The 255,364-nt window shown below is 44.7% G+C and overlaps 3 protein-coding genes across 10 annotated transcripts; 1 reads left to right on the top strand and 2 right to left on the bottom strand.

The window, feature by feature from the left end:
- Nucleotides 1–24,312: 24,312 nt before the first annotated feature.
- ALKBH8 (alkB homolog 8, tRNA methyltransferase) lies at nt 24,313–93,809 on the bottom strand. Of its 5 annotated transcripts, XM_084842711.1 has the most exons (13): nt 93,755–93,775; nt 92,676–92,831; nt 91,252–91,442; nt 87,958–88,198; nt 83,232–83,363; nt 81,521–81,616; nt 79,514–79,618; nt 78,599–78,669; nt 53,140–53,246; nt 49,562–49,713; nt 48,668–48,924; nt 26,951–27,100; nt 24,313–25,647 (listed from the first exon to the last, which is right to left on the bottom strand). In XM_084842711.1, exons 2-13 carry the CDS (start codon nt 92,764–92,766, stop codon nt 25,111–25,113), a joined length of 2,130 nt encoding a protein of 709 aa, XP_084698837.1. In that variant the 5' UTR covers nt 92,767–92,831; nt 93,755–93,775; the 3' UTR covers nt 24,313–25,110. The 5 variants fall into 5 exon arrangements, with proteins under 5 accessions (XP_084698837.1, XP_084698839.1, XP_084698841.1 ...); XM_084842713.1 differs by lacking the exon at nt 92,676–92,831 and having other exon boundaries at nt 93,755–93,809; XM_084842715.1 differs by lacking the exon at nt 92,676–92,831 and having other exon boundaries at nt 93,741–93,766.
- Nucleotides 93,810–109,991: 16,182 nt separating this feature from the next.
- On the top strand, nt 109,992–177,658 carry ELMOD1 (ELMO domain containing 1). Of its 4 annotated transcripts, XM_084841636.1 has the most exons (14): nt 110,114–110,350; nt 136,645–136,736; nt 138,231–138,463; nt 146,502–146,550; nt 150,777–150,922; nt 151,832–151,860; nt 152,695–152,792; nt 153,570–153,699; nt 154,872–155,005; nt 155,705–155,773; nt 156,032–156,055; nt 161,087–161,137; nt 163,199–163,332; nt 175,976–177,658. In XM_084841636.1, the coding sequence occupies exons 5-14, from the start codon at nt 150,778–150,780 to the stop codon at nt 176,146–176,148; spliced, it is 987 nt and encodes a 328-aa protein (XP_084697762.1). In that variant the 5' UTR covers nt 110,114–110,350; nt 136,645–136,736; nt 138,231–138,463; nt 146,502–146,550; nt 150,777; the 3' UTR covers nt 176,149–177,658. The 4 variants fall into 4 exon arrangements, with proteins under 4 accessions (XP_084697761.1, XP_084697760.1, XP_084697759.1 ...); XM_084841635.1 differs by lacking the exon at nt 138,231–138,463 and having other exon boundaries at nt 109,992–110,350; nt 146,499–146,550; XM_084841634.1 differs by lacking the exons at nt 138,231–138,463; nt 146,502–146,550 and adding an exon at nt 115,522–115,595 and having other exon boundaries at nt 110,092–110,350.
- A 22,355-nt stretch (nt 177,659–200,013) lies between these two features.
- Nucleotides 200,014–200,109, bottom strand: SLN (sarcolipin). Its single transcript, XM_084841637.1, has one exon. It carries the CDS (start codon nt 200,107–200,109, stop codon nt 200,014–200,016), a length of 96 nt encoding a protein of 31 aa, XP_084697763.1.
- Nucleotides 200,110–255,364: the final 55,255 nt, after the last annotated feature.

The following is a 255,364-nucleotide window of genomic DNA, read 5'->3' on the forward strand; positions in this document are numbered from 1 at the left end:
GGAGGCAACCATTTTTATTTACTACATTTATATCCCACCTTTTTTCCTCCTTAAGGAACCCAAGGCGGTGTACATAGTTCTCCATTAAATCCTCACAACAACAACCCTGTGAGGTGGGTTGGGCTGAGAGTCTGACTGGCCCAAAGTCACCCAGTGAGCTTACATGGCCGAGTGGGGACTAGAACCCGGATCTCCCGACTCCCAGTCCAACACTCTAGCCACTACACTGGTTGGAAGGGGCCTATAAGACCATCGAGTCCAACCCCCAGGTTAAGGAAAGCAGGCAAAGGTACATTGAGGTGAGATAAGGGAGTTTTCCTTTAAAAAAAAAAAAGAAAGAAATGTCAGCAGTTAGATTATATTAAAGCCAATGGTGCAATATTGCTCCATTGACTTTAATAGAGGTGGGGGAAAGGGCCCCCTGCCAAAATATGGCTGGAGGGAGGGGGAAAGCCATGTTTTGGCAGGGGGGCCCTTTCCCCACCTCTATTGTGTGTGAGAGAAACAGCCAATGGGTGATAGGCCAGGGTGGGAGAGAGGTATGGGTATGGATCCCAAGTGAGAGAGAAAAAGAGATGTGGGGAATGTGTTTCCTGGCTGGGGGGGGGGGGTAGGGGACACGGGGAGAAAAAAATAGTTTGCCTTCTGTGAAATAGTTTTCTGTTGTCTGAAAACTATGGGTTCAAAGGAGTTTGGTGTGTTGGGTCGCATACTACTCCCCAGCCCCAGCCCGGTCTTGTACTCAATCTTCTGGGCAGATTACTTGTCCTTCATGATAAGCTGTGCCTTGGATGACAGATATTTTGTGGTGGTGCCCAGGACAGTTTCTCAAATTGCCAAATGTGCCCAAAGGCCCAACAAGATTACAACCCCTAGAACAGGCTAAGCAGGTTTAATCACATTTTCTTCTTCAGTGCTGGCATCATGGTCAAAGCCAGTGCTGCATAACGGAAATCATGGGGTCTAAGACAGGCTGCTGAGAGGGGGCTTTTAATGGTAAATCTTAAGAGGAAAACTGAAAGAAGGAAAGCAAAAGGCAACAGTGATAGGGGGAGATATGCCCAATTAAATGCAAAATTCCAGAGGTTAGCCAGAAGAGATAAGGAATTATTTTTAAACAAGCAATGCGCGGAAGTGGAAGAAGATAATAGAATAGGAAGGACAAGAGACCTCTTCCAGAAAATTAGAAACATCGGAGGTAAATTCCAGGCAAAAATGGGTATGATCAAAAACAAAGATGGCAAGGACCTAACAGAAGCAGAAGAGATCAAGAAAAGGTGGCAAGAATATACAGAAGATCTGTATAGGAAGGATAATAATATCAGGGATAGATTTGACGGTGTGGTCAGTGAGCTAGAGCCAGACATCCTGAAGAGTGATGTTGAATGGGCCTTAAGAAGCACTGCTAATAACGAGGCAGCAGGAGATAACGGTATCCCAGGTGAACTGTTTAAAATCTTTCAAGATGATGCTGACAAGGTGATGCATGCCATATGCCAGCAAATTTGGAAAACACAAGAATGGCCACCAGATCGGAAAAAATCAACTTGTATCCCCATACCAAAAAAGGAAAACACTAAAAGATGTTCAGACTATTGAACAGTGGCACTTATTTCACATGCCAGTAAGGTAATGCTCAAGATCTTGCAAGGTAGACTCCAGCAATTCATGGAACGAGAATTGCCAGATGTACAAGCTGGGTTTAGAAAAGGCAGAGGAACTAGAGACCAAATTGCCAATATCCGCTGGATAATGGAGAAAGCCAGGGAGTTTCAGAAAAACATCTATTTCTGTTTTATTGACTATTCTAAAGCCTTTACTCGACCTTGGGGGAGCTGGGGGTGGTGAAGGCCAACGGGAAGCTCTGGCGTGGGCTGGTCCATGAAGTTACGAAGAGTTGGAAGTAACTGAACGAATCAACAACTAAAGCCTTTGACTGTGTGGATCATAACAAATTGTGGCAAGTTCTTGGTGGTATGGGGATACCAAGTCATCTTGTCTGCCTCCTGAGGAATCTGTATAACGACCAAGTAGCAATGGTAAGAACAGACAACGGAACAACAGACTGGTTTAAGATTGGGAAAAGAGTATGGCAGGGTTGTATACTCTCACCCTACCTATTCAACCTGTTCGCAGAACACATCATGCAACGTGCTGGGCTTGATGAAGCCAAGGCTGGAGTTAAAATCGCTGGAAGAAACATTAACAATCTCAGATATGCAGATGATACCACTTTGATGGCTGAAAGCGAGGAGGAGCTGAGGAACTTTATGACAAAGGTGAAAGAAGAAAGTGCAAAAGCTGGGTTGCAGTTCAACCTCAAAAAAACCAAGATTATGGCAACCAGCTTGATTGATAACTGGCAAATAGAGGGAGAAAACGTGGGGGCAGTGACAGACTTTGTCTTTCTAGGCGCAAAGATTACTGCAGACACTGACTACAGCCAGGAAATCAGAAGACGTTTACTTCTTGGGAGGACAGCAATGACAAATCTTGATAAAATAGTGAAGAGCAGAGACATCACACTGACAACAAAGGTCCGCATAGTTAAAGCAATGGTATTCCCCGTAGTAACCTATGGCTGCGAGAGCTGGACCATAAGGAAGGCTGAGTGAAGGAAGATAGATGCTTTTGAACTGTGGTGTTGGAGGAAAATCCTGAGAGTGCCTTGGACTGCAAGAAGATCAAACCAGTCCATACTCCAGGAAATAAAGCCAGACTGCTCACTTGAGGGAATGATCTTAAAGGCAAAACTGAAGTACTTTGGCCACATCATGAGAAGACAGGATACCCTGGAGAAGATGCTGATGCTAGAGAAAGTGAAAGGCAAAAGGAAGAGGGGCCGACCAAGGGCAAGATGGATGGATGATATTATGGAGGTGACGGACTCGACCTTGGGGGAGCTGGGGGTGGCAATGGCCGACAGGAAGCTCTGGCATGGGCTGGTCCATGAAGTCACGAAGAGTTGGAAGCAACTGAACGAATAAACAACAACAGAGGAATAAACAGAGGAAAATAGTGCACCAGCACCATTTTATGAAAATTAACAAGTTCCAATCAGTTATACATACTTTGGCTTAGTTTCAGTCAAGGATGAAGACCACAATGTCTGCTGGAAAAAGTGGGCTTCAGGGAGGGATTTGAAGGAAGAAGGACAGTGAGACAGCATTGCATAAGGGGTACCCAACTTTTCTGGGTCAGTGGACATATTTGGAATTTTGAAGGTGTTGTGGGCACTCTCACAAAATGGTTTCCATGGTGGGGCTTGTCCATTCATAAAATGGCTACCATGGTGGGCATTACTGGTCACTAAATACTAATTTCTCAGAAAGTAAACGGGTGAGATGAAAAGAAAACTAACTTGCTCAAAAACCTAAGAAGGCAGAGGTGGGGTCTGATCTCCAAAGCACAAAATCATTCTTTTGAACCCAAATAAAGATAATGCTGGAGAGCAGCACTTTGCTTTGAAGCATGCCAACCACCTAGTTTAAAAAATCTTAAGAAATAAAATAAAAATCAGGAGCGGCAGAGAGCTAGGCAGGCACCAAGTGGTGCTTGTGGGCACATTGGTGCCCATGGGCACCACATTGGAGACCCCAAACATAAGGGTTCTGAAAGCAGTACCAAGCATAAGGAATGAAGGGGAGAAAGGAATCAGGAGACCTTTGGGCAGGTGAGGATGGCATTGCTGGAGAAGATAAGGTCCTGGCAAGCAAGGATATGAGAGGATATGTAATAAAGAGACAGGGCCAGTTTCAAGGGTCAGGCACTCGCCAAGCATGGCTGGGCACTTGCTGAGGGCCCACACTCCAGCAGGTGCCCACTGACAAAGCCCCCTGGACTTGCTCCTCCTCTTCACCAATGCAACCTGCTTGTTCCTCTGCCTCTCGCTTCGGCCCAGACAATGGTGGTAGAGAGGAGCAGCAGATTCACTGGTTCTCTTCCTGTCAAAGCAAATAAATGGTAGCAATGATGAGAAAGAGAATGAGGAGATATAGCAGCTAGTGAAAACGGTGATGAAACGGTAGATTCACTGACCCGGTTCACACAATCATTTTCAGCCATGATGTCTTAAATAAACCACCGAGGTTTGTGGCATGTACCTGCGGGTACCTGTTTCTTAACCCAACCCAACTTGGTTGTCATGTCATCCGAATCCAGCGAGGGTGGGTTGTTGCCATGGTTTACAAACTACCCACAAGCCTAAAACAGCCCAGGGGTTCTGGGTGGTTTGTTAACCACGCTGACAATCCACCTGCGCTGGGTTTGGACAACATGACAACTTATGAGCAGAGGTTGGGCATCCATCATATGCCACAAACCATAGTGACTTATTTAAGACACCATGGCTGAAAATGACCATGCAAACTTGCCCAGAAAAGGAGGAGCCCATTGAGGGTGTCTTGCCCAAGGGCCCTCCAAAACCTGGAGTCAGCACCTTAAGCAGGGATATGTCAGGAAATGTAATAAATAAATGGAGAGATTAGGAGAGGGATCAGTCAAGAAAGGAAAGGACACGTTGAAGGAAAGGACAGTGTGATTTTGCTGCATCAAGAGAGCAGCCAGGAAGCCAGTGTAGAGATTTAAGGAAGGTGTCACATGGTCAGAAGGACAAGAGATGTGAATGAGGTTTGGTGATAGAGTTTTGGATAGCAGTAAAAGGCCAAGGTGTGACCGTGCAAGGTCAGAGAGTATAAGGTTGTATAGTTAAGGCAGGAGATGACTAGAGAGTGTGAACCAAAATTTCTGACATACTCCCATTACTCCTGAAAGGAGCTACTCACCGTTGCATATGAAGCCTCTTGTTCACATAATGAAAAAGCTGTGCCATCTATTTGCTTCATCAAACTTTAGAGGACAAGTGAGTTTTCCCAGATGCCAAAAGAAGCATCTCATGCTATTCTTGCAGGTAAAAGTTCAAGACAAAAATTTTGAAAGCAGCAGGATATCATCTTTGAGAATGGCATTTCCTCTTAATAGATTTTCAGTCTGCCCCATCTATCTGTCACCATAAACACAGAGAAGGCTGGAGTTGTTTCCTACTCTGTGGCAGCCCTAGGAAACATTAATCCCACTGAAGTATAAGCAAATATTATGGTGGGAGGTTGATGGCAGTAAACATCATGAAAATATTCTCGATGCAAAAATACATTCACGTTGATGTATTCAGCCTTTTTTTTTTTTGGCACCATACTGTAATCCATCTTTAAAAGATTGCCTATATAATAACAAGTTCATTATTTCCTCCTCCAGAATGTGCATATACAAGATACATCTTCCTTTGCATCTCAGTTTGCCCAGCTGTGAGATGTAATTCAAGAAATTTGCCTTCCCTTTTTGTGGGGGACTTATTATTTGCTAATGAAAGGGCAGCAGTTTATATTGCGTATCTCCTTAAAGGCTAACTTTCAAAATATTTAAGCTAGATTTTCCCCTTTGCCATTTTCCTATGATACTTGTCTTCTCTTCAAAACACCTTCACATAGGTAGCAATACAAATTCAACATGTTTTTTAACAATTTTGTGTTTTTTCATTATTATTTCCTCATAAACACCTATGCCCAAGGGGGGCCATGGAAGATGGGCTACATAGCTAAGTCCTGCCCTGTTCTGGACCAAGCAGAAGCCCACAGGGCTCAGTACCAGGCAGCAAGGCAAAGCAGGCCAGAAGCTGCAACACCCAGGAGAGCTCCTAGTGAGCAACTTGCTCAGAGGGGGTCTGAGACCAAACTGAAGCCTTTTATGCTGCAGTCCCAGACTGGAAGCCTTAAAGGGACAGGCCTCTAGCCTAGCGCTCCTTGTCCATCTCTCCAAGAGCTCGTGCCTGGCACGCTGCTGGTGTTGGTGCATTCACTCCCTGGAATGTGGGGCTCTTGTAGAAGAGGGCGCTGATGTGGTGCTGGGGCTAGGCTTGAGGGTCTCTGGCAGCTAAACCTCAGGAGTCTCTGGAGGCTCGTGTTCAGGGGTCTCTGGCAGTTCTACAGTGGTGCTCAGACCTGGAGTTTCCTCTGTTGGCACCACTGGTTCTTCAGCCTCAGAGTCCATGTCACTGCTGGACTCCTGGGTCATGACAAGTCCCAGACAGATAATGTGACAGGGCTAGTTTATATCATCCCTCCCACCCCATCCACCCACACCTTGAAGCCCAAGTGGTCCCCAAGAGGTCTGGTTCCAAGCTGATATCTATTATTGTAGGATAGGGAGTTTGGGCAACAGAGAGTTAATGGAACCAGAAGTACTGCTGAAGGCTCCTAAATGGTCCTGGAAAAGTTGTACCGGCTGTTGTTGCTGTTGTTGGGGAGGTTACTGATCAAATGGCTAGGACACACCTGAAAGGGGGCATGCATTTCTCCCCCGACTCCAAGCTAAATATATGATCAAGGTGCATGGATAAACCAATAGCAGTAGCTTGGCCAGGGATAGCTTAGCCACAGTGGTACAGGGGCTAGTAGCCTCAAGATTGGATTACTGCAATGCGCTCTATGTGGGGCTGCCCTTAAGGCTGCTCCAGAAGCTGGAGTTAGTGCAGAACACAGCAGCTCAGCTGGTGTCAGGAGCTGCCCCTTTTCAGCATGTAATTCCTTTGCTGAGGCAACTGCGCTGGCTGCCTATTTGCTACCAGTCCAGGTTTAAGGTTTTAGTACTAGTGTACAAAGCCCTAAACAACTTGGGACCAGGATACCTGAGAGAGCGCCTTCTCCCTTACCAACCTGCCCAGTCACTGAGGTCATCAGAGGACATGCTCCTGGTGGATCCGCATGGACCTGTGGCCCGGTTGCAGTACTCCAGGAGAACAGCCTTCAGTGTGGCAGCCCCCTTTCTTTGGAACTCCCTGCTCCTGGAGGTCAGGCAGGCAGCAACACTGTGTTGTTTCCTGCACCTTCTGAAAACAGCACTGTTCCAGGAGGAAATCCTTAATTGACCAGCCACGGTTTCTATAGGCATTGTGTGTGTTTTTAGAAAAAGCATAATTTTAATATGGTGTTTTAATCTTTTTATTATTTTACTGTTTTATTTTTTGTGTTCAGCACTCTGAAATCTGTTTTAGATATGGAGTGATATACAAATATTGTAAATAAATAAACATAAATTAAGCAGGCAGGGAATGTGGGCACACATGCAGGCGGTGGTACAGCTAGGACTGGATGTTGGGGCCACAGTCCAGGGCCTCGCAGCTGGAGGGTGGAAGGGTGGGGGGTGGTCCAAATGTTGGAAAGTCTGGTGTGACTTACAGCAGAATTGCCTTATACAGAGAAAGCGTGGCAATACAGCATTTAGTATTAAAGGCAATAAACGCAGGCTAGAAGTTCAAGTCAACGTAGAGAAGGCTATCATAACACTGTTTAACTACAAGCACCCCCTAAAGTTGGGTGTGTGAGTGTAAGTAAGTGAAGGCATGAGCTACGGTTACTTGCTTCCTTCAGGGAGAGGCTGCATGTTGCTTGCTGCAGAGGCAAGAGGAGGAAGAAGGAGAGGGAGCAAGAAAATGGAACTGATCAGACAAGAAGGGGGATGAACAAGACAAGCGGCTGTTGATGCAGCACATTCTCTATCACCCCCTAGTGTCTGGAAGTATGCGGAGCTGTTCCTATTATCCAACACCAAATGACCACCCACAGAGCAGCAGGTGATAAGGACAGCAGAAGCAAACTTCATTTTATTCCTGAAGTCATGATGGTGCTATGGTTACGTGAGTTTAAAATGCAAAACTGCACATGCTCAGAGTTGTTGTTTTTTTAAAGCAGGGTTGGCAAATAGTTTTTGTTGCTGTAACTTATCAAGAATGTAGAAGCGGCTGTAAAGCATGGAAGGGGGAGTGGGGAGAAGAAGATAAGTGGTAGTTGTGTGCTTCACAACTGAAGTAATAGATATGGCCATGGAAAGGGGTGGTGGTCCTAAGACTATTAAATCCAGGACCTAAAATTACCTGGCTGCACCACTTCATGCAAACCTGACACCCAATTTCCCCATCCTTGCCTGTTTAGTCCCCGACCTTCCTGGGCTGACGGAGAGGTCTGAAGGGGGCTTCCCATCCACTTGAACACAAAACCTCCTTGCAACCAAGAACCCTCCTTTACCAGAGTTCCAGGTTATATGACGGCTTCTACTCATGCTTACACGAACCAAAGTAGAAACCCCACACACTTCAGACCTCCTTGATCAATGTAGAAAGGTCAAGTATTAAAGAGATGGGCACTTTTGGGGTGGAGCTTGCATGCCTACAAGTCCTCCCCACATTTAACCCTGATGTGAGCAGGCTGGATTCCTGTATAGGGCTTGAAGAGACATGGTGGATGATTCCAGACGGAGGGGTCCTAGTGCTATCAGTCAAAAGGCATTGTGCACCTATTCCATCTTCTCCTCCTTAACATTTTGTTGTGGAAAGGAAAAAGACAGAAGGAGTAGTGGGGAAACACAGGAGGGTTACAAGATGAAGCTGACAATGTCTGGACCTCCTGTAAAATTCTGTGAATGAGGCAAGGCAATTGCAGGATAAAAGGCTCATCCATAAACACCCAGAGATGGAGAGCTGAATTTATGCCCTGTAAGCCAGCAACATTTTATGGTTGTCTGTCTGTCTGTCTGTCTTTGTCTGAAGATCTAATGTGGAAACAGAGTCTGTCTGTTGGAGTGTTTAAGGTGTGCCCTCACCTATACATACATACATTTATTACATTTCTATACTGCCCAGTAGCCAAAGCTCTCTGGGTGGTTCACAAATTAAAATCACAAGTACAGCATAAAAACAATATAAAATATAAAAGCATACATGATTTTATATATATAAATACTCACACACACTCAAATATTACAGAATGCCATTAGCCTTCAATGACCCCTTTCCAAAGGAAACCAAACCTGGGTAAGGACTGCAACCCCTCGCTGCTCAGAGAAGATGAGTGAGGGCAACAGTATTATCATGACATATGTACCCCCACCCTTCCTCTAGGGCATGGGTGAGCAGAAAGTAGATCTCCAGGGGTTTTGGACTTCAACTCCCAATGTTCTTGACCTCTGGCCATGCTGGCATATGGCTTCTGGGAGTTGAAATCCAAAACATTGATAGATCTACCTTCTGCCCAGCCCTGCTCTAGGGGATTCAGTTATCCCACTTTATCCTCACAGCAGTCCTTGGAGGCAGAATTGGCTGTGCATGGCAGTTTACAAAGTACAAGAGGGGACAGGTCCCTGCCCCAAGGGACACACAGTCTGAAATTCAATAGAGGAGAAACAACAGAGGAAAGAGGGAAATGGAGTCAGGGGTAAACAGGGTAAGAATATTCATTTATCTTGGTTACAGTCATGGAGTTTGGAATGAGCACTAGGAAGTAGCACCAAAAGCTTCATGGAAGAGGTGGATTTTGAGGACTGATGAGGCAGAGGAACCTCAAGGAAGGTTTGGGACTGGACATGCAGTGCTTGGAAGCTTGGGATTAATCCACAGATATACTGAGAGGCTGTCATAGCATGCATCCACATACTGTTCTCCTGCAAAATGCAGACATCCTATACTAATAGCAGACTCTGACTGTGGATCCTTCTGTAGCCAAAACAGCACCATCATAGAGAAGAGGAAGGTATCACCTGGCTTGGGGAACCAAAGATTTCCAGACATTCATGGGGCCAAAAAGAAAAAGAATGGGGTATTCTGGAAGAAGGTATGGCTGGCTGGAACTGGAAACTACAACATTTTGTAGCAGGGTCCACTTGTAATTTTAAATAGTTATATCAAACATCAGAAGACAACAAAAGAAACACAATGGAGTTTTAAGAGATGCTGACCCAGACTAATAATAGGAAGAATATCTCACAAAAACACAAGCATTTATGGCATTCCTAAAACAAAATAAAGGGCACTGTCAAGGGGTGAGAAAGTTAATCCTGCTTATTTCATTTTGGATGAAAAATGCTTTGCAAACCCTCCCAGAGGTTCTCTAATAACCTTAGAGAAAGCCATATTTTTTAATAGACAAACAAAAGGAAGGGGGCACTATTCCAATTGTCTTCTTTAAAAATCTTATCTAAATTTAGTTTTAGGTTTACAAGAGGGTGATGTTCTGCTCACTTTTGCTCTGTAATCCTCCCCACGGGGGAAACAACCATGTTAATAAAAGACAATGGTCTCAGATGACATTGGTCCCCATAACTGAACTCCAACAGGGAGGCGTTAACCTTTGCAGAGTGAGTCACCGTTTCCCATTTAGGAGAGAGTTTTATGCACTCTCTAATAGGAACAGCATGAACCACTGGCGATTTCCACAAGGAGCGATTGCACATGCCTCCAACACTGCCTTCCCTCAGTGCCATGCATGCATTTTTTCCACAGAAAAAGCAATAATCGAAAAAGGCCAGAGGGGCAGGGGGAAATATTATTCAGTGTCTGGGAAGAAGAAGAAGAATAGGAGGAGGAGGAGGAGGAGGGACACAAAATTGGGCGGGATAGCTAATACTTTGGAAAACAGAAACAAAATTCAAAGTGATCTTGATAGACTGGCGTGCTGGGCAGAAAACAACAGAATGACACTGAATAGGGATAAATGCCAAGTTCTGCACCTAGGAAAAAGAAACCAAATGCACAGTTACAAGATGGGTGATACGTGGCTCAACAACACTACAAGCGATAAGGATCTTTGAATTGTTATCCATCACAAGCTGAATATGAGCCAACAATGTGATGTGGCTACAAAAAAGGCCAATGCTATTTTGGGCTGCATTAATAGAAACATAGCTTCCAAATCCCGGGAAGTACTCATTCCCCTCTACTCAGCACTGGTTAGGCCTCATCTGGAGTAGTGTGTCCAGTTCTGGGCACCACACTTTAAGAAGGATGCAGACAAACTGGGGAGGGTTCAGAGGAAGGCAACGAAGATGATCAGGGGACTGGAAACAAAGCCTCGTGAGGAGAGACTGAAAGAACTGGGCATATTTAGCTGTGAGAAGAGAAGCTTGAGGGGAGATATGATAGCACTCTTCAAGTACTTGAAAGATTGTCACAGAGAGGAAGGCCGGGATCTCTTCTCGATCATCCCAGAGTGCAGGACACGGAATCATGGGCTCAAGTTGCAGGAAGCCAGATTCTAGCTGAACATCAGGAAAAACTTCCTGACTGTTAGAGCAATACGACAATGGAACCAATTACCTAGGGAGGTAGTGGGCTATCCACACTGGAGGCATTCAAGACAAGGCTAGGCAACCATCTGTCAGGGATGCTCTGACTTGGATTCCTGCATTGAGCAGGGGGTTGGACTCGATGGTCTCATAGGCCCCTTCCAACCCTACTATTCTATGATTCTAAGAAGAAGACGACAACACAACTTGCTGGAGACAGCAAGATTTTACCAGGGTGGCAAAGGTGGGGAAATGCCGCTTTTTGCTTTGGGAGCATGGGGTTTGTTTAAGACAATGACAGGAAAAGCTGGTTTTTAATGGGTATGTTGCTGTATGAGCTCTTAATCTGAATCTTATCACTGTACTCTATAGAGAGTATTCAGAGAACACAAATGTCATAGACCATGAGGTGAGGAGTGGTGGTGAACATTATGGGGAATGGCAATCCTGAAGGCCAAAATTGACTCCATCTAATCCAGTTCTGATTTAATTTGTTTATCTTTGGGGGTTTTAACACAATCCATTTGTCAATGCAGAACCTTTGTTCCTGAAAATGATTGCCGAAGTTGAAGTGGGAATAGTTCATGATGTGACAAAAGAAACAGAGTCAGGCCCATGAGAAATCGTACACACAAACAAAAAGAATAAAGGGGTGGAATATGTACTTACCAAAAAGCTGGAGCAGCCTGTTTCAAGAAATTTCAGCTCACCTTCACATAATCTCCCAGATTTACAGTTGCTTCCAGTAGAACAAACAAAAGTCACTGATGTGCTTGACAAAAAGGAAAATGTCTGGGTACTGAAAACACTGTGATGGGAAAAGCAGGTGACATGTTTCTTTCTGTGCAATTCTTAGAGATAGTGACCTGGCTCACAGGTAACAGCAACCCAGAGTACGGATTGAATATGGGCTCTTATTGAATCATGGGTTGTCGTTGAATCATGGTTTGTCTGTCTATGCGCTATGGTTTAACTATGTGTTGTTAACCACAAACAACCCAGAGCTTTTCTGCACAAGGCTGTTAATCACTGTATCTACTTTCGTTTTTGTTGCAGAATTGAGATCCAAGCTCTAACACAAAGAGGTTTTCTTTTCCTGCTTTTCCACTACATAACTTCTAGGTGGAGCTGTCCTATTGTGGAATAGCTCAAACACACAAGGCGAAACTGCTTTAAGAAATAATACCCCATTTTCCCCATTCTAAAAATAAATACATGGGAAAGTGCTCTGAAAAAACAAGTGAAGCTGGAGGATCACAACATTGTCTAAAGAGCCCATAAACAACCATAAGTGAGGAATCATAAGCGCACAATAAATGGCTCATGCAGAAAAGCTCCCAGAATTCACAACCTAGCAACAAACCATGAGTTCTCTTCCTGGGTTGTTCGTGGTGAATGACCCATAGTTAAACCGTAGTGCATGGTTCACATGTAACAACAACCCATGATTCAACAACAATCCATACACAACCCATACTCTGGATGGTCATTATGTGCAAACTGGCCATAGAAGCCGTGTCATGGTCAGAACCTGGTAAACCTCCATTTTGGTATCAAGAGCCTATTGCAGCATTCCCCAAGCAGATGCCCCCCAGATGTGTTGTGCTATGGTTCTGGTCATCCCCAGCCAGGATGGCTAATGACCATGCTGGTTAGAGATGACACAAACAGTCATCCAACACATTTCGAGGGCACCAGGTTGGGGAAGTCTGGGTTATTGTGGAAGGAGCTGAAGAAAAGGCAAGTCTGGCTCTATTTCAGAACAGCAATATTCACCAGGATGAAAATGCATAAATACTGATAAGAAAAAACAGGAAATATAAATGACTAGCATGTTTTAAACCCCCAACAGCAAATATCAAAACAAAAAAAAATCATTTATTTATTACATGTTATTACATTTCTAATCCACCCAATAACCAACGTTGGATCAGTCACTGATGATGAGAAATGTGTGTGTACCTCAGGCACAAGAGAGTGAGGCCAAAATAATTACAATCCAGAGGGCAAGATCTCATATGTAAACACTTTCACTATAACATTTAAACAGATGGATTAAAATTTCACACTCCAGAAGTATTAATTTTAAGGTGTTTTTTTTAAAGTAGCCTCTGTGCTACAACAGGTATTTTACAGTGAAGATGCCTCTAAAGTTCTCTCTCTCATGCGCGCACACGCACACACACACACCTCTGAAACATTTCTACCTTAAACAGAATTTCAGTTTCTTGAAGTGATTTTTGTTTTGCTGAAATCAGAGAGGAATAATTCCTTAAGAGTCCAATCCTATGCATGTTGAGACAGAAAAAAGTCCTAGAACTCCCAGCATTCCCCAGCCACCCTTGCTGGCTGGGGAATGCTGGGAGCTGTAGGACGTTTTTCTGTCTAAACATGCATAGGAGTACGCCATAAGGCTGCACTTACCTAGGAGTAAGTTCCATGGACTCGGGCTTACTTTTGAATAGGATTGCACTATAACTAACTAACTAACAAATGAAGTAGTACTAGTTTCAGTTCTTGCCTTTTGGTATGCAAGATATGAGAATATGAGGAATTATTAATTTTTGCAATGCTTATTACAAACCAGCCCTGTTCATATTTACTTCACTTGAAGGGGCTTGGACCTCAATCTAAAACAATGCTAGGGCTTATCTTGTATTTAACTGGGTGCCACTTCCTACTTCCTACACATACAGCATTAGCACACCAGCACAGCATGCACCCTGAGCCTCTGTGCTAAGATAGGCATTATACAGTGAAAATGTCTCTGAAGCACTCTGTCTCACTCTCTCTCTCTCTCTCTCTCTCACACACACACACACACACACACCCCTGAAACATTTGTGCCTCAAACAGAATGTCAGTTTCTAGAAGATACTTTTGTCACTTTCGGCTACTAGGGATTCCTAGTGTGCTGGTGCTGTATGCAGTGGCCCCAGTAGCCCAGTTGAAATGGGTATCTGACATTTGAGTTCATGGAGTGTAAGATGTGTATGTTTCCTGTAAAGGCTGGAACCAAGGGTGAGTCCTGCACAGAGTGTGAGAGAGGGAGAGATGTGGGCAAACCACTGCCTCTCTAGAGAGAGCCTGATTGGAAGGATGGGGGCGGGGGGGGGGGATTCTAATACACACAGGCATGCGCTCCAGCAGAGCTGAAAAGCTTCCTGCAGCAGGGTCATGACAAGGGAGAGGAGGAAGAGGAACAAGAGTGGGAGGGTGCTGTTGTGCTCAAGTCCTGCTTGTGGGCTTCCCAAAGGCAGCCAGTTGGCCACGATGTGAACAGAATGCTGGACTAAACAGGGCTTTGATCTGATCAAGCATGGCTCTTCTTATGTTCTTAGGGCCCTCTGGATAGTTCAGAGAACTCATTTAAGTTTGATGAGTGTGGGGGATAGAGGTACTTCCTCTGGAGCCAGGTACTTCCTCTGGAGTTCTCACTGTCTGCTGGGCTCCTCTTCCACGGAAGCCACGACTTTGGAAACTGCCTCCTGGGGAGCTTCAAGGACCCATACGCCTGTGTTGCACATAATGCTAAGCCATGGTGTGGGTTGTGGAAATCTGGCTTGTTGTCATATCTGAACCTATCCCCACAAACAAACCATGGGCCTTATTTGTGACGTAACAAACTATTTGTTAAATCACAAATAGGGCCTATGGTTTGTTGTTGGCTTATGAACTTGTTTATCTGGCTTGTTTAAACCATGGCTTGTCATGATGGCTGATCGCAGAACCATGCCTGGCTTGTTTGTTGCCTGTCTGCTCAGGAACACTGAACAGAGGGACACAGAAAGCTTCTTTATACTGAGTCAGACCATGGGTCCACCTAGCCCAGTATTGTCGACACTGACTGGAAGAGGCTCTCCAGGGTTTCAGAAGGGATTCTCCCAGATGCCAGAGGTTAAACCTGGGACCTTCTGCATGCAAAGCGTGTGCTCTACCGTTAGGCAACTGCCCCTCCCTATAAAAGGTGCCCAGCAAGAGGCACTCAGCAAGAGCAGTCTGAAAATGAAATAATTCTGAAGGTTGGCAAAATGGGTGAGAGAGAAACAAACTAGAAAAAAGGAAAACTAGCTGCAGTTTGTGCGGTCATCCGCAAGACAATTCATGGCTAAAGCAACAAACCATGGTTAACATAAACCATGTCTTAGCATTATGTGTGAATGCAGCCATTGACCTGGTTCACACAATAGAGCATGGCTCGTCATGGGTTATTTAACCCATGATGAGTTGCAGTGCCCATGGGCACCACTTTGCATATCCAACCCCTGCTCAGGGGTTGTTGTATCATGCAATCCCAGCAAGCGTGGGTTATGTGAGAGTTAAATAACCCTTGGTTGGTTTTAGGGTTATGCAAGGGTTGTTTACCCTTGCATAACCCATGCTCACTGGGCATGCACAACATGACACCCCCAAACGAGGGGCTGGATATGCAAAATGGCAGCCGCACAGATCCTGCATGCACCGCAGCCTCACCATGGGTTAAATAACCCACAATAGGCTTTCGTGCTGCACGAACCAGCCCATTTTCTTATCCTTGGAGTCTTCAGAGCTCTCCTCTGACCAAGAGGAGTCAGGGTCTTGGGCCACAATGGTATGGAGCTTCTATGGCCAGCTATGATAGATGCAGTTCTACATCTGCAAGAAGTTCTTTTCCCCTGTGAAAGACAGCAATAAAAGAATTTGCTTGTATGTGCCTGTGATAACACATTAACGTGTGTGTGTGTGTGTGTGTGTGTGTGTGTTTTTAAGATGCAATAAATGAGAAGCTGTATGTGCACATCTAGGCCCAGAAGCTGTATATTAATTAGCTGTGTGACTTGATTATCTGTGCAGTAAAAAGAAATTATTACTCTTGTTAATTAAATAATGCTCTTGTTAATGGCATAATTCCAGATAAGTGAATCAGTATGCTCATCAAATTATCGCATTGATGAACGATGTATCCTTCCCTTCAGTAGGTTATGAAACGTTGCACTGGCCTATAAACAAAATGGTTAGTATAAGAATGAACAATACATTGTCTTAAAAACGAAGAGCCTGTGCAAAAATGGTGGAGAGCAATGCTCCAGCAGAGATCTTTCCCACTGCTTGCTGCCTGATGTGTTCTATCTGGAGATGCTAGGGAGTGATCCTGCAAATCCAGGGTCATTCCATGAAGCTGAATGGTGTGAGACTCAGGATGGATAAAAAGAAGGACTTCTCCACACAGCACATAGTTAAACTATGGAATTCACTACCACAAAATGTAGTGAAGGCTGCCAATGTGGACAGCTTTAAAAGGGGAGCATATAGAGATTAATGGAGGGTAAGGCTAGCAATGGCTATTAGTCTGGATGACTACTAGTCATTTCTATTACCTCCAGCATGAGAGGCAGCATGCCTCTGAATACCAGCTGCCGGGGAACTCAAACTGGAGGGTGCTAAAGTTGTGCTGATGATATACCGCTTGTGGGCTTCCTATAGGCATATAATTTGCCACTGTGTGACATACAGTTCTGGACTACATGGGCCCTTGATCTGATCTAGCACAGCTCTTTTTATGGTCAAACTTTACATAGGAACACAGGAAGCTGCTTTATACTGAATCAGACCATTGGTCCATTTAGCCCAGTATTGTTGACACTGTCTGGCAGCGGCTCTCCAGGGTTTCAGGCAGGAGTTCTTCCCAGCCCTACCTGGGGATGCTGGCAATCGAAACTGGGACCTTCTGCATGCAAAACAGGTGCTCTGCCACTGAGCCACAGCCCTTCCCTACCACTGAGCTCCCCTTGGTGTCTTTATAGCAGGCAGCAAATCCACTTCCTCAGTCTCCCACAGAGTTTGGGAGCCCAAAGTCACCCCTGCAGTCTTGCTCAGCCTTCTCCAACCCAGTGCCCTCCCAGTGTTTTGGACAGCAGCACCCAGGATTTCTGACCATTGGCTATTTGCTTCCACTGTGTTCTGCTTAGATATCTGTACAGAAAACAGATATTACGAAGACTCCAAAGGGAAAGACCACAGCTCAGGAAAAGCACCAGTATCTACACCGCCGTCTCATTCTATGGCTCGTGGAAATCAGGCCTGCACACCATCACAAGGCATTTTGCTAGAAATACCAAGGAAAGACACAACTGACATCATTACCATTTTGCCTTTGTTAAGTTAGAAAGGTCATCACAGCGTTTCTAATCATAAACAAATCCCTCCATTTATCAGAATTTCAGATCATCCAAATGCCATCTTTGCTCCTGCACATTTCGCTTGGAAGGCCACTTTATCTAAATTTTGAGTATTCTGACATTTTTCATGCCTACCTGAAAGATTTTGTTGGTTTTGTTTTTTTAAAGGGGAACTACTTCGATTATCCTGCTGTCTGACAGGCGTAGGGTTGCCAGTTTTTCAACTAGCTTCTGTAGCTTTGCCTTTAAGAGAAGCCTGATCTGCAGATATTAGACAGCAGTGATAAGTGGGCCCTGCAACAAAACGTTGCTGTGTGGACTGACTCTTCCAGTCGGTCCTCTTTGCCCTCCCCCATGACACTCCATTCCATCCCCCTTCCTGGTTTTCTGTTCCCCCCACCTCTGTCAGTCAATCAACATTCCATTGCGACTGAGCATGCTCAGTTTTCATTCAGTTGTTTTGGAGGGTGGTGCCCCCCCCCATAGGTTTTTTTCTCTAAATCTTTTGGGGGAGGGGAGATATTCCTGCAAGCCATGAGTTCCCCAAAAGCATTCTGTTTTCTTCTTGTGGTTGGGTGGTGCTGTTTGGGTTGGAAAAGCAACAGCTTTTATGCCTGAACCTTGGAAATTAGAGGGAACAATCACAGTTATCTCCACGGCGCAAAACGCTGCACCTGCTGATTTCTGCATGTCAAGCTGCTGTTAGAAGCAAGTGCAGCAAGCAAGAAAGATATTATGACACCATGGCTCCCATTTAGTTCCTATGCTGAAGCTCTTCAAACTTTTGATCAAATTCCAACCAAGTACAGTTGCCTATATTTTTTCTGAGTAATACACACCCACACACAAAATAACATACGCTCTCACACGCTCCTTTTATATGCTGTATAAATTGTATTTTTACTCTTTCATTAGGTATTGAGATCCTACTTAGGTCGTTTTACTGTAGATGTTCCATAAGCATATCAGTTATAGACTAAGAATTATAATTAGTGAATTTCCTTGTTTCTTTAATGATCTTGATTTATTATTATGGATGTTCTTTTTGTTGCCATTATTTTGTTACCTTTATTTCAAAATAAAGATTTCATGTAAAAAAGCACAACAGCAAGTCAGATCAGTTTTTCTAAGGCCAGTTGGCAACCCTAGACTGGAAAATGCTGGTCCATGCCATCTAAACGTAACCTACAGCCCGCATATCGACTTTAATTGCAGTTGCCAACTCCTGGAGTATTTCACATTCTTTCACAGACAAGGTCATATTAAATCCCCCATTTTCAGACCTGTCCCAGATTGTGCACAAATGTGTGTAAGGTTTTTTCCCCCCAGAATCAGTGCTTAGTGCGCCTTTGCAGCCTCCAGCTAGAGCTTTTATAGATATTTGCAACTGTCTGTTTCCAACCTACTTGAGCAATCTCTTGTTTGCCCGCTGCCATGCAGAGTGATGGCTGTGCTTCTGCACTATATTTAATATCTACCCTGGTCATTTATTTTAATTGCTCCCTTCTCAGCTCCCATTCCACTGGGCTGACTCCATTTAATTGGCTGCCATTTGTCTCAGCTTCCCACTGTCATGCTCATTTATCTGGCACCATTAAAGCACGGCTGTTGCTGCATTAACCCAGTTCTCTCGCTTTGCGCCTTGTCCTGGCCTTCCAGCTCTTCCGCTGGTTAGTATGTCGCCTCATTATGCACAGTTTTCTTGCTGACCTTCACCAAAGTCATCTTCCTAACCCATCCTTTGCCCCCTTCTCAGCCAGGTTGTGGATTTCCCCGTCTCCTTCATGGACAACTTTTTCTGATCACGAACTTATATACACACAAAGTACTCCTTACTAAATGGACAGCAGTGGGTCCTAGCAACTGAAGCTACGTCTTCTCTTCAAGAAAAAAGGAAAAAAAATATTTGGAGGAAGATTTCGATTTATTAATTCATTTATCATAGCACTCTCGATCCCAACAGCTCCGAACAGGCAGGCACTAGAGTACTAATGATCTTATCCCTGGCTGCCAAAGGGCAATTTTGCCCCTATTAAAACCAACAAGGATGACTCACTACTTACTAAAATTTCACCCCATTCCTTCTGAGCTGAGCCAAGAAGTTAGGGAGCCTAAAGACATGGGGGGTGGGGGTGGGGAGGAATCTGGCATAGGACTCAAATCAGTGGGACTTCCCAAGTAAACATGTTTTGAATCTGGGTTTAAGAGTTTAATTTTCAGCCAAGTGAAAGGCATTGAGAAGATTCATGGTTAAGGAACTTCTGATCCTCAGCTTCTCTTTGAGTGCTTCAGAAAAAACTGAGGATAATGAAACAAGTGATTCTATTCCTACACATTAGCCCATTATTTTGACATCAGAAAGCTGTCCAATGTAAATAGAGACCTGTATTTTGATAACTGATACTATAAAGCACAATAAAGAAAAAAAAAACCCTGGATATTGTAAAGCACAGAAAAGTTGATAAAGTAACTATATTGTGTTTTAAATTACTTTAAAAGATTATTTGTAATTGCATAGAAACATATTTCATGCAATACTTTCCATTTTTGTATAATAAAATGATAATCATAAGAACATAAGAATGTAAGAGCCATGATGGATCAGAGTTCTACCCTGCTTTTGTTTACAAAAACACAAATTTAAAATACACAATACAAATATTAACATGAACATAAAAAGGATTCATTATGATTACAAATAATACAGCATTTATTATTATTAATAACAACAACAATAATATTGTTTTATCATGTTAATCTTTGTAAACCGCCCAGAGAGCTTTGGCTATTGGGCAGTATAGAAATGATGATGATGATGATGATTAAAGCTCCAGCCTTCCTCAATCTGTTGCTGTCCAGATGATTTGGTCTACAAAACATGGACTACAGCTGCCATTAACCCAAGCTGCCAGTATGGCCACTTGTCAGGTATATTGGGAGATGTAGTCCAAAACATTAACATGTGTGCATGTGTCTAAAAAAAATACAACAAATGAGAAGCTGTATGTGCAGATCTAGGGCCAGAAGCTGTATATTATTTAGCTGTTTGACTTGATTATCTGTGCAGTAAAAAGAAGCTATTGCGCTTGTTAATTAAATAATGCTCTTTTGGACAGATGTTATTCGTTATCTGGAGATACCAGGGATTGAACTGATGACCTTCGAGGGCCGGCCTTAGGGATAGGTGAGCTGAGCACTCACCCTGGGCACCAAGCTGAAGGGGATGCCGAGCTGAGCTTATACTCTCTGCAGTGACGTAGGTTGTGGGGGAAAGCAGTAAATGCTGTTCCTTTTTCAAAGTTCCACATGTTGCTTGGGTACCAACTACAAAAATGAACTTCCATCAGCTAGCTTTAAAGTTTGTTCCCTTTTCCATTTTCAGTTTGAAGGCATTTATTCTAGATAAAAATTAGCAGAACATGGCTTTACAGCAAGGCAACATTATCGAGTACTATAACACGGCTGTCAAACCTCAGGCCTGCAGGTCAAATCCAGCTGCTTGGGGTCCCAGTTTGGTTCTCCAGGCTTCTAAGATAGCCATGTCCCTATTCCCTTTCCCCCAACCACAGATTGCTTGGTGGTTTCCCAGCTTCTACGCAGTCCTTTTTCCATTGTTAAATGTTGAAATGCCTCTCCTGAAGCTTAGTTACTGGCAAAAAGAGCTTAAGGGCGCAATCCTATGCCTGTCTAGACAGAAGAAAGCACTACGACTCCCAGCATTCCCCAGCCAGCCATGCTGGGAGTTGTAGGACTTTTGTCTGTCTAACCATAAGAACAGAAGAAGAACCCTATAAGGACAGTAATGCTGGACTAGATGAACCTAAATCTCATCCAGGATGGCTTTTTCTTATGGTCTTATTAAACTCTAAAATCCATAGTTGTAACACTTTTGTAAGGACCAATCAAAATGTCACAAATGTGACTTCCCAACCTGAAGGAATGTAATCTAGGTGATTTATTTTGGTTGCAGATGTTGAGATGCTTGCTGGTGCATGCAGGATTAAGTGGGAGGAATGAAAGGGAATCTTGGACTCATCACCAGACGTTTCAGAAATATATATCTCCTGCTAGAATTCCTATAATCCTTTTTGTTCTTTTGATAATTATCTACCCATTATACTTACATGTTTTGTCTTTCTGAGATAACAGAAATAAATTAGGATTCTATTGCTAACATCACCTTGTCACTGAGAAACCTCATTAAAAGTATGCCAGTGCAGTAAGAGAAAGGAAAAAAGAAACAAGTACTCTTATACATGGAAACATGGTATTATGGATTTCGGTGGGTTTCTTTGTTTCATTGTGGTCTTGCTGTTTGCCTCTCCCACACTTTGTCAGATGGGGGTAATACAATTATCCATTGGCTTTCTCAGTATTATGAAACTTTCTGTCTCATCTTATGAGCCACTGAAAGTAAAAAGTGCATGGAGGCACAATAATTCTGTCAACATAAGGTGCATGGACGGGAATGGGATATAGGTTTTGAACAATTCATTTGCCGTTTATCAATTCAAGAAGCTGCATCTTTTATATTGGCCAAGTAAGATTATTACTTTGTCTGATATCTGTGCTCAACAAAATGAAAATTCTATGGTGGGGTTGGGGAACCTGCAGTGCTCCAGATGTTCTTGGACTACAAGTCCCATTAGCCCTAGCCAGCATAGCCAGCGGTGAGGGGAGTTGCAATCCAACAGGATCTGGAGTGCCACGCATTGCCCATATCTGTTCTCCAGAGTTGTACAGAGCAATCCTATACTCGAGTTACTCCGACTGAGGAGCTACAGGATTTGACAGAACACAAGAGACGCCACTGCCACAACAGATGCATGAGTACAACACCTCAGATATACCAACAGAATGGCTGAAATGGGGTGGAGTCATGGGCAAGGCAGGGAAAGAGCCTTGTTGATGGTGCAAATTTTACACTGGCCCCAAATCTGCTGCTTTGGGATTTTCAGGTTGTGTGTTTCGCCCCTCCACTCACTCTTAGGCTGAGCAAATATAAGATACAGTGGCCGTTCTGCCAGTGTATCTCCCCCCATCCCCGCCTCACAAATGGAATACAGAATTGCTCTGCCTCTGTGTTTTCTTGTATTTTTTAAAGCTTTATGTAATGTCATTTTGGCAGGGCCATCTCACTGGGCCTTGTGGCTGCATTTGCAATAATGGAAGCTAATGCAAAGGAAAGTAATTTGTTATTGATTTCTCCTTAGGATTCAACTGACAGGGCTACAAATATGCAGTATTAAAGGCTAAGGAGACTCCCCCCTGCCCGCCCCTGCTGCCTCAGGGAAGAATTATATTTATCTTCTCTTCCCCCGGCCATGTAAAATGCATCGAAGAGCCAATTTGGGGATGCTGGAAGCAGCGGAGGCTGGTGGCTCCGATGTCAGTGGGGCAGTGAATCCGCTCTGGGTTTCAGCCAGAACTCTAAAGGAGCCATCCAAGGTAGCTCCTTTAGAGTTCTGACTGAAACCCAGAGTGGATTCACTGCCCCACTGACATCGGAGCCACCAGCCTCCATAGGCTGGAGGCACACTTCTGACTCAGGCCTGCCACGCTCTGGACGGGTCATAGCCAATCTGCTATGTCTATGTATTTTTCCTTCATAATCTCCTCCCACTCTGTAGCACATCCATTTCTTTTACTTTTGCACATTAGCACCTACATTTTCAAACTGTGGAAGTTTACCCCCATCAGCAGTAACATTTCAGAATCCATATTAAGGCAATGCCTTAATAGGTCATGGAAAATGTGCATGCTTTCTAGGTCTCTTCATCAGACAACTTGTTACAAAAAGCAGGCTGGTGGGAGAAGAATAGGAAACTGTCTAGTTTCTTTCTATTTCTGTCTTCCACCTACCAAGGAACCTCCATGTTTTACCTAAGGATGGAGACCATTCCGCTTAACAGCTAGAAGCCATCCTTCCTCTCAGTCCAGCTGGGGGCCATGCTGATTCCTAGCTGGCTGAGGAACCAGGCAGCTCCTCCCTTCTCCGTTCCTACTGTCAGGCCTGCACGCACAGAGCTTTGTTAGAAGCCAGGCACTGCTGGGTTGAAGAAACAAACAAAGGAAGCAAGGTCTGAATTCATTTTTCTTCCTTCCCCATTCCTTTTTCCTTGTGAGTTCTCTCTTTTTAGTTTGTAAACCTGCAGGCAGGGCCTGTCTTGTTTAGGGCACAATCCTATGCATGTTTAGACTGAGAAAAGCCATCAAAGCTGGCTGGGGAATGCTGGGAGTTGTAGGCCTTTTCTCTGTCTAAACATGCATAGGACTGCGCCCTTAATTCATTACATGTGAGCAGCTCTGGGAGCCATTTTGGCTGAGGAGCAGCATGAAAATATCAAACCAAAACAGGAGATGTCTCCCAACCCTTAGAAATATAGCAACAAAACAACTGGGATGGGCTTACTGGTGATAATAAATATAAATAGAACAGAACCTAATAATAATTTGTTATCTATGTAGTTAAAAAGTATATACATAAAAACAGTAAGAAAGAATACACTATTATTGTGCTGTCAAGAAACACACATCAAACCAATAAGGGAGAATAGAATGTTGTTGTGTTATAAAGGGCCAACCAATGGTTGCTTTTTTGCGACATAAAAGTTGTTTTGTTGCGACATAAAAATATGTCAAATAAATAAATACTGTGGCCATACTGTAACATGGTATGATGAAACAGATGATTAAATTTTGTGTTCACTGATTGTAATCATTGGCTCTTTAGTTATATTATGCAGGTGTTATGACCACCGTGTGAGGGGATAAGCGCCCCGTCTCCCCAATGGTATTCCCAGAAGCTGGTCTGACTATCTTCAATGTGTTGAAGGGTGTAGGTTTGTATGGGGAGCCTGCTCTGCACACAGAGGCTCTCTGCAACCAGGATTCTAAATCCCACGGGGAACCTGTAAGCGCCTGATGCATATCTTCACCCTCCAGTGCATGGAGAGCGATGGGGTTGCGATAGAAGGATGGGGCCAGCATCACCCTCTCCCCCTCCCTCCTTACGCATGGAGAGTGATGGGGTTGTGATAGAAGGATGGGGCCAGCATCACCCTCTCCCCCTCCCACCTTAAGCACTGAACTCCTCAATGGGGCTTTGCTTTCATCCGATGCCGTCATTCTACATCAGGGATGTCCAACCTCTTTTGGCCCAAGGGCCAAAGTCAATTTCAGAGACACTCTCAGGGGCTGCATTCCAATGGTAGCTAGAGCCAAAAATACCAAACAAACCCGCATGTTGCAGTGTAAAGCTTTTACTGCCAGTAACTAAGCCTTAGGAGAGGCACTTCAACCTTTTCGAATGGAGGAAAACAGCACAAAAGTGGGAAAACCACCAAGCAACTGGTCAGGGGAAAGGGGACATGGCACCCTGGCGAACCTCAGAAAGGCGGATTGGGACCCCAGGTAGGTCAGATTTACACCATGGGCCTGAGGTTCGACACCTGTTAAAGATAATTTTTGTTGTATATTTTTTCATTTTTAAGGGTTGTAAACTTGCCTTGAGAACCGCAATGTAGAAAGGTAGCATTCAAATTAAAAATGAAATACACTTTCTGTACCATGACAGCTAAATCCTATTTTAAGCATATAAAATCTGAAATTTTCAAGATTCTGTCAAATATCTTGGTTCCAGACAGAGGGTGGTCAGACAACTTGGCACTTTCACATATGTTATCATAATTCAAGGAAGCAAATCAGCACTAACTAATCCTAATGATGTATAAACAGTATTTATTTTAGAAATGAAAGGCAGGTCTAAAAGCCATCAGAATACCTTTTTACAGAAATACCACTGTAAACAAATCTTCATGTCAAAAATGGTACTGTTAACACTTCACTGCTTTTCAAGAACCACACACCAGTTTCCTTGGTCGTAGTAACTTGCTTGCATCTTTATGCAATCCAGCCTTCTGCAGATCAGTTCCAGCTCTCCTTCACAGAAGACATGGTAATAACGGTGGAAAACAGGGCTAGGTTCATGTGAGTTTGCGGAGCCAGCCAAAGGTTGATGTGGCTTGGCATACCCTGCTTTTTTCTTTGTGCCCTCTTTCAGATGCCAAGGGACCAACAAGTCTTGGGAGTCAAAGGAGGTTCTGTTGGTATGAACAGGCAACTTGGCATGAGCTGTCCGGCCCTTACATTGACTAAAGCTTTCATTGGGATACACTGAACCCTGGCAGTCACTCTTGCCCATTTCCTGGACCACGTCACTGACGATTTCCTCCACCTTACCATTGCGAGCTCTTTTTGCTTTCAGATACTTAGACTTCTGCTTGTTGTATTCCTGTTCCATAGCCCAGACATAAACAAGCGCCCTTCCACCTGGCCGCAGCAGCCGGACTAACTCGCAGAGAGTAGCCAGCCTTCTCTCCTAGTCAAGGGAAAAGCAAATCAAGTCAGTCTCAAGGCAACAGCAAGAGGACCACAAGTAAAAACAACAACTTGGTACAGTAAACAACAACAACAACCAGACTGATGTGTCCTACTGATTTATATAATCAGAAGCAGTTGTATTGCTCTCTCTATTTATTAAAGTATTTGTATCCCACTTTTTGGCTCTTTAATAGAGCCCCCAAGGTAACTCACAACCTCAGTGAACCCCAATGAACACAATAAAAACAATCCAGCATGCAAACATTAAAAAATGGGAAGCATAAAAAAAAGAGCAGCCTCCATAATAATAAATGTGAGCACAGTCTTGAAAGGCGTGCCTAAATAAGAATGATTTTAATTGGTGCCTAAGAGTTACAGAAAGAGGGGGCTCTCTGAAACCCATGTAACAAGGCAATCCATAACCTAGGCCAGCTTTCCTCAACCAGGTGCCTTTTGAATGTGTTGAAATAAACTCCCAGAAGGGATTCTGGGAGTTGCAGTCCAACACACCTGGCGGGCACCAGGTTGGGGAAGGCTGGCCTAGGCCTTGTCGCTTGTACCCAAGAAAGCCTTCCTCCTTATGCCTAGTAACTGCACTAGGATGTGTAGCTGGGCCTCCTCCAAAGACTAGAGTGTGCAGGCAGGTCTGTTTGGGCAGAAGAAGTCCTTCAGGTATCCAGGCTCCAAACCTTTGGCATCCTTTCTGTACACTGAAATACGTGTTCATTGTACCTTAGCCAAGCAGTGACGGAGAAGTAAAGCATGGGAGGTCTATGCTGTACTCATAATCAGCATAGGAAAACTGAACGCATTTGAAACCAAGTTAGCTATATCTTAGCCACTGAAAGCCAAATCAGCTAGATTGGTTGGTCTTGCAAAGCTTTCAGAAGATACCCATACCATAAACCATTTAGGATGCAATCCTATGCACGTTTAGACAGACAAAAGTCCTGCAACTTCCAGAATTCCCCAGACAGCATGGGAATAGGATTGGACCCTTAGTTTGTAAGTTGCCAACACACTCTCTTCCTTCTTACTGTATTATTCTATGCCTCTTCAGGGATCATAGTTAAGTGGTAGAGCATGTGCAAAAGGTTCTTGGTTCAAGAACCAAGCATCTTTTCCAGCATCTCCAGTTAAAACAATCAGGGAGTAGGAAAGACCTGTACCAGAGACCCTTGAACACTGCTGCCAGTCAAAGTAGATAATACTGGGACTGATGGACAAATAGTCTGACTTGGTATAAGACAGCTTCCTATGTATGAAGACTACAAAGAATTGTTGGCAAGAGAGTGACATACCACTGTTGAAAAATGGTGGATGACCGCAATGGATATACAAGCATCACATGAGCCACTTCTTATTGGCACAGAGAGTGCGTCACACACAAAGGCCTGAAATCCCTTCTCGCCACTGATGTCCACAAGAGTCTTGCTACGATCACAGCCAATCTACAAGAGAAAATGGGGAGGATTGTACATGAACAAGGTATGAACACAACAACCACCTGGATTTTGCAAGAATGACCCATGGGCAGGAATTGACAGACAGATCTTCCTGTTGACAAATCTTTCCCACACAACACTGAGGATTTTGAATTCTGATGCATTTTTACCTCTGTAGGGAAAAAAAATGATGAATTCAACACTGGACCTGAAATTTTAACCTTGCTTAGACCAGCCTTCCCTAATCTGGCGATGTTCTCCAGATGTTCTGGACTACAACCCCCAGCATCCCTGACTGCCACCCTGCTGGCTGGGGCTGATGGGAGATGTAGTCCAAAGATTGAGTGAGATGAGCCCCCATTCCAGTCTGGAAAAGAGCAGTTTTTGTTTGTCCCAAAAAGAAGCATAGAAAAGGGATTGGATGAGGCTTCCATAAGAGAGAGTTGTATTATGCGAAGACAACTAATGAAAATGTGCTACTTGCAGTGACAACTGATGGAGGCTGAACATGCAGCAGGACATCAAATGATGATCACGACATGTGGGCATGTCTACACGACTACCTTACAGGTGTCCCGCAAGGCCAGTTCTCAAGCCCCTGGCCATGCACATTTCTATGCTTAAGAGGTGGGTTCCAGAGGGAAGCATGTAGGACTCCTCACCCAGCAGCAGTTCCCAGTCCAAACCTGTATTCCAGACATAACCCTTCTCCCTTTTCCTACAACCTTGCCTTCACCAAGCTGCATTTACAGGCTGTACAACAACTTGGTTGTTACCACTGTCTTCAACCCAAGCACCATTACAGATTTCTTCTGCACATCTTTCATGAAAACAATACAATTGTCAGTGATCAAGACAATAAGACCTCTCAGCTGCTTTGCCTCTGTGCCATCTGCATCCTTACTTCACTTTTCCCCCAAGATTATTACATTTACTTTCGATTATAAAATAATCTGCAACCAGACAGATAATAGGAGAAGTTCAGACTTCTGAATATTTACTGCTGGCACTATTTGTATTTACTGAAGACAGAAAGCACATTAAACCAGCCTTAATGCAGGGAGAATACCAAACAACTAATTCAGAATAATCAGTGCCAGTGAGAAACAGAGCCTGAACTAGAAGAGATTTACTGCCTATGTGCTCTGCTCAAATAATTGGAGCAATGGGATACAATGGGACAATTGACATGTATGCCACTGTGGGATCCCTGCAGGTAGGATAGGATACAAATCTATAATAGCAGCTGTAATGTGCTATATTAGAGGGCTGCACATGGCAGCTAATATTTGTAGTTGTGATATTTATGTATTTTCAAAAAGAAATAAAGGGAAAGAGGCAGCATGCATAGTGTTCTGCTGGTTTGTCAAGCTTGTGGGGAATTCAAACCAGAGTTGCTAGAATCACTACTAAGACCAATGGTCCCCAAACATTTTGGACCTGTAGGCACATCTGAGAAAGTGCTCTGGGCACCACCACAAAATGGCTCCCATGGAGGATGTGGCTAGTCACATAATAACAACAACAACAACAACAATATAATGGCTACCATGGGCGCCTGGCTAGTCAAGAGTTGTGGGCGGGGGTGGGGAGAAATAGCAAAGCTAGAGGCTGGGAGGGAGAGGGAAATGGAAAGGGTTGCTTCCTGACCTGCCCAATCTTTTCCCATCCACATAGACCTTTCCCCTTTGCGCGCTCTCTCTCTCTCCCCACTCCTAGCCTCTAGCCTCACTTTTTCTCTTCCCTCTGCCCCTTTGTCTTGCTTTCTCTTTCTGTCCAGTGAAAAGCTAATAAGCAGCAGGTTCAGGAACAGGAAGGAAAACCTGGCACCCAAACATTTTTCAATTTTTATTAATTTTTTTGAAAGGGGACAGGGAGTCAAGGGCTGTATGGACGCCATTGGAGGTGCCCACAGTGCCATGCTGGGGACCCCGGCTAATACAAATTAAGTGTAGTAGTTAAAAAAGCTGAAGGGCTCCCTCCCCATTCTTATCCCGGTGGAGTAAATGAATACTGGGGTGTACTAGGCCCATGAGGCAGGGACGTCCCATCCCAAATATTGGAGTCATTGGAGAAGACAATTAGATGTTTGCCTTTGGTCCATGGGGTCACGAAGAGTCGGACACGACTTAATGACTGAACAACAACAACAACAAACAGAGGTCCAGATAGTGAGAAAAGCCTCAGTGGGGTGAAAAGATCAATCCTATTGCGGCTGTTAGATAGATTATATATAGTTTCATCCCCTCACTTCTAAGTGTTAGGAAACTTCAGGGGGGAAGCCTGGATAGGGGTTATTAATTTACTTACAAATGTAGTGCTTTACAGCACGTACAGGATAAGCTCACAAGCCTAGTCCAGATAGCATGGAGACCCACAGCAGGAGATATCATTTCGGCTTTCAAACCCAAGAAAAGAAATGCTGGTGCAACACTCTCGCTTGGCTTTGAGATCACATCAAATAGCCTGAAACTGCCTCATAGGTAGCTTTGGGGCTCCAATAGGATTGTAGCATGAGCAGCTTTACAGAATTATGCCTATCAATGTTGGGAAACATTGCTCTCCTATTAGTGCAAGGGGGTGGGAGACTATTTCTGCTGACTCCCCCCTTCATCTGCAGCATCCCACAATATATCCCATACCATTACCAAGAGTCCCACAACACTTAAAAGCAGATGAGGGATGCAAGGGGTTGCACGGGGAAGTGGGGAGGTAAAATCCCGTGTAAGAATTGAAAACTCTGTGCAGTTCATGGAAGGGTTGTTAGGATCCAAGCCACAGAGAATAAATAACATTGTATTTATTCATAACCATCACACATTGAAGAAACCTATCCAATCTCCTAATATCTATAGCATTCTATATGTAATGATGAAGTAAACGTGATATATGTAATGTATTAAAGTTTTTTTTAAAATCCCTAGTGAGGTTCGCCTGGCACCTACATTGTATTTCTTTCGGTGCCAGGTGAAGACCTTTTTATTTTCCCAGGCATTTTAGCATTTTAGCTTTCTAAATTTTTAGCTTTGCTGTTTTAAATCTGTATTTTAAACTCCTGCACTGCTGCTAGGTTTTATTGTGGTTGTATTGTTATATTGTGGTTTTAATGTTCTATATATTTTAAATTGTTTTATTGTGTGTTGTTTGGTTTTAATTTTTGTGAACCACCCAGAGAGCTTCAGCTATTGGGCAGTATAGAAATGAAATAAATAAATAAATAAGAAACCTGGGAACAATGCAAATTTCTACCGGCAGCAGCAGCTTGCTATGAATACAACAATATTCACAAAAGGAATAACTTAGTTGATGAATTGGCTGCTGAAAGACAATAAAAACATGATGCACAAACCTCTGAGCAGAGGTTGATTAATGAACCATGTATATAAAATGAAAAGTATGGAATGTTAAGTCCAGAGATGGGATGCAACATGGCAATAAATGGCTCCCTTAAGGGTTGGCCCAAAACATTTTGCTGCCTATGGCAAAGGACAAGATCACCCCCCCCCCCCCATTCCATGTATAGAAGCCAACTGGACTGGGCTGGCAGCTGAATCTCACTTCGATGCTGGCAAAGGGCCAGCGTCCTTCGCTTTACCTTAGGAGGTGCAGGGCAGGCCGAGTGGCACACGCTGCTCTGTCCTCCTCCAACACCTCACTCCCATTCCCTTCCTCTGCTGACTGAGGTGGCTGCTTCACTCTGCCTCATGGCAGATTTTGATTTTAATCTGGACTGTATTGTTAGCAGCCTTAAGCACCATTTTATTTGGCAGAAAAATGGGATATACATTAGATAGATAGACAGATAGATAGATAGGGATGATGATGGTAGGGCTGGGCTGGCTTCCATATGACACCGGCACAACTCAACCACCACATCTTATACACACACACACACACACACACACACGCACAACAGAATGAGTAACAACAGAGTATAAAAAAAAAAAATTAAGCATAATGTTCTGGCTTCTGCCCTCATCCACAGGTGATCCAGAGCCTCCTTGTTGTTTTGCTGTTGTGCCACTTTACACCAGCCTCTGTGTGTGTGTATATGTAGATATATAGATATATATATATATACACACTCACATATACATACATACAGAGAGAGAGAGAGAGAGAGAGAGAAAGAGAGAGCATTAACCAATAAGGATTTTAAATCCTCAGTTTCTTTGACTTTAGCTGCCACTGGTAGAGATGGGTGACTAGCAGCCTATGTACTGGATCTGACCTCCTCAAACAGGTTACAGGGAAAATAATAGGAAATATAGATATTCCATACTCTGATTCAGCCTTCCCCAACTGAGTGCCCTCCGGATGTGTTCAACTGCAAGTCCCATCACCCCCAGCCATCATGAGGTGAAGCCTCATGGTGTGTGCGGCCACCATTTTGAATATCCAACCATGCTCTGGGTTTGTCATGTCATGCAAACCTGGTGAGCATGGGTTATGCAAGGGTAAAATAACCCTCGCATAACCCATGGTCTGTTTTAAAACTCATATAACATGAGATGGTAAAATTGAACATCGACATCTTGGGAATCAGCGAACTAAAATGGACAAGCATGGGCGAATTTAATTCAGGTGACCATTATATCTACTACTGTGGGCAAGAATCCCTTAGAAGAAATGGAGTAGCACTCATAGTCAATAAAAGGGTGGGAAAAGCAGTACTGAGGTACAATCTCAAAAATGACAGAATGATCTCAGTACGAATCCAAGGCAAACCATTCAACATCACAGTAATTCAAGTCTATGCCCCAACCACTGAGGCCGAAGAAGCTGAGGTTCATCGGTTCTATGAAGACCTACCACACCTTCTAGAACTAACACCAAAAAAAGATGTCCTTTTCATCATAGGGATTGGAATGCTAAAGTAGGAAGTGAAGAAATAACTGGGATAACAGGCAGGCATGGCCTTGGTGTACAAAATGAAGCAGGACAAAGGCTAATAGAGTTTTGCCAAGAGAACACGCTGATCATAGCAAACACTCTTTTCCAACAGCACAAGAGGCGACTCTACACATGGACATCACCAGATGGTCAATATCGAAATCAGATTGATTATGTCCTTTGCAGCCAAAGACGGAGAAGCTCCATACAGTCAGTAAAAACAAGACCTGGAGCTGACTGTGGCTCAGATCATGAGCTTCTTGTTGCAAAATTTCGGCTTCAATTGAAGAACATAGGGAAAACCACTAAACCATTCAGGTATGACCTAAATCATATCCCTGATGAATATACAGTGGAGGTGACAAATAGATTTAAGGGATTAGACCTGATAGACAGAGTGCCTGAGGAACTATGGAAGGAGGTCCGTAACATTGTTCAGGAGGCAGCAACTCAATCCATCCCAAAGAAAAAGAAATGCAAGAAAGCAAAGTGGCTGTCTGATGAGGCTTTACAAGTAGCTGAGGAAAGAAGGGAAGCAAAAAGCAAGGGAGAAAGGGGAAGATCTATCCAACTGAATGCAGAGTTCCAGAGAACAGCAAGGAGAGACAAGAAGGCCTTCTTAAATGAACAATGCAAAGAAATCGAGGAAAACAATAGAATGGGAAAGACTAAAGATCTTTTCAAGAACATCGGAGATCTCAAGGGAACGTTTTGTGCAAAGACGGGCATGATAAAGGACAAAGAAGGCAGGGACCTAACAGAAGCAGATGAGATTAAGAAGAGGTGGCAAGAATACACAGAAGAACTATACAGGAAAGATCTTAATGTCCCTGATAGCCACGATAGTGCGGTCACTGAACTTGAGCCGGACATCCTCGAGAGTGAAGTCAAGTGGGCCTTAGGAAGCATTAGTAACACAAAGCTAGCGGAGATGACAGTATTCCAGCTGAGCTATTTAAAATCCTAAAAGATGATGCTGTTACAGTGCTGCACTCAAAATGCCAACACATTTGGAACACTCAACAGTGGCCACAAATCTGGAAAAGGTCAGTTTACATTCCAATTCCAAAGAAGGGCAATGCCAAAGAGTGTTCAAACTACTGTACAATTCTGCTCATTTCACATACCAGCAAGGTGATGCTCAAAATCCTACAAGTTAGGCTTCAGCAGTATGTGAACCAAGAACTACCAGAAGTACAAGCTGGATTCCAAAGAGTCAGAGGAACTAGAGATCAAATCGCCAACATTCGCTGGATCATGGAGAAAGCAAGAGAATTCCAGAAAAACGTCTATTTCTGCTTCATTGACTACGCTCAAGCCTTTGATTGTGTGGATCACAACAAACTGTGGCAAATTCTTAAAGAGATGGGAGTACCAGACCACCTTACCTGTCTCCTGAGAAACCTGTATGAGGGTCAAGAAGCAACAGTAAGAACCAGACGTGGAACAACCAATTGGTTCCAAATTGGGAAAGGAGTACGACAAGGCTGTATATTGTCACCCTGCTTATTTAACTTATATAAATGTGCGTATACGTATATGCAGAGTACATCATGAGAAACACCGGGTTGGATGAATCACAGGTCGGAATTAAGATTGCCAGGAGAATTATCAACGACCTCAAATACGCAGACGATACCACCCTAATGGCAGAAAGCGAAGAGGATCTAAAGAGCCTCTTGTTGAGGGTGAAAGTGGAGAGTGCAAAAGCTGGTTTGAAATTCAACATTACAAAAACGAAGATCATGGCATCTGGCCCCATCACTTCCTGGCATATAGAAGGGGAAGAAATGGAAGCTGTGACAGATTTTATTTTCTTGGGCTCCAAGATCACCGCAGACAGTGACTGTAGCCATGAAACTAAAAGACGCTTGCCCCTTGGGAGGAAAGCTATGGCAAACCTAGACGCATAGTAAGAAGCAGAGACATCACCTTGCCAACAAAGGTCCGTATAATCAAAGCTATGGTTTTCCCAGTAGTAACGTATGGCTGTGAGAGCTGGCCTATAAGGAAGGCTGTGCACCGAAGAATTGATGCTTTCGAACTGTGGAGCTGGAGAAGACTCTTATGAGTCCCCTGGACTACAAGGAGGTCAACTCAGTCAATCCTAAATCAACCCTGAGTGCTCATTAGAAGGACAGATACTGAAGCTGAAGCTCAAATATTTTGGCCACCAAATGCGAAGAGAAAAGTCACTGGAAAAGACCCTGATGCTGGGAAAGACTGAAGGCAAAAGGAGAAGGGGACGGCAGAGGATGAGATGGCTAGATAGCATCACCGATGCAATGAATATGAACTTGAGCACACTCCGGGGGAGAGCGGAGGACAGGAAGGCCTGGCGTGCTATTGTCCATGGGGTCACGAAGAGTCGGACACGAGTTAACAACTGAACAACAACAACCCATGCAAGCTGGGTTCGCACAATAACCCCCAAGCAGGGGTACATCATGATCTCTGTGGGTGCCACAGGTTGTCATGGGCCACAATGTTTGTATTACAATAAAATAATATGCCAGAGCAGGGCTTTTCATGAAAGGTGGCATATACCTTTCTTAAATAAAATAAAGAAATAAAAGGTTCAGAATCTTAAATTATGTTGGAACAGGTCCTATGTTCATCCTAACAACTGAAAGACTGAAAAAAAAGGTCCTTCATTGTGGCAATGATGCACACTTTGTACTGCTGTAAGTAGAAAATATTCCATTGACTTCAATCATAGTATGTACAGTACAAATTGACTGGGAAGCAGGAATTCAATCAAAAAGACAATACTGAAATGACCTTGAGAGGGACAACACTGTACTCTGATGAAATGTAATGAGTTGCAGCTAAGCTAACCAAGAGGAATAAAGCATATGACTGCCAGAGTATAAAGCCCTAATTTGCATCTAAATTATATCAAATAATTGTGAAGTTGGGCTTACTTGTAATGTCCTACTTATTAAATCCACTGTCCAAAACAAAAAGATTCCATCTTGCATTTAAAGAAAAGGCCTTCGGAGCATCAATTGCCTCAACTGAGATGCAGAGGAGAAAAAGCAAGGGTATGCTGGTTTCAGATTAAATTTGCCTTTGGTGTAAATATTAGGATGGAAACTGCATGCATTCACTAAATGACTAGACAGAGAATTAGCGCAAACCTGTATTTTATTGTTGCTAAACAGGTGTAGTGTTCTGACGGGGGTTATCAGAGAATACTTTAAAATTATTCTAATTAACTAATTCTCTCTTGCGTTCCTTTTTACATGCTGATGTAAATCAAGGTTTAATCTGAGACACAGTTCAGTCCAGCAATCTGCTTGGAATGCCAAAGCTCAGCCTTGGAGCATGTGAAGTAATAAAGATGAATACCACTGAGTACATGCAGATGAAGACACGACTGAGTAATCACAGCCAGGCTTACCAACAAGATCTTCTGCATATGGTACGTTATTTGCACTCTGACCACGCTGGGCAGGGGTGGGGGGATGCAATCCCTGACCATGTGACAGTCCATCTGAGTTCAGAAACAGGAACAGGGAAAGGGCAAGTCCAGGGAATGATCAGAGAGGCCTTGCACTACAAGGAAGCAAGTAATGGAAGAGTCAGGCAGTAGGCAAAGTAGTCCAGGATACTTGGCACTAAGAGAGATATGGGGTAGGTGAGCAGCAGGTGCTGCAATTGCTGATGCTGGCACCAATGTAGAAAGGGTGGGAGCTTTGATTTTGCAAGCAAGAAACCACAGGGCCAAGACAGAGGCAAACAAGCAGTTCCAGGACCTGGTACACTGGGTGAGAGGCAGTTCCATTTCTTATCTAGAACCAGTGTGGCAAAGTCCAGTCATGAGGGGAAGTGATGAAGAAGGATAAGAACATAAGAGCATAAGAAGAGCCATGCTGGATCAGACCAAGGGTCCATCTAGTCGAGCATTCTGTTCACACAGTGGCCAACCAGCTGTCAACCAGGAACCCATAAGCAGGACATGAGCGCAACAGCACCCTCCCACCCATGTTCCCCAGCAACTGATGTACACAGGCTCACAGCCTCTGGTACTGGAGGTAGCACATAGCCATCAAGACTAGTAGCCATTGATAGCCTTTTCCTCCAGGAATTTGTCCAACCCCCTTTTAAAGCCATCCAAATTGGTGGCCATCACTGCATCCTGTGGTAGTGAATTCTATAGTTTAACTATGAGCTGTGTGAAGAAGGGCTCCCTTTTATCTGTCCTGAGCTGGTGTCAAAGGTCAGCATGGTTGGGCATCTGCCAAGGGCCCACACCTCCACTGACAAGGGCTTCCTGGAGCTGCTTCTCCTTTTCACCATTTCAACCTACTTCTTTATGTGCCCTTTGCTGTGGCCCAGACAATGGTGAAGATGTGAAGGAGGAAGAGCAAATGCCACTGGCTGCATGCTCATTGGCGCTCTGCCTAGATGCAAGCAGGTGGTAGCAGTGACAACAAAGAGGAGGAAGAGAAGAGCAGCAGCAAGAGACAATGCTGGTGAGAAGGTGGCCTCACTGAAAGAGAAGGGCCCACTGAGGGTGCCTTGCCCAAGGGCCCTCCAAAAGCTAGAACCAGCGCTGGTCAGAATACACAGAAGAGTGTGAAAGCTGAGAAACTCTTGCAGTAATCTGGATTCTAAAACCAGATCTATGCAATCCTCTCTGCATTGGAAAAGCCATCAAAGTGCTGTCACTGAAGTCCAAAACAGTTTGGAGCCAGGTTATTTGAAGGCCCATCTCCACAGATACGAACCTCCTTGCACTCTGAGATCAGCCTTGGAGGCCCTGCTCACTGGGCTCACTGGTCAGAGCAATTAGGTTGGCAAGCATGCACAGGCTTTTTGGCAGTGGCCCCACAGTTGTGGAACTCTATTCCAACCGAGATATATATGGCCCCATCTTTGCAGGCATTTATGGGGGCTCTAAAGCTCCATTTGTTTAGTACCACCTTTTCTTAGGAAGATTTTATTATGCTGCTTGCTGACTTGATGCTAAAATAATTTTAACTATTTTAATTAATTGCATCATTGATATGCTGGGCTGGCCATTGCTATTGTTAGTGATACTGCTATTTTTATTGTTAATTTTATTTTGTTTTATGGGTATATTTGAATGTTGATTATATACGTTGTGTTTTATGCATTGGGAGCTGACTTGTGAGGGAATGGCCTAATTTACCTGAGATAAATACATAAAATAAAATCTTGAGGAGAAACCGTTTTCTGAATACATATGGTGAACTGGTATTTACCAAATCCTGACAAAAGTTAATTTCAAATCATTTTCCAGCTACTGAACCTCACTACAAAGGAGTGAATTCAGAACTCAACTTTACTACATGAAAATGACCATGAAAAATAATCCTGTGGTGGCTTTTCCTTGGCAAAAATTATCATCCAAGCAGGGCTTAAGAATTTCTGTAATAGGCTTCTATACAAAACAGAAAGGAAAGAAAGAAACAGCCAGTTTTTGTGCCTTTTTTTTTTCTTCCTACCAAGTGGTCTGCATTTCTTCAAGGCTGTGAAAGGAAGAAATCAAAATGCTGTGGTTTCACCCCAGCATGTGGCTGTATTTCAGCGGTGCTCATATTTATTTCTATTACCAAGTTAGTAACAGAGATAGACCTGAGTGCTCATTGGAAGGACAGATACTGAAACTGAAGCTCAAATATTTTGGCCACCTAATGCGAAGAGAAAACTCTCTGGAAAAGACCCTGATGCTGGGAAAGACTGAGGGCAAAAGGAGAAGGGGACGGCAGAGGATGAGATGGCTAGATAGCATCACTGATGCAATGAATATGAACTTGAGCACTCTCCGGGAGAGAGCGCAGGACAGGAAGGCCTGGCGTGCTATGGTCCATGGGGTCACGAAGAGTCGACACGACTGAACGACAACAATAACAACAACAACAACAGAGATAGAAAGATGCAAAAGATAATTACTATTATGATCCAGCAGAAACGAATTATTTTTCCAGGTTCAGGGATCAGAAAGGACCAAGAGATACGTGGTCATTTAGCTTTACCTCACAATAACTAACTCCACCTGGTGGAATTAGATAGTCTTAAGTCCACTGAAATCTGATTGATGCAACTTATCAGAAAGCTGATGGAGAGAGAACTACATCTAATTCTGAAACCCAGCCAGTAAATGAAATTATGTGGCTCCCCAGAGAAACATCTCAGCTATAACTAATAGCATGAGAGTCTTCAGGAAGCAAATTAAATTCTGGCAAATGCATACAAACACAGCAAGAAAGATGACAGCATGCAGCCACAGTGAGAGAGAAATTCCCTTGCTTCACTTGTTCTGAGTCAGACCTTTAACATTTATTTCACGTAGTGTTTTGTTTTCCCTCACAGAGAGTCACATCACCTTTGAGGGGAGGTGCTGTGTCTAGAAGAAGAAGTCCATCTCTCCCTGGGAAAAAGGGAGAATACCCAGTGGGCTCCCTATTTTTTATCGTTCATTGCTGTTTTGAGTCCTTCATCTCCCAGATATTTTACCTTTTCAGTTCCTAATAAAACAACACTTTGATTGAGAGAGTATCAGAGGTTCCCAAGAGCAAGTCCTGTCTCTCCTCTGGCCAGCACAGGAAATCCATCACTAGCTTCCATTACACAGGGCTGTCTCGAAAGCCCCTTGGGAATGTCAGTGCTGGATTGGCCATTCCACATGATCTATAGTCAAAGACATAAGGTCCAGATGGAAACCACACCAAAGCTGTGAATTGAGGTGTTATGGTGCCACTACAGGGGACAGGTTAATAGAACGCTGTGCTTCAGCAAGTGGCCCACTGCCAATCCTAGAGCCTCCCAGCCCTGCTGCTTTTCTTCTTCTTTGCTGTTGATCCCTGTTCACCTTCCCTGCCCTATGAGCGAGCAACGAGGGAGCTTCCCATGTGGTGGCCAGGCCCATATCATGCAGAATGAAGCAGCCGACTGAGGTATTAGAATCCTGGGCTGTACCACTTCAGATTGCAGGTGGGAAGCAACATTTTTGAATGATCCTCTAAGTACAACCAAACAAAATCCTCCCTGCTAGCATACCAGAGAAAAGGACTATGCTACAACTTTCTCCCTGATGTACTAGTTTTCTACATGTAAGGAAGTTTTGGTTTGTCTATATGTTTGTGGGACTGCAGAGATGAAGGCATGCCACTGCTCATGGGACCAAGGTCCACTGGGAAAATGCACCCTCTGCCTCCCAGAAAGAACATCATGGCAAGGGGGAGACCAACCTGGCCCCGAACATCAGCCAATGCAGGAGAAGATGCTCCAGCGCTTGCTTTCCTCATTCCTTTTGTATTCTGTCTATTAGAGCATGAGCCTGCTGCGGGGGATGAGGGACTGTCTTATCTTTTAATATCTGTACAATGCTTTATAAGAAATAAATACATAATAACGCAGGGAAGCATGAACAATCTGAAGTGGTATAGTCCAGGAGTGGTACAGCCCATCACCCCATCTTGTATAACTTTCAGAACAGCTGTAGCCTGGGAGGGGTGTGTGTGTCTAAATAGAGTTGGGGAAATTATTTAGACAGCTGTCCTGGCTGCCAGTCTATACCAGTTGGCAAACCACTGCTCTATATTCACTGCTGTGCTCTGCTGCAGAAAACCAGTCACTTTTCAGCAGTAATTCTGTGTGTGTGTGTGTCTCTCTCTCTATACATAGATAGACACACACACACACACACTGTAAAAACACTGGAGTCTTTCAAAATGAAAGGTTTATTATTATTATCATTATAATTGGCAGACATGTTTATCTCTGCTTCTTTCTATTCACTTATAAAATATAAGTTGCTATTAAAAACCCTGTCTGGAATTATAATGCATCTGCTTCCAGCAATTTATTTTAAACCAGAAGGAATCTACTGATTTATAAGCAGGCGTGTTTATGCCTGAATGTTGTAGCTTCAAAATAATTATTAGTTCATTGGGGATGTTAAGAACATTGCAGACTCCAGTTCTTGAACGAGAGTTTGCTGGAGAGAGAAATCTGAAAATCTTAATGACAGACTGCTGTAAGAAGGGAGCTTTTTTTTTTTTTAAGCAAACCTTTCCTCGCCGCTTTAAGAAGTCAGTCAGATCCTTTAGGACTAGCTATATGGCTTGTTCTTTTCGATAAAGGGTCTCTTCCAGTGAGCTCATTTTGGATATTAAGTGTTGTGGGTAGCATCGCAAAATGGCTGCCATGGGGGCCACAACTATTCACAAAACATACACTGACAAAAGCACCCCACAGAGAACACACACACTCCACAGAGAAAACACACACAAAACAACCCCTGTCCTTCCTACCCCTGTGCTGTCCCCCATGGCCCGATGGCTTCCCCCACCCTACACTGAGTCCCACTGCCTTCTCCACTCTCTTGCCACCTTCCCCCGACTCTGGCACCCTCTGCCCGCCAACCTTCAAGCTGCTTCTCACCACCATCCCAGCTTACTAGGCAGTGATGATGGGGATCCGTTTTTCTTTTCTTTTCCAAACAGCCTGGAGTGCTTCAAAGCAAAGTGCTGGTTTCCAGCTGCCCATCATCTTTACTTCTTAAGAATGCCTCTGGGTTCATGTAGGGCCCAGAGACACTCATAGGAAATAAAGGTGGTGGCAGCTGGAGGACCAGACTTTCATTTGAAGCAATTCCAGCTGCTGGGAATAAATCTATGTTAATTTTTAAAAGGGAATAAAAACCATTAGGGGAATGAGTGCCTCAACAAGCCTCCGACAGTCCATCGGGCACTATGTTGCTGACCCCAGTTTTACATGGTCTAAAAGTAGCTTTCAAACTGTGTACCAGGTAACATTTTACTTTTCTTAGGGTGCAATCTTATACTCAAGTTCTGCCGGCTGAGGAGCCAAGCACTGCTACATCAGCGGAACACAAGTTATGCCACTGCTGTGGTAGCTATCCTGGCTGAACACCTCAGACACACTGGCAGAATTCTTCACTAGTGAAGCCATTCTGCCAACAAAGATACATCTGCAGAATGGCTAAAATGGGGCAGAGTTGTTGGCGGTCCAATGGACTCCCATCTGAGCCATGCCACTTGGTTGAGAGGGATGGGAGAAGAATCAGGACCAGCCTACGACATTTTACTGCCTAAGATGAAGACCAATAAGGTGCCCCTTCTGATTTCATGTACAAAAGCCAACTGGACTGACAATTAAACATTTCTTCAGTACTGGCAATGGGGAAGTGTCCTCCGCTACACCTGAAGGCAGCAGGCTAGCTTCGGGGTCACCGGGCAGGCCATGTGGTACACAGCTTTCTATTCCAACACCTTGCTGAATCACTATCTTCGCCTTGAACACTGATTTTGCTAAAGCTCAACCACAGTTCTTCTTTGATTACTTGCACTGGGAATAATTTCCAGTGTCAAGCTCAAGGCCCTTGCATTCAAACAGTGGAAACACCATAATAAAGTAATAAGCAAGGCTCGGCTATAACAGGAAGCCCTTTATACACCTTCCTGTCCAGAAGGATCCAATGGGACAGCCTGGGTGGGCGGAGTCAGTCTGGAAGGTTCTTTACTAAGAACGCTGCCACCTACGGTTCAGCTCCACACAGTTCTAGCAGCACCTGACAAAAAGCAATTTTACCCGGCCCCTGGAAATCTACCTAATTTTAACCAATGTGGTCTAAACACATTTGTAAGGTCATAACATTATTTTCAGAAAGTGTGTGGGGGGGTCTTCTGTGCTGGAATGTTACAACTCTATGAATAGTGTATGGAATTCCCTGTTCATGTCTGACTGCATATGTTCCAGAGCAGTGAAACTGCTTGGTGGCATTGACTTTACTATAGAGCCCCATCATATATGAGGGATTAGGGCTGTGTGACGCTAAACAATTTTGGCCCTTAGACCATGATCCGGAGGGTAGAGTGGCTGCTGAAAATCCAGACATTGCCCATTTTGCTCTAGTCTAAAGATTACTGTACTCCCCCCAAGTCTGGCACTTTGAACAGCAACTGTAGAAAGTACACTGAAGCTGAAGTTTCACTCCTGGAGTTTTAATCTTCAAGCACTTCCTGAAAAAAATGCCACTTTGTTCTCTGTGCTATCATATTTTCTTGACTTTTCTGGAGATGATTACATATAGCTTTCTCCAGGCAGGTATCATTACGTGGCAATAAATCTAGCATGAATCCAGGCACACTCAGCCAAACTGGCTAGGTTTATAATGGCTAGATTTATTCTGCTATAATGAAGGGTAGCAATTTTAGGACATATTCAAGAGAAAGAATTCGAAAGGCAGAGGAAGCAAGCAAGCAAGCTGTGGTTCATCAGCATGATGGCCAGGAGATGCCCAGCTGGAACCCACAGCAGCAGTCTGTGACTAGGGACACTTCCAGATGGATGGCTCCTAGTGCTAACAATAAGCAGGCATTGTGCAACTATTCCATCTTTTTTTCCTTAATAGTTCTTTTTCTATTAAGAAAAATTGCAGAAGTGGTGTGAAAGCACAGAAGGGCAACAAAAGGAAGATGACAGCAAAGAATATAAAAAGAGCCCTGCTGGCTCAGAACAAGGGTCCCTATTTCTCCCCACCCCCCGTGCACACGCTCAGGCAATCTGACACCAGACACCCAAATCAGTGTGATTTCTTTATTGCAGGGGGCAAAAGCTTAATGGTTACACTCTTCAGAAATCATATAGCTGATGGTTAGTAGCTATAGGCTCTATGTAATTCCAGAACAGTCCAAAGCTAAACACTACTACCGTGATTGAGATCCTCAACATGGTTTCTCCGTTGCCATCGCCATGGTTCTGAACACAAGGGAAGGGACTCTGGGTTCCTGGGTACCTAACCCAGACAATCCTTTCACGCAGCTCCAACCCCAGACATAGAAAGGGAATGATTCCTGCAATGACTCCATCAGGCAATCAGGCAATAACTTCTTGAACAGCCACACCCATAGAGAGTCCAACTTTGAATCTTTTGTTGATAACTCTAGGCTGCATGGTCAAGGCCCATCAAGATCAAGGGAAGGGCATACCCACACACACAAGGAGTTCCAGGGCACCGCTTTCGCACTGGCAACTCCACGCTGCATGAGTTCTGGAAGAGGGAAGCCCAAAAGTCGTAGATCAAACCCAGCCTGCCGTACACTGAGCTGACTACAAACTCAGACACACAATCCACAGCAATGAGAGTTCAAGTCTATGAAAAGCCTTACTTTCATGGCAAGTCCTTAACAATCCAGTGTTCCAGTCCATGTGCAGAGTGCCTCCAAAAGCCCAGATGATGATCGATCCAAACAGGGAAGGCTTCAGGCAATGAAGATGAGATGTTCCTAGCAAAGGCTCTTTGCCTTTGCATCAGCTTAAAAGGGAAGGCATGACTGTAGGCCACCCCCCCAGATCCCTTGACAGACAAGGGCCTTTAGCCTTTCCGAAGGCCCCTGTCTAAACAGGGCGGCACTGCTCAGCCCTCCAGCAGTGACGCTTCAACCTGGGCGGCCCTTCTGCAGACCCCACCCCACCTCTGTCAGGTTCTCATGGACAGCTTTCAGCCTCCCTGCCTGCCAAGGCCAGACCAGCAGGTGGACAGGGAGCCAGGTGACTCCCCCTGGCTCTGCTCTGAGAACACTGGCAGAGATAAGCTCACATAGACTCTGACATTCCAGAATCTGAATAGGCCCAAGCCCTTCTAGGCTACTTCCAATCAAATCCTGGCTATAACCTACAAGGCCCCCTACAGTACTGAATCTGGGCCCTGACAGGTCCATCTAGTCCAGCATTCTGTTCACACAGTGGCCAATCAGCTGCCCATGGGAAATCCACAAGGAGGACATGAATGCAAAAGCACCCTCCCGCCCATGTTCCCCAGCAACTGGTGTACATAGGCTTACTACCTCTGATATTGGAGGTAACATATAGCCATGAGGACTAGAAGCCATTGCCAAACAAATTCCTGAAGGAGAAGGATAACTCCCTTTTAGAGGCATCCAAATTGGTGGCCATCACTACATCTTGGGGTAGCGAATTCCATAGTTTGACTATGCACTGTGTGAAGAAGTACTTCCTTTTATCTGTCCTGAATCTCCCACCAATCAGCTTCATAGGATGACCCTGGGTTGTAGTATTGTGAGAGAGGGAGAAAAATGTCTCCCTACCCACATTCTCCACACCATGCATAATTTTGTACACTTCTCTCATGTCTCCCCTTACTCTCCTTTTCTGTAAGCTAAACAATCCCAGCTGTTGTAACTTTCCCCCATAGGCTGGACTCCCCCGTAAAATTCCGTGAAGAAGGCGGGGTGATTGGATATCATCTCACCTGGACCAAGCCTAGGACGCTACCGGGGTTGTGTGTACACAGGCCTGAGAGTCCTCTTCAGGCACAGCAGGGAGTAGGGATGTGCAAGATCAGAGAGACTGGCAGGCGGCACAGCGTTCCAGCTGGTCTTTTTCACATGATATCCTCCCACTTTCCCAAAGGAACAAGCGTGAAATTAATGTGACCATTGTCATGTGAGATGATCATATACATGAGTCCATACACACATTGGGAAGCTGCAGCTGGTGATGTAACCAGCTATATCAGTTACCAGTTAGCTTCCAACTCAAGGTGCTGGTGATGGCATTTAAAGTCCTAGACGGCGTTAGACCAGAGTATCATAGATGTCATTTATATGAGCTTTCCTGTATATTGCAGTCCTCAGGTGCAGTTCTGCTCCAAATACCTTGTTTGTCAGAATTGTGACTCCTGTCCATCTGAAGATCAAGAGTCTTTTCAGCAATGGCCTTCTCCTTGGGATGCTCTCCCTCACAAAGCATGCAGCTGCTGATTTCTGGAAAGTCAGCAGAGGCATTTATTCCCGCTAGGATTTGGGGTCTGCAGGGAGTCATTATTAGTTGATGTAGGGATTGGGCCCAGCACCTCTGCAGAAGCACCCTCAAGAGACACGGGTGACTTGGAGTCCGAGGGGGAGGAGGCGGAGGGGTTTGTTGAGCCATCAAGGTTGCAGGAGACTAGCTGTCCCAGAGTGGAGGTTATGGTGGTGCAAGCTAATCAGTTGGAAAGTAGCCACCCACAGCCCTCTTCGCCTGTGGGAATGCCAGAGCAGGAGGAGGAGGGGGAGGAGTTAGAAATACGAGATCCCAGGATGAGACATTGGGCTAGGCAATAGGAGCCATGTCAACTCACAAGGCGTTCCAAAAGGCTGGCCATGCAGGGAAGGTCCCTCTGGAAAGACCTACCCTAAGGCAGGTGTCCCCTTCATGGATCACTGCCTTGTTGTGGCAAAGAGGCTTGCGTAACTCAGTGAAGCCATAAGCTATGCCGTGCAGGGCCACCCAAGATGGACAGGTCATGGTGGAGAGTTCTGACAAAATGTGGTCCAATGGAGAAGGAAATGGCAACCCACTCCAGTATTCTTGCCAAGAAAACTGCATGGAACATATCACAAGGCTAAAAGAGATGACGCCGGAAGATGAGCCCCTCAGGTCGGAAGGTGTCCAATATACTACTGGGGAAGAGCAGAGGGAATTTCCAAGTAGCGCCAGAAAGAGTGAAGCGGCTGGGCCAAAGCTGAAAGGACACTCAGCAGTGGATGTGTCTGGTGGTGAAAAGAAAATCTGATGCTGTAAAGAACAATATTGTTTAGGAACCTGGAATGTCAGATCAATGAATCAAGGTAAGCTGGAGGTAGTCAAACATGAGATGGCAAGATGAGATGGCAAGCCAAGAAATAACCGGGATTACAGGCAGGCATGACCTTGGTGTACAAAATGAAGCAGGACAAAGGCTAATAGAGTTTTGCCAAGAGAACACGCTGATCATGCAAACACTCTTTTCCAACAGCACAAGAGGCGACTCTACACATGGACATCACCAGATGGTCAATGCCGAAATCAGATTGATTATATACTTTGCAGCCAAAGATAGAGAAGCTCCATACAGTCAGTAAAAACAAGACCTGGAGCTGACTGTGGCTCAGATCATGAGCTTCTTATTGCAATATTTCGGCTTCAATTGAAGAACGTAGGGAAAACCACTAAACCATTCAGGTATGACCTAAATCATATCCCTTATGAATATACAGTGGAGGTGATGAATACATTTAAGAAATTAGACCTGATAGACAGAATGCTTGAGGAACTATGGACGGAGGTCCGTAACATTGTTCAGGAGGCAGCAACTCAATCCATCCCAAAGAAAAAGAAATGCAAGAAAGCAAAGTGGCTGTCTGATGAGGCTTTACAAGTCGCTGAGGAAAGAAGGGAAGCGAAAAGCAAGGGAGAAAGGGGAAGATATATCCAACTGAATGCAGATTTCCAGAGAATAGCAAGGAGAGACAAGAAGGCCTTCTTAAATGAACAATGCAAAGAAATCGAGGAAAACAATAGAATGGGAAACGCTAGAGATCTTTTCAAGAACATCGGAGATCTCAAGGGAACGTTTTGTGCAAAAATGGGCATGATAAAGGACAAAGAAGGCAGGGACCTAACAGAAGCAGATGAGATTAAGAAGAGGTGGAATGAACACACAGAAGAACTATACAGAAGGAAAGATCTGAATGTCCCTGATAGCCATGACAGTGCGGTCACTGAATTTGAGCTGGACATCCTCGAGAGTGAAGCCAAGTGGGCCTTAGGAAGCATTATTAACAACAAAGCTAGCGGAGATGACAGTATCCCAGCTGAGCTATTTAAAATCCTAAAAGATGATTCTGTTAAAGTGCTGCACTCAAAATGCCAACACGTTTGGAACACTCAACAGTGGACACTAGACTGGAAAAGGTCAGTTTAAATTCCAATTCCAAAGAAGGGCAATGCGAAAGAGTGTTCAAACTACTGTACAATTGCGCTCATTTCACATGCCAGCAAGGTGATGCTCAAAGTCCTACAAGCTAGGCTTCAGCAGTATGTGAACCGAGAACTACCGGAAGTACAAGCTGGGTTCCGAAGAGGCAGAGGAACTAGAGATGAAATCGCCAACATTCGCTGGATCATGGAGAAACTGTAAAATTGTGCTCATTTCACCAAAAGCTGGTTTGAAGCTCAATATTAAAAAAACTAAGATCATGGCATCTGGCCCCATCACTTCCTGGCATATAGAAGGGGAAGAAATTGAAGTAGTGACAGATTTTATTTTCTTGGGCTCCAAGATCACTGCAGACGGTGACTGTAGCCATGAAATTAAAAGACGCTTGCTCCTTGGGAGGAAACCTATGGCAAACCTAGACAGCATAGTAAGAAGCAGAGACATCACCTTGCCGACAAAGATTCGTATAATCAAAGCTATGGTTTTCCAAGTAGCAACATATGGCTGTGAGAGCTGGACTATAAGGAAGGCTGAGTGCCGAAAAATTGATGCTTTCGAACTGTGGTGCTGGAGAAGACGCTTACGAGTCCCCTGGACTGCAAGGAGGTCAGATCAGTCCATCCTAAAGGAAATCAACCCTGAGTGCTCTTTGGAAGGAGAAGGGGATGGCAGAGGATGAGATGGCTAGATAGCATCACCGATGCAATGAATATGAACTTGACCACACTCCGGGAGAGAGCGGAGGACAGGAAGGCCTGGCGTGCTATGGTCCATGGGGTCACGAAGAGTTGGACACGACTTAACGACTGAACAACAACAACAACAACAAGGCAGGTGTACCAGCCACTCAGGTTGTCTGAGAGACAGCTGGTGCCAGTTTTCATTGCAACTGTCTAACATAGTACCTTAACCTAAGGGAGTTGCTTGTAGCCTAAGTGGTCCTGTATTATGCAAAGCTGTCTAGAGACTGTTCATGGATTCCGACTGTAATCTGAAGCACTGCTGATCTAACTGTAGTTTGCATAATAAAAGCAATTCTTTTGCACTTCTTCTCTGATCCATCACAAAGAGCGACCCAAGGCTGGGCACTTGACAGTTGTGTATCTTTATTTTTGTGCTGATGATTATTACGTTTTAACAATTATGATAGTTGCATTGGATTGTTATGATAGTTTGATTGGGTTTTAAGAACTGTATCAATTTGTAATAGCTGTTTGAACATGGACTCAATTCAGGTGACCCTTCAAACTGCAGTTTGGAGGACTGGAAACAAGATACAGGCTCATTTGCTCTCCCTTCCTTCCCCTGACTCCAAAGTATGGATAGCACTTGCCTTCCAAACCAAACTTGGAAACTCCCTTAGAATGTGGTTTAGTCCAAGTCTGATTTGGAAAGCAAGAAGTCACCATGGTTTGCTGATCTGGATGTCATGGCAAACTATAGTTAGCATCAAACTGAAAAGTGAAAATGAAGCCGCGAAAAAAAGGGCAGGAGGGCATAAACAAGCCCATCTGAGTCTTCTCAACAGAATTGTAAGCCACCTTGAAATTCTTTTTGGTGGACAGGAAGGAAGGAAGGAAGGAAGGAAGGAAGGAAGGAAGGAAGGAAGGAAGGAAAAGCTTTCCTTGCAGGAAAAGTGTCACAGATGAAGCAACAATATGACAATGGAACCAATTACCTGGGGAGGTGGTGGGCTCTCCCACACTGGAGGCCTTCAAGACGAGGCTAGACAGCCACTTGTCAGGGATGCTCTGACTTGGATTCCTGAATTGAGCAGGGGGTTGGACTCGATGGCCTTGTAGGCCCCTTCCAACCCTACTATTCTATGATTCTATGATTCTATAACTCTAACAGGTATTGTGCTTGGCTCACAAACTATCCTCGTCAAAGCAGAGAGAAACACAAGTAGCATGGTGCCTTACCATATACAAGTCCTTGCTGACTCCTAAATACTTCCCATTGCCACAGCCAACGTCAGCCACAATAGACCCACACGGTAAAGTCCTAAGGAATTCAACCACTCGTGGCCATGGACTGTGTCTGGTGCTGCTGAAGTGCGTGGCAATCTCTTCGTACACCTCATGGACATACTTTTTCTCGAGCTCTGAGGCTTCTCTCTCATCATCCGGGAATGGGGGCGCTGCATCTTTACATCGACTGTCACATACAGAAGGATAAGCTAGGGGGAGAAAAAATATATGCATTTATTTATTTTTAAAAGCAACACTGTGCTTTGGACCAGAGCCGTCCTTTTTAACTGCACTTACTTCATGGAGAAAACACTCAAAGCTGCAAACTGAGTTGCAAATCTTGAATTTTTAATTGCAACTTTAGTTAGTCCAATAATAACAATGCCAACTCCTTTGTCTATTAAAGAGGAAGTGATCTTCCCTTAAACTGGAACATTCGACAAGTTCAAAAGGATCCATCAGTTTAAACTGGGATACTGTAAGTGGATCAGGGTGCTATTGTGGACAGAGTATTTCTACTGGACTTTGGTTCAATCCCATTCCAGCAGCTACAGATGGTCAATACTATGGCTAGGATCTAAAATATCACAGACATTATTCTGTCCATGCGAAGGGGCTCCCCTTCTACCTGCAGCCCCCTCCAAATGTCTGTCACCTCATGAGGCACAAGGGGTTGCCCAGCTGCGCACCTGGCCTCTGTTTAAAGGGTAACACAAAAGATGTTGCATGACTGCCACTGCCGGTGCTGTCATTTCGGGGCCCCAGAGCAGTGCCCCATGGTCAAGCCCTAGTGGTGCCACTGTTCCCACCAAAATACTTGTATTAAGCATGAGATCTGAAACTTACAGCAACTGCAGGGGCTTCTCCTCACTTTCCTGAAAGTGAAAGATGTCCTTCTTCCCCTTTTGTTTAAGGTTAAATCTCCAATGTCAGCCGAGACAATTCCAAGTTTCTGTCCTTCAGATGCTTGAACAATGTCAAACTTCCTAGGTGTAATGCTTTAAAAACAGAGAACAGATTTTTTTTTCTTTCATTCATTTCTGTTTTGCTAACAATGCTTTAATGTCCTATTTTTCAGATGTGACACATATTTGATGAAATGGTTCTTGAAAAACCTGTGAAATGCTGAGACAAGTGCTTGAATATCTGTGGTGAATATCTCAACAACTGTCAGGGTGGAAACTGAGCCCAGAGAGCCTCAGAGCAGTTCGGATTCTGAGGAGGAACAGCTATCCGTGGGAGAGGGGCCAGCTCATCCCTCCCAGGCTCAGCACCTGGCAGAGATTCCTCCTGCCAGCATTCCAGAGATAGAAAGCGACCCTGGCAGTGAGGGAATGCGGGAGGGGGGCTTCTTAGATGCTCGACGCAGATGCAAAGAGCGATGAGCGATGGAGGGCGCGGAAAGGAGGTGTAGCGCCCATTTGGTGTGCAAGCAACGGCCGCCTCCCGTGGACCCAAGGGAAAGTGGGAGGATCTCTCCCTAGCCCATAAGTTCCGGGTCTTCAAGTGACTCTCTTTCAAATGGGGATCAACTGACTACTTGAAGCTTAGGCTACCCTGCTGTTCCTTGCTTTAGTCGCTGGTGATTAGCATCTGAAAGAGTCATTATGTTGTAAAAGGATTAAAGCTTTGAAAAGAAATCCTTTGGTGGGTGTCTTGAGTTGGCTATTGGAATCTACTGGGAGAAGCCGCCAGAGCGCTCCTGACAACAACAGCAAAAACCCACAAAGCAAAATCATGTGTTTTGTTCTCTACATGCGATCTTTTGACTCTGGAACACAGGAACATAGGAAGCTGAGTCAGACCCTTGGTCCATCTAGCCCAGTACTGTCGGCACTGACTGGCAGCAGCTCTCGAGGGTTTCAGGCAGGATTCTTTCCTCGCCCTACCTGGAGAAGCCGGGGATCGAACCTGGGACCTTCTGCATGCAAAGCATGTGGTCTGTCACACTGAGCTATGGCCCCTCTGCCATAGAATCACTCCTTCTGATAGTGATCTGGCTGTACCAAGAGGGAGGGGGTGCTTAGGAGCCTGGCCTGGGCCATTTCCATATTCCACTGACGTACCACCAACACATGAGGGAGGAAAATCCCCAAGCACATTCAGGAAAACATGCCTCGGGTGGACCATTCTAATCAGTCACCTACCCTTGTGGAGGTCCATGCTGGCAGACAGTCCAAAACTAACTAAAACTAACCAGATAGTGCCCACGATGACAGTCACATGTAACTCCTTCACCTTCAGAGCACCAACTCCAGCACAGCAGAATACCAGATTGAGAGTGTGCCCTGGTGCATGCATAGGGCCAGATACTAGTTGGGACAGGTTCATGGTTGTCATAGTGCACATGAAATCCTGAGCCACTCCTGACTGAGCGACCTCAGCATGAACATTGAAATCCCCCAGAACCGTAAGCCTGGGATGCTCCAGCGCCAGTCCCAAGATCTCCCTGGTTAGCTCAGGAAGAGAGACTGTTGAGAAGCAGATTGGACGGTACAGCAACAGAATCCCTACACTGACCTGGCACCCAACCACAGCAGCACGCACTCAAAATTAGTAGACTGTTGCATGGAGCATCTAGCTAGCGAGACAGAATTCCTAAAGAGCGCAGCTGCCACCATTCCACCTCTCCTCAGCGAGAGCAGGGCCGTGGCTCAGTGACAGCGCACATGATTTCCATTCAGAACGTCTCAGGTTCAATTCCTGGCATCTCTGGGTCGGATGAAGAAATAATCCTGCCTGAGATGCTGGAAGAGGCACTGTCAGTCAGTGCTGACAGTGCTGGCTAGATGTACCAAGGGGATGATTCAGTATAAGGCAGCTTCCTATGTTCCTATATTCCTAATGGCCAAAAGCCAAGGAATCCATGAAATCATGAGATGACTGCAATGAAGAGAAAATAGTACAAAGCAGCAAAAAGCTATTCCCGCAAGCCTCAATTTACTATTGGGGGAGTACATACCAGTGGAGCTTCCTCAGGGAAATCCTGCAAAACTCCATTTTTTTCTCATGCCAAGCCTTTTCCTCAACTTGATAATCAAACGGCTACATTAAAGGAGAATTTGCCTCTGAACAAAAGAAATTGGCTCTCCAGTGGTCCAGCCTGCACCGAAAGCCCCTCAGAATTGCTGACTTCAAAGTCGTCAGCACTTGACTCCCAGCAAGACAAGCATTCAGTCTATTATTGCCTTGTATGCTGGTGAGCCGAGTTCAGCCCTGCCAGAACGAACTACAGCCAGGCAAATAATATTATTCCTCTGTAAGCAGGAATACAGCAAAGCTAAAACACATCTATGCATACACACACAAAGCACTTCACCATCTTTGCATTACGTCAAGCATCTAATCTGTTTTCTAAAGCCTATATAAATGGCTAGAGCAGATCCAGGTGGCTGAACAATCCACATGCATATCTACAAGGAGGAAAGAGGGCCACCTCAAAGTCTAATATATCCCTGTCTGTGACCTTCATTCCTCTAGCTCAGGGGTGGGCAACTTCTGGCCCTCCAGATGTTTTGGCCTGCAACTCTGTTCAGCCCTAGCCAATGGGGAGGCACAATGGGAGTTGTAAACCAAAACATCTGGAGGGCCACAAGTTGCTCACCCCTATGCTAGCTTTACCACCCTAAAGTCTCCTACTCCCTTGAAGACCTCGAACTCTACCCATTCTCTCTTGCTGTCCACTGAGGTCCAGCGTGGCGTGGTGGCTAGAATACTAGACTAGGATTGGAGAGACCCCCGGTTCAAATGCCCACTTAGTCATTACGCTCACTGGGTGGTGACCTTGGTCCAGTCATTATCTCTCGGTATAAACTACTTCACAGGGTTGTTGTGAGGATGACATGTGTGCCACTTGCCGCTCCTTAGAGGAAGGGTGGGATAAAATTATCCTAAATAAATAAACTATGTCTGAAACTTCCTCCCAGGATGCCTATGCTGTGCCACCGCTCTTTCTTCCTCCAACCCATCTTTTCTGTGAAGGCGTTATGCAGATGTGTGAGGGCTAAAACTAGGGACAGGTATGGGACCACACATGCTGGCTCCGCCCCCACGTGTACCAGCTCCAGCCCCTCAGATCCCTGGCCTTGCCATCTTGAGCAGCAAGGTTTGCAGGAGCGTTCTACTCACATTTGCTTGAAAGAAAGTAGAACTCTCCACACGATCAAGAAGAGAACATGAGTAGAGCTCGACTCTAGACTGTGCTACTCAACACAGCAAGGCTGAGGATCACATGAAGGAACACATGAAGAGGGCTCTTGGTTGAATCCGTTAGTCCTCACTTCTACAGAAACTGAGCCTAATATGTACAATTGCGTTTGCCAAATTTTCCCCTTGCTTCTGCCTTTCCTGCCCTCCTTTCCCACTGCATCAAAACAAAGACTATATTATTGAATTATAATTAACTTGTGACTGCCAACACCTACCCATGGGTCCAGAGGTATCTGGATTCTCCAGACATCACTAGCAAACTACGTTGAGGCAGCACAACTGCCACTGCACGTCCATCTGGATGCCTAAAATCCATAACAATCTGCACAAAAAAGGAAAAAGGATATAATCATCTATTATTTCTTGCAATTAACAATGAGTAATCAAGAACCGCATACTCAGGCAGCAGAATTTAGTATTTGGGTTATTTATTTATTTATTACATTTCTATACTGCCCAATAGCCAAAGCTCTCTGGGCAGTTCACAACAATTAGAACCATAAAATACAAGACAATAAAATACAATATAAAATTTAGAAGTTTAAAATTGCAGTATAAAAATAAAGATAATAACCAAGTAAAACCTATCTGCAGTACAAAGATTTAAAACACAATACCAGATTTAAAACAGAAACTGAAAAACTAAAATGCCTGGGAGAATAAAAAGGTCTTCACCTGGCACCGAAATGAGCATAATGTAGGTGCCAGGCGAACCTCTCTGGGAAACTCATTCCACATCTGGGGTGCCACTGCAGAAAATGCCCTCCTCCTAGTAGCCACCCATCTCACTTCCTTTTGCAGGGGCTCCCGGAGGAGGGCTGCTGAAGATGATCTTAGGGTCTGGGCAGGTGTATATGCAGGGAGACAATCCTTCAGGTAACCTGGCCCCAAGCCATTTAGGGCTTTGAATATTAATACCACCACTGTGAATTGGGCCTGGACATGGACTGGCAGCCAGTGCAGCTGGAAAAGTACTGGCAGAATATGCTCACATTGGCCAGTCCCCATTAACAACCTCGCTGCCCTATCTTGGACCAGCTGAAGTTTCTGGACTGTTTTCAAAGGCAGCTCCACATATAATGCATTGCAGTAATCCACACGAGAGGTCATCAGAGTATGGATAACTGTAGCTGAGCTATCTCTCTCCAGATAAGGACATCGTTGGTATATCCACCTAAGCTGATAAAAGGTGCTCCATGCCACTGAGTCCATCTGTGCCTCTAGTGACAATGCTGGATCCAAGAGCACCTCCAAACTATGAACCTGATACTTTAGGGTGAGTGCAACCCCCTCCAAAACATCACTTAGCCAAACCACTCACTAACAGATCCTCCATCTTGTCTCAATTGAGTCTCGGTTTATTGGCCTTCATCTAGTCCATTATTGCACCCAGGTGCTGGTTTAGAACAACCACTGACTCATCTGGGTTTGATGAAACAGAGACAGAGTTTGGTGTCATCTGCATATTGGTGACACCTCAGTCCATATCTCCGGATAACCGCCCCCAGAGTTTTCATGTAGATGTTAAACAGCATGGCGAATAAAATAGAACCCTGTGGCACACTATGGCAGAACTACCAAAGGACAAAGCAATAATCCCCAAGCACCACCTTCTGGAATCGGCCATCCAAGCAGGAGTGGAACCACTGCAGTGCGGCACCTCCAACTCCCAGCCCAGATAGCCTATCCAGAAGGATTGATGGTATCAGAAGCTGCTGAGAGGTCTAAGAAAATCAACAGGGTTGCACTGCCCAGGACTACCTCCAAACTATGTATCTGTTCCTTCAGGGGGACTGCAGCCCCATCCAGCACAGGTATAAACAACCCAGTTCCCAGACCTGGGAACTGCCCACCCATAGGGTCTCTGTCTTATCAGGATTCAGCTTCACTTTATTAGCCTGCCCATATCTGCATTCAGGCACTGGTTCAGAACGTGCATGGCCTCTCCTGATTCAGATGTTACAGAGAAATAGAGCTGCAGCAAATCTGCTATATGACTGCTTCACATAGATGTTAAACAACATTGGGGACAAAATAACACCCCACAGTTCAACTTCCAGGGGGCTGAGGCACCATCACCCAATGTTATTCTCTGGAACTGACCCCAAAAGTAGGCCCTGAACCACCATAAAATGATGCCAACTCCCAACTCACAGAGATGGTCCAGGAGGATATTATGGTCAACAGTATCAAAAATCACCAAGAGATCAAGAAGAAGTAACTGGGTTGAACTCCCTCTGCCCCTCTCCTTAAGAAGGTCATCCATCAGGGCAACCAAGACCAATTCTGTCTTGATGTATATATTAAGGGAAATCGTTTTCATGCTGGTATGTGACAATGGGGTCTTAGACCCTGTGTGTCGAGACTGTGAACCAAGGGCCAGTTGTGGGTTTCAAGGGATGATCAAGAGATTCAGCCCTGAAAAGATGCAGCTAAGAATGGCAGGCACTTAAACAAGTCGCTCCTTGACTTGACATACCCAAAAAGTTGCAGTGTTCATCTTTAGTTATCTACAAGTTGAACTCAAAGCAGCAGCTAGAGGTAAACTACCAGACAGCGGTGCAAACCTACCAGGGCTAACTGCAGCCTACCAATAACATGACATATTAACAGATGGCAATGAGTCCATGCTAAGAACATAAGAGCAGCCATGCTGGAACAGACCAAGGGTCCATCTAGTCCAGCATACTGTTCACACAGTGGCCAACCAGCTGTTGACCAGGAACCCACAAGCAGGACAGGAGTGCAAAAGCATCCTCTCGCCCATGTTCCCCAGCAACTGGTGTACATAGGCACACTGCCTCTGATACTGGAGGTAGTGTATAGCCATCAGGACTAGTAGCCATTGATAGCCTTCTCCTCCAGGAATTTGTCTAACCCCTTTTAAAGCCATCGAAATTGTGGCCATCACTACATCTTTGTGGTATTGAATTCCATAGTTTAACTATACGCTGTGTATCTGCCCTGAATCTCCCACTGATCAGCTTCATGGGATGATCCCAGGTTCTAGTATTGTGAGAGAAGGAGAAAAATGTCTCCCTACCCACATTTTCATCACCATACATAATTTTGTACACCTCTATCATGTCTCCCTTACTCGCCTTTTTCCCAAGCTAAACAATCCCAGCTGTTGTAACCTCCCTTCCTAGGGGAGATGCTCCAGCCCCTTGATCATTTTACTGCCCTTTTCTGCCCTTTTCCAGCTCTACCATACCATTTTTTTTAAGGGTGGTGGGTGACCAGAACTGGACACAGTATTCCAAATGTGGTCGGACATATAGGTTTGTATAAGGGCAGTATGATATTGTCAGTTTCATTCTCAATTCCTTTTCTAATTATGCCTAACTTGGAGTTTGCCTTTTTTTTTTTTAAAGCAGCCACACAATGGGTTGTCAATTTCATTGTGCTGTCCACCACAACCCCAAGATCTCTTTCTTGGTTGGTCACCACTAGCTCAGATCCCATCAAGTTATACTTGAAGTTGGGATTTTTTGCCCCAACGCAAATGCCATAAAAACAGGACATAGCTTCAAATCTCATGGTTTGGGCGGGTATAACTAAGCTATATTAGACTTCATAGGCGGTACCGGGGCAACGCCCCCCACTGCTTGACCCTGTTGTTTCTTGAAGGAAAGGCACTTTTTCACATATTCCTCCCCTGCAAAATACACTTTGCCCCTTCTGTACCCTCCTGAATATTTTCTTTCTGGTGCTGCCACTATCAGGCTTATATTATTTACCGCCCTTTGTTCAAAGGAACAACAGTCCCAGGCAAGCAGCAAAACAGGAGGCTTACATCACCCCTGGTGGGCTGCCATGCACAGAGTTGACTGAGAATTTAGTTTCAGTTAGGTTTTGATAAAAATATATCAAAACTCTCAAAGTTCTTCCTATTCGGGGCAAAAATAACTTGAGATCCCCGTGTAGTCAACCATGTTAGTGACGAATTAAGGTTGCCACCTCTTTTTTCTGATAGGCTCCTCAACTTTAACAGCTGCATTGCAGACAGGTACATCACGGTCCTCCTCTATGTTGGAAATAGCTGAACCTACTGAGTTGGGCTGTTGCAGATTGGTGAGAATTTTGTTTGTTTTTGACAAGAATTTACCAAAATGTACTAAATGTGCTTTTGTGTTAAATGTGCTTTTGTGTTAAAAGGCACAAGAGCCCTGCCAGAAAAAAGTTCTTCATATTTGGGAGAGAAAGAACTTGAGATTTAAAACTATTAAATGTGCGAGAAAGTGAAACTGACTGATTCACCCATCGATAGCTATACATGGCTACGGGGCTGTGCATACAGGTCGTGCAGACCTCAAACAGACTGATGTTTTCTCGTCTCTCTCCACACCCCCTTACTGGCCCTTTCCATTTGAAGAGGAGGCACAACCCATGATTGGAGATTCTGAAAGTCTGCCATGCCCTTTTATACTTGCAATGTCCACATTTTGTATGATGTCTGCTCGTTTTCTGCCTCCTCAAATAGGAACATAGGATACTGGCTCAGACCATTGGTCTATCTAGCCCAGTATTGTCGACACTGACTTGCAGAGGGTCTCTAGGGCTTAAAATATCATAAGGATTCTTCTTCTTTAAAAGTATTTTCAGTCACTCTTTGCAACACAGCAACAATGGTGACAATAATAATAAATTAACCCTGCTGCGATTTTGAAGAATTATTTTCTCACCCACTACGGAGGCCACTTGCTGAAGGAGGCAGATAACATTGCTGTGCCTCTTTGTAAGTCTTTATCCTAGCTGAGCATTCCAAATTGCGGCTTCTTTGTCTCACTCCCACAGACACAAAAGGAAAGAAGGAGGCACATTAAGGTTTCTGGACCTCTTTTTAATTCGCTAAGGACTCGCAATCAATAACGCTACTTCTGCCACTGCTGAATCAATCTGTCTCATGACAGCTTTCCTCCAGTGGAGCTATTTCCAATTACTATTTTCGTTCCTACCCATTTTCTTTATTCTCAGAGGTGGCAAAGTCAATAAAGATCAAATTTCCAGCTTGCCCATAGTGCATCACCGGGGATTGCAGTCAATAATAAAAAGTGGTGGTGGTGGGGTGATGCTGGATGTTTTGATCTCGCACATTCCTTTACAATCTTTCTTTTTGACTATGGGAAGGGGTGGGGGAATTACACGTCTTCACACCCAGTCCCTCCCCCAAAGCATGAGAGATGCGTATGAAGCTAAGAATACCATTCCGCAGTGTAAACATGACGCTGGAACCAATGTCTGTGATGAAGGAATACGTGATGGTGCTTTCAAAGATGCCTAGACTTCAAAGCAGGTACTTGTGTTCTGAATGCTGCTCCCATTGCATAAGACATGAGAAGAAATAATGCAAGGGGTGGGGGGAGAGAAATCATTATAAAAAGAAGGGTGGGAAAAGTTCTGCATGTCTGCTTGCACTGAGATGAAATTACTTCTGGTGGGCCACAAAAGAGACAGCAGGGAAATCATTATCCAACAGGCTATATAAAGTGAGTCATTGTTTAACTGTGTTAATAGTTGCTGTAACACTGGCACAGAGAATAAGGGATACAATGTCAGGATTTTTTTTTTAAGAAAGAGGTACAAAAATCCTGCAAAGTAAAACCTTTAATCAGATCAGATTCCATGGGTGTAGGAGTATGTTGATGCCCAGGTTGCACACAACTCTTCTTCTGGCAGATCTGTGGGACTCAAAAGCTTGCAAATTTTTACAACAGAGGTTACACAAAGGTAAAGTTTTGCCTAATCTGTTTTGAATTTAACACTTCAAGGACTGAAACAGAGCATGTCTATCTAAATATATAAACACATATAAACACACAAATATATAAACATATCTCTCTCTCTCTCTCTCTCACACACACACACACACACACACACACACACACGTTTTAAATCAGGAACAACCAACAGGGAGCTGGTGGGCCAAATCACAGAATCATAGAATAGTACAGTTGGAAGGGGCCTATAAGACCATCGAGTCCAACCCCCTGCTCAGTGCAGGAATCCAAGTTGCCTGTGAAACAGTTTTGGGCGTGCCCTTGAGAAATATGAATCAACATGCAGGTAACCTTTACCCACAGTATCATGCCCAACTAAAAGAATATTGCTTCCAAAAAATGCAAAAATGACATATTCCACCAAAGATGTAGTCCACAAATATTTATGCCATAATATATATGTTAGCCTTTAAGGTGCCAAAGACTCGTCATTGTTTAAAGAGTGTCCAGTTGAAAATGGGTTATCCATCCACTGTATGGGGAGCAGGGCATGCTGGGAGAGAGTAGCTGAGGCCAGTAATGGATAGATAAGGTAGGGATGGGCTAGAAATACTTCCAAAAATGGGATATGGTAAATAGGGGTGGAGAACCACAGGCCCAGGGGTCCAAAGCTGGCCTTCCTGGGGGAGGGCAAAGCTGATCCTCCTGGGCTCCCAATCTAACACTTCCGCTGGTTCCACCCTCTTTCCCCCAACCACCGAGCAGTTGGCGGTTTCCCAGTATTTGTAGTTTTCCTCCATTCCAAACGGTTGAAATGCCTCTCCTAAGGCTTACTTACTGGCAGGAAGAGCTTCAAGCTACAGCATGGTGGCATTTTTGCCCCTTTTGCCTTCAGCCCCACCCACCACTGGAATTTTATTTATTTATTTAAAACATTTATATCCCACCCTATATCATTAAGATCTAAGGGCGGCATAGAGATAAAATCAATATAAACGTTGTTGTTGTTGTTCAGTCGTGTCCAACTCTTCGTGACCCCATGGACCATAGCATGCCAGGCCTTCCTGTCCTCTGCTCTCTCCCGGAGTGTGCTCAAATGCATATTCATTGCATCGGTGACGCTATCTAGCCATCTCATCCTCTGCCATCCCTTTCTCCTTTTGCCTTCAATCTATCCCAGCATCAGGGTCTTTTCCAGTGACTTTTCTCTTCGCATTGGGTGGCCAAAATATTTGAGCTTCAGCTTCAGTATCTGTCCTTCCAATGAGCAGTCAGGGTTGATTTCCTTTAGGATTGACTGATTTGACCTCCTTGCAGTCCAGGAGACTTGTAAGCTGCCTCTTTCAGTACACTCCAATAGCCAACTCAAGACACAGATGAAAGGATTCTTTTCAAGGCTTTAATCCTTTTACAACTTAATGACTCTTTCAGATGCTAATCACCAGTGACTAAGCAATGAACAGCAGAGTAGCCTAAGCTCCAGGTAGGCAGCTGGTCCCGGTTTGAAGGAGAATCACTTGAAGACCCCGAACTTATGGGCTAGGGAGAGATCCTCCCTCTTTCCCTTGGGTCCACGGGATGCGGCCATTGCTTGTGCACCAGGTGGGCGCTACGCCTCCTTTCCGCACCCTCCATCGCTCATGGCTGCCTGTGTCTGCGTCGAGCATCTAGCAAGCCCCCCTCCCGCACTCTCTCACTGCCCGGGTCACTATCTCAGGAATGCTGGCAGGAGGAATCTCTGCCAGCTGCTTTGCCTGTGAGGGATGAGCTGGCTCCTCTCCCACAGATGGCTGATCCTCCTCAGAATCAGAACTGCTCTGGGGTTCTATAGGCTCAGTTTCCACCCTGACACTACCTACTCTTGTTTCCATGAGGCATAGCAAAGACACAGAGGCCCCCACCGAAGCCCCGAAAGTGACAGAGCAACATTGGCAAAATGCTCTGTAGTATCATGTTATATACTATACACCATGCTCCACAAGGTCATCCGCTGTCTGCCAAAGTCCTTTCAGGCCACATCGGAGTCTCAAACTGCATGTGGGCTGCCTAGACTAGAGCCCAAGAGAGTTCCTGTACCTTTAAGGGTTGCAAGAAGGGAAAACGCCACCAATTGCCACCTTCTTCTGTCATTGCAGCCATGTGATTGAACATGATCTGGTGAAATCATCCTTGCTACGTAACTCTTTAAAAAGCACAACAGCCCTCTCTAGAACTGGATCTGACAACGTAGCTCAAGTCCTGATGTCATTTTCACCATCCCAGCCCATGGCAGTCAATGATGTGGAGGAGGGGAAATGCATACAGCCTGCCTCCCATGTGTTGGAATACACCTGCCATCATCCCCAGCCAGCGTGGCAACTGTCTGGAGGGCACCAGGTTGGGGAAAGCTGAACTAGACATTATGGAAGAGGACTGGGGGAGACTCACCCCAGGGTTCCCATGTTTAGCAACAGCCCCATGTTCTTCTTCATACATAGCTCAGCCCTAAGGTGCCTGTCTCCTCCTCCGGGAACTGGATGTTTCATTCCTGGTCTGGCATAGGCAGTTCCAACCCAAGACATGATGCTTCCTCCAAGAAGCTGCATTGCCTGTTCACCTTGGTCCAGGGGACAAACCCAGTGCTCAACCTTCACCTGTTGAGTTTCTGCCTCGAATGACTCTGTTAAAAGGCACAAGAGCCCTGCCAGAAAAAATATATATATAAGGCAAAGCTTATGTGGGCTTGAAGGCTGCACAGCCACAGTATCAGGACAAGGGAGCATTCCATGGGGCAGAGGGGTGGGGGTGGCAGATGTGTTTTCCAGGCATAATTCCTATACTTCTGATTGGACAACAGAGCTTCCAATTGGGAGTGCAAGCAGCTCCCTTCTGACAGGGCCAACCCTACCATTAGGCAGAGTGAAGCAACTGCCTCAGGCTGCGGATGCTGGGGGGAAGCGGGGGAAGCCTCCTAGCTGTTCTACTCTGTTGGAGGACAGATCTGTGTATGCCACACAACCTGACCTGGCCCCCCTCAGCTAGCCTGCTGCCCTTGGTGTGGTATAGGACACTATCCCATTGCCAGTGTTGAAGTAAGATTCAACCTCCTAGTGTGGTGTAGTGGTTAGAGCGTTGGACGGGGACTCAGAAGACCCGGGTTCTAGTCCCCAATTGGCCACGAAGCTCACTGGGTGACTTGGGCCAGTCACTGACTCTCCGCCTAATCTACCTCACAGAGTTGCTGAGGATAAAATGGAGAGGAGGACCATGTAAGCTGTTTTGGGCTCCTTGGACAAAAGGCAGGATAGATATGTAACAAATAAATAAATGCCATAAATACATAAATGACTTCTGTATATGGAATGGGGAAGGGACAATGCCATCTTGTCCTTTGCCTCAGGCAACAAAATGTCTTGGGCCAGCCTTGTGCTTTGACCATGTATTACTGACAAGCCCCCACATCTTTCCGATATGCAGTTTGCCATTTTAACATTGTTTAAAACACCCATAATGCCTGGCTAGGAGCTTTCCCTATTTCTCTTCCCTACTCGCTTGCTTATGTGGAATAAGAACCTGCCTGCCACAAGCCACAAAGTATTTTTATTGCAAGTCTGCTGCTGAGAACCTTCGGCTCCCGAGGCAGGGAGTTTAAACAGTTTTCATTGCTTCTTGATTTCTCTCGTGCTGACTGGGGTAGCCAGAACTTAATCCCTCCAGGAAAAGTAACTCAGGCCATGGGCGCCCTCTGCAATTACAAAGCCACAATTCCGTTAGGCTTCCAGCATTGCCTACTATGTTTATTAAATTTCGCCAGCTGCCCAAACTCAGCTTCTTATAAAAGGCTCCCACGGTTTCCTCCATTGCTTCCTTTCTATGAGCAAGAAGCACTTAATGCTGTTTAGTCTTTGTTTTGATTGTGTCTTTCTTGAGGATTTAGCAATATCGGAACACATCTTGTAGTTGTAAACTCAGCACTGATGCAGGAAAGCACAGCATATTTCTGACCTAATCTGACCCTTTGAACATATTAGAATGTAAGAACTGCCTTGCTGGATCAGACGCCAGCTCACGTAATCCAGCATTCTGTTTTGAACATCAGCCAGCCAGATGCCACTGCGTGCTCAAAAGCAGGGTATGAAAGTTATGTCCTTCCTCTATTTTTTTGTCCCAGAGCCTGGTATTCAGTATATACAGTACACATCTGACATCAACTGTCCACAGGCATCAACAGACATAATCCTCCACGGATTTGTCTAAATCAGTCTTCTCCAACCTGGTGCTCTTCAGACGTATTGGACTGCAATTCCCATTATCACCAACCTGGCTCTTGGCCAAGCTGGCTGGGAGTGATAGGAGTTGTAGTCCAGCATATCTGGAGTGCACCAGGCTGGGAAAGGATGGTCTATAGGCAGGGAAAGGATGGGAAAGGATGGTCTATAGGCAGGGAAGTGCAATGCTGGGAATTCCATTCCATTTAAGCCTGATCGAATTTCGTAATGTTTCAGTTCTGGTAAGCAGCAGTGGACTGTAGTGGATTTTTTTTTCTGATTCCAGAAATGTTTTTGCACATTTGTTTTTCTGTTCCCGAAATTTGCACAAATGGTAGTGCGGAAATTGGATACTTTCCCCTGGGTCTTAAAATTTGCACAAATTGGGTCATCATTTTATTTCTTTTTATCAGCTATGTTGCACAAGTGTGCACGATCGGAAATCCAGCTGTCCACTATGTACCCCCACAGAGGCATATTCCCTTCTTGTAAATATCCTTATCCATTTCATCCTCTCCACACACTACTTTGTTTAGCCCAGCAGAGCCATGTTCCCTACTTGTCAAAGAACTTCTCAATTCCCTGCCCAGCCCGCTTTGCTCAGGAAGCGCCAAAGTGGAAGATGAAATGGACAAGTAGAGAATATGGCTCCACTGCGCTAAACAAAATAGTGTGTGGAGAGGATGGAACTGACAAGGGTATTTATAACAGGGGAATATGGCTCCGTGGGGATATGCAATCATGTGTACTTTCGCAAAATTGCCAATTAAAAAATGTATTAAAAATTATGACCCCATTTGTGCAAATTTAAAGAGCCCCTCCAAAATAGATCCGATTTGTGCAAATTACTCCCATTAAAAACACACACAACGGAATTGGATTGACTCACTACAGATCGAATCAATGACAGAGGGGGGAAATGGAACAAAATCCTCCAGGGCTAAGCCAGAAAAACTTGTCAGGATTTGACCCCCCCCAACAGAATTCTGATACATCCCTATCTGTAGGATATGGTGGAAGCCCACCACCACCACCACCACCACCACCACCGGTGTGTGAGCTACATGACCGCCATGTGGGTTATGCCTGCACAAATGTGTGGATATGCTGGTATATCTGCTATGCCAGCAGAACTCCGCTGGTATAGCAGCCAAAACGAGCATAGATGTGGCTCATAGGGTGAGAATCATGTTCATGTGTCACACCATATGAAGTTATTTACATTCCTGTTATCCAGCCTTTTCCAACCTAGTGCATTCAGATGTGTTGGACTACAACTCCCGTAAAATCTCCAGCCATTGGTCATGTGGGCTGAGGCATGGTGGGAGTCATAGTCCGACACATCTGGAAAGCACCATATTCAAAAAGGCTGGTCTATGTACCCTTATTAAAACCATCTCTGGTCAGGCCACATCAGGAGAACTAGGTCTAGTAACTGCCACATTTAAGGTGCCATGTTTTAGGAAGGACATCAACTAACTTAAGTGCATCTGGAGAAGGATGACCAGGATGGTGAGGAGTCTGGAAAACAAGTCCTATGAAGAACAGTTAAAAGAGCCAAGTATGTTTAGCCTCAAAAAGAGAAAATTAAGGGGAGATTGAGAGCTATCTTCAAATATCTTATGGACAAACGTATCATGTTACAACACTGGGGAAGTAAACACTGACCAACAATCTACCAATGGGCAGAAAAGCTATACTTGCTCACCATATATGAACTAGCTACATATTGCAGACTACAGAAATTAGATGCTTGCCAAGCTATAAGGCAGGCCTATACTGAACTCTGCTCCTAGTTGAATGCAGAGGTGTTTTGTTTATGATGCCCCCGTAAATTGAAAATGTGCAAAAACTATGGACACTGACCCACACTTCCTTCCCTTCCCCTCATCTCTCTACTAGCCTTCTTGTTTCACTTTGCCTTACCTTATTGTTATTAAGGCTGTGTTTGTTGTATTGATGTAAACTAAAACCAAAATGATTCTATGATTCTATTCTATGATTCTATGATTCAAAACTCAATAAAAATATTAAATAAAAAATATGTGAAGGGCTGCCATGCAGAAGATGGGCACACTTGTTCTCAGTTGCTCCAGAGAGCAGGACTAGAACCAGTGGGTGGAAATTGCAGGAAAGCAGATTTCAGTCTAAACATTAGGAGAAACTTTGTAACAGTTAAGTGCTGTTGACTGTCTCTACAGGTGGTGGCTATTCCTTCAATGGAGATATTTAAGCAGAGGATGGGGGGCCATCTATCAAGGATCAGAGGTTGCATCCTGCAATACAGATGCTGCATTGAGCACAAGGTTGGACTAGATGATTGTCAAGGCCTCATCCACCTCTATAATTCTACAATAAACTAATGGCCTTCACCACATCTTGTGATAGTGAATTTCATTAAGTTTATTACACACTATGTGAAGAAGTACTTTCTTTAGTCTGTCCTGAACCTAGTACAAATCCAAACGATCGGGTGACCCCAAGTGCTAGTATTATGCCAGAAGGAGAGGCTGTGTGGTGTAGTGGTTAGAGCAGGGGTGAGCAACTTTTGGCCCTCTGGATGTTTTGGCCTACAACTCCCATCAGCCTTAGCAAGCATAGCCAATGATGAGGGGTGAGGGGAGTTGTAAGCCAAAACATCTGAAAAGTGATAATAATTTGCCCACCCCTGAGTTAGAGTGCTGGACAAGGACCAAGGAGAACTAGTTCAAATCCTCACTCATCCATGAGGCTCATTAGGGCTCCTTGGGCCAGTCACTTGCTTTCACCCTAACCTATCTCATAGGGCTGCTGTGAGGAAAAGGACAGGTGGGGGAGACAACCATGTTCACCACCCAGAGCTCCTTGGAGGATGGGAAGGATAACAATTACATAAATAAAAGGAGAAAAGTATCTATCAACTTTCTCCACTTGATCATAATTTCAGAAATCTCTAATTATATTCCCCATTCCTCAGTCATCTTACTTTTCAAGACTATGGCTGTAACTTACCTGGGAGTAAGTCCCTTCAAACTTAGTCGGGCTTAATTTTGAGTAGACATGTATAGGATTGCACTGTAAGAGCACTTGAGGCTGCATTCCTTTACTCCAGCCTTCCCCTACTTGGCATCCTCCAGATGTGTTGAACTACAACCCCCACCATCCCCATCAACACTGGGGCTGGGGATGTGGGAGTAGTAGTTCAACCCATCTTGAAGGTAAGGAAGTCTGCAATTCTCACTTAACTGGGTGAGTATTAACACTTAAGCTGACATATGAATAGACACGAACAGGATTGCATTGTTGCCCTTTCCACATAAAGAGGATGCTCCAATCCCTTGATCACTTTGGTAGCCCTTCTCTGTATCATTCTCTGCTCTAGAAAAGGCCAACTAAAATGAGCAAAGGTTTGAATTGCCTTCCCATCATTTTGTGTACTATGGATTTTTGTAAGGAGTCCTTGGTGGCCAAAATATTTATTTATTTATTTATTTATTTATTATTAAATTTATTAATCGCCCATCTGGCTGGTCACCCAGCCACTCTGGGCGATGTACAACATACAATAAAAACAGTTTAAAACAATAAAATTCTACAATAAAAACATTTTCTAAAATACCCTAACCCACCCCAAATGCCTGCCTGAACAACAGCGTTTTTAATGCACGACGGAAGCTCATTAAAGAAGGGGCATGACGGAGTTCCCTATGGAGGGAGTTCCACAGAGTGGGGGCCACCACAGAAAAGGCCCTCTCCCTCGTCCCCACCAGTCTAGCTGTCCTGGCTGATGGGACAGAGAGAAGGCCATCCGAGGCTGATCTTGTTAAGCGGCCTGTCTGGTGCTGCTGGAGGCGCTCCTTAAGATAGGCTGGGCCGGAACCATATAGGGTTTTAAAGGTCAAAACCAACACCTTGAATTTGGCCCGGAAAACAACTGGTAACCAGTGCAACTCCTTCTGCACTGGAGTGATTTGATCTTGCTGGCAGCTGCCTTTAATCAGGCGAGCCGCCGCGTTCTGTACCAGCTGCAGTTTCCGAACCTTCTTCAAGGGTAACCCCACGTAGAGCGCAGTATAGTAGTCTAAACGAGAGGAGATCAGGGCATGTACTACCAATGGGAGCAGATGGTCGGGAAGGAAGGGGCGCAGCCGCCGTATCAGATGGAGTTGATACAGCGCTGTCTGGCTCACAGCTGACACCTGAGCCTCCATGGACAGCTGGGAGTCCAAAATGACCCCCAGGCTGCGGACCTGGTCTTTCAAGGGTAGCCGCACCCCATTCAACACCAGGTCAACATCCCCCAGCCTCCTCTTGTCTCCCACCAAAAGTACCTCGGTCTTGTCAGGGTTCAGCTTCAGCCTATTCCTCCCCATCCAGCCACTCACCGTCTCCAGACATTTGGACAGGGATTCTACGGCCAACCTTGGTGAAGATTTAAACGAGAGGTAGAGCTGCGTGTAATCCGCATATTGACCTTCAGCTTCAGTATCTGTCCTTCCAATGAGCAGTCAGGGTTGATTTCCTTTAGGATGGACTGATTTGACCTCCTTACAGTCCAGGGGACTCCTTAGAGTCTTCTCCAGCACCACAGTTCGAAAGCATCAATTCTTTGGCGCTCAGCCTTCCTTATAGTCCAGCTCTCACAGCCATACATTACTACTGGGAAAACCATAGCTTTGATTATGCGGACCTTTGTCAGCAAGGTGATGTCTCTGCTTCTTACTATGCTGTCTAGGTTTGCCATAGCTTTCCTCCCAAGGAGCAAGTGTCTTTTAATTTCATGGCTACGGTCACCAAAGAAGGGCAATGCCAAAGAGTGTTCAAACTACTGTACAATTGCGCTCCTTTCACATGCCAGCAAGGTTATGCTCAAAATCCTATAAGCTAGACTTCAGCAGTATGTGAACCAAGAACTACCGGAAGTACAAGCTGGGTTTCAGAGAGGCAGAGGAACTAGAGATCAAATCGCCAACATTCGCTGGATCACAGAGAAAGAAAGAGAATTCCAGGAAAGCGTCTATTTCTGCTTCATTGACTACGCTAAAGCCTTTCATTGTGTGGATCACAACACATTGTGGCAAATTCTGAAAGAGATGGGAGTACCAGACCCCCTTACCTGTCTCCTGAGAAACCTGTACGAGGGTCAAGAAGCAACAGTAAGAACCGGACATGGAACAACCGATTGGTTCAAAATTGGGAAAGGAGTACGACAAGGCTGCATATTGTCGCCCTGCTTATTTAACTTATATGCAGAGTACATCATGAGAAACGCCAGGTTGGATGAATCACAGGTCGGAATTAAGATTGCTGGGAGAATTATCAACAACCTCAGATACGCAGACGATACCACCCTAATGGCAGAAAGCGAAGAGGAGCTAAAGAGCCTCTTGTTGAGGGTGAAAGAGGAGAGTGCAAAAGCTGGTTTGAAACTCAACATTAAAAACACTAAGATCATGGCATCTGGCCCCATCACTTCCTGGCATAGAGAAGGGGAAGAAATGGAAGCAGTGACAGATTTTATTTTCTTGGGCTCCAAGATCACCACAGATGGTGACTGTAGCCATGAAATTAAAAGACACTTGCTCCTTGGGAGGAAAGCTATGGCAAACCTAGACAGCATAGTAAGAAGCACAGACATCACCTTGCTGACAAAGGTCCGCATAATCAAAGCTATGGTTTTCCCAGTAGTAATGTATGGCTGTGAGAGCTGGACTATAAGGAAGGCTGAGCGCCAAAGAATTGATGCTTTCGAACTGTGGTGCTGGAGAAGACTCTTAGGAGTCCCCGGGACTGCAAGGAGGTCAAATCAGTCCATCCTAAAGGAAATCAACCTTGACTGCTCATTGGAAGTACAGATACTGAAACTGAAGCTCAAATATTTTGGCCACCTAATGCGAAGAGAAAACTCTCTGGAAAAGACCCTGATGCTGGGAAAGATTGAAGGCAGAAGGAGAAGGGGACGGGAGAGAATGAGATCGCTAGATAGCATCACCGATGCAATGAATATGCATTTGAGCACACTCCGGGAGAGAGCGGAGGACAGGAAGGCCTGGCGTGCTATGGTCCATGGGGTCACGAAGAGTTGGACACGACTTAACCACTGAACAACAAACAAAAGATAAAAGAAAACACACATTGTCTGCCTCCAAATACACAATTAAATTAAAGTTACACCACATCTGCTTAATCCTGGATACTGAATGCCAGCCCAAAGAAGAACAGCTCAAAGAAAATACCCAAAGGATCACCTACTCCCACCCCAGCCTGGTCATTCCCTAAGATCAGAAGGAGATGCCCTTCTCTGTGTCCCAGCTAGTATGGAGCCACTGTTGATGATGATGAGACATGGGGCCTTCTCAGCGGCTGTACCAATATTGTGGAACATCCTGTGATGTACAGATGGCCACTCTTTGGATGCCTTTTATCAGTTGGTGAAGACATTTCTATTTTGCCTGCTAAGTGTTTGCTTTGTTTAAACACCATTTTCTCTATGGGTTCTGCCTCTGTATTTTTATTGCATTTGTATTTTTATTGTGTGTTTTTTAATTGAATGTATGGTTGTATATTGTACTGTGGTTGTAAATTGTTGAGCCACTCTGAGTGGTATAAATGTTCATAAAGTACAATGAAACAAAACATGTTTCAGCTCCTCCAGAAAGAATTCAGGCTCAGATTTTAATAGACTTCTGAGGGAAAAAAGTTCACAGTTTTGGGAAGATCACTGCAATGATGTTCAAACGTGATGTTTAGGTGGTACAATCAAGATGGCGTTCTCAGTTGATTTTAACAATCATGGTGGATAAAGCAGCCTCTGGAAGTATGCACAGCCCAAGCTGTTAAACCCTTTATAAGAATAAAATCAGTACCTTCAGATGCGCACCCCTATTCCCCCACCTCCATGGAGATATAGATAGATAGATCCAGCATATTACAATCACAGCACTCATGTTCAGTAGAGTCATTGCCTATGCTAAAGCATTCAAGAATACCCTGCCTAGCAATCCAAGGACCCCATTACAAGGGAGGTGCCCCAAAGACATTGGATACTGCACAAGCCACAATGTCGATTCAGAATTCCTTTCTCTCCTCAAGCAAATATAAACAGAGATGATGCCATATTAAAAGCAAAACAAAAACAAAAACCCCAAGGAGGAGAAAAACACAGCACCTTTGACTGCAGCATAGTTCTGCCAAACTAGAGCACTGGAAAAAACACACACACACACACACACACACACACACACACATAACTGGCAGTTTGGTAGTTACACAAATTTTAGACATATCATTCTAAGATCTCCCCTCAGGCCTCAAAGATCACTCACATGTAGGACACTTTATCCTGGTATCCTAAAGGGAGTACAACACTCCATGGCTACAGCTTCTGTGTTCAGAGATTATCAAAGTCCATTTTACATCCAGCAGAGACAATACCACCAAACTGTAACGATTGCCAATTTAAGCTAGTTTCACCACTTGAAAGACCAATTGTGCCTCCTTCTGGTTTTAGTGTACTACCGCTTCATCTGCATGCAGAAAACTTTTCAATGAAATTTGCCACAGCCTTAAAATAGACCCTTATAACAAAAGGGGAATGACGTCATGGGTTAGATGAAATTAGCCCTCTTTATTGAATCCCTGAGCAGAGGTATTACTGAAATGCAACTGCTACTTTCTAATGCTCCACAGTTCAGCTTGGCTGCTGTTAATTTCTGGCAGGCATCAGCAGGTTCATTTCATGCTCTGCGTACTGATCTTCCAAAAACAGCTGGGAAAATTAACAAAAAAATAACCACCACTGATAAAGCTCTTGTGGAAATTGAGATTATTCTTAAAGTTCTTGAAAGAAAGAAAGAAAGAAAGAAAGAAAGAAAGAAAGAAAGAAAGAAAGAAAGAAATCAATCCCAGTGCAGTTGCAATAACAGATCACAAAATGCACATCAGAGAAAAGGGCCCCAATTTTGAATTCTGAGGTCAAAGGGGAAGGATGAAGAGATATAAATGCTAACCTATATAGTTACATGTACTGGATATCAGAATCCTTTATCATTTATTGTAAGAATCTATTAAACAGAGAAACAATAGGGAAAGGTATTAGGATAAAACAGGATTAAAACATCAAATAAAATAAAAAAGGGGTGAGAAGAGAGACACATCAAAGGCCCAACTGGTCAAGAATCAGTTAGAGGCAAGAGTTCTGCCAGGTAGCCTAGGAAACTACCTATCATCTCAAGTCCTTGAGGGATAAAATACAGCCCCCCAAGATAACTCTGTCAGATAGGATGAAGGGGAGGAGAAATCACATGGTGGTTGCTAGGAAACTTCTGACACCCTCCTCTACTTTAGAAGCAACAGTGGTTGCCTAGCAACTGACACCTGCATTCTCCTACCTCCAAATAGGCCTCAGTCAAAAAGAACCTGCAATCTTTTAGCAAATCTGCAGCAACAGATGCAGTGGCAAAAGGGGTGGGGGGAGGGGAGCGCAGTGAATTATCTTAACATAAACACCCTTGGGAAAAAGGAGTGTTTCCTGTCCCCCTTCCGCCCCCATGTCCTGGTTGTGGGTTTCCTGTGAGCAGCTGGTTGGCCATGTGTGAACAGAATGCTGGACTAGATGGACCTCAGTCTGATCCAGCATGGCTTTTCTTATGTTCTTTTGCAGTGGATGGAGCTCTTAAAGCTCTTGCAGTATTTTGAACATTACATAGAGTAAGTGTCATGTACTAGTAGGACAGGCAATGACATGGACAAATGTTACAGAAACCTCCCTATTTGTTAGAGCAATTAAGCAACGTGACAAGCTGTGCAGTAGTATTGGTGAGATAAAAGTGGAGATTCACCACAAAAATTAAGCAGGGACGAGAGAAAGACAACAGTATTAACATAATATGGAGCTGGCCAATTCATCTGGGAATTGTTACTCAAAGCCTACTCAGCTCAGAAGGAGGGGGACGGGGACACAAGTAGAAAACACAAAAATGGCAGAAGAATGGCAGATACCCACAGAGTTCCCAGAAACTCTGCCAGAGCACACCAACAAGAACTGTGCCAGCAACACCACCAACATGCCATCCACACATGGAGGGAGCCAATGAGCTAATGACAAAGGGGGCATGCCCCCAAAACATACCCTACATAACCACACACACGATACGCAAGATGACACCACAGTGTCTCCACTCCAGGAACCACAGAGGCTCAGCCATTGTGAAATGTTTTAAACTGCTGTTTTAAATTATACTATTTTGGAGGAATTGGATATTGTATCTGATGGTTTCACTTGTAATTTGCCTTTGGGAGGGCCATGTCCTATAAGAGGGTTGGGGAATTTAATTTCAGCCCGAGGGCCAACTTACATTTCAGAGAAGCTTTCAGGGACCAGATTCCAGTGGTGGGTGAGGCTTAAGACAAAGAGGGTAGAGTTAAAAATAGAAATTCCCCACACACCAAATGCCAACATATTATAGCTGAACAGTTCCTACTGCCAGGAACTAAGCCTTAGGAGAGGCATTCCAACCTGGGGAATGGGGAAAAGCCGGGAAACCACAAAACTATCCACGCCGGGGGGAACCCTCCGAGGGCCAGACTGGGATTCCAGGAGGGCCACATTTGTCCCATGGGCCTGAGGTTCCCCATCCCTGCCCTCAAAGGTGGCTAGAAATATCTGAAATAAAAATAGAAACAAATAAACAAATAACTCTGCCCCAAGTAAGCTGGTACACAATGACAAAATCACAAAGGTGAAAACCTTCATCTACAGTTAAATGGATCAGGAGGCAGGTGATGGGAAAACCTCTCTGTCCGAGGCCCTGGAGAACTTCTGCAAGTCACAGTAGGCAATACAAGGCTAGTGAATAGTCTAACTTTGGATAAGGCAATTTCCTATCCTCCTAAGCTATCCAGGGGATGTGCTTACAGGGCAAGCACTTATCTAGAAGCCTCCTCTCTTTGGGGAGGGGCTTTTGCATACAAGATGTTCCAGGTTCCATCCCTGGTCTCTCCAGTTAAAAGGATCTAGGGTTGTACTACCAGAAAAGCAAAGAACCTTCTAGGTACTTTGGGTGGAGCAGGAGCTACAAAGCCTGTGCCAAAAATCATAGACTGGTAAAGTCCCGATGTATACAAACCTCCCATTACTTTAACATGATAGAAGGGGAATGAAAAGTTCTGCCTCCCCACCTCCTGCCCTGGCAGAAGCGTGCCAGAAGGGCTGTGGATGTAGCAGCTACTCCCCCATGAATTTGCACCCCCTCCTGCCCTGAAGAGAGGATTGCTCTGCCCATCACATAATATGTGGAATGGCCCCAAATACTACACCGAAAAAACAGAAATATGGTGAGTGCAAACCACAGAAAGTGAAGTAGCTTAAGTCCCATTTAAAGGTAGAAAATAAATTTCAATTGGGATTCTAGCACACTTAGATTTCTTCAGATTTATGAAGTTCCATTCTCTTTTCCTCAGCTCCAGATAAAAAAACAAAACACAAAAAGCTGCCCATTTTTAAAGTATAATTTTCTTTGTGGGGCTCCTGTGTCCTTATGAGCTTCATGGCAGGCAGAAATCTGGCAAGTGACACTTTTCCAATCATTGTATTTGCATAGTGGGAAAAGAGAGATCTGTTGAATGTCTTGTTTGTCACAAAGCTGTTAAAGCCACAGAAACTCACTGCTGTGGTGGCAAGTTCAGTGGCGGTGAGGTGTGGTGTACCCCCAGTCGGTTTGGTGGGACAATGCAGCCCCCTAACCTGAGACATTGCCCATCCCTGTTCTACATTACGTTGCACTCCACAGTCATTCGCAATATATTATGGGATACTGAAAACAAGGTTGTGTGCCAGGCAAGGCATCAAACGAAAGAAACCATTTCCCCCAGGGCACTTCAATTACGCCCTTCCCTTCTACCTTATTTCTCCAGGTGTCCATGAGGTAACGGAGAATTGGATGTGACATGGCACTGTAGCCAAATTGAATGCAATATTAGGAAAAGTCTTATCATGAAAACCTTCTTATTGGCTCCGTTCCTTGTGAACAAACTAGATGTGATGGGACAGCCATGGTTGTTTCTTCGTATGTCTGCCCCATCAACACAGAAATTTGGACAACAAAACCCTGTTCCTTATTCCCTCCCCTGCCTCATCTCTCCAGCAGATACTTTTGTCTCTCAGCCTGGATCACTTCCACTACCAGAGTCAGGCTGGGGAAAGTACCTGCAATAATTCAGAGCAGCACAAAAGGCAGGGAGCAAGGAAAGGGCTCAATTCCCCTCACATGCAAATATCTTTAGTTGTAAAAATCCCACCCTTCCCCAACCAGGCGCCTCGCAGCTGGGTTGGACTACAACTCCCATCTCCCTAGGCAGTGTGCTTGCTGGGGACAATGGGAATGGTAGTTGGAACAGCTGGAGGGCACTGGGTTGCGGAAGGCACAACTAGACCCTCACCTCCTGCTTTATACATGAAGGGGACAGACACATAAATCAACGGAAGTGGCTTCTTCTGTCACATCTACTTTGGCAGCTTGCAAAAGGGAACCATAACTCTTTCCTTAGGCTTAAACTGCTGAACTCTGTTCAGGTTATTACAGAAGACGGGCTTGAGCTGAAGCAACTGTTCCTGCAATACAGCTGGCAGGCAGTTTATGCATCTCTAGAGACACCATATGGAAGCCACAAATATAACAGCCATACCTAACCAAGCAGCTTAAGAACTTGCTGTTTTTCTAGGGCCTGCTTTCACATACTTGGCATTTTCCAGGCACAGAGATTATCTCCTGGAAGAAGCAGCATGTCTGCCAATGTTAGTGAAGTACGGCACAAGTGTTGGTTTCGTTATGAGCATCTGCCATTTCTGTAAACCAGGGCTGGACAGATTTCAGGCTTGCGGTGTTTTGCTAGAACCCCACGATCCACCAACCAGAGCCTGGAGCAGAAGACATGCGCTTAGAATCCAAGAATGCTGAGCCCAGGAATTTGTTTGGAGTACCAGAAATGAACAGTGGTCACAGTCCTGCCATACAAAATCCACTCCTGGTTACCTGAAGCTTTCTTAATTTCAGCAGTACAATTTGTGTTGTTGTTGGGGTGGGGGGAAGGTGTCATTTTGTTGCTGATATTGTTAAACAATTGGTGGCTCCAGATGGGGATGTGAACCACACAGAGAGCTTTGGCTATTGGTGGTATAGAAAGTTAATCAATCAGTCAAGTGTGTGTGTCCCCCAAGGCATTAAAAGATGCATCCAGGCAGTTCAATGGGGCTCCAATGAGCATTAATGACTACCAGAGAATGAGCCTTCTCTGTGGTGGCCCCCTGTCTGTGGAATTCCCTAATATACATTTAGATGCCAGGTTAAGAACTTTTCTAGCAGGCATTTAATCTTTAATCTACTGCTCTAACTATTAATTTTACTGCTGGCGACTTAATATTTCTTTTAAAAAATTAATGTTTAATACTGTATTACTTTGATACTTTTATTGTTGTGGTTTTTGTTATTTTGTTGTTTTGGTCTTTTATTATTGTAAACAACCCCAAGGGCATTTGCCAATTGGGCAGTACACAAATCTAACAAATTAATTAATTAATTAATTAATAGGGATATGATTCCCTCTATTTCCAATATTCAGTGCCATTGGATAGCTCCTTTACAGTTCTGACTGAAACCCAGAGCGGATTTACCGTCCCACTGACATTGGAGCCATCAACCTCCACTGTTCCCTGGCATCTGCAATTAAAAAAGGAAAGACCCTTTTGGAAAGGGTCCAATGTATGTATGGAAAGACCCTTTTCTGCCCAACAAATATTCTGACCTGCTATAAGGAAGATTTTTCTTCCTAACCTATAATACAGTTTCAGCAAAATGAAATTGGATTTGATTCCATCGGCCACAAGTTCTTTAATCAATGGACAGACTGACTCCATTTAGAGCAATCTGCTTTAAAAAGCTTGGCTATGGGGTGTTAATGACCTCATCTTAGAAACACACATGCTTCCCTCTCTTCTGCCAGTCCTCCACCTCTGCCTTTGTTCCCTGTACACCAGCATCAGCCTTCATAATTGATAATGGAAGATAAAAAGCATCCAAGGGTTTTTGGCTCAGGATGGATGAAGATGCAGAGGAGGGAGGGATGACCCACTTCAATGCCAGTACATTTGAAAAGTAAAACTGCTGAATAAAATAGCTTCTTATTTACAAAGGCTTCTCAGGCCCCGCTCCCTGCAGGAATTCTGTTGGCAGCACAGTTACTTTAAGGCATTCTCATCTTGCATTAAAAATTCAACATGTGGGGCTAGGATGGCCCCAGGGTGAAGAGAAGAGACTGCAAAGCCTTTCTTCTTCCTCTTGGCAACTTATTTTTAAGGCCAGCAGTTTTTCTGAAAGGAGCCATCAACAAACGTCTGAAATTACCAACGTGCAGAATGGAGAAACGCTACCACCACACACAGAGTTCACTGTCCTGAATGCAACACCAGGAACTCTCATACGGCACAGGGACTAGTTTCTCAGTCCAAGCAAGCGAAACCATCAGTGAACTACAAGCAGGTTTGGCGCAGTCCAGAGGTATCCTATAAGGACCACGTATATTGGCCTTGTTCAGACCAAATGCTAAACTGGGGTGGGCAACATGTGGCCCTCTGGATGGTTTGGCCTACAACTCCCAGCAGCCCTAGCCAGCATAGCCAATGGGGAGGGATGATGTAAGCTGTAGGCCAAAACATTTGGAGGGCTACAAGTTGCCCATCCCTGTGCCAAACGATAGTTTAGCGTGCCGGGAACAAGCTTGTTCAAGCCTCGCTCACGAGCACCAGCCCCTCCTTTCTCCTCCTAAAGCATGGCAGCAGGGTGGCAACTGGAAGCATCAGCTTCCTGCTTTAAACCAACCGCAGTTTGTCGTTGCATCTGAATCAGGAACTGTATTTAGTTTAAACTATTGTTTATTGAAACAAGCCAAGATCATGGCTTGATCTAGGAGTGTTTCAATAAACAATATTTTAAACTAACCACAGTTTGGCCTGGTTTGGATGTAATGACAAACGGTGGTTAGCTTAAAACAGGAAGCGGAAGATTAGAACCTCCTCTTTGCAGCCATGGTGGAGGAGAAGGGGCACTCATGTCCAAGGCTGAAGCAGGTTCATTCCCATAACACTGAACTATGGCTTAGTGTTACATTGAAACCAGGCCGCTGTTACACCTCCCTATTTGCGGACGTTCTCCCATGGAAAAAGATGATCTGGTGTTCCCACAAGGTAGTGAAATCCCCAGTTCCGCCTTCCATCCCCCAAGAGTCTACGCCACATGCCTCTCAACAGCATCTGGGGACTGACCCCCTATCCTCCCGCTGTCCTAAATATCTCCTCAATGTTGGCCTCCTCAGCTTCTTTCCTATCCTTGCCTTGACCCCACAGCCCTTCTTGAGTGCTTGTGGGAACTGCTTCTATTTCCAGAAGTGGAGCAACAGGTCATCTTCTAAACCTCCACCTGCTCGTTGTCCATTTCAGGACACTGAGCAAGTACCTACAAACTTCCAGGACTCCTCAGGGAGGAGTCCCAACCAGAGTGTCAGCAGACCCACCAGGGGCCATTTTGTCTCATCTGTGTTTTAAAGAAACAGAATCCGCCAGAAAATGTCCAAACACAAACACATATCCATACATGCATATTTCATATGGGAGTAAGGAGCCGTCATGTTGGAAGCAGCCATCAGAAATTGCCATCCCTCAGTTTGGATCTGTAGAAAACTTCACTAGGGCTGCAAGCTACGTAAAATGTGTTATGGTGCAGCAATCTTCCCCAACCTGGTGCTCTCCAGATATCTTAGACTACAGTTCCCATTGTCCCCAGACAACATGGCCAATGGTGCTGTCTGGGGATAATGGGAGTTGAAGTCCAACATATCTGAAGAGGGCCAGACTGGGAAAGCCCGTTGCACAGAATGGATACATGGGTCAAAGAGCAATCCTATGTCTACTCAGAAGTAAGTCCCATTTACTTATTTGGGGTTACTTCCAGGTACTTCTTGTATTTCTTATGAATTGTTGTGAACTTCCCAGAGAGCTTCAGCTATGGGGCGGTATCGAAATAATAATGATGATGATGGATTCTAGCTTAAGCCCCTGGAGTGACTTATATATTGTGAGGAGGAGGACGACAGTGTTTTCTTACTATATAGGCTTGCATGTTTCCTACTTGTTGAGTATACTCCAGAGGGAAGCCTTTAATTACCCTGTTTTATCAACAAAGATGCCTATCCTTCAATATACATAAGAAGAGCCCTGCTGGATCAGACCAAGGGTCCATCTAGTCGGGCATTCTGTTCACACAGTGGCCAACCAGCTGCCCATGGGAAACTCACAAGCAGGACATGAGTGCAATAGCACCCTCCCGCCCATGTTCCCCAGCAATGGGGGGTACATAGGCATACTGCTTCTGATACTGGAGGTAGGATACAGCCATCAGGACTAGCCATCCAAATTGGTGGCCATCACTACAAGTTGTGGAAGCAAATTCCATAGTTTAACTATACACTGTCTGAGGAAGTCCTTCCTTTTATCTGTCCTGAATCTCCTACCAATCAGCTTCATGGGATGACCCCACTGGGTTCTAGTATTATGAGGGAGTGAGAGAGGTCGTACAAGCTCTGCAAACATGAAATGTCAGATACACATTACATATCTACCCAGCTTCCTATGGAAATCCAGCTCATCTGGGCTCCAAAGGCCAAGAAAAAAAAATTACCTTGGCTCCCAAACTTAAAGATATTATTTCATCCTCAAAAGCAGAATGAGTATCAATATGAGGAGGGATTCCTGTAACAGAAGATAAAATGACAGATAAATAAAGAATAGCTGAAATACATTTTCAACTTTTGTTCACTTTTAAGACCAAGGAACTTCCTCCCTCCTATCAAAACTCCATTTGAAAAACAAAGATGCATGAAGCTCACAACAATTTTTCTTAAGAAATATGCAAAAAAGATTAAAACATTTTAAAAACCATTAAAAACATTAATTTGCATAAAAACATTTTAAATTTTATAAAAAGCATGCAAAAAAACATATTTTCTTTTAATGCAAACATGCAAAAAAAATTAAAAATGTGTTTGGGTGCAAATCCACCCCTTATGGCAGGGGTGGATCTGCCACCAAAAACAACAGTCCTGTGATTCCTCTTACTATTTCCTTATAATGTCTCGTGATACAGAATGAATCCCCACCTCTTCACTATTGGCCAAACTTTGCAGGGGGAAGAAGAAAACTGTAGCTCGGTGACAGAGCACCCATTGTGCATACGGAAGGTCCCAAGTTCAATCCCTGGCATCTCCAGGTAGGTCTGGGAAAGACTCCTGTTGGAAACCCTGGAGAGCCGCTGCCAGTCCGTGTTGACTGAGCTAGATGGAGCCATGGTCTTTGTTACAAGGAAGCTTCATATGTTCCTAATGAGATGTGATGCTGGAAGTTTCAGTCTGAAGTGGAGACATGTGGGCTTACCGCACACATCTAAGGAACTGCCACCTCCCCTAAGCCCCATCACATCTCTCAATTGACCAAGAGCTCTTTCTTAAGTTGGATTCACAGCATCGGATCGCCTGGCTCTAGAAAGGCGGAGTCTGAAGGGTCAGGTTAAGAATGTTAGTGGGGTGTGTGTACATACCCTGTCCAGGTTCATACTGATTTATGGTCAGTTGATCAGGTTTCTCTTTGATATATCCCATCTTCAGGCATTTTGCAAGGAGTGTGTTACAGATATCTGGGAGACCTGACATTGCAAGCAAAAGATAAAAGTGAAAGGTTTTCTAACTCTTCCCCACACATCAACCTTTCTCCATAACAAAAAAAATACAGAAATAGGAAAGCTGCAAAATGGAACACAGAAATCTTCATACGGAATGTAACATAAAAAGCATGTCAATTACCTTCCTATATGTTTTTTCACTAGCATGGTGCAGTGGTTATAGCAGCCTTCCACAACTAGGGACCATCTTAGCTGGGGATTATGGGATTTGTAGTCCAGCATATCTGCAGGGCACCAGATTGAGGAAGGCAGGGATACAGTGTCAGACTAGGACTGACTGGGGAGATCCAGACTCAAATCCCTACTCAAATCCCACCAGGTGACCTTGGGCCTGTCACTACCTCTCAACCTAACCTAACTCACAAGGGTGTTGTGAGGATTAAAAGGGGGTTCGGGGGCAGATGACAAGTATGCCACTTGAGCTCCCTGGAAGAAAGGTGTAAATGTAATAAATAAATATGTTTCTTTGCAGCTCTAGCATATTATTCATGTATTCATCTTGCACATTTTTGCTACATAAGTTAAAACGTTACAATTTATACCAGGAGTGGGCAACTTGTAGGCCAAAACATCTGGAGAATCACAAGTTGCCCACCCTTCCTTTATACCATTGTAGAAGCGGGCACATTGGGATTTTCACAAGGGCCTTTTTCACATGACTAACTTGCACCCATGTATCTTAAGTTCGCTAGCACATGTACGCGCACATACAATAACCGAAAGCAAATTTAGATAAGCTTATTGCAACTAATAGATCTCTGCATCTTTATGAGCATGACTTTTGTTTTGTTTTTCATAGATTGCAGCATGTGTTTGCACACTGGCAAGCCACTGGATAAGACAACACTTTTGCTATTTGTTTTCCAAATTAGTGAATTCAAAACTATCATATTGTGGCTCTGGCTTGGGGCAAGCTAATTCTGCTGTGCAGTGAGGAGATATGGGCAGAGAGGGGTGGGACTCCAATGTACTGTCTTAATGTGTATACGATCAGGCTTAACACACCTACCTACTTGCTGTGAGCAACATTTCAGATTCCTAATAGAATGTGGGGAGAAGTGCTGTAAGAGCTGCTTCCAACTTTATTATCCTTAAAATCAGAGATGTCATGTGGGATGAATCAGATATGCATATGAAACCCCTGTCTTCCAAAAATCCCAATATCTTTTTCAGGATTCACGCATCTCATACTCATGTCAGATCTTCCTCACATTACAAAGACAGTCACCTTCAAGCACCTGCCTGCATTTCTAATTCAATGCAGCACAGATAAGGGGCGTTCTCATCAGATACTCACTGTCAGGAATGAATCTGAGCATGTGGAGATGTCTAGCAGCTCAGATTCAGAATGGGAACAGCCAGAACTGGGGGAGGCACCCTCCCTAGTGAGCTCACATAGGGCAAGGCTTCCTTCCCAAGACCTTGACACACAGATGGCTCAGCCTGAACGGCCCCCCCTTTCCTCCACCATGAGAACCCAGGTTTCGGGGGAGGAGGAGAGCAAGGGGCATGACTTGAGGGATGCTAACCGGGAAAGTTAGAGGCAGAGCTCAGACACTTCACCAGGTTGGCCACTTGTGAAAGCCTAAGTAGCAAGGAGCCACCCTAAGGGAGGGGCATTTCTGCAAAGCTAGTCTGGTCTAGAAGTTCTTGCCCAAACTGCTGGCAACTTCTCTAATTTCCACTTCGGCTCCTCTACTGATATTCGTAGATGTGTAGATAAGCTGTTTCATTGCAGTCTGAGAGTTTCCTAGAATCTGCATTTGTAAAGAAGAGAGGCATTAACTAATCAAGTAGCAAGCCTGAAGCCTTGTTTCCTGGAGTGTGTTGATTGCAAAGGGGGAGGATGAAGGATGTGACACTCACCTCCAGGTAATGGACTGTCTCGATCAACATTGTTATCATCATACCGAAACTCATATCCAAAATGTTTTACCCTTCTGTGTTTTAAAGACTTTTGAGCTGTGAAGTAAAAAGGAAGCAAAACAATATTTAAAAAAGAATGATAAATAAATCATCACAATATATATTGTGAGCTGATGTGGTGTAGTGGCTGACCTACAAATTGGGAAGTCCCTGATTTGAATCTCGCCCCTGCCATGAACTCGCTAGGTAATTTTAGGCAAGCCACTCTCTCTCTGCTTTAGTTCCCCCAACTGGGGGATAATAATACTGATCTACCTTAGAAGGCTGTTTTAAGGATTACAACTAGACCATGCATGTGAAGCTCTTTGAACAACTGAAAGCACTATACAAACTTTAAGCATTATTATTACATTCAGAAGGCAAGTGTCTGTTGAGGCTGGAAATCTAGGCGGGGCTATATGCTTATAGCAGCATTCTTGGAGCTGAATTCTCCCCTTGCTCCTGTACATGACTCTTTAGGCAGTGACAGGCTTCCTTTGTCACTAAAAGGATCCTGGGGGTAGGAAATTGGGCTCTAAGAACAACATGTGTGTGCCATGCGGTGCTCATCCTCACAGCCCAAATATGTCCTCCTTCACCACCATCTTCTGACCTCCATGACTGTTTCAGTAGTGAGGAGACAACCTGCCTTCTTAGAATCATAGAGTTGGTAAGGGCCATTTAGGCTGTTGAATCCAACTCCCTGCTCAGTGCTGGAAACTAGCTTAAAGCATTCCTGACAGATGGCTGTCCAGTCTCTGCTTGAATACCTCCAGCGATGGAGAGCCCACCACCTCCCTAGGCAGTTGGTTCCATTGTCGGACTGCTCCGACTGTGAGGAGGTTTTTCCTGACGTTCAACCGAAATCTGCCTTCCTGTAACTTAAGTCCGTCATTTTGTGTTCTACAGTCTTAGATGACAGAGAACAGGTTGCAGCCCTCTTCAATCTTTCTTGGCCCAAAACATATTAATCCCTGTGACAGTATTACAGGTTCCTACTTTTCTTACTACAGTTAAGTGACATACTTCTCTTATCTGAAATGAGGACTTAAACTGCAGCCGTAGAGATGATTTAGATCCTACATCTGGCTACATGAACAACAGCTGAAAGTGTCACTCATGCTTCTGCTGCCTGGGGCAAAAGTACCCTAGTCAAATTCATGAGTCCTCAAGCAAGTGGGTATTTCCTGTGGGAATGGGATGCAGGGGGCTTCCTTGGCCACCACTCAGGCAGAACACCTTGAGCCCCTCAGGCAAGTAGTACCCAGAAAGGCAAAGGGAGGGTGTTCATGATTTTGGGCTTTGCTACCCAACCCAGTTGAAATTGGTGCATCCAGTTGAAGGCCGAAACCCTGTAGTTTCCTTTGACTGTCAAGGGAGTCTGGCTGCCTTTAGAAAGGACTCACACCATCAGTTTTGTGTGGTGGTGGCTATGTGATGCTGACTGCTTGGGGAAAGATTTTACTGTGCCTTGATCATCTCTTGTCAGCCCATTAAGATTCTGACTAAACTCTCTTTTCAAAGGTTCTGTTCACAAGGTAAGCAGACATTTTAATAGAGGGGGGCAGAAGTCTTGCAAAGAGTTAATGAACAACAACTTTCCAGAGTTATATAAAACAGGCCAAATGAGAGGTATTTTTAGAAAGCCTGGCTTACTGTACGAATTACTTACCATGTGGAATGACCTCATCCTCTGCCCAATCAATGCTTTCCAAAAGTTGTCTTTCATCCTCAGGTGAAACCAGCTCTTCAATTACCCTCAGGCCAGGAGGCAAAGTTACAGGTGTCATATCCTCCCAAGGAACTAGGAGGAGTATAAAATGTGGAGAACACTGCATGAAAATGACACACTTATGTTCTTTCAAGCAGTAACAAATTGATTAGACTCGCAGTTCTCAAACCAGCAAGTCTGATGTTTATTTATACTTCTTTTAATTGATCAGGCTTCAAATGCTCTCTCAGCAGGAAGCACTGTTAGCATGATAAAGCACTTTAATACAGGGCTGACTCAGATGTAATGCCAAACCCTAGTTTAGCATTACAAGAATGAGCCCCGCCTCCCCCAGGACTCATGCACTCTCCAATCCTCCTCCAGCGCAGCCACAAAGAAGACTCTGGAAGCTTCTATTTCCATTTTGGGTTAACCATAGTTTGAGGTGTCATCCCTCCAAACTGAGACAAAATGCAGTGTATCTTAACTATGGTTAGTGGAAACAAGCCAACTTTAAAACACAGTTTATGAAGCTGGCTTGTTTTCACTAACCATACTTAAGATTAAGCATGGGTTTGGGAGATGCACTAAATTGTGGTTGATCTAAAACAGACATGGGAGCCTCCAACCTCCTCCTCGTGGCCATACCAGAGAAGGAGAGGGAAGCACAGAAGCCATGCAAAAGACTTCCCATAATGTTAAACTGTGGTTTTGTGTTACCTCTGAACACAGCCACACAATATATTTTGAGCGCAATCCAATAGGATAGCTTCTCTTTAACTGGAGGGTTCCCCCACTCCCAGCCCGGAGGCAGGGCAGGTAGAACAATGGAGGTGAAAATGCCTCCTGTGCCACCATAAGAAACACTTTCAGCTAGGAAAGGCCTCTCAGCCCATCTAACTGACTTACTGTGCCATAGACAGGAATCTGTGACAGAGAGATCTTGGATCTGGCAGATCCAGGGTCTTTCCTCTTCTCTCCTACTGTCCTGCCCCCTTTCCTTCCCCCCAGGCCCTCTTCCAAGGTCGCAACAGTGATCTTGGAAGAAGAGCCAGGGAGGAACTTTCTGTGGTGGCGGGGGCCGGGGGGAGGAAATAGCCTCTTGGTCAAAGCCTCTGTGAGGTTGAATCTGCACTATTCTATGTTCCCTGGGATGCTCTCCCAGGGAGTATACGATTCCTCTGTAAGAAAAATACCATAAAAAGGAACTCCAAGCTCATATCTTACTGCTGAACACTTGCCTGAACAGAAAGATATTGCAAAACGTTTTCTGGAAAAGGCATTAGTGAATTAAGTGATAACGCCAAATGTGACCCTTGACTGAGATGGTAATGATCTCTACACGTGCACCATGGGACTGGTTTCCACATGCTGTGTTATACAAACCCCCTTCTGTTTAGGGCCAGACAATCTCACTGCTTTTCCACTTCAAATGCCCGACTGCTCTGTCAAAGCAAAGGTCAGCCTTCTCCCCAGTCGTTTCAGGTGAGATGTCAACCGCATTCAACTGTCTCTCTCTGAGACTCATGAGGTTTGCCAGTTATTTCTGGCTGACAACAAACGTAATGGAAAAGGAAGACATGTCTAAATACTACGGCCAGGGTCCAAAGAACTGAGAAACTAGTTCTATAAGCCGAAGGCAGTTTTTGTTCAAATAGCAGCCCCCTCCTGAACTGCGAGGAGTTTCAAAAAGTTTGCAACAATGCATCAGGCCAGATGCTCAAATTCAAAACTCCTACTCAGCTAGCATAAGACCACTGCATGAATCCTTGATCCTTTTGGAATATGGCTCCCAAACCCAAAGGCCAAAGGGTAGGCACCCTGGTGTTCTCCAGGTGTTTTGGACTACAACTCCCATAAGCCCTGATCATTGGCCATGCTGGCTGGGGCTGATGGGAGTTGTAGTGGGAAACATCTGGGGAGCATCAGGCTGCCTACCCCTGCCTTACGTAGTATGTCTACTGGTACACCCACAGAGCTCCATTTTCTCCACCTAACAGATAACCAACCTTGCACATAAGTTCACAAAAGATGCTAATCCACAAGACATTTTTATTTATTTTTACTAGCATCATACCTGACCACAAATATATGTATCATTTTAATATTGTTATATGTAATCCACGTAGAGGTTTCATTATATTAAGAGGTAAATAAGTATTATTAATAATAAATAATAAATAGATTAGTCATTTGTGGCATGTGATGGCTTGAAAGGGAAAAAAAGAAAAGAACCAGCAGTCTTCTGCTTTGGAAAAGGATTCCTGCCTGGTCACCTCAAGATGTTTTTTACTCATCATAGGAGACCAGACAAGTGTTTATTTACAAGGCTGATTAGCCCCGTCAGGTCTGTGCTGTTAGATGGCTGGCCGAGGGGAGAGGCAGGACTTGGACTGAGTCTGGTGCCCACTTTCCCATCCGTCCTACCCAATAGGCAAAGGGCACTGTAAAAGTTGACAACACTGAGCATCTTTGAACCAGTGGACCCAGGGAGGTGGCAGGTCATGGATTGAAGGCACATGATGAACCAAGCTTTTTGAAGTTAAGATGGTCTAGGTCTGGTTAGTTGACCCTATGTAACCTGCTTTCAGTTCCCTTCAGTAATAATACAGCCTTTTATGTAACAGCTGACCTGGTAGCCACAAGCAACCAGAAATTACCTGCAGGTGAGTGCATGGAATATGGAGGAGCAAGCTTGTGGAGGAGAGACAGATTATTTTGTCCCTCCTCTGCCAGCTCACTTGGTTTCCATGCTAGCTGCACAGGAAGGAAAGTCTTCTTCCTCCAAAATGAGCATGGAAATGCAGCATGCTGGCAGAAGGGTGATGGATCACTCCGTCCCTCCTCCACCACTCTGCTTGTTAGAAGGCACATTTTTAAAGTAGTCTGCATTTTTGTAATGGCCAGAAACATAAGCCACCAACCTCTTAGCAGGCTAGTAACATTTGTCACAGGCTAGTAAACTTTGCAGGCTCATTTATAAGGCTGAACAAACAAATAACTGTAGGTACCAGATGCAGGGCTGTTCTTTCTCTCCACACACACATACAGCTGCAGTACCTTTCTCAGTTCACAGCAGGCAGTAGGGGAAATCCATATGTGTTTGGCAGCAGGTATCAGAAGGATTGGGGGTGGGAGGGAGAGATTTGAAAGATAAAGAAAGATATTTGGGGGGGGAACTAAGGTGGTACTGGGGGAATCCCTAATGAGAACTGAGCATACTCAGTGGCTATGGAATTCTGACTGACGGTTGGGGAGAAAGGGGATGAAATTCAGTGGCTGGAATCCCCAGCAGGACCACTCCACACTGCAACATTTTGTTTCAGGTTCCACCTGTCATTACTATTTCCCATTATGACAATACCGTTTGCAAGTTGTGACCAAGAACTGCCAAGAGCAGCCATGTCAAAATATCAAATACAATTTATCCCGACAAAGCTCTGCTATACCAAAACAAGAAACATCCCTTCAAACATGAGACATACAGACACTAAAGAGCCAGGACTCATACAGCGACCCTATGGCCTGGTTCACACATAACGCTAACCTGTGGTTTATTGAACCCATCGTTTGTTACTCTACCCAGGTTTTGTCTGGCAGACAGTCGAACAAACAGTGGTTTGTTTGCTCAAACCCTGGGTTGTTTGCATCCCTCCTCCTTCCCTTTCCCCCGCTGTATTCCAAATGCCTTTGTGGTGCAATAGTACTGTCATGTAGAGAGGCTGTTTTTCTTTTTTACCATTCTTGGCTGTCGCCTCTGTAGCCTGGTAAAACAACCCATGAACAATCCACAGTTCTGGGTTCACAACCCATGGTTAAACAACCCAGAGTTCACAACCCAAGAACAAATCATGGGTTTTCTTTCTGGATTGTTTGTGGTTAACAAACCATGGTTAATTAGTATGGGCCTACGTGGCTGCATTCACACATGACAACCCAGAATTCAACAACTCAAACCATGGGTTAGTATTACTTGCGAACCAGGCATATGCTTTAATCCAAAGGTAGAATCAAGTCAAAGTTAAGCACCTTAGGCTACGATCCTAAATACTCTTACTAGAAAGTGAGCCTCACTGAATACAGTGGGACTTACTTCCAAATAAACATGTATAGGATCGTGCAGTTCAAATCCCACTGATCACAATGCAAGAGTTACAGTCTGGTCAAAAGTAAATCCCAATGAAATTAATGGGGCCTCAAAGTGCTTCATTTTGGCTCCATCGTGTACATGTTCTCTTAAAATCACCTGAGAACTTTCTGACTTTCATGGGGTGTTTGGAATGCATGCAGTAAGAGCGGCTGGTTGTAGCCAGAGGGAGAAAAAAACAGCTGTAGCATCCAATAGGGGTGCTGAGCACGTTTCCTGGCACAGCGCACCCACTCTAGCTCTGCAAGTCCTGGTGTGCGCGCAGCAGCGAAGCTGTGCTTCCAGGGACAAGCCCTGGAAACAACAGAAATGCCCGTTCATGGAAGGCATGTGACCTGCTCCTTCCAGGAATGGCCGTTTCAGCTGTTTCCAGAATTTGTCCCCAGAAGCGTGACTCCGCCATCGCATATGCACCATGGCTAGTGCAGGTACACTGGTGCCAGGAAGTGCGCTCAGCGCCCCTATTGAATACTGCCTTAGGGGGGCAGGATGGCTCTGTTTGCTCAACTATAATAATAAAAAGCATCACAAGAGTAATACCTTTTTCCACAAAGTTGAAATAGAGAACGACGTTTTGGTTGGAGCCCTCCAGCGTGATCTCCTTTCCATTGAGGGAGTCATAGGCTCGCTTGGAATCCTCTGTTGTTCCATATTTCACAAATGAATAGGGTTTCTGAGGCAGCATTAAGAGAGCTTCTACCAGCCCACACTCCTCTACCACACACAGCAGTTGGCATCTACTTACACCATTACCAAGGCCTCCGTTGGCAATAACCAGGCTCTAATTATGGAGAGAGAGAGGGAGAAAGCGGGGGGGGGGGGAGAGAAGAGACACAGACATGACTAATCAACACTAATTTGTTCATCTGAAAACAGCATTCCATAAACACAGCAGAGCAATAAAGAGAAAATGAGGCTATTATCCCAGAATGTCTGGGCAGCCAATTCTATTTGAAAATCTGAATTATATGTTTAGATTTCAAATAGCCTGGGGTGCTAAAATTAAAAAAAGAAAAAGACTTTTTCTTTTGATTGGTGGGAGATTCAGGACAGATAAAAGGAAGTACTTCTTCACACAGCGTATAGTCAAACTATGGAACTCGCTACCACAGGGTATAGTGATGGCCACCAATTTGGATGGCTTTGAAAGGAGGTTGGACAAATTCCTGGAGGAAAAGGCTATCACATGGCTATGTGCTACCTCCAGTACTAGAGGCAGTGAGCCGATGTACACCAGGTGCCATGAGTGGGAGGTGTCAGGTTTCCTGACACACACACCCCCGCACGCACGCTCAGGCAATCTGACACCAGACACCCAAATCAGTGCAATTTCTTTATTGCAGGGAATCCCACGGCAAAAGCTTAATGGTTACACTCTTCAGAAATCATATAGCTGATGGTTAATAGCTATAGGCTCTATGTAATTCCAGAACAGTCCAAAGCTAAACACTACTACCGTGATTGAGATCCTCAACATGGTCTCTCCGTTGCCATCGCCATGGTTCTGAACACAAGGGAAGGGACTCTGGGTTCCTGGGTACCTAACCCAGACAATCCTTTCACGCAGCTCCAACCCCAGACATAGAAAGGGAATGATTCCTGCAATGACTCCATCAGGCAATCAGGCAATAACTTCTTGAACAGCCACACCCATAGAGAGTCCAACTTTGAATCTTTTGTTGATAACTCTAGGCTACATGGTCAAGGCCCATCAAGATCAAGGGAAGGGCATACCCACACACGCAAGGAGTTCCAGGGCACCGCTTTCGCACTGGCAACTCCATGCTGTATGAGTTCTGGAAGAGGGAAGACCAAAAGTCGTAGATCAAACCCAGCCTGCCGTACACTGAGCTGACTACACACACAGACACACAATCCACAGCAACGAGAGTTCAAGTCTATGAAAAGCCTCACAATACTTTTCATGGCAGGTCCTTAACACTCCAAAGTTCCAGTCCATGTGCAGAGTGCCTCCAAAAGCCCAGATGATGATGAATCCAAACAGAGAAGGCTTCGGGCAATGAAGACGAGATGTTCCTAGCAAAGGCTCTTTGCCTTTGCATCAGCTTAAAAGGGAAGGTGTGACTGTAGGCCACCCCCCCAGATCCCTTGACAGACAAGGGCCTTTAGCCTTTCTGAAGGCCCCTGTCTAAACAGGGCGGCACTGCTCAACCCTCCAGCAGTGACGCTTCAACCTGGGCGGCCCTCCTGCAGACCCCACCCCACTTCTGTCAGGTTCTCATGGACAGCTTCCAGCCTCCCTGCCTGCCAAGGCCAGACCAGTAGGTGGACAGGGAGCCAGGTGACTCCCCCTGGCTCTGCTCTGAGAACACTGGCAGAGATAAGCTCACATAGACTCTGACATTCCAGAATCTGAATAGGCCCAAGCCCTTCTAGGCTACTTCCAATCAAATCCTGGCTATAACCTACAAGGCCCACTGCAGTACTGAAGCTGGGCCCTGACAGGAGGGTGCTGTTGCACTTGTGTCCTGCTTGTGGGTTCCTGGTTGACAGCTGGTTGGCCACTGTGTGAACAGAATGGTGGACTAGATGGACCCTTGGTCTGATCCAGCATGGAGCTTCTTATGTTCTTATCCACACAGGCTTTGACATTTATGGGACATCAACTTGGGCACAATAATCACAGAATCATACAGACTTGGAAGTCTCTTTGGAGGTGGTCTAATCCAACCCCCCTCCTCAATGCAGGATCTACAGCAGGAGTGTTGAACCTCTTTCAGCCCAAGGACCAAATTCCATTCCAGAGAAGCTCTTGGGGGCCACATTCCAGGGGTGGGCAGGGCTGAAGGCAAAAAAAGCGTGGCCAAAGGTAAAAGGTAAAGGTGTCCCCAACCAGTCGTGTCCGACTCTAGGGTGCGGTGCTCATCCCCGTTTCTAAGCCGAAGAGCCAGCGCTGTCCGAAGACGCTTCCGTGGTCATGTGGCCGGCATGACTGAACACCGAGGTGCACGGAACGCTGTTACCTTTCCCGCCGAGGCAGTACCTATTTATCTACTTGCAATTTCTTGCTTTCGAACTGCTAGGTTGGCAGAAGCTGGGACTGAAGACGGGAGCTCACCCCGTCACGCAGCACTCGGGTCTCGAACTGCTGACCTGCCGACCTTCCAGTCTGCAGTTCAGCGTCTTAACCACTAAGCCACCAGCCTATTTTAGCCTGAAGCTCTTACTGCCAATAAGTAAGCCTTAGGAGAGGCATTTCAACCTTTTAGAGTAGGAGGGAAAACTGCAAAGAAGCTGGGAAACCACCAAACTATCAGTGGTCGGGGGAAAGGCGTAGCAGAGTCAGATTGAGACCCCAGGATGGCCAAAGGCTCTGTGCCCCTGATCTACGGCACTCTTGACAGATAACCACCCATCCCATGCTTAAATATCTCCAGCAAAGGAGAGCCCCCCACCACCTGAGGCAGTCTGTTCTGCTGCTGAACAGCTCTTGCCACTAGGGCGTTTCTCCCTATGTTTAGCCAAAATCCTTTTCCCTGCTCTGAAGGGAGAATGAGAATGATCCCAGACTCCCTGCAAGGTAAGGGGGGAGTCAATAGGCTGCCACCACCCCTAACTCCTCCACTCCAGTCTGAGTCAGGGGATTCTCGGACCTTTGAATATGCTTGGGGACCACTAAAATAAGGGCTCAAGCTGACACCCTCTATTTTAGCCCCCAGGCCCAAACTCAGTGGGACTTACTTCAGAGAAGACATGTGCAGGATTGCGCTGTCCCTTAAATCAATGGGACCTAGCTCTTCATACATCTGATCAAGATCACGATGCACAATGCACATTCCCGTTCAGCTAGAAACAACCACAATGTCTAATCACCTTGGTAGCGTACGATACACACTCAATGCCCTCGTGCCTTAGTAGAGTATGTCTGGCCTTCATCTGTTTTTGCAGCAACTTCTTCTCTGTTTTACTGAGCTTCTGTGTCTGCTGACTAATGCCCTCTACTTCCATGCCGAAAAGGTCAACTACGAAGATATCTTTGAAAGAAAGCACCAGGTTCAAAATCCCTTTAAGAAAACAAAACAAAATATGAATAACAAGAAATTATGAATTTATACACTTATTTTTAAAAATTAAAATCCGATTATAGTTACATATTATTAAGGGAGGGATGCACAAAGTTTACCTAAGGTTCTGGCATTGACCTACAAAGCCTGAAATGGTTTGGACCCAGGATATCTGAAGGACCACCTCTTCCCATATGAACCTTCCCATAATTTATGATCATCATCAGATGCCCTGCTATATGTCCAGTCACCTGGAGAAGTTAGGGTGGTAGGTACTCAGGAGTCAGGACAGGGTCTTTTCAATAGCAGCACCCCTGCCCCTCAAAAAGGATACTGTAGAGCTGGGAAAGGTGCAGAAAAAGGCAACCCAAATGAACATGGGGCTGGAGCAAGTCCCCTCAGGCAAGGTTACAATGTCAGAGGTGTTTAAGCTTAGAAAAAGGGTGAGTACGGGAAGAGACGACAGGGAGCGCATAAACTTATGAATGGTGTGGAGCAATGCTAGAAACCAAAACCATTCAATGAACCTGAATGGTGGGAGATTCGGGACAGATAAAATGAAGTACTTCTTCACACTGCACACTGTTCAACTGTGGAATTTATTACACAAGTTGTAATTATGGCCCCCAATTTCAACAGCTTTAAAAGGGGATATGACAGATTTATGTAGGCTATCAATGGAAATTTATTTTTAAGCAAACATACCCAAGTTTGGGCTACACCACTTGAACTGAACATTTGTCTCCTTAAGAACTATTTCTTGCTAAATTTCTTGTATCCTGTGTACCAGCAGATGGTGCACTGTGCCCATTTATAATTTCCCCCCTATACTTTTCAGTGTGATTTTTGTTAATTCCTCGTTTCCAGAATAGCAAGCATTTAGGCTTGGCTTGGTTGTAATCTTCACCTAAGGGAAAAAGTTGAGGCCTTCTGAAAATCTCAGTATTCGCTAGAAGCTAATGAAGATGCACTGGAGTTAACACTAAAAAAGCAAAACACCTTAGCTCTGCTCCTTGGCCTTTAACAACAGCTCAAGCTTCACCTGCTAAATATTCTATATCAGGCTTTCTTAAGGAGGCCCCTATGTCAGCAGCAGAACACAGGTGTTGAATCTAGTTAACAATTTTGGCACCTTCATTTTGGTGGGGCAAACTGAGGCAGAAATTCCTTTATAAATAAACATAAACATATAGAAAACTATACAGTTCTAGGCTCCATCCCTGGTATATTCACCTGCCCGTAAAGATCCCAGGTGGCAAGGCTGAGGAAGACCCCAGCACCAGTCCCTGGAGAACCACTTGAGAGTCAAGAGTAGAGAACACATCAGTTGGATCAACAGTCCACTTCAGTATAAGAACTTTCCCTTCTCACCAGATGTGTTTTAGGCGACTAGATGCAAAGAAGAATTGTACAGAAGAGATCTTTGACAGATGCAGTTTCTCATGCATGGGTAAGAAAAGTTGCACCTGCTGAAATTCTCTTTTCTACACAACTATTACAAGCACAAGAGCCCCAGTGTTCCTTGCATCTTCTCACCCTAGGTCTGCAAGTCCCTGCACACTTACTTGAGAGTAAGACTGGGAATGCTGGGAATTGTTGGACATTTTCCTGTCAAAATATGCATAGGACTGCACCCTAAACCAATCCCTGCTGCAGCTGAACTTACCTGAGAGTAAACCCCATTAAACTCAATGAGATTCACTTCTGAATAGACATGTATAGGACAGCACTGGGGTTCTGTCAACTGCTTTTCAATAGTTTTTCAGACCCCTTTTTTTCTTCCTTGGGGTTGGAAGTGCCATTGTTTTTTTTACACATGATCTTTGCAAAGGTAAAAATTGTGATCTACTTCTGCCACATCTATTCCCCTATCCTCACCTCCCCTGCAAACAAGAAAAAAACAAAACAAAATCCCAACAACTTTTAAAATACAACTGTTAAATTCAGGCACGGCAGCCTGAAGTCGTTTAGGCTGCAATCTTATTCCCACTTACCTGGGAGAAAGCCTCATGGAACTCAACAGGGTCTTACTTCATGCACAGGATTGTACTGTTAGGCTATGACCCCCCAAAATACTTATTTTCTATTTACAAAACAGTTGTTAACCAAGCCCATGCGGTCCTCATCATGTTAACAAAGTGTTCATTCAGTGACATGGGCAGACTCGCTTGTGGCTTAAAATCAGAGAAGTAAATCTCCCTGTGCTAGATTCCAATTTGCGCCCTTGCGTTAAAACTGTTACCATTTCTCAGCTATTTTACAGTGCAAGGGAGAACGTAGCAGAGAAAGTAAACTCACTTAGCTCAGCTTACCTTACAGGAGGCAGCCATTCTAGAAGAGAGGAAAGAAAACCAAACTACAATTCCCATGAACCTCCTTGCCGACAGCTCCCATCATGCTTGCAAAAGCTCAAAAGAAAAAAGTTAACCCCTTGGTAGCATGCGGGCAGTGTCTCGCGTTATAGGATTTTTGAACGATTCTATTATTTCTCAAACTATGCTGTGTCTCTGCGGCGCAACGAATAACACTCATTTTCTTGCCTTCGTGCAAACTTGTAGTAATTACCCCTGATTTGATTTCCAGAGTACTGGGCGTAATGGGGGGGGGGGTGTATTCCCTTTCTTTTCTGTATTTCAGGGTTTTGTGAAAATATATGGCCTTTTCTTTTACATTCTACAGACTGAGGTAGCATTTCGGAGTTGCAGCCCGAGCCCATGAATATTTACTCCGAAATAAATCCCTCTGAAATCAGTGGGGCTTTCTCACAGGTAAATGCGCATGGAATTGCAGCCTAGAGAAGATGACGCTTTATAGTTCTTAAAATAAGCAAAACGCGAGCAGGGGTGGGCAAGTAATGAAATAAAACTAGAAATATTTCTTTTAAAAATTGCAGATTTATTTATTGTTATTCTTGTTAGGTGGGGCCAAAGGTAAAATGGGATGGGCCAAAAATACCAGCATATTTTAGTTTAGGGGTGCAATCCTATGCATGTTCAGGCAGAAAAAAAAAAGGCCTACGACTCCCAGCATGCCCCAGCCCATGCTGTCTGGGGCATGCTGGAAGTTGTAGGCCTTTTTTCTGTCTAAACATGCATAGCATTGTGCACTAAAGCTCATATTGCTAGTAACTAAGCTTCAGGAGAGGCGTTTCACCCTTTTAGAATGGGGGAAAAAACTACACAAAAGATGGGAAACCACCAAACGATCAATGGTTGGGAAAAGGGAGTAGGACCAAGGGAAGGGAGCATGGCCTTCTGGGGAATGGGGGCAGGATTAAGAGCCCCAGAGGGCCATATCTGGCCCCCGGACCTGAGGTTAATTAAATTAAGACACTACTACTTCATACTACTTGATCCTACTCTTGAATCTAACTTCGCAATTGCTATCGGCATCCGACAAAGTGAACCACTTTTTTTAATGCAATTCTATGTTTGCATTTGAAAGTGCAAGCAGACTGCTGACAGGGCCTGGTTACAGGGATCCTCACAGAATTTTATGCGGTGGGAGGGTGTGCGTCCAGACAATGATGTTTGCCATTTGTAATCCTCTTATGTTTTCCCGCTGGTTCCTCTGTCTTTTTTCTTACCACAGGAAATCCGTTAAAGGTGCAATCCTATGCATGTTTAGCATGGCTGGCTAGGGCATGCTGGGAGTTGTACGCCTTTTTTTCTGTCTAAACATGCAAGGAATTATGCCCTAAGGTGGGAAAGACAGAAGAGCTGCACAATGACTTTTGATTTCTAGCCGTAGGAGCCCTCTGTCTGGAAGTACTGTAGGAAACAGGTTGGGGAAGCTTTTTTCTGTCAAGGGTCGCATTCCCATGGGGGTATTCTGTCAGGTGATGATAGGTGGAAGTGAATCCAGCTGTGGGTGGGCCACTTCCTTTCCCTCTGTTTCTTTCTGCTACCCCCTTCTCTCCTCTCTCTCTTCTTCCCTTCCCTGTCAAGCAGGCTTCTGGGAGTGGGACAGATCGCTCTTGCCAAGGGTCTGAAATGATCGTCTGCAGAGGGCTTTTGAAGGCTGAGGAATGCATGAAATTAGGCAAAGGGCCAAATGTGGCTGTAGGGCTGCAGGTTGCCCACCCCTGGTCTAGGAAATAACTCCCTAGAACTGTGGACAGAAGCTAGATTTACAGGACAGCTACTTTGAGAAAGAAACAGAATGAGACTAGTCAGCAATGCCCCAATAAAATGCCAGCAAATCCTTTTCCAGTAGCTCTGCCCCCTCCACACACTCCTCTTGCTTCTGGGTTGACAAATTAAGGGGAGTAGTGTAGTGATTTTTTATTTGAGGTGACTTGGATGAGAAACTAACTGGTTATTAATCCTAGGAATTATTTCTAAATTTGCATATATAGCTATTCATTAGCATATGCAAACATTATGCAGATTTCTGTGAATGGGCTTGGGCCCTGCATCTTTTAAGTGCCTAGCAATGCCTCAGCTCCTAGTGCTGCAATCACAAGGCCTTGTGCAGCTATTCTTTCTTTCCTTTCTTAACAGGGTTGGGAGTTTTTTTGCTGGTAAGAAAAATATGGAAGAAGCAGTGGAAAAACACAGAAGGGTTAGAAATGGAAGTGGACTATATCTGGACTCTGTAAAATTCTGTGATTAAGGCAGGATGAGTGCATAATAAAAGCCTTGTCTGGAAGCACCTCTACCTGCCTGAAATTGCTGCCTCTTGAAGCTACTTTTCCTAATAGAAGCAGCCCTTGGGGTTGCGCTACACATCCTGGCATACAATTACCTGGTTCACTGAATCACCACAGCCCACCATGGCTTTTTAAAGCCACGGTGGCCTGCGCTACAGTTTCTGGATATTCAAGCTACAGCGTGTCATGTTGGCCAAGCCCAGGCTTTGGGGGTTGTGCAAGAGTTAAACAACCTTCAAATAACCCTAGAACAGGCCATTGGTTATGCAAGGGTTGTTTAACCTTTGCACAACCCTGGCATCTGGGTTCGGACAATATGACAAGCCGCAGCTTGAATATTTATAATGACTGCTCACACATGCCAGCATGTGCTGCAGCCCACTGTGGCTTAAAGAAGCCACGGTGGGCTGTGGTGATCATGTGAACTGGGTAAATACGTAGCTTTTCCCATATGCTCAAGGAAGTGTGAAATCCTATGCATATTTAGATAGAAAAAAGTCCTACACCTCCCAGCATTCCCCAGCCCACATTTTTTCTGTCTAAACATACATAAACATACATTTGGGGGAGCTGGGGGTGGCGACGGCCGACAGGAAGCTCTGGCGTGGGCTGGTCCATGAAGTCACGAAGAGTCGGAAGCGACTGACCAAATAAACAACAAAACATACATAGGACTGTGCCCTAATTGTGTATAGGACTGCAGCATTAATGGCACCCCAAATGTGCCTGAGATCCCTGCCTTATCTTGTCTTGTGCAAACTTTTGCATAGTAAACAAATGATCCACTAGCAAATACTTTGGAATTATCAGCAAGATTCTAGCCCAAATTAAGCATTTTTGAAACCTATTTTTATTCAAATGGGAACATTCTGCATGTGCTTACCTGAGCTCTGCCTGGCATTATGCCTCACTGAAATTGGTGGAACTTAGACATGCTTACCTCCGGCTGGATTACACCCTATGGATGTAAATGATGGGACAGGAGCAGAACGTTTCATGGGGACATTTAAGTGCACTGCAGGAAAGCAGGCCTGACAAATATGCATTGACCTAAATTTAAATTAGGTTTCGGCTTCCAGGCAGGGAATACCAACTCTCTATAGTAAAACTCCAGAGCCAGGAGCTCTTCCTCTTTAGGAAGACACTCAGAAGCCTTGCACTGCATGTCAAGTTGATTCTGTGTCTCTGCTGTTCACAATTAGATTTTCATGTTGTGAGTGGTTCTTTTATTAAAAAGCATTATCTGTTGATGGGGGTGGGAGAAGATTTTCTGTACAGAAATATCCAAGATATTTGCAACCAGAAAAACCAATAATGATTTTAAAAAAATGGCAATTAGGCATTACCTTTACCTTGTCTTAGGCTGCAATCCTACCCAGATGTCCATCAGCCTCCAAACCTGGAAGCTGACAGGCATCCTATGCAGAGTGGGAGGAGTGCAGAGGCAATCACTGTCTCTGTGCTTCTCCCACTCTATATTTTTGCCAGGCGGGTGTTCTTGCCTGTATCCCGGTCCCCCCAGCCCCCTTTCCTCCCCACTCACAAAAATGCTCCCTTTCCTTTCCTTTCCTTTCCTTTCCTTTCCTTTCAAGGTCACCCGCGCTGTTCTCTCTGCACTGGCTGGGAGGGGGGAGGGGGCAGGCAGCTCAGACTCCTGGGTCCAAAGTCAGAGCACTGCCTCCAACTTTGGTTCCAGGAATCCGAACTATCCTATGGCCCCCCAGATGCCCTCCAAGGAACATAGGATTGCTCTCTTCATAACTAATTTTCAACATAGGATTTCCCCAGTAACAATATATTCTTGTGAGCTATCCCTGATGCAATGCAAAGTATAGCTTGGTCCTGAATGGGCAATTAAGACCCATTAACTTTACAAAACATCTGCTTCTGATGGAGATGAAAACTGCTAGAACTAGCTTGTTGAATTTGAGATAAAGGCCAAGTTCGCAGGAAAGTCGCCACTATGGGTGAATTTCCGGGGGGGGGGGTGCGATGGCCACCATTTTGAATATTTGGGGCATAGTGCGGGCACATTGTAGTTTCTTGTTATGTGTGAACCCAGCGAGGCTGGGTTTTGGGGGTAGTTGACAAGCCACCCACAACCCTAAAACAGCCCATGGGTTCTGGGTGGTTTGTCAACCACCCCACCCACCCACCCTTACTGGGTTCGCACATAACAAGAAGATACAACATTCCCTCCCCCCATGCCCAAATGTTCAAAATGGCCACTGGCACCATAATAGGAAGACCTGCAGGGAAATTCACCTGCAGTGGCTTCTTGTTACGTGCAAACCAGGTCAAAGTGTTTTCTCCCTGGTGCTGGAAAAAGAAACTCCTGGAAAAACTTGAGCTGGTGGTCTTAGGCTGTTTGGGGACATGTTGTATCCCTCTCCCTTTCTTGTGCAATCTCGGTTCTCTCCAGCCAAAGTGCAACATTCTAACCGCTACCCTTTGGCAGTTCACTGTTCTGTGACTGTCATCTCATCCTAATAAATTTGGTCTTATGCTATGTACTACTACTCTCTGGTGTATTGGGTGTGTGTATGTGTGTGTGTGTGTATTACATTCAGGAACCTGCGTTGATCCATATCTATGTGTGCATGTGTATATTCACACACAGGTATGAATCAACACAGTTGCCTGCATTTTTGGACTCTCCTTGGGGGCGTGGCTATGGAGGCTATCAGGATGGGTGCCTGCACTTCAAAATTTACACCGCTGGCATGCAGCCCCCAACAGATTGTTCCCATCCTTGAGGAAATGTGGCTTTTGACAGAAAAAAGGTTCCTGTCCTTGCCTTATGGATTAGTAACTGGTCGAAAATTCAGAAGCAGGTAGTAGGAATAAACAGAAGGGTATTCAAATATGCCAGAGGGGTAGCCATGCTAGCCTAGTCCTAGGGTATTGTCTGAAGGCACATGACACAGCAACCTTGCTGAAGACAAGTCTGGGTCTGGTCCATGTCTGTATGGGATGGGGAGATTACCCAGAAAGTCAATATACTCTACTTGAGTTCCATTGAAGAAAGGTGGGAATATACATGAAATAAACAGTTGTTTGTAACAGCATGGAGTCTGGTGGCACATTGCAATGCAATCCTATACATGTCTACTCAGAAATAAGTCCCACGGAGGTCAGCAGAGCTTATTTCCTAGGTAGGTGGGTATAGGATTGCACTCTTAAAGAATGACAGATGCATTATGGCATGAATGTTTGTGGGCCAAAGGCCATTTTGTGTACTTCAGGGAGTGGTATCCCCAGCTGCAGATACACAGATGCACACATGTACAGACATAAAAAGACAAGTGTGTGTGGAGACTGATGGAAAATGATATTAGAAGTGAGGCCAGAAGCAATGCAAGATAGTTGTGCGACACATTATTATGCAGAGCACCAATGAGATTAAATCTAGGAAGGAGCGTAAACAATTCAGAGGGGGGTGACCCATTTCCACTGCAAGACTGATAGTATCAAATCTGCACATGAGCTCCAACCCAGCAGTTTCACGCTGGAGTCTCCTTTCAAAGGGGAGACTCCATCATGACCTTACTAAGGTGGAATTCATTTGTAGGGCTGACACTATCAGACTTGGGTCCAAGAGAGAGATGGGGCATGTCTAGCTCACTACATAAAGTAATTATCCCTCTTTGGGTTTCTGTGCACATTGTTCATCACTATTCATCGTGCTTTGCCAATTTACTGCCAGTTTGAGAGTGGGGGTCACACCCACTCTGACTGGATCTTTTACTCTTTTGGCTGGATTTGATTTCCATTTATGTTCTGCAGATTAGAAATGCAGCACACCTGTACTGTGCACTGCATAAATCTATGCACCGTAGATTTGTATTTTAAATATTGGAACAATGCTGTATTTTAAACTCTGCTGTTTTTGCTCTGCTGTTTTAATGAATATTTAATGGTGTTATTTATTCACTGATTTCAACTGAGCAATTGTATATTGTATTGTTCTGGTTTTTGTTAACCACATTGTAAACCGCTGTGGGATAGATATCATAAAGGGTGTTATATAAACGCATTAAATTAAATAAAAAGTACTGTAGGAGACAGTGTTAGACTAGATGGACTTTTAATCTGATCTGGCAAGGCAGTTCTTGTGGTGTTATGCTCCCAAATTCTGGTGTGCCTATGGTGAAGGGGTTGAATAACTGAATATCACAGGAACACACCAAAATCTACTGAATCGTAGCTCAACCCAGTTTGGCGTGGTATGGTGAACTGCTGGTTGCACCGAAAACAGAGCCTGTAGCATGACTTTGCTGTATAGTCATGATTAAATGGAAGTTAATGAAATTAGCCAAAGGCATGTATGCCACATGGAACAGGCATATTCTTTGAATTCCTTGAACAGGTTCTTATTTCCTGAATTCAATATTCCTCTTCAGCCTTGATAAGCTTTTTCTTTAGGCAGAATCAATACATATACAGCCCAATCCTATGCATGTTTACTTTGAAGTAAACGTATATGGTTGTATTCAACAGGCATCTTTTGCCAAGAGAACAGAATCCATCAGTGTGACAGATGGATCTGCAAGGCCTGAGTGCCCCCCGCAAATCTGCTCTGAAGGGCTGGGGGACCCTCTGAAGCAGATTTGAGGGAGTGTGGATGGATGCAGGTGGGGGGAGAGGAAGGGAAATTTCTGTTAATGCAAGTGGAAGTTTGCTTGGGCAACACTGAATTGAATCCATGCTATATGCGTCACAACTTCTTTTAAAAACTGTAAATTTAAACCGTCTCTGCCACATCAACATCTCCAGGTGACTACTACAGTTACTACTACTACTACTACTACTACTTCTTCTTCTTCTTCTTCTTCTTCTTCTTCCCTTTTTAATGAATCTTTTATTTGCAAATACAACAGAAGCAGTAACGATAACAAAAAAGCAACATTCAGTTCACTGACTGATAGGTGGCGGGTGTTTATCCTTCCCAGCGTGAAGTATAAATCTCTTTGCAACTGTAAGGGCTCTCTTTTCTTCAAAGAGAACGATTTTACAGGTTATATTTTTTTAAAAGCTTGTTTCAGGTACTACAAGCACCTCTGCTTTCACTCTTAAGATCTGTTCTGCAGTAGATGATGCTCATATTTCACAGAATCTTTCCGGTGCAAGCTCATATCACAGTATTCTCTCCTGCCCCTTAGTCAAATCCCTGCAGTAACCTGGCAAAACCCATTTCTGTCACTTTCTGCCAAAGTATTAGAATTTGGTGGGTACATGGAAAGCTATGCAACTTTTGTTGGTGATTCTCACTCTAGCTAAGCCGGAGAAGCAGTATTTTTACAATTTATATTTCTTCAGGGTACAATTCCATCCACTGCCCAGGTGGCTATGAATTGAGGAAGACTGCAGAGAAGCCCCCTTGAGCTAGCAGAGTGGGTTTCAAATGGTGTGCTGAGGAACTCTAGGGTTTCCCAGAAGCTTACAGGAGGTTCTTCAGATAGTAAGTAACAGCAGGCAAGCTTTGCTGAAAGACAGGTTTTCAGCCACTACTGCTCTCCCTCTGCAATGTGCAGCCACAGGAAACGGTTGGGTGTATTCGTGTGGGCGCATTTCTCAGTTCACTGTGAAGTGACAATGAGGCCCAACAGGCTGGCCCAATGGTCTGTATGAACCAACTGTGAACCATACAATATGCCCCCCTGGACTCTTCTGAAATGCAGCGGGGATTCATGACATGCATACAGGAGTTCCATGGCAGAAAATCTGATGTACAAAGGATCCCGTGAAGGTAGAACATTTGAAAACCACTCTGCTAACACAATCCCCTTAGGACTTAGGTTGTGGGAGCTTCCAAATAGAGGTCTCCTAGTGCTACCAATCAAAAGACACTGCGCAGCTGTTCCACCTTTTCTTTCTTAACAGTTTTCCACACTAAGAAAAAAAGGTGGTGGGAAAACACAGGAGGCTTATGAGTGGAAGACAACATTTTCTAGACCTCTGGATTTCTGTGAATGACCAAAGCCTTGTCTAGAAGCACCCTTTGAGGCTGAATTAATACCCTTGTGTTGCTACACCAACATGAGACATTAATGCTGTGCTACAGACAGACTACCTGTATGTTCAATTGAGAGCTGGTCCTCCACATGAAACTAGTCTTTAAACTACTTTTCCCCCACCTGGTGCTCTTCAGATTTGCCGGACTGCAACTCCCAATGGCCAACGCTGGCTGGGAATGATGGGTGTTGCAGCAATGATGGTTCCAAGACCCCCTCAATGGGCCCCCAACCTCAGTGAGTCCACCTTCTCACCATCATTGTCACCAGCTGCTATTGGTCCTCATCCTCTTTGTCATCGTTGCTACCACTGGCTTGCTTGACAGGCAGAGAGTCAGTAAGCAAGCAGGCAGTGGTATTTATTGTTCCTCCTTCTCACTATCTCCATTGTCTGAGCCAGCATATGAGGCAGGTGAACAAGGGGGTTAAAATTGTGGAGGAGCAACTCCAGGGGGTTCTTCTCGGTGGCCCCTTCCTGGGCTGTAGGCCCTTGGCAGGTGCCCAACCATACCTACCCCTGACACCAGCTCTGAATTCCAGTCCAACACATCTGGAAGGCACCAGATTGGGGAAGGCTGCTTTAGACCATAAATGAGACGTAGTCCCTTTCCCAGAGGGAATTTACAGTGTACATTAGCTAGATCCATGAGGTTAAGTAATGGCAATGGGTACTGAGTAACGGGAAACAAGATGGCAACAGAAGCACAGATAAGGTGTTAGAATTGTTGAGGAAAGGCCTTGGCAGGCCACAATCTGTGATTGGTGGGCTCTCTGTTCAGTCGGTGGGTCACAAGTTCTGCAGGCCAGCTGGACTGTGGGGAAATGGCTTCCTAGCCCCAAATATGGGAATCCCTAAGATCTTCACTGTGAAGCAAAACCCACCTGGAGAACTTCCTTCAGAGAAAAGGAAGTAGCCAAATGGCAACTGTCAAATAGCTGCGTGGAAACAGAAGATCATAGAATAGTAGGGTTGGAAGGGGCCTACAAGGCCATCGAGTCCAACCCCCTGCTCAATGCAGGAATCTAAGTCAGAGCATTCCTGACAGGTGGCTGTCCAGCCTTGTCTGAAATGCCTCCAGCATGGGAGAGCCCACTACCTCCCTAGGTAAGATTCAAAAGGCTTGGAACTAGTGCTGCAATGTTTGTTAGTACCATCACCCCACTGAGCTTCCCATTCACTGAGACAGTGAGAGCCAGCAATTCTACTGAGGTGACCATAGAAAGCACCAACAAGACACCTGGAGTGTCAGTAGTCATGGGCTCTTGAATGGAAGCTGGTGTGAGCAGCAGTTCACTGCTGAAGGGGTGATGACAAAGGAAGTTGTCCCTTTGGGGGCATCACTTTGGAGGGAAGGAGCATGGGACAAGGGCCAAGTCTTTGAGAAGAAGGACATCTGATGAGACAGGGGATGAAAATTGAAGATTAGAGTTGTATTGTGTTAAGGCTGCAACTGTGTTAATTGTGCAACCAGGAACAGAGTTAACTGTAGTGGGTATTTAAAGCTCCCTGCTGGGATGAAAAAGAGTGGGTTAATTGTACTCGGTGTGATTTCAATTATTGTAAAAGCACCAAAGCCTTTTCAGATTCAGAGCAACATTGTATCTGACCTGGCCAAGCTCAGAAAGGCCATTATGTGTGAGGCTGGAGACTTCTGTTCCACCCCACGGCCTTTGATTTACGGATTCCATCTTGTCCCCCATGCTCTTTAACATCTCCATGAGGCCACTGGGTAGTTATCCAAAGGTCTGGGCTGGGATGTCACCAGTATGTAGAAAATATGCATCTCTACCTCTTTTTTCACCCTACAAATCCCAGAAAGCTTGTGGAACACTTGCACTAGTGGTGATTTTTGGATGGATGAGGGTGAACAAGATGAAACTTAATCCAGGCAAGATGAAGTGCAGTGGATTGGGAAGCTGGCTGATCTGAGTGGAGGTGTGAAATCAGTCTTGGACTGCATTTCCCCAAAGGACCACACTCGCAGCTTAGGCGTATGCCTCGATACGTCGCTTTCTTTGGAAGTGCAGGTAGCATTAATGGCCAGGAACACATTTTACCAGTTTGGTACACCAGCTGCAACCCTATCTAATGCAGTCAGCCCTAAATTTGGTTGCTCATGTACTAGTTGCATTCAAACTTGACTACTGCAATATGTTTTTACATGGGCTGCCTCTGAAGACAATTCAGAAACTTCAACTGCTGCAAAATGTGGCCACCTAGATGTTGTGTAGGGGTGTGGCAGGAAGCCTAAACATGTAGCACCAATTTTATACCAGTTACATTGACTACCAGCACATTTCCAGGCCCAATTCACAGTGCTGGTATTAAACTTCAATGCCCTAAATCAGGGTTAGGCAATCTGGTGCTCTCCAGATGTTTTGAACAGCTTCCATAAGCCCCAGCTAGCATGGCCAATGGTCAGGGATTATAGGAGCTGTAGTCCAAAACATCTGGAGGGCATAAGGTTGCCCACCCCTGTCCTAAACATTTTGAGACCAGGTTATCTAAAGGACTGCCATCACCCAGAGGATCCAGCCCATATGTTAAGATCACCTTCAGAGACCCTGCTACTCATATGCATCCCAGTAAGATCAATTAGGTTGGTGTCAGGAGCGCCCTAGTGGCCTCTTTCAGTAGACTCCAATAGCCAACTCAAGACACAGACGAAAGGATTCTTTTCAAGGCTTTAATCCTTTTACAACTTAATGACTCTTTCAGGTGCTAATCACCAGCGACTAAGCAAGGAACAGCAGAGTAGAGTATGCTCCGAGTAGGCAGTTGATCCCCGTTTGAAGGAGAGTCACTTGAAGACCCTGAACTTATGGGCTAGGGAGAGATCCTCCCTCTTTCCCTCAGGTCCATGGGAGGCGGCCATTGCTTGCGTGCCAAATGGGCGCTACGCCTCCTTTCCGCGCCCTCCATTGCTCGTCGCTCCCTCCGTCTGCATCGAGCGTCTAGCAAGCCCCGTTCCTGCACTTTCTCACTGCTAGGATCACTATCTATCTCTGGAATGCTGGCAGGAGGAATCTCTGCCAGCTGCTGTGCCTGTGAGGGATGAGCTGGCTCCTCTCCCACAGCTGGCTGATCCTCCTCAGAATCAGAACTGCTCTGGGGTTCTATAGGCTCAGTTTCCACCCTGACAGTTGGTGGGCATGAGAGACAGATTTCTCTCTGTCACTTTCACGTATGACCTCTTACAAATCAGGCCTTCAAACAGTCCTTTAAAATATATCTATTCCAGGCTGCCTTTCTATAAGCCCTGGGGTTTTTTGCTACTGGTTTTTGAATGTCTGAACTGTATTATGATTGATGTTTCCAGTGTGGCTTGTTGCGTATGCCGCCTTGTGAGGGCAGTGTTCTAAAGGGCAGCCTATAAACATTTCACATAAATACATAATTCACCATAATTTGTGAACATAATTCACCAAGTTGATTACTTGGTCCAATGGACCAGTCAAAAACCTTTCAATTCACTAAAAGGTGCCCCCGATTAATGTACAAGCACCTTTCCAAAGATTCACCCGGAATACCTCCTCTAAGACAATGCCTGCTGTGACAGGTGTCTGTCATCTACAAAAACCTGAAGTATGTTTGTTACTTTAGAACTATTGTTTAACTCATAAGCAAATTTCTGCGGATTTAACTGATTTCATTCATTAATGGGGGAAGCAATCCTATGGCCACTAGTCAGTGGCTGGACGGCCATAGGATATGTGGTTTTCCAGGAACCGACCTTCCTTCACTTCCGCGCTGCCTTGAAGGCAGGGTGGAACAGCCCTGTGCTCCGCATTCAGAAGAGGAGTACAGAGCGGCCAAAACAGGGCGTTCCAGGGGGGTGTTCCAGGGTGGGGAAGGCGGAAATGCCGGTACAATGCCGGTTGTCCGGCAGCCTCCTCCCCCGCTCCGCCTTCCCACAGCTAGACAGCCGAAATTGGCTGTCTAGCCACAAATGCAGGGCAGGAGAAGTGCGAAGGGAACAATCCCCTCTGTGCTTCTCCTGCCCTGCATTGGATAGATGGTCACCTCCGAGTTTGGAGGCGGCCGCCTATCCCCATAGGATTGCGCCCTAATTGACTAAAACTGATGTGATGAATTGGGTGCAAGCTTGAGGGTGGGCTTGCATAATATTTCATTTTCAATACTGGATTGCAAGCCTTCCTCTTGTCCTTTGGCAAGAGCATGTGTGATTCTTGTTAAAACGCTGTAATTTGCTGAACATGCTGAAATCCTAATCGATGCTCGTGTCTATGGCATTGCTCCCATTGATTGAAACAGGGTCAGGGTTACATCTTCTGGCTTCAGTACAGGGAAGCATTTAAGGCCTTACTTATAAGTTTAAGTACATGACTAATCCCTTGTTACCCATTCCTCTAGGGACATAGACTAGTTGCCTAATCCTTGAAACGGCTTTGTTGGCATAAGCCTGCCAAAGATGGCTAGGGTTTATACTGCTGGGTCTCTTAGAGCAGGGACGGGCAGAAGGGAGATCTGGATCTACTGGTAGATGTCTGGGTGATGTGCAATAGATCTGCAAGAATTTCCGACTCCCAATTGTTTAACAATAGCAGTAACAAAATGACTCCCCCAACCCCCAACTAAATATATATATATTCAAGGGGTGAATTTTTATGTGGAAGGACTGTGAGCTCCGTTCAGTTCTAGTACTCAAAACAAATTAGTTCTTTAATTCTGGTTCTCAGAATAAATTCCTGGGCTCAGTATTCTTTAATTATAAGTGTTGGTCTTTTGCACCATGCTCCCATTTGTGGATCTCTAGTAAATTCTAGAAAAAAAGTGTGGGGGACAAAGTAGATCCTGCAAGCCTGAAGTCTGTCAACCTCTGTTTTAGAGAACTGGAGGGATTCCCAGTTAAACATTGAAGAAGAAGAAGAAGAAGAAGAAGAAGAAGAAGAAGAAGAAGAAGAAGAAGGAGGAGGAGGAGGAGGAGGAGGAGGAGGAGAAGGAGAGCAGCAGCAGCAGCAGCAGCAGGCCTTGTTGATTCAGAGGACAAGTGCTAGCAGTGGGCTTCCCAGATAAAATGAAGGGCAAAGCCAATCCCTACATTGGGCCAAGGGAACTGGTACCAGGCCTTGCAGGGGCTGGTGAGCTGCTGCTCTATCCCAAATTCATTGAGGCCAAGTCTATCAGTGGGTATTAGCTGTGATAGATAAATGGAACCTGTATGTTCACAGACACAAGAAGCTGCCTTCTATCTAGTTGGACTATTATTCCATCCAGCTGTTCATACCCTACAGCAGGAATGGGCAGAAGGTAAATTTCCAGATGCTTTAGACTTCAACTTGCATAAGCCCCTGCCAGCGTGGCCAACAGTCAAGAAGGCTGGGAGTTGAAGTCCAAAATGTCTGGCGATCTACCTTCTGCCCACCCCTGGTCTCCTACAGTATTCAGTCACTGACTAGCAGCGGCACTCCAGGGTTTCAGGCAGGAATGTTTCCAGCCCTACTTGGAGATGCCGGGAATTGAACCTGGGACCTTCTGCATGCAAAGCAGGGACTCTGCCACTGAGTGACACCCCTCCGGTCAGTATTCCTAATGCTGCAGGCAGATAACAGAGGGGCTATTGCCTTCATGTTGTGCTTGTAAGCTTCCCTGAGCCATCTAGACTAGCAATGCTAGACTAGAATGGCTGCCATCCAATAAGCCCTATTATTATTATTATTATTATTATTATTAACATTTCTATACCGCCCAATAGCCGGAGCTCTGTGGGTGGTTTACAAAGATTAAAAACATTAAAAATACAATATACAGAGATTAAAACCTATTTACATAAAAATACATTAACAGCCAATATGCACAAAAGAAACCTATATCTAAAACAACTTCAAACAAACAAACTCGAAAGCAAACAACCATAACCATAAGACAATTAAAACTTATCATATGCTGCGGAATGCCTGGGAGAAGAGAAAGGTCTTAACCTGGGGCCGAAAAGATAACAGTGTTAAACACACTAGGGACTTATTTCTGAGGAAACATGCACAGGATCACACAACAGGTGTCCTGTTTGGCTGATCCAGCTGAGCTGCGAAGTTCTTATCCCATCACAGCTGGACTACGTGGGAAATACGTGGTCATCAAACCAGGAGACTCTTGCTAATGCTTCATTCATGGTAAACACCACTAGAGCTGGTGAACACCAGTGTTTTGCTTTCTTCCTTTCCACAGTAAGCAGTGCAATGTCACAATAAATGGTTGAAAACACACTGTAGGGGTTAAGCACATCTGTTCTGTGTCGGAAGTTCACAGTTCATAAACTCAGTAAGCAAGGCATTATCTCTGAGCCTCAGCACACACACCCATCTGTAATACTGGGACAATGATCCAGTTAGGAAATGTTAGACTCTGGACTTAATGGTCTTACGGGGATGGCCTTCTTTAGATGGTAATATTTATTACTTCACATGCTTAAAAATGTGCTAAGTTAACCCTGCTGCGTTAGGAGGCCCTCCTGTTCATATTGAAGAGTGGGGTCCTAGACTTCTGCCCCAAAGTCCTGCCTAACGGCACCACTATATTGGGATAACAATATTAGCTCACCTTTACAGCAGTGTTGGAAGGATTGCCAAGATAATGCATATGAAGCTGTTTAACTACCTAAGAAAATGCTACATAAACACTAGGGCCACTATCCTAAAGCTGCAATTCTGTGTCCACTTACTTAGGAGTAAGCCCTACTTAATTCAATAAGACTTACTTTTGAGTAGACATTCATAAGATTTGTGATGTGCAAATCACCAGAAAGTAAATCCCACTGAAATCAATGGGACTTTTCTACCAAGTAAAGGGTTCATCTGCAGTGTCATCATTACTATTATTTTGTTTAGTTAGTGGTGACTGGTAAGGGGAAAGCGCTCTGCACATGCTTGAAAGAATGGCTTCTACATTTCCAGAGGTGAGAGTCTGCCAGGGCCAACCCAAGACATTTTTATGACAGAGGTGAAGGATGAGACCACATACACACTCCATGTACTGAAACTGAATCTTATTTCAACACTGGCCATAGGACAACATCCTCCACAGCACCTGTGTAACAGGGCAGCCTGTGGGACACAAAGGGCAGTATCCAATGTTAGTCTTACATAGAGGAGACCCACTTAGTTGAATGGGGATTAAGTTAGTCATAACAAGCCCCATTAATTTCAATGGGTCTACTCTAAGTAGGACTGACAATGGATATTACCCAAAGAGCTCTGTCCTCCCACATCTCGCCACCACCACCACCCTCCTCTGTCTGAGGGAGCCACTTCAGTCTGCCTCAGGGTAGGACTGGGTCCGGACAAAGATTTTGAGGCTTATGCCCTGGCCATCCCCTTGGCTCAAATGAGGCCTTGGTGTTGGGACAATCCGAAGGCTGGTTGAAGAGCAATACTGAGCGATGATTTGCATGTGTGAATGGGCCAGATACAATGGGAGCAGATATAATGCACTGAAGGAAGAACTTAAAATACCTCTTCAGGTAACCTCCTCAAGCGCAAAGGCTTTTCAGTAGGATTAGATCTCACCTTCAGCTGCTGATCATCAAGGCTTAGGCCTCCCAGAGGAGGTTAAAAAAAACAAAAACCTATGTGTGGACTGAACCACTTTAGACTACTGGGGGTGGGGGTTACACATGAAGCACCTCCCTACCAGGCACACCTGGACAAAAATTCCCTGCATATAGATCACCAGCCTGTCAAGGAAAATGCTAGGCTAGAACCCTGATGAGCTAGTTTTCCATGAGGCAGGGAATTCTTTTATATGGGGAGGAGGGGCCCATCCGCACACGGGCCGACCACCCCAGTGAGAACTAGCCCGACGCGTACACCAATCAATGGCAGAGGAATCAAGCCAGTCGGAAGTGTGAACCAGGCCCGGCCCCCATGGCAGGCCTGATCACCCTTAAGCTACAGGCATCGCCTAGTCCTTCCCCGCGCCGCTCTCGCCTCGCAGTTCTCAGTCCTCGCCAGCAGGGGGCAAAACGAGCGCAACGTCCCGAGTCTCCATTCGGACTCGCTGAAGCTGCGCCTCACCTTCCCGGGCGCAGCGGCTCCTCTTGCGCGCGCCTTACTAGCGCGGCCGCGTCCTTCTCCTTGGAGCCCTCCCGCGACCCACATTCCAGCAGCAGCCACGGGGGTCTGGCTGCTGCTGCTCCTTGCTGCGGCCGCTGCTCGAGAACAGCAGGCTTGGCGTGCTGCTTGAGCCTCTGCGGTGCAATGGGACTGTGATAGCCAAGAGCGGGGTGAGTAAGCCGGGGGAGGGGCGGCTTATTTTTTGCTTTAACCCCCCTCCTTACTGCAACTAGCGGGAGTAAGTCCTGCAAAATCACCCCCCCCCCGTCGCCCACCGTAACCCTTGCATTTTAATTTTTTGTATTTATTTGGCATTGCACCCCAGCGCTGCGCAGAAATGGTGCCTGAATTTCCAGCCCCAGCTGCGTTCAGAGAGGGTCTCTCGTCCCCTCCTTTTATTATTTGCAATGGGCGAGGTGGCGGCGGCGGCGGCGGCGGCTGCTGCTGTTCTTGTCAAAGCAGCGAGAGCCCGGCGCGGGTCGCCTAGCGACTGGCAATCAATTAATCATGGCGAGCACGCAGCGCGAGAGCGCTCCCGGGGCGCAGCGGGCGCCCTGCACCGGGGGCCTCCATCTGCACCACGAAGCAAGCAGATGGGCGGGTGGAGACATGGCAGGGGGAGAGCGCGGGGGATGGGGAAAGTGGCGGGGGCGGGGGTGGGGAATTTGCGGTTATTGATTGTGGCTTGTGGCATCCGCCGCCCCCTAGTCCGCGGGGGTCTGTTTTTCATTGATGATTCCTGCTTCATTTGCTGACTACGTCTGTTGTAGTTGGAGGGGTTACTTTTTTGCTAGCCTCTCTGGGAAAATCTGCCTGGCTTTTAACCTTAGGCGGGAAAGAGAGGAACCTAGGTGGGTAAGTATGACTAGAAAACAGGTTATGCTTCGTTTATCCTTCTCTCCCCGCCCCCCTTGTTTTAGGGTCCCTCGTTGACGTTCCTGTGGCACCTTGAAGTATGAACCACTTCAGCCTGCCGACCTAGCCACGCTTACCTGGGAGTAAGGCCTGTGGCATTCTGTGGGCTTACTTCTGAGTAGACAGTGTATAGGATTGCGCCCTTGTGGCATCAACCCAGGCCAGCCTCGTGAAAGCCGATGCTATAATAAAAGCCTTCCTCTTTTGTTAGATGTTGCTGCTTTATTTTAATGGGTCCTCAAGGTGGCTATATGAAACCGATAACAGTACAATTTAAGATCAACGTAAGGACAAAATATCAATCAAATGTACCTTAAAATCCCAGCCTAATAAAAACGATGGGACGCCACAGAGCAGTACAGAAGCAATAGTAATAAAGCAGGCCAGTTTTAAGGTGTCACAGGAAGCTTGGTTGCATTGGTTTCATCTGATTAACAGGGGAACACCCAGGAATTCGTTGCTGAGGGGAAGATTTCTTCCAGTCTGCCCCCCTCCCCAGTGTGATAGAACCAGTGGTGTAGTGGAGCCAGGATTAGCAGGGTGCCTGATGTCCCCCCCCCCTTCCCTGCTCCCTCTGAGCTAAGCTGCAATCCGCACAATAGCGGGGCAGGGGATGAACTTTCCCATCAGATACACACACACACACACACACACACACATGTTCCTTGTAATGTAAATATTTGGAGGTTGCTTGTTCTGGAATGGACAATTAAGACCATTCACTTTACGGAAGACATGGTCCTAGCAGTTGAAAACCCCTAGAACCGGTTTGTTCATATGGATCAATACAGCTGGCAGCACTTTTGGACTCTCCTTGGTTGAGTGCCTGCACTTCAAAATTTACTACTGGATAGTACAGGATGAGCCCCTAATGATGAGTCCTTTGTGTATAATGGACAAAGGAGAATGCCCTTTTCCTAGGCACAGAGACCTAATCTCAGTTTAGCCCAAAAGCTAACTTGAGAAGGGTTAGCTCAGACACACAGATGTTTGCTCATCCAATGGACCTGAAGAGCTCTTCATTGTTATTGTTTTTATGAGTGACCAAGATGGTTCACACATTTACATCCAATCCCCCGTGGTTAGATTGGAATACTTGGAAGTAGGTAGCTGTGCAGCCTAATCCTACGCCTGTTTACTTGGAAGTAAATGCCTCAGTGTCCAATGCAGTCTCCTTCCAAGTAAGTTTCCATAGAATTGCAGCCATGCAGCCCAATCTTATGCATGTTTTGTTAGAAGTCCCACTGTACCCCAACCTGGTGTCTTCCAGATGTGTTGGACTGCAACTCCCAACACATGCTGGCTGGGAGTTGTAGTCCAACACATCTGGAAGGCACCTGGTTAGGGAAGACTGCATTATACTGCAGCGCAGTCCTGTGCATCAGAAGTAAGTGCCATGGTATTCAGCGTAAAGGTAAATGTGTATAGGATTGCAGGCTTAATGTGAGATTTCCAAGTAAGTGTATATAGGATTGGAGCCTTAATCCCACTGAGCAGTTAATGTGACTTAACAGTGCAGTCTATACATGTCTGCTCAGAAGTAATCTGCATTAACTTCAGTCAGGTTACTTACAGGTAACTGGATATAGAGTTGCAGCTTTACATTGATATCAAACCTACAGCTTAACATGGTTTGTAGATCACTCAGTGATACTTGGGGGATACTTAGGTGAGTGATTGTCTTCGACTTATGATTAATGGTGGTGGGAAAAAGTTGCTCCCAACACACTGACTGAATAATATTCTATAATAACAAAGGAGGATGTCTGTCTGTCTGTCAGCAGCATAGCTCCAAGACCATCAAACCTAGACATCTGAAACTTGGCATACATACTAAAGGAGCACTAATGGTGTACAGCTCACAGTGATTTGATTTTTAAAATGCATTTGTTAATTTTAATTAATTTAAATGTGTCTGTGTGGTTAAAGCCTGCATTACCATCTTTGGCCAGTAGATGACAAGAGTTCTCTAAGGCATAGCGTTGCAGTCAATAAGGTTTGAATCCAGGGAGGAGGAGTCGTCTAAGGAAGAGAATTATATGACTACCCTCTCTCCCCTGCGGGAAATGGAGAGGCCAGGCGGAGGCATAACTTTCCTTGAAGGCTTCTCTGTATCACACTAAGGGCTATTCCAACCCGAGCAGATTTGGGTACACTCACTAGTAATATAAAGAAATCCCAAGAATGCTTAAGGGAGGCTTTGTTAGCAGGTTCTGGGCTGGTATCCAGGTGCTTTGCTCTGCATCTCTGCAGTGTGCGTCTGTCATGGTGATGGCTTGACAGCTCTAAGCTCAAGTGGAGCAGTCAATATGGTAGAGAGCAGGTAATGAAAGCTGCTGTCAGACAGAACAGTCCCTGGTGTTTTAATCTGGGTCACAGCAATGTAAGATTTGAGACCATTTTTTGGATAGCTTTCAGAGGCTGAACAGGGACCTGTATGAGTACGATACAGAAATGGTTTCACAGACACATCTCCAACCTGTTAGGAATTGTTTTTCGGTCGTTAATCCATTTGCATCCCTTGATGATATAGTGTTATGAGCCTGTAGTGTTCCCTTTAAAACAGTTTGCAGGAGGTCAGGGAGCCAATAATGACTAATGCCATAATAAACTGTTATATCATTGTAGGTTGCACATCTCCAATTCTTACAACAAAAAGAGACTTAAAGAAAAAGCCTGACAGCATTTCCTTGCACCCTTAAATATAACGCAGTTTGCTACTTGCTTTTTTACCAAATCAATATTTAGAACAACAAAAAAATGAAATAAGACTCGTAGTGCCTCAAGGATGTGCTGTTGTGTTACTGTTGTCTCCTTCCTCTTCTCCCAAATATTTGCATGCAGGGGAGGCATTGTTCTTGTCTTTTGTTAGCCTGTGACACAGCTCAATGGAAAATGTTCAGGGTGGCTGGTGTATCACTTAACTATGGCCTAATTCCATCAAAGCAAAAACCTGCTACTTGTAATAAATATGTGAGCAGCTTCTACTGAATGCTGCTCATTCTACTACGCAGTGATAAATAACCCATGTCTTGCAAGCAACAGTACATCTTCTAGCTTGATAACCTTTTTACATTTTGAGGGTAATTTTGGAAGGTTCCATCCCCCAATAAAACAATTTTCTAATTTTAGCTTTTAATAGTTATTATAATCTTTAAAATACAACTTTTCTGCGTGTTTTAAGTCAGAATCCTTTTATGAATTCTTTGAGCTGTGGTTTCCTATTTTATTTCATTTCTATAAAACTAGAAGTCTCGAATCTTTACCCTATGGGTTTATAGTTTTATTTACATCAGTAAATTCACATTTTTCTTGTTGTTAGGCTGATGTTAATAACTGCAATCATACCCACTGGAGAAACATATTCTGAAAGCATATTGGGAGTAAATAGGGGCTAGATTGCTACCCACACACTCATTTGAAATTACCAATTTCTTCATTGAAATTGCATGTTCAATTTTAGATAGACCAAAAGCCACTGGGTTCCACAGGATAAAGACTGCATGAAATGATGGTACACACAACTAAAGTATCTTTCTCTGAAATGTAAAGTCTGTTGAATGACAATATACTTTTCTCTGTTGCCTTTGTCTGGGGTTCCTCACCTATTGGGGCTGACAGATCTCACAGAACTAGACAGCCAAGCTGCATTTCAGCTACAAATGCAAAGATGGTGCTACATTGGCTGGTTGTTTTCCCTTTTCCACTCTTTTCTTTTTAACCTTCATGTTGGTGATAGGAGCAACAGTGGGGGTGTTGATATATGCATAGCTCCAGCAGTGGGGGTGTTGATATATGCATAGCTCCAGATGGCATCTTTAGCAGGTCATCTAAAATCTCCTTCTTGGCATAATTCCTGCTTTTTGCAGAACCATGAATCCTTCGTGGCTGTTGCAAACAGCTTTGCTTGCTGGGTATAGATAGACCCTGCAGCAGGTTTAGCTTGCCAAGTGTTGGTGTAAGATTTGAGGCTGGAACCACACGTTTGCCTGCAGAATCTGGGGCTCTGACAAACTAGCAAGGAGCTGGAATGGGCAAGGGGTGATTTTCAAGGGGAAGCAGTGGGAAGAAAGGAGGTACTTACCCTTTCTCAGCAGGTTTCGCCCCAACTGGTGTTCTAGAAACATGTTTGCCAGACAGAGTCAATGTCCCTCAGATAATCACTGAGAATGTAAGGAGTGATTTGAGAGTTGGTGAAATATAAGGTGTTGAATTAGGACCAGGTAGAGACAGGTTCAAATCCCCACTCAGCTATGAGGCTCGCTGGATAATCTTGGTTTAGTCTCTGTCCTATCTCACAGAGTTGTTGTGACGATAAAATGTGCCTGTGTGTGGGAAGAACCATATATGTCTGCCTTGAGTTCCTTGCAGAAAAGGTAGGGTATAAAATAAATAGATACAAAGGAATTGTTTCTCTTCAATACAGGGCTCCGCAAATGTGCTCGCCAGCGGTGACTGTTTCTTTCAACCTGCTGAGCATGTGGCTGAGTACAGAGACAGGTAGGCACTGGGTTTTGGAAGGCACTCATGAGCACTGAACAGACTGGATGATTCTGAGGGCCCCCAAAGTTCTGCATGACAAGGGAAGGCCCCACCCACTCCCCTGAGGCAGGATTGGTAGCAACTGCAGATCTTGGCCAACTACTGAGGCCAGCCAGAATTTGGATACCTCTTACGATCCCGAAAAAGCAATGATCCTTGTGTCTTTATGCTATCTGTTCCATGTCCCAGCATTAGCTCTTTGGGCTGCATACTGGGCTACACCCACTTGCAGTAGCTCAGCAGCCCTGCTGACTTCATCGGCCTGCTGTTTGGGAGTTGGTTTCCTGACAGTCCACCTTATTTCTAAAAATCTACCTGTCGTGTCAGATAAAGCTGCACAAGTTGTTCACTACCTGCCTTTTGGAGACATCCAGCAATCTACAGAGAAACAGACTGTGCTAAATAATTACTGCTTTCTGCTGGAGGGCCTGAGTAATTGACAAACTACGTAACCATTTTCTACAGTCCTGTGAGATACCAGCCTTGTGGCTCACTTTAGTTGCTTGTCATAGCCTGAGCTTTGCTGTCCTGTACAGCAGTGAGCTTTACAAACATCAGAACGAGGAGTGAGTGTTGCTTCTGCTTCTATATATCCTTCTCTCCCTCCCTCATGTCTTTTCTTTAATGCAGAGTGGGCAACTTGTGGCCCTCCTTGGTTTTGGCCTACAACTCCCAACATCGCTCACCATTGGCTATGCGGGCTAAAGCTGATAGGAGTTGCGGTTGGGAAAGGCTGGTGCAGAGCCTATGGTGGTGTGTGTGCAGGATCATGCTTTAATGCAGGGGTGGGCAACTTGTGACTGTCTAGATGTTTTGGCCTACAACTCTCCCTAAGCCTAGCCAGCATAGCCAGTGGTGAGGGCTGATGGGAGTTGTAGGCCAAAATAGGTTGCCCACCTCCATAGGTTCTACATCAGCCCTTTCTGAACCCGGTGCACTCCAGATGTGTTGGAGTGCAACTCCTATCATTCCCAGCCAGAATGCTGGAGGGTACCAAGCTGGGGAAGGATTCTGTACGCAGTTGGAGCCTTGTGTGATCTGCTTCCCCCCTTCTGTTTTCTTGGTGTGAGCCTGTTGGTGCTTAAGCCATTTCACAGTTGTAGAAAGTGATCTGTGAGCCGAGATCCTCAAATCTTGGTTAGCCACAGTAACAAGCCATTACTTGTGGTCACCACTAACTTTGCCCTTCCCCTTGCTTCCTCTGGCATGCACAGAGGACATGGGACAGGGTGTCATAACTGACATTGCACTGTGTTTTGGTGACACTCTGAATGCTCTGATGTTCACCATGAAGTCTGGTGATCCCCACCTCTCTCCTAAGCCAACTAGTTTAGGAGTGTCAAACGATCTGGAAGGCAAAATTTCCCACCCAGCAATTGTCCAGAGGCTACTTCCATCATTTTTTTAAAACAAGAAGTGTAAGTTAATTTTACCTAACTTCACCTCTGTCGCTGGGCTGATGCATTGCACCGCACCCCATTTGACCATTCATGCCTTCTAATCTATGAAGAGATTGGGAAGAGGCTGACACTAACTAAGGCTTAAAACCAACATCGGGCAAGTGGATGTTATCTGAAGCAGATTTGGGGAGGCGGGAGGGGAAAACCTCCCAGGTGGTCAGGGTTGGATACAACCTGAGGCTAAAGCAATTGTCAGCTATGGAAGGGGAGTGTGGACTGCATTGGGGTCTCCCAAATGCCTTGATATGGCCCTTGTGCCTTATCTGTAACCCCATGAACTAGATAATACAGCCAACAATCACTTTTAGGATTATCATCATTCTGTCAAATGCGCGGAAGCTCACTGGGTGACTTTGGGCCAGTCATAAACTCTCAGCCCAACCTGCCTCACAGGGTTGTTGTTGTGAGGATAAAATGGAGGAGGAGGAGGATAATGTAAGCTGCCTTGGGTTCCTTAAGGAGGGAAAAAGGTGGGATATAAATGAAATAAATAAATAACCCAGAAGCTTAATGCTTTGAGGTATTTGTGTACATGGGGTTTTTTTTGTAGTCAAATAGATTTTCTGAGAAGGAAGTGAAGCAACTTTTTCAAAGGTTTGTGTTTCAGTGTAGAATTATATCATGCATTGGGGGGATTTGAACAGAAGTAAGAGAGGAAGAGAGAGAAACTGCGTGTGAATTTTATTTAAATTTCTGCGTTTCTTTAAATAGGTAAAGGCACAACCCTATGCATGTTGAGAGCCAGTGTAGTGTAGTGGCGAGAGTGACGGACTGGGAGCCGGGAGATCCGGGTTCTAGTCCCCACTCGGCCATGGAAGCTCACTGGGTGACTTTGGGCCAGTCACAGACTCTCAGCCCAACCTGCCTCACAGGGCTGTTGTTGTGAGGATACAACGGTGAGGAGGAGGATAATGTAAGCCGCCTTGAGTTCCTTGCGAGAGGGAGAAAGGCGGGGTATAAATGCAATAAATAAATAAATAAATAGACAGAAAAAAGTCCTGCAACTCCCAGCCAGCTGGGAATTGTAGGACTCTTTTTGTTTGAACTTGCATAGAATTACACTTTAGGAGACTACATTATTTTGGAGGACTTTTATTTTCTTCTGCACTTGGATGCTACTGTGAGTAGAGCAATATTGGTAGGCAGTTTGTTTTTATTTATTTAAACTACTTATATACTGCTTGATATCATAAGATCTCTGAGCGGTTTACATAAGAAATACATAACGTACAAGATAAAAGCCAGTATAAAAACAATATAAAACAATAAGTATCTTTAAAACATTACAGAAACAGTAGAACAAAGCAGTGCAGTTGCACATTAGGGAAAGCCTGAGTAAACAGGTGTGTTGCCTAGAGGTGTCTAAAGTTTGCCACAGCTTCTGCTTCTCGGACCACATGTGGGAAGGTATTCCAGAGGGTGGGTGCCATTACCAAGAAAGCCCACTTACGTATGGGTTGTTAAATGATGACACACTGTTGGTTGTGGGACAACCAACAAGACCACCTTGGAAGATCTCAGGCTACATTTGAGTGTATATAGGGGAAAACAGTTTGGTAGGTATCCTGCTCCCGAGTTGGTTAGGGCTTTGAATGTCAACCTTGAACATGGCTCAGTAGCTAATAGGCAGCCAGTGCAGTTCTTTTAATACCTGTGTAATGTGTGTGTATCGCTAGGTACTCTACTGATTATCCTAGCTGCTGCATTTTGCACTAGCTGTAGCTTCCAAACTAGGCACATGTAAAATGGCTTCAGTCAATGACAATTAGTTGAAAACACCATGAGTAAAAACAAAAACAAAGCACAGATCTGTGAACACCAGTTCCAGGACAAGAGCTATGCTCTTGAGAGGGAGAGTTGTGCTTCTGGGAAGGGCTGTAGCTCAGTGGTCGAGCATGTGCTTTGCAGGCAGAAGGTCCCAGGTTCAATCCCTGGCATCTTCAGATATGAGGCAGTATGTAGCGGGGTGCTGCACCCACACTGATTCTGTTGTGCCCCCGCCAGTTCTGTTCCACAAGCAAGACGAACCACTTGCACAACAGAGATTTTAACACTTCCAGCAGCAACCAGAAACGAGCGGAAATGCTCATTTTTAGAACAGGGCATGTCAGCAGAGCTCACATGAGGAAGCTCTACCGACCTGTTCCGATCCAGAAACAAGCGTGTCTGTTTGTTTCAGGGCTTCCTATAGGAAGCGATAAATCTCCATTGCGCAAGTGGTGGGTCCCGTTTGCACAGCAGAATTGGGGAGGGAGGGCGCTTGTGCGGTGGCCCTGTTGGATATTGCCCATGGCTGGGAAAACACCTGTCTGAAAGCGTGGGGAGCAGCTGACAGTCCATGCAGACAATATTGGGCTTGGATTTCTCTTGCGATGTGCATTGCAGGTGTAGGGTGTCCAATCTTGTGCATGCCGTTGATTGGTGCCAGTGAGCACAAGAACTTCCTCTGTGGCAGTCCGTTGTATGAGGAACTCCCTGTGTTTGTGTTCACCAGCATTTAAAGAATTTTCTTTTAAACAAGCCTTTGATTCTGTTGGTACTTAATGTTATTGGTAGCTCTGGCTTGCTGGGCCCCATTTTTAATGCTTCTTTTAATCTTGGATTGTGCCACATTTCTCTGGTTGTTTTAATGATGGGATTGTTTAATTGTTGTGGCTGTTTTTATACATTAGCCACTTTGAACACCACCTTTTTGGAGGCGAAAAGTGAGATAAAGATGTCTGTATAAATAAATCGATAATCCCCCTGTAAAGCCGTTTGTAAAGCCTGTAAAGCCGAACCGAGAACTACCGGAAGTACAAGCTGGGTTTCGAAGAGGCAGAGGAACTAGAGATCAAATCGCCAACATTTGCTGCATCATGGAGAAAGCAAGAGAATTCCAGAAGAACGTATATTTCTGCTTCATTGACTACGCTAAAGCCTTTGATTGTGTGGATCACAACAAACTGTGGCAAATTCTTAAAGGGATGGGAGTACCAGACCACCTTACCTGTCTCCTGAGAAACCTGTACGAGGGTCAAGAAGCAACAGTCAGAACCAGACATGGAACAACCGATTGGTTCAAAATTGGGAAAGGAGTACGACAAGGCTGCATATTGTCACCCTGCTTATTTAACTTATATGCAGAGTACATCATGAGAAACGCCGGGTTGGATGAATCACAGGTCGGAATTAAGATTGCTGGGAGAATTATCAACAACCTCCGATATGCAGACGATACCACCCTAATGGCAGAAAGCGAAGAGGATCTCAAGAGCCTCTTGTTGAGGGTGAAAGAGGAGAGTGCAAAAGCTGGTTTGAAACTCAACATTAAAAAAACAAAGATCATGGCATCTGGCCCCATCACTTCCTGGCATATAGAAGGGGAAGAAATGGAAGCAGTGACAGATTTTACTTTCTTGGGCTCCAAGATCACCGCAGACGGTGACTGTAGCCATGAAATTAAAAGACGCTTGCTCCTTGGGAGGAAAGCTATGGCCAACCTAGACAGCATAGTAAGAAGCAGAGACATCACCTTGCCGACAAAGGTCCGTCTAATCAAAGCTATGGTTTTTCCAGTAGTAATGTATGGCTGTGAGAGCTGGACTATAAGGAAGGCTGAGCGCCGAAGAATCGATGCTTTCGAACTGTGGTGCTGGAGAAGACTCTTACGAGTCCCCTGGACTGCAAGGAGGTCAAATCAGTCCATCCTAAAGGAATTCAACCCTGAGTGCTCATTGGAAGGACAGATACTGAAGCTGAAGCTCCAATATTTTGGCCACCTAATGCGAAGAGAAAACTCCCTGGAAAAGACCCTGATGCTGGGAAAGACTGAAGGCAAAAGGAGAAGGGGACGGCAGAGGATGAGATGGCTAGATAGCATCACGGATGCAATGAATATGAACTTGAGCATGCTCCGGGAGAGAGCGCAGGACAGGGGGGCCTGGCGTGCTATGGTCCATGGGGTCATGAAGAGTTGGACACGACTGAACGACTGAACAACAACAACAAAAGCCGTTTGGCCAGATCTTCCAGCAATGTTTTAATCATTGTGTACATCAGCCTTGCCAAATGCCTTCTGGATGTGTTGGACTACAATTCCCATCATTCCTAGCCAGCATAGCATGCTGGTTAGGATTGATGGGAGTTGTAGTCAAACAGATTTGGAAGGCGCCAGGCTGTTAGATACTAATCACCTGAGGTGCTGAGTTATGAATGGTTCCATAGTCAAGAAAGGGTTACTTTGAAACAAGGGGGAGGTATCAGAATGCTCGGGGGAACTCCAAAGTTTGTACAAGTCTTTAAAAAAAAAAAAACCTTTCGGAGGGAAAAATCCTAAGGGGGCAAAACAACAACAGCCCCCACCCCCACACACAGACAGTCCAATGAGAACTGAGCATGCTCAGTTGGCGCAGAATGCTGAGTGTCTGCAGGGGAAAAGAAAACTGGCCAGGTGGCAGGGGGAGAATTAAATGAATTATCCTGGAATAAGATGGCTGGAACCCTGAACAGAAGCACTGAACACTGCAACATTTTGTTGCAGTCCCACTTGTGCATTCTAAAACTAACTTCTGCACTGTGTAAAGAAGTAAGTGCTTTTGTCTGTCCTGAATCTACTACTGCCTATCAATTTCATGATCTCGAGTTTTAATATTAAAGAATAGGGAGAAGCTACTCTCTCCACACTTCTGTAAACCTCTACCATACCTCCACACCATTTAGAAACCAGAGGTTATGGCAGTTGGGTAGCAAAGATTTACCTGTGTCCTAAATGAATTAGTTTTCATTTAGAAAGTACATTCGTCTCCGCCCCCCTTGGCCTCCCTGTCTCTAAGGAATGGGCAGAATGAAATGTGTGTCTGTCAATAATGCTTACAGCTCATTTCAGGAGCCGCTATTAATTTTCTTCTAACATCTCTTTGATCAGAGAGCAGGAAGATGTCTCTGTCATTGGGCCAGGCTGCTGTACTCAGTAATTGTGCACACAGCTCAAGAATTCAGCTACATTTAACCGAAATGCTAATTTTTAAGAAGCACCAAAAAATGTCCCATATTCTTAAAAGTGTGCAGCAGCAAGGATATAGAAATGGCGTGACTCTGGAACTTAGCATTTACTTTTAGGCTTTGTTACTAAGTCCAAAAGCTCTCCCTTTGCTTCCCATTTTTCTTCCATCTTTGTCCTCTTCTGTGATTCCTGCCCGTAATCTTCCTGCATCTCTCCTGGATCCTCCCTGACAAGCATACCTTTTAATGAAGCAGTTTAAACTGGGGGTGCAGAACCTCAGGCCTGTGGGCCCAATCCAGCTCTCCAGGGTCCCCCGATGCACCCCTCCTTCCTTTGGCCCCACCCCCTTTCCCCTGGCCACTGATTGTTTGGTGATTTCCTACCTTTTGTGCAGTTTTTTCCTCATTCCAAAAGGTTAGCGTGCCTCTTCTAAGACTTAGTTATGGGCAGTAAGATCTCTAAGCTAAAACATGCTGGTATTTTTGGCTCTGCCCTAATTTACGTTTGGTCCCACCCACCACTAGAAAGCAGCCCCTGAGAGCTTCTCCAGAATGGAACTTGGCCCTTGGGCTGAAAGAGTTTAAGCACCCCTGCTTTAAACACTTCCCCTCTGTCCCCTTCCCTCTTAAAACATCCCACAAGGACAAAGACTCGGGTTTTTTTTCTTGCAGCTAGGAGAAATCCACAACAGAACCGAATGAGTTTGGATTTTCATGAGTCCGACCGACGGTTTCTGCAGCCCCGTCGGGTGGATTCCATGGACTTGCAGACCGGTTTTCTAACTTTCCCGAATTGTGCGCAAATTCCATCATTGAAAAATATGACAAATTTTTAAAATGGCTAAAATGTGCATTTCCCTTATTGGCTAAAGTGTGAAAATGCACATTTGGGGGGGGGGGATTTGCGCATTTTTGAACATGTGAATTTGCACAGATGCACATTTGCTCAAATTTGGAAACAAAAAAAAAATCTGATTCTGTCGATGGCTGGACAATGGAACGAAAGGCACCTGACAATCCGTGAAACACAGATATACATCCCTTTTTGCAGCATCTATTCACTCACTGGAAATTGTTCCAGAGGGCTCTCATACACTTCCCCTTGTGCTCTAGCAAGCACTGTCTTTGAGGAGGCAACCTGTGAGTGAATGGATGTGTAAAAACAAACAAACACCAAGTCTTGGTCCTGGTGTAACTCCCTGTGCTGCTGTGTAAGTTTGCACTAGAGACACTTTTTACATTTTAAAAATACAATCAGATTCAGAATCTGCTGCCACTGAGTGGTGCCCTTCATCTGCTGCCTGATACAGCCCACTGCATCCTGTTTCATCTGGTTGCTTCTGGCTACACAATAACCACAATGGCTTGGATCCAATGCTGGCCATGCACCAGGGTAATGGAAACCATTGGAAGAACAGATTTCCATTCCACTCACACACACCCTAATTCTGCTTCGGATGGTTGGGGGACACCCCCTGGGCAGTTTCGGGGGACTGCAGCAAGGAGAAGAACAAGGGGAAATCCTGTTCATGAGCTGAAGTCCGTTCATGCAACATTGGATTTAACCCAATCTTGCCACTTCTCCCTTAATGTCCAGTTATATGTGACATATGTAAGATAACCCATCCAGTATCAGAGACAGTGTGCCTATGTACACCAGTTGCTGGGGATCATAGGTGGGAGGGTGCTGTTGCACTCATGTCCTGCTTGTGGGTTTCCCATGGGCAGCTGGTTGGCCACTGTGTAAACAGAATGCTGGACTAGATGGACCCTTGGTCCGATCCAGCATAGCTTTACTTATGTTCTTCCTTCCTTATGCTGTCTTGAATGGCACCGTGGGAGGGGAGTAGCTTATAGGGACAATTTGGAGAAGAGTTCAGGGAAAGAGTTAAGCATCCTTAACCTACCACTGCTTCTCTGCTCCAAATTCCTACTTCCGAGAGCTGCAATCCTTGTGATATGTTTCCTTGTTATGTGTCTCCTGAGAAATCAGGGCATTAATGCCTGGCTAATTAGATGACCAAAGCCGCAGTGTAACCACCTCTTCATGTGGTTACAGCTGCCAGCATATAAGCTTTTAAACCGCCACTGTGTGGTTTGTATTGATCCCAAGTGCGGGTACTGACAAATTCGCTTAAAATCATTCATCAGTATTTTAATCCTGTGAAAAAGATTTTCCTCTCATTTACTTATTTTTGTTTGAATAGTGATGACATTTATTATTCAGACAGTGGTGTTTATCCATGGCAGAAGGTCATTTATGGCAATCAGCCGGGCAGTCTAACGTGCTGTTTGCTCTATGCTTCATCTAAAAAGCAAGAATTTCTCTGTCCCAGCTTTCCTCAGCCTGGTACCCTCCAAATGTATTGTACTACAACTCCCAGCATGCCCCAGCCAGTCATGCTGGCTGGTGCATGTTGGGAGTTGTAGCCCAACACATCTGGAGAGCACCAAGTTGGGGAAGGTTGCTCTTGTGCAGCTCCCATTTGTCTCCATGGCATTTGTGCGGGGAACATCTGTGGTGGATGGTGCTTTTTTTTTTTCCATCCCCCACTTCCTCACAAGCAGTAGGAAGTCCCAGAGCAGTTGTACAGGTTCATTTATTTCCTTGTGTGGATAAAATATCAGATAAAATAACAATTTGTTCATAAACTCATGTTTTTTTAAAAATCAGGCAGACACAGGCCGTGTACACACGCAAAGGTAAGCCAGAATTCCATGTATGGGGTTACTATGAATGGGCGGTGTGCCCCCGCCTGCAGCCCATTCACTCCAACTTGGATCCTGCAAGGGGATATGCAACATTAGCCCCTGTGATTGGTTTGCAGTACAAAGCTTCTGGATTGGCCCAGCCAGGTATCAATACCAGGAATCTGGCTTGCTGCTTTTCCCAGACCAAAAAAGCCGAACCACCTTCCTCTTTTACTCCATCACTAATTTCAGGGATCCTAGATTTGAGAACACCCACTGTTGCTTTGTTCCAGGGATGACTAACCCAGGTCTAGCCTAATATGCAGCATCTGCACCCCCGCCCCAAACAACAGGACATCCTGCAGCTCCGCAAGGCCACCCCTGTTTACCTCCAAAACTACTGTTTTTCTTTCTGCTCTAATACAAAACAGCCTCTGTTTCTCCCTCTTTGCCCTCATCAGATAAAAGGCCAGATCTGTAACAACGTTTGCCAGCTGCATTCTTTTGTGCATTTTTTCACACCTGCTTGCATGTTGTGCATCTTTTCACACCCAGCCGACTGAAAGAATTTTAAAGTCTGCATGTCCCAAGTAAGCAAAACTAAACACCTCAAGGCAAAAATAGACATTACTTCAAATCAGTGTCTAGCAGCTACTTTTAAGAAGACTGCATGTCCCAAGTAAGCAAAACTAAACACCTCAAGGCAAAAATAGACATTACTGCAAATCAATGTCTAGCAGCTACTTCTTTGTTTTAATTTTTGCTCTAGAGTAAGTGCTGGGCCCCCTTCATGGATCACTGCCTTGTTGTGGCGAAGGGGCTTGCGTAACTCAGTGAAGCCATAAGCTATGCCGTGCAGGGCCACCCAAGATGGACAGGTCATGGTGGAGAGTTCTGACAAAATGTGGTCCAATGGAGAAGGAAATGGCAACCCACTCCAGTATTCTTGCCAAGAAAACTGCATGGAACATATCACAAGGCTAAAAGAGATGACGCCGGAAGATGAGCCCCTCAGGTCGGAAGGTGTCCAATATACTACTGGGGAAGAGCAGAGGGAATTTCCAAGTAGCGCCAGAAAGAGTGAAGCGGCTGGGCCAAAGCCGAAAGGACACTCAGCTGTGGATGTGTCTGGCGGTGAAAAGAAAATCCGATGCTGTAAAGAACAATACTGTTTAGGAACCTGGAATGTCAGATCAATGAATCAAGGTAAGCTGGAGGTGGTCAAACATGAGATGGCAAGATTGAACATCGACATCTTGGGAATCAGCGAACTAAAATGGACAGGCATGGGCGAATTTAATTCAGGTGACCATCATATCTACTATTGTGGGCAAGAATCCCTTAGAAGAAATGGAGTAGCACTCATAGTCAACAGAAGGGTGGGAAAAGCAGTACTGGGGTACAATCTTAAAAATGATAGAATGATCTCAGTACGAATCCAAGGCAAACCATTCAACATCACAGTAATTCAAGTCTATGCCCCAACCACTGAGGCCGAAGAAGCTGAGGTTGATCGGTTCTTTGAAGACCTACAACACCTTCTAGAACTAACACCAAAAAAAGATGTCCTCTTCATCATAGGGGATTGGAATGCTAAAGTAGGAAGTCAAGAAATCACCGGGATAACAGGCAGGCATGGCCTTGGTGTACAAAATGAAGCAGGACAAAAGCTAATAGAGTTTTGCCAAGAGAACATGCTGATCATAGCAAACACTCTTTTCCAACAACACAAGAGGCGACTCTACACATGGATGTCACCAGATGGTCAATATCGAAATCAGATTGATGATGTCCTTTGCAGCCAAAGATGGAGAAGCTCCATACGGTCAGTAAAAACAAGACCTGGAGCTGACTGTGGCTCAGATCATGAGCTGCTTCTTGCAAAATTTCGGCTTAAATTGAAGAACGTCGGGAAAACCACTAAACCATTCAGGTATGACCTAAATCATATCCCTGATGAATATACAGTGGAGGTGAGGAATAGATTTCAGGGATTAGACCTGATAGACAGAGTGCCTGAGGAACTATGGACGGAGGTCCGTAACATTGTTCAGGAGGCAGCAACGAAATCCGTCCCAAAGAAAAAGAAATGCAAGAAAGCCAAGTGGCTGTCTGATGAGGCTTTACAAGTAGCTCACGAAAGAAGGGAAGTGAAAAGCAAGGGAGAAAGGGGAAGATATACCCAACTGAATGCAGAGTTCCAGAGAATAGCAAGGAGAGACAAGAAGGCCTTCTTAAATGAACAATGCAAAGAAATCGAGGAAAACAACAGAATGGGAAAGACTAGAGATCTCTTCAAGAAAATTGGAGATCTCAAGGGAACGTTTTGTGCAAAGACGGGCATGATAAAGGACAAAGAAGGCAGGGACCTAACAGAAGCAGATGAGATTAAGAAGAGGTGGCAAGAATACACAGAAGAACTATACAGGAAAGATCTGAATGTCCCTGATAGCCATGATAGTGCGGTCACTGAATTTGAGCCGGACATCCTAGAGAGTGAAGTCAAGTGGGCCTTAGGAAGCATTAGTAACAACAAAGCTAGTGGAGATGACAGTATTCCAGCCGAGCTATTTAAAATCCTAAAAGATGATGCTGTTAAAGTGCTGCATTCAATATGCCAACAAATCTGGAACACTCAACAGTGGCTGCAAGACTGGAAAAGGTCAGTTTACATTCCAATTCCAAAGAAGGGCAACGCCAAAGAGTGTTCAAACTACCACACAATTGCACTCATTTCACATGCCAGCAAGGTGATGCTCAAAATCCTACAAGCTAGGCTTCAGCAGTATGCGAACCGAGAACTACCGGAAGTACAAGCTGGGTTTAGAAGAGGCAGAGGAACTAGAGATCAAATCGCCAACATTCGCTGCATCATGGAGAAAGCAAGAGAATTCCAGAAAAACGTCTATTTCTGCTTCATTGACTACGCTAAAGCCTTTGATTGTGTGGATCACAACAAACTGTGGCAAATTCTTAAAGTGATGGGAGTACCAGACCACCTTACCTGTCTCCTGAGAAACCTGTATGAGGGTCAAGAAGCAACAGTAAGAACCAGAGATGGAACAACCGATTGGTTCAAAATTGGGAAAGGAGTACGACAAGGCTGCATATTGTCACCCTGCTTATTTAACTTATATGCGGAGTACATCATGAGAAATGCCGGGTTGGATGAATCAGAGGTCGGAATTAAGATTGCCGGGAGAATTATCAACAGCCTTCGATATGCAGACGATACCACCCTAATGGCAGAAAGCGAAGAGGATCTCAAGAGCCTCTTGTTGAGGGTGAAAGAGGAGAGTGCAAAAGCTGGTTTGAAACTCAACATTAAAAAAACTAAGATCTTGGCATCTGGCCCCATCACTTCTTGGCATATAGAAGGGGAAGAAATGGAAGCAGTGACAGATTTTACTTTCTTGGGCTCCAAGATCACCGCAGATGGTGACTGTAGCCATGAAATTAAAAGACGCTTGCTCCTTGGGAGGAAAGCTATGGCAAACCTAGACAGCATAGTAAGAAGCAGAGACATCACCTTGCCGACAAAGGTCCGTCTAATCAAAGCTATGGTTTTCCCAGTAGTAATGTATGGCTGTGAGAGCTGGACTATAAGGAAGGCTGAGCGCCGAAGAATTGATGCTTTCGAGCTGTGGTGCTGGAGAAGACTCTTACGAGTCCCCTGGACTGCAAGGAGGTCAAATCAGTCCATCCTAAAGGAAATCAACCCTGAGTGCTCATTGGAAGGACAGATAATGAAGCTGAAGCTCAAATATTTTGGCCACCTAATGCGAAGAGAAAACTCCCTGGAAAAGACCCTGATGCTGGGAAAGACTGAAGGCAAAAGGAGAAGGGGACGGCAGAGGATGAGATGGCTAGATAGCATCACGGATGCAATGAATATGAACTTGAGCACGCTCCGGGAGAGAGCGCAGGACAGGAAGGCCTGGCGTGCTATGGTCCATGGGGTCACGAAGAGTCGGACACGACTGAACGACTGAACAACAACAACAAAGTGCTGGGGCTCTGATCCAGATTGGGACCCTAGCATGGGGAATAGGGGGGCTTTTAAGATCTGAATGGGGAGGGCCTGTGCCTATCTAGAGTAAAAATGGAAAAAGGACATAGCTACTAGACACAGATTTAAAGTAAAAGTCTGTTTTGGCTCTCATGCACAAGCATAAACATCCTGCCTGCCCACCTCTCATTTTCCAACAAATTAAGTGTCTGGTGTTCCTGGGATAAAAATGTGGCTGACCATACCTTAAGGCTTCTATCACATTGGTGCAGAAGGGGTGAACTGCTTTCCTTCCAGTTTCCTCTCCTTTTTGCTTCCCCTTCCCCCATCTCCCTGTTACATAAGGAACATTAAAAGCATCTTCAGGGAGTGTTAGATGCCTGCTTGCAGAGTTCACTAACGAATCGCTTTGCTATTAGCCTTTCTCTCTGCTCCTCAAGCAGGTGTCACTGCTGTCAGTAGTAATTAGAGCTGAATTTAGGGTGACAGCAGCAGGATTCAACCCGTCAAAAGCAGTCTTAATGAAAGAGGCTGGTTGAGGCTGTTTTTGAAGTGAATGCTTGCATGGTATCCCAAGTTTCTTTTTGAGTGCTTGCTCTTTTCCTTCTGCAGGTGATGTTATAATTCATATATTCACAGCTATTTTGAAAGGAGAAGAAGGGGGGAAAGACCAGTAGGTGGATAAAAGGGTTGCATTTAAGCTGGCTGCCTCATTGGGTTGCACGATGTAGTTGGCCACATTTTTATCCCAGGAGCACTTGACACTTAAAATGTTGGAAAATGAGAGGTGGGCAGGCAGGATGTGCAATTGTCCTTTTATGTTTATATCTGATTTGCACAGTCCTGAGTGAATCTGACTTTCAGCTCATGACGTGGTCATGCTACAACTAACAGTGGGCCCAAGTCCCAGCCCCCACCCCATGTGAACTAACATTTTAATACATCTCTGAACTCCAGGAAGCCTTTGCAGTAGCATAGTGAAATGTCAGCTTGTGCTAAAAATATTGGATAGTATCCAGTTGTGGCCCAAGGCTAATGTTAATGATGTTGTGCTAGCATAAACTAAGGATGTTGGAGAAATCCACAATGGCATCAAATGAGTTCAGATTTCTATGACTCCGACCCATGGATTCCACAGTGGACCAGCTTTTCCTGTATTGCACGGATTCTGTGGACTTGGGGTTTTTTTACTTTCTGGGGTTTTATGCAAATTTAGTTGTAGAAAAGTACGTAAAATTAAAAAAAAAAAAAACCCTGCTGAAAATGTGCATTTCCCCATAGGCTGAAGCATGTGGGGGGATTTGCGCATTTTGGGGGGATTTGCACAAGTGCACATTTACACAAATTGGGGAAATTGACAGAATTGGGTTTTTTTCCAAAGAGTAGACTGAAAGGTGCCTGACAATCCATGAAAGACAGACAGAAAGGATTTTACAAAATCGGTATATCCCTGCCCTGTATTAACGCATGTGCAATGTAAGTAGTGCTTGCAAGGGCAACAGGGAAAAACAGTGATTTGCTGCTGAAATCCGCAAAATTTCAGTAGAAAATCACCAATCCCTGTTTCCCTAGCAAGAGAAGTTATGTTTTGCAAGTGTTGGTTTACATTAGTGCAACAGCATTAGTGCTAATGCTGGGGCAGAATTGGATACTACTCATTGGGTTTGGCTGGAGCCATGTTCAAGATACTCTCCACTGCTTAGCAGCTTGGTTCTGCAATGTAAAGTTTTGAAAGAGCCACGAATATAGTCATGTCAGCTGCTTTGGAGTTGTGCCAGGGAGTGGAGCCCAGTGGGTCTGGAATAGTTTAGCCCGGCACAAAAGCTTTCTATCTATCCTAAATAAAAGCTGTGCCTGGTAGGGAAGCATACATGCTTTTTAAGGAGGTCTCCGATATGCAGTGTGCAGATTTGAAGCTCTGCGCTGATTACATTACCTAGATGACGTTTGCATAGTAAGTCACACGAAGATTCCAGTTTTGTTATTACTAGGCCATTTTGTAAGAAGAAGATGAAGACAGAAATTCGTAAATAAAATGTATGTAATCTGAAAAGGCCTAATGAGATGCTGCTCCTTTAAGGAGAGGAAATAAGAGAATTGTGATCTAGTTCATGCCATTTAAAAAATGTACACATATGTTCAGTTTCTGAACTGCCCTTTAACAAAGGTTATCTGGGCAGCTTACAAGACAAACAACAAAAATTAAAATGTCTTCAATTCTACAAGCAGTGTTCCTGGGAACTCCACAGCAGGGAGTCTGAAAGGTGGGCTCCGTCTTAAAGTCAGTTGAAGACCAAATAATAATTGTACAATAATTTTGTATAAGATGTGTGCCATCTATTTAAGCATCTCTAAATGCGTTACAGGTATTAAGCCCATGCACATTATAAAATGAGAGTTAGCTATGGGGGCATAAAGGACATAGAGATTTTGCCTCTATGCTTAAATTAGGGGATGAAAATTTGAACTTTGGCATCGTTTCCCCCTAGATCTGGATTTCTATATGTAAAAATGATTGTGTGATAACCATTAGTCTGCAAATAACTGGATTTGTATGGACAACCCCAGATTGGGGTGAAAACAAATGTAATATTTTAAGAGTGATCCCAGCAGTTTCTTCACCCATGTTGAGTCTGTCTTCACAATGTGACTTGTAGATGTAATCAAACACAGGGTCAGCAGTTCGGCTCTCCTCCTCCTGCATAATCATAGAATCATAGAATAGTAGGGTTGGAAGGGGCCTACAAGGCCATCGAGTCCAACCCCCTGCTCAATGCAGGAATCCAAGTCAGAGCATCCCTGACAAATGGCTGTCCAGCCTCGTCTTGAAGGCCTCCAGTGTGGGAGAGCCCACCACCTCCCCAGGTAATTGGTTCCATTGCCGTATTGCTCTGACACTCAGGAAGTTTTTCCTGATGTTCAGTCGGAATCTGGCCTCCTGTAACTTGAGCCCATTATTCCGTGTCCTGCACTCTGGGATGATCAAGAAGAGATCCTGGCCTTCTTCTCTGTGACAACCTTTCAAGTACTTGAAGAGCGCTATCATATCTCCCCTCAGTCTTCTCTTCTCAAGGCTAAACATGCCCAGTTCTTTCAGTCTCTCTTCATAGGGCTTTGTTTCCAGTCCCCTGATCATCTTTGTTGCCCTCCTTTGAACCCTCTCCAGCTTGTCTGCATCCTTCTTAAAGTGTGGTGCCCAGAACTGGACACAGTACTCCAGATGAGGCCTAACCAGTGCTGAGTAGAGGGGAACTAGTACTTCCCGGGATTTGGAAGCGATGCTTCTATTAATGCAGCCCAAAATAGCATTTGCCTTTTTTGCAGCCACATCACATTGTTGGCTCATATTCAGCTTGTGATCGACGACAATTCCAAGATCCTTCTCGCTCGTAGTATGGTTGAGCCACGTATCCCCCATCTTGTAACTGTGCATTTGGTTTCTTCTTCCTAGGTGCAGAACTTGGCATTTGTCCCTATTAAATGCCATTCTGTTGTTTTCTGCCCAGCGCTCCAGTCTATCCAGATCACTTTGAATTTTGTTTCTGTCTTCCAAAGTATTAGCTATCCCTCCCAATTTTGTGTCATCTGCAAATTTGATCAGCATTCCCTGCACCTCCTCCTCCAAGTCATTAATAAAAATATTGAAGAGCACTGGGCCCAGGACTGAGCCCTGCGGTACCCCACTCGTTACCTCTCCCCAGCTTGAGAAGGTCCCATTGATAAGCACTCTTTGAGTCCAATTCTGTAGCCAACTGTGGATCCACCGGATCGTTGTTTCATCTAGCCCACTTCGAGCTAGTTTGCTCATCAGGATATCATGGGGCACTTAGTCGAAAGCTTTGCTGAAGTCGAGGTATATGATGTCTACAGCATTCCCACGGTCTACAAGGGAGGTGACTTGATCAAAAAATGAGATCAGATTTGTCTGGCAGGACTTGTTTTTGACAAATCCATGTTGGCTTCGAGTAATCACGGCATTGTTGTCAAGGTGCTTCCAGATGGATTGCTTTATGATCTGCTCCAGAATTTTCCCAGGGATTGATGTCAGACTGACTGGTCTGTAGTTCCCAGGTTCCTCCTTTTTACCCTTTTTGAAGATAGGGACAACGTTAGCCCTCCTCCAGTCATCTGGCACTTCCCCGGTCCTCCATGATTTCTCAAAGAGAATAGACAGTGGTTCTGAGAGTTCTTCTGCCAGTTCCTTTATGACTCTAGGATGCAGTTCATCTGGCCCTGGAGATTTGAACTCATTCAAAGTCATTAGGTGTTCCTTGACCATATGCCTGTCGATCTCAAGCTGCAATCCTGCCCCTTCAGCCTGTACTTCGCCTTTGCCAGGGGGGTCATAGACCCTCTTTTGGGAGAAGACTGAGCCAAAGTAGGAATTGAGCACCTCTGCCTTTTCTTTGTCCTCTGTTATCATTTTGCCATCCTTATTTAATAGCTGAACAACCATTTCTTTCCTCTGCCTTTTACTATGCACGTAGCTGAAGAAAGCCTTTTTGTTGTTTTTAGCATCCCTCGCTAACCTCACCTCGTTCTCCGCTTTAGCCTTCCTGACGCCATCCCTGCAATTCTGTGCTACCTGCCTGTACTCTTCCTTTGTTACTTGGCCTTCTTTCCACTTCCTATATGTGTCCTTTTTTGTTTTCAGGTCATCCCTAAGCTTTTTGTGAAGCCACATTGGCTTCTTCTGTTGTCTTCCACCTTTTCTTCTTGTTGGAATTGTTTGTGATTGTGCCTTGAGAATTTCCTTTTTTAAAAGTTCCCACCCATCTTGGACTCCTTTTCTCGCTAGCATTGCTTGCCATGGGACCTTACTGATCATTGTTCTGAGTTTATTAAATGAAGAACCTATATACCTATCAAGTCATAATTTCCCTCCTGTATTAAGAGTTCAAGTTCGTTCTGTTTGTTTCCCATACTCTGGGCATTAGTATATAGACATCGAAGACCATGTGCTTCATAGTCTGGCTTTCTTCCTACATGTGTCTGAAGACTATTATTGGGCGCTATCAGAGCTGTTCTCTCCATTGCAGTGCATGCGCCTACGTCCATTGTTACCCCCAACATTACATCTCCCTTCCCCGTAGGATTCAGTTTAAAGCCCTCCTGATGAAGTTCTTCATGCTGTGGCCAAACACATTCTTCCCAGCCTTTGTGAGGTGCAACCCATCCCTAGCCAACAGCCCATCTTCCAGGAAGTATAGCCCGTGGTCCCAGAATCCAAATCTCTCTCGTCGGCACCACCTTCGTAGCCAGTCATTCACCCGGAGTATTTTTCGTTCCCTTTCTATCCCTCTTCTAACTACTGGAAGGATGGATGAGAAAACTATCTGGGCCCCAAAGTTCTTAAGTTTCCTTCCCAAAGCTTCAAAGTCTGACGTGATCTCTTCGTAGCTCCACTTGGCGGTATCATTTGTTCCCACATGGATGAGAAGAAAGGGATACCTGTCAGTGGGCTTTATGAGTGCTGGCAACCTTTCAGTCACGTCTCTAATCTGTCCTCCCGGGAGACAACATACCTGGTGAGTCCACGGGTCTTCGCGACATACTTGGGTCTCGATCCCACGCAGCAAGGAGTCTCCCACTACTACCACTCTTCTCTTCTTCTTCTTGTAGGCCTGGGTTTCATCGCCTCTGTTTGACTGACCTTTAGCCTCTTGCTCACTCTCATGCAGGTTCCCCTGTGATTCTTCCTCTGCAGGCTGTCCTCCAGTCTCATCTGCAAGTACCTGGAATCGGTTCCACAGCTCCACCGCTTCCACTGGTGCAGAATGACGTCTAGTTCTTCTTCTCCTAACTGTCACCGTTTTCCAAGGAGTATCCTCTACTCCATTTTTCTTCACCTCAGCATTTCCCACTGCCTCATCTTGCTGTTGCTCTTCAAGCTTCTGGTCTGCCCTTTGCTGCTGTAGTTCCCCCATTCTGTCCAAGAACTCTTTGTGTTCTCTTATTCCCCGGAGGGTTGACAGTCGCCGCTCCAGTCCACTTACTTTTTCCTCCAGCAGCGTGATCAACTTGCACTTGTTGCAGGTGTAGGCCATGTTGTTCTCAGGCAAGAAAACAAACATTGCACACACCTTGCAGGTCACCACCACTGGAGAGTCTTGTCCTTCCATAGCCTCTTTTCCCTTTTTGTGTCTAGCTTTGTGATTGTTCTAGACTAGTAGACTAGCCTGTGTCTGCTCCTCTACTCAGTAGAGGTTAAAAGCAGAGTCCCACTGGGGTGGAAGTGTGTGTTACAAGACAAATAAATGAAAAAAAGTTAGTAAAAAAAAAAATAAAAAAAAATGTTAGGGGCCTCCCCCTTGACCTCCCCTGCCGAACTCCCCTGGCCAACTCCTGTTTGCTCCCCCTGTTCGCTCGCTCTCTGGGAGCTTGCCTGCTTCTGTAGTCCCTGGACCAGCTGGAGCAGCTTGCTCTGCTCTGCTCTGCTCAGCTGGGAGGCGGGAAACAGGATCATCAGCACCATCATTTATATCCTTCCTCTGAACTGCAAAAATTCCTGAGACAGATAAAGTACATCAGCCTTCCCTGACCTGATGCCCCCCAGATATATCGGATTGCAATTCCCGTAATTCCCGACCCTTGGCTGTGCTGGCTGGGAATGAGGGTTGATAAAAGTCAGTGATTTTTTAAAAATGGCATTTTTGATTTAAATCAGATTTTGAAATCTTTTTAAAACAATTAGTAAAAATGAAGCCTAGGTCAAAGATATCATCATGAATAGTAATTATGCAACTTCTGATTATGTTCTGTGAATATGTTAGCAGTTTAATGAGATGGGAGATAACCTGTTCAGTTCAATTCTGCACTGCAGGTGGTGTACAGATGTGCTAACGCTCTTCTGCCCCCCCCCCCTCTAGGCCTTGCCTCTCTCTAAAGATAGAGAGGGTCAAGGAATAGATGCTTTGGGGAGATGGAGTAGATCTGAACGAGGAGGAAGCGGAGTCTGGATATAAATGCAAGGGATAGGGGAGAGAAATAGAAAGTGAAACCAGAAGTGCACAGAACATATTCATGCAGTTCTGACACCTGAGTATCCTCTACTGTGTACCTACGTTCTAATTAAGCCTACATGTCTGAATACATGTTAAGGTTATATTAAACAATAATGTACTTCTGCTAAAGAATGATGATTAAATAGAATCTTCCTCTCTAGTGATGTAAAATGTGATTTAAATCATCAAAACCGAGTCATTCAGAGGAACGATTTAAATCAATTTGATTTAAATCAAATCAGCCCTGCTGGGAATGATGGGTGTTGTAGTCCAACACATCTGGAGGGCACCAGGTTGGGAAAGGCTGATGTGCAAAAACAAAATCATCAGTTCAGAACACAATTAACATTTAAACAGATACAATTTTCAACAGATTGATTCAGTTGCAGCAGCAAGTAAGCGTCTTGCCCTCCCTTTGTCATGCTAAAGGTGGCTGCCTATTTCTTTGAAGCAGTGCACATTTATATGTTTGCCCTTTATTTTTAAAAATGGTAAATATTTAAAAAATAGATGCAGAATTGCTCAGGGATTTGTGTGGTGATGTCACACAAGAGCTAGTCAATTGGCACCATGCATAGCCAGTTTTCCCCCCATTCAGACTGAAATATTTTTTAAAAATGGGTTTCGTCAGAGCTTGCCCTGAAAGAGAAAAAAGTTCATTCAGGTCTAATGCGGGGAGGTTGCTTCTAGGCCATCCCTGCTGCTCTGCAAATGTTGTGTGCATCATTACCTTGAGTGCCGAAATGCATCTTTCCCTTCTGATGTTCATTTTTAATGTGAGGACACTTGAAAAGATCCCCCATTTATACCTGGGCTCTTTTACTTCTCTTTTACCAAATGTGTTTGACTTGCTTTCACAGCATAAGTTCTGGTGAAGCAATTTGCTTGTGATCAGCTGAGGAGAGTTGCTGAAACTGAAGAGCAAAACCACCATAATGAAGCACTTTCTGAGGTAACTTTCCTATACTTTGCTTATACAATGCCCATCTTATTCTGTCTAATAGAGCTAATCATTAAAATGAGTTATAATCAGGGCTGCGTAAATGCTGTTAAAAAAATTGCAGAAAGATAATATTTTTGCAGCAAAAATAGCTGGGTTATGTGATTGGTCAAAACTGATGTAAGCTAAACGTTTTGGCTGGGGGGTTTTCCTCTCTTGCACAATCATACTTCTGTGTAGTGAGTGAAGCAGTGAGGTTCCTGACCAGTGAAAATCCTACCTAGCACTTCCCTTCATTGCCTTCTGTAATTTCAATAAGTATTGCTTGTTCACTTTCATGATCAACTTCATAACATTAAGGACTAGAAACCTGAAAACTGGGAATAGAAGCTAAGAGTCCCACAATGCTGAGTTTAAGATTGAACTAAAAGGGGAGAGGTGACTGGAGTATAATTTTTTTCCAGAGACTGCTGTTAAATGTGATGAGAAATTTCACCTATTGAGGAATCAATATTCTGAATAGGTTTTGTTTGCTCTCAAAGACAACATCACATCCACTATGTGAACAGCCCAGGAAGCGTTGGTCTCATTCTGAATTTGCTTTGTGCAGCATCAGTGATGCTGACATGCCGCCAAATCTGTATAGCATTATGACATCATGTTCACTATATGATCACTGATTGCCTAGGATTGCTCTAGAAATTAGAGAGAAGCTATAAACAAGGTTAAACAATGCTGTCAAGGGAGCTGAGGAATGGATGTGTTCCTGTCCCCTCCTCTGAAAGGATTACTGAAAATGGCGTGGGGAGACCTAAAAGAGAGGTGACTCTGGAAAATTTTGATTGGAACGGATTGACAGGTTCGAACACATCCATTCACCAGCAAGTGTCACTGGCCCAGTAGTACTTCTGGACCCCCAGATGTACTGATACCCTCCTCCCTAAAGCAGGGGTCCCCAACCTTTTTGGACCCGTGAGCACATTTGGGAATTTGAGAAACTGCTGTGGGCACCACTACAAAATGGCTCCCATAGAGGATGTAGCTAGTCTCATAATGGCTGCCATGGGGGGCTGACTAGTCAAAAAGAGCTGTGGGGAAAGAAATAGCAAGGCCAAAGGCTGGGAGAGAGGGGAAATGGCTTGGCAAAGGGCTAGAGGGATGAGAAAGAGCAAGGCTAGGCACGGGAGATAAACAGTGAGGTAAAGAGGTAGAGGAGAGAAATAGCGAGGCTAGAAGCTGGGAGTCGAAAGAAACAGCACAATAAAAGAGGTGAGTGGGAGAGAAAGAGCAAGGCTAGGAAGAGAGCAAAAGAAGGCTAGGGACGGGGAAGGGAGAGAAATAGCATGGAAAGGGATTGGGTGGAGAGAAAGAGCAAGGCTATATATAATTGCTAGAAAGTTGTATATATAGGTATTTCATTTGTATTCATTGCTATGGGTATATCCAAATCCACAAACGTAAATGGTTTGTTTTTGTTTTTAAATAAAGCTTTGTGGTTGCCCACAGGCTCCATGTTGGGACCCCTGCTCTAGAGTCCTCGTTTTCATTGCGGTTTGAAGGAGATAAGAAGTAACAGAAGTCTTTTCCAAGCAGCTGAGAAGAGATTTGCTGTTTCTTCTCCAAGTTGCAGCAGAAGTGAGAGCAGACCCTGCCTTGTTCCTGATCCCTGCAAGTCCCAAGAGACTTTGGGGGCTCGGGGAGACAGGGAAGGTGGTGGTGACCATAAAGATGGCTGGCTAGTAAGTCAAATCAACATTTGTAGACCCCTCCATGTTGGGCTTGAAGGCTTTTGTTCTGCAAGAATTACACTTCAGATCTGATAGTAGGCTGAAATTTGCTTCTTGGTTATGTTCCTCAATCATCCCACACAATGAATTTAGAAGTAAGGCAAGACTTGCTAATGGGTACCTCAAGTGAAATTGTATTAAATGACTGAAAAAGGACATTGATGTTTCAAGTTCTCTAACTTTTTTTAATGAGGTATATGAGAAATATGCAAGTTTACTGATTTGAGGAATGTACCTTTACTTGAGAGTAAGTTCTGCAGAATCATGGGAACTGACATGCATAGGATCATTCTGCACTAGCCTTTCTATATTTTGTGTATGTGCATTTGATAGTGTTATGTACACAATTTTGGATTTGATGAGGCTGATTTTGTTGTTGCTAACATCAGTATTGTTAGAAGCTAATTTAAAACAATAGGGGTGCAATCCTATGCATGTTTAGACAGAAAAGGCCCTACAATTTCCAGCATGAATAGGGGATTCTGGGAGTTTTTTCTGTCTAAACATAGAATTGCACCCTAGGTTGGTTAGTAAGCAGTTATCCGGAATCTTAAATATGAAACTGAGGAGTTCCCAGGCTGACTCTCATGAAGGCATGTACCAACTTGTATATCTTGAGAAACAATATTATTATTATTAGGTTGAATTCCAGAGTGGCCATAGTTAGTAAGTTGTTGTTGTTCAGTCGTTAAGTCATGACCTACTCTTCATGACCCCATGGACCATAGCATGCCAGGCTTCCCTGTCCTCCACTCTCTCCCAGAGTGTGCTCAAGTTCATATTCATAGTTAGTAAGTTAATCGCACACAAAAAGACGTTTCAGCGCGTGCGCGTGCACACACACATGCAGTAGAAGTAGTTGTAGCCATTAGACTAGCACGTGTATTATAGCATAAGCATTCACAAGCAGGAGTCCGCTTCATCAGATACATTGGGTAGTCACTTCAGTGGGCCATCCTCGGGGGTTACGCATGTGGCAAAGTGGGCTCTGGCCTGTTCGTTTATATGGTGGTACAGGAATCTTTGATGTACTGGAGAAAAGATCCCAGTTACATTAAGTAGACTTCAGGCTTTCAGATCTACTTTGTTGTTTTTTTTACTAGAATCCCACAATCCACCAACCACAGCAAGATGCAACTGCACTTAACATTAAGACAGGGTGCCCCTGAATATTCTGAGTGCAGGAATTTATTTTCATTACCAGATCTGAACTGAGAACCAAGCTACACTTTATGCTAATTGCGTAGCATGTAACTGAGGCATTGCTTTTTTAAAACTCTAGTGTAAGCGTGTGTTTCCCTGATTCAAATTAGAACTGCTGTATTCTGGGAGGGGAGGGTTAATGACACTGACACACACACACTTGCGTACGTACCATTTCCCCCACTGAAATTGCCTCCTTTGGGGGAGGGGATCAAAAAAGGAGGGGGAATTTGGGGGAGATACCATTTGTGGGGGGGAGTTTAACCCTCCCCTCCTGGAGTGCAATGGTCCTGATCCGAATTGTGGCTGTGCGTGCTTACACTAGAGTAAAGAAAAAGAGACTAGCCTCAGTTTCATGCTGCACAATTAGCTTAGCGTGTAGTTTGGCTCTGAGCGTACAGTACTTTCAAGCAACAGTTCACTCCTGGTTACCCCAAGCTTTTTGCATTTCAGCCTAATCTAGGTGGCAAAAGTAATCCTGGGGTTGCTACTGTTACACAGTTGGGAGTCAGAAACACTGGCCAATCTGCTGCAGATCACCAATAGATCCCGATTTACCGTCTGCACTGACCCCTGATATAAAGTGTACTGTACAGAGCAAGCAGTTCCAATATGAGTTGTTTCCATTTCAGTTATCCATCATATCCCTTCTTGAACCCACTGCCTGTCCTGCACTCCTTTCCAGAGCGAGAGAGGTGAAACCATTTTTTTTTGTTCTAGAGTGCTTAGAGCAGTCTGCTCCAGTCCATGCCCTGTCTGTATATTATGGAACTGTGTAGAGAGCCTGTAACATGAATGGACCTTGTACTTGCAAGGAAATACGTGCAATATTAAACTATATCCTATAATTGTATTAATGGGGCTTCTCCCCCCCCCCCATGTTATGATAACAGGATTCTTGCTGCTGATGGCACAATGTTATGAGAACATAGATTTTTTTGTATTTTACACCCGCTGAGGGTGCAAATGCGTTACTGGATACTTAGAGTGACAGAATGCTCAACATGGAGCATGTTCCATGCAATGCATGTTTTAATCATGAGCAGTTTCCATTCTGAAGGTGTATGGAGCTGCTGTGTCAGTTGAGCATGCTGAAGTATCTCTAAAAGCAAAGGCTTTCCTCCTCTTTGAAGGATTAAAGGAATCACAGGCTCTCTTCCTACTGTTGCTTCGGAAACTGCCGAGGTGGATCTCTGCGGAGTCTTCAAGGCGCTCTCCATGGTGCTGTCGGCTGCTAAACTGCATCAGCCCTAAAACAGAGCTGTTCTACCTGTTGATTTATTTAGAAGGCTCTCAGGACGAACCGAAGGCCTAGAGACAGAGTGAGGTTGGGGGGCGGGGATGGACTGAGGGTTAATACGAAGTGATAACATAGAAACAGGTAGATCACACTTTGCAGTGTGATAGGAAGTCAAGCTAAGGATAAACACTGGAAGCAATCCAACGCACAATTATAGAAGAGTGAGCTCTGCTGACATCAATGGAAATTTTTTGTGAGTGTCACTGGGCCTATATATTTCTTTATTACAATATTTCTATCATACTCTTCAGAGACTTCCAGAGTGGCTTGCAATTAAAAACATAAATAACATCCATAATAAAATTAAGATAGCATCATCATTAGTTTTTGTAAAGCCAGATGAAGCTCCATGTGTAACAGGGCCTGTATTTATAAAATGGGGATGACAGTTGGAAACATGGAGTAGTGTTCTAGGATTCATGGAGCAGGCAACCATGACAAAACTGAGAATTTTATCAGTGAAGCTTTCAAAGGGAGAACAGATTGAGATAATTTGCAGTGTGTGTATGTGTGTGCGTGCACAACGTTGAACCAAAACCATTCATTTAAAATTCTTAGACAGTATTCAGAAACAGTTTCTTTCTAAGAAATCTCTTTCTGTGGAGTGGTAATACAGAACTCTGTACGGCTTACAGTTGCAGGCCTAGTTCACACAACCACCGTTTTTTCCCATTCTGTTTAAATTGGGTTTTTCTTGTCCTTAAGGGAAGGATGATGGTTTGCCTCAGAATGTTCCAATATTAGCATTAAACAAAATGTTCAAGAGATAAAATAAAAACCCACAAACACAATCACCACACCACAGCAAAGCAAGAAGCAGCTTAAAACAAGGCCCAAACTGCATGTTAACTTAAATAAGTAGCATGCATCTATGCCAGCATTCTTTTCTTACTCAGAAGTAAGCATCAGGAGAACCCATCTGGATTGTTACCATTTTTGTGAGAGATAGGGGCTTTAACCTTTTGCCCCTCACTGTGGTCCCAAACCATATTTCTCCTCAATCCCATATTACAACTCCTGGTTCTCAGACCTATTCTGTGTCAATCATGCCTTTGATTTCCCAGGATTCTCTGCTCCATTACAATACCCTATGTCTGCCTGGCAGTTGAGTGGACCATAAAGTCCTGGGTAGGATGCTAGCTTTGTAAACATTTTTATCCCATCTCTTCCAAAGATCTTAGGACAGAGTAATATGAGGTAAGGATAAAAAATGAGATGGGAACCCTGTACAGCAGGATAGGCTGAGAGGCCAACCAGTCAGTTTGTTGGGTTTCTTATCCTTTGAGTTCTAATCCTTAGAAAGAGCTGCTGGTTAAGCCTCTGTTTCTAGGCAGGTTTACCTCAGCTCATAGTGTATCCAAGCTTGGGGCATTTTATGCATTTCTTTGCTTTCACAAAGGTCATTTGGAACGTTTGCCAAATACTGGAATTCTGTATATGCAGGTATGTGGGCTTGTATGCCTGCCTGCCTGCCTGCCTGCCACGTATTAAACAACACTCATGTAAACCCATTTACAGTCAATTCTTGCTGTCTTTCAACATGATTTTTTTTAGGCGGAAAGATTGTGGGAATTGATTGTGTCACAGATGAGGGTATTGTTGCGCTCTGAGAGTCAGCCTGTGGTTTTTGTTATCTTGCATTATTTCAGAGTGCTACCAATTAGTATCTTCCCTGCTTGGAATCTGCTGCAACCATTGATGGTTTCATTTTTGAGAACCTGTGTTACTGACCAGACCTGTGTTACCAAGTGCCAGGAAGTCTCTGTAGTAGCTCGCAATATATATTCTTCTCGGATCTAGAGAAAGAAATCACTGAGGCAGCTGAAGCATGAGGATGAGCCACAGAGTATGTAATGTTTTTGAACGACTTCACTCTGATATGGACGCTGGTTGCTATGGTGCTTCTCGTTATCTAAACAGATAGATAAGCAGAAAAGTCAGCCATGTCTTCATCAGAGAATCTGTCTACTACTTAGTACAATGTCAAGGAAATCAGAGGGGGTGGCCATGTCCTCATTGCAATGATACTAAGTACAAATTTCAGCTGACCCCTTTCTTAACAACCTTACAAACCGCATAAGAGCCCTTAGATCTTATCTGATTCACTTATTCCTTAGATCTTACAGTTTACTCTGAATTTATAACAGGTTTATCTATACAGGGAAGTTCCTACTTACTAACTGAAGCATAAATGAATCGGAGTGTCATAACGAATGTGAATGGTTCAGAAAACAATATTACACCAATCTTTAGCAGTCAAAATGATCATGTTGTCTGTCACTTCGTACTTAAGCCTAAAGCTAGGTATTCCTAGAACTCTGTTATGGGTGAGGGAAAGAGTTGTGTCTAGGTATATTGGGAGTCATTCTCTCATCATTTATATTCTAACAGCACCATCTGAGGTGAGATATGGGAGACCAGCTAACTGGTGAGCAGATGTCCTGCTTTCCTTTTGACGCTTTATGAAGGTGCAAATTCCAATATGATCCATAGATCGTTTTTTGTTCCTTCAAGCATACGTTTTAGCAAATGACCATGCTTCTACAGTATTTTTGATCACCTTTACAGCCTGAAACATTCAAGGCAACTATATATATATATATATATATATATATTTTATTTTATTTTTTTCATTTCTATACTGCCCAATAGCTGAAGCTCTCTGTATAGGTAGTAGGAATTACTACAAGAATCAGCAGGCCTCAAACACAACTATTCTTTGTTCAGCACACACAGAAGTGAAGAACGTAGCAGAAGCTCCACCTACTGTTGCTACTCCCAACTCTACAGGAGCCACCAAGGTTCAAAAACAGTAACTAACCCACAGTACCACCACCACCACCAGATACATAACAATAATGAAAATATGAAATAGAAAACAATAAAATAAATGTTCAAATCAGGAGTGAGGAACCTTTTTCGAGCTGAGGGCTGCATTCATTTCTGTGCAACCCTCTGGGCCCCACATGCCAAAGATGGATGTGGCCAAAACCAAGGGTGGAGGTGTTCCAAGCAATATTCTCTCATCCTCCCTGCTCTCCCTGCATTTCCTTGCTGTGCACTGAATCCAAGCGAGCTGGTGATGCAGGAAGCTGGTGATGCAGATGGACTGGATCTGGTTTAAATCATGATGAAGGGCAACTCTATAAAAGCAAAATGATAAAACTAGCAACAAAGCATCACCAGAACAATGCCTACCTTATCCTGACAAATGCATCAGAAAATAAGGAGGAAGAACTGTACTTCTGGGGAAGGTCATTCGTAAGAATGGGTGCCAAAACCAGGAGGGCCTCACCCCCCTAGTGACCTCACCTGAGTGAACAGCAGAGCAACCAGCAGAACTGCAGTAGATTATTGGACGTGGATCAGTATGTATGGGAGGAGAGGCTTTGAAACGTGAATGCCGCTGCATACACCACCTACTATGGATTGTTTCGTATGAACAACAGCTTCAGCGGCACACAGACATTTGTACATGCAAATAGTTGGCTGTTCCTTGGGGATCTTAAAGCTTTAAGAACTAAGCTCAGATCACTTTGGAACAGTGGGACATGTGTCAATGTCATGACAGTTTCACACTAAGACAGAGGTGGGCAACACACACACCCCGGCCTTTATTGTGGCCCCTGCTGCGTTGCTGCTGCAGCAGTAAAAAGCAGGCAGGTTGGGGGGGAAATCAGTGGCGTAACAGCAGCAAAAATTTAAAGGAAATCTAAATGTTAAAGGAAAATAGCCCCTTTTTGGTGACACTACACTACCATATTTTGGCAGCAAAATCACTGGTGACAAGTGCCCCAGCCTTGGGCTGCTAAGGTTTGGCGGTGCCGAGATAATGATAAGCCAGATCCAGGTTTGCTTACAAGGATCCTTTATTGAGTACTTACAGCACACAGGCGTACCCAATGGTTGGATCAGACAGCTTCTCTGAACCCAGAGCCAAGGGGTACAATGGGTTTTATACCATACATGTCAGTAGTGAGGCAGCATGACAGCAGGAAGTGTTAATTAGCGTTCATCTGCAACTTTCCCCCGTCAGAAGGGAAACAATTAGTACTTTCCCAGCACAGACACCTGTAAACATAGCCTCACTTCTCGGGCGCTTCCCAGGCCCTGATAAGATTCAGAGCTCGTTAGCATGGAACGTGCTGAGGTGGTGATATCGACCTTTGACTTATCTTACCATCCAAGAGGCCCACTAGCAAGAGAATTGCACCAAAGCAGAAAGCATGATGGATCTCTAGGCCCCTCTAAAACTACTGGTGACTTGGTTACAGGCCTGTGGCCATTATAACAGGGAAGAATGCATGCCCCAGTGGCTTCCGGGGGTGGGGGAAGGAAATGGCTCCTGGAACCAGCAAGGTTGTCCACCCCTGCTCCAAGACCATGGGATCGTAATATTTTTGTACATTAATGCATTTGCTAACTACAGCCAGTGTCTGTGAGAGGATTCAAGCTATGGGGAACATCTTCACCTTATATACTTAAGTACTTGATGAGTGGAAGCCTGCTGTGGTGTGAGTGGCTGCATAGTAAAATAAGGTGATTTTTTTTCCACCACTGTCCCTGCAAACAGTCACAGTTGTTGGGGTGTGTTTAAAGGTGAAGGTGCTCAGAAATCTCACAACCACAGCTGCTCAGGGTAGCAGTAGCTCTCCATTGGTTCAAGGAGCAGATATCTCACTGCGAGGCAGTTGTGAAAATGGGCCATTAGACAGGGCCAAAAAGCCTCCCAAGATACCACAGAGTTAGGTCTCCACATACGGTGTAAGATGTGGACACTAAATATTGAGGGAGGGGGAAAGAAAGAAAGCCTCCATAAGAATTCCTTTCAACATAGCATTGTTTTGTCACTGCTGCGGCTGTTTCCACTCTCCTTAAATTGGTATGTGACTGTAGACCAGTGCTGACATAATGGGGTATTATATCTTAACCCCAGTAAAAAAAAATCAGAATGGGACATTGTGTTATCCTACTCCTCTCCAGCACAAATTCTTCTCTGTCCCAGGCCTTCTTTACAGTTAAGTTTTCCATTGGTGCTGAGGCTACATGCTAACCAGGTTCTCTGTTTAAGCAGGGCTTGCTTACAAGTGTAGCAAAGAACAGATTAATGCTGGTTTTAATGCTTAACTATAGTTAGGGGAATTTGTGTGGGAGGGGGAGGGAGGAAAGTCGAGTGAGTGATGGCTTGCTCCCAAATGCTTGACAATTGTTCAGAGTGCCGTTCTTACATCTGTGTCAGGTCTGTGAGTCCCCTTTCTGAAAATGCTTGTGTTATGTTAAGATGGTAATTTTAAAAAAAGATAGGCATTGTGACCGTAGCAGAATTAGGAAAGTCAGAGCATCTTAAAGTTAAAAACCTAATCCATTTCATAAATAGTGTGCTTTCATTGCAGGATTTCTACAAGCAAGAATGTATTTTTATTTTTGTTTTTAAAAGCAATCATTGAAAAGACTTAACTGTACTTTCCATTCTTGTTCCTAAAGAAGATCTCCAATGTCATAAGTTTAAGATGGAGGAGTAGTGTATCATTTAAAGGTACCCACCAAATGAATATTCTGTGTAGTTATAGATATCTAACTAAAATGTAGTGCTTTCTTACTTATAGTCTTCACTATAAGTTGTATGTGGTCTGTAGTAGCCTTTTGGTGCTGTAGTTTTATTTGATCTTTCTTACTGGCTCCACTTTGAGTTACATCTGCACTTTGGATAAGTCAAATAGCCTGATCCTATCTATTTTTGCTTGGAAGTAAGACCTTTTAAGTTGAGTGTGACTTACTTCCTAGTAAGTGCGCTTAGGACTACAGCCAAATCTAACAGTGAACACAGTTTACTGAGGAACAGCGAGTGCAACATATCAATTCTTTGAACCCAGGTTCTTCATTTACAAGCCAGTAACACTGAGCTTAAAAAACCCAGGTGTGCTTATCAGCTGCAAGCAAATCAGTTCTGTGTTGATGAATGTGATCTATTAGCCCTAGCCTAAAGAACTTGGTCATTATGAAGGACCTTCTGTTTTCGCCATGAATCATGTGCTTTAAGGATTGAGCAGCATGCATTCAATTAAGTGAATATATGTTCCTCATCAGGGAAGACAAAAGCTCAGATTCATCGATCTCTTGCGAGTACAGGGCCTCAAGTGTACAAATTCAGTTATTTATGTAGACTGGAATCCTGTGTATACTTACTTAGGAGTAAACCCCATTGAACACAGCGGGACTGACTCATGAGAAAACATACATAGGATTGTGCTGTTAGTCATTCATAAATACCTAATGTTGCACTAGGTATTGTGTAATAAAAGAAAATGACACGTCTCTGCCTAGAGCTTATATTCTGGAGCACATGGAGTATCTGTGCAAGCAAACTTCAGCAATAGCGTAAATGGAAGAGGCAGCTTAGTGCATATAAGGGATGATATAAAATGACTAAAATGAGTGGGAAAGGCTGCTTGTTCAGGAGTTCCATGTGTGCAAATCTAGAAGATGCCCAGGCAGAACTGACACAGTGGCCTGATTTGGATGTCACCTTATACCATAGTTTAGCATGGTGAGAACAGGCACAGCATCAGGGGGGCATTTGAATGCATTGCTTTAGATTAACCACAGCTTGTTGTGTCATCCAAACCTGACAAACTGTTGTTAATCTTAACTATCATTTATTGAAACAGGCCAACTTGAAACCTTAGGTTAAACAAACCATAGTTGACGTTAACCACAGCTTAGGATTTGGAAACACGCTAAGGGCACAATCCCATGGCCTCTAGTCAGCAGCTAGATGGCCATAGGATAGGTCGGTTCCCAGGAACTGACCTTCACTCCCTCCTGTGCTGCCTCGTAGGCAGCACGGAATGGCCCCGCACTCCACGCTCGGAAGAGGAGCACGGAGCAGCGAAAACAGGGCATTCCTGGGGGCGTTCTGGGGTGGGGAAGTCAGAAATCCGGTACGACACATCCAATGTGTCGTCCGGCCGCCGCTTCCCACGCTCCGACTTCCTGCAGCGAGACAGCCAAAATCAGATGTCCAGCCGCAAATGCAGGGCGGCTGAAGCACGGAGGAGATGATCCCCTCCACGCTTCTCCGGCCCTGCGTTGGATAGACGGTCGCCTCCAAGTTCATAGGCAGCTGCCTGTCCCAGTAGGATTGCTCCCTAAACTGTGGTGAATGGAAATTAAAAGCAAAAGCTTCCAAATACTTCTTCCCGACTGTTCTGAAGGGGGTGGGGGTCGCACAAGCCCAAGGCTTGCTGTGCTTGTTCTAGTCATGGTAAACTGCAGTTTAGCTTGACATCCAAACACAGCCTGCAAATTAGAATACCCTGGTGACTTTTAGGTATTTTGATATAGAACAACTGAGAAGATTACCGCTTTCTGTCATTGTCTCATTATTCTGTCACAGAGTCCCTGCTTTGAAAGCTGCACAACAAACAAATTTAATGCAGTTTTATGCAGAAAAATCTGCTAAAAGCACAGCCTCAGGAACAGAGAGAAATGGCAAATCTATTTCAGAAAGCACTGCAAACTTGGTCCTGGTGAGGAAAGGCTCCGAATTCAGGACTCCTAACCGAAGTAACAGAGTCAGAAAAAGCTGTTTTCTTTCTCCTCATTCCCCTCTGTCTTCCATTTACTTCTTCGTGAATCTACTCCATGGGTAGTTTGAAATGGAGATAGCGATTCCTTACACTTGAAGATGTGTTTGATTTTCAGTGGTGACATTAACTGTCAGGGTGGACACTGAGCCCATAGAATCCCAGAGTAGTTCTGATTCTGAGGAAGAGCAGTCGCTCCTGGGAGAGGAGCGCGCTCCTCTTTCCCAGGACCAACAGCTGATGGAGATTCCTCCCACCAGCATTCCTAGTTTAGTTAGCAGTCCAGGGAGTGACTGAGCACAGATAGCAGACTTGGTGGATGCGCGACACAGACGCAGAGAGCGGCGCCAGATGGAGGGCGCACAAACAACGGCTGCGCCCAGAGGCTCCAAGGGAAAAGGGGAGGGACTCTCCCTAGTCCTTAAGTTCAGGGGTCTGCCAGTAATTCCCTTTCAAATGGGGACCAACTGTTCCAACTTAGGGCATAGGTACTGTGCTGCTCAGATCTAGTTGCAATCAGTATAGTTGTTAAGTTGTAAAAGAAGAATAAAGCTTTGAAAGGAATTCCTTTGTCTGTGTCTGGACTTGGCTACTGGTTTAGACAGAGAGAGACCTCCAAGGAGCCCTTGACATTAACATTCATACAGTGTTCGTAAGGTAAATAGACATTCCTCTGTTTACTATCACTTAGACTGAACTTATACATATAACTGTGTTCAGTGTGTGCCTGATCTGTGCAATCTGCAGTGTCCCAGTATCTGTGGCACATCATACACTGCAGACAGGATTGAGCACAAAGCTGGCCCAGTTGTAGGCTGTTTTTGCTTCAGCTAAACCAAAGTCCATCAGATGTGCTTTGTGGACTATGTCCTTGAAAGACTTTTCCTGAGGAACACCATTTTCTTCTGCCGACTGAAGCACACCTACCCAGAGCTCGTTCTAATGCTTGATGACCTTTAATCTAGGAATCAGCTGGCGCTCTTGATTAGAAGCGCCAACGAAATGAGTCCAAGTGACCTGAGTGGTCCTGCCCCTCACCCCTTTCACACAGGCTTTCTGTGAAGGAAGCCTGCTGCACTCCATCCTCACAAAAGAGAGAGATGCGTACATTGGAAGAACAGAGAAAATAAGTCTCGGGGGCCAGGCTGGGGCTATGGACAGCCATGCCCAAATTAAGACATGGAGGGTGTATTCTCCACCTTGCAGTTCCTGAAGTCAGTTCCTGGAGCCGGCAGCTTGAGCTGAAGCCAAGAACTGGGGCCTGAAGCATAGTGGGCAGAAGTGGGCTCCCTTGACCAGGCAAGGCCAGTCTCTTAGCAACACACAGCAAGTCTGGCCAATGCAGAGGCTTCATATTGGCTGCCAATTGCAGGGACTGGTACTCCACACCCTTTCCCCCTTTCTGTCTGAGCAGGGCTCTGACGCCTGAGTGCATACAGTCCCAGGAAGCGCACGAAGCCGCCCCCCTCCCCAGTAGTCCCATGAGGTTCCTGGTTGAAGCCCTGGAGTTCTGGCAATGGTGCCTTGGAGAGGTTGGGCCACAAGGAATTGTCTCTGCCTCTAAAACGTGGGTGCAGAACCCCTGGCATGCAGGCCTAATCCAGCCCACTGTGCTTCCTAATCTGGCCAACATAGTTTCTGGGCTTCCTCCAGCGGGTGGGGCTTGGCTTCTGACAACATCTGGCATATAGAGGACCTGGTGTGGGGGCAGTGTGCCCCCCCGAAAGCGTTCTGCGCCCTGCTCTAAAATGTACTTGTACTTACCAAGTGTATTGTTCCACAGCATTATGCAGTGATTGCAGCACTACAGAAATTAAGCCATACTCTTCTTTCCCCGTATTCATAGAACAGAATCATAGAATAGTAGGGTTGGAATTATGGGAATGGGAATGATGCACAACTGTGTGAGTGTACATATATTCAGACAGTGTGCTACTTAGAACTGAAACTCTTTGGGGTGATCCTTCCCTGAGAGCAGTTTTTTGTTTACCATGAGACTCTTAAAAAAATTAAAGATCAAAAAGCCTTTCTCCTGACAGTAGGCCCCTGTAGGATGGTGCGTTCAAAGGATCCTTTTTCAAAGGTACTTAGAAGAATGAGATCTTTTCTAGAGGCTCATGGGGGATTTTTCTTTGCTTGTCTGAGGAGCTTGTTGCGAGTTTTCACTTTTTGACAGAATGCTTGTCCAGGTGTGCCTGTACTTCTATTGCAAATGCTTGTGGCGCTGCCTGAAATTTGTGGTGAGGAAACTGACAGGACGGTGTGAACTGCAGAGGATCTGCTACAATACAAAACCTGGGGCTGGCAGAACTATGAAAATTGGTAAGTGTAAATAAAACAACACTAAATGGTTGTGTTAATTTTGTTCTGGATGTTCCTGTGTTTCTTTATAGAATCATAGGGTTGGAAGGGTCCCTACAAGACCATCGAGTCCAACCCGCTGCTCAGTGCAGGAAGCCTGATTCCCAGGCGGTCTCCCATCCACGTACTAACCAGGACTGACCCTGCTTAGCTTCCAAGATAGATGAGAACAGGCACATCCAGCCCCTTGCTCGGCCTATTATATATTGCAAAGGCCCCCTGGAAAGGTCATCCTCGCTACAGGGCTTTGTGCACAGACAGACACTGGGCAACCATCACCCCTCCCTAAATTGCAGCCCATGTACTCTGTCCCATTGAACTCAAAGGCAGCCACCAAGAACTGAGCCAGTCCCTATCTGAGCAAAGCACATGGTGTTCCAATTGGGGGTTGGACTCGATGGCCTTGTAGGCCCCTTCCAACCCTACTATTCTATGATACTATTCTATGATTCCTTTCCCCACACATGCCAAAGTGTCCCAAAGAGCCAGAAGGAAGGAACTGGCTTTTATGTATTGTATTGTATAGTATAGTATAGTATAGTATAGTATGTTATTTGGCTTTCAGTTAGCATAAACATTCAGCTCATGTTTAAAAATGTTTTCCTTAACAGAATGTTGCCTTACCCAATCAATAAAAACTTATTTTATATTACTGAACACACACAACTTAACTTTTCATTATATTGATACGAGAACGCTTTGTGTATTTTTGGGAATTCAGCTCCATTTGTTGTGTAATTCTCTCCTTACCCTTTTTCATTTTTGATGATATGATTATAAAGCTTTTTGATGTACTTACATGGTTTGCTGCATTGCTGAAATGCTAAACTCTAATAAAAATCCAACATTTCCAATATGTTTTCTTGACAGAAACTTCATTGAGGAGTTCAAAAAATAAGGTGAGTAGAAGCCTAACTTTCCACACTGTTTTCCCATTTCCCTTTTGCCAGTTGTATTAGCAGTTTATGCAGCCTTGTAAATACGATCACAGAGAGCTTCACTAACCTACATATAAGTATACATTCAGTGCCTGAATAAACAAAAAGAGCCAGTAAAGGGGGGCAGGAGTGCAGTCCTTTTACCTCGGTGGCCACAAGAAAGCTACCTGACATCTTTAAGCATTTTGGGTTCAAATTCCCACTTGGCTGTGATGCTCTGGGGATGTCTTTCGGCAAGTTACGATCTTTCACCTTAATCTTTCTCATAGGACTGCTGTTGAGTATCAGCGAGATGGCAATTTGCAGAATACTTTGTGAGCTGAAAAATGTTATAAAATTAAAGAGAACAGTAATAATAGTCTTTATCAGACACAGCATATGCCCGGTGGCTCACACAGAATAATCCATGCAAATGTCAAGACCACCAAGAGATAACGGGGGTATTGTTAAGCATTTGTACAACAGTTTCTAACATGTTAAGTTCATCGTCAGTCTTTCAAGTCTGGTTTTTCTCCCGACACCCCTGCGAAGTACATTGCTACTAATCTCATTTGGCAGGTGGGAACTAAGACTGCAGGATAGTGGCTTGCACAGCACTAGTCACTGAACTGCTTGGGGAGAGGCGACATTAGCTTATTGATAGGGTTGACCATAATTCAGTCTGATGTATGCATAAATAGCAGTGCAGGTTTGTGATGTCGTCGCTCTCATAAAAAATTACATTCGGTCATGTCTGTTACATTTCTGTTTCTATAGATATGAGTTAACTGATATGAGTTAAATTCTTTTTTTCAGTTGCTCCAAAGTTCAGTAAGTGTTCATCCAGATGCTATTGAAAAAACTATAGATGCCATCATGGAACTGAAAAAGATTAACCTGGATGTAAACCCGCAGTAAGTTTGTGCATGTGGAGGTGTATGTGTGTTATTTTGTGTATTTGATATGATTTGTTCAAACACAAAGGAGAACACCCCATAATGCAGGAATGAAATGTTGTTCTAGCAGGTATGGTAATGGGAAATGGTACATCTTGGAAAAACTGTGCAGCGCTAATATGCTGTGATTCCCACAAGAATAGGAACAGATGTAAAACCTGTTCATTGGAATTGTCACAGGATAGACAGAAGCTAACAGACTCCGAGTGAAAAAGCCCTGATGCCAGTTCTCTCTCTGCATCTATAGTAGCACTTTCATTACTTTTCCAGTGGCATTTGAGAAATGAAATACTGCTGCGACTTCCTTTGCCAGCATAATGCACAGTTGGAAAACACAGCCCTTTTACACATGTGCGCATGCAAATACAAACACACACATGCCCACTCCAGGTTTTTTATCCGCCTCTTAGGTGGGGACGGAAGCAGGTCTCCTGAGAAGGGAAGGCTTGGGGGAGAGCAGCAAAGAGTAGTGTTCCCAAAGGCAGATTTAAAAATGGCATAATCTTAGGGAGGTGGCAGCATTCTCTTCGTTGCTACTAGTGCAGGCAAAACAATACGGATGAAATAGAAAGTTGGATTTTTGAGCAACCTCCCATGTTGTCTCAATAAATGCACTTTGCATGGTGAAGAGGAACAGGGTGTAGCTCCATACTGTGGTAATTGCAATCATGCAGAGCCAAGCTGCTGAATGCAGTGTGTTAACTCACTGTTGTTTTGTTTGTCTTTTTACTCTAGGCTAGGTGTATCTCTGCAGGCCTGCCTCCTACAGATTGTAGGGTACAGGAATTTGATTGCAGAGGTTGAAAAACTGCGTAGAGAGCCCTATGATTCTGAAGATTCCCAGCACGAAGAAATGCTTCTGAAGGTACACAATCACGTCACCATTACAAGGAGCTTTTTAGATTTCCAGAGACCACTGATAAAACAGTGCACTCACAATCTCGTCAAAAGGCTTGGTTGTGGAGTGGAAGGCCATCTAGTCCTACTGCTTGCTCAAAGCTTGATCTACAGTGTGAGATGCAAGCCCAGCATCCCTGACAGATGGTTGTCCAGCCTCTGTGTGAATATTTCCAGCAAAAGAGAGCCCACCTCCTCCCAAGGCAGTCTGCTATTCTGTCAAACAGCTCATACTGTTAAGATGTTTGTTTTACTGAGAGAACGGCCTGTCAATTCCAGTTTATTAGGGAATATCTGGGCCAAATGATACCTGACACAGAAGACACATGATAGGAGTATCCTGCAGCAGCGGGGGGCGGGGGCAGACAGATGGATGGGGAAATCTGACTGGAAACAAAATGCTGGATTAAATTAAATGACTCTTGACCTGATTGAGCACAGCAACTTGTATGAATTAAAATAGACATATTAAACTGATAGTATAAACATAACAGTGACACATTCAATTAAAAAATTAGCTGAGTGAATTATCAGTATTATTTTTGCAGGGTTTCTTGTTGTGTCTCTCTAGAGCAGAAAACTACCCCAAGCATTCATTTGCCCAGGATTCTAGCAATTGGAAGCTGATGCCTCAGACTTGTCAGAGGTCTCCGATACTACTCTGTTCAGAAGGCAGTGCTATGTCAGTGTTATGGGTCTCTGTTTTATTTTTACTTTCCGCCTCTGTTTGTTGTGCCCTTGTGAAATTGGCATAAGGGAAAACAATTCTTTCAACGTTTGGAGAATCAAAAAGGCTTAATCGCCTTGTGCTTTGGAACCACACTGAGATTTACAACTAAATAAACCGCTTAGGGGTCTGTATAGAGCCAATGAATATACACAATGAGTCCCTGTTAAGCTTTTTTGCGCCATTTCTACTTTCGGCCAAACAGCATTTCCCAGCGGCCATGTTTGAAATGCCTGCTGTGTCAAAGGAGCACTTCTTGCTCAATCTTTATTTGGCATGTTGCCTCAGGCTCCTCTGAATGCTGTGCATAACAATGAAGGTGAAGCCTGTAGAGAACTGATTTCAGAAATGTCAGTCCACAGACGTCCTGGGTTGTAATGTACCTATGACTTCCTCTTTCTCCCCTCATGTAGCTATGGAAATCGCTGAAACCCAATTCCCCATTGGAAGCTCGGATTTCCAAGCAGTGGTGTGAAATTGGTTTCCAAGGTGATGATCCTAAAACAGATTTCAGAGGAATGGGCCTCCTGGGGTTATATAACTTGTTGTAAGTATATTTTTGTCTCTCTTAAAGATTGAGTATAAAAGGAACAAGTTACATTTCCACCAATACATTTCTGACTCGTATCAATTGCTGTTCTTGAAATGCTTGGAGATTTCCCACCTCGGTTTATTTCAATTCCATCCCTCTTTTTGAAAAATAATTTATTTTCTTCCTTTTTTATGAACAATTTATTTCACAACCAACTAAAACAATGTTTTGTATTTACTTAAAAACTGGAGACCTTAATGAATATTAACAGAAGTATCCAGTCTGCCGTTTTCTCTTTTTCTTTCCTTTGGTTTTTGGCACATTGTGCTAATTTTACCATTGATAGGTAATCCCATAACTTCTGAAACACTGCATTAACTGCCAGAATTTTTCCTTGTCTCTGCTATGTATATATTTATTTAGAATATACGAGCCCACCTCACACACTGAGTTATGTATTACGCCGAGGGGAACAGCACACACCAGCTACAGCACCACATGAAGAGGATTACATGTCCAATTTAACTACCTGTCTGGGAGAAAATCCCACTGAACTCAGTGTGACTTATATCTGAGTAGGCATGTATAAGATTGCACTGTTACTTTATTTTGTATGAACAGGGTCTCTGCGTACAGTTCCATGGGATGGGGGAAATGCACCTACAGTTCTTTTGGGAGGTGTTATTAAAGTCTGAAATGTGTTTTCCCCTCCAGATACTTTGCCGAACGTGATGCTGCTGCAGCTCAGCAGATCCTCTCTGACTCTCTTCAACCGAAATACAGGTAACATTTGAAGCTGGAAATAGAAGCAGCATCTAATAAATAAATCACTTTAGCAACTATTTTGCATTGCTTTTACTGTTAATATGCAAGATACTCTGTCTTTCTTGAACTCTGTTTCTTAGACTGGAGAGCCTAGATTTTACATATTCTGCATATTTATTTTACTGTTAAATACATTAAGTCTGATCCATGTTTATATTGATTTTTTTTAAAGCCACTTATTTTTTCTTTCTTTTTTTTTCATCTTTCACAATGAAGGGAAGTCACTAAAGAGGAGCTAAGGTATTTTTTTTTCCTTTTCCATTTTATAAGCCTTGAAACAGAGTTTTGTAGCAGATTTAAACTGTATTCTAGGAGATGGGGCAGTGCAGATACAGAGTGGATCCCACAAAGAAAGGGGCAAGCTGCAGCCTTCCTTGTAAGCAGATCTATGTGAGAGGAATGAATGCATCTTCCCCATTCAGAGGAGAGCAGTCTAAGAAATAAGCCCTGTGACAAAAGGTTGAAGGAACTGGGTATGTTTAGCCTGGAGAAGAGAAGATGGGGGTGGTGGAGAGGCCATGACAGCATTCTTCAAATTCCTGAAGCACTGCCACATAAGAGGGCAAAGACATGTTCTCTGCTGCCCCTAAGGGCAGGACTAGATCTAACGAGCTTAAGTTACAGGAAGGTAGATTTTGGCTGAACGTTAGGAGAAACGTCTTAACAACAAAGCAGTTTGACGATAAAACCACTTACCTGTGGAGGGGGGTTCTCGGTCACTTGGATGTCTTGAAGCAGAGACTAGATTGCCATCTGTTGAGGATGATTTGTCTCTAGTTTTCCTGTGTTGAGCAGAGGGTTAGACTAGATGGCATTTTAGCACTTCTTGCCTGTTATCTTTATTTACTCAATGATACTACCAACCTCACCCATCCTCTGCTGTCTGTGTATGTGCTTGTGAGTTCTCTTCCTCCCCACCTGACTTCCTCGCAGATCTACTTGTGAGGAAGGCCTGTAACCTACTGGGTAAAGCCCTCCACTTTCTCCTAAGTATGTCTACTGGATGGGAAGTGTCCTAGCTTGCCATTTAACAGAAGAGAGCTAGTGGATCTGCTTGCCTCTTGTTTTGGAGAAGCAGGCTGGAGCTAGTGCCTTATAACTGGATTTTCTGGGGAACATATAGTAGTTAGCTTTCTTCTTATAGCTCAGCTTTATCCAGCCTGGTGCCCTCCAAATGTTTTAGACAACTCCCAGCAGTCATGACCATTGATAATGCTGGACAGGGCTAATAGAAGTTGAAGTCCAAAACATCTGGAGGGCTCAAGGTTGGGGAAGGCTGTTACAGGCCCATAATATGCTTCTTCCTTCCCACCCATCTCCTTCAAAGATTCCTTTCAGCCAGTTAACCTTACCATGGCATTGGGGAACACTTTAGCAAAGCCTTTAATTCAGCTTTCCCAAAACCAAGTGCCATCCAGATGTAGCTCTATCGCTTTAAGTATGAGAACTGGAATGGTGGGAGTTGGCAGTCCAACACATCTGAAGGCTACCAGGTTCTTGGTTCATTGTTAGAGAGATGGACTAGATCAGGAGTGGGCAACTTCACAGATTCCAGGACCATTTTCTTCTCCCCTTGTTTCCAAGCTAAATTTGTCCCTGTTAAGCTTTCATCATAGTTAGCCGCCAAAATTTGGTGGCAACCTGATGACATTTTTGCTGCTTTCCCCATTATATGCATTTTTTGTGCATATTTTAAAATTTGCAAACTGCATCACAACCGTGCAGATATCACCATATAACTGCATTCCATTTTGTGTGTGGGTTCAGGAAGTGCGAATTTGGTAAGTTCATGCAAACTGAACAAATTTCTAACCCATTCCTAGTACTGAAGCTCTAAATCAGGAACATGGGAAATCTTGGACATGTTCTAGGACTATGTAGCTAACCCAGTTGCCCAGACGTAAGCCACAACAAGCCCTGATTAACTAGTTTATTCACAGAATTGCTCCCAGAGGTAAGTTCCTGGCAGATGTTTATCCTGAAGCACAACTGCAACATTGCACTATAAACCATATCAATGTGCTAGGCCATATTATGTACGTATGTGGCAGTGCTTTGGAGAAATTAAACAATGCCGTGTCAAAACGTATTTATTCACATAATTTTTTCTTCCTTGCAAGTTGTGGCATGGCAGCCAGTTTTAACTTCTTGTTGCCATTTGTGATAAACGGCCCCTCCTTCCCCTGAAATCTGTGCTAGGTGGAAAAGTCCACCTAAAAATTAAAATATGGAATTGTGAGCACTTTGGCCCTTGGTGATTAGGTTTTGGAACTCAGGACTGTATGAGTTACTGTTTTTTCCACAGTGCTGGACAAAGCCTAATTCCATTTTCTGAATGGGGATGTTGTGGCACTGCAAGTCCTCCTATTATTCTTTGTGTGCTTGCCCTAGAGACTCTTTGGGGTATTGTGTTGTGACTGTGCATGCAATTTTCCATTAAAAAGCATCCACCGGAGACAGAAATAATTCTAGAGGCATACATCTTCTAGAGTACATTTTGGTTGCTATTGAGATGCTGGTGGTGGTGATATGAAATGTAATGTGTCTATATTAATATTTGGAGTAGGATTCATGCTGGGTAGGCATTCATTACTGCTGGTAAGAGTGCTTTCTACGGCTTGGTACTTTCTGGTATCTATGAAAAATCTGGAGGGCCTATCATTGTTTCTTCAGTAGCAGCAGCAGCACCAAATGTAGAAAGCAAAGTTTCAAGGATCTGTATTACCCAGAATGATAGGAACATCCATTTCTTTATAGGTACATGAGGGCTGTAATCTATAAACCATGGATGTATGTATTTAAATAATATACTGCTCTTTATATAGTTCTTATCATAGATTATTTTAAGAAATAGCCTGTAGCTTGCCTGATTAATAGATCATGCTCTAAGACAAGGAGATCAGGGCAGTGGGTTGTAGCTTAATAGTGTATTAAACTTGGGTTCAAGTCCTCCTCTGCCGTAAGAATGCTTACCAGGTAGACAGTGAAACAGGGCCACCTACAGACCAGGTAGTGTTTTTCCTGCATATACAGGAGACTCCCCAGGTATGCAGAAATATATTATTTTGTAAACTAAAGGAGATAAAAACATGGGTTTTATCTTTAACAGAGGTCTCTACAGGTCAGGTTTCATAAGGAAGCTAGACAGGAATAGGTCAGCACCCTGGAAAACTCCAAATGAGGCTAGAACAGACGGTGGTCTGTATGTTGCTTCAACAAGGGGCAGAGCAAGTCTGAGCCTTAAATAAGACTTTGGTTGCATTTAGGCTTGTTGGCCCTGCCTCCGTATTGACTGAGGCTTTACCTCCTAAAGTGGACTGGCCTGTTTTAGCAACCTCAGGCTGAAACAGTCTGGGAGTGGCTGTGGCATGCTAGTTTTGTCTTCAGAGTCTGGTGATGGTAATGCAGCCTCCTCTGGACACAAGGGAGCCGAACGCCAAGGTCTTTCTAGAGAACTGGGTCCCAGGGAGGTGAAAGCATCATGAAGCCTTTCCATAGCTGAGGCCTCTCCCTGAACCATTAACTCTGGAACCTCTTCTTTTGAGGACAAGGGGCAGAATCCTCTGAGGACGCAGGTTCGGAGTCCTGGTCCATAACAAAACAAAAATAATGCACACAAAAAGCAACCTCATCATGGCTGAGCATGCTGAGTAGCTTCTAGGAGCTGTGAAATGTTGAGGGTGTTGGCTGGAGGGAGAGAAAAAGTCCTGCTTAAAGTACAGTTAAAATACAATCACAAATAATTTAAACAATTTGAAAAGCTTGTAAACAGTAACCAACCAAAGGCTAACTTGCTACCCTCAGTGCCTTGGAAGAAGGCCAAGATCTAGATGTGATATTTAAATACATTTAAACCCAATGTTAGTTTGGATATGAATTATGCATCTTTGCAAATGTGTGGTGTGAGTTGCCCTGTTGACTTTTCCTGTGTGGTGCCTGTCAGCTGATGTCCTCGCATCCACCTTTTATTTGCTGAAGTGAAAGTGTGCATCTTTAAAAACAAACAAAAAGGGGGGGGGGTACATTTGTTTGTTTACATCTTGTTTTTTCATCAAAAAAGTTAGTGCCTAACAAAGTCTGCATTAAAGACAGCATCAGAATTAGAAGAAACAGCCTCTGTAGTTGTCATTTCTTTCCAAAAGCTTGCTTGAACAGTTTTGATCACCTTCTCAAATGTTAGGGAGAGTGACTAAAAAAGTGGGAGTGGCTAAACTAGCCAGGAACTCTCTTTCCCTGGTTTGATTAGTGTGTCATCTGAATCAGGAACTCTGGCTTGTCTCTCCCCCAACAATCCAACCCTGGCTTACAACTCTGGCTTGGGGGAGAGACAAGCCAGAATACCAGTTTGTGCATCACACTAACTAAGCCAAGGATGGAGAGACTCTGGCTTGTTTAGCCATTCCCACTGGCAGGAGGAGCCAATCAGGACTCAGGAGTGATCCCAACTATGATCTGCCCCCTTTTTTCAGCAGGGATGGATCAAATTGATAGGGCTTTAATTCAGCCTTCCATAACCTTGCCCTCTTTATTGGCGATGTTCTCTGGGGATTATGGGTGTGGTAGTCTGACACATCAAGGAGGCACCAGATTGGGGAGAGTGCATTAGAGCCTACACTTCGGGGATTCAGATGACATAGATTATATATGGTGGGGAGGACAGGTGCCACCCCTAGGCCAATGTCATGTTTTGCTATGCATATGGCATTTATGCTGAGCCGAGCCCTGTGTGAACTGGCTCCCAAGTGTTTAGAAAGTTTGGACACGAAGGCAATATGCTTTCCTTTCATCTTCTCACTCCGGTAGCAGTGTTAGTTCCTCAGGCTTGTTTCCAGTGATTTATGTCAAATCTGTTATATAGAATATCAAAGGCTACAGTCAACCTTGCTCAGAGTTGAAAAAAATAGAGAGCTTTCCACAGATTCCTACTCCCGTCTTCCGTAGTGTAACAGAATTGCCCAATCTTCCTCCTCCTTTTTTTAAGGCAGCACACAGAGAATAAATTGCCTTTGACAGCGAGAATACTGAAGTCACACTAAATTTTTAGATTGCGCTGATGAGGATGTTATAGTGATAGTGGAATAAGGCAAGTGAGCTGAGCTGGATTCAGAGGTTTTGCATTTGCTTGGGTTTAAAAGAATACAAACATTCTATTCACCAAAGTCAGAGTAAAATGCTACCAAGTTGATCAACCTTTTCTGGATAATGATTATTATGCAGAGAGAATCCATTTTGCATTTGTACAGTAACATCTGATTTAATTTTTCCCCCCAGTAAATTCAGCAAGGCGGAGTGGGAGAAGAAAAAGTATGATAAAGCCATTGGGTAAGTGTAAAATTCCAATGTAGCAATATCATTTTGCTGATCTTTTTTTGTTGGTAATTTTGTTATGTTTACTGAGGACTAGAAAAGCTGTCAATTTCAGTTTTCTCATTTTTCAAATTCATTGAAAATTCTTGTCTTGAATGTTGAGAATGTCTCAGGCTTAAGTTTGGTTTGCCCTACACAGATTTTTTTTAAAAAATGTTCGCAGGGACATTCATAAGCTTTTTTTTTGCACATTTCCCCTAATGCATGTATTTTTGTATGCATGTTTGCGTAATATACACATACTTAGTAAGTGAGTTTTCCTAACGCAATGCATTTTTTAACATTACTTTCGCTAGTATGTGCTTTTTTGTAGGCATTTTTTAGTTGGAGAAGTCCATTATAAAATTTGGAATAGTGTGAATTTCCAAAAAACCATAAAGTTTCAGTTTGCATAGTGGTGTAAAAGTGCAAAATTAGGTAAATTTGCATTCAGATGCAAGCTGAACAAATTTCTCACCCATCTCTACTTAGGGCCCACCACACTTCCCATAGAATGGTGGAAGGTTGTTGTTGTTATTATTTGCCTTTCGAATGATTTATTTCAGTCTTAAGTGGTTTGATTCTTAGGGTCTGCTCTAGCTGCAGCCATGTAAACAAGTGTTTGCGCTGGTGCGTCTTGCAAAGGGTTGAGAGTGGCCAGCCCCCACCAGCAATGGCTAGAGATTTTTCCAAGCTTCATGCTGACTGTCATCAGCTAGTTTTAACATGGAATTCGAGGACCAGGAGAGGGGATCTCCACGTATGATTGTTGAGCAGCTCCACAGAAGCTGCCTTGTGCTTCCTATTCTGAACCTGGGACACTTGTGTGGCAGCAGTGGCTGTGCCGCTGATTCATCCCCTTCTTCCTCCTTTCCTAAGAGGTTATAGCTCAGTGGTAGAGCCTCTGCTTTGCATGTAGAAGGTCCCAAGTTCAATCCCTGGCATCTCCAGGTAGGGCTGAGAGAACTCCTGCCTGTAACCCTGGAGAAATGCTACCTGTCTGTGTTGACAATACTGGTTATTATCCACTGTTAGTCCTATGTAGAGTAGACCCATTGAAATGAATGGGACTTAAGTCTCATTCATTTCCATGGGTCTGCTCTACGTGGAACTAGCATTGGATGCTACCGACTGAGCTAGATGGACCTGTGGTCTGACTTGGTATAAGGCAGCTTCCTGTGAGCCCTTTTTGTATGGACTGGCTGGAAAGTTTCAGCTGCTGCCTGTGGTTGTTGCAGGCAATTCCATGGGTATCTGCAAACTGTGGCTCTTCTGGCAATAGCCTGTGAACTGTTTGCCTTCAAGGGGTGGGAGGGTGCTAATGGCAAGGGAGACATCCTGTCTGTCAGAGTACCGTTGCTTCACCCTCTATCCCGTAGGCCTCGATATGAAATAATGTCTCTTTTCAGGCATTGCAGCCTCAGTCATCTTCCCCCTTCTTCTACCCATTCTGGTTCCCCATGCCTGCTCAAAATGAAGGGAACTTTTACCAAGGAAATATTTTTGTAATGGTAGAACACATCCTCATAGAACACTTTCGTCAGTGATGAATTGCTATTAAGAAGACCTGAAAGAGAGCCATGTGCAGAATCAGAACCTCGTTCCTTTATCCCTTGTAAGGCTTGCTCGAAAATCAACTGGTACCCCAGACAAATGTAAATCTTACTGCACCCTTGGCAACCTGGTATAATTCACTCCCAGTTCACCTTATTTACATCTGCGTTCTTGGTGATTGCCTATGATTAAAAAAAATAGACCCACAGATTATTTATTTGCATTGATGCTACTGTAGTGGAACCGCAGAGGTGCATTTCCCAAGACTTGGCAGATTCTCATGCTGCCATATAGCTACAAATGAAATGAGAAGTAATCTGAACTTTTTCGAACGACGGAAACAATTTAACATAGAAAACAATTGACACTGCGGTCAGTATTGCTTTTAGATAAAAGTTTATGCTGTGGATTTTCTAGATGCAATTCTTCCATCAACTTTAGTCCCTTCCATATCTTTTAATTTCTTTGTCATGTTTCTTGCAGGTACTCTTTTGCTATTGTTGGCATTAACATAACAGACCTTGCATACAACCTGCTTGTTAGTGGAGCTCTGAAAACACACTTCTACAATGTTGCTCCAGAAGCTCCGACATTATCCCATTTCCAGCAGACATTCTGTAAGTAGAGTGAGTGTGTGGGGGAGGCAGGGAGGGGGAGAAAAAGAATTGTGTATGTTGTGCTGGTAATATTTTTCCTTAACATCACTGCAGGTGATCAGTTATAAAAGCATAGGTTCCACTGGTTGATCACATCCCTAAATGAAATTAAATTTGACATTTGCCTAGAGGTGACCGACGTGCAGCAAAAATAGATAGCTGACTCTGCTTTATAGGGCAACTGATATTCTCAGACTGAATAAACTCTTTCCCTTTTCCCATTGCAAATGTTTACTTTTTCCAAACAACCATAAAGTAATTGGAACCCAAGATCTTTCAGCAGATCTTCCATACTGTTCCCCATACTATTTTATTTCACTTTGCTTATTGATTTTGTTTTCCCTTTTATTCTAGCATGGGGGGGGGGTTTACTGGTGATAACAGTGTTGTGATAAACTCCCTTACTGATAAGATCCCTCAGCTAATTTAGCATCTCTGCAGTCCTTACGAGAGCTAAATATCTCCCAGCTTCAACCTTGGCCTAGCTCATTACAGAGGTCACGTCTTCTGTAGTGGGAGGGTGCTGTTGCGCTCATGCCCTGCTTGTGGGTTCCCGGTCGACAGCTGGTTGGCCACTGTGTGAACGGAATGCTGGACTAGATGGTCTGATCCAGCAGGGCTCTTCTTATGTTCTTCTAATACACCTCCTCCCCAGCTCAATGAACCTTTCTCCCTATCACTGTTACCTCCACCAATCCCAAGGAAAACAAAGCTTCCAGCTCTCACTCTTCCCTGCCCCTCTCTCCCACACTGTATAGCAGGCTCTGTGGCTTGGACTCGCTGCTCATCCCTGGTGTCCCATCCCCACCCATGTTCAAAATGCCATAATTAGCCTCAGGTGGTGCAGTATCAGGAGTCAGCCCAGCCAGGACTAAACCCCCACTCAGTCTGTCACAAATGAATTGATCTCAACTTTGTTAGCAACTCACACTCTCGATGGCTCAAGGTTGCTTTCATACATTACATTTTTTCCCATACATATGACCCCCAGCATAACTCCTGATCCCAAGATACCCCCCCCCACGCACAAATAATGCATGACTGAAGCAGGCAAAGATATCAACCTTGTGCTCCTGAATAGCAACATAGGCTTTGCAGAACCTAAATATGCTCCTGGTGTCTTGGCTCTGGACTGGTGTCCCAGAGCCTCAGTGACAGTGGCTCTGGGGAGGCATCTGAACCAGTTCCTGGTCCTTCTGAAGCAGGGCCCACTGACTTGGAGCCCATGTCTTGTTCACACAACCCCCAGAAGTTGCCATCATCCTCTGATGAGTGGACTTTGGACTCCTCTAGTGAACAAAGAGAGCATGGGGAACAGTCCCCAACTGGTCCCCCCCCTTCTCCCCTTCATAGATTCATAGAATAGTAGGGTTGGAAGGGGCCTATAAGACCATCAAGTCCAACCCCCTGCTCAGTGCAGGAATCTGAGTCAAAGCATCCCTGACCAGCTTCATCTCTCCAGTGTGGGAGAGCCCACCACCTCCCTAGGTAATTGATTCCATTGTCACATTGCTGTAACAGTCAGGAAGTTTTTCCTGATGTTCAGCCAGAATCATTCCCTAGGAGAAGTCAATACCTGCAGGAAAAGGCTGCTGGCCCTTTAACAGCCAGATGCAGAACCTGAAGGGAAGGAGTTTCCAGAGAGATTCTCCTGGGCTGATTATAAAACCTGCCGGTGGCTCTCAAGACTCTGCTGGAGTAACTAGTTAGTTCTCTGGCTCCAAGTTCGCTGACCAAGGTCCTGAAATGTAACATTAATTCAAGATATGACTCAGCCATCTTGACCACACGGAGCCTCCTTGCCTGAGCTGACTCCCAGGACAGACGACAGATTCCCTGATGGAGCACGGCACTTAGAAGTTAAGGGAGCCCAAGCTCAACTTAAAATATAGTCCCAGTTTAGGAGGAAAATGTTGAAAGGTGCCCCTTGTCACTATTTTTTTCTAGGACTGCCACAATATAAAACTCCCAGCACATTCATTTAAGATGGAGCATGTTGTCATCTATATATCAACATGTCTGTATTTGACTGAACTTTATAAAACGTGTTGCTATAAATCCAAAAAATGGTGGAAAAAAATTAATAATTAGTTGCTGACCAAGGATCTCTATGCAGTTGCACATGCAGGCATTAGCTCCCTTGAGCATGATTCTAGTGCTGAGCCAAAAGTTCCCAAGTGAGAACCTTCCAGCTTGAGCTTTGGCAATGGCCGGAGGGGAAGGAGGACAGTTTTCCCCCCAAGATGTCCCTGTCACAGTGATGCTACACCACAGTGTAACACCACTCTGGGGGCTTTTGGGGGAAAATGGTGGCTGTGAGCAAGGAGAACAGCACCAGTTGCACTGGTGAGCTTTGTGCTCATCCCCCGCCCCCACAGATTCCCCCTGACAAAAAGTTGCTGTTGTCTTTACATTTCACCTGTAAATGGGGTAGTGAAACAGAGCCGTTTTAGTCCACCCCAACTTTCTACATACTACTTCCTAAAAGGAGATTAGCTTCATGCAGGGAAATGACATTTATGAAGTGGCCTTCAGACTCCAGGTGCAAGTTTTCTACGTGTTTTTTTTAAACATTTTCAAATCCTTTGTGAACCTTGGAGTTCTGGTGTCCTCCAGATGTGTTGGGCTTCAATTCTCATAATTCCCAGAAAGCATGACCAATTCCCAGCCAGCATGGCTATCGGGCATGCTGGCTGGGCATTATTGGAGCTGTAGTCTAACACATCTGGGGGGCACCAAGTTGGGAAAGCCGGTCTAAAGCCGTTTTGGAGCACCTGCACAAATTGTGGCATCAGGCAGCTTGTGTGTTGATTTGCCAGTGCTAGACCTCGCCCACCAGGTGGTGCTATTCCATTTGCACCACCAAGAAATGCTCTTCTTCATGCAACTCTTCCTACTCCATATTCCCCCATCCTGTTCCATTCTGTACAGTTTCTGCAAGGATATGGCCCTTGCAAGACATAGGAAGAACTAGACCACAGGGGCAACTTCAGCAGGTCCAGGGGCCAATTTCCCCCACCAGAGGCCATACCTCTCTCCAGCTGCCATCAAAATTCCCACTGTGCCACTGATTATGCTGCTGAAACTTTAGTAGTGTGGCAGCGGCAAATGAGATTTTTCTTTAAAACAAGGTGTATGTGGAGCATGCACCTTCTTTTCAAGCAAAATTGTGCTTCTTTTATAGGAAGGTAGCCCCGTTTTTGACAAATTTCAGTGGCAGCAGGGCAGCGGGGCCCCCAAAAATGGTTGGGGAAACGCATGCTGCCATGGACCTTGTGTTGCCTGCCCATGATCTAGGCTCAACAGAGGCAGCTAGGATAGATCGACTGTTACTTTACCATTTAAAAAAGATTACATCCTAACACTGTAAAAGATTGTGCATATGTGTATGTGATGTATTATCCCAAACAATCTCAAAATCATTTGTTCAAAATCCCAGTTCATGGTTAGGGATCCTATACTAGAGAATACTGTCATGGCCCAGGCCACCTTGTAAAGCTCTGAGTGAACAAGGATTTGAGCCCAGGTGAGTGAGACTTTATTTAAAAGGAACTCTAGGGAAAATAGATGCACTTCTAAGCTGCTCTCACCATATTTACTTTTGGTTTCTATTAGCTGGCAGTGGAGGATGTGGTGTGGTGAAGAGAAGCCATTGAAATGTTTGTTGTTTTTTAAATGCCTCCAGGCAGTGTGTCTGAATTGCAGCAAGCTCTTGTTCTCAGGGAGCGAATGATAGCTGGACTAATTTGGCCTTACAATTACTAGGTCAAATTCCGCCGGCATGTGCATTTGCATTTGTCCATTCCCTTTGGCTTTTATCGTGCTTGCCCATGTGGAACTTGGCCACTGTCCTCAGTACAGAACTAGCATTTCTGATGCTCCAGGCAATGTAGTAAATTGGACTACTACTCACTGTTTATCTAAAACTCTGGGGGGATACAGAGGAATGATGCACTGTTTCAAAATGGAACATGCAGTACACAGACTTTATAAAAAGGGCATAGTCTGAAGGCACATGAGGCAGCCACCGTGCTGAAGCTAAGCAGGTCTGGGTCTGGTCCATGCTTGGAGGGGAGACCACCTGGGAACCATATGGAGCCACCTTCAGTTCCACAATGGAAGAAAGGTGAGATATTAAATAAAGCAAGCAGGCAAGCAAAGGTTATAACATTTATATAAACTTTCCAGATGTTCGCGCGCTTATATATATAATATATTCATTCTCTCTCTCTCTCTCTCTCTCTCTCTCACACACACACACACTCACACACACGTAACTCAGATCTTCTTTTGCAGTTATGAACATCCTGCCTGGTCTTGAAGTTACTGGAAAAAATATTGGCAGGGCAATCATACATTTTTTTCATTTCCTCCCTTGGACACTTAAACTATTTGGTAGAGGGGCCGCGGTGGCTTAGTGGTTAAGACCTGAACTGCAGACTGGAAGGTCAGGACAGCAATTCGAAACCCGAGTGCTGCGTGACGGAGTGAGCTCCCATCTTCAGTCCCAGCTTCTGCCAACCTAGCAGTTAGAAAGCAAGAAATTGCAAGTAGATAAATAGGTACTGCTTCGGCGGGAAAGGTAACAGCGTTCCGTGCACCTTGGTGTTTAGTCATGCTGGCCACATGACCACGGAAGCATCTTCGGACAGCACTGGCTCTTCGGCTTAGAAATGGAGATGAGCACCACACCCTAGAGTCGGACACGACTGGCTGGGGACACCTTTACCTTTTTTTTTTTTATCTTTAACTGATACGGGCCCCTTCATGGATCACTGCCTTGTTGTGGTGAAGGGGCTTGCATAACTCAGTGAAGCCATAAGCTATGCCGTGCAGGGCCACCCAAGATGGACAGGTCATGGTGGAGAGTTCTGACAAAATGTGGTCCACTGGAAAAGGAAATGGAAACCTACTCCAGTATTCTTGCCAAGAAAACCCCATGGAACATATCACAAGGCTAAAAGATAGGACGCTGGAAGATGAGCCCCTCAGGTCGGAAGGTGTCCAATATACTACTGGGGAAGAGCAGAGGGTATTTCCAAGTAGCACCAGAAAGAGTGAAGCAGCTGGGCCAAAGCCGAAAGGACACTCAGCTGTGGATGTGTCTGGTGGTGAAAAGAAAATCCGATGCTGTAAAGAACAATATTGTTTAGGAACCTGGAATGTAAGGTCAATGAATCAAGGTAAGCTGGAGGTGGTCAAACATGAGATGGCAAGATTGAACATCAACATCTTGGGAATCAGCAAACTAAAATTGTCAGGCATGGGCAAATTTAATTCAGGTGACCATTATATCTACTCCTGTGGGCAAGAATCCCTTAGCAGAAATGGAGCAGCACTCATAGTCAATAAAAGGGTGGGAAAAGCAGTACTGGGGTACAATCTCAAAAACGATAGAATGATCTCAGTATGAATCCAAGGCAAACCATTCAACATCACAGTAATTCAAGTCTATGCCCCAACCACTGAGGCCGAAGAAGCTGAGGTTGATCGGTTCTATGAAGACCTGCAACACCTTCTAGAACTAACACCAAAAAAAGATGTCCTTTTCATCATAGGGATTGGAATGCTAAAGTAGGAAGTCAAGAAATCACTAGGATAACAGGCAAGCATGGCCTTGGTGTACAAAATGAAGCAGGACAAAGGCTAATAGAGTTTTGCCAAGAGAACACGCTGATCATAGCAAACACTCTTTTCCAACAGCACAAGAGGCAACTCTACACATGGACATCACCAGATGGTCAATATCAAAACCAGATTGATTATGTACTTTGCAGCCAAAGATGGAGAAGCTCTATACAGTCAGTAAAAACAAGACCTGGAGCTGACTGTGGCTCAGATCATGAACTTCTTATTGCAATATTTCAGCTGAAATTGAAGAACGTAGGGAAAACCACTAAACCATTCAGGTATGACCTAAATCATATCCCTTACGAATATACAGTGGAGGTGACGAATAGATTTCAGGGATTAGACCTGATAGACAGAGTGCCTGAGGAAGTATGGATGGAGGTCTGTAACATTGTTCAGGAGGTAGCAGATCAATCCATCCCAAAGAAAAAGCAATGCAAGAAAGCAAAGTGGCTGCCTGATGAGGCTTTACAAGTAGCTGAGGAAAGAAGGGAAGCGAAAAGCAAGGGAAAAAGGGGAAGATATATCCAACAGAATGCAGAGTTCCAGAGAATAGCAAGGAGAGACAAGAAGGCCTTCTTAAATGAACAATGCAAAGAAATCGAGGAAAACAACAGAATGGGAAAGACTAGAGATCTCTTCAAGAAAGCGAAGATATCAAGAGAACGTTTTGTGCAAAGACGGGCATGATAAAGGACCAAGAAGGCAGGGACCTAACAGAAGCAGATGAGATTAAGAAGAGGTGAAAGAATACACAGAAGAACTATACAGGAAAGATCTTAATGTCCCTGATAGCCATGATAGTGCGCTCACTGAATTTGAGCTGGACATCCTCGAGAGTGAAGCCAAGTGGGCCTTAGGAAGCATTACTAACAACAAAGCTAGCGGAGATGACAGTATTCCAGCTGAGCTATTTAAGATCCTAAAAGATGATGCTGTTAAAGTGCTGCACTCAATATGCCAACAAATTTGGAACACTCAACAGTGGCCACAAGACTGGAAAAGGTCAGTTTACATTCCAATTCTAAAGAAGGGCAACGCCAAAGAATGTTCAGACTACTGCACAATTGCGCTCATTTCACATGCCAGCAAGTGATGCTCAAAATCCTACAAGCTAGGCTTCAGCAGTATGTGAACCGAGAACTACCAGAAATACAAGCTGGGTTCCGAAGAGGCAGAGGAACTAGAGATGAAATCGCCAACATTCGCTGGATCATGGAGAAAGCAAGAGAATTCCAGAAAAACGTCTATTTCTGCTTCATTGACTACGCTCAAGCCTTTCATTGTGTGGATCACAACAAACTGTGGCAAATTCTTAAAGAGATGGGAGTACCAGACCACCTTACCTGTCTCCTAAGAAACTTGTACGATGGCCAAGAAGCAACAGTAAGAACCAGACATGGAACAACCAATTGGTTCAAAATTGGGAAAGGAGTACGACAAGGCTGCATATTGTCGCCCTGCTTATTTAACTTATATGCAGAGTACATCATGAGAAACGCCGGGTTGGAAGAATCAGAGGTCGGAATTAAGATTGCCGGGGGAACTATCAACAACCTCAGATACGCAGACGATACCACCTTAATGGCAGAAAGCGAAGAAGATCTAAAGAGCCTCTTGTTGAGGGTGAAAGAGGAGAGTGCAAAAGCTGGTTTGAAACTCAACATTAAAAAAACTAAGATCATGGCATCTGGCCCCATCACTTCCTGGCATATAGAAGGGGAAGAAATGGAAGCGGTGACAGATTTTATTTTCTTTGGCTCCAAGATCACCGCAGACGGTGACTGTAGCCATGAAATTAAAAGTCGCTTGCTCCTTGGGAGGAAAGCTGTGGCAAACCTAGGCAGCATAGTAAGAAGCAGAGACATCACCTTGTCGACAAAGGTCCGTCTAATCAAAGCTATGGTTTTTCCAGTAGTAACGTATGGCTGTGAGAGCTGGACTATAAGGAAGGCTGAGCGCCGAAGAATTGATGCTTTCGAACTGTGGTGCTGGTGAAGACTCTTACGAGTCCCCTGGACTGCAAGGAGGTCAAATCAGTCCATCCTAAAGGAAATCAACCCTGACTGCTCATTGGAAGGACAGATACTGAAGCTGAAATATTTTGGCCACCTAATGCGAAGAGAAAACTCCCTGGAAAAGACCCTGTTGCTGGGAAAGATTGAAGGCAAAATGAGAAGGGGACGGTAGAGGATGAGACGCCTAAATAGCATCACCGATGCAATGAATATGAACTTGAGCACACTCCGGGAGAGAGCAGAGGACAGGAAGGCCTGGTGTGCTATGGTCCATGGGGTCACGAAGAGTCGGACACGACTTAATGACTGAACAACAACAACAACTGATATGGGATTGTCTAATGTTAGTATAACATGTGCCCCATTCATTGTAATGGGCCTACACTAAATAGGACTAGCATTGCATAAAACCCTTAGTACTAAAATCTGAGATTCCCAAGTATGGTCACTATCCAAGGGGCTTCCTGTGTACACTCTTTGTGCGTGCCCCTGGTTTTTAAACTGCTTGTTCAAAAGTTGCTGTCCTACTGTTCTTTTAAACTCCCCACATTCAAAAACAGTGGTGTGGATTTTGCACAGAAAGCAGTTTAAAATGACACTGGTGCTAGTCTTGTAAACTGAGTTCCCGTTTAAGCTTGTTATTGGGATTAAGGGTTTGGGAACAGCTTTGGTTTCCAGTCTATATGTTTGAGAACTTACTTCCAAAAATGAGGTCAAGTAATATAACATGTCCTCCCATACCCATTTTTTTCACAAGTTAACAGCTTTTGAGATGACCTTAATAATCTTTCAACTTTTCCATCTTCTGAACATTGTTCACTGGAATACCTCCCAGCCTCAAAGTTTAAAAGTTTCAAAAGATTCCAGAGAGTTAGGAAAGGGGTAGAGGGTGAGGAAGGAAAAAAAACGATGTCTTGTAGGAGTGGAGACGCGAGCATATAGATCTCCCCTGTTGGCAAGGGCTTTCCTATTCATTTTGAATGAAGGAGCAGTTCTGTGCTTACACGGGTGGCTCTAAAATGAAATAGCTAAAATACCTTGCATCGTTAATCCATCATCTTTAACTATACAAGAGCTGGTGTAGCATAGTGTCTAAAAAGTGGGATTCGCAGCTAGGAAGTCCCCAGTTCAAGTCACTCCTTAAAATCATATTGGCCTATTGTACTGGGCAGTTAAAGGACTACTGAAAGAATATGTGGAAAGCACTTTGAACATGTGAAAACATTGTATAAATGCTAAGAAATATTATTGACTAAGCCAGCTTCCCTAGAGCATGGGTGGGCATAGAATCTTAGGGTTGGAAGGGGCCTACAGGACCATCAAGTCCAACCCCCTGCTCAGTGCAGGAAGCCTGATTCCCAGGTGGTATCCCATCCAAGTACTAACCAGGGCTGACCTTGCTTAGCTTCCAAGATCAGATGAGATCAGGCTCATCCAGCCCTTTGTGAGAGCCTCCACGGATGCAGAAGGCTCTCCTCTTCAGACATCACCCTCCACAAATGCAGGCCCATGGAAATGTGCATGGAGGTGAGGGGCTAGAGAACTCACACATAGATTCTTCACAGATCCTGAACACCTGAATAGGGCTTTAGCTTGCCAACAATCCCAGATTAACCAGTATTCTTCTTTGAATTTTGATGTGTCAGCCATCTTTTTCATAGACCCAGTTGTGTCACTAGAGTGGGAGAATAAAGAAACACAGAGCTTTTCTAAAGATATTTTGCCCTACAACTCCCATCAGCCCTAGCCAACATAGCCAATGGTAAGGGATGATGAAAGTTGTAGGCCAGAAAATCTGGAGGGCCACAAGTTGCCCACCCCTGCTCTAGAGAACCAGCCAATTCCTCTAGAGAAGTTGTTGTTGTTGTTGTTCAGTCGTTCAGTCGTGTCCGACTCTTCGTGACCCCATGGACCATAGCACGCCAGGCCTTCCTGTCCTGCGCTCTCTCCCGGAGTGTGCTCAAGTTCATATTCATTGCATCGGTGATGCTATCTAGCCATCTCATCCTCTGCCATCCCCTTCTCCTTTTGCCTTCAGTCTTTCCCAGCATCAGGGTCTTTTCCAGGGAGTTTTCTCTTCGCATTAGGTGGCCAAAATATTTGAGCTTCAGCTTCAGTATCTGTCCTTCCAATGAGCAGTCAGGGTCAATTTCCTTTAGGATGGACTGATTTGACCTCCTTGCAGTCCAGGGGACTCGTAAGAGTCTTCTCCAGCACCACAGTTCGGAAGCATCCATTCTTCGGCGCTCAACCTTCCTTATAGTCCAGCTCTCACAGCCCTACATTACTACTGGGAAAACCATAGCTTTGATTAGACAGACCTTTGTCGGCAAGGTGATGTCTCTGCTTCTTACTATGCTGTCTAGGTTTGCCATAGCTTTCCTCCCAAGGAGCAAGCGTCTTTTAATTTCATGGCTACAGTCACCGTCTGCGGTGATCTTGGAGCCCAAGAAAGTAAAATCTGTCACTGCTTCCATTTCTTCCCCTTCTATATGCCAGGAAGTGATGGGGCCAGATGCCATGATCTTAGTTTTTTTAATGTTGAGTTTCAAACCAGCTTTTGCACTTTCCTCTTTCACCCTCAACAAGTGGCTCTTTAGATCCTCTTCGCTTTCTGCCATTAGGGTGGTATCGTCTGCATATCGGAGGTTGTTGATAATTCTCCCGGCTTAGTTGTGGTTAGAAGCACATATGTGTGTAATCGAATGATATTAGTGGAAAGGCAGTGATCCAGTATCTGTAAACCTCTCTTCTATGTTCTATGTCCATATATCTGTCTATCTGAATCTCCACTTTCTCTTCCTGAACTGTTTTGCCAGTGCACGCAGGATAAGGTACTATTGAGAAAACAGTGGGGAGGGTAATAGGCTGGGTGTGAGGCATGTGTGGAATTTCACAGCAATGGGAAATTAGTTCCAAAATCAGGGCATCACCACAGAGAAGGCCCTGATCCCTGATAGCTACCTACCTCTCTCCCAAAGAGAGGTCCTCCCAACCTGGAGCAGGACCTCTGCTTAAGATTTTAACAGTGGAAAAGGTTCGCAGGGGAGCAGGTGGTCTTTCAGATGCCCAGGTCCCACTTATGTATGCTGTAAAAAACCATTATTAAGCATATCACCAACCAATATCAAATAAGTGTTAAATGTTGAAATATGGCATTACATCCAAATATTAACAGGTGTGTGTATGTATGCGTGCATTTTAAAAGACTGTAAAATAAATGCATACATGCACAGAATGTATGTATATATGCATTAATTTTAGAACTGTTTTGTACTGCCCATCCTGTTTGGATTTTAGGGTGGTGTACAATCAACGTTTATATTTTAAAACAGCAAAAATTATATTTAAAAGCATGGTTAAAAATGGCAACAATTTCAAATGCCTGGGTAAATGCAAATATTTTTGCCTGGCGCAGAACAGATTGAAATGTAAGTGCCCAGCAAGCCTCTTTGGGAAGGGCATGCATAATTGGGGTGCCGCCCTTATGATTGAATAATGTACTTCTGATAACGGAGGTCACCTGGACAAGGTGCTTTATAGGTCAGAACTAGCAATATGTACTAGATACAGCCATACACTATAATCTCTAATCTTGCCTGCCTGCCTACCAAAACCCTTAAGTGGGGAAAATCACAAGGCTACCTCAGTATATGGTTTTGAGTGCTTTTGAGACTTCAGCAGTCAGTAGACCAGGACTCTTCTTCTACCAGCATCTTTACATAACTCCTGCTCTAATCATTGGAGGCCCTTCTCCAGGTGCCTACTCTGAAGGAGGCTCAGAAAGTGGCACCAAGGGAGAGGGCCTTCTCAGGGGTGGCCCTCTGATGTGAGGCCTGCCTGTCGCCAACATGGTTATCTTTTCGAGGCCAAGTTAAGATCTTCCTCTACTCCCAGGCATTTGGCAGCATATGATAAGGTTTTTAATTTGGATCCTGAATTTCTGTGTGTGTGTGTGTGTGTGTGTTTATATGTTCATGTGGAAATGGTTTTTATATTATGTACAATATTGCATTTTTTAAGGTTTTTAATGGTTTACAAAAAGCTTTGGCAAATGGGCTTTATATAAATATAATAAATGAATAAAAGGCTCTGGCTGAGTAGAACCAAAGGGAAGAGAGGTTGGAAGGAGGCAAGGGTTGAAGGCAAAGAGAAGACCACCGGCAGGCACAAGGAACCAAGAGAAAGAGGAATGGAGGAAGGAGGAGCAAAGGGGAGGGAAAATGGGGCAGGGCCAACTGGAGTGGCCTCAGAATGGACAATAAAGAAGGCCGCAAAGGCAGACTGGGTCTCGGGGGGTGGCAGATGAGGCAGTGGACAGGAGATGGGTGAGACATGAAACCAAGAGATGAGGCCTGAAGAAAGTGAGGGCTAAGGTTGGAGAAACTAGGACAGCCTTCCCCAACCTAGTGCCTTCCAGATGTTTTGGCCTTCCAGATGTTTTGGCCTTCAACTGCCATCAGGCCCAACCAGCATGGGTAGTAGTCAGGAATTCTGAGAGGTGTGCTCCAAAACATCTGGAGGATGATGCCAAGTAGGAGAAGGATAAGCCAGCTGGTAATGAAGAAGGGAAATGAGGCAGACAATCATCCACCTTGCTTAGCCATTGCCAATCTTTAGTGCTGCATTTCTACATGTAGTCCTACTAATGGATGGGTGACTTGCTGGTTATGCATACTTTGCAAGGCTAATATTAAAAAGAAGGTGCTGTTCAGTAAAGTTAATATAAAGCACCAGTACATAAACAATGTACTTGAGCATGGAAATACTTAAATGTAAATGGCAGACGCTTAGTTTTGCACACGCAGACACACGTGCAGACACACAGAGCAGATGTAAAAGTTTCAGTTTTGAAACACACGCTGATTGGGTTATTAGGGTGGTAGCCGATGCTATTTATGGGCAAAGGGAGATCATATTCTAACACTTGGACTTGGGCACTTCTTTTCTCTTAGGCTACTTGATGCATGAATTCCATAAGTTCTGGATTGAAGAGGATCCCCTGGATATCATGGAATTTAACCGTGTGCGGGAGAAGTTCCACAAGCGAATCCTCAGACAGCTCCAGAATCCGGATATGGCACTGTGCCCGCACTTCGCTGCCTCAGAAAGCTTAATCAACCTGTAGCCATCGATTTGGTTTGTTCTGAAAACTGCCTCATTCTTGTGTTATGCCACCATCTAGAGATAAATCGCTAATGTATTGAATGACCATAGCGATTGTATGCATGCTTTCTTGGTGCAGTATTCATCTCTCTCTTTCTGGCATCTCCTCATACTGCTCCTTTGGAGGGGTTTTGTCATGAAAATGGAGAGCTCATATTGCGGCATTTTGCAGTGTTAAACATTTTGAATTGATGTCCCATATGAGTTTTTTTCTATTTTTTTTAGACTCTTTACCCATCCTCCCCACTGCTGCCTTTCCACCGCATAATCCAGCATTTAATTAAAGAACTGTATTTATCTGTGGGGGTCTTTTTTGTATATGTGGAATATTTGAGTTGAAAAACTTGTATTGTGGAAGAATTTTAACTTGTTTTGTTTTATGATAATGAATTTAAAAAATCAAAATGTGCATAATCCAGCTAAAATGAAACACTTTTAAGTTCCGTTGATCTGAATGACAAGTGCGTGAAGTCAATGGAACTGAAAAGCACTCACTTCAGCTAGATTGTGCCCTGCATTTGTACATTAGTTAGAAGACCGTATATGTGACTTGAGCCTAATGCAGACCGAATACATTAAAAGTAAACTTTTTTTTCCCCTCATGCAACCGTACATGCTTCATGAAAAGTAATTAGTAAAGTTTATGATACAATTGTGGGAGTGATTTTAACGTACACTGAATTTATAATGAGGCTAAGCTAACAGGGTGGAAGCATGACAGTTGAATGAATCTGAGAGTATTGACTGCGTTGAAAGCAAAGACAAAAAAAAGCAAAGTGATAAGGAACAAGTATCTGAGGATTTATCTTCTCTGAAGTTCACATTGGAATTCAGCCACCCTATTCATACTGTCATGGCTAAATTGAATCACGCTGCTTTGAAAATGCAGGGTTAATGGTTTGTGTTTCTGCTTGTCAAAATGCAACAATGAATTGATGGTGTGTGTGTATGTGCCGGATTGCTTTAGGGGAGCAAAACCAAAAATCGATATTTTCTTCATTTTTGAAGTACTGAATTTTGGGTGTGGATTGTCAACTCTTGTTCCTAACTGTGAGGACTAAGAGGAATAAATTAACAAGCCGGCATAAAAGAAATGAAGTAACTTTGGTTGTTAACCATAGGAAAAAGTGATATTTTAAAAAGAAGCAGAAGCAAATATGAACATTCTGCATGAAACTTTATTGTGCAAACCCTGTTGAAATGATCAGTAGATGCACACATATATAGCAACGGTCATGCGCACATTTCATTTTTTAAAAAATGGGCTTGCAAAGGAGCAGCTCCCAGCACCTCTGATACCATGTGTAGTCTATATCAAATTGTATTTACCATGGCATTTCATACCCATGGTATTTTTTTACCTTCTGATAATTATAGGTAGTTTGTGAAAATGCTTGCATAGCAAGATTGAAGTTGAGGAATCGCCTAATTATTTGTGGATTATATGAATAAATTATATCACTCCAAACAGGAAACCGTGTGTGTGGCTCATACCTAAAATACATTAGTGGTGTGTCTTATTGCTTGGGTATATTCAGAAAGGCATTCAGGACAGGCAGGTTGAAGCCAAGTGGTTCAGCTATTAATTAATACATTTCTATTTTGCCCAATAGCCAATGCTCTGGGTAGTTCACAAAAATTAAAAGCCAAAAATGCAACATGATAAAATATAATATAACCCCTTTAAACATTTAAAATAGAATAAAACCAGAGTAAACACCGGTAGTGATGTAAAAATCTGAAAACATAACACATTTAAAAACAAATCTGAAGGACTTAAAAAGCCTAGGAAAATGAAAAAGTCCTCACCTGGTGCTGAAAAGGCCACAGTGTAGGCCCCAGGCTACAACTGGAGCTACCACTGAAAAGACCCTCTCCTTAGTAGCCACCCACCTCACTTTGTTTGCTGGAGCTATGCTTGCTCTGTGCTTCCCCCTCCTTCTAATAGTGGGGTAGAATTCAGATTGGTCTGGATCCACCCACCAGGTTTTGGGAGTCCATATTCATTGGTCTCACTTCAGAGCTCGTGTGAACTCTGTGGGTCTGAAAATACTTCCTTGGGACTGGCTCCATTCTCAGTGAGAATGTGTGGGACCCTTCTCACAGCCTCCCAGAGGGGTGTGCCTTTTTTCTCTCTCTGAGTGCTCCAGCACTTTTCCTTGGTCTCATTGATTGTAGAGGTACTTCCAGACAGAGGGCTCCTAATGCTACCAATGAGAAGGCCTTGTGCAGCTATTCCATCTTTTTCTCCATAATGGATTTTTCTCCATGTGAAGAAAAACGATTGAAGAAGCAGCAGTAGCAGAACACGGGGTGGGTACAGGTGGAAAATGACAATGTGTGGGCCCATGTAAAATTTGGGAATGAGGCAGGGTGATAGGATCAAAGTCTTGTCTAGAAACTTCCTACGTTCCTATGTTTTACAGTGGTGTTCTGTCAGATGGCTTTTGTTCTTGTACTTGATGGCATAGAAGGGACTCTAGGTGATAGGATCAAAGTCTTGTCTAGAAACTTCCTACGTTCCTATGTTTTACAGTGGTGTTCTGTCAGATGGCTTTTGTTCTTGTACTTGATGGCATAGAAGGGACTCTTCCCCACCCCACCCTCCCATGCTAAATGTGGTGATGAAGTCGCACAATCTGACTATCACGTGTGTGTGTGTGTGTGTGTGTGTGTGTGTTGCCTGTTTGGGAGGACATTAATATGATACCACATTTGGCAGCTTGCTTACCTTGTTCTCTTGGAATGACCAAGCTGAAAGGGTTGTCGTAGGAGAAAGACCCAGCCTAAGTCAAGCTTCATGAAGGTTGACCATAGTGTAGCAAGGATCAAGTATTCCAAGGGTGTTTTTGACAGCTGCAGAATCTGTTTCTTGTCCAAAGCAAAGAGAAGGAAAGATTCAGTCATTCACCTTGGTTCAGATCAATATTCCTATACAGAAAGCATTTCATGGAGATATCATTCAGTGTGTAGAGCATGCATGACAATTGCATAGGCATGTATTCCGTGGTATGTATGCGTCCATAAGAGCCGTGGCAAATTGTTTTCTGAAGTCAACACAGCAGGAGCTTCTGCTGCTGCAGAGAGCTTAGAAGGAAGCTCCAGCCTTGTATCAATGCCCCTACTTCTGCACATAAATTTTTTTTGGGGGGTTATAACTACATGGGGAATTCGATGCTGTGTCAAGAGTTCAGCATCATCTGAATCTGGGGAAGGGCTGTAGTGACAGAGCACCTTCTTTGTATGCAGAAGGTGCTAGGTAGAATGCCCTGCATCTCCAGGTAGGGCTGGGAAATAGCCCTGTGGAACCTTTGAGAGCTCCTCCTAGATGGTGTAATTCATGCTCAGGCACAGGGAGTATGTAGCACAAAGAGAAAGAAATGAGTGCAGGGAAAGGAGGGAGAAAGAGAAACAAAATTGAAATTGAATGAATGAATGAGAAGACAGGGAACAACAAAGAAGACAGGAGAGAGAAATGTGACAGATGCAAATAAGAGTTGGCACGAGTACAACAGCAGATGGCAACTGCAAATCCAATGGTTCAATCTCACCCTAATCTTCAGCTTTTCCTGACTTTCCATAAAGAGACTGTGTCACGTTTTTGAAGAACTTTGAATGCAGTTGCATCGAACAGAATATACCAGGCATGCAGAGAATGGTGTGGCTTCACCCCCTACTCTGGCGAATTGAGTGCACTTTGGGGGGACATGCGGGATGAGGACACTAAAGATTACAGTAAATTTAAACAATTGGCTCAGGAGAGGTTTGGGCTGACTCCAGAGCAGAGCAGAGCTGCTGCTGCTTTTGATCTTTTACAAAGAATGAGGAGAAAACGTATTCCAAGTTGGGATCTCAGAGCATTTCCTGAGAATGTAAGCCACAAGGAGAAAAAGCTGCCACTTTTGAAGTACTGTTTAATTTGGAAATTTCTGGAGAATCTCTGAGGATTTACAGCAGCTAATCCTGCATAGAACTCCATGCGCGATTGTTCAGGCTGCTCAGTTTCCTGACCAACTGGCTTTGCACCAACTAAGGGGCAGCAGCAGACAACCTCTTCTTAGGCAAGGAGGGGAGTTAGGTGATACTCAAGGTGAGCAGCGTTCAGACTCTTGAAGGCGAGCCAGCAAAGGGACACCAAGTGTGGCTGGGTGCCCACCTCTTTCTGCTCTGTGGTGTTCGGCCCAGAGTGCCAGCTGCTTTAACTGTGGGAAGCTGAGACATCTAAAGAGAGAATATCCCCAGTTGCTGAATAACTCCTGCCCTCCGTCTTCCCAGGATGCAATTGTTTTCTCGGGTTTCTCCAGCTGCAGCTGACACTCATCTTTGGTTAGCATCAGAGCCCTGTGCAAGTTCTGTACTGCTGCGTCTTTTGGACGGATTCCAGCTCTTTCGTCAGGCCAGAGTCCCTTCGCTCAGGAGGCAGAAGGCGCAGCGGCTGCTTTTCATTCATCTGGGACAGGTCCATTGGGGCAGTCAGTAGTTGATGCTCTGCCAATTGTAAATGCAGCACCTCCTATTCCTGTGTTTTCTTTCAGACAGCATCCTCTAGTGAGGTTCCAGCTAGTTACAGGGAGTGTGCTATGGTGAATGCCAAGCCCCATCAAGGTTGGAGGACAGTGGGGCTCAACTTGCTAGTATCCACTGTGATTTGCTGGGGGATGGACAGATTTTGCCAGGGAGGTTTTTCTTCTTTCAATTAGTGCTTTTGGAAGCCCTACTATGCCTTTACCTAAAGCTACTGGCCTAATTTAATGCAGAGGATGAAATGGGATCTGAGAGGTGGCTGTTCACTCTCAGAATCCTGTGTCGGTTATTATTGGGAATGATTTAGTGGAGCAATTTTTCTCAGAATTGGGGAGAAGAGATCTCCAGGGGTTGCTGATTCTGCTTTAGGCCTAGAAGATATCCCCACCAGTGCAGAAAGTTTATCAGTAAGAGGGGGTTAGTAGAGCAGCAGCCACCTGGGAGGAGGAAGAGAAAGAGGTGGGAGAGACCGTCTCCCTGCCTGAGTTGACTGAGGTGGTCTCAAATGTGATGTTGGGGACCCCAAGGCTTATGGTCTTGGGGGACTTCAATATTCATGCCAAGGCTACTTTGTCAGGAGAGGCTCAGGACTTAATGGCCGCCATGTCAACCATGGGCGTGTCTCAAATAATATCTTGCCCAACACATGTGGTAAGACACACTTTGGACCTGGTTTTCTGCGCTGAATTGGGAGAAAATGATCTGCAGTTGTGGAGCCAGTAGTGATTCCTTTGACATGAACAGATCATTATCTGATCAGTTTTGACATTCAGGCCACATGTAACCTTTGCAGGGGTGGGGCTTCAAATTTGATGGTCTGCCCCCGAAGACTGATGAATCTGGATGGATTTTTTAGGTCTCTCAGGGATTTTCCTGCAGGCTTAGCCGGCAGTCCTGCCAAGGTCTTGGTCTCCGCTTGGAATGAGATGACCCGGGCCATCGACATGATCGTTCCCAAACACCCTCAGCCTAATCATAGAACTGTGCCAGCTCCTTGGTATTCGGAGGAGCTGAGGGTGATGAAACAACTGTGTCAACAATTAGAGCGCAAATGGTGGAAGACTCAGAATGAATACAATCAAACACAGGTAAGAATCCACTTGCAATCAGCCTGCCCATATCAGAAAGAGAGGCCATTCTCATTTGCCCACCTGTGACGGCAGTTAGAGGGTGACCACATGTGAGAGGGCCCCACACCTTTGGAACAAGTTGCCACCAGAGGTCCACCATGTGCCGTCATTGGAGGCTTTTAAGAAGGCCTTGAAAATGTATTAATTTACCATGGCCTTCTCTTGCTGACTGCTGTTGTTGGTATTATTGCTGTTGTTGCTGCTTCTGGTTTTATTGTCGGCTTTCATTGTTGCTGTTATTGCTATTTTATTGTGTTTATGTTTTTATCATTTTTAATATTTTAACTGCTTTTATGTATTTTATTGCTGTGACACACACCCCCCCCCCGCTTGGGAGGGCTTCTGCTCTGAAAGGCAGCCAAGAAATTTGTAAAATCAATAAATAAAGGGGGAGGGGGAAGACCTTGAGATCGTGGATGCTGATGTTTCTCTCATTAACCGTATCGGCTCCCCTCAGTTTTGGCAAGAATTCGTGAGGGATGAGAGCTTCTAGGAGCTCACAGAAGCAGCTCATCAGGCCCTTTCCAATCTTTCTACAACCTGTAGATCCAGGTCTGTGTGGAAAGGAGTACTGCCAATCTCTCCCTTAGGGGTCTGTATCAGATTGGCAAGAGCATTTCCAATTAGTAGTACCCAGAAGGTATTGGGAACCTCTTCTCCATCTTGCTCATTTGACAGCTTCTGGTGTCCATAAGAGAGAGAAGAAAAGCTGGGAGAGGTTAACTCAGAATTTATACTGTCCCTTAGGGCACAATCCTATGCATGTTTAGATAGAAAAGAGTCCTACAACTCCCAGCATTCTGGGAATTGTAGGGCTTTTTTCTTTCTAAACTTCCACAGGATTGCATCCTCAGTGGCTAAGAGTGTCAAGGATTTTTGTAAATCTTGCCCTGTTTGCCCCCATATCGGGAGGAATCCTTTGTCCTTTTATATACCCCTTTCTTGTGGGAAAGCTGGATCTCCTTCAGGTTTATTTGCCAAACCTTTGCTGCTGGGCTCCCTTCTTCTCCCTAATGTAAAATTTGATTACAAAGCCTATTTTGTAGGGCTGTGCAGGGACCTCCTGATCCAATTTGAAAGCTGCTTTGTGGTTTTGGAGGCGGGCCCAATTCGGCACGGGCTGATTCGAGGGGCCCCTGACCTGACTCGGCCCTGAAACCGAAGTGGGATTCGGATGGCCAAATCTCACTTCGGGCCCCCACTGATGCCCCCATGCAAGGTAAGATGCTCCTTACCTTGCTGCCACCTCCTCGTCCATCGCCTCCCCTGCCACCGTCAGCTCCTAAGGCCTGGACGTGCGCTGGCTCTTTTTGCAGGTAGTTGCCATTTTTAAAAGTTGTTTACAACGTTTTTAAAATGGCAACTTCCTGGAACTTCCTTTTTATTTTAAAATGGCGACTCCCTGCGATAAGAGCTGGCTCACGTGCAGGCCTCAGGAGCTGGCGACGGCAGCAGTGGTAGTGGCACGGCAGTGGAGGCAGCAACGGAGGCTGTGGTGGTGGCAGTAATGGAGCTGGCAGCAGTAACAGCAATGGAGGCAGCGGCAACGGAGGCAGCGGCAGAGGTGGAGGCAGTGGCAGAGGTAGCAGCAGCAGTGACAGTGATGGGCAGCTCTCAGGTACACCGTCGCAGCTGTGCCGGGGGTGCTGAAGCTCCAAAGCACACCAAGGCACTTCAGAGAGCCCGTGACCCGCTCCGGGTTGCTTCTTCCCCTCTGCTTCTCCTCAAAAGCGGCTCGAAGTGACCCAAAGCAGCCTGCTTCGACTCAGGCCGAAGCAGTGCACAGCCTTAGTATTTTGGAAAGATGAACCCTTCAAGTGTTAACTTTTGGAATTCTGTTATTATGTATTCCTACTATTTATATCTTAAAAGATTACTGGAAGTTTTGTTATGATGTGATATCTTTAGAGGATTCAGTCATTGTTAGTATTTTTAAGTGTTAAAATTATGCATAATTTTTACCTGTCAGCTTTTGGTTTATTAATGTTCTTTAAGTATATATTTTGCTGTGTAAGCCTGGTTGGTTGGAAGAGAGTGTTGACGAGGTTGGACACCCCCTCTCTCTGGGTGGGAGGATGTGGCATAGGGCTGCCTACTTCTATCAAGTCTCCTTTGACTTGGCTTGTTGGAACTGGGCCAAGGACTGAATAGGGATGCTGGAGAAATTTGAAACAGGCTAAAATGAGCTTGGATTTCTAAGAATCCAACCTATGGAATATGTCGCAGAGCGACCCCCTCAGGTTGTGCGGTGTCTGTGGACTTTCAGATACTTTTTTTTTCTTTCCCGAAATGTACGCATATTTATTTGTAGGAAAATACGCAAGTTTCTGCTGAGGAAAAGTTGAATGGAATGGGGGACGATACACTAAATGTTACATACTACGGTAAACTATGTAAATTCTTACGAAACCTCTTACGTAACTATTTGCATATTTTTCCTCATAACAGGGGGGGGGGAAATCGCATCCATCTGTGAGCGGACGATGGAACCAAAGGCACCTGACAATCCGTGAAACATAGAAGGAGTGTATTTTACACAGTTTGTACATCCCTAGCCCTGATAAAAGAATGTGGAATTCCTGCTCCTTTGAGACTGGGGTTGGGGGGTCTGTTGGTAGCTGGGTAGGCTACTGTTCTGGACCCTGGCTCTCTTCCCTACAAGGAGGTGGTGGATTGTGAAGCATTCCCCGATGACTGTTGTGTAGGAGTAAGTTGGAGCCTGTGCAAATTAGACAGTTAAAGACTTAGGTTTGTTTTTGTTTAAATGTATCCTTTGTTTTTCTTCTGTCTCTGTAAAAGCTTTTTTAATACAATAAGTGTGGTTTTCTTCTAGTTCAGATGGGTGTGATTAAGGTTCCTGACCAAGACCCCAGTGTTGAGGGTTTTATCTCTCCACATGGCCTAACCACTTAGTCCACCACCAAAGCATTCAATCTGAGCCCTGGAAGGTGGGGTGGGGTGGGGGAGTTGTTGCATAAAGGGGCTAGAATCATCTCCAGCTCTGTCACACCAGTCTCTCCCAACCTGGTGCCTGAGGCAGCTGGTGGCTACAATATCAGTGGGGCAGTGAATCTGCTCTGGGTTTCAGTCAGAACCAGTCAGAACACTAAAGGAGCACCTTGGATAGCTCATTTAGAGCTCTGACTGGTTCTGCCTGAAACCCAGAGCGGATTCACCGACCCACTGACATCGGAGCCACCATCCTCCACTATCTGGGACCCTCCAAATGTTTTGGACTTCAACCCCCATCAGCCCCAGGCAGCATGCCAGTGATCAGGAATACTGGGAGTTATTCAAAGCATCTTGAGGACACCAGATTGGGATTTACTGATGTAAACCATACTGAGCAAGATGGATCAATGGTATAAAGTCGCTTTTTTTCATAGAAAGCAAGTTTATGGCCCTTAAGGACTTCCTCATTCCCGTTCTTAGGTGTACACCTAAAACTGTAAGGTGTGAAAGTGACAAATTGGGGGTAGGGGTGTTTGCAAAAACACCTGTATCATACAGGTACACTTATTGGAGCGTCTGGGTTGGCTGAAGTTCCCGGTTGAGTCCATACACAGCAGTAAACCTGGATTTGCCATAGAGAAGTTGTGTGTGAAATGGTTGGCTTGAAGTATGCCTAGTTAAGGTTTTGTGGGGAGGGGGACAGTGGTGTTACGCGCTTTAGCTTCTCCTGTTCACTAACAGAAGCAATGCAGCTGCAAAACCACAGAATACACACACCCATTTATAGCTTACTGCATAAACTGCCCCATTTTTTAACAAATTGCCTTCTGACTAATTATCCAAAAAATGTAATTTAAAACTGAATTTGGATCAGAATGTTCAGTGGGAATTCATGCTAATGAGACCCAGAGACTATTATTTGTTATACTTGCTGAGGCGTTGATCTTTGCCACTTATTCCTAATAAAATAGCATGAATTATTAAAAACAGATGTTGTTTTGTTGAAAACCATTCCGACATGTATGAATTATTCATTGTCCCTTCACCCTTTCTCCCAACAGGTATGTGACAGCTCAGATCTCATACATTACAAGGTCTGCAAAATGCAGTTATTCTAACAATAGAATACTATTCTGTTCCACTGCTAGGATAACTCTATATCTCAGTGCTGCAGGAAGCTGTACCAGTTAAGTACAGCCTTGTAGGACTGGGCATAACATCTACTACAACAATGTAACGTCCATTTTGTTTCTTTTACAGACTTAGTGTTCCATTCCCCATTAAAAGTGTGCAAAGCGAAGTAAACAATGTAAACAATCTCTCAAATTATGTGTTAATACAGATGTAATGTTTGTAGGACACTGGGATCAAGTTGGAAGCATCCTCAATCAGTATAAACAGCTTTTCCACTGCGGGGTCATCCCCCACCCACACTTCTTTATGGTTCTGCAAGTTTGCAGCAAAAGACAGCCATGTTAGGAACACATGGGCTAGTGTCAGTGGCATCATGAGGCACACGTCACTTTTGCCCTTTGTCTTTTGCTTGTGTTTTTGCAGAGTTGTAAAGAAATGTGGTGACCACAACTGGGACTCAAGCAACCAATCAAGAGCCAGTGTGGTGTAGTGGCAAGAGTGTTGGACTGGGAGCTGGGAGATCCAGGTTCTAGTCCCCACTTGGCCACGGAAGCTCACTGGGTGACTTTGGGCCAGTCACACACTCTCACCCCAACCTACCTCACAGGGTTGTTGTTGTGAGGATAAAATGGAGAGGAGGAGGATAATGTAAGCCGCCTTGGGTGCCTTGCAAGAGGAAAAAAGGCGGGATATAAATGCAATAATAAAATAAATTATCGCAAGCAGCCAGTGTATGGTGGTAACAATGCCCAGGTGTCGGGTCAGAAAATGAGGTGTTGTCTCCTGAAGTCTAACTGAGTCACGCTGTAAAAGAAACATGGTCTTCCCTCTTCCTTATCCCTTTTTCAAGCTGTATACTCTCTGGTATGAAAGTCCCTGAATGCTCAGTAGAAAAGCACTGAATGTCACACTGGTTCCTACTTCACATAATAATGAGAATAATTCAGTGGCTCTAAGTAGCTTTTAGGAATGATGGTGCTGTACACATCATGAATTCATTTCAAACTGCACAAAGAACCACGGTGACAGGTAGAACACCCTGCAGCACGGCGCAGTAAAAAACCCTACACTGTACAGTGTCAGTTGAATAGGAAAATAGGTTAAGACGGAAACACTCAGTTTGGCTCTGGTAGTGTAAATACATGTATTCCCCCCAAAAAGTATGGTGATGGGCACTATCTGGGAATCTAGCTTAGTATTATTGACTGGCAATGGCTCTCCAGGGTTCCAGATAGGTCTTTTCCAGCCCTACCCAGATATGCCAGGAATCAAACCTGTGATCTTTTGCATGCAAAGCATGTGCATTACCACTGAACTGCAGCTCTCCTCTCCCCCTAAAGCTTAGGTGGCTTTAAGCTTGTGGCAGATGGATCATCAAGATTCTTAGCCATGGTAATTTAGATGGAACCACCATGTGCAGGAGCAATATACCTCTGAAAGCCTAATGTGGGTGACGGCTATCTCCATTGCACTCGGCTTCTGAGCTTTCCACAGGCAACTGCCTGGCTGCTAGACCAAATACAGCTCGGTCTGTGCCCGCAGTTCTTAGGTTCTTAACTATATACAGTAGGGATGTGTGAATCTGTCCATTTCGGTTTCTCATTTTTCCAATCTTGTTCAGTTGTCCCAAACTTCGAGAACATTTTTTTTTAATTTGCATGGAAATTCAGAAGTATTTTATGCACATGTTTCCTAATGCACTTTTGTATGCTTTTTTGCCTAATACACAACTTTTTGCAAGCAATTTTCCTAATATATTGCATTTTCTGAACATTATTTTCCCTAATATATGCATTTTTGTACACATTTTTGGTTGGAGAATTCCATTGCAAAAATGGGAGAAGTGCAAATTTTGAAGGATAACTTGAGTTTTGGTTCATACAGTGGTACGAAAGTATAAAATTAGGTACATTTGCATGAAATGTGAATTGAACCAATTTTCCCCCCGTCCCTTGTCTTGAGCTCTTTGTACATGGACAAATTGCTGGCCTCTTGGCTTCACAGGCCACAAGATGGCAGTGTAAGGTCCTCAGATCGCATTTCACCCATCAAGGTTCCCACATCATCCTAGACAGCTCTGATCTGCCAATGTGTGACTTGCCTAGGTGGGAGCTGTTTTAGGAGAAAGTAGAGGAGAGAGCTTTTCTATTGGGGAAACCTTTGGTGACCTGAATGCAGCCTTAATGTGTCTACGTAACATAGAATCAGAGAGGTGATTCTGGAGGACCTTACAGATCCTCCAGTCCAACCCCATTCTCAGTATGGGGTCTACAGTGCAGTATGCAACTACAGCATCCCTGGCAAATGGTTATCCATCCTCTGCTTGAATATTTCAAGCAAAAGAGAGCCCACCAACTCCTGAGGCACTGCCAAACAGCTCTTACCGTTATGAACTAAAATCTGCAATTTCCCCCTGCAATTTCCACTGATTGGTTCTAGCCTACCTCAATGGAGCAACAGAAAAGACGTTTGCTCCATTTCTGCATGATGGTCCTTCAGATATGTGCAGACAACTATCACAGTTTGTGGGCTTGAAGGATCACCCACTTCCACATACGCTGCCAGCATACTATATTCATAATTGGCAGCCCCTCTTTGCACTCCCCCACTCTCTGAAGTTCAGCGAGTGGTGACTGGCTGGGCCAGTTCTACCATTAGGCAGAACCCCTTAAGCTACCCTGCTGCTGAGGTAGCCCTCAGGTGCAGGAGAGTAACCGGCATTGAAGTAAGATTCAACTGCCAGTCCGGTTGCCTTCTGTAGATGGGATGTGGGGGAGGGGGGCTACTTTGTCTTCTGCCTCAGCAGCAAAACATCTTGGGCTGGCCCTGGTGAAAGGAGAGAAGGCCTTTTGGCAGTGTTGCCCTGTCTCTGGAATGCTCTCCTCTTGGAGACTTGCCTGGTGTCAACTCATGTCTTTTTGGTGCCAAGTAAAGAAATAATTTATTTTCCCCAGGCCTTTTAAAATGTCAGCTGAGTTTGGTTCTGTTCTGTGGTTTGAATTGTCTCCTGTTCCACATTTTGCGGCACTACATTTTTGTATCTCTCCCCCACACCCTTCATTTTTATTTTATTTGTTATTCTTAATTGTTGTAAGCTGCCCTGGAAGAGTGGGCTGTGCACTTCAAGAATGAATAAATGCATGCTATAAATTTGTGCAACTCTCGCAGGTATGTGGGCAGGCTTGCACTGAAATTGCTAGAGTCGCAACTGCATCCAGGTGGCATCATGGCAGGGGGATGGTCAGAGCAGGCCCAGCTCATGCCATGCAAACCATAACATGTGGTGTATCGAGTGTTGTCCAGCATCATGGAAGCTAATTAGCAATCAGCAGTGGGGTAATAGAGCCAGGGCTCACAGGGTCAAAGAGCCAGGACTTTTTGATGATGATGATGATGATTTGTACTCCGCCTTTTTCCCTGTACTGGGACACAAGGCAGATTACAAAAATTAAAACATATACAATTAAAACATATGAAAATATACAAAGTTAAAATTAATTAAACAACAATACAATTAAAATTATATTAAAACATTAAAACTGCATTTTAAAACAGCATTTTAGCAGCTTAACCCCAGGTTCCAACTATGTCCCAAAGGCCTGCTGGAACAAGAATGTTTTAGCCTGCTTCCGAAAACACATCAAGGAGGGAGCCATCCTAGCCTCCCTGGGAAGGGTGTTCCACAACCATGGGGCAGCCACTGAGAAGGCTCTCTCCTGGGTTCCCACCAAACTTGCCAGTGACAGTAGTGGGACTGAGAGAAGGGCCTCCCCAGAAGATCTCAGAACACAGGCAGGTTCATAAGGGAGAATACGGTCTTTCAGATAACCTGGACCCGAGCCAAATTGGGCTTTATAGGTCATGACCAGCACTTTGAATTGTGCCCGGAAACAGACTGGAAGCCAGTGAAGCTGTTTTAACAGGGGAGTTGTATGCTTAGCGGGGACAATGAGGCTTCCCTGTTCCCACCCTTGCTCAGGTTTCCCTGTTCCCTCTGAGCAATATAATGTTGTGAGATTCCCTGTAGTAATGCCAAGTATTTTGGGTTGGGATGGTCTAGAAAGGGCAGTTAAGACCCATTCACATTACAAAAACATCTGCTTTTGATGGAAATGAAAACTGTTAGAACTAGTTTGTTGCTGTTGAGATAAGTGTTTTCTCCCTGGTGCTGGAAAAAGAAACTCCGGGCAAATCTTGAGCTGGTGGTCTTAGGCTGCTTGGGGACATGTTGCACCCCTCTCTTTCCCTTTCTCATGAAATCTCAGTTGTCTCCCGCCAAAGTGCAACATTCTAACCGCTACATTTCCCTTTGGCAGCTCTCTATGACTGTCCTGATAAATTCGGTATTGTGCTCTGTGTGTGCGTGACACAGAGACAGAGTGTGCGTATACACGTTGGGGGGGGGGATCAACACTGCTTGCCTGCATTTTTGGCATGGTTTCGGCGACCGTTATAATGAGTGCCTGCACTTCAGAATTTACCACTATACCTCTGGCAACTGGGCCCTCTGAACCTGCTGAAGCTCATGCAGTGCAAATCTTGCCCTCCACTCCCCCACCCCCAGCCCTTGACTCTGCAGGACCTTGGAGAAAGCTTGGTTTGTGTCATGCAGGACACAGCAGGCATGAAGGCCTGTAGACCTTGGTATTCATAAAGCTGGCAAGCCTAGTAGGGTGAGGACCCATTCTGGATTCTGGTGGAGCCTAGGGTTAGGCCAAATGTGGTGTTGCACAATGCAGTGTTGGAGAACAGAGCTATAGATGCTACACAACCTGTGCTGCAGCCCCTGAAGCTAAGTTGCTATCCTCAGGTGTGGTGGAGGATGCTGTTGCATAGCCAGTGTTGCAGTAAGATTCAACTATCACTGTGGCTGACAGTGTATGTGGAACGGGAAGGCTTCCATTTTATCCTTCACCTCAGCCAGCAAAATATATTGGCTGGCCCATATGGAGCCCATCAAGAAATTACATTATTATCACACACATACATACTTCTGGAGCTTTGCCTGGATTCCCAAATTCTATTTTTCCCATAATTCAGCATGAACTCTAATCTTCATTACAAGCATCTAAGTGTTACCTGTGAGACCCCACAATATATGAATTGGTTTCAAAGTGGGTAAATTGATTGAACAATGCTTAATTGTTTGATGGCTCTTTGCAAAAATGCACCCAGACAAAAATGTACCCAACTCCCTCCTGTACAGGGAGTTTTTCATGAAAAGACAGGGGTAATGTGAAGCTGAATGTGCAGGCACCAACAGGCGCACTGTGGGAACCATTCAAGGAGCACATAGCTCAAGGCCATAGCTTGGTAAATAAGTAAAAGTCCTTTTAGGGAAGTGCAAACACTCCTGGATATTTGGGGTCAATCACAAGCCTTCTGACATGCTTGAAGTTTAGACTGTCTGCCTTTCAGCTCTCCATTAAAAAATATATTTTTAAAATTCGAAATAGGCAGGGCTACCAGGAGTGAGAGAATGGAAAATGATCTACACTTTGCATGTGATCCCAGGGGACAAAAAATATATACAACTTTTGACGGATGTACTGATGATGTGCCACTCCAAAAAAAGTTGTATCTAAAAATCCCACAGGCTTCTTTCCAAAAGAGGCTATGAAAGGGACTTTGGCTGGAGCAGGATACTGGATATTAATGCTCAATATTTGATGCAATAGGGGGGTTGGATTGCCATTCAAATCCTCAAAGTGTTCTCTGGGTGGCCCTGGGCCTGTCCCTATCTCTCAGCCAGTCCTAATTTGCAGGGTTGTTATGAGGATAAAATAGGGAGACAAAATACACATATTGTTGCCCTGAGTTTCTTGCGGGGAAAGCAGGATATAAATGAGACCAATAAAACAAAACAAGTGGGATCTGCAACAAAATGTTGCAGTGTGGAATGTTGCTGGTCAGGATCCCAGCCACTCCATTCCCTCTTCCCCCCACACCTGTTTTATGGTCACATTGCCCCCCCTCCATCTGCTGGCATTCCATAGCCACTAAGCATGCTCAGTCCTCAATGAGCTGTTTTGGTGTTGGGGTTCCCCTTAGGGTGGGTTTTTTCTGAAGATTGTTGTATATCTGCAAACCTTGGAGTTCCTCCAACCTCCCTCTTCAGTATGGAAGGTGGTGTTTCAGCTGCATAATAAATGGCGCTCACAGCCTGGACATCAAGAATAGAGGACACTATATATTCTGCAATAATTCTGTCACTACGAGATTATATAAAAATCCCTCGTCCCAGAATCCTAGATGGGCTCTGTCAAGTACAGATGTTTTGCAAATGAAGCATCACAGATTTAGGCCACAGAGAGGATTTCTATATCTCCAAACATCACCTCAAACACCGAGGTAGTTTACACATTCAGCTTTGAGTCATCAAGTGGGTGGCATGCAAGTGTGAATTGGCTCATTTTCTTCACCTACAACAAATGTACCTCTTTTTAAGTTGATGTGTTCTTAGGTGTTTTATTTCCCCTTTCTTCTCTTGGTTTAACCCCTGAAGAAAGCCCAAAATAGTTAGTATAGGGCTGAAACACATTAGGCTAATTCAAGGAATAAAACTTTTTTTTTCAGCATCCTGAGATTTTGCCTCTCTTTTCCATCAGGTATTTTGGATGTTCTCCAGTTTTGTCTGACCCCCACCCCTCTTTTTAACTGCCGCATCAGCATGTCTCCTAGGTTGTTAGCACTGTAAACCTATAAATGTATACACAGAAGTAAACCTCTTTGAATTCAATGGAGCATACTTCCAAGTAGACACGTGTAGTAGGATAGCTTTACAAATGAGGCTAGGTTAGCCCAGTGAATGTGAAAAGCAGTATCTTTTAAAGAAACATGTCCCATGCAAAACCTTTGTGAAAGTCCTGAGGATAAACAGTTGAGACTAAGCTGCAGGGAAACATCGGGCTGGCTTGTACATGTGTGCTAGATGGCTCCAGAAAACATACCAATTCTCTCTTCCCCTCCCACCCCCACCCCTCACTCTGCAGCAGCTATAAGCTAAACTAAAGATAAGCCTTGGGCACAGAAGATAACCCATCTCAGCTGTAGAAGTGAGAAATGATTTAGTGAGCCTTCTGAGGGCAACATTCTGGATGCATCAACATTTGTCAAACTTCAGCTCTTATTCAGTGCTATGTTCATGTAGAGTCAAGCGATGCCTTACAATGTCCTTTTGCCCTTTCCTTATTTAATGGGGGTGTAGGGGGAGACGCTGAACTGCAGACTGGAAGGTCGGCAGGTCAGCAGTTCGAGACCCGAGTGCTGCGTGACGGAGTGAGCTCCCATCTTCAATCCCAGCTTCTGCCAACCTAGCAGTTCGAAAGCAAGAAATTGCAAGTAGATAAATAGGTACCGCCTCGGCGGGAAAGGTAACAGCGTTCTGTGCACCTCGGTGTTCAGTCATGCCGGCCACATGACCACGGAAGCGTCTTCGGACAGCGCTGGCTCTTCGGCTTAGAAACGGGGATGAGCACCGCACCCTAGAGTCGGACACGACTGGTTGGGGACACCTTTACCTTTTACCTTTTTAGGGGGAGACACCAAATCCTGTTACCTTTAGGTCATTGTCAAGCAAAGCTGTATAGACATATTTTCCATCCAACCCCAACACACACACCCTTGTAATCTTGTTTAAGAAGAAGAGATTGATATTTCCTTTATATATGTCATTTTGCATTTAGTCCTGAAAAAGAATCTAATATGTGTTTCTAAAGGCCCAACCTCGTGGTTGTGTACGTGTGAAGTATGGTCAGAAGCTAGTTCCTCAGGCAGAGCAATACTTTGTCCCATCAAAGTCAACAGGAGACACTGAGAACCAAATCAACTGCCACCTTTGTAACCTCCCCCCCCCCGCCACCCCCGTACATGTTTCTTGGTCACACAGCTGTGTGACAAGATGTTGAGGGAACATGATGGAAAGTTGGGAACTGGTTTTCTTTAGATTATACAGATAAATAGAATTCATATTTTCTACACATTAGCTAAATGCAGATTGACATCTGGTTCTTGAGGATCAGCTTAAGCTACAGAAGCTAGAGCATAGCCAAAGTGCCTGGAAAACAGAGCTGAGGCAGCTGAGTATTTATGAGAGCAAAACTATGTGCGATGTGCAGTTGCATGTAACTTTGCTCCCATTTTGGCTGTGCTGGCTGCCACTAAGCAATCAGGCCAAGCTTGTTATTGTTAACATATAAAGCCCTCAACAGCTTGCGACCAGGTTACCCTAGGGATCACCTCACTGCTTATTTCTCTGCCTTATCTTTGCGATCATCAGACAGCGTGCTTCTGATGGTGCCGTATGCTCCTGGGGTTTGCAGTGCCCTCTGGAACGCATTACCAATTGTCATCAAATAGGCCTCCACAGTTCTGATGTTCAGACGTCTTCTTTTCATTTTCATTGCATTTGTTATATCTCTATACCACCCCATAGCTGAAGCTCTCTGCATGGTTCACAAATTTAAAAACCATTTAAATATGTTATACAAAATACAAAAACCATTCTTAAGACCCGTCTCTTCATGCAGACTTTCCATGAAGTTTGACCCAGCCTGCTAGGGTATGCAGCGCACAGTAGAATGTGTAGTTTTACTGCTGATTAGCATTTATTTATTTATTGTTGTGCAGTTTTATTGCTATGGTTTATTGTTTTTGATGTTCACCGCTTTGATAAATCTGTGGAAAGTGGTATATAAATCTGTGCAATAAAACAGATAAATAAGAAATATTTTTAAAATGAAAAGCAGCCACAGACAGCTATAGTCTTACATTCCCCTCCCCGCCATCTTTTCTCCCATGGGAAACAAACCAACTGGAAAGAGCCATTTTGAGGAGGAAACAGCCTGGTGGAAAAGAGTTAACCACCTTCTTCTCACCTGGCAGTTTTCTGATCAAGACTGCAGCCTCCTACAGCTCCTTTTTGTTCATTTGTTTTTAAAAAAACACCACTAGGGCAAAGTGACATGTGACTGTGTGTCACATGTAATTCATCCCTCTGAGGCATGTATCAAACAGCTGTGTCCCTTTTTCCACTTCCACTATTCACATACGGGCCTTTGAATCATTAAGAAAGACCTATCACATTCTTCATCACTTGAGGGGGAGAGAAAAAGATCTGGAGCACAGCTGTAGAGGCTTTGAAACAGTTACTTTAGTACACACTAGTCTCTGGAAAAAAATATTTTTAAGCCTGCCGGAAGCTCTGATAATACCAGCTTGAAGACACACTCGCTCAAGTAGGATAGAAAGAGGGGCATGATATGTGAAAGATGAGACTCCTCTATATTAAATTACGGAGGGTTCATGGCCTATAGAAATAGATTATGAACTGTTTTCTGGAGGTGGCTATGTGATTCAGATGCCACCCTCAGGAACACAACCAAACTGTGTGAATTAGTGAAACTGTGGCACCTTCTCCCCAGGAGGGTCTAATGCCAAGGTTGTGACCTCTCAATCAGCACAGGCCAAGTTAACACCTTGGACTGGGTTTTTAGGTTACCTTGGCAACATGGGCGATGTCGCGGCTCAGTTCCTTCCCACACTGCTAGGGTAACATGAGAGGCCTGGGAGCATGCACAAAAAGCCTAACACCGTGGCTCCTCTACTAGCATAGGAGTGGGAGGACGAAGAACAGTAGAGGGGGTTCTTCCCCCATGGCCTGGGGTGTCTCACATAACATTACCACAGCAACCCAGGAAGAACTTGGTGCTGCTACACCTTCCGAGCCACTGAGGTTACTTAAGAACCCAGCCTTGGCTTTCTTGTGAGAAATTTCACATCTCACAAGAAGATGCGCAAGAGAAACTTTGGTGTAAACCAAGTTCCATTCTAATTATAGGACTGGTTCAGAGAGAAGGTTTCAGTTAGCTCAGGGTGCAACCCCATACAGGCTTACCTGGAAGTAAGCCACATTGAGCTTAATGGGACTTGATGCTGAGTAGGCATATGTAGGATGGCACTGTGAGTGCTTAATTAATAAACTCTGTGTAGTATTAAATGATCTGAGGAATCTCCTCCAGCTCTCTCCACTCTTCAGAAGCGCCCTCCTCCAGATTTCATCTCCAGGATTCCATATAGTATCCACAAAGGAAAGGAGCAGCGCCTTCTCAGTCGTGGCCCCTATTATGGAAATTCCCAAAAAAGCTTGCCAGTGTATTTATGCTTCTGGGAAGGGGCCATAGCTCAGTGGGAAAGCACACCCATGTGGAAGGACCCAGGTTCAATCCCTCGGCACCTCCAGTTAAAAGGATCAGATAACAGCTGATGGAAGAGAGTATGGAGAGCCACTGCCATTCAGAGTGGACAACACTGGACCAGATGGGCAGAGTGTCTGACCTGGTATAAATAAGGCAGTTTTCCATGCCTTTATCTTTCAAAAGGCCTGCCAAACATTTATTTTAGACAGATCTTTTAAATCGGCCTTTTATTGGCTTGTTTTGTGTTTTTAAGTCTGTGACATACATTTTTGGGGGCAGTGTAATTGATTTTCATTCCAAGGAAGGCAAGATAGGAATCTAATTTAATGAAGGGATACATGTGAGGAGATATTGTTGAAGGTCCAAGTCTGATATGCAAACTACTGCAGTGAGCAGCTACTTATGATGTAACCAGATAGCAGCTTCTCCACACAAGTTGGCCATTTGAAGCAATTCATTATGCTGCTCTTGGCTGTTTTCTCTGCACCATCACAAACCTTGTTTTGCCATAGTTGTTTGGGTGTGGTGAAAATTGGCACAATGGTGTGCCAAGTTGCTCCAGACAAATGGTTTATTGCATTGGGGGGGGGGGGCTTGACTTACTCAGTGCAAGCAGCCACCACATTGCTGTTTGACTGTGTGAAGCAGACTGAAATATTGAGGGTAAGGCACTTGGCACATGCTTAGAGGCACTCTCTCTTTAATTACTTGTACTAGTGCTCTTAAAATTAATTGTACTAGTGGAACTTTAAGGGAATACCTTTTGCCCTTGTAATAAGAGTGTGAGAAAGGAGGGCCTGTAGAACAGAGAGGCTCTTTCAAACAGAGACACACTGCGCAGGGGTCCCTATTAGCCAGGCCTCATGGAGGGCATTAATGACTGGTGGAGCATGCTTTGTTAATCAGATTTGTATGTATTGTCTGTCTGCAACTCTGGCCACTTGTCCTACTTTACAGAGACCAGTCCTCTATTTTGGAGAGCTGCCAGAGGACACTCCTGTATCTGAAGCTGTCCTCTCTTTGAAGGGCTGTCCGGGCCATGTCTGGTTTAAACTCAAAAGACCATAAGAAGAGAGAGCAGCACCAGGGCCATGGAGTTGTCAATACTAAGCACCCAGACAGCAGACTGAGCAGGCCCACAGGTCACAAAGTCAGTCTTCCCCACTATGATGAGATGTATTTCTATTGAAATTATATTTCTTAATTTGTACCTATGCATATATGTTTGCATATGCAAATATTGTGCAGATTGGTGTCCTCTTTTGTCCTCATTTGGGGGGCGTGATACAATTCTTCTTTTTTGGCAATGCATAAGTGGCCACTCTTGACCTAGAGTAAGTGGTACAACTGCATCGCTATGATCCTCTGGTGGCTGCTACTTACAAAAAGCCTTGTGGGGGGATCACTTTAAATATATACAACATGGAGGCTGCCTCTGTTTGATCATCCATTTCTCTGTAGCTCTTCTGTGGGAGGCGCTGTTGCCATCTTCTGAGGCTGAGCCTGGGGAAATCTGGCAAGTCAGGAGCAGGCAGGGCCAGCCCTACAATTAGGCAGATTGAGGCGGCCACCCCTCAGGCAACTGATTTGGGGTGTCACAAAAGGGCGCCAAATTGTTGGTTATTTAATGTATTGTTATATTTTTACTGCTAGGGAGGGAAGGAAAGGTGCTTGTGGACTTTTCTGCCTCAGGTCCCTGAATAATTTGACCCAGCCTTGGGTATTATGTATCTTGACTGGGGGCAGAGAATGCTGTTTGCTGCTTCAGGCAACATATCTTGAGCCAGCCATGAGAACAAGACATCATAGGTCAGGTTTGGCAGACAAATCAACAGCCAGTCCAGATCTGAAGTTTACTGGCTTTTCAGAACCTATTGTTGACTATTCACCAAGAGGTAATGTTTACGGTTTTCAGACTGTTAGATCAGTGATAGTGCGCATGCTTTGCATGCAGAAAGGCCAGGCCGGCATGAGACATCCCACTGCCTAAGGCAGAAGGGCGCGCTGCCACCCTCTCTCTTGCTCCCAGCAGTCATATGCTGCTGCTCAGTCTCCTTTCCACCACCCCTTTCCACCCCTCAGTGCCTTGCTCTAAGGCAGGGGAAGGGAACCTCAGAGCCAGGGGCCAAATATGGTCATCCTGGGGTCCAAATCCAGATGCCCACACACCCTTCCCTTGCCCTCGCCCTTTTCTCTATCTCCAGGCTGTTTCCCCAACAACAGATCGTTTGCTGGTTTCCTGCACAAACGTTTGTGCAGTTTTCCCTGTTCTATAAGTTTGGAATGCATCCTCTAACACTTACTGGCAGTAAGTACTTTAAGCTACAATATGCTGATGTTTTTTGTTTTATTTTTTGTATTTTTGGCCCCATCCTTTTGCCTATTGCCCTGCCCTCCACTGAAATGTGCTGTCCCTGCCCCCACCCCAAGCTTCTCTGAAATTGAATTTGACGAGGATTGAATGAGGTTCCCCACCCCCACTCTGAGGGGACCTTCCGTAGAGTGAGGTATTGTGGCAACCTGGAGATGCGCCTGTACCACGGCAACATAGGTAGTCTGCAGGGCCACCTCAGCCACAATGCCTTGCTCTGAGGAAGGACCCTTCAGAGCAAGGCATTTGGGCCTGGCAGGCTCTGTGAAGCAGCCAGAGGATGTCCTTGTATATTTATATGGACCTGTGTGTGCAAAAGTGTAAAACAGGAATAATTAACCCTATACTACAAATAACTGTAGTTTAAGGGAACAATCCTATGGTTCCTAGACAGAGTCTAAGGGGCCATAGGATATTTTGGATTCCTGGATCTGAGATCAAAGACACCTCTCCAACTTCAGAGCCAGGAATCTGAGCTTCCTCCCCATCCTCCTCACAGCTCACGTGGAGAGAACTGCACCAGCAACCTTGGTGGGGAGGTAAAGAGGGCATCTCTGTGGGAGGGGACAGGAGGGGACTGGAGAGGCCAGCTTACGCCATATCCTGAGGCCTCATCAACCTCCTTCCCTCACCCTCCATGAAAAAGCCCTCTAGCTGACATGCAGAGTGGGAGATGCAGCGGAGGTGATGATCACCTCTGGCCACACCTTCCGCTCTGCACTGGAGTTCAGAGATGTATGAGTATCAAGGGCAGATCCCATAGGATTGTGCCCAAGACTGCAGTTCTGACCTGTAACATTTTTATTTCTGTATTCGTAGCTCTGCTAGTGGCTCCCAAGCAATCCTCTAACTTAAATGTATAAACATATTTATCAAATGAGTTCACTGTTCTTGTAAGTCAGGAGTGGGGAACAGGTGACCCTCCAGATGTTGATGCACTGCAACTCCCATCAGCTTGAGTCAGCATAGCTAATGCTGAAGGATAATGGGAATTGCAGTCCAACAGGCACATGTTCCCCATCTCTACTGTAAGTCTTGTTTACAATGATAATATAAAGAGAGTGAAAGAGAACAAGAAGTACATTGTTCTTTATTCAATTGACAACAATGATGGATGGAACATACATTTCAGCTAACTAGCTCTGACTATGCAAAGCTGAAACAATTAAAGTTGTACAAGACTGGGTAGGACACAGACAGGCCTGGAGGGTAAATGAATTCGATGTTTGCAGTCACCGCCATGGTTCCAGATCAGGTATATGCATTGATTACGGAGGATAGGGGGAAAGAAGGATATGCTATGCTTTGTAGATAAATTAAATAATGTACATCATCTTAGATCCATTTGAATGTTTAGATTAATATAGCCAAGAGGTATTTTAGAGGTAAAAAAAAAAAATCATCACAATTTTTCTACACATAGACATACAGCACACAGAGAATAGTTCTGGCGTAGCAGAATTCACATCCTTCTTCAAACACAGATCCTTCAGTGACTCCAAGGAGTGTGAGAGAGTCCTTCAGTCTTGGTAAGACTTCACCAGAAGCCACATTAGCATTACTGTAATCAGTACAATCATGAAGTTGAGGAAGAGCTCTTGCGTGGATCTATCCATGGCCAGGAACAGTCAGGGGAACAGCAGAGGCGAAGAGCTGTTGTTTCTGGCTGTCCTTGTGATCAACCTTGCCCTCTCCTAAAGAACAAGAAAACCCCCAACAAAACTAGACATGTGAAGATGAAGCCTACTCTTGCGCTATTTATACCACTTGTATAAGTAAACGTTATTTCTATTGCTAACCTTTAGTGCAAGCAGGAGATTTTTTTAAGGGCAGGGGTATCTCTAACAGCTTATCACCGTCTTTCATTTCTTCTCTGCAATGGACCTGTTTTTATGTCAACCCGCCCGCGCCAATCCCTTATGATAAACAATCCTGAGAATTCCATATGGATTTGCAGTTACTTTTCAGAAAAAACACAACAAATAAATAAATACACCTTTGATTTTATGATTTGGGAAAGGTGTATGGCTGAAAACTGCATTTTGGAAAAATGTAATGCTTCACTATCTAATATCTGTATATGTGTTACTTTGAAAAGAAAGGAAAAGATGTCGCTCCCTTGAATTTATTTTTCAGACTCATCTACAACTGTTTCAGAAGCGTGAGTCTGATACGGTTTATGGTCTTGTTAAATCAAAGTACTTGAAGAAACTTGTTCAGTTTGAATCCCAAGTTCTGTTCCAGTTAGAAGTCCCCCTCTTTATTAATCCCACTTGAATCCCCCCCCCCTTTTAAAAAAGAAGATGCCACATGACCTGGAAGAACTCCATCCCCACATAGTAACTTCAGCTCTGTAGATGATGTTGGCTGAAGATGACAGGAGTTGTAACCAAACACATCTGGAGGTTGTGAGGTTGTGAAAGGCTGCTATAGACACTGGGGGCTTCCAGTGTGGTGACATCACATATTCCATTGTAACATTTCAAATAGGATCCCAAGTGGACCATATACATTGTATGATGACTCTCCATGCCAATGCCACATGTCCCTAGAGGCCAAAGGTGCTGGTGTGAGAAGCAACTGTGTCATCGCCCCATCCCACGTAATCCTTCTATTTCAAACGTTGCCAGAGCCAAGTAGGATCCAACTCCTTGGAAGCACTGACCATACCATACAACAAATAGGCCCCAGGTAACCCTGAGTGCTCATTGGAAGGACAGATACTGAGGCTGAAGCTCAAATATTTTGGCCACCTAATGCGAAGAGAAAACTCCCTGGAAAAGACCCTGATGCTGGGAAAGATTGAAGGCAAAAGGAGAAGGGGACGGCAGAGGATGAGATGGCTAGATAGCATCACCGATGCAATGAATATGAACTTGAGCACACTCTGGGAGAGAGCGGAGGACAGGAAGGCCTGGTGTGCTATGGTCCATGGGGTCACGAAGAGTCGGACATGACTTAAGGACTGAACAACAACGGGGGTGCAGGTGAGACAGGAAATGGTGGCCTATTAAAAGAAACCTGCCACAACAGCTTGTTGTTACTGTTTGTTGAGTCAGTAAACTGTTGCCTCTTGCCAAGCAGCATCCAGGGCTGGCCCACCCATGAAGCAGGATGAGGCACCCTGATCAGGTGGTGGTGCATGAGGAGTGGTGAATAGCACCACTTCTCTGCTCCCAGCAGGAGGGCCCACCACTTCCACAGGGTGCTCTGGAGAACCTCACCAGCCATTCTCCTGCTGTGGCATCTTCTCGAGCCCCCACCCACTGACCCGGGGCTCTCTCGAGCACCCACCCACCTTTTCTTTCCCTCACTGTGGGGTTCTCATAAGAGCTCACCTGACTGTCTTGACAGCCCTGTAACTGCTGCTTCTGGCCATGAGGCTCTCCATAGAGTTGGTGAGGTAGCAGTGGCAAAGGTAAGGGCGACGTGGGATGAGGAGATGTGATGTGATGGCAGTGCATGTTCTCTCCTGCGTCAGGTGGTGAGGGGCCTTTTGCCAGGGCTGGCAGCAACACAATAATTACCATAATACTGTGACTGCTTGGCACTCTGGAGAAGCAGGGGGCATCTAGGAAGTACTAGCTTCCCATTGCACTAACGTTAATTCCCCCTATCACAAGGGCACACAATCTTGGAGAAGCACAGATGTGCTTGTCCAGATATGCGGAACCTGGCCGGGGGCTCCCAGTGCATAGCAGAAAAGTGCTGGTTCATCACTGAGTGCATAGATGTACACAGATGTATCTATGCACTGAGACAAGCTTTTTCTTTAAGGTTGAGCCTGTCAATTAGCTTCAATCCTAGTAGAAATCCTTAATTCTAGAGGGAAAAGATGGTGGATGATGCAGTACATTACCTTTGATTAAATTTTAGTGTTGTTGCTCTCATTAATGATTGGGGGAGGGGGTTCTGAGCTTAGGGGTTGATCCAAACTTTTTAGAAGTATAAAACCATGAACATTTGATACACAAGTGTCTGCAAAGGGCTTTAATCAAACTAGACTGGCCTGCATTACATTTCATGGCCCAGTTCATATATGATTAAGAAATATGATGCCAATTATTTTAGTGATCCCATCTCTCTCTCTCTCTCTCTCTCTCTCTCTCTCTCTCCTCTTAATAAATTAATGCTAAAAGTATATCTTGAGAAGAATCATAGCGAGGACCATCACTTAGGGACAGTGACAATCTCCCTTGTGGTAAAGAAAATGTTTATTACAATCCCTCTCCCCCTGCCACACGTGTGCACGTGCACACGCACACACATACACAGACACACACACACTCTGCCAAAACTGTTTCTCCCTTGAAATGGTACCTGTGATCATAAATCTTCCAGCAATGATTGTCTAAGGGACTCCTGTTAGGTTTCCTATTGTTCTAAGAATGTTTTGGTCCATACTTATTCCCCTCTGAATATTTATTGTGTTCATATTTTTCTGCAGGTTCAAGATGCTGAGAGGTTGCATTGCCATTTTTCCAAAATGTTCTGAGCATCAAATATTTCCATTTAATTGACCAGTACCAGTCTGGGTTTTCATATCTTTATTAATTTTTCAAGCTCTTTAGGTACGCCATGGATAAAGAGACTAAATACCAATCCTGTACATTTTTTAGTGGAAGTAACACTGTAATCCTATGCATATTTACTCAGAAGTAAGTCCTACTGATTTCAGTGGGGCTCACTCTCAAGTGAATGTACGTAAGGCTGCATCCCAAGTTCCACTGTGTTGACTGGCACTTTTCCCCAAATGATATATGCGCAGGATTGCAGATGGAGAGTAATAATCTTATTGTAATATTACTATACCAGTAGCCCTAATATTATGTAGCAATATAAACAGTTAAATGGTTATCTTTAAGTGTTGAAAAGACTGAGCAAACACATTCTTAGTTATACTTACAATCACCCTTGTAAGACCATTTTATTATTTACTCTGTTTTGCAGATGGGAGGCTTGTGCTGAGAGAGGGTGGCTTGCCTAAGGCTACCAGGTTGGTTCATAGCTAAACTGAGATTCAGTTTAGGGACTTCTAGCTTACAAGTTATTCTAGTGGTTTAACCACTACGTATAACATAAAATCAGTATCATTCTGCAAATATTATATTGCCTTTAGTTCTAAGAGCCCTGAGTTCAAATGTCCAAGCACTATTGTATTCAGCAAGTAGCCCTGAACAGTTTGTTTTTCATCAGTTGCTGTTACTCATCTGTAAAATGGGGATAATGGGAACTTGTCTGACATTACAGAGAGAGAACACAATGAATGTAAAGAACATCATTATCTCACAATTAAACAACAGGTTTAGCCTTGCTGAAATCAGTGTGTGTGTGTGTGTGTGTGTGTGTATGCTCATGATTGCAGCCTACACACATTATATTAATAATTAGTAATAATATCATATGCAGAACCAAGGGAGGTTCAACATTATATATTGTTAGAGCCAGAAGGATTTAACTAGAAGTTTGCTGCCTAAGCATAAAAGTTAGAAAGCCAGCATGCTGTATAGATTTAAATGTTAGATTTTTCTCACTCTTTGGATGTTTAAGTTTCAAGGAGAAAATCCCAGTCATATCAAATATATCTCTTGCTCTACCTGAAGAGGATGGATGGAGCACAGCGCTTCAGCCTGTGATACCCAGGGCTTCCTCAGCTTCTCTTCATCTCCCAGTGCAGTCTGGATTCCCAGTTTCTCTGCTGGGACTAAAGTAGTCCAAGGGAGGGGAGCAAGAGGGTATTGGCAACAAAAGTGATGACGTCCCTGGTTGCATATTTAGGAGGGGTTAGGCTGATGAGCAAGATTCAGTTCAGGCTATTTATGCATGGTGGGGGGCAGGGGTATGTATTGATTTACATATTACCTTTCGATTCTTTCCTGCATTTGGTTGCAAGAGTGCCCAGGAATTTTTAACTAGATTTTTCCTTCTAGATTTTTTAAAACAAGTTTATTCTGCTTTGAAGTGTACACAAGAGGATCATCCATGAAGGAGCGAGATCTGTAACTGCCTAGAATGTTCAATGTTCTTCAGGATCAAGGCAAGACTTTACTCAGCCTTTTGACAACTGAATGGATTCCAGATCCTTTGCAGTTTACTTGATAAGTGCAGCCACCTGTTGCTGTCTTACATCTTTATTTTAGTAGCCTCTTTGGCTTCTCATGTTCCTATATGTTTAATCCAAGATAGAACAGTGGGAGCAAAATATTCTTTATGCTGTAATATAAAGTCACATAGTGCTATTGTTGTAATATGCAGACAAAGGGATTTGAGTTTCACGTATTCCAAACATCTATGGATTCATTAGTTATCTTTTACTATTTCTCCCATGCTCTTACCATTAACCCATTTCTTAAAATGCTTATTGTATTAATTAATTAATTAATTGTCTCACCAGTGTGCAAGGCACTTTACAGATTACTTTACAGATGTCCTCTTGTAATCTGCAAAGTGCCATGCACACTGATGGTGATAATTAATTAATTAATTAATTATTAAAATAAACATCTTAAGAAATGGGTAAAGAGTGAAAGCATGGGAGAAATAGTTGCTGCCTTATGGGCCTTACATTAGCTGTTTGGTTCTTGTTTTTAATGAGGAAAATATGGGCAGTATCCAGTGGTGTCATTCTGCAAATTCAAGTAGAACTAGCAAAACTCCACTGAATCTTTCCATTCTGCAAGTGATTGGCCATTATGCTTGTGCAACTGGTTGTGCAAGCAGAATGTACAACTGGTTGTGCAACAGGTTGCACAATGGGTTGTACAAGAGTTATGTGCAATCAGTTGCACAAGGGTAATGCACAACTGTTTGCACAACCATGCTTGTGCAAATGTAACTTTAGTTGGATTCTCCTCTTGTGCATATTTCAGAAACTAGTTTCCAATAGCACAACATAATTTGCACTAACAGAATGAAACAGTTGTATACTACCCTATGTTTGTATTAACTGTGGGTGGGGGGGAGTTATTCCTTTACTTTTTAAAATAGATGGTGCTGCAATGGGGACCCTCAATGATGAACCATAGAGAAGAGCACATAGTATAGGCTGAACACTTGTTCTTGCACCAGTTGGGTTATCAGCCTGTGCAGCGATGCATATATAGAGAGGGGCCTTTTAGGGACTGCCCACAAAGTACGACATGCGTTAGCAAAGTTTGGTCTTTGGTTAAAATGGGATGAAGTGCGACAAGGGTGGAGTTGTTTTAATCCTTTAGAAGTATGGCCTGCGTTATGAATGATTTGACAGTATCTCGGCTGCCGTTGGTGTAGACGAGGAACCCTCTTGTCCAAGAAGCTCTGTCAACTGTTTAACAGGTGCATGGATGCTGAAAAGTTAGCTCCTCCCAGTGAGGAAGAGATACTTCTCTGTGGCTTTGGCATATTCAGGTTTCTAATCTTAAACTGAAAGTGTCACAAAATGTCAAGATTAGATTCACTCCTCTTCCCCTTGATTCCTTGCACTATGAAGAAACCCAAAGTGGTGGATCTATCATGTGCTGCTTATGTTTGCTCAGCCTGAGAGAGGAAGAACCATATGTATGTTCAGGTAAGGAGTTGGTGACATGGGGTTGTATCCAACGTTAGTCCTACTTGGAGTAGATCCATTTAAATTAATGGGATGTAAGTTAGGCTAACATTGGATACAATCCATGGAAGGGAACTGAGATAGAAAGGAGGAGCAGAAGTTATGTAAATGTTATGGAGAGAGAAGACAATGAGATTGCATGACAAGGTAATTGGGTAATCTTTGGGAGTGTCAGTTTTTAGAGGACATGTAAGTGAGATGTTGAATAAGAGGATCAGCTTGGTAGATGCAAAAGTGGAGATGGGAATTTCAGACACAGACCCATATCCCCATTCAATGTGCAACCAAATAGCAGTGTTCCCCACCCTCAATAATGATGCAATAACAACTACCCAAATATCCTTTAAAAAATGGTATTTCTATCATGTTAGATATTTAAAAATTGAAATTGATAATAAAACCATTTTAAAATTGTTCCGTTTTTGTGTGTATAAGCTTTCTATACATCCTGCAAAAACAAAAAGGCTTTTTTGCTGACCTAGCTAACAGAAAATACTACCAGTGTACAGCTCTAACAGGTGTTCCTTTCTTAAAATTACACTGGCAGACCAATAGATACCATAGTTCTGATCACAAAATTGTGGCATTGCACTGCAACTATCAGAAGCAAACATCTCTTCCCTTCCCCCACCCCCAGGTTGTTTACAAAATATCAAATGTACTTTAGGGTACGATTTAATACTGATTTTTGCATGTTAAATGTGGAGGAAGACGTGCTTTTCTTCAAGCAGGAGAGCATGTACATGAATGTTTTAATTTATAATTTCAGGGCCATAACTAGAAACACTCCTTCACACTCTCACTTTCACTCTCTCTTACTTTCTCCCCTCCCCTGCCCCCATTTCAGCTGGGAAAACATATCCATAATAATTTTAGAGGCAGCAGCCTATCCAATTTAAATTAAGTTTTTATGTCATATGGCAAGATATGTATGTACAACTCTTGCAAAAGTGCTGTATACTTAATGAGGGTGCATTCTAAATTTGATTGAGATGGTAGAATGTTAGTTGCTATGCCCTATTCACTTTTTAGCCCTTGACAATGGAGGGCTAATGTATGGAGGGCATGAGAGGTTTTCTGGGTAATCTCATCGTGCTAGCTAATGCTATTGGCATTCCGCTACAGGTCCCTTGTGCTAGCGCAATGTAAGTTACATTAGGGTTCATGTCACGTTGGATACTGCCACCTTTAGAAACAATGTCTTTAGAAACATTTGGAATAAAGAAATTCAAGGATATTATAAACATGATTGTTTAATCGAGTGGTTTAACCATTAGTAAATGTTAAGAAAAAGCATGTAATTTTGAAATACATTAATATTATTATTATATTTTCAGAGAATGTATACACACACACACACACATACATCTTTTCCTCAGTGTCATACCACATTTGTATCTTTCTCCCCTTTCTCCAAGGAACTCAGCCTGGCTGGCATATGTGGCACTATTCCATTGAGCCCTGGAAACAACTCTATGAGGTGATTTGTACGGAGAGATGATGACTTGCTCAGGGCCACCGCATGAGTATTATGACTGAGAAAAGAAGAGGTTTGAACTCAGAGCTCACTACAACAATTCCAAAATGGCCAGACTAGCCCAAGACATTTTGCTGCCTGAGGCAAAGAACAAGATACCCTCTCCCTATTCTCTGTACAGAAGCTGACTGGAATGGCAATTCCATCTTACTTCAACACTGCCAATGGGACAGCATCCTCCATTACACCTGAAGGTAGCAGGCTAGTTTAGGGAGTGTACAGCAGGCCACATGGCGCACAGAGCTCTGTCCTCCAACTCCTTGTCATTGCTCCCCACCCCTCAGCATCTGCTGCCTGAGGCAGCTGCCTCACTCTGCCAAATAGTAGAGCCGGCCCTGAAAACATGGTATTTATTTACTACACCACACAAGCTCAGTTTTCATTTTCCAAAGTGACGCAGGCTCCAAAACATGTACGCTAGTAGTCGTGTTGCATTGCAGTCTGTTGGATTTGTTTAAGAGCCTTTCCAGACAATCAGTTTATAGTATTAAAAAGGCATTTGTTGTGTGCCACTCACATCTCTTCTCTTGAGCTTGTGCTACTACTGCAGGGACCTCTGATTTTCTTGACAGAAAAACCTTCAATATCAGGCCTGCGGGAAAATAAGATTCTTCATCCAGGTTAAGTGGCCTTTAACAGCCTTCGCTGTTTTTGCAGGCTAACAGGGCTATGCCCCTGGAATTCTCCCAGAGAGCGCAGTTCAGTTCCATCATAATTGCTATGTGGTGTTTGGTTGCATGCGCATCACACACAAAAGCTATTGGTCAGTGATATACCTCGTTCCAAGGCATTATGGGAAATTTAAATGGTGACTGGACTTAGAGGTCCATTGCTGCTGTCTGCTGCCAGTGTCTGACAAACCTGCCAGGGCCTGCTGACAGAGGAGTGTACTTTGACCAGGGCCCCCCTCAAAGCTGGAGTTGCCCCGGATGGTAAGCTCTGTTTTATTGACAGGAGGAAAAGGCAATGGCTGTAGACCTGTAGGGGGAACCTTCTCTCCTTCCTGGGTTTCATAGACAAGCTATACATAACAGTGTGAAACCCACATCTTATAACATTGGGCTGCCCCACTCATGTGTACATCAGGGAGTGGGGAAGAGATTTAGCATGTAAAAGACTCTGGGATGGGAGGCTGCTGTCCCCTCTCCCTGCTTGCCGTTTGACCTTCCCTCCGTTCTTCCCCACAGGCCATTCCACCCTAGCTGGGCTCCAACACTAGAAGTGAGCAGCTGTGTGGAAGGCTACAGAGAGAAAAGTGGTAGGTGAGGGGTGTATTCAATGCTCCCTCCCCAAATGCGTTTTGTGCTTGAAATCACATTCATGCCCCTTCCGCATGATTAGGGCAGACTGACATCTGAAGATTCAGGCCTGTTGCTGCCACAGGTGGTTTTGCTCTGTCACTTGCAGTATGCCATGAAAGGCAAAATGGAATTTTATTTATTTGAAATATGTCTAGGCCATCTTTCAGGGTAGCAGCCCTCCCAAGGTGGCTTACAATAATAACATCCTATATAATAAAAACCCATACCATGATAAAACAGTGACAGTCATAAAAGCAACAAACACCAGTGATAAAGCATCTGGCGTAGACGGTGCTAATTGAGGTTGGCTGTATCTTTTGCTTGATGGTGTGGAAAACCCCAAAGACATTCAAGACCCTGAGATTGGCCTACCAATTTCCACAGTTTCTTAAAAGCAAGTTAGGTTCCTAGGTCATTTGGGGGAGATTTTGTACCTTAAATGCTTCCCCTGTAGCCTTTGTGGGTTTTTGGTTTCCATCTCTAAAACAGTTTTAAATGTTCTAACCTTTTAAAATACATGCCCAGCCCAAGATCCAGTCTCATGCCTTACATATTCAAACTTAAGGCACTGGTTTATATTTAACAGCACTGCATTTATGACACATTATTCTTCAACAACACATCAAGTAGCACATCCTCCTTTCCTGTAATCTTATGTAACTGGAGTGCAATTCCTCATAATGTTGTTCAGCAGATGAAAATCAATCCATGCCGAGAGAACACACACACACAAACATACCCCCATAAAAAGACAAGTTTCAGAGAGTCGTGCTGAGTACTATTTTAACATTTTCTCCAACCCACAATTGTCTGAGGGTATGTAGATGGAAGTCGTACCGGTGAGTCCCTGCATAAGTACTCTCACCACTTTTCTAACAAAAGTAGTCTCTTTTTGCCCAGACTGGGCTCAAAAAGAACCTGTCCTGATTTGGAACAGAAATTGGATTTACACAGCCCTCATTGGCTGGCCCTTGTGTCAATTGCAAGGCAAATCTGCCCTCCTTGGAACAGAGCTGTATACAGCACTGATTGGCTGACCCTTGTGTCAGTCAAAAAGCCAGCCCCTCTGCCCCTACCCCAAGCACTTTCAATATTGTGAAAAAAAGCTTTAAAAACACAGAGAACAAACGTTTGAATGGATAAACATGCTCTTGGGAAAAGAAACCAGAAACAAAAAGATGCTGCACATGTGTAAGGGTGGCCAAGTGTCCTCTTTCATAGAGGAAAGTCCTCTGAAGGGCTGTTCTGTCCAATTCTCATTTAAAAATAGAGATCCATAAGAAGTTCCATCAACAGATAGCAACTGGACAGCAGGCTGAACAGGCAAGACTGCAGGTCACCTTCTCAGTCCTCCCCACTCTGGTGAGATACACTGTATTTCTATTTAAATTATAATAATTATTTTGAAATTTGCATCTATAGATATAAATTAGCATATGCAAATATTATGCAAATAACTATCCTTTCTTGTCCTCTTTTTGGTGATGCTTTTGCTCTGTTTTGGCAGTTTATAAGTGGACAACTCAGTGTGTGTGGCAGTCAACTTTCGGTCTTGACCAAGGTGAATGTGTCAGTACAAGAGTGAAGGTGGGAGAAAATAGGGCTTGCTCCACAGCAAAAAACAAACAAACCCATCCATGTCTGTACACAGCCTACATTGTTGGAAGAGCTTTGGAACGAGAGCGTATCTACCTGCAGAGAGCTTCATAGTCCAGTTATCAACATCAGCTTATCAATGTATCTGTGAGATGCCATCTCTGTGGCATTTTCTGGCACATTTCAGCAGGCTGCTTCCCATTTCACAGGAATGGGAAAGGCATGCACACAGCTTGATCCTTGGGGACAAGCTGCTGATGAAGTTGCCTTGAGGGAAATCAAGCTCAGAGATAGCATTTACAAGGTTAGATCTCAGAAGAAGCCAAGGCTTATTATTAACAGACATCTTAGTCAGTAGAAACATAGGCTAGGTGCAAACAAGATATTTCAGTAGGAATAGCAGTGGAGATTTTCACCCACAGGGTGAGTCAGCACCCTCCTGCCTTGGTAATGTAAATAACAGGTACATATACCAGGTAGGTACATATACTGATGCTGTTTGCAGTCTTTCCTCCAGGTGCACTGTCCACTTCTCCACTATTATTTTTTAAAAGCACCCCACATACATTTATCACGTTAAACCTTCACTGGTATGCTCTGGGGATGGTGAGGTGGTTTGTGATGCCATCAGGACTGTGCACAAATGGCTTCTGCTGAAACCTCACCGAACTTTGTGTGTGAATCCTGATATGTGCACAAAGATACAAGACCTCAGTGTGACGTATGAGAACATTTGTCCCCTCTAGCATGCTTTATACAGGAATTTAACCCTCCAGTGGAGAGAAAGAGAGAAAGGAGAGTCTGATGGTTCGCTCCAGAATCTGCAGATATTTGGTTCTGCTTACAGACTACCTGAAAGCCAACCCTGAAACGGTTTTCTCTGAGACATTTTCCCACACCCAAGGCTGGTCTAAACATTAAGCAAAACGAAGTGGTAGAATCCTGAGAGAGTGAGTCTGCACTATTTTAGACTGCAGGTGCCCTCCAGATGTTTTTTACTGCAGTTCCCAGGATTCTTGACCATTGGCCATGCCCACTGGGACCGCTGGGAGCTGAAGACCAAAACATCTGGAGGTTGCTAGGTTGGGGAAAGCTGTCCTAGACAGTAAAGGGATTTTGGATATTGGAGTGAACCCACCCACCCAGGCCGTCCATTGACCTACCCCACTAGGAGAGGCTAGAAAAACTTCCTATTCAAGTTGGGACTTTGCATTGAGAGTATTTACTGACTCTTGGCTCAACTCCCAGTTCCTGCTTGATGGTTCAGCTCTGACAATGTTTCTAAGAGCAACCCCCCATCCCCACGACCAGTGCCGGCTCCAGGATTTTGAGGGCCCTTGATCAAGACACCTTCAATGGGCCCCCTGCCTCAGTGAATCTACCTTCTCATAGCCATTTTCACCAGCTGTTATTGTTCCTCATCCTCTTTCTCATCATTGCTCTTGCTTGCTTGCTTGACAGGCAGAGAGCCATTAAGCAAGCAGGCAGTGGCATCTATTGTTCTTCTGTCTCACCACCACCACTGTCTGGGCCAAAGCAGGGGGTGGGTGAGCAAGCAGGTTGCAAGGGTGAAATGGAGGAGCAACTCCAGGGGGCTCTTGTCAGTGGGTCCCTGCTAGGGTGCAGGCCCTCGGCCAGTGCCCAACTACACCTACCCTTGCCGTGGCCCTGCCCATGAGTTTCTTTCAGCAGATTGTTAAGAAACTATGATGTGTGTATATTTCTTTAAGAGAGACTGCAAGTTTTAGTTTTTCTTTTTCTGGAAGCCTGAGTGGGGACTTTAAGAACATAAGAAGAGCCATGCTGAATCAGACCAAAGTCCTATCTCGGAGGTAGGAGATCTCTTTCAGCTCAAGGGTCGAGTTCAATTTCATAGAAGCTCTCAGGGACCACATTCCAGTGGTCAGGGTGGCCAAAGGCAAAGGGGTTAGGGCCAAAGCAAAAAGGGTGAGGACAGAATACCCCAAATACCAGCATATTTTAGCTTAAAGCTCTTATAGCCAACACCTAAGCTTTAGGAGAGGCATTTCAACCTTTTAGAATGAGAAAAAAATTATACCAAGGCCAGGTGGGTGTCTCCACGAGCAATTTACTATGAGCTGCCTGCATTTGGAGGTCATTAGGGATACATGATGTCGTAGCCAACCCGCAGCCACCCTGGAGCTTGTCACAGAAAAACTGGTTCTTCTGAGTAGGGATGTATGAAACTCACTTACCTTTGCTCTGTCCCTCCGCATGGAATCCTCGACGGGGGGGGGAGGCGATCCGGCCCTCCCCCCTGGAATCCTTGATGGCCGGCTCTGGTCTGCGGCCAGGCCGCAGAGCAGCCAGCCAGGGCCGTCCGCAGCCAGATTTCTGGCCGCAGACGGCCTGGTGCGGAAACAAATGGCGGCCGCTGTAGCGGCCGCCATTGCCATCCTTTCAGCCAGCCGTGATAGGCTACATAAGAATTTACATAGCCTATCATGGCTGACCTAAAAAAAACCCCCAAACACGCAGCGTACACAAATGGCGGCTACAGCGGCCGCCATTTGCGTGGCCTATTTTTCGCTGACTTATCTTACATCAATATTTACTTAAGATAAAACGGCAGAAAAAAGGGGGAACGCAAATAGCGTAGTGGACGCTATTTGTGTTCCTTTATTTTTCGCCGTTCTGGCCTACGTAAATATTTTTTACGTAGAGTTTTGTACGCCATTTGCATACGCTGCGTGGTCTGTTTGTTTGTTTGTTTACGTTAGCCATGATAGGCTACGTAAATTCTTACGTAGCCTATCACAGCTGGCTGCAAGGACGGCAATGGCAGCAGCAGCAACCCTGCTGCGGCCGGCCAGGAGACCAACCACCGCCGCCGCCGCTGAATCCGCCCCAGGTAACTGCTGTCCCGGGGGGATTCCGCGGGGGGGCGGGGGGCAGGAGGCCGTTCCACCACAGATTCCGGGGGGCCAGATTCTAAAGGAATTCTTCGCCATTCCTACTTCTGAGACTACTTTTAGTCCGTTTGTTTTCCTTAATTCAGCTTGTCTGTGCTTCTGTTGTGATGTGCGCCACCCTCCGCATTTACTCCGGCATGATAGCCCTGCCCAGGGCTGTGTCTTTCACCTAGCTTTGGCCTCACTGATCTGGTCAAGGGATGTTTCCCCAGGGTTTTCTCCGCCTGTGTTTCCCTGCTGTTTCCACCATTTCACAGCTGGCTGTCAGAGATTTGAGCTACATCATGGCATCTGCTTCACCTTGCCTACCACTGAACTGCAGTGGCAATCCCCGCAAAGTATAGGTGTGCTCTGGGCAGCTTGTAACTTTTATTTTTTTAAGTAAAGCATTAAAGCGAATAGCACTTTTGTCTGCAATACCTACATCCCCTATTTCACTATCTCACATTTGCCAGCTATTCCTATGCCCCCTATCTCATGAACTCACTATCACACTATTGTGCGATAGGGGGATAGGAATAACTGGCAAATGTGAGATAGTGAGACAGGGGGTATAGGTATTTCTGGACAAATGCATGATGGTGACACAGTGACATTCAAAACCCCTTTGTAGGTATGATTTGTTTAACTACTTCCTTTCAGGATGGGTAATTTCTTCCATCTCACTATGCCTTTATCATGCGTGATAGAGCAATTTCGTGCTAGAGCAATTCCATGAAAATGGCATAGTGAGATAGGGGTGTAGGTGTTGCTGGACAAATGCACGCTGGTGACAAAGTGAGACAGCGCTTTTAGAGGGGAAGAAAAAAAAGAAATTGGCAGAATCAGGCATAGCTTGGGGAAGCAGGTGTTTCTTCAGAAGTAACTCCCATTGTGGTCAATGAGGCTTGTTCCATAAATATCCAAGCTGCCTGTCTTTACTGTTTGCTTTGTTGAAAGGAAGTAATTAATGCAGGGGGAGAGATTTGGCAAGACCATTTCATGGGAGGAGACCTCCCAGGATTTTATGGAGTAACAAAGGATCTGTAGCTGTGTTTCCTTACTGTTTGCTTTGTTGGTATAAGGAAGTAATTAGTGGTAAGCTTCCATCTATCACATTATGGAAGTGTTAGCAGAAGGAGAAAGGAGAGCTGGGGGGGGGCTGTCTTACTGATTGAGTGGCCCCTGCCAGTCTTATGATGTTTACTCCAATCCCCACACCCCACCCAGAAGTTTGTTCTGTGAAGAGACTTATACTGGTGCGGTGCACTTGCCTGTGGAGCCCTGCATGGACCAAAGCGCACCAAAGCTGATTCCTTGAAAGTCTACAGGTAAGCCTCCCTTCGCTTCTCCATCCTTTGTCATAGAGACAGGACACAGAAACCAGCAAACAGTTCGTGGTTGGGGGAAAGGGTGTAGGGCCATCTGGAGAACAATGAATGGCTGGATTTGGACACTAGATGGGACAAATTTTATCCCTGGGCTTGAGGTTACCCGTCTCTGGCCTATCTCATCCAGCATTCTGTTCAAACAGCAGCCAACCAGGTGCCTGTGAGAAACTCCCAAACTCCCATGAGTACAATAGTGCTGTCAAGGGCTCCTTGGAGGCCTCTCTCAGTCTAATCCAGTAGCCACGTCCAGACACAGACAAAGGGATTCTTTTCAAAGCTTTATTCCTCTTTTACAACTTAACAACTCTACTGTTAGCAACTAGATATGAGCAGCAGAGTACCTATGCCCTAGGTTGGAACAGTTGGTCCCCGTTTGAAAGGGAATCACTGGCAGACCCCTGAACTTAAGGGCCAGGGAGAGTCCCTCCCCTTTTCCCTTGGATCCTCTGGGCACAGCTGTTGTTTGCGTGCCAACCGGGCACTACGCCTCCTTTCCGCGCCCTCCATTTGGCGCCACTCTCTGCGTCGGTGTCGCGCGTCCATCAAGCCTGCTTCCCGTGCTCTGTCACTCCCAGGACTGCTATCTAAGCTAGGAATGCCGGTGGGAGGAATCTCCGTCAGCTGTTGGCCCTGGGAAAGAGGAGTGCGCTCCTCTCCCAGGAGCAACTCCTCTTCCTCAGAATCAGAACTACTCTGGGATTCTATGGGCTCAGTGTCCACCCTGACAAGTACCCTCTTGCTCATGTTCCCCAGCAACTGGTACATTGTCATACTGCCTCTGATACTGGAGGTAGCATATAGCTGTCATGACTAATAGCCATTGATAGCCTTATCCTCCATTAGTGTAGGCCTTGAAGCTGAGGCAGTGTGACATGCAGCTCCTCAGAAATTAGTCTCCTCTCACATACAATGCTAATAAAGAACTCCGTGTTACCTGAAGGGTGTTGCCTGGAAAGCAGAGCTTAGGCTGGATGGCAAGCTCAGCAGTTAAGCTCACCCCCATATTAACCATGCTCCAGGGGCACTACGTGAGGGCCATTTCACAGACCGCTGCAACAAAGGCATCTCTGGCCTGTATCTACCTTTGGCAAAATCCAGTCTAGTTAAGTTCCATTCCACGTGTTTCTCGCTGCTGCTGTTACCAATAGACACTTCTCTTAACCTAAACTGGTACACTTTCACCCAGAGTCTCCCTAGGAGTTGAGCAATGTGAGAGGAGGAAATAGCTTTCCGATCAAAAGCAAATGTAGATGTGAGTGTCATCAACCCACTGGTACACAGTAGCTGGAATGTCTTTCTCGATATCGCTTCATGTTGTGCCATGGACACTGAATAAGAGTGGCAAAAGGAAGGGAAGGGTTCAGAGAAGGTTTGATCAGGAGCAGTAGCTGGGCAACACTGTTTTGAGTAGGGATGTCAGAGAATTCCGCAACGGATCTCGGTGAGGCCAAATGCCAGTGCATTCAGCCCCCCGAAATCCATCGCGGAACGAAGCCCCCGCCTCCCCACCCCACAAAAGGCGTGCGAAACGGAGCACTTACTTGCTCCCGTCCGCGCTGCTTTGTGAATGGCGGCCGTCCTGCAGCCGCCATTCGCTTCCTCCTCTTCATAGCCGTGATAGGCTACGTAAATACTTACGTAGCCTATCACGGCTAACGCAGGAACGCCATTTGCATCCCTGCGGAGGCCGTGATAGGCTACATAAGTATTTACATAGCCTATCACGGCGGGGGGGGGGGAGAAACCCCAGCGTATGCAAATGGCGGCGGCTACCGCCATTTGCGTACGCTGGTTTCCCCCCCCCCCTGCCATGATAGGCTACGTAAGGTAGGTGTTTCATACATCCCTAGATTTGAGTGACCTCTCTCAAAGGGAAGTGAGGTAACACTTGAAAGATGAAACCCATCTATGGCTCAGTGGCAGAGCACCTGCTTTGCATGCAGAAGGTCCCAGGTTCAATCCCCAGCATCTCCATAGGTCTGGAAAAATTCAGTGTTGACAATACTGGGCTAGATGGCCCAATGGTCTGACTCAGTGTGAGGGAGCTTCCTATGTTCCTGTCTATATGTATTAGTTCCTAGTAAGCACCACTGGAAACTTCACCAAATTTGTTTATCTTCTGTCTGCTTCCATAAATGCATTGATAGTACCTAAGGCTGCAATATTTAGTGGATTAATCAGTGAGATTAATTGATTAGAAACATTGTGATTGACCCCAGGGGGGTTCCCATCCAGCTGTCCAGTTTCTTCCCCAGCCCCTGCCACCTTTTCTGCAGGCAAGGAAAATCTCTTATCTCCCATCAGAGATAAGAGATTTCCTCCACTAAAAATCTTATTGGAGACTGGAGATTAGAGTGAGATTTTCCCTACTTCCCCTCCCCACATGTTGTATTTAGGCTACATTTCAGGCTGAGGGTCTGGTCGATGCCCTATGGTGCCTTTGTTGTGGCAAGGGCTTCACGTTGCTGGGCACTACTGTAGCTTGGGTTGCAGGAGCTACTAGGGTGTCAGATCTTTAGCATGGGTCTGAGTAGGTCAAGTTTCACAGGGAAGCCAGACAGGAAGATATCAGCACTATGAAAAGCTCCAAGTATGACTGGAAGCCAAACAGGATTGTCTATTTGGTGCTCCAACTAGGAGCAGATCAAGACTGAGCCTTAAATAAGAGTTTGGCTTGTTTAAGCTGGTTGGCTCCATCTCCACACTGACTGAGACTCTCTGAAAAGGGCCTAGCCTGTTTTAGCAGCAACAACATGGAAGTGGCTGGTGTCCTCAGAGTCCTAAGATGGCATGCTGGTGTCCTCATGCTGGTGTCCTCATGCTGGTGTCCTCATGCTGGTGTCCTCAGAGTCCTCAGATGGCAAGGCAACCTCCTCTGGATGTAGGAAAGCCAACCTCTGGGATCTTTCTGGGGAACTGGTTCCTGGGTAGATGGAAGCGTGGTGATGCCTTTCCATGATCAAATCTTCTTAAGCCAAATGCGGCTTAAGGGATGGGAGTGGGGGAGAGTCTGGAAGCTGGGCTATACTTAACGGGACAGGCACAGTTAATTCACTATACCTGAATACAACACAAAGACTATCTAATATTGAAAGCCCCTTGAAGCATTCAGTGCATTCAGTGTGTGCCTGTACATTTTGAGCAGTTTGGCCTTGATCTTGATTGTGGCCTCAAAGGATTAGTGTATTAATAGGAGGAGGCAGGTATTTTCAGTATAGGCATGCAGCTGCCGTCATGTCCTCCAAGCTGAAGTTTGTGATTGCAGAGAAGCTATTGACTATCATTTAAATGCTAACGGGTGGCGGTCTTATATTACACTGTCTATGCATAGTTTTAATCTATAGCTGATATTTTCCTAATCTTATTCCATGTGGGGTACAAACAGGGAGATGCTGACAACACCATGCCAAATGTCACAGCTGTGTTTCTCACTTCTCTATGACTGATTGTTATTCGTCAGATCATGTTGCTACAGTCAAAATGGGAGCTCTGTAAGCAGATGGCATATTTTGTTGTATGCATAAGGCATTTTCTAGCATATCGCAGTTGCTAAGTAACTGCAGGACACACTCCCTCACCAGCTCTGGGTAAACCTGGAAAGAGTAGTGGCAGCAACATTTGAGGGTAAGAGGGTGCAAAGGAAAAATTCACTGATCAAAATAAGCAGAGGGGAAATAAGACACATTCAGAGCAGAGGAGGAGGGGGAACACTTCTCCTGCAGTTGATTTTCTGCATTGTAATATTCTATTTGGGTCATTAGCTATATACTGATATAAACTTCCACACATTTACCAGCACTGTGCATGCACCAAGTAAAGGTACTTACCAAGCTCTCCCACACTTGGATCCTACATCTATCTATCTATCTATCTATCTATCTATCTATCTATCTATCTATCCATCCATCCATCTATCATCGAAGAGGGGGGGTGTGTGTGTGTGTCTGTCAGTGCCATAGCACCAAGACTATGAAACCTTGACACCTGAAACTTGGCATGCATACTAAGGGGATCCTAGGGGTGTGCACTTTGGGGTTATTTTGTTTTTTAAATGCATTAATTAATTTTAATTAATTTAAGTATGTCTGAGTAGTTGAAGCCTGCAATTATATCTTCAGCCACTAGGGGCTGACTTTCTTAACCAGAACATCGCTTTGCAGTTTGAAGCCATGGCAGTTTAGTAGGCTGAGGGACACAGTCACATGCCTGCCCCTACATGGGAGAGAAGCCCCTTCCTTAATTTGGGGTGGGGGCTATCCCTAATCTCATGTTGCCTGCTTACAGTTGTAGGATCATCATCATCATTTCTATAGCACTTTCTGGTGTTCAAATGGTTTCACATGCATTATCTACTTGTGATTCTTACAACAACCCTGTATGGAAGTTCAGTATTATTATCCCCAAATTGGAGATGGGGTGACTGAGGCTGAGGAAGGGAGTGGCTTGACTCTCATATGAAGCTGCCTTATACCAGGTCAGATCACTGGTCCATCCAGCTGAGTATTGTCGACTTTGATTAGGTAACAGCTTTGGATAGTCTGAGACAGAGGTCTTTTTCCAGCCCTGTTACCCAAGATCTTTCTAAATGAAGATTATGGGGACTGAACCTGCAGCCCTTTGGATGCAAAGCCTATACTATGGCAATTCCTCTTGGGATACTTCTGGGCTCTCCCCGTGTGTGCAGTGGTGGCTCCAGGTTTTGGAGGGCCCTTGGGCAAGATACCCTCAACAGGCCCCTCCCGCAGGAAGTCTAGCTTCTCGCTGCCATTGTCACCAGGTCCTTTTGGTCACCAGCTCTTTCTTATCATTGCTACTACTTGCCTGCTTGACAGGCAGAGAGCAAGCAGGCAGTGGCATCTGCTGCTGCTCCATCTCACCACCAGTGTTGTCTGGGCCAGAGCAAGAGGCAGCTGAACAAGCAGGTTGCAGTGCTGAAGAGGAGGACCAGTTCCAGGGGGATCTTGCCAGTGGACCCCTGCAGGACATCTGCAGGTGCCCAACCATGCTTACCCCTGATGCTGTCCCTGCCTATGTGAGGGGTAAGTGTGAGTGATAAGGAAAATAATAACAGACTTCCGTGTGAGTGATAAGGAAAAGACTGCAGTGGAACCAAAGAATATAATTTCAGAGTTTGTGTTAGCCAGGCATGTGTTTCATCATCTTGTTGCACTTTTAATTCTAAGCCTGTTGGAGGCAGAATGATGAATTGGCTGTATTAATAATGTTGATTAAAATATATATGTTTTCTAGGAGGGGACAATGAATAAATGAATAAATACTTAAGTCATCCATTTTAAAGATGCTGGAAAAACAGAAGAGAACACAAGCTGATACGCTCTTCAGGCGTTATGTTCTTCAAGTATGAGGAATCTGCTCACTAGCTCTGATCCCCGTCACTTGGTCCTGCCATCCTACACTCATTGTGCGAAGGAAGGTCTGAAGCAGAGAGCCTGCTGTGTGTAAGGAGGCTCCCAACGTGATTTAGAACCTTGATCACGTGGAGTTTTAAATTGCACAAGGAGTAGGGATGTATGAGAAATTTGTTTCAGTTAGTTTTTTATAAGGTTTTACCCAGTTTGCACCTTCTAGACTCATGGACTCAGATGTAATCTATGTTCAAACTCCATACATTTCTGAGCTTGCAATGTGATTTGTGGACTGAAAAGAATGTGTTTGACAGTATCCATACATTGGGAAAATGGGCATGAAAAATGCATACTTTTCAAAAATTTGCATAAATACACTTTAATCAATAGGAGAAGAATGCGTACACAATTGATGCATACATTTGGGAAAATACACACATAAATATGCACGGAATTTCATGCAAAAAGAAAAAAAAAGCTTGCAATCTGATACAGACTTGAGTTGGAACAAGCTTTGAGATGGAATTCAGAGAACTTCGGTAAGCTCGAATTTTCCTGTTTCACATATCCCTAACAAGGAGCCTGCGCACGTAGGACAGACTCCTTGCTGCAGAACTCCACCTGCCTCCCCAAATGCATGGGATAGGGCAACGGAGACACCACAGCATCCCTACTCTCCTCCTCAGTGTTAGGAATTGAACTCACAGGAACATAGCAAACTGCCTTACACCATTAGTCCATCTAGTCTGGTATTGTTGATGCTGACTGGCAGCAGCGGCTCTCCAGGGTCTGAGGTAGGATTTTTTCCTAGCCCTACCAGGAGATGTTCCTAAAGGATATCAACCCTGAGTGCTCATTGGAAGGACAGATACTGAAGCTGAAGCTCAAATATTTTGGCCACCTAATGTGAAGAGAAAACTCTCTGGAAAAGACCCTGATGCTGGGAAAGACTGAAGGCAAAAGGAGAAGGGGACGGCAGAGGATGAGATGGCTACATAGCATCACTGATGCAATGAATATGGACTTGAGCATGCTCCGGGAGAGAGCGCAGGACAGGAAGGCCTGGCGTGCTGTGGTCCATCGGGTCACGAAGAGTCAGACACGACTGAACGACTGAACAACAACAAACCAGGGGACGTTGGGGATTGAACCTGGGACCTTCTACATGCAAAGTAGGTGCCCTGCCACTGAGCTATGCCACGTTCCCCTGAGGAAGGCTACCACTGTTGATGAAAGAATGTCTGGTTGTACATAGGAGCCATGGTAGTCCTGCAGTCAGAGAGAAGAGAGGGGATGTGGTCAAGGGTAAGCCTCTCCTAAAGTATCTCCCCAGGGAAGCTTTAAGGGGAACGCCATGGCTTAGTGGAAGGGCACTAGCTTTCCATACAGAAGGCTGCAGGTACAATCCCTGACATCTCCAGGTAGGGCTGGCAAAGAAAGACCCCTCTATCCATCCGTGTAGAGATCAGGGATGCAAAAAGAGTGGTCCGCAGGCACAGGCACCCCTCCAAGACCCCCAGCCTCTGCTGCCGAAAACTCATGGCAGCAAACTGGCAACACGGTGTACTGGCAGGATCATTGCTTTATGCTGCTGTAAAGCAGTGACCAGGCTGTGGTGGCTGGGGTGGGCATGAAACTCCCTCCACCAGTGACTCCAAGTATGTGTATGTGTGTAAATGAATGTGAATGCGTGTGTATGTGTATGAGTATGTATACGTGCCAATTAATGTGTTTGTGTGTGTGTGTGCATACATATGTGTGGATGTTTGCATATGCACTCATGTGCAGCCCCCAGCACTCCAGCAAACACCCGATGCAGCCCTCAGGGCTGAAAAGGTTGTGCACCCCTGGTGTAGGCAGCACTGAGTTAGATGGACCAATGGTCTAACTCGATATAAGGCAGCTTCCTACGTTCAATGTGGCTTTCCTATGTTTGGGTGAGAGGCATTGCACCCACATTTCTGCAGTCTTGCGGGGTCCATTTGTTGATGCCTGATTGTAGTGTGTTGCATACATCCATGTTACTTACACATGTACAACTGTCCTTACTCTTGAGTATAACATGATGGTCTCCGTGTGCGCATGTATGGAGACTTTCTGTGCTTCACCTTCCAACAAAAATTGCTATACTTTCAAAAGCTTTCTGATACAGGCAAAGAAGAAGTGGTTATTAACTTGACATCTTTTCAAGGTGAAGACAGGCACCAGCAGATATTTATAGTACGTTTGAGGCCATCTGTTTCAACTTATAATCAGACATCTTGTTCTCTACTATCTCAAGGCGAATGGAGGTCCTTGCGGAGATCTTTTGACACATTGTTCATGAATTGTAATATTTCGGTGTGCTTGGCTTATTATGTTCAGGTGCTGTTCTTGTACAGTTCTTATTCTTCATTATCCCTCATTGACTGGACAACTTGATTAGCATCAAGGGGCACTATCATGAGACTCCGGGGGGACGCTGGCCAGTGTGCATATTTTATTTACATACCAGTTAACATGACCTACAATAACATTACATCAATACAGTAAGAAACAAGCCTCTGATGGTGACAAGATGAGTCTCTCCCATAATGCCGTTCATGCAGTTTCTACATGTAAACTAGACTGGCATGTTCTCTCAAGGATGTGCCAAACAGATTTAATGCAGATTAGGGTCCACCTTTCCAAAGCATCTGCTCCAGCCATAGACTGCAGGAAATAAAGTCAAAGAGAAAGAGCGCAAGAGAGTTTATATTGTAACTTAAAATCTCAGGGGTTGATTCAGTTGATAGAGGAGGTTGATAGAGGAAGCCAGCTTGCTAGGTATCCTGGTCCCAAGTTGTTTAGAGCTTTGAATGTCAACAGTAAAATCTTGAGCATAGCTAAGTAGCTAATAGGCAGACAGTTCTTTAAATACAGGTGCAATGTGTATTTCACTAAGCATCCTAGCTGCTGCATTCTGTGCTAGCTGCAGCTTCCAAACCACCCCTTAAATATGGGGATTCTTTTCTATTTTACATATAGCCATACACAGGCATTCTCAGACCAGTTGTTGATTCAAATAACTGAGGTGGAAGCAGCCCATTGCAGTTTTTATACATTTGGGGGCTACATGAGAGCCCAGAAAAGAACTGGGAGTTGGGCAGGAGATTAACCCCACGGCCCCATTCTGTCCCTCCTGTCTATTCTCCACTATAAATCACTCTCCTGATGCAACTGAGAAGTGGCCACTGAGATTTTCCTCCATAGCAGCAGCAGCATTACAGGTACTTTGCATTGTCAGAATCAGATAGAAGGGCAGAAAGTGGCAATCGACTAAATATAGGAAGGAAAGAACGACAAGAGTCTTAAAGCAGAACAGAGATGATTTTCAACAGAGAGACGATGTTTACAGGAGCTCTTGTAACTGGACCTACTTATATTTTCTTGAACTAAGAATAGAACATTCCAGGCTTCTTGCCACATACCAGGATGGCCAGAAGTTTAAGAGAGCAAAATCCCATGCACTTTACTGGGGAGGGGAGGGACAGGGGGGGTGTTGCTTACAGAGATCTGTAAGCAATCTCCCTTTCTCCTGTTTTAGGTTTCAGATATTGGCAGGAAAAAAAAATGAGTTAAAAATAATATTGATTGCTGAAAAATAGCCTTGCAAAAGCCCCATGTAGGAACCGCTTCCCCTGGTGCGATTCACATGCAGCTGCAACCTGCATGTGAATTGGTCAGCCACATGGGGCAAGGCTGATCATGTGGATCTTTCCCACTTATTGGCACCCTCCTCCCTGACCAGGTAGGTGCCACTCAGGTGGTAAAGACTGATGCTGTTGGATCAACCCACGCAATTGTGTCATTCACACGTGGCCTGTAGCGGCATGGAATCACACCACAGGGGCAGGGCTGCCACTGTGCTGCAATTATAGTTATGCATGAAGGAGCCCTTGGAGTAGCTCAGCCTTCCCCAACCTGGTGCCTTCCAGATGTGTTGGACTACAACTCCCAGCAGCCCCAGCCAGCATGGCCAATGGTCAGGAATCCTAGGAATTTATCTTGGACTCTCAGATCAGGCAAAGCATGTAGGTCTTAGCTAAGCATTCTTGCAGCACCTGCTGACGAGATTAAAAGAAGGTCCAGGAGCTTAAGCAAGCTGCTTGATCTCAAGAGACGATTCTTTCGGTGCTGACTTGATATTAATGAAGAATTGAACTCAGAGCAAGAGACCTTGGGCATGTGCAAGAAAAAAATGTCTTCTGTCTTTATTCTCAAGTTACAACAGCCTTTCTTTGAGGCATCGGAGCAAAAGATTGCCCTTAAAAGCATTTTTAAAGATGAATTAAGTAAATTGGTTGCAACTTTTACTGATGCCCAGCTCACTGGCAATTGACTATCTCATAAATTGGGTCCATTTGTAAACTTGCTTCTTTAGCCACTTCATTGAGGCAAAGTGGAGCTGGGATCTGGCAATGGAAACCCCCAGGGATCCAAACGCCTTCTAAATAATGAAGTCTTCTGGGTGGAACTTTGCCTACCACTGGCAACATTTCTTTTCTGGTATTATTTCTATACTGTTATATGCTATATGAAAGGCAAAATTTAGGAGGTGATGTTTTTCTGTTTCACTTAATCTCCATGCTTCCCCTGCCTGTCCTCAACTCCTTTCCCCAACCACCAATTGTTTGGTGGTTTCCCAGCTTTCGTGTGATTTCTTCCCCATTCTGAAAGGTTGAAGTGCCTCTTCTAAGGGCCTAATTACTGGCACTGAGTAAACTACAATATGCTGGTATTTATTTATTTATTGGCCCTGCCCCATGTTGCCTTTGAGCATCTCTGCACCAGCCTAAAAACCCTCATTTAAAACGGGGCTTTCTGTTTCCATTTTAAATGCAGGATCACAACGGACTCCTTTTACACGCGCTCTCTTCCCCCCTCCCCTTTCCTCCCCCTTCTCCCCATATGTTTCACTGATATTGATCCTCTTCTTGCAGCTTTTCCTTTTTCATGGAGGCAACTCAAGCAAAACAGAAACAAGGTAATTCGATACCTCATTATCTCTGATCTATTTAAAAATGGAATACAGGTCATTTAGTGCAGGAGATGCCCTGGAGGTTCATGACATCATCTAAAGCAGGGGTCCCCAACCCCCGGGCCGTGGACCGGTACCGGTCCGTGGCCTGTTAGGGACCGGGCCTCAGTAGGGGTGTGGGAACCCCCCCTAACCATGGGTCCGCGGGGGGGAGGCGATCCGTCCCTCCCCCCTGCCCCGGAATCCTTGCCGGTCCTGGCCGGCTCCGCTCCGCGACTAGTCCGTGGAGCTGCTGGCCGGCTCCAGCCCTGTTCTTTGCAGTAATAGTCTATTACTGCAAAGAACAGGGACGTAAATGGCGTCTGCTATGCGGACGCCATTTGCGTCCCAGCGGCCGGAAGTCTGCCCCCGACTGGAGCCAGCCAGCAGCTCCTCAGCGAGTCCAGGGCTGACAAAGATTCGGGGGGGGGAGGGACAGATCCCCCCCCCGCAGACCCAAGGTAAGGGTGCCTACTGTGGCCTGGTCCTATCCCCCCCCCCCAGTCCATAGAAAAATTGTCTTCCACAGACCAGTCCCTGGTCCCAAAAAGGTTGGGGACCGCTGATCTAAAGGGCCCACAAACCTCTGTGAGTGAGCAATCTCAACAGCAAGATAAAAGCTCCATGTGAAGGAGCCCTTTGTCTCCACCTCCTTTGCCTTCAACTCCACCCACCACTAGAATGTGGCCCCTGAGAGCTTTGCTGAAATGGAACTCAGCCCTCAAGTTGGAAGAGGTCCTCTTTGCTATATAAATGTTAAGATATTATTGTTATTATTAATAATTATTAATAATTAATAATTATTATAATTGTTATTAATAATAATTTTGTTGTTTACCTGCTGAACATCTGCCTATTATGCTGCTGTTAAAAGACAGTAGTCCTTTCTAGGGATGTACGAAAGGGACTTATCTTGTCCCGCAGCTTTTTTCACGGTGGGGGGGAGGCGCTTCGCTTCTCCCCCCGAAGTTCATGCGAGGGGGGGGAGGCTTCCTGCCTCGCCCGGCCGAAATTGAGGCCGGGCGGGAGGCGCCCCATCCCTCGCCGGCGAAAGTCAGGCGTTGCCCTTATTTTCACCGTAGTCTACGTAAATCTTTACGTAGACTACAGGGACCAAATAAGGAACGCAAATGGCGGCTCCCTATGAGGGCCGCCATTTGCGTACGCGCTTTTTTGTTTTTTTCTTCAAAGTCACCCGTGATAGGCTACGTGACAATTAACGTAGCCTATCACGGCTGACTTTGCAAATCTAGCCGTGATAGGCCATGTTAATCGTTACGTAGCCTATCACGGGGATGGGTTGTTGTTTTTTTACTTTCCTTGTAATGGCGGCGGCGGCAGCCGGTCGAAAGACCGGCTGCTACCCCCACCCCTGACGAAGTCCCGACGAACCGCTGCCGGGACCCGCCACCGGGAGGGACATTCGTGAAAGGTAAGTCCCATCCCGGGGGGGGGCGGGGGGCGGAGAATTTCACCGCCGATTTCGGGGGGCTGAATGCATTGGCACTCGGCCCCCCGAAGTTTCGGGGAGAAATTCTCCCCCATCCCCAGCCCTTTCACAAATAAAGTTGTCAACCCATGCTTGGGTAGTTTCAGGAGTGTTTCGGAGTGCAGGGAGTGGGATAGCAGTTCAGATTCTGAAGGAGGACCGTCGGACATGGGGGAGGTATTTTCCCAGGCTGGTCCAGATATGTGTAGGCCTGCTTCTCAGGTTACAAACATCCAGATGGCTGAGCATGAGGGTCCCTCCTCACCCCCAGCCCCATGAGAGGCAGTGAACAGGAGGAGGCAGGGTTTGGGGAAGATGACCTAATAGATGCTAGGCGCAGACGCAGAGCAAAGAGAGAGAAGGCAGGGGTGGAACTTAGACAGTCTACCTGATTGGCCTTTAGAGGCCTCACAAGAAGAGAGGGACCTCCCCCCCCTTAAGTTAGGCTAGCCAGACCCCCTCCCTCTTCAAATGGTGGGGAACTTTCATAAATCCCATTTGAATCCCCTGAAGGCATTCCTTTGTAGATGGAGAGTCTCTGAGAATTTGCATCTGTATGACCCTGTGAAGTAGTGGATTAAAAGCTATAGACTGAAGCCTCTAGTCTGTGTATGTTTGGGCAATGAAGTAAAGTGGGGGCTAAGGGAATCCTGACAGGTAGGTCATTGAGCATGCCCATGGCTGACATCAGGGTCAGCATCTTTGGGCACCTGCCAAGCCCCACAGTCCAGCAGGGCCCCCTTACTAATTTTGAGAGCCCTCTGGTCATGCTCCTCCTCCTCCTGGCTGTGGCTGGCGGTCTTCTCCAAGCATGTCAGCAGTGACCAGAACCAAGAGACTAGGGCTTCAATCCTAAGATAAATTAACATAAGGAAGTTCACAGAACCCAAGTTTTCCTTCCCATCCACCCTTGCAGTCACCTGTGCAAAACCCCCTCTATGCAGGATTGGAGGGCCCTCTTCAGCCAAGTCAGATTGGGTGTAGGGGCTGCTGGAGACGGGGGTGGGGGGGAAATCACTCCAAATTGGGCTTGGATCCTAAGATAACTTACAGTCCTGTACATATCTACTCAGAAGAAAGCCCCATTGAGTTCAATGGCCTTTACTCCCAGGTAAGTGTATATAGGATTGCAGCCTTAGGGACGTTCAGGGCGGTATAGGGCAGAACCAAATGTGGTGTTTCCGTCCCTGCCAATTCTCTTCTACTCCACCAATTCTGTTGTGCAAGCAGCCCCCGCTGCTTGCGGAATGGCAATGTAGTGCTTTCAGGGCAACCCAAAATGAGTGGAAACGCTAATTTCTGCAAGGAGGCAGGTCAGCAGAGCTTGCATAAGGGAGCTCCGCCAACCTGGCTCCTTCCAGAAACTAGTGTTTCCACTCATTTTAGAACTTCCCTAGGAAGTGCTAACTCTCCCTTGCGTAAGCAATGCAAATCAGCAGCACCCACTGCTTGTGGAAGGGAATCAGTGTGGGCCAGCATAAGTGCCCTGTTGGATTCTGCCCAAGGCTTCCCATTCTTCATCCCTCCAGGTCACATCTCACACTGAGGGGCCTCCAAGCCTCTGGAGAGGCTTTTTGAGAGGTGAAGGTGGGTGCAGGTTAGTGTATCTTAGGATGCAAGCCCATCTATCTATCTATCTATCTATCTATCTATCTATCTATCTATCTATCATCTCTGATATCCAATGATATACATGGGGGGAAATCTCATCTGTCTGCTTCAAAATGAGACCTAACCAGTGCTGAGTAGAGGGTAACTAGTACTTCACATGAATTGGAAGCTATACTTCTATTAATGCAGCCCAAAATAGCATTTGCCTTTTTTGCAGCTACATCACGTTGTTGGCTCATATTCAGCTTGTGATCGACAACAATTCCAAGATCCTTCTTGCTTGTAGTGTTGTTGAGCCACGTATCCTCCATCTTGTAACTGTGCATTTGGTTTCTTTTTCCTAGGTGCAGAAATTGGCATTTATTCCTGTTAAATTTCATTCTGTTGTTTTCTGCCCAGCACTCCAGCCTATCAAGATCACTTTGAATTTTGTTTCTGTCTTCCAGGGTATTAGCTATCCTGCCTAATATTGTGTCATCTGCAAATTTAATCAGCATTCCCCTGCACCTCCTCCTCCAAGTCATTAATAAAAATGTTGAAGAGCACTGGGCCCAGGACTGAGCCCTGCAGTGCCCCGCTCATTACCTCTCCCTAGTTTGAGAAGGTCCCATTGCTAAGCAATCTTTGAGTCTGATGCATGCCACTGGATCAGCCCACAGAGGAGAGTAGTTCAAACGTTACATAGCTGCTAGCTATGTCTTTCTTGTGATCTTTTTTCTTTTTCTTTTTTTACAGTTGTGGGCAAGTCCTGATATTTATTGGAACACCACCACCTCACTTGGGAGGGGAGGCTTAATCATGATGATTTTACCAATAATTGCCTGGCAATAGCAATGAGTGGGTGAGACTTGAACTTTTCTCCCTTGTATGCCAGTACCAGTATATTGACACTGTATCCCATGTGCTCGGACCCCAGTTTAGCAGACCACCAAAAAACAGGGGTGTAGTGCAGCCAGGGCTCACAGGTACACAACACTGGCACCTTTTTATTAGCAGGGATGCCGACTCCACCCCAGTCCTTTAGACTTCCCTGTTCCTTCTGAGTTTAGCTACAATCCTCAAACTAGGGGGCGGAGGGAATTATTAGCATTAGTTACAAATAATAACAGCCATATATTGTTCCCTCTTGTGATGCAAAGTATGTGGGGTGGTGATGGCTTGGTCTTGAAGGGCAGTTAAGACCCATTAGTTTTACAAAAAAAACACCTGCTTCTCTTGGAAATAAAAACTGCTAGAACTGGTTTGTTGATATGTACCCAGATAGCTGCCTACATTTTTGGACACTCCTTAGGGCATGGCTATGGGAACTGTCCCCCTTCATGGATCACTTCCTTGTTGCGGCGAAGGGCTTGCGTAACTCAGTGAAGCCATAAGCTATGCTGTGCAGGGCCACCCAAGACGGACAGGTCATGGTGGAGAGTTCTGACAAAATGTGGTCCACTGGAGAAGGAAATGGCAACCCACTCCAGTATTCTTGCCAAGAAAACCACATGGAACGTATCACAAGGCTAAAAGAGATGACGCCAGAAGATGAGCCCCTCAGGTCGGAAGGTGTCCAATATACTACTGGGGAAGAGCAGAGGGAATTTCCAAGTAGCTCCAGAAAGAGTGAAGCGGCTGGGCCAAAGCTGAAAGGACACTCAGCTGTAGATGTGTCTGGTGGAGAAAAGAAAATCTAATGCTGTAAAGAACAATATTGTTTAGGAACCTGGAATGTAAGATCAATGAATCAAGGTAAGCTGGAGGTGGTCAAACATGAGATGGCAAGTTTGAACATAAACATCTTGGGAATCAGCGAACTAAAATGGACAAGCATGGGTGAATTTAATTCAGGTGACCATTATATCTACTACTGTGGGCAAGAATCCCTTAGAAGAAATGGAGTAGCACTCATAGTCAACAAAAGGGTGGGAAAAGCAGTACTGGGGTACAATCTCAAAAAAGATAGAATGATCTCAGTATGAATCCAAGGCAAACCATTCAACATCACAGTAATTCAAGTCTATGCCCCAACCACTGAGGCCGAAGAAGCTGAGGTTGATCAGTTCTATGAAGACCTACAACATCTTCTAGAACTAACACCAAAAAAAGATGTCCTTTTCATCATAGGGGATTGGAATGCTAAAGTAGGAAGTCAAGAAATAACTGGGATAACAGGCAAGCATGGCCTTGGTGTACAAAATGAAGCAGGACAAAGGCTAATAGAGTTTTGCCAAGAGAACACGCTGATCATAGTAAACACTCTTTTCCAACAGCACAAGAGGCGACTCTCCACATGGACATCACCAGATGGTCAATATCGAAATCAGATTGATTATGTACTTTGCAGCCAAAGATGTAGGGATGTACGAAAATCACTTACCTGTTCGCGGATTATGTTTATGGTGGGGGGGAGGCGTCCGTCCCTCCCCCTGGAATCCTGGACGGGGGGGGAGGCGCTCCGTTCCTCCCCCCCCCCCGGAATCCTTTGCGGCTGGCTGTGCTCCGCGGCAGCTCCGCGGAGCAGCCGGCCAGGCCCAGCCAGGCCAGAGCCGCCCGCAGCCGGATTTCCGGCCGCGGAGGGCTCTGGGGGCAGGGGAGCATACTTTTTTCTTTTCTTTTTTTTACACACACGTGATAGGCTACGTAAGTTTTTACGTAGCCTAAAATGTCTGGGTAAAAAAAAAAAAAAGGCGTATGCAAATGGCGGCAGCCGTAGTTTTTTACACAGACGTGTTAGGCTACGTAAAAACTTACGTAGCCTATCACATGTGTGTAAAAAAAAACAACTGCAAATGGCGGTGGCGGCAGCCGGTCGGAAGACCAGCCGCCGCCGCCGGAGCCGCCGCCGGAGCCGCCGCCGCCTGGAAGATCCGCCCCAGGTAAGTCACGTCCTGGGGGGATCCGCGGGGGGGGGCGGGGGGCAGGCCATTCTGCCACAGATTTCGGCGGGCCGAATGCACTGGCATTCAGCCTCCCCGAGATCCGTGGCGGAATTCTCTGCCATCGCTACAAAGATGGAGAAGCTCTATACAGTCAGTAAAAACAAGACCTGGAGCTGACTGTGGCTCAGATCATGAGCTGCTTCTTGCAAAATTTCGGCTTAAATTGAAGAACGCCAGGAAAACCACTAAACCATTCAGGTATGACCTAAATCATATCCCTGATGAATATACAGTGGAGGTGAGGAATAGATTTAAGGGATTAGACCGGATAGACAGAGTGCCTGAGGAACTTTGGATGGAGGTCCATAACATTGTTCAGGAGGCAGCAACTAAATCCATCCCAAAGAAAAGGAAAAGCAAGAAAGCAAAGTGGCTGTCTGATGAGGCTTTACAAGTAGCTGAGGAAAGAAGGGAGGCAAAAAGCAAGGGAGAAAGGGGAAGATATATCCAACTGAATGCAGAGTTCCAGAGAATAGCAAGGAGAGACAAGAAGGCCTTCTTAAATGAACAATGCAAAGAAATCGAGGAAAACAATAGAATGGGAAAGACTAGAGATCTCTTCAAGAACATCGGAGATCTCAAGGGAACGTTTTGTGCAAAGACAGGCATGATAAAGGACAAAGAAGGCAGGGAACTAACGGAAGCAGATGAGATTAAGAAGAGGTGGAAAGAATACACAGAAGAACTATACAGGAAAGATCTTAATGTCCTTGATAGCCATGATAGTGCACTCACTGAACTTGAGCCAGACATCCTCAAGAGTGAAGTCAAGTGGGCCTTAGGAAGCATTAGTAACAACAAAGCTAGCAGAGATGACAGTATTCCAGCTGAGCTATTTAAGATCCTAAAAGATGATGCTGTTAAAGTGCTGCACTCAATATGCCAACACATTTGGAACACTCAATAGTGTTCCAAGACTGGAAAAGGTCAGTTTACATTCCAATTCCAAAGAAGAACAATGCCAAAGAGTGTTCAAACTACCGTACAATTGCACTCATTTCACATGCCAGCAAGGTGATGCTCAAAATCCTACAAGCTAGGCTTCAGCAGTATGTGAACCGAGAACTACCGGTAGTACAAGCTGGGCTTCGAAGAGGCAGAGGAAGTAGAGATCAAATCGCCAACATTCCCTGGATCATGGAGAAAGCAAGAGAATTCCAGAAAAACGTCTATTTCTGCTTCATTGACTACGCTCAAGCCTTTGATTGTGTGGATCACAACAAACTGTGGCAAATTCTTAAAGAGATGGGAGTACGAGACCACCTTACCTGTCTCCTGAGAAACTTGTACGAGGGTCAAGAAGCAACAGTAAGAACCGGACATGGAACAACCAATTGGTTCAAAATTGGGAAAGGAGTACGACAAGGCTGTATATTGTCGCCCTGCTTATTTAATTTATATGCAGAGTACATCATGAGAAACGCCGGTTTGGATGAATCACATTTGGAATTAAGATTGCTGGGAGAATTATCAACAACCTCAGATACGCAGATGATACCACCCTAATGGCAGAAAGCAAAGAGGATCTAAAGAGCCTCTTGTTGAGGGTGAAAGTGGAGAGTGCAAAAGCTGGCTGGAAACTCAACATTAAAAATCAAAGATCATGGCATCTGGCCCCATCACTTCCTGGCATATAGAAGGGGAAGAAATGGAAGAAGTGACAGATTTTATTTTCTTGGGCTCCAAGATCATGGCAGACGGTGACTGTAGCCATGAAATTAAAAGACGCTTACTCCTTGGGAGGAAAGCTATGGCAAACCTAGACAGCATAGTAAAAAGCAGAGACATCACCTTGTCGACAAAGGTCCGTATAATCAAAACCATGGTTTTCCCAGTAGCAACGTATGGCTGTGAGAGCTGGACTGTAAGGAAGGCTGAGTGCTGAAGAATTGATGCCTTCGAACTGTGGTGCTGGAGAAGACTCTTACGAGTCCCCTGGACTGTAAGGAGGTCAAATCAGTCAATCCTAAAGGAAATCAACCCTGAGTGCTCATTGGAAGGACAGATGCTGAAGCTGAAGCTCAAATATTTTGGCCACCTAATGCGAAGAGAAAAGTCACTGGAAAAGACCCTGATGCTGAGAAAGATTGAAGGCAAAAGGAGAAAGGGACGGCAGAAGATGAGATGGCTAGATAGCATCACCGATGCAATGAATATGAACTTGAGCACACTCCGGGAGAGAGCAGATGACAGGAAGGCCTGGTGTGCTATGGTCCATGGGGTCACGAAGAGTCGGACACGACTTAACGACTGAACAACAACATGGGAACTGTCATGATGAGCTGTCAAAATTTATCTCTGTGGCCACAGACCACAAAGCATCAGAAGGAAACTTCACTGTATGGGGCGGGGAGGTGGAGGGGGGATGGATCTGGGTACATGGGGAAGCAATGGTATAACTGCATTCATTCAGCCTAGACATGACTGTGTGAATCAGTTCTTTGTTTTTTACAGGAAAACCCCATGTACACTACCTTGAGCTCCTTGGAAGAAGGGTTGGAGGGACATACAATAAACAAAGTTTGACTAAAGTTGGGGAGTCTTGGATAATTTTTAGATCAACTTAAGGAGTACCGTAAAATTGCTGGTTTATGCCATTCCACGTTTCTTCTACTGCTTCAGCAGGAAAATGATTGTCACCCAACAATTGGTACCCAACAATGGATTATATTTTATTCCCCAAAATGTTTTTGTGTATCATAATTCATATCTGCTTCATGCCCTCTGCTGGCTTCAAGAGTGCACACAGTTAGCGATACTGTACTTCACCCAGCTTGAGTAAACTTCAAGCAAACAGAGGGTGTAGCCTACAACTCATAAAAGATTTATTGACAACATTGGCTGGGGAAGTGAAATGTTGCAGACCATCTTTGATAAGTAAAAGGTCTCCACAGTACCGACCCATATGGAAAAAAGACATCCTGGGATTTCTCCGTAAGTGTGAACTTATATTGAAAATAATGCCCTAAAGCAGCATCGTAAATAATTGAAACACAGCGTAATTAAATATTCATGCTGTTTGTTTATAGTTTCTGGTTTGTTTACAGTCTTCCAAAGCTCTTGACTGGGGAGGGGGTAAGTGCCACTCTTGGTTCGGATGTAAACTGCTTTGAAAATAGGGCAGTGAGATTCAGGGAGAGGAAGTGTGGTTCTAAAAAGTATACATCCCAAAAATTTTAGGCCCCTCTGTTTGCAAGGAAGAAAAGAGAGTGAAGTCTACCATTGTTTCTGCTGCCAAATTAGTCTCCTAATCTCAGTGAGCAAAACACACATTTCCCTGGAATGATCCAGTTGTTCGGGCCATGTTTACCTGGGCCCAGTAGGGCCAATGAGCTGTTCCGGAGGGGGAAGAATGAGCTGGACTGGGCCGTCTTCACCCTATTTGTTTGTTTGTACCCCTCCCCCCACTTTCTACCAAAAAATGGCACTCAAGGCGGCTTAGAGGCGTAATTAACACTGATTAAAACAATAACATACATTAAAATACAATAAAAACAGAACATTTACCTAATAAAACAATAAAAGACAGCACCCAACCCAACAGGCTCACTTACAGGCCAAAGGCCTTCTTGAAGACAGCAGTCTTTGCCTGCCAGGGAAGGACAGAAGAGAGGGAGAGAACCTAGCCTTCCTTGGGAGGGAGTACCGTAGCCTGGGAGCGGCTCATGTGTGAGAAGGCAGTTTTTCAGGAGGCTGTTCCCAAACTGTATAGAGCTTTATTAGAAGGCCATTTCTGAATTCTGTCCAGAAACAGACCTGTAGCCAGTGAAGCTGCTGTAACAAGGGATTCACGTGCTCCCTATAACTAGCCCCAGTCAGCAGTGTGGCCGTAGCATTCTGGTCCTGCTGAAGTTTCTGTACAGACATCTCTAGGAATGGGCACAGTTGGTGCACTAGTCTCAGCTGTGCAAACACACTCCTGGCCACTGCTGAGACCTGGGCATCCAGGTTCAGGGCCAAGGCCAAGAGTACATCCAAATTGTGATCCTGAGTCTTCAAGGGCAGTGTAACTTCTTCCAGCACAGGCTGAATCCCTGTTCCCTGATCTGCCTTTTGACTGATCAAAAGCACCTGTGTCTTGTCTGGATTAAGTTTCAGTTTGTTAGCCCTCATCCAGTCCATTACTGACATGAAGTATCCATTTAGAATCAGAACAGTTTCCTTGCATTTAGATGGAAAGGAGAGGGAGAGTTGGATGTCATCAGCATACTGGTAGCACCGAACCCCCAAACTCTGGACAGTTTCTGCCAGCATTTCATGTATATGTTAAATAGCATGGGGAATAAGATGGAACCCTGAGGGACGCCACAAGCCAATGGCCACAGTGTCGAACAGAAATGCGCCAGCACCGCCTTCTGAGATTGCCCCTCCAAGAAGGACCAGAGCCACCATATAGCAGTGCCTCCAAGTCCCACCTCGGACAGATGTTTCAAAGGTTGGTTGAAAGCCGTCAAAAGGTCCAGCAGAACCAATAGGGACACACTCCCATTGTCCAATTCCTGGTGTAAAGCATCCACCAAGGTGACCAAAGCAGTCTCTGTCCCATAACCAGGCCTGAAGCCAGATTGAAATGGAGATCTAGCTAATCCTTCTCATCCAGAAATCTCTGGAGATGAGAAGCCATCACATGCTCCAGCACCTTTCCCTAGAATGGAATATTGGGGGCTGGCTGGAAATTATCCAACACAGTGGGGTTCAGGGAGGGTTTGTTTTAACAAAGGTCTTACCATTATCTCCTTTAGGCGAGACAGAATCACACCTTTCCATAAAGGGGCATTCACCACTAAACCTTACCCACTCAGCCTGTCCCCTTGCAGCTGCTTTTATGATCCGGGAAGGGCAAGGGTCCAACACACAAGTGGTGGGACTCACCATTCCAAGGATCCTGCCCACATCCTCAGGCTGTACAACCTGAAAAGTATCGATTATAACTGGACAAACAGGAGCCAAAATTACATCTTCTGGACCTGTATCGACTATGGCAGCCAAGTCAGCACAGATTTTATCAGCGAAGTGTCACACAAATTGATCACAGAGGGCTATCAAGTGGTCCACCTCTTCTTCTTGTGGCCCAGAGCATAACAGGCTCTGACCACCCAAAAAGCTCAACTGGATGACTCTGAACAGATGCAGTGGTGGCAGAGAAGTTGTCACAAATCCCTTGGCCCCCTCTTTCCTGATGCACTCACACACACAAATAAAGAGGCTTCAGTCTCAGGCTTTTAATTCATTATCAACAGGTTAATTACAGATGCAAATCCTTGAAGACTCTCAGGCTCTCAAAGGCCTCTCCAGGGGATTCAAATATGTTGCCTACAGTTTGAAGTGAGGCTTGCTGGCTAGACTAACTTAGGGAGGGATGCCCCGCCCTTCCAGTGATGCTTCCCTACGTCACCTGTCACGCATTGCTAACTGGGTCAACCGTCTGAGCTCCGCCCCTGACATTTCCCTCTTAGCTCTGCGCCATAGTCTAGCATCTCTTCTGTCACAGCCCCCACTCTCCTCCTCCTCCTCCTCCTCCTCGTCCCAGCTTCTCACAGAGGGGGGCAAGGGGGGGCTTCAGGCCCGCCATCTGGTAGTTAGTAACTTGAGAAGCATACCTACCTAGGGATAGGCAGATTCCCTACCTTTCGTCCCGGCCGGGAATCCACCCATGGGGAGAGGCAATCTGTCCCTCCCCCTGGAATCCTCAGGAGCCGGCTCTGCTCCACAGCAATTCCGTGGAGCCGGCCGCCGGCTCCATATTGTTGGCGATACGGCCGCCATTGCCGTGCCATATTGCTGGCTGAGGGATGACTCCGGTCGCATAAATGGCTGCAATTAGGTTAAACTAAAGGCTTTACAGGCACAAATGGCATCCACTATGCCATTTGCGTCTGTATTTCCCCCCACAATAGGCCTACTGGCTGGGGAATGCTGGGAGTTGTAAGTCTTTGTTCTGTCTAAACTGGAAAAGGATTCCGTCCTTCGTAATCTATACCACATTTTCATTTTAAAATCTAAAACAAGTTATTACCTCTTTGCTTCAGTAGAATTTACCATGGCCCCATCTTGTTGTTGTTGTTCAGTCGTTCAGTCGTGTCCGACTCTTCGTGACCCCATGGACCATAGCACGCCAGTCCTTCCTGTCCTGCACTCTCTCCCGGAGGCCCCATCTACACTGGGCTTTTACTCCAGGGCGGGTGTGAGTCAAGGTCCCTTGTGATAGATGATGCAGTCACGACTTCGCAGCCATCCGTGATTTTCGCCCGGAAAATGTGGAGTTCCAAGGAGTCATTTTACTGCGATTTGGGGGGTTTGCTGTGGGTTTCGCTGTGGTTGCGGGCCATATGTTCCTTCCCCAAACCAACTTTGCATTCTGCAGTGGGTGTGTTGCAGGAGTGTGTAGTGCCTGTGTCACTCTGTGATGCCCCTTTACTCCCCCATCCCTTCGCAGCTGTGCAGTTACAGAGGCACAGAGGGACATTTTCATCTATTTAATCACACTTTCGCGCAGTTTTGCAGCTTTGTATCTTCGCAACAGCTGTGGACTCAGTACCCAAGGGCCGGGGGCGGGTCTTGGCGGAGGACCAACATCGCTCCAGCCACCGTTTTGGAATGATGGCTAGGCACGTACCGCTCACACTTGTGAGTGCGAACCATCACGAGAGTCTTGGGCTGGGGAACTGACAAACTGACGGTGCGGAAATGAAGGAGCACAAAACACCCACTTTTTATATAAAAAGGGACAGAAAGACACAGCAGAGCCCCTCAAATACAAAACAGCCACTGAAGTGTCGCAGCCCCACACTCACGGGACTGCACAGCTGCGCATTTCAGTAAAATGGCAAAAAAAGACACAGCAAGCCTGTAAGGGAAGCATGCAGTACAATGCGAGTGTATTGCAGGGCATGCTGATTCGAAGCCGCATTGCTGTGCAGTCAAAACGGTGCCATATAGATGGGGCCCCTGTTACATATTGACAAAACTTGACACAGCTGTTCATGAATTTCTACAATCTGTATCCTGCTGGTAGATCATCCTGTTTTAGGAATAATGTTCACACCATAAAGAAGCCCATTTAAGGCAGAGAGAATTTGCTGGGCTTCTTGGAGATGCTCTGTGTTATTGTTAGTCTAGTATCATTCTCTGCTTAGGCTGTCCACATGTTCTAATAGAGGACAGTCCTCTGTTTGAAGGTAACCACTGTTTGAGGAACTGTCCAGTCTGGGTCTGGTATAAAGACAACCCTGAGAAAGCAGAGCAGGGGCGTTGAGGTTGCCCATCAGTTGCTAGCACGTTGATAGCAGACCGAGCAGGTACACACATCACAGTCTTACCCACTATGGTGTGATGTATTGTATTTCTAATGAATTACAGTAACTATTTCTAAATTTGCATCTATACATATAAAGTAGCAAATTTTTATGCAAATCTGTGTCCTCTTTTTTGGCGATGCATTAGTGGCCACCCTGACTCTATCCCGGATTGCATCAACAAAACACAGCTGTACACCACTCAAGAGCCGTGTTGACAGTTCTGTTTACATTACTTTGTGCTTGTGTATGTAGCTAAATTTTGAGAAGAGCTGTAAGAGTGATTGGGTTAAATTTGTCAAATGCCTTTCGGTCAATTAAAACAGGTACCTACTTGTAATAGATACCCTCAAAACAAAGCAGGGGGCGCAGCCTAGGTACTTAGGTGCAGCCTAGGTTCAATCCTATGCCTGTTTAGCTAGCAAGACTAGGTAGAGCACACTGAGAGTTGTAGGGCTTTTTTTTTTTGTCTAAACATGCATAGGATTGCAACCTTAGTGTGGAAAATACTACACTTTGTTCACTCACTATATGGAGCATGCACACAGTGTCATCTTCTAATTCATCCTTCTTCAACCTGGTGAGCTGTAGGCCACCATAATTGGAGAAGGCTGATCTACTTAGTGTTCTCCTGTGTCTTCAGGCTGGTTCTTCTATCTTTTCTCAAACTGCAGAAAACCTGCTTTATTTATTTTTTGAAGGAATGGAATAGCAGTACATTCTTCACAATGATCTAGCTTTCTTAGCACTACTCTAGCGTCTTTCCAAAAGCATGGTTTCAACACGTGCAGGGATGCATCAGGTGGGTAAAGTGAGCCTATCACTGCTTGGCATACCTTCGCCATAACTTTTCCAGTAGGCACCATTTCATCTTCCTGTTTATTTTTATTTTTAAAATCAATAATTTAATTAGTGCTAAAACACTTTCATGGCCATATTTTTGAACAACATTAAAAATTTATTCAGTAGCACTTAAATCATAGAATCATAGAATCATAGAATAGTAAGGTTGAAAGGGCCATTGAGTCCAACCCCCTGCTCAATGCAGGAATCCAAGTCATTATATTTCATTAAATGAAAGAGCATTATAGCACTAAGTAAATAACTGATTAAATTAAAACAAAAAATCCCCACCTCTATTCTGGTCATTGCCATTTCAGTAATATGCATGGGTTTTTAAAATTAAAACTTCCAATCTACACTTCTGATCTATATCAAACACCTCTTATCCAAACCAGATATATATTTCATGGACAGTAATCAGGCAATCACACTTAAATAAACACTCAAATGCTCATTAATGTAATTGTACCGGGGGGGACATTTTTTTTTTAATGACAACTTACATGAATGGGACCCCTTGGCTTCCCCACCCAGAATACCTATGTCACACCTACTCGTATGGACAGAACCTAGCAAAATGTGCACATTAAAAAAGCATAATATGCCCAACAGTGTGGAAAGTCAATTGCAATTCTGTAATTGCAATTGCAGAATTAAGAACATACATAAGAACTTAAGAAGAGCCATGCTGGATCAGACCAAGGGTCCATCTAGTCCAGCATTCTGTTCATGCAGTGGTCAACCCACTGTCGACCAGGAACCCAGAAGCAGGATGCAAGTGCAACAGCACTCTCCCACCCATGTTCCCCAACAATTGGTGTACATAGGCATACTGCTTCTGATACTAGATGTAGCACATAGCCATCAGGACTAGTAGCCATTGATAACCTTCTCCTCCAGGAATTTATCTAACTGCCTTTTAAAGCCATCCAAATTGGTGGCCATCACTACATCTTGGGGTAGTGAATTCCGTAGTTTAACTATTCACTGTGTGAAGAAGGACTTATCTGTGCTGAATCTCCCACTAATGAGCTTCATGGGATGACCCTGGGTTCTAATATTATGAGAGAGGCAGAAAAATGTCTCCCTACCCACCTTCTCACCATACATAATTTTGTACACCTCTATCGTGTCCCCCCTTACTCACCTTTTTTCCAAGCTAAACAATCCCAGCTGTTGTAACCTTCCCTCACAGGGGAGATGATCCAGCCCCTTGATCATTTTAGTTGCCCTTTCTGCATGTTTTCCAGCTCTAAATACCGTTTTTGGGGTGTGGTGACCAGAACTGTACACAGTAGTCTAAGTGTGGTCGCAACATAGATTTGTGTAAAGGCAGTATGATATTGACTAGGGTTGTGCACCGCTTTGGCCCGAGGCCTGAACCCCAAGTCGAAGCGGGCTGCTTTGGGCCACTTTGTGCCCCCTCTGAGGCGAAGCAGAGATGACACGAAGCGGCCCAGACCGGGTTGGGGGCTCAATGCACTTTGGCCCCCAGTCCGCCCCCCCCCCCAGGACCTCCAGGTCCTTACTTGAGCCGCCTTCTCCTCGCCGCCGCCTCTGCCACCGTGCCACCTCCTGAGGCCTGGACACACAGCAACTCTTCTTCCAAGGAGTCGCCATTTTTAAAATGGCAACCTCCTGGAAGTTCCAGGAAGTTGCCATTTTAAAAATGGTGACTCCCGGGAAGAAAAGTCGCCGCATGTTCAGGCCTCAGGAGACAGTGGAGGTGGTGAAGACAGCAGCAGCGGGCGATGGCAAAGGCACAATGGAGTAGGTAGTGGAATGGAGAAGGTGGCCCAGGTAAGGAGCCGGAGCGGCATGGGGGGGAACCCACTTCGGATTCGGGGCCAAGGTGGGTCGGGGGGCCCCCAAATCTGCCCGAGGCGGATGGGGCCCACCTCGGATTGGGGGGTCCCTGCACAGCCCTAATATTGACAGTTTTATTCTCAATTCCTTTTCTAATTATGCCTAAAATGGAGTTTGCTTTATTTGCAGCAGCTGCACATTGGGTTGTCATTTTCATCGAGCCTTCCACCACAACCCCGAGATCTCTTTCTTGGTTAGTCACCACTAGCTCAGTTCCCATCAGGCTATATTTGAAGTTGGGATTTTTTTGCCCCAACATGCTTCACTTTACACTTGCTTACATTGAACTACATTTGCCATTTGGATGCCCATTCTCCCAGTTTGGGGAGATCCTTTTTGAACTCCTCAAATCCCTCTTTGTTTTAACCACCATAAATGATTGGGTGTCATTCGCAAACTTGGCCAGTTCACTGCTCACTCCTAATTCCAGATCATTTGTGAACAGGTTGAAAAGCATTGGTTGTAATACAGGTCCCTGTGGAACCCCACTATTTACTTTCCGTCCATTGAGAGAATTTACCATTTCTTCCTACTCTCTGCTTTCTCTTCTTTAACCAGTTACTGATCCATAAGTTGTTGAGTTCCGGTTCCGGTCAGCACGAGCAGCGGTAGATTTCATGGCTCCTCGGTCTGTTTGTTTTAAATTTTAATTGTTTTAAATTGTCACAACGTGTTTTAAGTTTTAATTTGCCAGTTTAAACCTCTATTATTGTAGTGCACGCCAGACAACTGTAATGTTTTGGCTGCCCTAAAGGTTTAATCTGCTCAAGTTTTTACCAGCTGTGAGGAGGCAATGCGAGAGCTCTCAGTGTTTGGACTATGTTTTGAATTCTTCTGATAAAGTCCTTACATACACACACAAGCCGTAGAAGCATATGTGAATGCCTGCCTCATTGTTTTGCCAATTTTGCTGACTTCTGTAAGCATTTATCAAGTGGAGGAGCTTGCGGAGTGGTGCTACCTGATTTTTCTATCCTCTGTTTGCAATGTGTAGTAAGAAAAAGAGACAGAGAGACCAACTAGAGTCTCCAACTTTCCCTGTTTCAAAACAATCTAAAATTGATAGCTTCATGCTCGGTAGCTCTGATACCCCTGGAGGACTCCCAATCCTTACTACTAATCGATATTCAATCCTGGCCTCCCCTTTGGGGGAAAATGATGAGTCCCAGGAAGGAAAAATTGAGGACTCCCAGGAATGGAGAAATGAGGAGAAACAGGCAACTACCGGGATGAAGCCTGAAGATGTGAACAAGGCAATTATTGATACCATAGCAGAACAGTGCTTGTTAATTTTTAAAACTCTAATTAATATTTTTAGGACAATCGGAGCTACAAATGATAAACTAATTCCTATCACTGAATATACAAAACAACTTGATGAGATTATACAACTTCTCAAGGATCAGGATACCAGAACAAAACAAGACGTGAATCCAGAAGTAAATCAGAAAGACATGACACTTCCAGTTTTACAACCTGTACAGGCTTTGGTTCCTTCAACTGTATCCCAGCGTTTGAATTCCTTGAACCTTGAAGACTGTGGAGAACTTGTAGAACTGAAGAATTGGGACTTTAAGGGGAACTTAATTTTAGTCCCAGACCACGTGTCCTTTGAAATATCACCATTATCAAATGGGGTTCTGCCTAGTTGGTGGGGGAAAAACCAAGTTGTGTATAATCTTAATGCATTGTTGAACTTAAGAATTCATATAAGAAATATTAGATCTGTACACACACTTCCAGGCTCTCTGTATTTACAGAGATGTATAATAACTTTTAACTCACCAATGTTGGTTAAAGAAATCTTTGCTGCGAGGCTCCAACTGGGTAAATATGGAGTAAGGGCTAGAAGGGTCTTTAAAACTTATTCATTAACACCACTATTTAAGCAGATATCTAGAAGGAAACCCATAGATCAGTATGCCCCAGAAGCAAGTCGACTACATAATGTTCTAGAGCAGTCTAACACTGAAATGCTCATTGATTTTACAACTCAGGAGACAGATGTTGGGACCATTGATATAGAGTCCACTGATCAGGGCCTTCAGAGAACAAACTTTAGGTCTTTATGTCCCTCTAGTCCCCCACTCAAAAATGATGTTTTGTTAGACACTGAAATTCTCTTAACCAATACTGCAATTAATTCTTATATTGACAACTTTCAGTTGATACCACAAAAAAAACAGAAAACAGTGGTAGCTGAAATCAACACTACAGTAGTCCCAATAGCAAATAATTCTCAAAGGAAACACATGATCCAGAACTCCACTTCCCGCTTCAATGGTGCCGTGCAGCTTGACCCCTCAATAGATCAAATTACATTAGATTGTTCCTCCTGACAAAATAAGGCTTTGGGGAGTTCACTTAAGTGTGTCTCCTGGAACATCTCTGGATGGTCTAATAAAAGGGCAGATGGTTCATTCAGAAGGCACCTTAGATCTTTTGATATCATATTCCTACAGGAAACATGGTGCACGGGGGAAATTCTTCTGAGTAATTACAAAACCTGTGAAGTCCCTGCAAGTATCCCCAGAGGCATGGGACACCCGTGGGGGGGATTAGCCTGTTGTATATCAACTTCATTGAAAGGCGAAAGCTATCTCATCAGTAATTTGGAGTCCTGGGCTTTGGCTATATTTTTCAAAATTAATTTAACATCATATATCATGGTAAATGTATATATTCCTCCTTGGAAATCCACTCATCACAGCAAAAATGTTTGGGAAAGCCTTACAGATTACATACTTGGCCTGCAGACCCAACTATCTGGAGCTCATTTGATATTAGTTGGTGATTTTAATGCCCGGATTGGCCCAAACTGGAATGCAATAGAGCCAGTCTCCTATTTTTCCCTGGATGACTTCCCACTGATAAAGGATAGACAGTCAAAGGATCACACGATTAACACCCAAGGGAAGCAGTTTATTCAAATGATCTTTCAATCTGGACTTCTCATTCTGAATGGCTCTCTGTCCGAGGATTTGACGGGGGAATTTACCTTTATCAACCATCTTGGGGCTAGTGTAAATGATTATATTGCAGTTCCTCCAGCTGTGTTTGGGCTGATTACGCTCTTTAGAGTAGATTCATATCCATGTAGTGATCACCAACCACTGATTGTCCAGTTAGAATGTTTTAAAAATGCCCAAGCAAATCAAGAAAATAGGCTCCCAGTCCCAAGCACGAGGGTTGCAACATACCATCGTAAATGGGCAAATGTGAATTTAAATGCTTTGGAATGCTTATGGCATTCTGAGAATGGACAACTCTTGCTGAATACCCTGTCCTCTTCCAAAGAGATGGAAGTAGTACTAGAATGTTATGCCCAGATTATAGCAGCAGTCGAACCTCTCTTATTTTGGAAAGGCCAGTCAAAGAACCAGAGGCCAAAAGTGGGTAATCCATGGTTTGACATGGACTGTAGGAAACTTAAGCAGGAAATTAAAAGACAACATAAACTCCTAAGAGACAGAGGTATAGTCCCTTTACCACAGTCCTATTTGGCACTGCGTAAATTATATAAAAATACAATTAAAGAAAAAAAGCAAGAGCATGCTAGGTTGCAATGGGTGGAACTAGCATCAGCACTCGAAAGAAATGATAGACCTAGATTTTGGCACCTTACTTCAGACTTAAGATACTCTGGGACTCCATCCATTGACTCTGTTATTACAACACATGAATGGGAACGACACTTCCATTCCCTCTTTTATGATGAGATGGCCTGTCTTCCCCCATTGCAGGAGGAAGACCCAGAATCATCTAGTTGGCCCCCAGTCACCTGTGAGGAAATAGCTATGCTGATACGGAAGTTGAAGCACGGAAAGGCCCCCGGAAGGAGTGGCATTTCACCAGATTTCTTGATCGATTATCCTCATTGGTGGATCCCAATGTTAGCAACCTTATTTACACTTATTGATAGAACTGGGAAATTTCCCCAAGATTGGGCAGTAGCTATTGTAGTGCCTATTTATAAAAAGGGCAATCGGTCAGACCCTAAGAATTATCGCCCTATAAGTCTACTGGATGTTATAAGTAAGTTGTATGCAAGACATCTTTTAGATAAGCTGGAAAATTGGGTGCTCAGGGAGAATCTCCTTGCTGAAGAACAAGCAGGCTTCCGATGTGGCAGATCTACAGTAGACCATTGTTTTCTACTAAAATATTTGGCTGGGAAATATACATCTCCCCCTTATCACTCACTTTTTGCTGCATTTGTAGACCTTCGAGCAGCCTTTGATTCTATATCTAGACCTCGCCTTTGGCAGAAGCTTACACTTTTAAATGTGGATTATAAATTGCTCAGGAGAATACAGGGGCTGTATGAGAATTCTATCTTGCGTGTGAGAGAGTCTTCAGGTGATCTTTCAGGCCCCATTATTGTTAACAAAGGAGTGCGCCAGGGATGTTTGCTTGCACCTCTTTTATTCAATCTATATCTTAATGATATGATTCCCTACTTATCTAATCCAGACTTCTTCCCACCTCTTTTAAAAGACAGGAATATTTCAGTGTTATTATATGCAGATGATGCTGTTCTCCTATCATACACCCAGGTGGGGATGCGTAGGCTTTTAAGAGCCCGAAGCTCATATTGTGTGAGAGAAGCCCTTCAGGTCAACTACAAAAAAACTAAAATCTTAGTCTTTGGCAAAAGGAGGAAAAAATACCGATGGCAGCTGGATAACCATCTGCTTGATCAGGTCAACAAATATAAATACCTAGGAGTGACATTTCAAAGTTCAGGGTCTTGGTCGGAGCACTTGAATGCAATAGCCCTGACAACTAATGTAACTAGTAATGCCATTCTTCGTTTTGCTGCTGGACCAGGTGGTAAGATGGTGGCCCCTTTAATAGAGCTATACAAGGGCAAATTACTTCCCCAAATTTTATATGGGGCACCTGCCTGGACCCATGCTAACATTGCTTCATTGGAGTCAGTGCAGCATAAATTTCTATCCAGAGTACTCGGGGTTCCCAGATCCACTTCTAAGGCCATTGTCCGACTAGAAACAGCTTGTCACTCAGTGGGAATGCTTGTTCAAAAAGCTGCCACTTTCTTCTGGTTAAAGATAGTGTTCCAACTGGCCTCCCCCTTGGTCTTATTAGCATATGAAGCTATGGGAAGGGGCTCATGGGCAGACAAGATAACCACATCTATCTCTGAGTTGGGCTTTTCACAATCATATTTGCTTGCGAGGGGCTATGACAGAGCTAGGGATGAGATTTCAAAGAGGTTACAGGATGTTGATATTCAAACAACAATGGCTGTTGCTGCTGAAAGTCGCTCTAACAAGATCTATAAAAGCATCATGACCTCTCCGGGGAAGGCTCCCCCGTATTTGATTTCCATCACCTCACATGAATTGAGATGGCTCATGACTAGGTGTAGACTGAACTCACTCCAATTGATGGAGGTGAAGGCACGTTATAGGATCCATCATGGCATGAGTGCAGATTGCCCAGCTGGTTGCCCCAAGGTAGAGGACATGGTACACTTTTTAGCAGAATGCCCATTGTATATCGATTTGAGGAAGCAATATCTTGAGCCCCTATTAGCTGTGCTTGAGGATACTTCTGGTGCAAGTATAACTCGATTATTATTAGCTGGAATAGATCATTATACATCATATAGGACTACTAAGTTTGTCAGTCGAGCCCTGGAGAGGCTCAAGCGGAACACTGTCATCTCCGCTAGCTTTGTTGTTAGTAATACTTCCTAAGGCCCACTTGATTTCACTCTTGAGGATGTCTGGCTCAAGTTCAGTGAGCGCACTATCATGGTTATCAGGGACATTAAGATCTTTCCTGTATAGTTCTTCTGTGTATTCTTTCCACCTCTTCTTATCTCATCTGCTTCTGTTAGGTCCCTGCCGTCTTTGTCCTTTATCATGCCCGTCTTTGCACAAAACGTTCCCTTGAGATCTCCGATGTTCTTGAAGAGATCTCTAGTCTTTCCCATTCTGTTGTTTTCCTCGATTTCTTTGCAGTGTTCATTTAAGAAGGCCTTCTTGTCTCTCCTTGCTATTCTCTGGAACTCTGCATTCAGTTGGATAGATCTTCCCCTTTCTCCCTTGCTTTTCGCTTCTGTTCTTTCCTCAGCGACTTGTAAAGCCTCATCAGACAGCCACTTTGCTTTCTTGCATTTCTTTTTCTTTGGGATGGATTGAGTTGCTGCCTCCTGAGCAATGTTACGGACCTCCGTCCATAGTTCCTCATGCACTCTGTCTATCCGGTCTAATCCCTGAAATCTATTCCTCACCTCCACTGTATATTCATAAGGGATATGATTTAGGTCATATCTGAATGGTTTAGTGGTTTTCCCTACGTTCTTCAATTTCAGCCGAAGTTTTGCAAGAAGCAGCTCATGATCTGAGCCACAGTCAGCTCCAGGTCTTGTTTTTACTGACTGTATGGAGCTTCTCCATCTTTGGCTGCAAAGGACATAATCAATCTGATTTCGATATTGACCATCTGGTGATGTCCATGTGTAGAGTCGCCTCTTGTGCTGTTGGAAAAGAGTGTTTGCTATGATCAGTGTGTTCTCTTGGCAAAACTCTATTAGCCTTTGTCCTGCTTCATTTTGTACACCACGGCCATGCTTGCCTGTTATCCTGGTGATTTCTTGACTTCCTACTTTAGCATTCCAATCCCCTATGATGAAGAGGACATCTTTTTTTGGTGTTAGTTCTAGAAGGTGTTGTAGGTCTTCATAAAACCGATCAACCTCAGCTTCTTCGGCCTCAGTGGTTGGGGCATAGACTTGAATTACTGTGATGTTGAATGGTTTGCCTTGGATTTGTACTGAGATTATTCTGTAGTTTTTGAGATTGTACTCCAGTACTGCTTTTCCCACCTTTTTATTGACTATGAGTGCTACTCCATTTCTTCTAAGGGATTCTTGCCCAAAGTAGTAGATATGATGGTCACCTGAATTAAATTTGCCCATGCTTGTCCATTTTAGTTCGCTTATTCCCAAGATGTCGATGTTCAAACTTGCCATCTCATGTTTGACCACCTCCAGCTTACCTTGATTCATTGACCTTACATTCCAGGTTCCTAAACAATATTGTTCTTTACAGCATCAGATTTTCTTTTCACCACCAGACACATCCACAGCTGAGTGTCCTTTCGGCTTTGGCCCAGCCGCTTCACTCTTTCTGGCGCTACTTGGAAATTCCTTCTGCTCTTCCCCAGTAGTATATTGGACACCTTCTGACCTGAGGGGCTCATCTTCCGGTGTCATATCTTTTAGCCTTGTGATACGTTCCATGGGGTTTTCTGGGCAAGAATACTGGAGTGGGTTGCCATTTCCTTCTCCAGTGGACCACATTTTGTCAGAACTCTCCACCATGACCTGTCCGTCTTAGGTGGCCCTGCACAGCATAGCTTATGGCTTCACTAAGTTACGCAAGCCCCTTCGCCACAACAAGGCAGTGAGAGATACTTGGCAACTATTAAGGTCCCAGCAGCCCAACTCCATTAAGCCGCTCCTTGTACAACCCCCTCCCAGTCTTGCAACATGAATATTAAGCTGCCTTATACTGAGCAATACTATTGGTCTATCTGGTCTATTCTGACCAGCAGTGACTCTTTTAACCTTGATGCCTTTTTAACTGGAGATACATGGGACTGAACCTGGGATTTTTCAGGAGGGGCTTAATAAAATAAAATGGTAAGAGTTGCCATGCCAGCTTGGACTAAGGTCCATTAAACCCAGCATCCTGTTTCCAATAATGGCCAGTCTAAAGCCTTGGGAAGCTCACAGGCAGCGCACAATTGCTATGTTCTAGCCTTTGTTTCTAGCATCCGGTACTTTAAAACTGCATTCAAGCCATACTGATAAGGACTGGATAAAAGCCTGTATCATTGTTGTAAGATTGGGCAAGAGAGGGTTAATGGGACAGAAGGCCAGCTTAAAGTTGGTCAAACCTATAGGCCAGATCCTAGCTTTTGTAAGTAAACTACAGGTGATATATTGCCATGGGAAATAAATCTTGACCTACTTGCTTCTTGATATAGGATCATTTGGGGAATGTTCTGAACAGAAAAAATCGGTCAGAGAAAGGGGCCCACTTTCTCTCCTCACAGCAAAGGATGAGGGAACTCAAGGTGTCTGTATGTCAGGGGTGCCGAGTCTCGAGGGCTGAATTCTATTTCCGAGAAGCTCTTGGGGGCTGCATTCCAGTGGGGGGTGGGGGGAGAGGCAAAAGCGGTGGAGCCAAAAATACCAAAAAATATTTTAGCTTAAAGGCCTTACTGCCAATAACTAGGTGCCATGGTCCCAATCTGAATTGGGAAATTTGTTAGTCTAAGATTTGACCAGTAAACATACAAGGAGGGGGAGCATGCTGGCTCTTTTCCCCTCTGTCATTGCTTTCGTCACCCTCTACACATAGGGGACGACTTTGTGCAAAGGAGAGCTTTCTGTGTGCATCCGGGCTCTCCATGCTATCTGGAATGCTGATTTGTGTGTCATCTGTGTGGAGTGGCTGTGTGTCTGTGTGTCATCCAGTAGATGGTTTGTGTATCATCCCCATTTGGGGGATAGGGTTCAGCATCTTGGATAGCTCCTTTAGAGTTCTTACTGAAACCCAGAGCAGATTTACTGCCCCACTGAAATAGTGAGGCAGATGACACTGGTGTCATCTGTATAGAGTACATCTGTCTGTGTGAATGGGGCCTGTGTGTGTGCTTTCTGTGTGGGGTGTCTGTGTGAACAGGGCTTGTGGGAGGTATTTGTGTGTCTCTCTCCCTATGGGCTGGCTGCAAGTTTGTGTGTCATCTATGTGGGATGGTTGTGTGTCTGTCTGTGTGAATGGGGCTTGTGTATGTGTGTGTCTCCTCTGTATGGGGTAGCTGTGCATGTGTGTGTCTCCTCTGTGTGGGGTAGCTGTGTGTCTGTGTGAATGGGGCTTGTGGGGGGGTGTTCATGTGTCTCTGTCTGTGGGGTGGCTGGGTGTGTGAAAATGGGTCTCATGTTGCAGCTGGGGAATCAGAGGTGGATTTCAGGTTTGGACAAGTTGAAGACCACTGGTCTATCATAAATGGCCATAGCTTTCTTCTCTTTAAGTGAGCTATGGTTAGACCCCCTTCATACACATTCACAGTAGCATAGGAGCTGTTCCACATTGTATGCAAATGTGTAGGTGGGGGCAATGATACGTGTCTTTCCCAACCAATGGACATCCTGTTGGAAAAAAGGACAATCAGATGGAAAGTCACCTTACAATTGTCCCCGCCTTCATGGTTGCTTCAGTCACATTCACTTCCTAGTAGCATCAGATCACACCATGGGGAAATAGTTCTCTCACCTCTCTAGATACATGTGAGGAGAGCCTTATTTACAAGAAGTGGCAATGGATCTCAGAGTCTAGACTATAGACCAGCGGTGGGCAATTTGTGGCCCTCCTGATGTTTTGGACTACAGCTCCCATCAGCCGTAGCCAGCATAGCCAATGCTGAGGGCTGATAGGAGCTGTAGGCCAAAACATGTGGAGGGCCATAAATTGCCCACTCCTGTTGTAGACATATGCCATCTTTTTTTTAATTTCTGAGTTTTGCATTCACTTATGTCCGAAGAAGAGTGTTGTGTAAACCAAGCATTGGCTGATAAAATAAAGGTATCACCTCTCTCACTCAAGATTTACATTGTTAAGTGAAGCAGAATTGTCAGCCAGCATGGTCAGAGCTCCGTGGCATGTTTGTTGACACAATGCATCTGCGATACCTCTGTTTCCTGATTTTATCTGAGAAGATAGACTGCCAACCCGGATTAATTTAAAAAGCATTGCAAGCTCCAAAATCCATTACTGTGGATTTTAAAAGGCTATGAGGCATGATCCTATGCACTTTTACTCAGAAGCAAGCCCAGCTGTTTTTGTTCAATGGGGCTTACCAGGGCTGGTGTCAAGGATAGGCAAGGTTGGGCACCTGCCAAGGGCCCACACCCCAGCAGGGGCCCACTGGAAAGAACCACCTCGAATTGCTCCTCCTCTTCATCATTGCAGCCTGTTTGTTCAGCTGCCACTCACTCTGGCCCAGACAACGGTGGTGGTGGGAAGGTGGTTCGGTAGATGCCACTGCCTGCTTGGGGTGAGAAGTTAGACCGAGAGAGGGGCCCCACTGAGGGTTCATAGAATAGGATCCTAGAATCATAGAAGTGTAGGGTTGGAAGGGGCCTATATGACCGTTGAGTCCAACCCCCTGCTCAATGCAGGAATCCAAGTGTTAGAAAAAGTTCTTGCTTCTGGTCAAATGAGAGGCCAGGCAGGCGACAGTGGAGCCAACAAAGTTTTATTGATCATTTTGCAAAACGGGTGCAGAGCAGTCTGGACCCAGAACATGGTGCGCCCAATCTCTTTAGACCCACCCCTAACAGCTCAATACTTCTCCATCAGTTCTTGCCTTTGCGCATGCTCTCAGTTTAAACTGAACCATTGTTCTTTGTCTCTTTGCCTACTCTGTTTAAGCTGACTCATCTGTCACGTGTCATGCCCACGTGACCGAGTCACTAGCTACACTAGCTACTTATGACCTCCCCTTTTTATCTAACACAAGTCAGAGCACCCTTGACAGATGGCTGTCCAGGTTCATCTTGAATGCCTCTAGTGTGGGAGAGCCCACACTGTTGTGTCTGATTGCACTTTGTTGGGATCACACACCACAATGCAACATCTGGAACTGGGGACCATGTGGGTCAAAGATTATGGGTTGGATCCAGATTTAGGCTTGTGCAACTGGGCTGGCGGAAGCAGACTTCTCCATTTCCTCCTACCCATGGCAACCCCTCCAGCCCCCTCAAAGTGGCACACAAAGTGGTGGACGGGGTGAGCAACGGTGTGGGGGAGAGGGGGCGATCCCTAAAAATTGGACTGCGGCGCCATTTTGAGGAGAGCCTTTCTGTCCGTGGAATTCAGATCTTGTATTCAATGCTATGTGCCTACTTCCCATGCCAACATATCTTTCCCTTGCGTTTACCCCAACACACATAGTTCTTTTTTCTAGATGCTAACCATCTATGAAAGTGGTAGCCACACTGCATAGGTGCATAGAGATAAGGCCTACTTATTTAAGGGGTGTGCCCCAACAGCAAGGGCTAGATTGTCTTGCCACGCTACAGCACATATTTACCCTTTTAGCTAAAATGATTTTTCCCCCCATCAAAATTCCCATCCCACATCCAGGCCTGCACTGGGGGGGGGGGCAGAAAGGGGGAAGTTTGCCCCCAACCCCACACAGCGGGGGGGGGGAGCATTGTTTTATTTTAATAAAAGGCAAGCCATTTACATGAGCCAAGGCAAGGAGAGCATTTGTTTAAATTTCTAAAAACATGCTCACACATGCTTATGGACCGGGAAGGCTTTGGAGACTGCCTGGTGCCCAGCACCAGGCAGTGCTACCCCCCAAAGAAGACCCCTTCCCTCTGCAAGGGAGGGGTACTTTTGGGAGATAGGGGGGAAGTTGCACAGAGGAAGAAGGCTGGCTAATTGACTGGCTAGTAAATGTAGGTGGCTGGCTGGCCAGTCAGTCGCTAATCAGAGCCACTTGCAGGTGTGTTGGGTAGTCCAACCCCAGTTGAATGGAGTGGGTGAAGTGACTGAAGCACAGTATCGGCTTTATTTCCATTCTGCCCTTCTTCAGGGTGGGGTGGGGGGAGAGAGAGTGGGTGCCATTACTTTGGTGCAACCAGACCATCACTTTATTTTTTCATATTTATGAAAAATAAAAATTTATACATACCGATATAAATATGATTTTTTTTCATATTTATACCAGTATGTTCATTTAAAAATCTTTCTAGTCTCTGTTTTTGGTGTCTGGAGAAATCCATAGGTTTCCATGGGTTGTAATCCATGGGTTGTAAATTGCAGCACAAATCTTTGTTCCCATTTTGTTTACACCATCTCCCCGGCTCCCAGTGACTGGGGGAAAAAATCATTACATGGCCTCTGCTAGAAATCAATTTCTCTGTGTTGCTATTCTGGATAAATTGAGGTGGGGTGGTATGAACCGGTTTTAAATTGGGGCCTTTTTTTTGTCTTCCATTATATTTGCCTTAAGTAATTAACTGGCCTCCATTTTGTGGTGCTATACAATGCTTCTCAGTCTTTTACCCTTTACCTTCTTTTGGCGGTGCAAAGTAATGCCTTAGAGCATATGTTTCCGGCTAAATTTCTCCTGTTTTGTATTTGCTGTTTTAAAAACTTATTATTTTAAACCCTGTGATTATGTAACTCAAACGCAGCATTGACTTCAATTACCTGCTGTCTCACTTTTCCTGTGTGTGAAATGGGTTATCCCTCTCCTCCCTTGCTTCCAATCATTGATAAGTGGCCTCTGCCAGAAATTGCTCTCTGTGCTGCTATTCTGGATAAATTGGGGTGGGGGTCTGAATTGCTTTTAAATTGGAGGTGTTTTTGTCCTCCCTTATGCTTGCCTTAAGTAATGAACTGAGGCCCGTGCCTGGCCTCCATTTTGTGGTGCAATACAATTGCTTCTCTGGGTCTTTGGTGTTTTTTTTTTTACCCTTTCCTTCGTCTGGTGGTGGAAAATAACACCTTAGAACACACATTTCTGGCTAAATTCCTCCTGTTTTCTATTTGCTGGTCAAAATTATTGTTTTAAGACCTGTGATTATGTAACCCATACTCAGCATTGACTTCAATTGCCTGTTGCCTCAGTTCTTCTCTGTGTGATTCTTCCAATCATTGCTAAGTTGCCTTAGAACTTAGAACATATTCCTGACTAAATTCCTTTTTTCTGCTTGCTGGGCCACACTTTAAAAAAAGCCTGTGATTATCTATACCAAATATTCAAGGGCAACTTTTCAATCATTCCTTCCTATAAAGGTCACCCATTTTAACAGAACTTCTGGGCATAATCCTTACTCCACATTGGCTGGTTATGTAGTGTACCTCGTAGGCCTTTTTTCAATCATATGCATTTTCACTCCGAAGTCACAATTAGTGTAATGGCTCTTGCTCTCTTGACTGTGCATAGCATTACAGTGGTACAGGGCATAGTATTTTATTTCTTGTTTTGAACGCAACTATCAGCTCATGTTGTTTTGTATTAATATTGTATTCTGTTCCAGGCTTCTGACAAAAGCAAGTTGAAGAAACAACTCATAACTTGGTTCTGGAATACTTCCTGGCAGTGGTTACTATGCCTCTGAAAGCTCTGTGTGTGCATAGTTCTTCTAGGAATAGTGAATAGAGGATAGGGGTGGCTGTAAGGGGAGGAGGAGGCCATATACCTTTTCTCACGGCATTTTTAACTAAATGAAAAATAGTACATTTTAAATTTAAGCTATTATTTTCACCAAAATTTCCTTTAAAAATTGTCAATTTGTAAGAGATAATTTTGTAAGATATTTAAACATGAATATACTTGGCCCAGTAATGGAGGGGACGCTGCTCTCCAAACCCACTTTAACATTAGGTCTGAAATATTTTTAATTACCTATTGAAGAAAGAGTAAATGTACTAATAATTATTTGTTAGGTACAAATATTTTGATATTTACTTTTTACTTATGTAGGTATTTATATGTATACTATAGTTATCTGAGAGGCTGTGACTTTTTTATGGGATTTATGGTCTTTCAATTATATATAATTTCTATATTGTTTTATTGTGTGCTCTTTGGTTTTAATTTCTGTGAACTGCCCAGAGAGCTTTGGCTACTGGGCGGTATAGAAATAATAATAAAAAATACATTTCAAAACGATTGTAATGTTTGTGTGTGACAGGGCCCCCCTGAAAATCCCAGTGCCCTGGGCCCTCAGATTCCTATGGGCAGCCCTGCCCACATCACAAATAACATCAGATTAAATTCTGGTGATAGGTGCTTTGTTAAGAGAACATGGTTCGCTGGGTGCCATCTAGTGACCCCAAGATGTTACTACAAAATACTGAGTGTCCATCTAAAGTGTGACTTCTGGCCATAGCACACATAAAGGGACACACACATTCACAGGCTTGTCTGGCTACTCTGGAACACGGTATTACTGAGGGTGGGAATGTTCACTAAAGATGCCAGTACAATCCCAAATTGTGAATTACATGCTCATAAAAGAGATGCACTTCCATAATGTCATGTTGGTGTTTTGGATG

Source organism: Heloderma suspectum, chromosome 3 (genome assembly GCF_057233095.1).
Source record: "Heloderma suspectum isolate Gila_16-S chromosome 3, 16-S_ref, whole genome shotgun sequence".
NCBI classification, from domain to species: domain Eukaryota; kingdom Metazoa; phylum Chordata; class Lepidosauria; order Squamata; family Helodermatidae; genus Heloderma; species Heloderma suspectum.

Bases quoted from the DNA above. Each gene is read 5' to 3' on its own strand.
- ALKBH8 (XM_084842711.1), bottom strand. From the start codon at position 92,766: ATGTGTTCTCTACTCTTGACTCTCAAGTGGTTCTCCAGGGACTGGTGC. The intron at 49,714-53,139 runs GTAGGTGTTGGC...CTGTTTTTAAAG, and splicing joins AGATACCTCTGGACCCATGG to CATTACACCTAGGAAGTTTG. The intron at 48,925-49,561 runs GTAAGTTTCAGA...TTCTCCCCCTAG, and splicing joins GAGAAGCCCCTGCAGTTGCT to CTTATCCTTCTGTATGTGAC.
- ELMOD1 (XM_084841634.1), top strand. The intron at 156,056-161,086 runs GTATTTTTTTTT...TTTTCCCCCCAG, and splicing joins GTCACTAAAGAGGAGCTAAG to TAAATTCAGCAAGGCGGAGT. The intron at 163,333-175,975 runs GTAAGTAGAGTG...CTTTTCTCTTAG, and splicing joins CCATTTCCAGCAGACATTCT to GCTACTTGATGCATGAATTC.
- SLN (XM_084841637.1), bottom strand. From the start codon at position 200,109: ATGGATAGATCCACGCAAGAGCTCTTCCTCAACTTCATGATTGTACTG.